The 287217-nt window shown below is 42.2% G+C and overlaps 1 protein-coding gene across 1 annotated transcript; it reads right to left on the reverse strand.

Moving 5' to 3' along the window:
• Positions 1-536: 536 nt before the first annotated feature.
• Positions 537-231896, reverse strand: GFRA1 (GDNF family receptor alpha 1). The gene is made up of 9 exons (XM_049764478.1): positions 231645-231896; positions 230508-230801; positions 229202-229285; positions 59270-59606; positions 33483-33592; positions 28588-28722; positions 24408-24589; positions 1803-1856; positions 537-745 (listed from the first exon to the last, which is right to left on the reverse strand). Exons 1-9 carry the CDS (start codon positions 231682-231684, stop codon positions 590-592), a joined length of 1392 nt encoding a protein of 463 aa, XP_049620435.1. The 5' UTR covers positions 231685-231896; the 3' UTR covers positions 537-589.
• Positions 231897-287217: the final 55321 nt, after the last annotated feature.

Genomic DNA, 287217 nt, shown 5'->3' on the forward strand with positions numbered 1-287217 from the left:
TTGGGAGGAGAGCACAGAGTTCATGTTCATGATCAGCACACACGAACATCAGCAGATTAAGAAATTTCATGGGCAAGTGTCTCTGGTGTACAAAAGCCAATAAGATTCTCGGGATGAGAATGCTCATTTTGTGACAGAAATGCCTACTGTCTCTCTACAGCTGCAAAAATGAACGTGAGCACATAAGCCACAGGAAATGTTTTAGAAATCCTACCTTCTTCTCTGGCTTTCTAAGTCGATTTAACAGTTAAAATCCTCCCTCCCTCCCCCTCAGGAAGAACGTGGCCCCATTTGCTTTGCAGCTAAATTAATAGACTTTCAACTCTCCCAAAGCCGAGTCTGGAATGTAGCACTGCATTGAGTATCCCATAGAAGCCCCAAGGATCACAAGAAGCTTTCTTGAAAGAAAAGAAGAAAAAGAAAGGAAAAGGAAAAAAAAGTTTCAGTTGAGAAAACTGTTTAGCAGTGTCTCAGCTGAGCTCCTAAAACTGGAATTTCAGATATACAAAAGGACAGCAAACAGATCATTTGTGTGTGGGTTTTCTTCTTTTGTCTTTTTACATGTCCATCCTGTTGTCTTGCAATGAAGCTACGATGTTTCTGCCACAAATAAAGATAAGAGGGTAGACAGGGCAGTGACCACCAGGACCAGCAGTGGACTCAGAGCAGAGTGAGGCACGGCAGCCATTGATCTTGTGGTTATGTGGCTGGAAGCCCCAGCAAGACCATCCTTTTCAAACTCCCGCTGAAAGAAAGAAGGTTTTCATTATCACTCACCACAGGCATTTGTTTATAGCAGCAAGTATTCAACCACTTTCACTAATGCTCCCATTCACACCTCCCCATTGCTCTAAGACTCCCAGAAACTGACCCAAGGCATGACCACTGAGACTTCAACTCACTGAGGGGAGGGAGGGAGGGAGGGAGGGAGGGAGGGAGGGAGGGAGGGAGGGAGGAAGGAAGGAAGGAAGGAAGGAAGGAAGGAAGGAAGGAAGGAAGGAAGGAAGGAAGGAAGGAAAGGAGAGAGAGGGAGGAAAGGAGAGAGAGGGAAGAGGGAGGGAAGGAGGAAAGGAGGGAGGGAGGGAAGAAAGGAGGGAGTGAGAGAGATGGAAGGAAAAAGAAATGAAAGGGGAGGGAAAGAAGACAAAGCAAGGGAAAGAAGGTGGAGGGAAGGAAGAGAGGGCAAAAAGGAGGGCGGAAGGAAGGTTGTAAATTTGGTCAAAAATTAGGCAGTTCTGATATACTGGTACCTGTCTCCCATACTACTTGTTCCTCTGTTATGCATTATTAAAATTTATAGGAGTAATGATTTCAATTCAGGGGTCCTAGCCATTCTTCACCCCGAGAGTTGTACCATATGGAACCCTTCTGTGATTGTCCCCAGTTAAAGGAGGATGGTGGCATCACCACCAAAGGGAGGACAGGCCAGAAGTAATCTCTCAGAAAACCTGCCCAGGTTGTTTTTGATTACTGCATTTGAGGGGTCCCCCTGCACCTGCTGAGACAGAAAGGCAACAGTCTCTTGCTAGCAGACAAATCAACTCTAGATTTTGTTTTTACAGGGTGTCCTCTAGGCTTTGTGCTCAGGATCACTCCTGGCAGTCTTGGGGGGCCATATGGGATGCCAAGAATCTAACTCACGCAGGGCAACGCTTAACTCTAACCTGGTGTTCTGGGATCTGCTGCTGACAACCCCTTGCCCTTTCTCCTTTCTCTGAGCTCTGGGCATGATGCTCTGTCTCACAGATCCAAACTACCAGTAGAAATTAATGTGGGGAGACTGAGGAAGAAACACAACTTACATCAGCAAGACAGAGCTGGGCGGTTCCTGATATGTTGGATTTCAGCTTCTGTGCCTGCAGAGACAAACACAAAGTCACCGAGACACATATGGGGAAAGGCACGGCAGAGGAGCTGAAGGCTCAGGCATGATCATTGTCAAAAACATGTGAGCTCACACTGGAGCCCCAGGACCATTTAGAAAACAAGTATTGTTTAAAATTAATCTTTTAGAACTTTATTTGTTGGGTTTTGGGCCACAGTCAGTGGTGCTCAGGGGTTACTCCTGGCTCTGCACTCAGAAAACACCCCTGGCAGGCTGGGGGAACATATAGGATGCCAGGAATGCAACCGGGAGGGAGGCAGGGAGGAAGGGAGGGAGGGAGGGAGGGAGGGAGGGAGGGAGGGAGGGAGGAAGGAAGGAAGGAAGGAAGGAAGGAAGGAAGGAAGGAAGGAAGGAAGGAAGGAAGGAAGGAAGGAAGGAACGGAGGGAGGGAGGGAAGGAGGGAGAGAGGGAGGGAGGGAAGGAGGAAAGGAAGGATGGAAGGATGGAAGGAAAGGAGGGAGAGAGGGAAGAAAGGAGGGAGGGAAGGAGTAAAGGGTCAGCTGCATGCAAGGCAAGTGCCCTTACTTCTGTGCTATGACTTCGATCCCTAAAATTAATTTTTAAAAAATATTTTTGTGTATAATCTCATTTTTCCCTGTCACAAAGTTGTTCATGACTGAATTTCAGTCATACAATGTCCAATACCCTTCACTAGTGCATTTTCTGTCACCGATGTTGCCAATTTCGTGCCTCCCCTGCCCTCTTCCTGCCTATCTCTGTGACATTTTTCTCCTCTTTTTCTCTAACTCACTCTCTCTTCCATTTTGTTTCCATTTAAACACTGCTTTACAATACTGTTACTAAAGGGGTATAATGAATATCACCTATCTCCTTCCAGAACCAACTTTTGTCCTGAGCGATCATTTCATGAAAGCTAGTTCTGATTAAGTATTTTATCTACTGAGATGGTAATATGTTACTATTTCAACAGATGACTTAGAAATTTGACTAAATGATTGAGTGGCTGGTCTGGGCACCATAGGACTTGGTTACTAAGGACAACATATCATGGTCATTTAATTTTATTTAAATTCATTTCCATTTCCAAATGCTGAACCTGGGGAATAGGGTGGGAAGTGCCTTGAAAGTTAAAATGCTATAATAGAAATCTCCATTCAGGTCAGAAGGGAGAACAGCATTCACCTTGAATGTGTGAATCCCCTAGGTTCCATTCCCAGGAGAACATACATGCACATGGACACACACACACACACACACACACACACACACACACACACACACATTTATTAGTGGCTTAGAGGACACACTTTTTTAGATGGGAATCAAGCAGGCTAGACTGAGTCCCCCATCCAGCAATTTTTAACATTGCTTGGAGGGCAGGTGTAAACAGGCTGAAAGACTTTAGAAGTGCCCACACACCCCTTGTCAACACCAGGAACAAAGCCCTGTTCCATGGGCTTTTGACCTGAGAATTGTATTCGGAAAAGGTGCCATCGCTCAAAGTACAAGAAGGAAAACTTCTCACCCTGTGCTGTCCTCATTTAATAAAGAAAGTCAACTCTTGCTCAGAAGGTCAGTGTCAGAGCTATGGCCACTCAGCCATTTGCTGGGAGTTTTCGAAGAAAGTCCATTCCTCGGAGGACAAGATACTCTTTCCTGCTTTCCAACAAGTCTCCCAAAGTAATCCTGGCATACTTAACACCTTAGGTCCTACTGGCCCCTAAATTCATGCTGAAAGCCTAATTCATGATGCCCCAAAACTCCAGGCAAAATTTTCATGGCTCTGAAACTCAGAACCCTCAAGTGCCTATGGCTGGAGCCTGGGTACGAGTCAAGGACTCAAAGTTTCCAGGAGGTAGATTCTGCAACTCAGTAAAGACATGGCAGGTGGGCACGATGGAACAAGTACCCATAGAGCCATTCACTGACCAGAATGCTAGTGGGGGGGGAGCATAATATTTACCTGAATTTCCATATGCCAGCTATGAATATGAACTAGAAACCTTTAAACAGGCATCCTGATAATCACCACCGTGCACCCCTGGGCTACTCAAAGGTCATGAAATGTTAGTTAGATGAGGCTCCAAGGGAGACTGGAAGAGAAGTGGAGCCTGACTTAAAAACCTACTTGTATTCTATATTAATAGCAAGCCTGGCGCACTGCATTGTTACCGACAGAAAAGAATATGTAGAATTGAACATACTTTATTTCTATGCAGGCCTGGAATTGTGCCCAGACAACCAAATGGGCCCAAAACATCACCTTCTGCCCATCCTTTCTAGGCCATCACCTACAAAAGGTGCAAACCCCCCACTTGGCCTCTATAGCACTAAGAAGATCCACTAAAAAGTGCTGAGACAGTACCCGACATAGCCAGGGACACAGTCGGCCTTGACTTCTGGTGGTTTCAATACTTACAGTTGTGACAAAGCGTCATTTAGGATCTGAGAGTCTGGGGCCCACCGAGTTTTGAAAGGGTGCGTCCCACCTTGTCCCATCAGCCCTCATGTTCCCCATGGCATTCACAAGCTGCAGCACTTTATTCCTAATAATCCAGAAACTGGGGTATAATATCGTTTACCCACCATTGGTAACTGAATCTTTGTAAAGGTTCCTCCAGTGAACCAGGAAACACTATTTTCTTAGTGCCCAGGGGGGACCTGGGGACTCCACCAAAGAGTCTTGCCAACTAGGTCATGCCTGGCCTCAAGGATATGGGGCAGCTCAGGAACTGTGGTGTCAAGGACATATGGGTCACTCTAGAGGTGCTAGAGGCCTTCAGGGTCACACCCAACAATGCTTGAGGGCCTCCAAGGTTGTAGTTGCAGAAGACCTGGGTTTGCAGGGATTGAGCTGGGCCTGGTCATATGCAAGGCACATATGCTGGACTAGCCCAGTTCTAGATGGACTGTGGTTCTGCATTGGAGGCATCTGACCCTTGGCAGTTCCTGAGAGTTCCGAGTGTCCAACCAGGGAGATTTGCAACTTTCACTTCCAACAAAAAGAAACTCTTGTCCTCCATTGGGTATGGCTGGAATCCACTGGAAAATACATTTGACAAGTTCCAAGTCTGTGAAACATCTGGGATCATCTCTTTCCAAAACAGACTGCTTGTTGGCCTTTATAAAGATAATACACGCTGTCTGCCCTTCCCTGCTTTCATTAACATTGGAGAAAGTCAACCAAGGTAACCTTGCCTTATGAACAATATTAGTTGGTTAAGTTAAGTGAATTAGCTTCAGAGCAAAAGTGGTACCCAGCAGTGGGCTCCAGAAAAGCCTCTTCTCCTGCTTTATGCTTTTCCATCATATGGAAATATGTTGTGCACTGGGGCTTAGCAGTCCAAAAACACAGGTTTTCCACACTCTGCATGCATGCATACTATATTAATTCAGCCTCCTATCGAGGAGGATTAAACTGAAGCAAGGTCCCAGGATCACAGAAGTAAGACAACAAGGTCTTAGAATTCCACTGAGTCCAGCAAAACCAGTCAGGGCTGATTAGAAGGCGAAGAGCAAATGTTCCCAGTAATTGGAATGACAGGCAGCACCTGGGTAACAGAATCTAAGACAGTAGACATGAGAGCTCTTGAAATCTCCTGCCAATCAGTGGTGCCTACAAATGGAGTCAATACACAGTTACACTGGTTTTCCAATGCTTGGAAGGGTCCCTGAGCTGCTTGCATTGGGGCAGGACCTGGAATTTGAGCCTGGATAAGACTAGCTGGTGCAGGCTGATAAGACCTTTATGTGTTGTCAACTCTCTCCAGGGACCCCTTCACAGCTGACCTCAGCTTAGACCCAGTCCACATCTGGTTCTTCCAGTCCATTTCAGAACCTGAGCAGCCTGTTATTTCCACATTTGAAATGCTTTTAACTCGAGCATTAATAAAAACATCAGAGAGCTATCGATGTCTTGCTAGTCAGGTATGATAAATGCAAACAGATGAAATTATAGGGCATCCCTACTCTCAATTACTGCAAAGTGAGCATGCATACTGGAAACACTGTTTGGTTGATGAAAATTTTGGGGAGACAGGGTAAGAAGGACCATTCTGAGATCTCCAAAGGTGTAAGAGGTTCTGGGAAGAGATCCTTTAAGTAGCTAAAACCAGAGGAACATTAATATTAGTGCTGGCACCCAGCCCGGAAACTCCATTTATTAACTCAAAAGGCTGGGGGACCTAACATAGAGCTTGATCAGCCTGGATCAAGGAAGAGAGAATAGAGGGAAACCAATGCCATTTTTCTAAAAGCGTATTTTGAACACTGTTACAGCTCATTGGAATATAAAGGACTTGGGCAAGAGAGAGTATAGCGGTAGGACACTTGCTCTACACACTGCTAACCCAGGCTTCATCCCTGGTATCCCATATGATCCCATGAGCCCACCAGGACTCATTTTTGAGAGCAGAGCCAACAATAAGCTCTGAGTACTGCCAAGTATGGGGAAAATTTTAAGGAAAAAGAAAAGGCTTTGGGCCCCAGTGACAGCAGTGGATAGGGCATTTGCTTTGCACGTGGCCAACCCAGGTTTGATCCCTGCTATCCCATATGGTCCCCCAAGACTTCCGGGAGTGATTTTTGAGTGCAGCATCAGGAGTAACCCCTGAGCTTTGTTGGGTATGCCTCCCCCCAAAAAAAAAACAAAACCAAACAGAACAGCTTAATCTCTTCTATGACAGGAAGTTGTAAACAGTTTAGGAGAAAACTAGTTGACTTGGAGCTGGGTAAGAAATTCCATACACCGTTCCCAGAGGTTCTCATCTTGAAGACAGGGAGAGAAGAGATGGAGAAGCTGCCCCCCAGCCTGTAGTCTTGCTGTCATTCTGGACAACCAGCTTGACATCAGTCTTGTCCCTTCCAGCAGCTGCTGTAAAATCATCAGTGGCGACAATCGGCAAGTCCAGGCATGCTAGATAATAGAATTTCCAGGTTGCTGTCTTTGCAGGGCCAGACCTCACCAGTCACTGGCACCACAGGGTTAATTAATACATTAGATGCTGTTAACCTCTGTTACCTGGAGTCAGGGTAGGAACATTCTGGCTTCCCTTCCCAGTGATTAGCATTTGGAGAGCCAACACTTTTCCTCTGTACACCCCAGTTACAATTTGCAGTCAAGCCCACTCACCCACCAATGTGCATGCACATGGGAGTTCTGCCCACAGCAGGGTCCCTCAAGCCTGCAGACCAGCAGCTCAGGGAAGAGCACGCATGCTCTGTCCATAGACTTGGGACATTTAAAAAGTCCAGCTTCTGATGCCCTAGGACTCTGCTTCTGTCCAAAAGCCAATGTTTCATCTCAGGTTTTTACGCAGCTGTCAGCCAGCAGGGCATGGAAAATTTCTTTACTGTCCTCCATGCAGAAGAAACGCCAGTTTTTGCTCTACCTCCAGAAAATTAAACCGGAGGAAGCTGCCCAATTCAATAGCAACAGACTGTCCAGGCTGCAGCCAAATGGTCATAATTAATGATGCTTCTGGTTCTTTTCTCCCTGCTTTACTGATTAGAGAGATTTGCTATATTAGGAACCTGTTTGCTTAATGACAGAATACAAGCAATAAACAGAGAAATACACAGACTGTAAAATGCAATCAACTTTGCTCTCCAGCACTAAGTACCTCACGGCATCTATCACACTTGTCAATACCAGTTTATTAGCATATGTGCCGCTTCTGCAGCATAAATCGGATCTTTACTGAGGAAACGCATTGCCTGAATGCTCCCCGAAAGAGTCCAGAACTCAAAGCTATTTCTCATTTTAACCTGTATCTTTTACTTTTCCTTGTAACAAAACAGAGGAAGAAGGGTGTGTGCCTGACCTCCAAAGATAAATGAGCAATGCGATTTGCTCCAAATTAGCATTTTTTCAGATTGTAATTTAATTCAATGCACTCAACTGTACAACCTATACCCTGATATGCAAGCATCTATACCTGATTTTATGGATGGCACTGACTTTGTAACAATTGGGTAGTAGTCTTGATCCTTAGATTTGCCTCATAATTGCTGCCCAATAAAAAGAGCAAAGAAGCTGAATTGCTGGTAAATGCTGAGCGAGGAATAGTGGGCTGACCAGGATTTGGGGAATCTTACTATTCTTTTCAACATTTTGGATTTTGTCCCTTGGACTGGCGACAGACGGGGAAGGTTTTATTGTTGGTCTGGTCATAAACAGTTGGCCAGTTCTAAAAATCCCTGCCACTGTCTATTTGGAAACTCACCTTTCTTGGTGATTTGCTTTTTCTCCCAACTTGGTAACAACCACTCACATCTACTGAGCTGAATAATGTACAGTAAAGTCAGCTTCATAAAACAAGTTGATAAATAAGACAGTAAGTGTCCCAAGGCCTGGTGTGTCTATCAGAGGCTTGTGCTCAGTGGAGAAGGACTCATTTCCTCCACGCTGTTTCTGATAGTTCCTTGGACCCTGGCCCATGACAGAGAGGGCCATGGAGCCAGAGGAAGAAGATGAGGAAAAATAAATCTTCTGGTAAGGAGGTGGTGATACCTCTTGCGGGGGACTCTTATTTAACCCATCTCTTCAATTCTAAAAAGTTGTACCTACAACAATATCTGAAATGCAGTCAAAAGTTTTCAGTGTATTAAGCTAAGGCCTTATAAAATACTCCAGTGGGCAGATTTATAAAGACTCACTAGATGCTTACTGGTGGAACCTGGTCATGAGATGGGACGAGAAAGTTGAGGAGTCCAGAACTATGTCTATGCTGTTGTCAAGAAGAGACCCAGGTCCCATCTCTCAGGATCTGGTCTCTAAGGTCTCCATCAATACAAGCTCAGAGAACTGGTAGAAAGCCAGGTAAGAAAAAGGGGGTATGTGTCATAGTCTTGAATATGATGTGGATTCATAATATTGAGTTCAGAAAGTTACAGAAGGCTGGAGTCGTTGTGGGCTCTCAAATTTAACTGTATAGTTTAGGCTGAGTTCAAGGCTACGATTACACTGGAAACCCTCTTAGCTGGTGAGACTAGAGAAGAGGGTAGAGTTGGTTTATAGCTCACAGATCAATTGAGAATTTGTGTTAAAATAAGAATCATCAACACGCTGACAAATTATCCACTTGTATCAACTCCTTTACTCCAAATTTTAAAGCTTTTAAAAAATTCCTAAGAACACTTATATGATAAAAATGCTTAAAAACACTCATAAAGAGAGTTACCACTGCAACAGATTTGGGTTTTGTTTTCTTGGTTTGAGGGCCACACCTGGTGGTCCTCAGAATTAAATGGCACATAAAGGTTGGAACACACACTCACCTGCCTCTTTAAAACCTGCCTCACAGCTGGGGTAAGGAGAGACCCACTGGGCGCATTCGCTGATTATAGAGGAGTGGAGAGCCGGCCAGATTGGTTAAATGTCAGTCCATTTAGAGAGTGTTTACTATGATTTAGCACTTGCTTCCAATACCAGCTTGACTTGATATATTTGGTAAAAATGTACACAAGTGTGCAGGTCTCTGACCTGGCTTTTCGACCATCAGCGATGATGATAATAAACCCACATCCTTAGAAAATCGCGACTCTCCAATTGAGACTCAAGGTATAAGTGCTTTTAAAATCCAAGTCACCATTGATGGATGATGACCTAGCAGCTTCTCTCTGGTCCCCCATACAGATCTGAACAGGCTTGGGAGAGTGTCAAACTCAAGGTCATTTGGGAATGTGCTTTAGTGTAACTCATTAAACATGAGGGCAATGAAAGGCTGAAGAGACAGTACAATAGGGCATTTACCTTGCATGCAGTCAACCCAGATTCAAACTCTATTACCCCATATGGTTTCCCAATAATGATCAGGTGATTCTTTAACAGAGCCAGGTGTAAGCCCTGGGCACCAACAGGTGTGAGCCAATGTCTCCCCATCAAATGAATGCGATGAAAGAGAAAGATGCTGGACAAGACATCAACAGTCCTCCGGCCGGCCTGTCAGTCTGCCTCACACAGTAGTGAGGATGTCTGTAGTCCTCACTTGAAATCTGAACAGAATAGCAGGACAAGTTGACCTGTGGTATGCAGATCTTGTTGGTAGCCTGGGGCTAGAGGTAGTCATGGAGCTTTCTGCCCTTTCTGCTCTCCACTACTACCCAGACTCCTCTGGAGTCTATTGCTCTGCTCCCCAAGTGGGGGCCAACAAGGATTGCAGATCTGAGAACTGGGATAATGTTCATGGTTAATTTGCTTGATTAGTAACATATTCAGACAAGAAGTGATACTGGGCTATCTTTTAGAAATTACAATCAGATGATGTAACACCACACATAAAAGACATCGAGTTGGAGGTCAAGGGTGTTTGGGAAAACAAGTGTCTACAATGAGAAAAAGGCCAGGGGATGTTGCTAGGAGTGGGGGGGATTGTAATTTTAAAAAAGGAAATGCTTATTTTCTCAAAAGGTATAGTGGGAAATTCAAATGGGCCTGAGCAACAGGAAAAATTCCTTGCAGTCCCCAATGAGAAGTGCATGAAGCTGAACCCATCAGCCATGCGCACTCATTGCCATCAGATAATATTTATTAAGACTCTCAGTCTCCATGTGCTGACACCCAGCTCAGCACGAGCCCTAATGGCTTTGTGACAAATGGCACCACTACATCTTGAGAGAAATGCCTGTTCTGGAAACAGGCCTTGTTCATCCTCAAGTTCAGATGGGCATCATAGGAAGCTGTGGAAAACTAGCAAAAAGTCACAAGATTTTAAACTAAAAAAAAAAGGATGGCTTTTAGGATCTGGAGAAAAGATACAGAGGCTAATGCACTTGCATGTGACCTGACCCTTTTAGATTTCATATGGTCTCCCAAGTACTGCTAGGCTATTTCCCTCAGCACAGACGTAAGCCAGAAGTAAGCCCTGACTGCATCTTGGTATGACACTTTGACTATAGTCTATTTTCAGCAGACATAGTAGAATCTTCTAGAAAATAGAGGAAATCCAAGTAAACTAACAGGGGTGAGTTCTGAGAGGATGGGTAACAATCCCCACCTGTAATAATGAGAATACCATCTCATTTTCTTCAAATACTGAAGATTCACAATTTGAAGATGATGTGTAATCCTTGTCTATGTCCAAAATATAAGAAACAGGGTTTTTTTTTTCAGTGTGGCTGGCTGGGCTGAGAACCCTGGCTGACTCTTTAGAACATGCCTACTGGTTCTGTCCAGACACGGCTGTGTCTTTTGATCCTTGGATATATCAGAGAAATCTCTTATTTGATTGGTAGTAGGTCTGGATAGGATGGAAATATGCCCACATGACCAGAACAGCTAAGAAAAGCCTAGAATCAGTTAGTTGGCTAATAAGAAGCCCAGAGCATGTGGGGTTCTTTCCAGGTCTCACCCCTGAAACTAGAGCAACTTGTGAAAATGTGGCTTCTGTGGTAAAGAAGAGGACAGGCTGAGCCTGTGGTTATAGTGTCCTCACAGGCTTCTAGAGCTGTGACCATACTTAATGCCATACCTGAGGACCCAAAGCCATGACGCTTGTCTCCCCATGGCCACCATACTGCCAGGGGTCTTTGAGATAGTCCATCAAGTGACTGTGGGGTTTATAAAAGAGGTTCCCAATGGAGTAAGTCTGGGTTGGTTTATTTTTTCCCCTTGGTTTTTCAGGTTACACCTGCTATGTTCAGGATTACTCTCGGGGGTGGCACTCTGATGACAATATGTGGTATCAGGGAATAAACTAGGATGTGCCATGTTCTAGGCCTTAATCCCTGTACTACCTCTCCAGCCCAAAGGAAGTCCTGAATTGAATGTCATTCCCAAGAAAACCAAAACTGGGAACCAAGAATATCACTCAGTGGGATATCACATGCCCTGTGTATATGAGACCCTGACTTCATACCCCATGTCTAAAATTAAAATAGAGACAGTCAAGAGCACTCATGCCACATCCTTCCATACCTGTGCTCCATGGTTCACACATAAGACATAGCCTTTTATTGCAAGAGGCACAGTTGGTTAGAAGTTCTGTGGATAAAAGGTCAGCAGGGGATACAAGAAATTGGATTTATTTATAGCATGTGGCCTAAGTGTGCTCAGAGGTATTCTCTTAGGTTCCCTGGAACGAGAGAGCATATTTATGGTCAGGAGGACACAGACGGCCTCTTCTTTTTTATTAAGCATGTTTATTACACAGCAATTGAGTTAAGCAGCTGTCCAAATGCTGAATTACTGCCCAGCAGATGAGTGGCTTCTCTGCCTCTGGACCTCAGGTGGGACTTTCCCAGCATCCCATAAGGGGGGGCATCCTCTACATCCCTGTCCTTCATCATGCTACTAATTTTTTTAGCAAAGTGTTTGAAAATGATGCTTCAGAGCAGCCACCATAAAGGGATGAATATAAGTAAATGGTTCCACCTGGGGTCTCTCTAGTGCCCAATTTTGTTTCTGGCATAGACTGGTGTGAAGAACACCAAATGTCCCCTTTCCCGAAGTTTCTCCTGTCCCTGGAACCACAGAGGCCAACCAAAAAAGTCAAATCATGACACAACTTGAGAAGTTTCTGTGCTAGCAGCAGAACTATTGTGCTGGAAAATCTGAATATATTCCATGAGCTCAGCTCCCCTAGGTGGTCTTGTTTATTAATCCAAGATTACCAGCACCACAGAAGCCAAGGGTGGGGATCAAGTCGCCCTTCTCTATGGTCCACAGAGAGGGTAAATTTTACTGGAGCCAAGAGCCTGGCCCCTGGCTAGCTCTCTCTGCTGGAATGCACAACTGCCCATTTTTAGGCAGCCAACTGGAACACTCAGTCTTTATTGCCACCGTCTATCGAAACCCTATTCAAGAACAGTCAACGTGGAGAGATGGCACAGAGGGTAGAGCACATGTCTTGCACACGGCTGTCCCTTGTTCAATCACTGGCAGAATGTTATGAATCCCTGAGTATCACCAGATGTGCCCCTGCCTCCTTCCCATAACTAGAACCAAACTGACAATCCACAATTATGTACTTGCCAGAACTATCATTTTAGAGAGAGTTGGGTTTTAGGATGGGGTTTTATCAGGGGACTTGCTTTGCACACAGCCAACCTGGGTTGTATCCTCAGCATCTATATGGTTTCTTGAGCTGCACAGGAGTGATCCTTGGGCTCAGAGGCAGGAGTTATTCCTAAGCACCCTGCCAGGTATGGTCCTAAAATCAGAGAAAGAAAGAAAAAGAAAATCATAGAAAAAGGAAGAAAGGAAGGAAATAATGGAGGGAAGGAGTAGTGGAGGGAGAGAGGGAGCGAGGTAAAAGAGGGAGAGAAGAAAGGAAGGAGGGAGGAAAGGAAGGTAGAAAAGTAGGGAAGGAAGGTAGGAAGGGAGGGAGGGAAGTGAAGAAGGAAGAAAGAGGAAGGAAGAGCAGGAAGAAAGGAAGGAGGGAAAGAGAGGGGGAGTGTGAAGGAGGCAAAGGGAGGAAAGAACCAAATAGAGCAAATAAAGGAAAGACAGGGAGGCAGGAGTGTGATCTTAGGGTTAGGGAATAGAGTACAAAGCAGCCGAAGCTTGGAGCAGACCCATGTCCCTGAGCAGTTAGATGCATTCCAGTTACGGTTGCATGTAGACAAGACCATGACTGGGGAAAGGACCCTCCCTGTTACTGGGATATATGACTTCGTGTGACTCCAGGCAAGCTCACATTTCCAACAGAAATGCTATGGGGCTGATAAAGATGAGTCATTAGAAAACCTGTGAAGATGGAGGAAGAAGAAGCCCATCTTAAGGCCTTCCTATACTAGTTGTTGCCTCAGACTTTATCTATCCACCAAACCCACTCCTAAACCATAAGTGTTGCTGTTTTGGCAGAGATGGGCTATGTAGTTCAGACCCCAGCATTGCCCATACCCTAGACAGGAAGAAGCAGTCACATGATCACAATCACGTGACTTAAGGCTTAAGAGGGCTCACAATAGGATCTGAAGAAACACACTGCACCCCAGGTTCTATGGCATGCCACCCAAGGAAATGTTCCACATAAAACTGGTAGAGGTGTTTGCGCTCCTATCTCAAGGCCTCCTCTAAAGGTAAATTTAGCTGCCTGAAAAAAAAGAAAATCCCAGAAAGATGCTCACACAGACAAAGGTCACATGGGAGATGATGCTTTCTCTCTAGTCTGGATGCACATGAACACTTTTCTGACTGCTCACAAAAACCTAAAATTCAAGGAGCATCCTTTGGGATCCCTCACTGGCCACTGGCTTCACTCATGGTGTGCCCTAGGATTATGATCCTAAATTCCAGGATTGTAAGACCATGGCAGTCTGGACCTCAGACCCTGTGATCAAGGACCAACAGCAAAAATCCAAAAACTCCTCCCTGCTCCTTCGAATCTTCAGGCCTGACTGATCCTCACTTTGCATTTAGCAACAGGCCTGTACAAGGCATCAGAGAAGAGGAAGGAAGAGAAGAATTGAGAACTCAGACATACTCTACTCAGGGTGCTTAATTTGAGGGCATTGTGACTGAGGAAATAGAGGCTGTGACCTGCCATTGCAGATGAGGTGTCATCTGGGGGCATTACAGGTAGGCAATAGATTTGAATAAAAGCGATTTTTCGAAGGCATAAAATTGGTTTTTAGGAACTTTACACTCTCCTTCATTTGAACAATTATCAAACTATAAAACAGAACCGCACAATTGCAAGAACCTTAATCTGAAATTTTACAGCCACTATAAAATGCTGTATTATTAAACTCTACTGAAGATGCTCAAGCCCATTACAACTTTTTAAATGAATTATAAAAACCCTTTACTGCTGATAAAATAATCTAAAATTACAGTATTGTGTATTCTAACAATATGCTGAGCTGAACATTGCGACAATGCGGACATGCCCATCAGGAGGGAATCGGCCTGTGCAGTCAGTCTGAGGCAGCCTGAGGTGGGAGAAACACATGTTTGCCAACTCAGTGGGGAGCTTGTCTTCCAAGCAAGAGACTTCTCCTTCCACCCCAGGACCAGACAAGATGCAGATTCTCCAGTTCAAAAGTAGTGCTGGCTACACTCACTGGGGTCTTGGGCTCTGACATCATGATAAAGACAGCCTTGAAACATCAAAGGAGAAACTGGTGCCAGTTACATGTGTGCTATGGGCTGAATTGTGCCCTGATTCATATGTTGAAAACCTAGTCCCAGGGCCAGCGAGGTGGCGCTAGAGGTAAGGTGTCTGCCTTGCAAGCACTAGCCAAGGAAGGATGACGGTTCGATCCCCCAGTGTTCCATATGGTCCCCCCAAGCCAGGGGCAATTTCTGAGCACTTTAGCCAGGAGTAACCCCTGAGCATCAAACAGGTGTGGCCCAAAAAACCGAAAGAAAAAAAAAAGAAAGAAAACCTAGTCCCTCAGGATCTCAGAATGTGACTCTGGTGATAAGGTTAACATGAGGCTTTAGCACCTGACCTTTCTGTGTCCTGGTAAGAAATTTTGACACAATTGTCATACTTTTTTTTTTTTTTTGTGGTTTTTGGGTCACACCCGGCAGTGCTCAAGGGTTTTTCCTGGCTCCGTGCTCAGAAATTGCTCCTGGCATGCACAGGGGACCATATGGGATGCCGGGATTCGAACTGATGACCTTCTGCATGAAAGGTAAATGCCTTACCTCCATGCTATCTCTCCGGCCCCTCAATTGTCATACTTTTAAGACACCCCCTCCCACCACCACCACCACCACCCACACATGCTATGTGCTCACACAGAGAAAAAATAAAAGCTAAAACCTACGCATAAAGTTCCACCAGCAAGCAGGGCAATACACTCAATATGCCAGAATGCATTTCTAGCTCTGACCCTTGCTTGAACAGGTTCCTCTTTACCAGACTCATTCGGCAGAGGAAGAAACTGAGGCAGAGAGAATAAGAATTTGCCTGGGATTTTCATCACTGTTTGGTGGTTCTGGAAGCCCATGTGCCAGACTCCTACTGTGGCTTCCTTTTGAGAAGTCTCGGTGCATGCCTAGAATTAAAATTCAAATGCAAGGTGCTTTTGGGGAGGGGACATAACTCCCAAATCCTAACAATTTTCACTAAGAAAGAGAGTGAATGTAGAGTTCTGAGATTTAGGAAGGGGCCATTTATCAGGAAAACCAATGTCAATCAGAGGTAAAGGTGGTGTTTTCTTAGAGCCATGTGAGATCAGGTGAACCCTAGGGAAGTAGAGAGGGATGGATGATGGCAACCAAGCCAAGACCCTATGATTCTATCAATCATGCCTAAGGAATGAATCCCCACTAAAACACTGGTCACGAGCTTGGTTGCTTTGTCAGACACATGCTGGGATTATCCAGGGAACCACACAGGTGTGACACTTGAAAGATCTTCATGGAAACCCTACCAGAGCTCTAGCTAACAATAAGTCTCATGTTGACATGTAGTCTTATGGTAAAACTGTCATCTTTTGTGGGGAAAAAGACATAAAAGTATAGGGCCTTTCTGAATCTGTGAATCACTCTAGCAAACTGGGCCTGAGCTGGTGGTATTCAGGTGGTCAGATATACAGGTTATCTGGGGATTCTTGAAGAATGAGTGGTTTCAGTGGGACCATGTCTTTAGGGTGTCATGTATTTGTTAAATCTGTGAGTTGGGGGTGCCTAGTGCCATAATCGAGCTGGATTACAGATTCCACTTGGCATCAGAATGCCCATGTTATACAGCTTAATTGTTGCACCATTTTGCTTTCAAGATACTGCCACAACTTTTTCAAGCATCCCATAATGTTTGCACTCTACTTTCCCCCACAGCTTGATATCAATGCTGTGCTGATTATGCAGTAAAATATGGGAGGCATCTTTCTGGTTTTTTTATACGGTTTATGATCCAGCCTGGCCCTCTATATGCAGATGTTCACCAAGAATGCCAACATTGATTTCATCTATAATGTCAACTAATGTTTCTCAGTAACAAAGAGGTAAAGCACTTGGTGTAGCCCTTTATAATACAGAGGGAGGGAAAGGGATTTTTTCCTTGCTTTTTCGAGCCCTCTCCATGTCTCAGGTCTGTCTGAAAAATGGGAATAATAACAATTGTGACCTTCCGAGGTTAGAGTGAGGATTGAACAAGTTAATATAGAGAGATACACAGCATGGCTGGGGACAGAACTAGTTCCCAAAAGGCTTTGTGAATGCTGGCTTTCAAGTCACGTCATCCAAATTGAGGTGCCCCAGCTAGCAAACCTTGCTTGAAACTATTCCACAAACTCAATGTTTTCCAATATTTCCGCAAGCAGGGACTGGGACCACAAGAGTATCTGACATTACCTACAGGGCATATGACATTTTTTAATGGTCAGAATATTTATGTACCCTATTTAATAGTATGGTCATGTTGATTAACAAATATTTCACACATATTATTAACAGAACTTGATGGTTTGTTTTTTGGGGGGGCACACCTAGCAGTACATAGGAGTAACTCCTAGCTCTGCACTTAGGAATCATTCCTGACAGACTCAGGGGACCAAATGGGATTCCAGGGATAGAGCCTGGGTCCGCCATGTTCAAGGCAAATGTCCTCCCCGCTGTGCTAACACTCCAGCCCCCTTTGATGAGTTTTAAAAAAAGGACTCAGTTTATAAATGAGTAGAATTAGTAGTGGAGACCAATGAACAAAGGGAAATGCAAAAGGAGAGATTCTGATTTTTGTGGTTAAGAGGTGTGGCTATTAGAACAATCTTTTCTGCAACTGTGAGTGTTCCCTAGTGTAGCCCTGTGCTCTCTATCTCTGGTCAAAAAGGAGGCAGTTCCAGCATATAATTTTCAGAAGGAAGGTATCCAGGCTGGCTGGAAGGGATCACAGTCTGTCTGCAGCCGAGACTCCAGATCTTAGCATCAAAAGGCAGAGGCGCTCTTTGTGCCTGGAGATGCTTAGAGATGAGTTCTGGGTCCTCAAGACCTGGTCACTTCTCTCTGACCTTTCTGCTTCCTGTGCTTCTTGACCAGATGTCAAAAGAACATTCCACACCTGCCCCTCCTTCCTGGGGAATTCTGCTCATCACCACATCTTAGAATTGGCAGAACATCACTCCATCAGAATCCTGATTACCAACTCAGCAGGAACAACAGGAAGAGCACCATCTTTATTGTTGTTGTTGGGTTTTGTTTTAGTTTTGGGGCCACATCTGGCAGTGTTCAGACTGACTCCTGGCTCTGTACTCAGGAATCACTCCTGGTGTGCTCAGGGGACCATATGAGATGTCAAGAACTGAACGTGGGTTTGCCATATTCAAGGCAAATGCACTACCTCCTGTACTAACTCTCCAAGCCCAGAGCACAAGATTTTACTCTCCCAAGCTCCCCAATCCCTGGGAGCTTCCCTTCCTTTGGGGGCCCTATTTCCAGAGTTAACTTGAAGAATCTCAGTAATGATCATACAGGCAGTTATTACAAGTACTGCTTCTGTCCAGACATACTTTAAACCTCAAAGCAAATCCAGAGAAGTGATGATATTTATAAGAGAAATTCAAAAGGGGGCTGAGAGAAGGTATTGTGTGTATAGTGTGTGTCTTTCATGCAACTGACTTCAGCAAGATCTCTAGCATCCCTCAGCTCCCAGGGTATCAAAGTGTAACCCTGAGCCCCAAGCACCAATGGGGTTGGGATATATCCAACTCTATTGGACCCAAACTGCATTTTCAGTGATCTAAACCACTGCTCTACATCACCATCAACACAAAGAAACAAAAAAGAAATTCAGGGAGGACAGGCTCCTAGACACAAAACGAAAGTGATCTGGGAATTCTCAAATTCAACCCTAATGCTCATGCCCAGCAAACTGTGTGCTTGACTGCCAACCACTAGTTTCAGAGAAGTGCTGAGCAAGTATGTGGGCAGCTCTGTCCCACAAGGGTGACTGAGTATAGGGTCTGGGTCCCCTATGCCGGGGGCCCAATGTGAAAACATGGCATCTCCCTGGTATCCTTATTTTCCAGCTTCCTCTCCTTCCCCATGCAAAATCCCACTGCCCTGTCCAGGCTCTCCAGCGCCTCTTCTTTCCCCAGGGGAAGATTAACGGAATGCTGAAGCACCCCATTGCTCCTCAAGCATAAATTGCAAGAAAAACACTTAGAATATTGATTAAGTGATTCATGCTCTAAGATTTAAATTTACCTCCAGTATTTCCAGGATTAGCTGACATAATGGGGTCAGTCTGCCGGCACAAATGATTTACAGGACACCCATTGGCAGCTTTCCTTTTCAAACTCCACACTTAAAATTTTCCCTTGGTCACAGCCAGCTGAGGCCTGGGTACTTAGCAGGTCTGGATAATCACCTTCCTGCCACATCTGGACACCAGGGGGTTGGCCCCTGGGAAGCATTCTCTGGTCCTTTCTAGAGTGGTCTGGTACCACAGGGTACAACTGAACCTGCTTTAGGACTGATGAGCTGTGAGGGAGGTGGAAAGTGTGTGCTTGTTCAGAATTTGAGTCTGGCTCAGAGATCAATGACTTGCAATATTCTAATGCCATCCTCTAATAGTCAATACTCAAATTCAATATTCGATATAGGTAAGTCCCTCTAATGTGGGGCTTCTTTTTTCTGCAGACCCTGCAATCCCCCCCAAATTATATAAACTATAGAATACTTTGAGAGCAAGAGAGAGAGAGAGATCACATCCATAAAGTTTTCATTGCTTCTATTATTTGTAATTACTTGGTGTTATTATTATTGTTCATTTCTTCCCAGGCCTCTTTTACAAATTAAGCTTTGTCACAGGAACATATGCATTAGAAAATACGACAATATAGTCTTGTTGCCATTCCAGGCATCCACTGGGTGGGGTGGGGGTGTCTTGGAACATAGCCTCAGGACTAAGAGGATATTTTAATGTGGGTGAGGGATGGGTTGCCAGGTGGTATTCAAGAGAACAAGCCCCCCAATGCCCTGCCCCTCATACCAATATATAAGTGGAACTCCACTTTCCCTCCTGCTGAATGCTTCTCTGCTTCTACATGCTTTAAACCATGACCTGAGAGAAGGAACCTTAAGTGGCTTTTCCTGGAGGTCAGGGAGGGGTGAACTTAAGCAGCAATCCAGAGAATATTTTCAGTCTCTGTTCCAGGAAAGAGGCTCACTGAGACTGGGTTGTCCCTCCTATGGAACCTCTAAGGGTGACAGGGTCAGCTCACAGCAGACATTGCCACATTTGAGGTGACAATGATATCTACTGTAGTGTGGATCAAAGCAGCTGGAATCCCACAAGGCTCTCATCCCACTCACAACCCCTTTAAGATTGACTGAGAAAGCTATTCTAATGGTTCCCTTCTAGAATGCAGGGTCAAAGTCCCATTAGGTGGAGGGAAGAGGCAGACACTTGAGAGGAAGAACTGCAAGACCCCGTGTCCCACTCACAGCTGGGGTTCATTGGAACCAGAGCAGACAAACCAAAATATACAATAATATGATAATATTATTATATTTTATATTTATGATAATATTCGCATGTTCTTACTGAGTTTAGCACAGCACCTTCTCATGGCTCAGGGTTCATCTCTTTTTGGCTGGCTTGGAGAATCTACCTGCTGCCTCCTGTCAATCACCCATCAAATCTCTTTCAAAAAATGAGAGGGTGTCGGGGGTCGGCAGAGATAGTATAGGATAGTAAGGATGCTTGCCTAACATCCTACTGACCTCAGTGTGATTCCTGGTACCATATATGGTTTCCTGAGCACTGCTAGGAGTGATCCCGAGTACAGAGACAAAGTAGAGTTAAGTCCTGAGCATCAATAGGTATGACATAATTTTCCTCCCAGCCTCCATCACCTTATTTGATTATGGAAATTAAGTACCCTTAAAGGTCACTTGAAGAGATCTTCCTCTTAAGCCACAGAGTTAAGTGGTGCACAATGATACAAAAGAGAGCTCTTCCCAGACCTCCAGGAGATATTTACTTTAAATAAGTACCAAGGTCAGTCAGTCCCCTTTGATTTAAATATCCTGAGCTTTTCCCAATGACCAGATCTCTCAAAGGCACAAAGTATGAAATAATTGGTAGAACTACTCCTGTTTCTTGTTGTTTTTCCCCCCCTCTGACCACTTTGTACGAGTCAAAGGAATCTACCTACAAAAGCACAAACTGGACCAAACTTGTCAGTAACATGACTGCCAAAGAATCCTGATATGGGAACTTGGCAGGGTTTCCCCCAAACCTGGTATTTTATCAGCTATGGGGATGAGTGCTTGGACAGATTCACTGACATTTTCTACTAATCAGTTCACTTCCCTTTCTTAAAGCCAAGCCATTCCGAGACACCACAGATGAGTCCAGAGTGTGCATGGACTACGCACCTCCCCAGACAGGGTTATGTTTGGGTTGTTGATAATTATGCTGGGAAACTGAGTTTTGAAAAATATTTATTCTTATTTCTTCCTTTCCAAGGGGGAAATCTATCTCAAATGTTAAGAGAGAAATCAAGTCCCTGAGAGTTTTCTCATATTATTGTATATTTTAAAACATTATGAGAGGTTGCTTCTCAAGGGAGGTGAACTTTAGAGCTGCCAGAGAGAGTTGACTTTACCAAATCTGTTACCAATGGATCCCAAGCTGGATTATGTCAGTGCTGTTCTGAATCATGACACTGGCATTGGGATAAACGCCATTCTCAATATTTCTGCCACCCCCCTCCGATAAATGGTAATGTGCTTAGAGACAGTGACATAGGCAAAAGCAAGAGAGATGGGGAGCCTGATGCCAGAGCAAGAATGTCCCTACATCAGGGCAGGGTTGGGGCCACATTTCAAGCAACTCTACTCATGTCACTACACAGCCCCTAGTCTTTATTTTGATTTGCTGGTCTCCAGGGATTCTTTCATCTCTTTTCTTAATACAGACCATCCCCACATGAGCACCAATCTGCAAAAGTCTTCCTGACCAACATTCTGTCCGTCCTGCTCCCATCTCCTAGAACTGTAATGCACAGAAAGCTAGTTGAAAGGCTGAGCTTGATGTCTCCCCCCACCCCAAAATCCTCATCACCGTCCCCCCAAATCATTTCATTCAAGCTCTCCTGAAACCTGCTTCTCTCTTCCTCCTTGTTCTTTTTCGCACTTTGGCCCTGCCCCCAGCTTTATTGTAGCACAAACTAAGTGCTAAGAAAACTAAGTCACTGAACATGATGTTTTAACATAAGGATGTATTGTGAAAGATTTACCACCAGTAACTCACATGATATTCATCACTTCACATAAGTTATTTGGGGGGAGGTGTAAAGGGTTGGACTATACCCAGGAGTGCTCAAGTGTTATTCCTGGCTCTAGAGTCATTCTTGGTGGTGTGTGAGACAGGACCATTGGCAATGCTAAGGACCAAATGGGGTCAGCTGCATACAAAACAAGTGTCTTACCTCCTTTACTATCACTTTGGTTTCTGCTTTCTTTTTTGTTTTGTTTTGTTTTGTTTTTTTGGGGTCACACCTGTTTGATGCTCAGGGGTTACTCCTGGCTAAAGCGCTCAGAAATTGCCCCTGGCTTGGGGAGTCCATATGGGACACCAGGGGATGAACCGCAGTACTTTTTTGGCTAGCTCTTGCAAGGCAGACACCTTACCTCTAGCGCCACCTCACTGGCCCCATGGTTTCTGCTTTCTAATGCTTACATTTACTTCTCAACCCAATCCTAATGGAAAGAAAGAAGGGTAGAGCCCAGACTGTCATGGATAAGGTCAAGTTGCATTAGCCTGGGATTTGGAACTCCCAGCCTCAACAAAGTACAGTATTAAGTCATGAGGTTTTCTCTGACTCTGTTGCCCCATTGAGAAAGTAAAGAGTTCCTGCCACCCAAGGGGGGCAGTATCAGGGCACAGGGCAGGTAATGTTCTTAAAAGCTGAAGCAGCTCATGTCTGCTATGCAGACACACTCTGCTACCCTGTCAGTGAGGAAGGGACCCAACCAGGGTAGAAGGCTACCTTGGTGGAACAAGATGCTGACCCAGACAGGAGAGAAAGAGGAGGGCTCTGCCCTGATTCTGGGGTGCTCTTCTGTATTTCCACCCTCCTCTCCTTGGTGAGAGTGCTCTGAGGGAGTTACTTCTATCTCTAATTCTAGCTGACTGTCAGATGGAGCACTAGGGCTACAATATTTAGCCTGCACTCATCCTGCCCTTCCTGCATTGAGTTGTGGAGACAGGGAACATCCAGGGACACTCTGGAAGCACCAAGAATATTTGAGGGAGCAGGTGTGTGGTCTCCCCTCCTGGTCTTCTCTAAGGAGGTAGATATGTGAGGTGTGTAGAGGAGGAAGCCAGTGAGCATGGGGAAAAGAGAGGAGTCAGAAGAAGAAAAAATATTCTCCAGCTTGTTCTTTTTTTTTTCTTGGTTGGGGGGTCATACTCAATAGTGCTTGGGGGCTCTATGCTGGGCTCACTCTGTGTAGGAGTTGAACTCGGATCGGTTGCATAGAAGACAAGTGCTTTATCCTCTGTACTATCTCCCTAGTCATACTTTTATGTTATGTTTTTGGGCCACATTCAACAGTGTTCCAGATCAACCCCTTGTAGAGCTTGTGGCACCAAGTGCTCAGCTTTTTGAGCCATCTTCTAGGCTGGACCAATTTTAGGGGCAAACAAGGGCACTGTGGATTTAGAAGGGAGACACTTGCTGAGGGCACTAATCTTTGAGTTTGGGAATAAGAGATTGGGGGAATATCACTAGTGCCAAATAGGTGGGGACAGCACTAGATTCAGCACCTGGTCTCTTGAAGGACAGAAAGCACAAGTGACCATCTGGTCCCTCCCATCACACACATACACACATACACACACACACATGACACAAACACACACACATATGACAGTAGCATCCAGAGGATGACACCCAAAGATGAGCATCTAAGAAAATACTCTCCTAAACAAAGAATGATGAGAATTCTTGCCAAATAAGGCTCCTCATTACTGTGAAAATACCAATAAAGAGACTGATAAAAAAAAAATACGCTGCTTAATTCAGGCCAGGAACCTACTGTGTTGGTGCAACACTGTGGTTCTGCCCTTGAAGATCTGGATTCACCCCCAAAGACATCTCTTGGCCACTCTCACTGCATCTATTCACATGGGGATACTGCAGAACACCAACTCTTTCTGAGAAGATGCATTTTTCTCTCTCTTCCTAAAGAACAAGCCCATAGAATCCTCTACACTTGAATAAATGTATCCCCAGTAACCTAGATTCTTTTAGACAGAGCCAAGGACCCCACATTTGGTTTCAAAGGTGGCCAATTCTCAAGATTCCTTCCTCTCTGGTTATTTTCTAGAAATCACTGGATAAACAAAACACATAAATAAACCATCTAACTCTACCACCCATTAAGCAGAAGATTCTAGTTTTCCCTGCCTAGTCCTGTCCTGTCACCAGGGTAGATATCAAAAGTGAGCACACAAGCTGGACCAACCAGAGTAAATGATAGGTTCAATGCCCCCAACTTACCTCCATGGCACTTCCCACTCTTTTCATCAGGATAAAAAGAACACTAAAGACTCTTACCTGAGCAGTCTAAAAACCTTCTATTCTTAAATAAAGCTTAGAAAAATGAGTCAGGGTTCTTCTGGGAAGGAGGTCGAATAGAGTCCCAGCTCGTTCTTACCTGTAAGTTAGCACAAGGTGGTAAAACATGGGTAGGAATTTCATTCTCAGACCCTGCTGGCCCCAGGGGCTTGGTCTTGGGCCGGAAGGCAGTGGTGCTAGTAGCAGTGGTGGTCTGAACTGGGAGAGCTGGCTGCCACACAGTCACATCGGAGCCATTGCCAAAGGCTTGAATTGCATTTTCTGTAGTAAAACAGGAGGAAATCCAATTTCAAAGTCAAACAGCAAATGTAGCAGACAGGAAACACACAGCCAGAATACACTGGAAATTCTGAAGGCAGCATTGGACAGCTCTGAACAAAATTCATCCATCCATTCACCCTCCATGTGCAGAGAGCCAGGCTTTACTTGGGTCAGGAACCATTGTGTCGGCTGATGGACTGAACCCAGAGCTGGACACTAAGCCATGCTCTGGATGCAACAAGTATTTATTGTTTTCCTCTTTATTTGCCAGGGGCTGAACAAAAGCTTTGTCCTAAAATGCTCCTTAGCTGAGCCCTTTGCAGCCCAACCTGAGACCTCTGACTTGAAATTGCAATCAGTGCTCTGAGATATCTTTGTGTGATAACAAAAGTCTATACTGAAAAGCAAACTTATTAGCACTTCTTTTTTGAGTACCCCACCTTTAATTATGAGACGGAGGCTATTAGTACCATGTACACAACTTTGGCAGCCGGTGATATCAAGCAGCACAAATGTGATTCCAGACCACAGGGCACCAACTAGGAATCAGGCATGGCTCAGACTATAAACTACACTGGCTTTGTTAAAAGGCGAATGTACCCCAGACCTCATCAATAGAGAGTGAAAATTTAAGCAAGATTATTTTTTTCCCTTTCAGCTCCCAGCCTTTCAAACAAAATCTACATAATTAGGTGGGGAGCAGCCCTGGTTAAATGAAAAGTTTAAAATGTAAAACTTTAAAAGCTTATTACAATTTCATGGGATTAGATTGTTTTTATGGCAAGAGTAAATTGGTTGTATGTTGTTTCCCTCCCCAAAATGAATGAAAAACAGTTTTTAATCAGGTCCTCGGGGATTTGGGCTGGATTTAGACATTTTTTTAAATTTCATATTCATTGTATAAGAAATCGAACTCCCCCACTTGGGACCTGAATGTGCAGATTGTTAATATATGACTCTTAGCTGGCATTTTTCAATATACAAAACAGAATAATTTGAGCCTAATCTTCCTCTTAGAAGTGACATTTTGTTCTAAAATTGTTATCTTTTTAAGTTCTGTAAATTGGTAGCTTGTTTTCTAAAACTTTACATTTTCGAGGCACAGAAAAAAAGCTTCAAATTAATACAGATTTTTTTTTTGAGCTCTTAGCCATGCTATGGGGCTTAACTAGAGAGTGAAGTAGAAAGAAAGAATGGAAGACAGTTTCCTTGAATGATCCAGAACTGTCACTACCAAATCTTTCTTATACAAGGGACTCTGCCCCTTCCTAAAACTTCCCAGATTTTCTAAAATTCCTGCTTTCCCTCTTGTTTAATGGCTCATTCCTTCCTCCCAACTATTCCATGAAGAAGGGAAAGGGAAAAAAGCACAAGAAACTACTGCTGAGCTCCAGAAGCTTACTCTGACAGAACAAGACACAAGACAAAAGACACGGGGCTGGAGAGATAGTATGGAGGTAGGGCATTTGCCTTGCATGCAGAAGGATGGTGGTTCGGATTCCCGGCATCCCATATGGTCCCTAAGCCTGCCAGGAGTGATTTCTGTGCGTAGAGCCAGAAATAACCCCTGAGCACTGCCAGGTGTGACCCCCCCAAAAAAAACAAACACAAAAAAAGAAAAGACAAAAGACACAAGACCTCCATGCCTCACAGAGGTCACATATGGGTTGGAGAAGCAAGTAAGTTAAATATACAGTACATTTGAGAAAAGCCGTGTTAGCAAGGGAAGGGGGATGAAGCAGGAGGTGAATGTAATGGGGATGGGCAGTTGAGATCGAATGCTCCAGAAAGGCCAAAGTAGGTCTGATCAAAGACAAACTAGACACCTCCAGCTCTGTCTCTGTTATCACATCACCGGGCTCTTTGGCTTCCACACATTTCCTTCCCAGAAAATAAGATGATCGAGATGGAATGGTGCTTAACGTGGGGCATCTAGGACAGGATTGGTTAATATGGAGGGAACAGAAGTGAGTGGAATCCACACATTTTGTGCAAGAAAGAGAGTGAATTGCCAGCCTTGCAGCTTTGGCATGCCAAGTCCTTTCAGATCCAAGTCGAAATGGCCACCAACAATTCTGGCTGGCTTTGGTCTCTGTTGAAGACCAAATGCATTTATTTTTATTGAAAAAGCATTAGCAATAAGACTTAGGCTACTTCCCTCTTTGCCAAAATGTTATTAAGCTGGGACAACTTTAATTTCTCTGAGAGTGTTTCTCCAGCTAGACTGACTCTAAGCATTTTTTCTTACACTGACCTCTTTTGTCATTGCTTTGGCTTCATTAAAATATATTCTGCTTAAAAGTATATAATCATATGCCTGTATATACATATATATATATAATATATATACAGATATACATAGACACATTTTAAAGTCTAAGTAAAACAAAAGGTCATTTCCATGAGTTTTTCAAGGCACAATGACTCAATGGTTGCCTCCACACTTGAGGCTGGGTTTGTGGGTTTGAATTTTGCTGAAGTGTTCTGAAATTTGTTTTTAAATGATTTTAAGATGATTTGGTCACAGCCACATTACTATATCTAGTACCTACTGAGAAAAATCACTTAGATTTTCCTTACCAACAAAGGAAATAATGAGGAGGTCTTACAAATAATACAAAGCTTTTCTACAGGCACATGAAAAATTGTTCGCAAATTCTCTAAAAATGAATCATCGTTCAGCAGAATGTCATGTAACCATTGTCTCTGGAGGAGATGGATCTCAGAGGGGTAGCTCAGCTCTGGTTTTTAGAAGCTATTCCCCAGTACTCTTCAGAAATTATCCAAGGTCCTTGATGTTCAGGCCCATATTCTTGTCCAACGGGTCCTTCATTGTCAGGCATGGAACAAACAAAAGCTCTGATAAGGGTTAGGAAGGGACCATGGGGGACTGCAGAAGGAACTTGGGCTTTGGATGCTACTCTGGCTGGCTGGTTTCTGTGATTACCAGCCATTTACTCAACTGGAAATGGAGCTGACATAACTCCAAGTTGAAGCTCCTCATCCAGATCCCAGGCTTCATGGGCAGCGAATGAGATCATCTAGGTCAATGCACTCCTTAGCATGAGCTCCCAATAGACTAATAGTGGCTGACACAAAAGATGAGCGAGATTCTCCAGCATCTCAGCTGGAGCATTGCCTGGAGCGGCTAAAAGAGGCCTGGCACCGGGTTCTCAAGTTGACGGCACACACACGTCCATTCCTCTTCTGGCTCTTCCTTTGGCAGCTATGTTCCCAAATATCCTAAAGGACCCAGCAATGTCACTACTGTTTCTAGGTCCTGTGGCTCATTTCGTCTCTTGACAGAACCCACATCCTGAACCCCTATTGTTCCTTAACATACTGCCAACTTATTTAGGTTCTCTAAGCCAACCCTATACAACCTGGGGGCTATCAATGCTAATCTGCTAATTTGCCTCTGCGTCACTGGAGATCTACCCCCATCTAATCTGTCTCATATTGTGCATGCCAGCCAGCTCTGAAAAACCTTGGGAACAGACTTTGTGCTGGTTGCCAAGATCAAATTTTGATTGGTGGGGAGAAGTAATCTTTCCCACATATTGTACCAATGGTTCTTAGGATCTCTTGCTCTCTTAGGCTTTAGAATTCACAGCCTTGGCAATCCCCTATCAGTGGTCGGCAACCTTTTTTTTCAAATGAGCCAAATCTCGCCAAAACCACGACTGAAATTTATTTTGAGAGCCACACAGGGCATGCACTGACAGAGGCTAGAAGCAGAGTCCTGACTCCTGGAGTGGCTGCCCGGCACACAGAAGAGCCAAATTAAAAGTGTAAAGAGCCACATGTGGCTCATGAGCCGCAGGTTGCCGATCACTGCCCTAGTTCATTACTTGCTCACGTTTTGCTACTTTATTAGCTAGAGTGACCAAAAGATCAGGATTTCCCAGCCCAAGATCAGGGCAAAAGGGACAGGGAGAGGGAAAAAGCAGACAGAGCAACAAGTAAATCTGTGTCTTTGTTTTCTTTTTCAGACTCACTAAGACAGGAATTGTCCTTGAAGAAATTCAAAAACTTCAAGCATTCTTGCAGGTCATTTCCACTGTTGTTACAGTCACACCAGGGGGCCACACTGAGGCTGCTGGAGTCTATGTAGTTGGGGGTCATGACGGTGCCTACAAAAATAAAAACAAGGTGTTTATTCTTGGGTGAGGATCAAGACTTTTCTAGTGCCTTGAAAGGAACACATGTTCCCGACACAGTGGCACCGTGGATAATTGCAAACATTGTATTTGCTGAGTGGGAAATTATGTTAAGTAGCATATTTTCTCGGCAATTTATCTTAAGCACATAAAATAATTTACATATTTACTTAAAAATTCTAGACAAACTCCTTGAGCTGTGCTGGAATAATTTTTCCCTGCACAAATGGTGTGGATGTCATGGAGTAGAGGAGAATAAACTGTGAATACCCAAGTTTCCACATCTGTTGCATTTTCTGGGAGATGGCATCTATCTTCATAAATAGGTAAAACTAGCTTTTCTCATCTTAAAGACCCTTTTAGGATGTTGCATTTACTTCCCTCTGACGCAATAGCTCATTCAGAGTCATACAAGGAAGCTAAGAGACTCGCCTCTGGGTGAGCCCCACCCCGAATGTCACTAATGAGTCTGAACAAAAGTCTTCCAAGTTGGAAAGGAACGTGGAAATTTTCTAAGAGAATAGCTCCTAGAGTATTGTCTCAAGAGTCCTCAAAGAAATGCTGGGTGGTCTCTGGCCTACATCTTCCTGAATTCTTTTTTTTCTGATGAGTTCTGTACTGGCATGAATAAACAATGCATTAACACTGAATGCAACTCAAATGTCTCTGCCTGGGTGGTTCATGCCAGGCACTACCTTCTCATGCCAAGAAGTCTTCTTTTTTGTATTTTGTAGAACTAAAAAAGAAAACACCTGGTAGTTAGTGACACAATGGGATCCATTTGGTCACAAACAAACACTGATAGCTTTTTTTGGTCAAGGGTATTTATTACCTTCGTTGTCCTAAGTTCTTCATTAATTTGAATAAAATAATGTCCAATTATTTCTGGGAATGAAAACTTCAATCTCTAGCAGAGATTGAAAGAGATAGAGAGTAGGAAAAGGAACAGGCACCCTACATATTAAATAAAGAAGAGAAAATGTGTCTCCTGAGCACCACAGGATTCTATCTACAGAAGAAGTAGATGCATACAGCAGAACAACCTTGGTCGGAGCAAAGACTGAACACACTGGGCAGAGCAAATGGAGGGGTCCTTGCCCAAAGGAGAAATCAATTTTGGTCCCCTTTAAACATGAGAGGGGGATGTCACATGCAGGAGGACCCCATAGAAATTACTTGCACAGAACAGGCCTCGGCCACTCCTGGAAACCTTGATGAGCTTTTCAGGTAGAAGAGAGATTCTCCTGGAAACTGAGATTCCATCTGGAAATGGGGGTTCAACATTAACACCATCTCCTTTTGAGTGCCTCTGTCTAAATCCTCAAACTTTTGACAATGAACAGGAAATGAGTGCTTCTGTCATATTGTAAATCAGTTATTCCATAGTTGGCAAAGCCATGCTCTGGGAGACGCATGTATTCAAGGGGAGCAGAGCGTACATGGCCCTCGGGAAGCCAGAATGTGGAGAGCTAGACTCATTGCCCTTGTCACTCACTCAGTGATGACTGGGAATTCCTGTATCTATGGTGGAAGTGAGGGTGGATAGAGGCTCCTGGACAGTCCCTATCATCAGCTGGTCACTGCCCTGGATATAACACACCTGGGCTATTCTTTTGGAAGGATTCTGGCACAAATACAGCCCTGCTACCCTGAGTTTCCCAAATTTTCTTCCTTGATTCTGCCCCTGCAGTCTTCATTGTGTGTCCTGTACCAACTTTCACAGTGGTGGAGCACTGACACAGGTGTTTTATAGTCCCTGGTCTCCAGTGCTTCCTCCTCCTGCCCCGTGAAGTCATGGGTGCAAATGTGCCTTATTCTGGCTCCCAGTAGACTTAAAAACTGGTTTCCAAGAAATAGACATTAAAAACACAATCCTATTTACAATAGCACCACAGTAATTCAAGTACCTTGGACTGAACTTAATTAAACAAGTGAAGGACCTATACAAAAAAGCTATAAAACATTGCTTCAAGAAATAAAAGAGGACACAAGGAAATGGAGACATATGACCTGTTCATGAATTGGGATGATTAACATCATTAAAATGGCAATACTCCCCAAAGCATTGTACAGAGTTAATGCAATCCCTCTAAGGATCCCCATGACATTATTAAGAAAGAGAATCAAAAAATTCTGAAATTCATTCGAAAGAATAAACTAGTATAACTAAAGCAGCTCTTAAGAAATAAAGATGGAAGACATCACTTTACCTAACTTTAAATTGTACTATAAAGTAATAATCATTAAAATAGCATGGTACTGAAATAAAAACAGACCCTCAGATCAATGGAATAGACTTGAATATTCAGAGAATGATTCTAGAGCATACAATCAATTAATCTTTGACAAAGGGCAAATAAATGCAAAATGGAGCAAGGAAAGTCTCTTCAACAAGTGGTTCTGGGACAACTAGTCAGCCATCTGCAAAAAAAAAGTGAAATAAGATCTCCATCTAACACCATTTGTAAAGGTCAAATCAAAATGAATTAAAGACCTTGACATCAGACCTGAAACTATAAGGTATATAGAAGAAAACATAGGCATTAAAAAATTCCATGAAGTTGAGACTAAAGGCATCTTCAAGGAGGAAACACCACTGTCCAAACACGTAGAAGCAGAGATAGACAAAGGGAATTACATCAAACTGAGGAGCTTCTGCACTTCAAGGGAAACAGTGACTAAAGTAAAAAGGTCACCCACAAAATGCAAGAAACTATTCACCTAATACCCATCAGATAAAGGACTAGTATCTTAAGATATAGAAAGGTACTGACAGAACTTAACAAGAAAAAAAAAATCTAACCCTGTCAAAAAATGGGGAGACAAAATGAACAGACATTTTCTCAAAGAAGAAATAGATGGTCAAAAGGCACATGAAAAAATGCTCCATGTCACTAATAATCAGGGAGATGCAAATCAAAACAACAATGAGATAACATCTAATGCCACAGAGACTGGCACACATCACAAAGAACAAGAAGAACCACTACTGACATGGATATGGGAAGAAAGGAACTCTCATTCACTGCTAGTGGGTATGTCATCAGTCTGGTGTTTCTGAAAAACACTGGATATTCCTTAACAAACTAGACATTGAGCTCCCATATTATCCAGCAATTCTACTCCGAGGGATTATACCTAAGACCACAAAAATAAAATATAATAATGCCCTCTGCAGTCCTATGTTTATAGCAGTGCTTTTTTACAATAGTCAACATCTGGAAAGAACCCATACGCCCAACAACAGATGAGGGGCTAAAGAAACTATATCTACACAATGGAATACTATGCAGCTATTAGAAAAAAGGAAGCCACAAATTTGCCTTTACATGAATAGATATGGAGATTATGCTGAGTGAAGTAAATCAGAAGAATATTGATAAGCAAAGAATAATCTCACTCATCTGTGGGATTAAAATAAGACAATATAATAATAATACTCAGAGGCAATGGAGATCAGGGCTGGAAGGTCAAGCCCATGATATGAAGCTTACCACAAAGAATGGAAAACGCAGTTAGAGAAATAACTACACTAATAACTATCATTACAATAATAAAGAAATACAATTCTTGTCTCGAAAATAGACAGGGGATGGGGGCAGGAAGGAAATGGGGGACATTGGTGGAGGGAAGTTGCACTTGTGTATAACCATGGTGCTTAAAGAAATTATTTTTTTTTTAAAGAGAAACAAATGGCTCAAGGCAACAGAACCGAAGAATTGGCCCACAGACTTTAGCCTAAGTGTGTGCATGTGTGAAGGGGTAATAAGGATGGTAGCAATATACACCAAAATAAATTAAAAAAATAAATAGGTCTCCAGAGGTGAAAACCTGATTCTTCTTAAGCAGTAGGTCCCCCAGTGGTTAATAAGGGTCCCTGACCTGATGGGACACTGCCTGATCAGGGGTGGAGGGTGATGATCATGGTGGTGATGGTGGTGGTGGTGGTGATAGTACAACACTGGAATTTGATTTAGGGCATTTTTCTTTTGTTACCTTAAAGAAAGTCAATTAATTTCCAGTGGTTGCCAGGTAGCATTTTTTTCTGAGAGGTAGAAAGTTTGGAAATTTCTACAAATAAAGCCCCAATATTGAAATACAGAAAATCCTGGATTTGCTGTTTGTTCGGGGGGGGGGGGGGAAGAGAGAGAGAGAGAGAGAGAGAGAGAGAGAGAGAGAGAGAGAGAGAGAGAGAGAGAGAGAGAGAGTTGGAGGGGAGGCTGAGCTCTTAATCACTACCTCTGCCTCCCAAGAGCTGAATCCCCAAGAACAGAAGTGGCCAGCAGGACCCCGATGTTTAGGGGCTTCTCTCCAAAGCGCTGTTTCTGGCCACCAGCCATTCTGACCTCCCAGACATTGGTTTTCTCCAAAATTGCTTTTCTCCAAAATTCTCTGATTTAATTAGGTGGTGGAGAAGCACATCCAGAAGCACCCGTACTATTTTCTCTGTCTGTTCCACACGGTCAGTCCCCCCCGCCCCCCGCAGCTGCCTCAGAGAGTTTTGCACTTGCTCCTCCTGCTCTTTAATAATCCCCAGGCCTGCTTGCACCCTGTGAACACCATTTGGCTTCTTTTTCTCTTTTGTACAGAAGCTTTCTTCAGGGTCTAACTTCAAAACTGACTGGAGGGGAAGCTCAAGTTGCCTCGGCAGAGGCAGGTGGGCATGGACAGAGCAGACTGCTGGGATCTGCAGCCCCCCGAATTTTCTCCATCCCTCTTCCCCCCCTCCTTACCAATAAGCCCCGAGTAGGCGAGGAGGCAGTCAGCGTAGTTCTCCTTTAAACAGCTGCTCACAGACCTTGACTCTGGCTGGCAGTTGGTAAAAAAGTCGGCCAGGCGGGATCTGGAAAAGAAAAGAGGGTGTTGGGGGCTCAGAGATTCTCAGCCTTCAGATAGACACTTTTCTTCACTCCTTTACAAATAGGCCCTATCCCACACATTTCAACATGCAGAAAATTCAGTCTTTGGAAATGTGAACCTCCTTTCTTAGACACCTCAAATCACAGTCCCTTCTCCTTCCAGTCTTCACCCACCTGTGACTGCCTCTTTGGGGAAAAAGATGTCTGCAGGGCCTATTAAGTGGGGAGATCTGGACTCTTTGAAGTTCCCATTTAATATTTATTTCTGATGAGGCTGATTTGCATCCTTAGGAACTATGTTTCTTACATACTCACCAGAGAGCAACACTGGGAAAATATTTACTTCATATAGAAGCATATTCCTGGCATCCAAACAGGATCCTACAGTCCATCTGCTCCCCTAATTCTTACAGGCTTTGAGGATATGGGTATCTCTCTGGGAGGCATCTTTCATCTCCCCCAAGCCCAGAGGACAAGAACTTGGGCTAGTCAAGTGACAGGGAGGAGATACTGGCTTTTCCAGGAGAAAAGCCTTAGGGAAAACTGTCACACCCCCTAGGGGTCATATCACTCTCTGGCCTAGTGCCTTAGGGCTGCAGGTGGAGGTGGGGCCACATAGAAGAGGGTAGAATGTGTCTCCTATTCGGAAAACCTTCTGGGTCTGTGTTACAACCCTCTGGAGGCCCTGGGTAGCAGGGAGGTTGCAGAGAACGGAAGTGGCGCAGCCACAGACACTCCACTGTGGGGAGGACCAAGGCTCTTTGTGGCCAATGGGTTGTTTTTCTATCTGAAGAGGATATTGTTAGAAAGGTCTGTATGAGAGCTGGGGCACCTCTGAGGTCATCACAGCAGACAAGTGCTCTGCTTCTCTGTGAAGAACACAATGGGCTTCACGAGAATTTAAATTATCTGGCAATTATAGAAGACAATGGGACGGTTGTCTCTGCTCTCTTGTCTCCAGTGCCTAGGAGTTGGCAGCCCACTGCCCTGGCGCTTGTTTTCACCCAAGGCACTACCGGGGTATAGCAAACTTCAGGAGACAAACAAGTCTGTGTTGGTGGTATGGAGTGAGGTAGGCTGTGTAGAGCTGAGGAAGGTCTATAAAGGGCTCATGAAAGATCTTTTTGTGGGAGTGGCCTCCTGAGTGGTGCCTGGTAGGTTTGGGGGACATCACTAGTGATTCTCAGTCAACCAGACCATTGATTCAGCACAAGGGCTGGAGAATGCAATGATCTCTGGGACAAGAATTGCCACTTCCTTGTGTCAGGGACCTGGCAACGGTTAGGGCCCTCACTATGTGATGCCTGTAAATAAACTTGGATCAGGTGCATGTCAAACACCTACCTTAAATGCTATGTGGCCCATAAGGACCATTTTCACTGGAAGAAGTTAAAGCACAGGATGAAAGATCCAAGTTCTTAGCACATATCCAGGCTGTGAAGTGCATGTACAGGTCGACTGGTCACTCCTTGGTCCAAGCAAGGTATGCCCAAGCCTCCTGCTCTGTGCTAATCTGAGTGCTCCAGTGTTGTGTGCCTAGTTCTGTCAAGGCAAGTATCTGAGCTCTGCCAGAGCTTCCATGCACAGCGCCTGACACTCAAAGGGGACCTCGTTGAACCCGTGTCTGGGTCAAGAATTCTCAATAGGGTTGTGTGCAGTTTCCATGTGTGCATACATCTGCCTTTTTCCTGCAGCCTCTGCCATGTGAGTATTATTTTCTGGCTCTATCTGAACCCACAGAAGGGCAGATGACCCAGTACTTTTCTGTAGCCTCTGCTATTTGGAGGAAATCCCTTACAGGTGGTCCAGGCTGACCCAAAGGGCTCCGAGTGCCTGTAGCTTGGCTTGAGTGTTAATTTCAGCAGCATTTTTCCTGGTCATGAAAGTTAACGAGGTAGCAGGACTGGGCTTCCAATGTTCCCAGGGCCAGTGGGGGTTCTGGCAGCTGGTGTTCCAGCTCTGTACATGCCCAGTCTGGACATGCTCGAGGATTGGGCAGAGATGGGTTTTCAGAGTTGGAGGCGAGGTCTATCTGTCTGTCTCTTTCTCTCTCTTTCTCTTGGTATATGGTTTCCCAATATCATCTCTGGAGCTCACTGTGAACTGAACATGTCATGAAATGGATGCTGGCCTTGTGGATGATGCTGCCACCAAGCTTGTTTTGCCTAGCAACCTTGGGACTGACTTACTATTGGACTCTGGAATGAGAGGCTAATTGAGTTGGCCTGCTGCAGACAGTATCACGAGGGTGGAAAGATGAAACTTGATAGACTGTTCCAAGAAGAGCCTTGGCCAGGACAGTTCTTGAAAGAAGCTCCTAACAGATTCTAGAAAGTAGCATCACCAGGATAGAGTTTCCAAAGGACACACCACACAAACAGCAATGCTTTTTTTCACCAACAGGGTGACACAGTACAGAGGGTTAAAGTCTTGCATGCTACTGACCCTGACTCAATCCCTAGACCACATTAAGTTCCCTGCCAAGAACTGATCCCTGAGCAGAGCTGGGAGTAAGTCCTGAGCATCACTGGCTGTGGCATCAAAACCAAAATCTTAACCCACCAACCCTTCTATGGCTCTTTCCTAAACCCTCTCTTCTCCCTGGCAGAGATACTTGGAGACAGGAAGTTGGCTTTATAGGATTCGGCTTTGACAGAGAAGAAAGCTGATGGAAGGAGATGTTTCCACAGTGGCACACTAGAAGTGAACAAATAAATTTTCAGGAATCTGGGGAGTTGGCCAACATCACCCTCCTAGTGGCCTTGGTGTGAAAATTTACACTGTGGTAATCAGCAAACACTACAAATCAGGGCAGTGTGTTGTTCTTGGAAAACCTATTTGTAAAAAATATTTACTGGCATGAGCTTGTTTTAAAATAAACTCCAAGGCAATGTGGCCGATATCCTGGTGAGGCTGAGGAATCCTGAGTATGCTGTGCTATTCAGGAAAGGAAACCATTCTCCCCACATATTCTTCCCTTCACTGTCTCCTCTCCACAACTACCCCTGGTACTCCTCAATTATCACATGCACAAATGCTTCACATTCCCTGAGCTGGTATGTTCCTCTGTCAGCAAAACAGTCCACAACCAAGCTGCTCTGAGATTGTGAAGCATTTGCACATGTGAAACACTGAACATATTTCCTGTCTCTGATCTCAGGTAACCTGCAATCCAGAAGCCGAGAGAAACACAGAGAATGATTTTGCTAGTAGAGTGGCAAGTTCCTGAGAAGAGGCAAATGTGGTTTCTAAGAAAAGTCAAGCCAAGGCAAACTAAGAACTTACAGTATGTTAGTTAATAGAAAGTGTCTTCTTTCTACCTCGAAGTTTTCTCCAGAAATCCTAACACAGTAGGAACTGTTACTCCATTCACCTGATTTCACGGCTCAGAGCATTCAAATGAGAGGAAGAGAGTGTGCCAAGAAGAACCTGCATCAAAAACCACCCATTCCAGCCAGAGCAATAACACAGCAGGGAGGGCTTTTGCCTGGCAAGCAGTGAACCCGGGTTCAATCCTCGGCATCCCATATGGTCCCCTGAGTCTGCCAGGAGCAATTTCTGAGCACAGAGCCAAGAATAAACCCCTAGGCACCACCAGGTATGGCCACAAAACAAACAAAAAACCCCAAACCCAAAATCCCTCCATCCCACTCCCACCACCTAACCCGACACCAGAAGCTGGTTCTGAGAGACCCTAAGACTTCGACTCAGACTGGGAGCTGAGTGAGGAGCTAACAGGCAGGTCTGAGTGACTATACCAGTGGGAAGGAGTGAGGGATTAAGAATCACAGTCATGACTGCTCCAGGTAATAATCATGGAGTAGGGGATGTAGTGCTGGGCACCCCCCAAGTATCCAACACATCAACACATTTTCTTACTGTAACCCTTGTTGGTGAAACTAACATCCCCACTTTCCAGGGGCAGGAAGAGAAAAGGAGATGTTGCAACCTCTTTCAGCTGTGAAGCTCTGTGGGTCAATGTGTGGAACCAGGAGCTGGGTTGCCATGACTCAGTGCCACCCAGACTGACTCCAGAGACTATTCTCACCACTGGGCATCAGTGGACAAGATCCAAATGTTTTTAGACTGGGCAGGAGGAAAGATGCTGCTGGCAGAGGAGGTGACACATCCCCACCCCAGATAAAGGGAGGAATTTACACAAAGCACCCACAGGCTGGTTTTCTGGCTGCTGCTATTATGACTGCAGGGCTGGGGGTGTCAAGGGTTACAAAGCACCAGAGATGGAACCCAGGCATCCCTCCCCCATACAAGGCGTGTGATTACCAGGTGTGAGCCTTGCCCCAGCCCAGCTTGGCAGGCTGTGGAACAGCACAAACCTGTGATCTGCAGGCTCGAAGACCCTTTGGTTTGGAAGAAACGGATTTAAGCCCCACTCAGGCCCTCGCTGCTCCATAGGAAAAAGGGAAAAAAACTGGACACAGAGGAAAGGGATGAGACCTTGGAGATTACTCAGAGTGAGCAGAGAAGTCAAGATGTAGTGCTGGAAGTCAAGATGTAGTGCTGGGGGGGCGGGTACAAAGGATGAAAGCCAGGGGTGCAGAAAGGAAGGGACAGGACTGGGTGGGGGCACTTGGCACACGGAATTTACTGAAGGAAAATGGTAGGAGAATCCTGGAGAAGGCTGTGACCATTCAGGGTCAAGACACTCTGGGGAGACAGGGACTAGTTGAAAGGTCTTAGAGCCACAGTTTAGCAGAGCTATGATAAGCCAGTATCTGACAATGCCAGTATCCCAGGACAGTGTCTTTCGTCCTTCTCTTTGCACACCCTAGTGCAGAGTCAGTGAGTGGGGGCCAGAGAGGTAGCTCAGTAAGTGGTCAGGAGTGCACTTCTTGCAGGCAGTGAGTGGAGTTGAAGTCCTGTCATCACATGCCCCGGCCCCCAGTGCTGCAGAATGGTGCCTTGGTGACACCCAGCATGAATGAGTCTGAGCAGTACCAGAGTCTGACTTGAGCCTAGAACCATTTGGCCTGGTATGGCTGGGAATTTTCCCCTTCTGTTTCCTGAGCATGGCTTCAAACACTGCCCCTCCAAAACAAGTAATAGCACCTGTTTCAATGACTTCCTCACCTGGGCTAAAATGAGAGCCTCTAAGTTCAGAAGGGATCCACACCGATAATTCCCAGGTTTGGTTTCTTCTAGAAACATAAAAATCACCACGTCTAAAGCCGTGAGAAGGCTGGCAGGGAAATGAACAGGCACCAAGGTAGAAATGCAGCTTCCCCTAAAGAAAGACTTCCCATTCTCTACAGGCAGCAAAGTCTCCCACACAATCCAAGGGAAATCCGCAGGACCCCAGGAACGGAGGGAGCTAGGAAGGGAAGGAAAGCAGAGAGAACTGGAAATAGAAAATGATTTCTAGAAAAAAATCCAGCCATCTTCTCAGACAGCAGATGGTCTCTGACAGCGGGAAAAATAACTCTACTGCTTTTTTTTTTTTTTTTTTTTTTTTTTTGCAACACTCTGAAGAAAACACTGTTCTAGAGAGCTAGTCAAGAACACCCTTGCAAAGACTGGTTTAATTCATCCTGGATCACCCTTATCCTGCCGATGCTTTATTTTTCCAGGACAAAACCCATACTTGGACACCAGCCTTGCCTGGGTGGGTGGAATGGAGAGAAAAGAATCGTGAGATTCTGAATGGGCTCCAGGCTCTGTTCCTAATTAACTGGAGCTCCTGAGACTGCTGCTTAATCACTTAGCCCTTGGATTTTCCTTGCACTTTAGAGACTCAATGCACGGACACTTGAAGTTATTAGGAAAAAAAAAGAAAGAAAGAAAAACAAAACAGAATATCTGCTCTCAAATATACTTCTCCTCACCCAGGATTCCACTCTGCCTTTACATATCTTTTTAGAGGCCTGGCAGAGATGGGGAAGTGTAGGGATGCTAAGCTTCCAGGCCCCTGAACTTCCAGGGTAATGAAGTCTTCCATTGTACTATCTCTCTCTCCTGCCCACTCTCACCTGACTAACCTGCCTTCATCCTAGGATGGCTTTGATGGTACTACCATAGCCTGTACCACCTCAGTAAGAACCACCCCAGTTAGTACCACCACATCCTGTAAAACCTCACTCTATACCACCTCAGCCAGCACCACTTCAAATGGTACTACCTCAGCTGGCACCACCTTGGCCACTCCCACCTTGGCCTTCTCCTGGTCTGACTATATATAAAGCAGAAGGGGCACAGCCAGATGAGTACAGGAGACATGGTGAGGCCAGCAATATACAGGCTCACTCCCATTTCCCCTTGTGAAAGGTTTCTGCACTGCACTAGTACCCAGACAGGAATGTAAGACTGAAGGACCTTGCAGAAATCTTGAACCTGCAGGATGTTCTTAGACCCAATGTGAACATGCACACTTTGCAGTCCTGGGCTTCCTTTGCAGGTAGTGGATTCGAGAAGACTTTTCCAGGGGTCCTGAGATGGGAGCAGGGAAGGCCTGAAGTGGGAGGCACGTATTTCTGATCTCTCATCTCCTCACTATCTTACAATGTAGCCTGTTGGTTTACTTTTCTAGTCCTCAGATCCCAGCTTAGAAAAAGGGCCCAATGCTTTCATGGTGCTTTTCAATGGCTTGGCGGCTGGAAGACCTGAATTAGTATTGTACTTGCATAAAAGGACCCAGAGCACACAGTGTCTGATAAATTCATTATCCTTTCTCCCCAATTCAAATCAATATTAGACTGGTGAGGTGGTGCTAGAGGTAAGGTGTCTGCCTTGCAAGCGCTAGCCAAGGAAAGACCGAGGTTCCATCCCCCAGCGTCCCATATGGTCCCCCCAAGCCAGGGGCAATTTCTGAGCGCTTACCCAGGAGTAACCCCTGAGCATCAAACAAGTGTGGCCCCCCCCAAAAAAAAGTACATGAAAAACACAATATAGAGAGACACATGTCCCATGCATCTGTCAACATATGTAGGACAGGTCACATGTAAATAGGCTCCCTGAGTCACCAAAACACAATAACAAACTGTTGTGTATGTAAACATTTTTATGGGATTATTATGTTACTGATCCTACCCTGATCCACTGTGATTGTGCCCTATCCTAGGATGTGACCTGGCATTCTGCTCCCACCCTAGGGTGGTACCTTATTCTGCTCCCACCATTGGGTGGTATCTGATCCCACCACTGGGTGGTACCTGACTCCGGGGCATAAAAGCAAGGGTCTGTGGAAGGTGAGGGGCTTTTTTCCTGGGGCCTATTCTTAGACTTTTTGGCTTCGGCCTCTTCATGGAATAAAGAGCTGTTTTCTTCAGAAGCCTGACTGCCTGTTGGCTTTCTTCCCGCCGCATTCACTTCAGAACCTCTGGCTGAACAGGGTAACAGATGCGTGGTCCGAGCTGGAGGAGAAAGGCCTCATCCTCCATCCCTCCATCAGTCAACCTCATCAGAGGCTGATTTGCAACAACAAACCAACAAACAATCGAAGAGGTTGGTTCAATTTGTGGGATGGTCCCCCGTCAAGGCTCAAGAGGTGCTCTTGGTCTGTGTATTGATAAGAACCCCTTTGACACTTCCTCCACTTCCCAGGAGCATTAGGTAGTCAAGGGAGCCAGGGCATGCCAGGGCACTGGGCTACTTCCCCACCTCTCTTGTCCTCAGATTGGGGTGGCCTTTTAGACTGCCTGGAGCAAAGGTCCTGTCTTTGCAGGGAAGGCTATGGAACTTGGGAACTCAGCTCCCCCTCAAACCTCAAATGTTCTGCAGCCTCCATATGGGGAGACCTGAGAGATGGACAGGTCAGGGTGTCCAACGCAGAGCCAGATGCACAGATGACACTTCCAGCAATTGTGTCCCCGCTCTGTCCCCTAGGGCCACTTCGGGTAAATTCCTCAGGGCCTTAGCCAGCTGTTTTTATCCACAGAGACTAACCCAGACTCTGGCCAAGTCTAATGGAAAAGAGCCAGAGGTCCCAGGACCATAGGAAACTGGTCTGTGGTCCAGGAAGACCGAAGACCAAGGAGGAATGGTGTAGGCTCCCAAGGATCTTCTCAGTCCACACCTTACCCCTACTTGTGCCAGGAGTGCAGGGAGCAATCACAGGCAGAGCCCGAGGGTTTCAATCTGGGCATTTTGCTCTGGGTAACCAAAAAGAAGATCAGGGCTACAGAATGCAGAGTGGCGGGGCCTTGCTGCTTTCGACATTAGAGATGAGAGAAAATTGCAGACCATTAGCCTTGGCACCCTATGCCCAGCCATGCTGTCAGCTGCTGTGTGCAAAGTAGGGGACAGGACAGTTCATGTCTGAAAAGCAAGTCAAAGGAACTGGCAAGAGAATTTGTTCTGACTTTGAAGGGACACTAAGTAGCTCCTCTGACCAAATATGCCCTGCTGCCGGACTCTTCCTGAAACCCCACTTCTCAGCTGAATCCCCCAATGCACTCACTGGCAACCACAGCATGAGAAGAGGATACATCCAAAAGAGAAAGTATAACCGCTGCATGCCACCATGCCATGCTGACAAATCAAACCAACTTGTTTTACACTATCCATGCTACAACACGTTCATTCTCTCAGAAAAAAACTAGCAATGGCAGAACTTGTTTTTACAGGTAGAAATGAAGGAGAAAAGAAATCAAAAGCTTGCTGGCTGATGAAATTATTAAAAATTTTTCAGATATCTAATACCTATCCAGAAGATACTCAGCCCTGCAGGCACCTTGGTTTTAGCCCCACAAGACATCTGAATAGGACTTCTGACCTTATATTGTTTAAAGTCACTGTGTTTATAGTAATTCACTACTGTAGCAACAGAATATGAAACCAACACTCATAACTGGTACACCGTGCAAGTTTGAAATCCTGAATGGGAAAATGGGCCAGGACTTAAAATCCCACTCAGATGCTTCCTAAACATGTCATCTGGGATAAGTGACTCCTTTCCCTTCCTTACCCCTCCCTTCCCTTCCTTTTCCTTCCCTCCCCCTCTTCTTCTCCCCTTCCCTTCCCTTACTTTTCCTTCCTTTCCTGTCCTTTGACTTCCCCTCAACTTCTCTTTTCTTCTCAAATTCTTGAAGTATCTTGAGAAACTTCTTGAGAAGAAGATTCTCCTCAAATCTCCAAGAAGTCTATTTCTACAGGCAGTCTACTGGCTTCCAGTTGAAAGCAAAAGTCAAAATTTAGAGGAGTTTCCCATCTTGGGTCAATAGATATGCCACTGAAAACTCCAAAACAATATGGACTGAAAGTATTTTCCATTTCAGAAGTGACCTCACATTTATCCTGGAAGCTAAAGAGCCCTAAATTATTTGCTTAGAAATCCTGAGGTGGCCAAGGCCCCCCATGATGGCTTTTGCTAATTACTTATTCCCACTCTTCTTTCAGGAAGAACTTTGAACTGCTGTGAGAGGAAGCTTCAAAGCAACAGGACACATGTAGGACTTAATGAGAAGGGAAGTGGGAATAGGAAGGGAAGGCAGAAGGTTAGGACAGAACACATACAGTGTGGCTAAAGAAAAACTATGCTGTTAGTTCTGTATCTTCCGCACCACCAGGAAGGTGAGAGGATGGCTAGTTTATAATTCATGAGAGGATTAAATTCAAATCAAAGTTAGAAATATAAGGAAAAACTATGGTAACAGAATAATGTCTCCCAAGATGTCTACATTTCAGCTCCCAGACAAAGACTCTGAGCAGAGGAGATCACTGAGTGGGGAGACCTTATGGATTATCTGAGTGAACTCAATGTAATTGATTATTTGTGAAAGTGGAAGAGAGCAGGGAGATGAGGCAGCACAATGCAATGTGGGCAGGCCTGGCTTGGCCATGGCTGCTTTGGAGTCTGGAAGGTGTAATCACAGCCAAGGAGTCAACACTGAAAACAAATTCAGATCTCAAAGCTCCAGATGACACTGAGCCCTGCAGGCACCTTAGTTTTAGCCCTATGAGATATCTGGATAGAAGAACTTCTGCCCTCTCTTAGTGCATGGGAATAAATCTATATTGTTTAAAGTCACCATGTTTATATTAATTCATTACAGCAGCAACAGAATATGAAACCAACACTCATAACCAATACACAGTGCAGGTTTAGAGTCCTGAATGGGAAAATGGACCAGGACTTAAATTTCCATTCAGTTGCCTATTAAACATGCCATCTGGGGTGAGTGACTTAGCTCTCTCAAGAGAATTTGCTCTGCTTGGGCAACATCAAGTATTACTGAAGGTTCAGGTTATGTGCCACCTCATGGCCAGCTCCCATCACCAGATTCCTAGATGTGAACAGGCCTGCCTCTTCTGCCTGGATGCTTTCAGTTCACTCAGGACTAGTCCAGGAAGGTTCTCACTGACTTGAGAGAGCAGAGGCTAGAGATGGTCACTCTGCTAATTAGCAGAATTTTTCTGCTAATCACTTGGCAAAGTGCTCACCGAGAAGTGTCAAACAGGCTCTGGTTACTTTAAGGGAAGCACAAGTACATTCTAGAACATTCTTAAATTATACCCCATGTTGTTGGGTTTCCTTCAGTTAGTCAAAGCTTTCGTCTTTCCATGCATGTGTATATGTGGAAGTGGTACCCTAAAGATGAAATATTTAAACAACACACGGGCATGAGGGATAGCATAGAATTTTCAACACTTGCCTTGCATATAGCCAACCCGAGTTCAGTTCCCGGCACCACATTCAATCCATTAAGTACTGCCTGGCATGATTTTTAAGCACAGAGCTTGGAGTAAGCCCTGTGAACCACCCTATATGGCCCAACTCCACTCACTGCCATAGCCCAAAACACTATATAAAAATTAAAATGGCACAGCTCTCCTGACTGCAAAAATTTTGCAAAACTCCTTGCCTTGATCCCACCTCCAAAGAATAAGCTTGAAATACTGTTGTGGTACATGAGCCTCGAGCTCTGCTCAGCAGAATGTTCAAGAATCCCAGATGCCACTGGCTCTGGAAGAGAGTGAGGAAGAGGGAAGATGAATGAATGCGAGCAAAGAACAGCCTACATTTGCACAAACAGACGCTAAGCAGAAACATATGAAAATGAGCTCCCTATTAATCTTTAATAGAACTGCAGATTTCCCAAGGAAAACGATGCTTGCTAGTAAATAGACACCAGGTCGTTTTTCTTCCAGGCAAGTTGTTTTAAGGTCAGCAGAGACTGAAGAGCTCAGCAAACAACTAGTCCCTCATCTCCTCCTTTCTAGACAGAAAACTGCTCAGGGAACAAGGAATTGTGGGGGTTTTACGTCAACTGAATAAATCACGTATTCCATTGCCATCTGATAGTAATCCCCCCCCCCTTGCAGAAAACCCATCACTCTTCTTTCCATCCTTAGGTTCAAATTCTTCACTTGCCAACAGCATCCCCGCTCTCAAGGCCCCTCTTCTCTATTCTGCCCAAAGCTGTCAGCTAAATTGAGGATGACAGTCCCTTCCTTTCTTAGTTTTGAGTGCAGGAGTTGATTCCCAGGGTCCACAGGAACAGTTTTCCAAGCAACTGTCCTCTTCAACAATCCATCTGCCTACCCATCCACCCTGTGACTTGACGGCTTATTTTGAGGCACAGAAATGCAGCTGTAGCTAACTGGACTCAGGTGCAAGAGGTAATCCTTTGTGGCCGAGGTACACTTAGCTCCCTCCAGGGGGCGCTTTTCCGTGCCGTGGGGATAGAGTCCAGTTCATTTCCATCATAGGATCTACCAACATCTCTCCCAGGATGGGCACTGAATTCAGAGGAAGACAGTAATCAATGGGAATTTACAACCCAAGTTCAAGATCATCACCTTTGTTCACAGACCCAACTTGGCTTTCAATTCTGTACATCCTTGCATTGATGTATCTGTATCCAAGCTCTACCATGTACAGGTTCTCTTCTGACCCTCCAGAAGCTTCTAAGAGAAAATGGGACCAGAGGGACCCATAGTGCATAGTTGGGGTGAAATACTGTTCCAAAGGTCAACTGAAAAAAAGAGTTTCTTTTCAAATAGCTCCCTTAAAAACCTTTAGTTTTGCATTTTTCAGCATCACTCAGTGGGTTAAATTCCAATTCAGACAACCTGGGCCCTAGTTCTTTATTTCTTTCACACATGATGCCCAGGTCATGTCCACAGAGTGACCTGGAGAGAGACCTTTGCTATGTCCCTTAGCTATGTCTGGGGAGGCATTAACCCAGACATGACCATGCTTCACAGTAGATCTAGAAACTCTCTGAGCTGCTGCTTGCCTGCAGCACCTGAGCTGCTACCATACACTCCAGCCTCCACTGTACCATCCATCTCTCCTGCACTCCATCTAAGTGTCAATTTCCTGCTAGGCCCATCTGCCTGTTTACTGAACTCTCAGCTTTTGAACCTCTTCTAATACCAGAGTAAATCCTATGTATCTTGGTCAGTCCTCAACATCCTTTAAAAAAGCAGCACTCTCCACTCCAGTAGCATCCCTGGAAATGTTTAAGAAATGGAATTTTCCAACTCCCCATGGTGAACCTCAAGAATCAGAAGGTGGTCCTGATGCAGGTTAACATCAGAGGTCCCCTGATCTTTAAGAGTATGTTGCTGAGGCTATTCCACTTCCCTGGACTGTGTATCAACATGGTCTACTCTGGCCACTAGAGGCCAGGGATAAACTCAGGACACCTTGCACCTCAGTCCTCTGAATCAGAGGAGTCAACAGCAGGTCAGTAGAACACATTTTCTCCAAATGTACACTCGGTTTGTAGTCACAAATATTTCAACATGAATTTTAACTGAATGTCTTGGCCTTAGAACAAGGAAGAGGTATTTTGGGTTGGTTTTGTCTATTTACAGCTTAGAAAAGCCAGATCTCTAGCAAAACAGCATCAACATCTTTAGCTGGAGAGCCTATTTTGGAGAGATGGTGCCCTCTCACCCAAGAACCTCGAATTGGAAGCCCAGAGCAATCTAACAGAGCTACTGAACAGTCTACAAGCATGGCAACAGCCCATATGGGTGCCCAGCCAAGACTCTAATGGCCAGTGACGTGGCATTCCAACCCAAACGGTTAGCCCAGGTCCAACCTCCTGCCAATCCTTGGCTCTCCCTGTGACACATGAACCCTGAGGAAGCAGAGAGGATTTACCTCTAGGATAGCAACTTCCACAAGCACCTAAGGAGAGTTTTGAGCCTTGGACATCCTCTCCCAAGTCTGGACAAAGGGGAAAGTACTAATGATTGCTTCTAGGAGAATGGCAGGTGGCTTCCCCACCAGCCTGGATCTCTGCTGATAGAGCAGAATAACCACCTCTGAGACCTAGACTAGAAAGGATGAAGGAAGAGCTGTTGTTGGCATTGAGAGAAATCTCTCAATGCAGACTGTGGGGGTGTCTGTTCATGGGGATGCAGTCCAGAGTGAAACCAGTGCCAATAGGAAGCTAGTGAAAAGGATCTATTTCCCTGGGAGGCTTCCAGAGTGGGTCCCCCTGCCCTGGTCCCAGTATCTTTTCCCTGACCTGCTGGTTCTATTATAAGCAGATGCCCACACTTTGGTCAAAGTCACATAAATTAAGGTGTCTGTGCATGCTCCACTCACTTGGTAAGCCCATGGACTCAACATGGCCTCTGGGCTAAGCAGTAGCTCTCAGAGAAGCCAGCCCCCCTAAGGGCCTGTCAGCATTCCTAACTCCTAAGTTCTCATTTTATATCCACCAGAGCACTGTGTAGAGCAGTCCAGAAACTGCATGATGATGGTTCAACTACAATGACTGAAAGTAGAACAAATCATCCAGATAGAAAATTCCAGAAACCTGTCTTGCACTCAAACACCAAATTTAACAGACTTATAACACTGCCACACTACCCCCTAAATATTGGTGGAGATGAGGAAAAGGTAAGATTTTTTTTTAAATAAATTCTATTTATGACAACATGTAGGAAGTGTCTTGATGTGGTCTTTTAATGATGTTATAAGTTAGGCCACATTTATTTTCACAGATTTGATCCCAGTATGATGCCAATAAGCAGGGATCCTTCATGGTAGATTTGAGAAGACTAAGGAGCATTGTTACCCAAGTGCCCCAACACCCCTATTTTAACATGAAGAAAAATGATGGCTCTGGGAGGATCATGAAAGCCCCCACTTTGTCTCAAACTTCAGGTGTTTGTTTGAAAACAAATACAAATAGTGAGCAACAAGTCACCTCAGGGGCTAAAAGTCAGGAAAACAACTGGGGTTCTGCAGAAGTGGCTTTCCCAGAGTTATGGCATCCAAGCTTAATAGCATACTTCTTTACTCTCCTCAGTGACCCCAGCATGCAGTGCTCAAGCTTTATAGATCCCCACCTCCTATTTTTCCTTCCATTGACACAGATGTTTCCAGAATGCTTCTCTTCTGTGAACTGGGGAGGTGGCGGCAAGGTCTTGCCTGTGGGATGGTGGGAAGTGTGGCACTGGGCGCTTGGCACATGGTAAATGCCACAATAGTGCTATGCTGCTCATTATAGTCAGCTTCACATTAGTCAGCCCAGTATGTCTCATTATTGTCATCCTCTAGCTTTGGCCCCATAGACCTAGTTCAGGGCTTTGTCCTCCTGTCTTGTGGCCCTGGCTATGTCCATCTTCCTATTGGGGGGAGGTGTGAAGCATCCAGAGGAGGAGGGCATGAGTCACCACCTGCCCTTTGCTGGGAGCCTCACGTGTCTGACTCACACAAACACCCTGAGAAGCCTTTATTCATGGTGACCAGGATTGCCAATGGCTCCCCCTGCCCACTCAGCTTACACAATAGTGAATCTACTCTTCAGGCCCAACCAGCTTGTGGCCAGTCCTGCTCACACAGGGCCTTGTCCAGGCTGACAGCTGCCAGTTCTGTGCAGGCATAACCTTGAGGTGACGTGGGCATATAACATGCTTCAGGATGTGGTCTGACCCGTGGGCACCAAGACTAAAAGGAGGTGAAGTGGAAAACTTGGCAACATGCCTGCATGCTGACTGCTGAGTGCTGTCAAGTCTAAGGCACCAAAGTATGCGCTGCCACCCCCAAATCCTCCTTCAAGGCCGGGGGTGGAGAGACATTTGGGATCTGGAATTTTAAGCTTTCTTGGGCGTGTTAAACAAAAATTTGTGGACAAAACAAGGAAATAAGCACAATCTAGTTCGTGTTTCCCATGCTAGGTCAGGCAGACAGTTGAAGAACTAGGCATCTATCCTCACAGTCTCCTACTTAGATGAGAAACTTAAGACCTTAAGCTACACCTTTGTCAGAGCCTTGGACTGCTTCACTCACAAACACCTTGACAGCTTCCTGGGAGGGAACAACTCATTCCAATCCAACTCAGTATGGGACTTTTCACACTGATGCTTCTTCTAAATGCTTGTTTTTCTGGGATGTGAAATTTTCTGCATAATTAATTGCTTTTGAAAATTACAGCATACTTTCCATCCACTGAGTTGGAAATGCCCTGTAGCAAAGCAAATGCCAATGTGGTAGCCCTTCCTCAGGGTACTGCTTGAGTGGGAATATGGGCATGCATGGTGGAGTGTTACTCCAAAGCTGACTGTGAGACCTGTGGATAGAGCACCCATCAAAGATGAGGCTGCTCTGAATAGCAAATCTCGGTGCTTATAGCAACTGGACACCATGTATGAACCAGAGACCATTTCCTGTACAGGCCTCAGTAGGGAGGAAAGAGCCATGGTTTATTCCTGGGCCAGTAACTGCTGTCTACTTACTGGCAAATGCAGTAGGTAGATGGATGGATCAATGGATGGTTAGATGACAGAAACAGTGATGGAAAGAAAGATGAAGGAAGGAAGGGAGGGTTGGGTGGATGGATGGATGGGTAGGTGGGTGGGTGGGTGGGCAGATTGAATGGATAAGAGAGAGGATGGGCAGATGGATGATTTCTCTGGGACCCTGGAGGTTTGAGGGGCAGCTCCTACAAATACTAAAGTCATTTTCTTCCCAATATTTTATCTCCCATTTCTTGCAAAGTGAAAGTCACTTGAAATAAAAACAGTTATATAAAATGAAAACTTCCTTCCTTCAGTTTTTTATATTTTATTTTTTGTTTGGGGGCCATATCCAGTGATGCCCAGGGGTTACTGCTGGCTCTGCATTCAGAAATTGTTCCTGGCAGGCTCAGGGAACATATGGGATGCTGGGGATCAAATCTGGATTGGCTACATGTAAGGCAAACACCCTACTAGCTGTTACTATTTGCTCCAGACCCAGCTTCCTTCCTTTTCTTTAAAGTAGAAAAATCAAGACCATACATCAATCTGGCTGATTTAGTCAGGGCCAGAGGTAAAGCTGAGGTTGCTGGCTATGAAGTTCCAGGGCCTAGATATGAAATCAATGCTGTGAGAGCAGATAGTCTCCTCTGAGCAGGCTGAGCTACACAGAGGGTATCATTTTAGGCCTATGTCCACTGTCTTAAACAAAGTGGTCTTAAAGAGCAGAGCCCCAGACATCCTCTTCTGGCGCTCACTCCCATCAACACATCAGGAGGGAGATTCTGAAGTTTCCCCCAAACCTTTTTCCAAGTCCAGCCACAGTGCTCAGGAGGGCAGCTCTTCTTTGGGGTACGGTCATAAAGCAGTAGAAGTTAGGGAACTGCTTCCCTGGCCCATGAAGGTCTGTGGGTTAGTTAGATTAGTTAGAACTGCTCTACTGGGGACAGTCAAGGACATAATTCCCAGAAAATACACAGCCTCAGCTTCAGAGGAGGTGAAGACCAGGCCTTCTATATGGTTCTGGTGGAAGACAGGCTCAGCCAGGTAGGCAGGCAGGAGTTTCCGGGAGACAGACACATGCCTTACCCACCCAAGAGTTCTGGGGTCAGTCAACTGTGTTGCATAACTGTGCCCTGAGTGAATGACTGAGTTAATAGCAATAATTATAAAATAGTAGCGTAGTCTGGGAGGGCTTTTTCCTATTTGTGGAAACGGCTCCAGCAATCAGGAGCTGTCACATAGACCCGGCTTTATAATAAGCAATGAGTGCTCCAAAGGAGATTAGATAACGTAAGAACTTAATGAGCATGTATTACCCGATTCGCTTTGGAGAGAAAAAAAATTTTAACTGATGCTGAGAGGCTCTGATGGACATTATGTTCTAACGCTTGGTGCAAAATGTCTTTCAGTGGAGGCTGTCTGAGGCACTGAGCTGTAAAGAGCATCTGGAGAGAGATGAGGCTGGGATCAGGATTCTACTTGTTTGGAGCTCAAGGTAGGAAAGCTGAACAGTGTCAGAACATTGTCTTCCTGTCAGGAGAGACAACCCTTTGAAAGCAGAGACACAAACCAGGTTTCAGAATTAGTGAGATTGGTTGAGGTGGGGGTGGGGGTCAGGGGAGCACTGGGCCAGTCTTCCCAGCCAGAGATGGCTAATGGGAAGTCACATCTGTGAGCTGTGGGACCCAGTGCTGCTCAGGTCAAACCCCAGTGAAGAGAGTGACATTCCTACCCCATACTTCTCTCTCTCTCTCTCTTTCTCTCTCTCTCTCTCTCTCTCTCTCTCTTTCTCTCTCTCTCTCCCTATCTCTTTCTCTTGTCAACCCCCAGTGAAGAGAGTGCTGTGCCATTTCCCCTCACACACTTTCCTGACTTTCTCTCTCTCTCCCCATTTTTCTCTCCCTCCTTTCTCTCCATGCATCCTTATAGCTTCTCCAGAAAAACTTATTGGCCCATCAGATGGGCTTGCTGCTCTCATATCTTTTTGCCTAGAGTACTTTGTATGAACTAAAGACTTAGAGAGAAGTCAGAGCTTTATTCCTGGCATAACAGTGGCATAACAACTGCCAGGTGGTCTGTTGGCCAATTACAAGAATGGATGGATGATGAATGACGGATGGATGATGGATGAATGGATGGGTAGATGGGTGGGTGGGCAAATGAATGATAGAAGGGTATTTGGATGAATGGAAAAAAAATCAATGGTTTGTGAATGAAATGAACAAAAAGGACAGAGGATGGATGGACAGTGGGTTAGAGAGACACAAAAGTGAAAGAAGGTTAAATTAATGGAAGCTGGGAAGCTGGACAAATATAAACTGAACGGATATATAAATGGGTAAATGAGTGTGTACATGAGTGTATGGAAATACAGACACAATGGTGGACAGGAGAGCTGGGGAGAGATGATGGTGAGTGAGTGGATAGATAATAAATGGAGGATTTGACAGATATTATGTGGATTGATGGATGGAGAATAGGAAAAATACAATGACAGATGAATAGATGAATTGATAGATGATTGATTGAGACTGAACAGATACCAGGATGAATAGAAAGACACAATGGAGGGTGGATAGACAGTCAGTGAATGGACTGACAATGGGACAGAAACAACAATGAATGAACGAATAGATGAACAGACGAATAATAAATGGATAGAAAGTTGGAAGGTTGGACTATACAATGATGAATTATTGGCATGTGAACAGGAGAATGGAAAAATAGGTAGATGGCAGCACAGACAAACAGAGGGATGAATGAATAGAGGGAAAGTCATATTGATGCATCCCACCATTGTGTGATTCACACTGAGGCTCACTCATCCCTCTTCCCAAGACTGTTTTCCTTCTGCTTTCCTGACATCTTTGCTCCTTTCTCCAACTCTTTAACTTCTTGCTTCTCTAAGGTTTCTTTGAACATTTTATCAGAAACCTGGTAGTCACAAGGGTCAATCATTGGCCTATTTCTTCTACTTAGCCACATTACCTGAGGAACCATCCTACCATACATTTTCAATCAGGCTCACATGCTGGTGATTGTGAAATGTACTCTGATATCCTATTCTCTACTCTGGTACCCATTCATGGGTGAAATCTGTTCATCAGTTTTCTCATTCAGCAAACATTTATGAAGCAGTGAATATTGTCTGGGCACCTTTGGGGCACTTGGGATCCATCACAGATAGATAACCCTAACTGTGGATCTGACAGTCTCAGCAGGAAAAGAGGCAGATAGGAACTGACAGATAAAAAGTCATCCTGGTGTTAAAAGGGGACATCTCAGTGGGGGAGGGAGCAGAGCAGCTATGGAAATGGAGAGTGAGTGGGGAGTTTAGTATTTATCAGGCTAAGCCATTTATCGGCCAGTCCTGGGATGCAAATCTCGTTCACATAAAATTCACAGAAACCTGGAGTGAGGGAGGCTGTCTGGGAGCTTTGGGGAAAGGGCAGTTCCAGAAGAGAGAGCAGGAGGCAAAGGCCTGGGACAAACAGGTACTAAACAAGGAGACCAGTGCAACCAAAACAGAACATGCAGAGGCCTGGGCATTAGAAGTAGTCAAACAGGGAAGGGCCTATCGGAGCAGGCAGGTGCCAGGCTTCCAGAACCTCCAAGACTTGGCTTCAGTGTGCCTGAGTGCAGGGCCCTCATTACCTTGTATTTAGTAGCCCTGTGCACTGAAGATAAGGTAGACCGACCTGGTCAGGCTGAGTTCAACTCCCTTAACCACCTTCTCACTGTGGCTCCATTGACTGGGGTGCTCTAATTCCCTCTGGTCCCTTCGGCCAGTCCTGGGATGAAAATGTGATCCAAGTAAGGCAAAGTTCTTTGTTGAGGGCAGAGGGTTTGGGCCGGTGTTTGGGCATGTCTCCTGACAGGGCGTGGACAACCCAGTATGGTACCAGGGACTGAATTTAGGTCAGCCATGTGAAAGGCAAGTGCCCTACCCATTGTCTTTTATCTCTGGCCCCAAATTAAAGTTCTTTTATTCCCTCCTTTTTAGTAGTTTTATTTCCTGAAATTTGAGGTCAGCCATTAAAACAGGTAACTATCCTAGGGCACTAGAACATATTTAAGTGAGAGATCAGTGCTGTATCATATGGCAAATTCACAAGAATCATAGTTTGTATTAAAAACTTAGCCAATATTCAGTAGCTCTTTGTATGTGTGTGTGAATTCACAAGAATCATAGTTTGTATTAAAAACTTAACCAATATTCAGTAGCTCTGTGTGTGTGTGTGTGTGTGTGTGTGTGAGAGAGAGAGAGAGAGAGAGAGAGAGAGAGAGAGAGAGAGAGAGAGAGAGAGAGAGAGAGAGAGAGAGAGATTGGGCAAAATATCACCTGCCCAGTCACTAGGCTGTAAGGCCACATTCCCTCTGTCTACTCTTCAGTAGGTCACTCTCTTCTTTTCCATGGTGCCCATCAGACCTCCACTCCTTTCTCTTTTTTCTGGGCCTCTCATACCCACTCCACTCTCCCCGGGCCAGACCATCACCCCAGGCCTCCTGGATGGTACCTCCAGTCTTCATGCCATCCTGCACATGGCAGCAACCAGAGCCCCATGGTCATTTGTTTCTTGTAATATTACAACCAGGCCAGGATAACCCTGACAATGAGCTTGTAGATGATACTGAGTGACTTTTATCCCCAATTCTCAGCCTCCTGACCTCCACCATACCCTCAAAAAAGAACTGCTATCCCTCTGCTTGAGCTCCCCTGCACAAGTCACCTAGTCTCAACTGAAATCTCTGGAGATCCTTTCTGGGACCCTCTAAATATGGGACCTCTCTTGAGGCTTCCTGGGTACATTCTAGCCTCTTCTTTTTATTTTCCTTCTGAAATATGGTAAAAGATAGCTTGGAGCTAAGACTATGATTGTCCCTGCAGAGCTACTTGGCCAATAGAACATACAAAAGAGCAGCTTCTCTTCCTCCTCCAGACCAGGAGAGGCCGCGGGGAGAATCAGGAGGGTGGTGAAGGCAGCCAGGACTAGTGCGAGAGAGGAGAAAACACAGATAAAGGGGTGAGCAGGGTGGTAGAGTTTGGGAGAGACAAGACTGCAGGGGACAAACAAACAGCTTCTCACCCATCAGCCCTGCCCAAGGATAGGTAGGAAAAGACACAAGTGCTGAGATGAAATGAGTCTAGGAATGACTTTAACCTGGGTCCCAACTGAGGTCACTGAGCAAGGTAGGGACATGTGTGTACCTGAATCCTGCTTAGCTGGTGCCCAAAGGCCACCAGCTCTACCAGCTTCTGCAAGTGCAATCCTGAGTAATCCCCAGAGCTCCTAGTTCTCCCTGGCTGCTGGTATCTGGGATGAGGTGGCAGAGTCTGTCAGGACATCCATGCTCTTCTCTTGAGAGTCCAGAAAGGTCTTCCACAGGCACACAGGATACCAGCAGTCCCCATGTCTCAGGCACAGGTGGACACATTCAACAGGGAGCCACCAGAGCTCACAGACTTGCTAAAGACACCCATGTAATCATCTGAAATGGAAACTGCTCAAATGAACTGGAAAATGTTTAACTTGTATCTTCTCACATTCCAGAACCTTTCCTTCCACGGTTCAAACGTTTGCATTGTCTAATTGCCGATTTCCATTTGTGAATAAATCCGCGTAAAATAAAATTAACTGGCAAATTAATCTACCCATCTTGTTGTAGGTATTAATTATCCTCTGAGCCATTTTCAACTATGCTCACCACATGTCAAGACAGGCCTGGATGGAGTGACGCAGAATCAAGGTTCAAGTCAGGGCTTTAGTACAGGCATCAAAGATGCATAAAAGGGGATGAAGTTCAAATGCAAAATTACCTTCCTCACCTTCCTGGGCTTAGCACATGTCTCAGAACAGAAATGAATTGCATGGTTTTGTGACAGTTTTCCCCAGCAAAACCAAGTAATAAATTAATAACCACACAGTTTTACAGAATTTCTCAGGGACAGCCTTTGTGGAGATCATGGAGCTGGCTAAGGGGCAAGTTTGGGAATCGTCTGTATTTTCTGTCTGTACCCAGGGAGACCATCTTCTTGGTTCTGCCAACAAACAACACACAGGTCTCCAAGACACAACAATCAGCCCCTCCCCACCATCCCAGAGGAGAAACAAATCCATCTGGGGACCTAAACAAATCACCGCAGTTGGAAATGATGGAGAATCAGAGATTCAAGTTTCTTCCTAGAAGGAATGAGAAATGAGATCTCCTTGACCAAGCATTGTTGTAGTCTTAAGGAAGGAAGAAAATTCTATACTATTTATCCTATTCCAATGGATGGCCTCTTGAGACTTTATAGCAAATGAATTAAGCTTGGCGCAGAGGACAAATGCTGTCTGACTCTGCTTATGCGGTATATCTAAGCACCCCCAAACTCTCTGAAGCAGAGAATAGACTGCAGCTGCTGAGAGCAGGGGCAGGTCTGTGCTAATTAAAGGTTCAAGTATGCAGTATGAGGAAGCCCCAGAGAGCTGATGCCCATGTTTTACCTACAACTAACGATCCTGCGAACTGCAAATCAGTAAGAGGGTTGATCTGCACTTGTTTACTTACCAAAATAACATGCTGCAAGGAAAGAAAAGACAAAACTAGGTTCACCTAGGAACACATTCAGGAAGACTCTGGACACTGTTCCCACTGGAGGGGTCTCTGGTGGAACCATTCACAACCCTACACCCAGGAGAAAACGCCAAGCTCCAAGAAAGGGTGCTACATACTAGTATGGACAAAGAATTGTCAATCTGGCACCAATGGGTGCAGCTAACACCTCTGTCTCAGAGCAGAAAGGCCAAGAAGGGCCCACCCCAAATCACCAAGAATCCTCTGGGCCATTCTCAACAATGACACCATATGGCCATTGCTAAAATTACAAAGCTGGGGGCTGGTGGCCTTCCTTTCTCCCCCATGCTTGGTCTTAGAAGCAGAGGAGTTTGGGGGTTTTATTTGCTAACAGAAGGAGGTCAAAGTACAAGAAGGAAGATTTTGATTCTAGACTTCATGGTAATAACGGAGGTTTGAGGCATCCAAGTGACTCATTAGAAACATTGAAAAATGTGAATGTTTGTAGTACCCTGAGCTAAGGACCAAATAAATACTGAGATTATTGTGGAAATCTGCATCTGAGGGAAAGGAGGGAAGAAACAAGCTGAGATGGTGCCTATGCAATAAGACCTGCCATAGATACCTGGAAAGCAAACCGGTCCTGACTTCCTTCAGGGCATATGGGGGAGAACAAAGGCATTTAAATTCCATCATGCTCCACTAGTAATACCACACAGGTGCTTTTTTGGCAGACAAATCTGGGGGCCCTGGGGTGAATCTCTAACTTCTCCTTTCTCAAGCAGACAGGAATCTATCAGCTTTCCAAAGAAAGGGAAACAGTCTAAAGGAAAAGCTTGACTGTGTAACTTCTGTCTGAAGGCACCAGATTGGAGAGAAGGTTCTGTATAAAGGCTCTGTGGCCCTGGGAGAGAAAGCTGTGAGTTGGTGGTGTGCAGTGAGTGGTGGCAATGTGTGCTTGAGTGGCATGCAGCCCATGCTGTGCAGTGAGTGATGTGCAGTGAGCTGTGTGCAGTAAGCAGGAAATCTCCCTTAGGCAGGAAGTCTGGAAGAACTTGGGCAGCTCTTTTGTGGTTGTTAATGGCTCGTCTGAATAACCTGAGTTTTCAAAGAATAAAGTTTGGGGTCTGGGGAGAAAGAACAGGGGATATGGTGTTTGTCTTACATGCAGCTGACTGTTTCAACCCTGGCACAAGTGGTTCCCTGGATCTGCCTTAAATGATCTGAGTTTAGGAGCAATCCTCGAGCAGCCCCCAAACATTCAAATAATACTCTCACACACATATACACACATAGAGTCTGGGTTTAAGGAAGACATTTTCTCATTTGCACCCTTTCCTGGTGAAGATCAACAAAATCTTTAATTCACCCCTGGATAGATGTTTGCCCCAATTCCTGGATTAGAGCATGAGAACCTGGAAATGTACACGAAGCCCAATTCACCCTACTTGCAGGTGCTGTTTCACAGAGCAGCAAGACTGAGAAGGGTCAGAGCAGGAATCACAACCATAAAGTCTAATAAAGTGAGAGCCAGCACAGCCAGTCTGCCTTAGCCTCCACAGTTTAAATGACACTCCCCATGTCTGATGGGCAAGAGAGTCATGGCAATTCAGGCTCTGGAAGGATATGATGGGATAAGTCACTTCATCATGGGTGACACTGGGGCACATCTCTGATTCCTTTTCTCAAGATGAACAGAGGTTGCCTCAATTAAAATGAAAGGGCACCCACATGGACACAGGCTATGAAAGAATCTGGACCTGGACCTCCTCAAGTGTCCACAGAGACCCTCTCAGGCAGCTGCTGTTGACATCATCCAACCATGGGTGACCAGGCACCAGTACCCCAGATGTTCAACTCCCAGAAAAGTCTCAGTTCAGTTGGAAATTAAGTTCTGATGAACTCCTGAAGTGCTCCTGTAAGGAGCAGGTAAGACAAAACCATAGTCAAGGAGGCTTTCAGATCTGGGCTCTTCCAATCCCCACACTATGCACTTCCCTGGCCTTATTCTGCATCAAAGACTTGGCCACCAAAGCAGATATTCTTTGAGTCTGGGAATGGGCTTCCCAGTTCTAGCTCAACAGGGGCCTTGCTTCTTCTATAGATCCTTCTACTACCACTTTATAAGACCTCAGAGGTCTTAGGGTTGTGAAGTCCATGGGAGCTGTGTTCCCAACTTCTTCCATCCTCCACATGGTGCAAGGTACTCAAGTCCCTTCTCCTACTGCAGCTCTCACTCCCTGCGTTAGACTCCAGTGAGTAGAACTTGTCACAGCAAGACCCAGCACTGAGTGGGCAATACAGGTGGCAAGGACTTTTGTTTCCCACTGGTCCTTTGTGAAGCCGAGAAAAGAAGGGTACTCCTTCTGCCAGAACAAGACTCAAGATGATTGGGAGCTCAGCTTAAAGAAACGGGCAGCCATTGACTTCCCTGGCTCACTGAGTTTTAGGAATGGGAAATCATGGAGCAGGCAAGCAGCCAGCTACACCTTCATCCATTCATTCTGAAAACACTGGCCTGAGTGATGTAGAGGACAATGTCAGACCTGGCAGACTCTGCCCTAGGGACATAGGAAAGGAGTTCTGTCTGCCATCCACCATGTGAAAATGCATTCTAGACTGGCTTGTACTATATCTTCAGTGCCAACATTGCCTCAGGAGGCAAATCCTTGCCTCTGTCTTTCGAAACCCACTTACTCCCAGCAGTCACTGGATTTGGCCTGGGCTCTGGCAGGCCAACAGTCTAACTGCAGAGAGCGAGGGCTGAATAGGAGCACAGTATACTGAAACCCTTGATCTTCCCCTTGATCCAATTCTGGGCTGGTTTTGTTTAGTTTCCAAACACATAGAAAATGTTCAGGAAACTCCTTCAGACATTCACACTGAATGAAAATATGGCCCCAAAGGAAAGGAAGCCACATCTTCCACATCAGACAAACAGGGTCTCATCTTCCATGGGAAAAAGATCTGCAAGCACCATCAAGTGGGGCAGCACACTTCTTAGTCACATAGCTGAACAATCCGACCATATAGAAAGTTCTAGAAGTTCTCTTTTTCAGGGATTTTTTTGACCATGACCATTTAGTCTATCAGCTGGTCTCTTCTGGTTTTCTGACCTTGAATGTCAAGACTCTTCAGAGTTTCAGCCCAACTTCTTATCTCCAAGACTTTATGGCAGAAATCCCCTGGCCTAGTGCTCATTGTCATTAGCCAGGTACCTCTAAAGCTTTTCCAGGTTTTAAGATGAAAATCTGCCCCTATCAGATGAACCTGCCTGGGTGCTGAGAACTCTATGCCAAGACACTTTAGGCCACTGTACTCCATAGAAAGCCCTGCCTCTGTCCTCCCACAGAGGAAAAACAGGAAAGGGAGTCTGACCACGAAAGCAGCCAGAAAGGTGGTTGGTCCTTGTGGCCTCCCTCAGTGGCACTGGGGGTGCTTACCTGCAGATGTAATTGGTCTTGCAGGAGTCCTGGAGATTCAGGCAGTTGGGTTTCTCTCTCTCCTCATAGGAACACACGGGCACGATGGTCTGACGCCTGCGCTCGGTGCAGGCAATATCTCGGCATGAACAGAAGAGCATCCCGTAGCTGTGCTTCGCTGGCACCTTGTCGAAGAACTGCCGGAGAGCCTTGTGGCACTTGCGGCGGTTGCACACCTCATTGGACATGCTGCTGGTGCATGGGGTGATGTAGGCGGACCTGTACTTCTTGCAAGTGTCATCAAGGTTGCATGCCTTGGCTGCATCCAGGCAGTTGTTCCCTTTGGAAATGTGCTCAACTGCAAAAGAGGAGGGAAAGCAGGTGTGATCAGCGTGCCCAGGGACAAGGCTGCTCTCTCCATCACTGTGTTCGGGCCACACTGTAATGTCCCTGGCAGCTTGGGAGCTCTCACCAAGCCCGGGTATGGAAGCTAATGACTTCTGAATGACTTAATGAGTTTGTGACAAGGAGCGTGTGTGGGTCGTATGACCACCAGGAGTCCATGCATACTCGTGGCATTTTCTTAGACATATAATTAGGAGGTACTGAGAGAGGCCAAAGGCACTCAGACACCTGCCCAGCTCCATATAAACAAGGCAACAGGAGAATGAGTTCTCAGCTCCTGGTTTGTACATTGAAATTAGGGCAAAAGTAAAAAAGAGCAACAAATTATATACTTGTTCATTATACTGTATATAAAATGATGTGCTGAATGTAAGTATAATTGCCATGCATTCCTCCAGGAATATAATTATGTAATAAATGCATATAGTACATGCTAATTACTATATGATTACAAGTAATTACATGGTTATTTGAGCCTAGAAGACAAAATATTATGCCAGGCTCTCTAAACAGGAAGAAGCAACTACAATGAAGCTGTATTTAAGTTCTAGCTCACAGGCCATTGGAAGAAAACCAGAATAAATTACATTAAATTTTGCAAACCTCAATTACCACTTAACTCGCTGCATAGGAGATGTAGCATCTATGAGTATTGAGGTGGCAGATTGGAAAAAATTTAGCAGCGATTTTGGAAATAATTTCAGTGGGCTTTCAACCCCTCGGCCTTTGGAAACTCACAGAACATATGCTGCCATTGGCCCAAGCCTTTGTGCTCATATGGACTCACAAGCCAGGTTTGCCCGGCTGCATGGCCAGGGAAAGCATGGTGGAAGAAAGCCCCATGGGGGAAGACTACAGGGTCTGGCAAGAATCAATCCACTGGGTAAAGTTCAAAGATGGACATGGAAATTAAATGATACAGAGGGAGAGGGATAGACATAGAATAATCTCACTCATTTGTGCAATATAAGAAAGATAAAAGATAGTATGATATTAATATCCAGAGACGATAGCAATGAGGATCAGGAGGACAAGTCCATGGTAGGAAGCTAGCCACAGAATGGTGAGTGCAGTTAGGGTAGTGAATGTGCAAGTCCACTGTGTCAATGATAGTTGGAACTGATCACTCTGGACAAGAACTAGGTGCTGAAAGGGGATAAAGAGATATGCATGTATCCCTTCATTTACAATAGTGCAAACAACACTGTCAGAAAAGAAGAAAGAGAAATGCCTGAGCCATGGGTAGGCATGGGAGGGTGGGTGAGAGAAAAACTGGGGACAGGAAATGTGCACTGGTGAAGGGTGATGCACATTCTATTACTGAAACTCAACCATGAACAATTTTGTAACCACAGTGCTTAAATAAAATAATTATTTAAAAAAAAAGATGAATGAAAGCTGAAGATTGGGGAACATAGTTCCACAGTTCAGGCAAGTGCCTTGTGTTGGATCCTCCACACCATACAGCTTCCTTAGCATCAAGGGACAGCTCTGAAAGCCCCCCAGGCAACTGTAGGAATGGCCACAAAGGCCCTTAAGCATTTCCTGGGAGGTTTTAGGGATCCTCAGTACCTCAAGACCTGAGGCACCAGCTGGCTCCCAGGTAGGCTGAATATCCCCTGAGCATGGCCCTTGTACTTCCATAGTACTACTCAGGAAGCTTCCATTGCTGAGCAGGCAAGGGAAATGGAACTCTATCAATACAAGTGTTTTCATGTGGGGTGAGTAGCTGGGGCCATGGGAGAAAACTTCCAGAGCCAGGTTGTATGTGGGTCCATAGAAAAAAGACACTCAGTGTAGCCGTGACATTTAATTTAGTACGGTCAGCAGACAAGTGTGACGTCTGGGCCGGTGGTTCCTGTTCCAACTCAGCCTCTCTCTCAACTCTCCTTTCAGCCCTAGAGAATCCCTATTGTTGGAACTTTACAACCCACTCAAAAAGCAAAGCAAGGAAAAGCCAGCTTCCCCAAAGAAGGCTTGTGGAACTAAAATGTGTGTGTTTCATTCAGGTATAAAGGGAACAAGGCAGAAACTTTAACTTCCAAGGCAAAGAAAAACCTGCCAGTGGAGATGACAGGACCTAGCCCACAGGACCTCAAGTTGCAGGAAGCAAGCCAGGCTCAAGATACCTTCCCTATAGGATGTATCCAACATGTCACCAGTCAAAGATACAAAGAGCAGTGGGAGGGTGATCCAAGGCTGTGGAAGGGGAAATGGGGAGTGGGGATCCAAGCGTACCAAATTCCCATTACAGGAGATGGGGAAGTTCCAGAATCGGTAGCTCACTACTTTGACAGGGCCAATATTGGATCTATCAGCACAATGTCTGTGAGGGGGATGGAGTGTGTGAAATGTGTGTACTACAAGAAAAAGCTGAGAAAATAAGAAAGTAAAAGGCACCCAAGCAGGACCACATTTCAGGGGAGAAAACAGCTCTTACTGTTTGGCTAATTGAAGACAATCCAACAAAAATAAAGCTGAAGGCAGAAACTGTGCTTCAGTTTCATAAGCAAATCAAGAACAGGTCCATGAACACAACCAGGGAATGTGGCAGCCAACCCATGAGAGAATTACTCCTTCTTAGGGTGCTGTATGGGAAGAAGGCTGCATCCATGTCTCTGAAGGCTTACCAAGCAAGCCTGAGGTCTGTTATCCATCAGCACCTTCCCTGGCCAACACCTCCATCTCCACACTCAGGATTCACGAATACAAGAAGCAACATATTCACCATCAGCCCTGACAACATCCCCAGGGCCTCCCAGCCCAGTGACAGTTCAGCCTTCTCTGCTGACACATTTCAGGCTGTGCTGTGAAGCCCGAGGGCAGCGATTTATATTCTCGAAGGCCTACTGCTCGCCAGGAGATCTATCCTTCATGCATATTTTATAAGGCCCTAAAATGAATGAATGTGACCATATTTTGGATCATCTGGATGAGGGCCTTAAGGCGAGATTCCAGTAAAACAATGTCACTACCTGTATTTACCCTTGCCTGGGTTTTAAATGGTCCTTTGTGTCAGAAAGAGAACAGAGACACTGAGGTGGACTGGAGACAACAAGGATGTCAGGAGCTACCAGACCAGTTCATGTCAATCAAAATGGAGAAAACTGTCAGCAAAGTGAAGGCACTGCAGGGACCTGGCCATCCAGGCCACCAGCCTCTAAGAACTTGGACTGAAAGGGCATTCATTCCAATGAAAGGTATCAATTAAGCTCCAACTGAACAAAAATCCTCCCTTCTGTTACATTAATGCCATTAACTTGTCTTTTTTAGTTTCAAAGGTTTCTTATATAACTCCAAAAGCAGCTCATACTACATTTGATTTGATATGAGTTGCTTTTGGAGTTGTATAAAAGCAGCCTCTGTGCTTCCAGGTTCCTAGATTTCATGTACCTTTGAACAAGAATAATAAAACACAACTAGTTGAAATTCCAAATATTTCTTTCTGAGTAGTGTTCTACTACTTGAAGTTCTTAAAACTGGTTTTCAAAACTGACCTGTGGGGGAGAAAAATCCTCTACGTAGAGTATTGACAATGTCGTTTGGGGGCTTAAAACCAAACATCAAAATGAAAAAATGAATAAATGAATTATTTTAGCTAAAGAGATTGGGTTTGGGGAGCAGCAGTAGAATGGCATCTTCACAGGTATGAGATCAACAGTCAGATCCTCGGCACTCCTGATCTCCAAAATAAATTAACAAGCCCTGTGCACAGAGCCAGGAGTACACCTGAGCACCTGTAAGTGTGGCCCCAAAATAAACCAGGAAACAGATTTTCAGAAAAGATACAAACATAACGACTCTGACCAAGGAATGTGTCAGTGGTAAAGCATAATCTTTAATCCAAACATAAATCTTTAAAACAGAAACATTTCAACGCTCTTATTCTTTTATTCTTTTCTTTACTTTTCTTCTTCCTTTTTTTTTTTTTTTTTTTTTTTGGTTTCTTTGGGCCACATCTGGCAGCTCTCAGGGTTACTCCTGGCTCTGCTCTCAGAATTTGCTCTTGGCAGGCTGGAGGGACCTTATGAGATGCCAGGGATGACACCTGGGTTGGCTGCATGCAAGGCAAATGGCCTCCTCTCTGTGTTATTGCTCTGGCTCCTGCACTTTTTTCTTAATACAAACTTTCCACAAGGAGTCCAATTAAAAATGTACAAATACTTTAGGTACATGAAAAAGTTTTAATATCACTAATCACTGCATAAATACAAACCAAAACTACAGAAAAATATCATCTCACACTCATTAGAGGAAACATCAACCGAAATACAAACAGGAGCAGGGTCTGGTAAGAGCATGGAGAAAATACAGCCCTTGGATCTGTCTGTTAAGATTGTGACTAATAGAGCCACCCTGGAAAATGGTATAAAGGACCTTCACAAGACTGAAAACAGAAATACCAAAATACCTCATTAGGCTATGGACATAGCCCATGTCCAAGCCGCACTGGCTATCATTGCCAGTTCATACATGAAAATAGCCTAAGTGGTAGGTGATGGGTGAGTGGATAAAGAAACTGTGTATATGCATGCAATGGAACACTATTCAGTTATAGAAACTTAAGAAATCAGGCCATTTTTCAACACAGACCTTGATAACATTATGCTATGTTCATAAGTTAGAGAAAGACAGGTATTGTATAAGCCCATCTATATAGAAATGTAAAACACAAAAAAACAGACATTAGATTTGTGGTTTCCAGAAGCAGAGAGATTGAAACAGACTTAATGAATGAAGGTGGGCAGGAGAAAGAAAAGTCACATTGTCAATAAGTGCTGGGATAGGACGTTTGTGATGACTATTATTAACACTATTGCATAATCTATTTGCAAGTTGTTAAAAGAGAATATACTAAATGTTGTCATAGCAAGGAAAATGTTTCTTTCTCCATAAGGAAAATGTTTCTTTCTCCATATTTTTAGTATCCATATGAGGTGAAAAACATTAACTAAACTTGTAGTAATCATTTCCCAATCTGTGCTAAGTCAAATCATAATGTTCCACACCTCAAACTTCTGTAATGCTATGTGCCAACTATAGCTCTATCAAACTGACAATAAATGCCCTAGACTAATTATACATTTTGTTTAATAATGTTGGGTTCCTTTTAAAAATTGTTAAGGCTCAGGCTGGGGAGGCAGCTCAAAGGGCTCATGTACATGTGCTCAGTATGTGAAACTATGGTCCAGGCCAGGAAGAGCCATTCTCAAAAAATTAAATTACTACAATATACAAATGACTATTTTTTCCATGTTGCCAAGAAGTTAAGTGGACCACTTTATTGTCCAACCAAAGATTATTCCACGAATCACTCAGCTGATTCTATTCTCACTGACCCATAGTCATGCCAGAGCTTTAGTCTCCTCACCACCATTATTTCAGTCTGTGATGAACTCTAGAATGAAACCTTGCACATTCAGACCAGCACAAATTTACTAACTGATCTACAGTGTAAATTATGCTTTCTTTTTTTTTTTTTGTTTCTGATTCTAATACACATAAAACATCCTCAACATCACTATAGTGGTGAGGGCAGTTAGAGAAACAACTATGCTGAGAATTATCATAACAATGTCAGTGAGTGAGGGATGTAGAAAGCTGTCTGGAATACAGGTGGTGAATGGCAGAAGGAGGAGATGGGGCAATGGTGATTGGAAGATTGCACTGGTGAAGGGGGTGTTTTTATGACTAAAACCCAACTACAATCATGTTTGTAGTCATGGTGTTTAAATAAAGATGTTATTATTAAAAAAAATACCAAAGCAGCCAGTGTTAGCCAAAAAGCAGAACCTGGAAAAGAGTGAAAAAAGGAAGAAGACCAGAATAATGTTCCTTAAAATACAAAAAATACTTTACAGAAAAGCCAAATATTAAAAAGGTAATGCACCATGACCAACCAGAGTTTATCTTATAATGCAAGGTTGGTTTAGTACTTAAAAATCAATGCAATCCACTACACTGACAGGAAGAGAACCAAATGAGTTTTTCAGCAAAGAAAAAGTAGTCATTAGAGGATGCTCCACATCAGCCTGACATCGAAGAAAGAAATGCACAGAATCCAGAGTCTTTAAATATAAGAATCTGATACCAACACTAGCTAAAGTGTGAAAAAGTTTCACCGGGACCATGGAGAATGACTCGAGTTGGACGGACTGGTATGCCTGGAACCCAGAATCAGTCTTATGCTAATAACTTCTGGGGTGAGGTCTTTTTGTAATCAGGTCAAGGATTTTTTTTTTCCATTTTCCCTTTTTTTCTGGACCTATGCAAACAACGGCGATTGCCATTATCACACCTTTACTATATTTTTTTACTCTTATTCTTTAAGGAAAAAAAAAAACAACTTACTGAACTTAAAAACAAATAACTGTAGTAGAATGCCTGTCTCGAATACAGGCAGGGGTTGGGAAGGGGGGAGGGGGTAGTGTTACACTCGTGAAGGGGGTGTTCTGATTATGACTGTAACCCAACTACGATCATGTTACTTAAATAAAAATATATTTAAAAAAAAGAAAGAAAAAGTAGTCATCATATTTCAACATACATCTCTATGTCTAGCTTAAAAGAGAAAGAGATGGGCCCAGAGCAATTGCATAACTGGTAGGGCATTTATTTGCCTTGCATGCTGCCAACCTGGGTTCAATCCCCGGTGTCCCATATAATCCCCCCAAGCCTGCTGGGAATGATTTCTGAGCTCAGAGCTAGGAGTAACCTCTGAGCACTGCCAGGTGTTGGCCCAAAACGAGAGAGACAGAGACAGAGATAGAGAGAGAGAGAGAGAGAGAGAGACAGACAGACAGACAGACAGACAGACAGACAGACAGAGACACAGAGAGAAGTACCAGCAATTTAAGCAGAGAAGCTTCTTAATCAGATAAAGCATATGTGAAAGATTTATAGTCAAAACAGCATTTGGTGGTGAAATATTGATTCTACTCTACAATTAGGAACAGGAAAGGTTTCTATTTTATTGTTTATAGTGCATATGGTTTCAGAGTTTCTAGCAACTTGAATAGGTAATCCTAGGGTACAATAGAAAGAATGGAAAAGATGTCTATATTTTCAGATAAATTTGAAAATCCTGAAGCACCTACTAAACAACTGCTAGAACTGATTAATAAAATCTGTCAAATCAAGAATACAAAGTTTATATTAAAAACCTAACAATATTTTTGGAACGATCAGCAAAAACTTGTAGAAACAAATATCAAACAAAATTACATTCATATAGAACCAATTCTTAAATAGTGCCATTTAAGAACAAATCTAACAAAAATACTTCTAAGTTCTCTAAACTGAAAATAAAAAACTGCTGAATTCAAGGGAAAATTCAAAGGAAGCATAAATAAAGAGAAGTACAATGGATCAGAGAGTTCAAAATTGTAAGATGTCAATTATCTTCATTCATGTTATGTTTTGAAAGTGGGAAACTGATGCTAGAATTTTTGAGGAAATACGTGGGAGCGAGCATAGACAAAGCAGTTTGAAAAAAGAATGAAGGGCCTAGAGGGCTTTCTACCAAGCTAAGCATTTGCTATGAAATTATCAAGCCAGTATGATAGGGCGGTTATAGATAAATCATTAAGCCATGGAATAGAAGTCATATCTCAGAACTTTACCTGTGCATCTCCACATCAACTGCTTTCTGACCAAAAGTAAATAAAGAGAAAACAAGCTTTTTCAACAAATAAAGACTAGAATAATTTTAAGTATATGAAAGACAATACACTCCACAAGCTCTACTTAACAACATATAAAAATGAATACAACATGGAACCCGGATTTAAACATGAAAGCGAAAGCCTTGCAATCACAATATAAAGTGATCCTGGGATGAAGTAAAGGTGTTTTAGAGAGAATTACATAAAGTAGTGGCTATAAAAGATCATAATTATTACATTTTATTTCATAAAAATGGAAACTCCTGCACATCAATAAACACACTAAAAATGAATGAATTACAGAAGAGAGCACTGAAAACAGCTGACCAAGAATTAGTGTCTAAAATATATTCAGAATGCTTAAAAATAAAGAACAAAAAACACACTGAAAAATAAACCACATATCTGCATAAATATACTTGACCCAGATGATATGTATATGAACAAGAAGCACATGCAGTGCTCAACATTACAGTTTATCATGTAAACGTCAGGAAAACCACAGTAATACCCCAGAAATACTCACCAAGATTGTTAAAATAAAAAATGAGGGAACAGAAAGCTAGTACTTGGGTAAGGTGCACATCTTGAGTTTTACCAACCCTGTCCAATCTCTGGCACTGAATATGGTGCCCTGAGCATCATTGCCAGAAGTGAGCTCTGAGCACTGATGGGTAGAGCCCCAGAACTCTAAAGAAATAAAATAATCTACAATATCAAGTACTGTCAAAAAGGCAACAGCCTTCGAAATTCCGTGCATTGTTGTTAGAGTGTAAAATGATTCAAAAACATTAGGATATTATTGGGCAACATTATTATGACACTAAACATACACATATCCCTATGACCAAGGGACCAAAAGACTAGTATGAGACTTATAAAACTGTCTAAATAGTAAATCAGAGCCCAAAATCCCCTCCTGCCCACCAATGAAGTGAAAAAGATGGTTAAACAAAAGGTTCTAGCCTTACAATACGACTCAAAAACAAAACTGACTGAAACATGTCAGAGCAGCATATCAGAACACAATACACTGAGCTAGGTTAAAATAAAAACAAGTCTTTTAATTTTCATCATTGAGTCACTACCAGTGGTATTGGAAAATCATATGCTACCAGGGATTGAATTGGTGTCTCATGCACTGACAGCACTTTCCCACTGCAGTCCATCCTTCTGAGTCCTTAGACTCCGCTCCCAAATAAAAATAAAAGTCAGACACAAAATACCCACTTTGTGTGTGCATATTTTCTCTGTGTGGAGCTGTACAACAGGTAACAAATTAATGGTAAAAAAAAAAAAAATTTGAAAGGGTGAGTGCTTCCTGGAGAAAAAAGCTTGGGCTGGCTGGGAAGGGGCCAGAGGGAACTTTCTGGTATAAAGGTAATCTTCACCCTCTTGATAAAAGTTTAGGATAAAACTCAGGAAACAATACACTTAAGACTTGTTTGTCTGGGGCTTGTAACCCTAGTAGAGTAGGCAGGGTGTTTGCACATGGCTGACTCAGATTCGATCTCCAATACCCCATATGGTCCCCTGAGTCAATCAGGAGTGATCCCCTGAGTACAAAGCCAGGAGTAAGCCTTGAGCATAACTGGGTGTGGCCCAAAACCTGAAAAATTAATCAGTGAGTATAAATTTTACCCAAAAAGAAAAAAAAAACTAAACAAACACTGATACATACTTAATGAAATGCATGTAGAAGCATTTAGGGAAAGCATATTGATTTTTTAAAAACCCAGATGGATTGATAGGTGGACTGAAGGATCAATAGATGGACACTTACAAAGCAATTACATTCTAATTTAATTGTAGCATCTACATGGGGAATGGGCTAGAGAAGTGTCTCCATTTCTCTAAAATTTAATAATGCTCAAAAAAAAAAAAACATAGGAAGGGTATATCCCATCCTTAAAAGAAATATTTTTAGGATATGGAAGACAGGTTGAAGTCCCACTTTGCAACTTCTTTGGGAGGGCACACTGGCTAGTGCCCAGAGCTTACTCCCAGCTCTGATCAGAGTCACTCCTGGTGGACTCAAGGAAACATATGGGGTTCCATATGGACTCCTGGGGGTCATGTGCCATTTGGCAGGGATAGAAGCAGTCTCCAGGATATAAGGCAAATGCCTTAATCCCTATACTGTCTCTCCAGCCTTCCCCTCCTTCCATATGCCTCCTCACAATCTTCCCTCCACCTCTGTGTAAACAAGGCTTCCCCTGCTGTATCAAAGTTCACATAAGCGCACTCAAGTGCCAGGACAGAGGTATAGAGCACAGAGTAGAATTTTCACTAGGTCTAAAAAAGATCTCTCTCCTCTTAGAACAAGAATCCCCCTAAGACGCCCAGAAAGGCAGAGGGAGGGTGGGCACATGAGTGTCACCCAATTCTCCACCAATTCACCTTGTACCAGGGATAGGAGGGTAAACATGCACCTTCCCACCCCATCTGCCCTGATCCAACCTCTTCCCAGCTCCTTGTAGAGCCCAGATCATAGTATAAAAATGCTCTTTATTTTGGGGGAGAGGGGTCACTTCCGGCTGTGCTCAGGGGTTCCTCCTGGCTCTACACTCAGAAATTGCTTCTGGCATATGGGATGCTGGGATTCTAACCACTATCCTTCTGCATGCAAAGCAAACACACTACCTCCATGCTATTTCTCCGGCCCTGTGAAAATGCTCTTGCCCCTGCACCTCCGGCTATCATTTCCCTCCACCTGCTACTGTGTTCTTGCCCTAACTCAGGAGGAGCTGTCTGCAGGGGACCTCTCTTGCAGGCTGTCTCTTGAGGGACTACTGAGGAGCCTCACACAGCACTAGTCCAGCTCTGTACTGTAGAAAAATGCCATTAAATCATCGGTTCCTTCCCAATGCAGACAGAGTCGTGGTCTGACCTAGCAGCAATGGAACACCAACTCCCAAACTCTGGAACATGACAATGGTTCTCTGTGACAGAGGGAGCAATGAATTAAAAGTTGGGGCCCAGGGGGAGGGTTGTAGTGATCAATGATCTTTCTTTATACAAGTCAACTTACTTTCCCTCTTTGAAAGATCTCTCTAAGCCCCTTCAAGTGTCAGGGTTCTTAGATTTGCTGGTTTGAATATTAACCTCCTTTCCCGATGATATCATAAAGTATTGAGGTTAAACTTGATCAGGGACAGAATATAAATATCCTTCCAGAAGCTCTGGACACCAGAAGGTCCCAAGGACCAACGGGTTCAACTCTGATCCACAGGCAGATCAAATGCATGTGTCATGAGATGGTGTCAGTGATGAATTATATCTGGGAGGAGCTTTCAGAGCCTACATTCCTCTGGAGCAAGGAAGTGCCTTTATCCCCAGCACAATCCTTACACTGTCCCAAATCAAAGCGACTATCACAGAGGCCGGCAGCCCCTCATCATTTACACTTAGAAAATGCCACCGTTATTGGCAAATGCCGAGGCCAGCCAAGCTGCTGAAATCATTCAGGATGAAACACAGATGCAGGCGCCCAGAAATCCATTTCTGTAGAATATGAGGTGGAATGAAACAGGAAATGTATTAAAAGCTACGCGACCTGCATGCTGTGTGATTTATTAAGTGGAGGGTTCCCAGGAGTCGGCATGAAAACGTTGTTGACGAATGCCTGCCCGTTTTCGGAATCTTTCTGCCTTTCTCTTCAAGGGCTAAATTCACCCCTGGTTACCCCCTTTCTTTCTGACTTCATGAATTACCATGCAAACATACCTACGGTCCTTCTAATAGGTTCCCTTGAATGAGTTTTCCCAGCAAATAAAAAAATAAACCAAAAAGGGGGGGGGCTCCTAGATATTCATAGAGACTGGGCAGGGAGTCCTGAAAGCTAAGGTGTGCACGCTCCTCTGCAGACATAGCAGCATGGATCAGAGAGCAAAATCTGCTCCTAGCAGCTGCGACTCTGCTCATCCATCCTTTCAAAAGTGGCCTTTTCCAGTCGGGGGCTAAAAGGCGCATTTAAAATGCCCCTGCAGGCCCTCTGGAGCCTGTTCTGTGGTTTCTAGGCTGGTTCATACACGATGAAGAATCTTCTTCCACACCTGATTTTCTTTTTCTATCTCTACATGAAGCCTCACACCATCTCCAAAGTTTCCCAGGAGTTCCCAATGATTGATTTGCAGACTGGTAAATAATTCTTCCATCCTGGAAAGACAGAGTTCTGTTCACACTATAGTCATAAGTTGAACCCAACTCATCCATTAGAGATTCCAGTTCGCTCTCACACTCACAGGGCACACTGCACCCCATCTCTGAAAGTGAGACACCTCATGTAAGTCGTGTGAAGTTGCATGCCTGCTGCCGCAACATGATGAATAGCGCTGTCTCCACAAAGGGGATCATTACATTTTTAATTAACCTTTCCAACCTCCTCCACCTTCTCCTTTGGTTATACCCTAGATCTCTGAAGTTTCCTCCTTGTTTCTGTTCAAGAAGGGTTGAAACAAAGGCATGAAAAATGAGACCAAGGGAAGCAGGAGTCACACCAGGTGAGGGGCTGAGGGTCGGCGGTGCCTCGCCCTGCAAGAGAGATGGCACGGCACTCAGAACTCAGTGGCGGTGGCCGGGTGCCCACTTCATTTATGTTCTGGCAGTTCCATGCTATTTAATGATCTCGGCTACCAGGAAACTGGCTTTTGAAAATCTCCTTCGACCTAATTATAATTACTGTGTATAGATCATACAATGATCAATTATAAAAATCTTAGTTTCATAAATATTTAACTTAGCATTTAAATCCACACTGCAGGGGTGTATGAAATTCCTGTGCCCATCTCTTTGCAAACAACTGCTTTATTACAGTTCCAATGCCAATTACTGCCACCCAAGCCCCCTTCTCACAGCACACTTAGGCACATACATGAGTATAATGCCTCTCTGTGTGTTAAGGCAGCACAATTTTGTGATTTCTGAAATATGCATGCCTCTCATTAAATAGAGCGCCTGCAAAGTCTTCTAACGCCATCCTTTAATTCCTTGAGTAGAAAGAAGCACGATTATGTTATTAGACATTAAACACTCATTAAAATATATTTTATCTAATGTAAGATTGATTTCAAGATAATTGAGGTCATATCTGTTTGGAGAACGTATTTTGACGTGTGTAAATGCTGGTGCACAGAGGAAATGAACTTCTTCGTGGACTCCAGCAAGACAGTTAAATATTTTTCAGCAAAATCATAAAGCCATAATTGGATTTCAATTTAGTAATAGTCGGTCTAAGACAGACCATTCTTAATAATCTAATTATATGTTTGGGGCCTACCCCAGAACTCAATGACTCTGCTTCAGAACTATTAATTGTGCCCAATCCTGTTGCATCTCCAACCGTGAAATTTGCTATTACATGTAGGACTGGCTCTTTCTCATACATATTTCTTTCCTGATCTCAGATTACCTTTGTAATATTCTCCTGCCCATGCTTATTCCTTTCATTTTGAGAAGCAAAATCTTGAAATGTCTTTCTCTAGACCAGAATATTTGAATCCCAAGTCGATCAGATTTGTGGTCCTTCTACAAATAAAAGGCAAAAGGAGATGCACAAACCTGGAACATTTTTCTGAAGACACAGAAAGCAGCCCCGGCTTTTGTCTTTTTTAAAATTAATTAAAGATATTTAATTGCTAACATCTCATTAGCAGTAAAATTAACGAGTACTTCAACTAAAGGCAAAGATCTGCATGATAATGGAATCCTAATTCACTTCATAGGATACAACCACTAGTCTTTAGCCTGTGCAAGTTCTGATATTTACCCAGGCTGAGAGTAAGAGACAAAGTATGTCTTTAAAGTCTGTGTTGTTTGTTTTCATAGAGAAGAACCAATGTTAGTCCACCAGGTGACAAGGAATCCATGCTCTTCCTCACTTTCAAATAAAACTATAGAGAGGGATAATAAGATGAGAGTTATGGTCATTGAGGTTTAGTTTAAATAATTTTGGACAGATCTATGACATTTAAAAGGTATCCTTAAAATAATGTGCCCAAACTTTTGAACCAGCCTACCCAAACTTACAAATCTCAAAGTCAGTGCCAGGTCGAAAAAGCTGCTTGCTTCTCACCACAAAAAGGCTGCCAGTAAACCAGGCATCACATGAACTCCTCCCTGGGAGCCTGAGGCATGTTCTTTTAGCACCCTGAGTCAAAACCAATCTGCACTATGGATGGGTTTCAAGAGCCAAATGTCATTTAGCACTAAATGTGGTAACAAAATGGGTGATGTTGTACATAGCTTAGAGGGAGAAAATAAAGGCTGGATATTTTCACAGAAGACTTATAGACTAGCTTTGAAATTCACCCATCAGTGGCCTCGTGGAAAAGGATTTGTGCCAAAAGGGCAGCACTGCAATGTGTTTTTAGCCTCTCAAGGTGACTATATTTTTGTGTTTTAGTTTGTTTGTTTTGTTTATGAGCCAGACCTAGCAGTGCTCAGGACTTACTCCTAGTTCTGTGTTCAGAGATCACTTCTGTCAATGCTCAGGGACAATCTGGGTGCTGGGACCACATCCATGTGTGTTACATGCAAAGCAAGAGCCCTACCACTGTATTATTGCTCCAGCTCATCAGACTACTCTGGAGGTCAGTGTTCATCTTCGCACATGTGTTTGGTAATATCACTTCTCTCTCCTCTCTTTCCCTCCCTCCCTCCCTCCTTTTCTTTCTCTCTCTTTCTCTCTCTTTCTCTCTCTTTCTCTCTCTCTCTCTCTCTCTCTCTCTCTCTCTCTCACACACACACAAATTCAGGCTCCACATCTGCTGAGTTTTTCTCAATGATCAAACCTTGTTTTTCTCAATGATCAAACCAAAAGGAAGCCACCCAAATGTTAGAAACCCAACTGTCACTCAAATGACAAAATCCACAGTCCTGATCTCCCCCACACACAAAGAGAAGTCAATTTTTTTTTCTAAAGCCGAAGAATCAGCTGAAACAATGGAAAAATGAAGAGGCTGAAGAGCCTATTAAGAAGCCTGGATGATGCTGCGATAATAATGAATCATTGATGATGTTGGCGGTTGTCAGAGGCCGCATCGCGTGGGCTTTCAGCAGAGATAAGCTAAATATCAGGTCTTTATTTTTAGTTAAAGAGCATCAGATTCAATGCTTTTCCTCCCACGAGCCTATTTACATACCTGCTGTGCTACCTCTTTGCCTTCACCTGCTTTCCAATTAATACCCCATTAAGCAGCTCCACCCGCAGTGGCTTTTACCTGCACCACAGCCCTGCAACCATCACTCAGCTGCTCCAGCTCAATTGTTTCTTTGGTGAGGATAAACAAAAGTTGCATGAATAATAATAACCGGGCTCAGTGATTCCAGGGTGTATGCACGCAGGAGCCAGGTCACTGTCAGGGAGAGCAAGTCAGAAGATGGGCAGGACACTGACAGTGACAAATGGCCCCTTCCAGGAGATGATAAGGGGATGAGACAGAATGACCATCTGCATTAGCCCCAGTTGTAAATTTAAGGTTTATAGACATCTGTGTGTATTTAATGATGGTTGCTTTGTGTTTCAAATCAAGTTGGGTGAATATTTTGTTGGGTAAACTGTTCAGTGACCCTTCTTAATGAAGATTGGCTCATTGTTTCTCTTACTCAAATAGGTGTTAAGCGTTTGAAAGTGGGGCCCTGACAAGGAGACCTGCCCTAGATGTACCAGAACCTGCTGAATAAAAAAACATAAACAAGAAAACTAACTTCTGGGTACCCACTTCCAGAATTCTCCTTAGTTCTTCTGGTGGGCAGACAACAGATCCTCAGAAACTCATGTTTTTTCCTTTCTTGCCCCAATTTTCTGTTTTTCCTCTTAAATTTTCTGTTTTTCTCTTAAGTCTTGGTTTTCTTTTCTGTTTTGTTTTGTTTTGCTTTTGGAGGTTTGTGTGTTTTATTTTGATAGTTTTTGTGTTGCTTTTATTTTCTAAGCACATTTCTGAAAACATGATTCCTCAGTGGTACCTTCCAGCAGACGGCTCCTCCTCTTTGCTACAAGATCCAGTGGATATCAGTGCATTCTTTGTATGTGTTTTCAGTAGAATTTCAGGATTTATTATGCAGCTGTCAGGGAGATGAAGTCATGAAATTTTCCTATATATAAATGTACATGAAATCTATCATGCTGAGTGAAATAAGTCAGAGGGAGAGAGAGACGCAGAATAGTCTCACTCATCTATGGGTTTTAAGAAAAATAAAAGTCATTTTTGCAACAATCCTCAGGGACAATGAGAGGAGGGCTGGAACTTCCAGCTCACTCCATGAAGCTTACCACAAAGAGTGGTGAGTGCAGTTATAGAAATAACTACACTGAGAACTACCATAATCATGTGAATGAATGAGAGAACTGGAAAGCCTGTCTAGAGTACAGGTGGGGGTGGGGTGGGATGGAGGGAGATTTGGGACATTGGTAGTGGGACTGTTGCACTGGTGAAGGGGGGTGTTCTTTACATGACTGAAACCTAATCACTGTTGTGTATGTAAATATTTTAGGGTGAGTAACATAGTAATCCCCTAAATATTTACGATCATATTTGTAATCAAGATGTTTAAATAAAGAAAAAATAGTTAAACAAAAAGGACTGCCACGATGTCTAATAAGATATGTTATAAAGCCCATTAATATTGTGATTGACATTTAATGAGTCTTAAATATTTAAAAACCATGAATATGTTATAGTACGGTGTTGAAAAAAAAAAGAATTTCAGGATTACGCTTGAATTGGATCTGCAAAGACTCTTTCAAGGTGGGCTAAACTAAACACACTTATGATTCCCCCAAGACCTTCCACAAGATACTTAGGCAGCTGCCAGCAGAATGGGCATGTGTTCAGCCCACTGCATGCCTCCATGAGCCCTTGTGCTTTATATTGATTGCATGTTGGCAAGTGGTCCCATTTATTTCATTTTTAGCTTTAAATTGGTTCCAAATGCTCTTGCATGTTTATCTGTTGGAGCCTGAGAATGACTCTGAGTGATCTCCATTTACAAGGAATCCACCAGTTAACTCATGGATTAAGTTTAAGCCTGGGAATTCTTACATTAAAATTCCTTAATCAGGCCCTCCATGGTGTGTCTGCAACTGAATCTAAGGCACTGTCTTGTGCAGGAATTGCAGAGTAAATACAGCTCTGTCCACAGGGGGTTTAGGGTATGGTGGGCACCATGCCACCTCCCTTCCCATCTTCGATACGAGAGCCTGTAGAGGCAGGTAAGTCAGCCAGTACTCTCAGGCTGCTTCTGGAATTAACTGAAATGTGTCTTTCCTCAGCTTCTCAATTGTGTGTCTACTATAGGGTAGCTGTGTCCTCGACGTATATACATATGAAGAGCTCAGGTGGAAATGAGAACTATTTCAACACTCTTGGGCCTCCAATTTTCACTCAACTATTTGCTTAATTAAAATAAACAGTGGCCGGAGAGATATATTGGAGATAAGGCTTTTGCCTTGCATGCAGAAGGACAGTGGTTCGAATCCTGGCATCCCATATGGTCCCCTGAGCCTGTCAGGGGTGATTTCTGAGCGTAGAGCCAGGAGTAGCCCCTGAGCGCTGCCGGGTGTGACCCAAAAAAAAAAAAAAAACCAAAAATAAAATAAGAAAACAAACAAAACAAAAAGGTATACTGTAGTACTGTGGCCAAAATGCATGTCTTTCAGCCCCTATAGTTTCACAGTGTGCCTTTTTTGAATGGAGAACTGGACATCCACACTGGCTTTCATGAGACACTGTAGGCAACTTGAAAGTAACATTTGACCCTGGGCAAGGTTCATGCTAAATGTGAGTTGTGGGGTCAAGACAATTTCATCAACTTGAGACCTGGAGAAATCAGAATGACATTCCACAGAATTGCTGTGATGCAGGCCAGTGGTTAATGCTGCTCTCAGCACCCCTGAACATGCCAGAAGCACAGGGTCACCCTCTGGCTAGGACACACAGTTGACAGAGGAGATGGGTCGTCTCAGATGGCCAGGCCCACTGCCCTTCACTGTGGAGCTGATGCCAGGAGACGAAGCTGCCATAAATTTCTGCACTGGAAGATGACAGGCAAGTGTGGGTTCCCCAAAAGGTTCTGCATGAAAAGTAAAAGCTGGGCCTGGAGAGAGAGCACAGCGGTGCTTGCCTTGCAAGCAGCCGATCTAGGACCAAAGGTGGTTGGTTCGAATCACGGTGTCCCATATGGTCCCCCGTGCCTGCCAGAAACTATTTCTGAGCAGACAGCCAGGAATAACCCCTGAGCCGCCGGCTGTGGCCCAAAAACCAAAAAAAAAAAAAAAAAAGTAAAAGCTACAGAAAACACTGAAAGAACCACAAAAACCCTTACCTCTGTGACTCAGCCCTCTTCCCACTATATGGCCCAACACATCGAGTATTATTAGCCTTTTGCTCTTTGGCCTTAAACAATGAATCACAAAAGGCTCCTGAGAATTACTCTGGCAGCATTGAGAGCTACCTCCATTACCAGGAGGGTCAGATAGATACTGCCCTGTGGCATCAGCTAATGAATGAGCTTGAGAGCTGGTCAAGGGCCTCAAGTAGAGCACATGGTGGGAAAATAGTTACAAAAGCAGAAGTATGAAGGTAGAAATGAGGAGTGTTTTGCCTCAGTGAAGAAGTTGGCATTCCCAAGAGCACCATGGGCCCTTCTATAAGTGTTTCGAGAAAAACAAAGTGGAAGCCCAGTTGTCTGTTTGAGGAGGGAAAAGCTAGCTTAGTTTATTCGTTGAGGAACAGGTGATAGTTAAGATAGCTTGAGAAAATGCAACTACTATTTTTTGGCTTCGATTTTGAGCCACACCTGGTGGTGCTCAAGATTTACTCCTAGCTCTGAACTCAGGAATTAACTTCTGGGATGCCAGGGATTGGACTTGGATCAACCACATACAAGGAAAACACCCTACCTGAAGTACTATCAGTCTGGCCTTGAAAGGTGACTGTTCTTTTGTTTTTGCTTTTTTTTTTTTTTTTGGTTTTTGGTTTTTGGGTCACACCAGGCATCGCTCAGGGGTCACTCCTGGATCGTCAATCAGAGATCACCCCTGGCAGGCACGGGGGACCATATGGGATGCTGGGATTCGAACCACCGTCCTTCTGGACGCAAGGCAAACACCTTACCTCCATGCTACCTCTCCAGCCCCAAAAGAGGGCCCTAGCTTTTAACTGAATGAAGATCCAAGCCCTGTGATCTTATCAGCCCTTCAAGAATTTCAGTGAAAAATTCCATTTGTGATGCTAAGTCGAAGCATTTTTTTAGTGATATTTGAGGTTTATAGAGATGAAGTATGCACTGCCATTATTTAGTTTGGGAATAAATTTTATACTTGCATTTAAAAAAATAAAAGGAGAATATAATTGTAATTTTAAGTAAGATTAGAATGACAAACCAAGGTTTTGGGGGGTTTTACTTTTGCTTTTGAGCCACACCCTGCAATATTCAAGGTTAATCCTACTTCTGTACTAGGAATCACTTCTGATAGTGATGGGGGGTGGGAGATGGGTATAGGGTGCTGGGGTTCAAATCCAAGTACTCTGCATGCAATAAAAATGCCTGACCCACTGTTCTATCACTCCAGCCCAAGCATGCTTAGGTTTTAGAAAGCTAAACTCTTCTCTGCCATTGGGAATGCATTGCTAGTGTGAGATCTACATGTTAGAAAAAGGTGAACAAAAATAACTGTCTACATCTATTTCTTCTCACCAAGAAGAGATCCTTCTGGTGTGGTGGAGATTTCTTTAAAGTGCCCATAACTCAGGAGTGCTCTCCTGCATTTGACAGAGACCTGAGAGGATATATATAAATGTACGTGCAAACCCCATGCTGTCTGCTGAGAAAAGGAATCACAATGTCTCTGAAACTGAACCTGCCAAGAGGAAAGAGGATAGGAGGAGATTAGCGTGTCCATAAATACATACAATCCAGGAGGTCCACATATCTGACATTGGAAGAACAAAGCAATCCATCACTGTCGGGAGCAGATCAGATCGATCAAACAGAAGTGGCTGCTGAAAACCTCATCTTATGATGGTCATAATGTAGCCATAAAACCCCTGGTCTGTAATTGACTGCTTCCACCTGAAGCTCACAAGTTTGCGACCATGACTGGCACTCTTTGAAGGATTTCAGTCTTACTGAGGGACAGTCAGCTTCACCTCACACACACCACAGAGACAGGAGCCAAGGGGGCAGAAGGAGAGTGGGTTCTGAAAGGAGCCAGGTAGATATGGGAGGGCTGGACATGAAAATCAGGTTCGGCACTTTCTGGGCAGCTCTACTAGGAGAATAGACTCGTTCTTTGACACCATCTTTGGGAATGCACTAGATTCCAGGACCCAGTTGCACTAAGGCAAGTTTATAGCAGCTTTACTAAACTGGGGGTTAAAAGTTCCCCTGTAGGATCCCAGGATGCTCCAGATTGAAAGGCATCACAAGTACAAATCATGCAAATGCCAGTTTAGCTCTTGAGTCTGGAGAAGTGGGGCAACCAACAGGGAAAAGGGGATACAGGATGAAGGCATGGACAGAGGGAACCACAGTCAGGAAATGGCTGAGAAGTGTGGTTTTGTACACATATAAGCCATATACTAGACCATGAGAGCTGCCACTTTGTATCTGTCCTAAAAAACAGACACCAGAACATGAGAAGCAAAAAAGTGGGTTATGTGTTTCCACCCCTGATTCTTAATCTCTGTTTTCCTTTTGAATCTTCTGGACCTACATGAGTTCCCAGGCTGGTGATAATTGAGGAAGTGAATGAGAGAGATGTTGCTGGGTTGTTGGCAGTGAGGAATGGAGTTGGAAAGGTAAGTGTATTGCAATGACTAAATGACAAGATCAAACATTATTGACCTCTTGGCACAAATTCAGAGCGTTCTGTTAGTAGGAATAGTTTCTGGGGGTCAAGGCCACTCAGGATAGGCTTATTTACTACTAGCATTTGCAATAGTCTGAGGGACCAAGTTCAATGATGCTAAGCCATGCCACAGGATGGAGGAAAAACAGGATTCCAGACATTTGTGTGCTCTGTGTTATTTATGACCTCCGATGAGCTTTTACCTGCACTATCTGAAGAAAATCTTTTACAGAATGTTTATATGTTCAAAAGTTAAGGCTGTGGGCATTCCTTCAACACAGAGAAAAGCCTCTCTTCCTTAGCTCAAATTTCTGAGTGCAAGCACCTTATATTTAGGTTCAAATCCAATGAAGTTTTCCCCATGTTTATGATGACTGAACTATCCAGGGCCTTCTCTGCCCCTAAATGGATGAGTCCTTTCAGCTTCCTGGTCAGCCACTACTGAACTGTGTTACCCCAAACAGAAATCTGAATCCACAAAGTAAAATTTCCTGTGAGCAGAAATTATAATTAATACATCTGGTCGTTTCTAATGGACTTGGAGTAGACCCGTTAGAATACTCTATGGCCTTTGATATATACTTAAAGGTAATTGGGCAGTCTTACTGATGTATTTTTAAAGAGCATGCTATTGATTAATAATGTCTCTGTATTAATAATAACCACTTTGTGTGGATTAAGAAACATCAATAGTAGAAAACCCATATTTATCAACAAATTAACAATTCTATACAGATCTGTTACTCAAAGTTGGGGGCGCAGCCACTCATTACAGTAATAGACCAGACTCTGGATAATAAAGATGAAAGCTAGAGGTGGCTTCTTTTCTTCTAGGACATGAAATCTGTGCTCTTTACCACCTCCTGCAAAAGCATCACTGAAGAGTGATGAAGCTGAAGTATCACAGCCATATAGCCAGGCCTGCATCCTCCTCTGACATGCTGCTATTTTTTTTTTTTTTTTTTTGGTTTTTGGGCCACACCTGGTGGTGCTCAGGGGCTACTTCTGGCTGTCTGCTCAGAAATAGCTCCTGGCAGGCACGGGGGACCATATGGGACACCGGGATTCGAACCAACCACCTTTGGTCCTGGATTGGCTGCTTGCAAGGCAAACACCGCTGTGCTATCTCTCCGGGCCCGACATGCTGCTATTTTTAATGCCTTACTTGAAAACATTTCATACCTTGGGAGCTTTAATTACTGCCTCTGCCGAGCAGAATGAAATAAAAAATGATTAAGCCGTCCAGGGTGGAGATAGAGATGATCTCAGCATTATCCCTGCTTAAAATCCATCGTATGGTTCATGTACCTCAAGTATACATTTGTTCAGATTGAATTATGGCAAAGAGGAAAAGCTGGAGACATGGAGAGACCCAGGATGAGCCAATTCCTGGGGCTGGGAGAGGCAAAGCAGTTCTCAAACAAATAGGAACTGTCAGTTACATTTTTTTCACATTGTGTTTAGGACCCAGAATTCATCTACCCTTGAAGTTGATTTAAAGAACATTCTTTTCACTATCCGTAGCAAAGCAAGATGGAACCACTATCCTTCAGTGGTCTGAGTAAATACATGTCAGAGCAACCAAGACTATTTACAAAAGGCAGGGAGATGGTTCCGCACAAAGACTCTCAAGTCATTCTTCAGGAAGAGTATTTTCTGCTGAGCATATGAGAAAATATCCTTATATTGCAACCAACTAAACACTACTTAGATTTATGGAGACAGAAATTCTAGCAACTGGCAGGGCTCTTGTCTGAGACTTCCTTTCTCTTGGCCCCAAGACAAGCATGGCCAATTGAGCTGTAAGACCCAACAAACAGGAGTCACAGATGTGAAATTAACACACAGAGAAATGAACCGAAACCATGATCTGTTATCACAACCTTCAAACAGGACTAGAAAGTAAAACTCCAGCTTCCTGATCCCATAACACTGCTCTTTCTGGTCCAATGCACTATGACCCTTGAGGACTTTGCTAAATGAGCCCACCTGATGATAGGCAGTTTGCTGGGAAATGTTCTCTTTTAGCAGATCATCTAGAATAGGGGCTAGGACAATTTTTTTCAACTGGTGACTTACTTTTCAAAAATGTTGTTGGGCTTAAAAGTCTTAAAAGTCTCTTGGAGACTGGGTTCTGTGGGTCTTGGGTGACACCCAGGAAGCTGAATGCGCATTTTAACACCTTTCTCATGTGATTTTACCAGAGGCATTTTGAAACACTACTTTACTGAGAACATTTCCTTCCTAGGAGACTAGAACCATTACTGAGATCAATTTCCACATGCACAAAGCAGAAAGGCTTGGGTCTGGAGAAATAGTACAGCAGGTAGAACACTCGCTTTGAATACAGCTGACCCACATTCTATCCCCTGCATCCCATATGATCCCCTAAGTACCACCAGAAGTAATTCCTGAGTAGCATAGGGTATGGCTCCAAAACAAAACAAAAAACAAAGATAAAAATGGAAAAACTAATAATAATTTAACATTTACCAAATATTATGATGACATGCTTGCATGACTTACTCAACCACTCACTCATTTATCCCTTTATAGAGTTGATGCTAATTTTCTTAGTTATTTACCCATCATCATTTACCTGCTTCTTCTTTCAATTTTGGAGCAACCTACCCATTCACATTAAGTTTTATTTAACATTTACTGAACAATAAATGTTAATTCAATAAATGGCACAAGGTAAATGTGTTGATGACCTGTGAGGAACACAGGATACTGACAACTAACTCAAACGCAGCCCCTTCTAGTTAAATGTAAAAGAACAAACACATCCAGGAAATAAAATATCACTGTCTCTATATGGGAATTTGGCAGAAATTTGGCAATTTGGCAAAGGACAAACTAGTTATATATTAACATGTAATTCAGGTAGTTTATGTAAACTAATATACTCAGTCCTGAAACTGAGTACTCCTTGTTAAAACATAAAACTAGAAATAAATGATTCCAAATACCATGATCACATGTCCAGAGCATCGAATCATCTAGAAGTGGTCCCAGGATCTCCTGAACACAGCTTGGGACATCCAGCTCCAGGTCACACAAAGCAAAAAAAGAATTTTAAGGCATCTAAATTCTAAATCGATGAGAGACTTAAAAATGAACATAATTTTTTAAAAGCTTGTAGAAAGGAAAAAAACAGAGATGACCTTTAAGACCAATTTTTAAACTAGATAAACATTTCCCCAGAACCATAAAGACTAATGATTTGATGACATTAAAATAAAAAACAGTACAAGCATGAATTACAAACACATAGGAAAAGACACAAGTTGCAGGTTTGGAAAATAGACTTAAACTGGTGCCAAGGAAATGGTCCTGAAGGCTGGACTTTGTGCTTTAGTTTGCAAGAGCCCAGAGCTCAATCCTTAGTTTCACATAGTTTTTTCAGGCATCAGTGGTCTGACACTGGTGGCCCCACAAAAGAGAATTAAACTAAAAATGTGATCAGCAGAAAAATAATATCCAGAAATTATACAAAATTGCCATTAATCAATAAGAGAGAAGTATGATGCAGTGATCAATAACGGACTGCCAAGTATAATAATGTATTGCATTAAGATAAAATTGTGAGGATGGAAAAGAATAAAATTTCTAACACTCAAAGGAGCAGGGAGAGGGTTCAGGCATTAGGGGTGCATTTTATCCACATATCTTGATCTCCACCCCTTAATGCCACCCCTCACTCTACATACTTCTCAGCACTAGTGAGTCTGAGTAGCACCACACACTCCTCAGGGTTTGAGCACTGAAGCTGCTGTTGTAGTCCCTGGAGGACTGCTTGGGAAGTTTCCCACAAAAAGAACAAAAAATCAAAGAGCAAAGTGTATTATACAAGCTACTGAGAATAATCTTAGCAGTATATTATTGAAATAGATGCTAATGAGAGTCAAATCATGACACTCTTTCCTTTCAACGTATTCTTTGAAAAGCTATTTTCTCTTTCAGTATTTTTGCAAAATAGGGGGCCAGAGAGATAGTTCAGTAAGAAGGGTGCTTGCCTTTCATGCAGCTCATCCAGGTTTAATTCCCAGTAATCTGAGTGATTCTGAGCTTGCAAAGAGTTAATCCCTGAGCACAAAGGGGTGTAAGCCCTGAGCACAGCTGATTGTGACCCAATAACCTTGTTGGTGTAAAGATATAATAAATTAATAACATAATATTACAGAAATATTCATTTCAACTACATCAATGATGCCTAAATCATTTAGATAGCTATTTTAAATGGATGAGGCTGGACAGTTTTCCAAAATTTTCTTTTAGACACTCTCAAGGCCAAAGAGTTTTAGGTCTACAGCTTCAGAAGATGACTGAACATATGAATTCAGTACAGGATTTTCACTGTATATCGTGTACTTCCAATCTGTCACTGTTATAACCCAAATGCCTATGGACAGAAGACAGGGAAAATAAATGACGACCCAGTCACACAATAAAGTACTCTAAGTGGCAGTAAAAATGAATAAAAAGGAGCTCTATGTATCAAGACGCATAAATATCATAGCAATGTTTGAAAATGACGCAAGTTGCAAAAGTCTATGTACTAAACAGTAACATTGACACTTAGAATAAAAATCTAGAAAATAAGGCCAGAGAGATAGCATGGAGGTAAGGCATTTGCCTTGCATGCAGGAGGTCATCGGTTCAAATCCCGGCGTCCCATATGGTCCCCCGTGCCTGCCAGGAGCAATTTATGAGCCTGGAGCCAGGAATAACCCCTGAGCATTGCCGGGTGTGATCCAAAAACCACAAATAAATAAATAAATAAATAAATAAATAAATAAATAAATAAATAAATAAATAAATAAATAAATAAATAAAAATAAAAATCTAGAAAATAAATGTTTGCATATCACATGAGCATATATGTAGTCATTTGCATGTTTACTAAAGGTTTAAGAGAATGTCAGAGAATTAAAGGTATTAATCAAAAGCATAACAAAACCCAACTTTTGGGCAGACCTCAAGCTTTTCAGGATACCATCATATATAGTCATCAGGAGATTTTTTTTTTACGGTAAAAAAACGTGAACTCGGGCAAGAGAGAGTGCAGGGCTGAATATGTTTACTCTGGATAAAGCTGACTTGGACTTGATCCCAAGCACCCTATGAACAGCAGCAATATGATCCTTGAACACAGAGTCAGGACTGTCTCAAATACCACTAAGTGTGGCTCCAAGTCTTCCACCAGAGAAAGAATGTGGAGTTTTGAACACAAAAGGATACATATGTTACTATAGGTGGCATATGGCTCGTCTGATACCTACTGGATTGTACTCCCAGCTAGACAAAGTGCTGAGCATAAAAACATTGGTTTATAATTTCCCCTTTAATGACTTGAACGTTGGTCTCTACTGACAAGCTTCAAGCCCTACATTCCAACATTGCACCTCTTCTAATAAGTAGTGTGGAGACACCATTTGTGATCTTGGATCCTATCCTGGTGATAATGGGGGTGGTGATCCCACAGTGTTAAGAGACTACGTGGTGTCAAAGATGGAATGTGGGGTTCCTACCTACATAGCTTGTGTTCTACACTGTTGAGCATCTTGAGGCTGGGCAAGTTCATTTGGCAGTTTCATTAGCTAAATGCTGAATCTGGGCAGAATTGATGTTACTGAAATCCTCTGTGGATATGAAGGTGGAGGAAGCTCTAAGAGAGTGAAATAGGAATTTTGCCTAAAGCCAGGCCAGGGTGCTTGTATGGTTCTTTAGTCTAGTTTGGTAGATTTGAAGTGACCTCTGGAGAGACGGAGACAGATGCCAGGCCACCTCCTGCCATGCCGAGAAAAGAACAGCCACAGCACTAGGCAGAAAAATAAGAGATCGGTTGGGGTTCAGCAGAAAGGCAGCCTGGCAGAGCTGGTGACAACTGTCAATCATGCAGTCACGTCTGGTGGGAACCAGCATTTCCTCCCACCACTGCATCTGCAAATGCACGCAGTGACACAGGTCTCTGTCCCCAGATCAGACCTCACACCTGCCTTCTTACTGCCCAGGCTACCTGTCTAACAGAGACAAAGGAAAGCACAGACGCCAAGCATGACTCTATCACCACATGTCACTTCATGTCACTTCTCATCGGCCGCTGCACGTCAAGACATGACAGGGAGTGCTGTAGCCTGCCAGCCTCTCCCCAGCACATCAAACTTCCTTTTGTAAAACACCTCAGCCACCACAACAGAGGCTCCTTGATGAACCACAAGGCGCCTAGTGGAACAAGAGTGAGTGAAAGGGAGTTTCTGCCAAAGATCTCCAGTTAAAAATAGACCGCCACTGAACCCCGCTTGCCTCTCCCACAGATCCGCTTCCTGGGACACCAGTGCAGGTGTCAAAGAACCATGTGGAACCTTTTTTGGGAAATGAGTTGTAACCAAGGAGGCCACATATCAAGACCGTGAGAGGATGTAGCTGTTGACATAATTTCCACGGATCAGACTTTTTTTTTTTCAAACACCGTGGTTACAAGATTGTTCATACTACAGCTTTTTTTTCCCTCACAGATAAATTTATTTATGATTTAGCTACAATCATACAATGCACAATAACCTATACCAGTGCGCATTTCCCGCCACCAAAGCATGGACCAGACTTTCATCAGTGAAGTAACAAAATTATTTGGGTGGGGGGTGGTGGGAAGGTGAGAAGGTTTTTGAGAATTCTTTTTGTTTTGTGACTTCACTTGAACCTGGGAAGATCTTAATTGCAAGGATTTAGAACATGGAAGGACTGCCGCCCCTCCCAAAATTTCTCAAATCTGAGGTTCTCATTTAAAGGTGAGAGAAGGGGGACAGGTGGGCTGAAGTCTTGACAGTAGCAATGTGAGCAGAGGCTCCACAAACCAGGGGATGGGGGAGAGCTCAAAGGGCTGGAGCACGTACCTGGTGTTCTGGAGGCTCCAAGTTTCATCCCTGACACTAGCTGCTGGCTCTGGGCTGTGTAGTACCATACCTCCAAGTCCCAACATTGACCCCTTAGGGCCATCAGTCTCCCAGTCAGGCATCTAGGGGCCCACACATTACATAATCTCCATGCCTGTTGTTTCATCTACTCAAAGGGTATGGTGGTCATGTCAGTGTGAACCTCAAATGATAGGAGAGGATTACATGAGAAGATAAATATCTGGTACAGAGGAATATTGGTTATTTTCCCTTTTGTGTGTTAGGGGGATATTTGGAGCCACACCAGGCAGTACTCAGGGCTTACTCCTACCTCTGCACTCAGGGATCACTCCTGATGGGCCCAGAAAACCATATGGGATGCCAAGGATCAAACTCAGATCATCTACGGTCAAGGTAAGAAGAGCCTTACCTGCTCTCTGACCTTACAGTCTCTCTGACCAGGGTGTTTTAATTTTCTCATTAATTAGCTCACTTCCTCCACCCCACATGAGTCCACCATCCCAGTCACCAGTTCAGAAAACTCCAGGGGCCAGCACCACAATTGGAACCTGTAACTTTAAGCCAAATGACATAACTCCAGTGGGCCCCCAAATAACATCCTTTCATTCAACATCAGCCAGGATGCCTTTTTGTTGTTACTATTGTTGTTTAAATGTTATTAAACCCAAACAGCACTGATGGACATGATGCTATTGGAAGACATGATTGTACTGACAGTTGAACAAATCAAAAATGACATTGGTGCAAATAATCAGCCTTGCTCTTAAGAAATCAAACACAAAGCCGTCGCTTCTTCTGGAGCCTGAAGAAAAAAAGCAAGGAAGGATGAGAAAAGCAGAGAAACTAGAAAGGAGACTAAAATCTTATATTCCTAATAGGACCATTTCCTAAAGTTCAAATACATTTCTTTTTAAAAGATATGGCACCAAGGATTCCTCGACACGACGGATAGACGAAACACTGACAACAAAGAAGTCCACGATTCCAGAGACATTACAAGCAAATTATGTAATTCAACTGGACTCAACTGCATGTCTTTAAAAAAAAAAAAAACCAACTTCCAGAATGTTCTTGAATGACAGTCGCTATCACATTGGTGAAGTTACAGCACATAAGAAAGGATCTTGGCCTGGCTTAAGACTTGGGGTATAACAATATAGTCATTACTCTTTATCTCTTTGAATTCCAAGAAAGCAAGAAAAAGAATCACAACTTTTTTTTTTTTTTTTTTTTTTTTTTTTGGTTTTTGGGCCACACCCGGTGACGCTCAGGGGTTACTCCTGGCTATGCGCTCAGAAGTCGCTCCTGGCTTGGGGGACCATATGGGACGCCGGGGGATCGAACCGCGGTCCGTCTCCTAGGCTAGCGCAGGTAAGGCAGGCACCTTACCTCGAGCGCCACCGCCCGGCCCCAAGAATCACAACTTTAAAGAAAAATCTTTCATAACAGCTGATTAGAAAACACGGCCTGCGGAAAATCAAGCTCATGCCACACTTTGCACATTAAAAATCCAAATATGTGGGAGAAACTGGGATTTTTAACCCCCCACAGCTTTTGCACAAAGGATTGCATTAATAAGATACAATTTAGATTTGCATTTTTTAATAAGCTCGGGATCAAAGGGAATGCATAGCTGAAGGGGTATTAAGCTATGCACACACAAACTGCTTGCTGCTCATAGGAGGAAGAAAACACACTTTCCCCCTGTAGAAAACACCTATAATTTGAGAAGGAGAAAACATATTTTCTTTGGTACATCATTACTGCTTACCCATAGCCAAGCCTCAAAATCAGCCTTTGTGGATTCACCTGCCAATGTGCTTAATGTCCCTTTTTCCTCCTAATGTGTCATGTTCCCATCTGTTAATTGAGCATATCAATGAAGAAATTGATTAAGGATTTTTTTTCCTCTAGTGTATATTTCTAATTATAGAAAGACAAGAGTCAGTCCCTTAATTCCCCAGGCTGGGTAGGAGTGAGAATGCAGTCTTCATTAGCATTAAAAAAAACAAAGTCATTTTAAAGCTTGAAATAGGGGCTCTAGAGGGGGCAAGAAAGACTCACTAAGCAATACACCCTTTTTACATGTTCCCAAGGTTCCAAGAATAACCTCATGGGAGGCAGTCACAGCCTTCAGATAGCAACAGCTCCATAACTTAATATTGACTAAATGTTTACCATGTGTCTAGCAAAGCAGTGACTTAGGCTAACTGACTCTGTTCTTGCCATTTGAATACAGGGAAATGCAGGCCAGAAATATTGAGTTGGGGGTAGAAGACTGGATTAGATTTCTGGCAGATTCCAAATCTTGGGAAACACTCATCACTGAGGTCTAGGTATTCCTCCTCATCATCACTTGTTCCATCCCTTCATTCCATCCCATCCCAGTTATACCACACCCCAAATTCTCCTAGTCACATATTTGGAGTCCTTCCTGGACATGGGTCATCACTAACCTCTTTAGCTTGGTCACTGCTCTCCAACCCTACTGTGCTGAGAAGATCCCCAGATCAGGGTTTGTCCGCTCTCATGATACATGATCTCAGAGGCATGAAGCACAGAATTATTCTTGGATTTCCACAGTAGGTGTCCGGTCTTCCTCCAAACTGAGCATAAAGAGCAGTCCCTATAAATGGCCCTCTATATTAGCTATGCTGGAATTAAGCCAGGTCACTATCTGGAGCCACCCAATAACTGCCTCCCAGAATCATGGTGTCAAGACTCTGCTGATTCTGGAACTGAGAATTAACATTCTGGCAAAGTCCTCACAAACCCAGAGATGAGCAAGCTTGCCATCAGCTGCACCTGGGCTATTAGACCCTTTTGTGAACAAATAAGTTGAATTTCTGTTTCTTCAACCAAAAAACACTGATTTGGGAAGCTTTCATGAGGGAATATTGATAGCTTCTGTTACTTAACTGATGATAGGAAAATAGCCACAGTAGGGATGCTCAGAGCATGCCCCCTTCCAGTTAGGACGTCATCTAGGAAGGAAGTGCCATCATGTCCCAGATGCTCACCCTTTGCATAGGGACATACACAATGATAATTAATAGGAAACTGGAGCAGTGACTTCTTTTTTAGTAGAGAAAATGGGACTTCAAAACTTCTGAATGGAAACTATGTATTTACCAGAGAGAGGAAAGTTGTACATAACTATAGTAGGAGGGGCAGAAGAGGTTTGTCCAGAATTTGTAAATGGTGTTATCTAGGACAGAGTTGGGGTCAGTGATGCAGAGATGCAGAGGGAATACACATAAGGTAAAAACCGGTGGTCTACGGGGTGGGTGATGCTAATAAACAGTCATTTATTTTGCTGGTTGGTGAGCATCTGTGTTCCGAAGAGAACCTCAGTTTATATTCTAGTGAAAAAGAGAAGACAGGGAAAATGAACAAATAAATGAGCAAATGTGTATTGTGAAGAAAATTAAAATCACGACAAGATATTGAGTCTACTCCACTGACCAGCCTCAGGGAAGACCTCTGGGAAGATGAGAATTGATCTAAGAGAGATGGGGTGGGAAAATCTTGGGAAGATGAGATACCAGGGAGGAGACTATGACATTTGGAAGATGCTGTGAAGGGGGGGGGGGGGGGGCAGAAATGAGATCCTAAATGTTGTCAAGATTCAGAGCATGCACAGACTTTGCAGGATAGAAGGCATCTGGATGATTATTCTATGTGCAATGAGAAGCCATAGAAGGTTTCTAAGCAGGGAAGTCAAAGGAACCGATCCTTGTCTCTTCTTGGTGGATCAAATGTATGGAGATGGACCAGTAAGAGAAGTGTATACTAGCTGGAAATCTACTGCCATAATTTTCCATGATCATTACTGTAACCCAACCCCTCAATATTCCTGTGTAACCTTACCTACAAGAAAGACCTCCCATTTCTGGGAGAGGTCTTGGGGAGGTTACAAAAGGTTTGGCCTCAGGAGCAAAAGGGCATTTGCATGGATGCAGGATGGAGGAGGAAGCAGGAGGAGATCTCTGAGGGACAAGGTACAATGCAGGGCTGAATAGGAATCCAGCGTAAATGGTTATGGTAGGCTACACAAGTGGTGGCTAGGACATGAATAAAGCTGGTATTTCTTGGAACCTGTTTGTGGATGATGTCCTCACCTCTGCCTGAACCTGCTGACCTGCTGGCTGGTGGGAGTTGGAGCCATGTGGTCCTAGGTTAGAGGAGAAAGGCCTCTATCACCATGCACCTCCATCCAGCTCCATCCAAAGGGCCACTTTATTATTTTTTACAACAATTACCATATTTCACTATGAACATCATGCAATTGGCCATCATCTTGACAATCAAACCTTGAAAATCTTCACTTAAGCCTGCCTCATGCGGTCAGGAGCACTCAGTCAGGTGTATCTAGTCAAAACATTTAAGGCAGGGTTATGTATTTCTTTATTTTGGTCCTGTTTCTAAATCACACACATTGGCTACTATGAATATCAGGTAAAGTTACACTTACAATTCCATAATATAATTTATACTCACTTTAATATTAGCTGTATTAGATTCAGTAAGCTCATCTACTTTTATTATTTAGCAAAGCAAGTAATTACCATTAAGAATACAATGGCATAGAGTTTTTTTTTTTTTTTTTTGGTTTTTAGGTCTCACCCGGCTGTGCTCAGGGGTTACTCCTGGCTCCATGCTCAGAAATTGCTCCTGGCAAGCACGGGGGACCATATGGGACACCGGGATTCGAACCGATGACCTTCTGCATGAAAGGCAAATGCCTTACCTCCATGCTATCTCTCCGGCCCCGAGTTTTTTTTTTTTTTTTTTTTTTTTTATTGAGCTGCACATCAATACTGAACCAAGAACTTTATACACCTGGTCATATTTAATGGTCAATACTATCAATCAACCAAGCAGCCAGCCAGCCAGCCAGCCATCATCCATTTATCTAACCAACAGATAAATACTGAGGACTCCTCCTTATGGTCTCAATTTTACAGACCAAAAAACAGACTCAGAGAAGTTAAGTGATTTTTTTAAAAACATTGCAAAAGTCAGTGCTGCATGGAGTGTTTGAGTTAGGAGAACTGCCTGAGAAGTTGAAGACAGTGATCGTCAAAAGATGCAGAAACAAGGCCAGTCAGGGGAGCAACAAAAGTTGAAATCCCCCTGAAGTTCACTGGTTACCATTTCACCTGCCTCTGCCTCTGGTTCATCTTCCTGAAATTCTCAAAACAAAAGCAGATTTTATAGAAGAGGAATGTGAGGTGTTGCTTTACTGTAGCTACCAAATCTTTGCCAAATCCATTCCATTTAAACTGCTTTAGATCTCTTGTTGGCTGGTTGCTATCTGCAACTCTAAAAATTCAACCTCCATCATCATAAGGTATGACTTTGGAATGCATTCCACTTATTTGAGAATCTTAAAATTTAATGATACCCTAACTAAAAGGAAACAATAAAGTTTTTAGAAAATAGGCATGAAAATTTATGATCTGGACTAGACAAGGATTTCTTAATAAAACACAAGAACACTTACCATGCCTGCCCCAAACCTGCTAAGTTTGTTTAGTAAACACAATGATGCACACCACACAATTCTTTCGACAAAGGGAAGACAACTTATAACATGAGTGGGAACATTTGCAATGCACTTGTCTTTACAAAAGCTTTGTATTCAGATCTTATAAGCACGTTACAGATCAATCATGGAAAAATAAAGACAGACAACCTAGGGGGGAAATGGGCAAAGAATTCAAATATTTCCTTCACAAAAGACAACATTTGAGTGGCAAAAACATAAACTGACATAGAAAAATGATGAATATCATGATTCACCAGAGAAATGCCAAAGGGGGGCTTGAGAGAGTGGATATGAGAGACTGTGACCAATCACCAAGATAGCTTTCAAAGAAAGGACAAAATTACAAATGAAGCATGAATGAGAATTTAGAACTGCTCATCTATTCAGAGACTACTGGTGCACACGTCCCTGGACCAACCACTTTAGAAACACATTTGTGAAACATTCGCTTAGTGTCCAATGTCTTCAATCCACAGGAATGTGTACATCTGATTACTGAAAGGACACAAGAATTCTAACTTGAGGGTTATCTTTTTAGTTCCCCCAAAATATAAAGAGGTGTCCCACAACTATAAAACAATACATCTGATGGGCCCTATAATGGAATACTAGACAGCACAGAAAAAGAACTAAATAGAGCAATACCCTGGATGAATCTGAGGAACTTAATAAGGTTGAGTATTAAAAACCCTCCAAATGTGCATGCCTGATATACCATTTTCATACACTGTTCAAATCCACAAAACTTCATGCTTGTGATCTGAAATTATGCCAGGTGTTTGGATCCTGACGATGACTAGTATCTCTGCAGCATTTGTCTACTTCGTAAAATTACTTTTCAGTTTTCAGTCCTGGTATACTCCTAGTTTGTTATGAAAAATAATAACCTTTAAATGCACTGAGTCCTGATTCCCTCATCACAAACACCCATTGAGTACCAACTATCTACCAGGCCAATGGGTGGAGCAAGATGGGGTAGGGGCTCTGTTATCTGTACCTTCATCTGTGCCTGACTAGATCTCAGCTTCAGAATCCTCCAGCCTCAATGAATGCTGAGGAACCAACAGACTCTTATCAACAGGAGAGATGTACTAAAAGTAAATCTGGAAGAAATCTGAAAAGGAAGTTGAGGGATTAAAAAAATAATGCAGCAAGTAGAGAACTTGCCTTGCATGCAGCCAACCCAGGTGTGATCCCTGATATACCATATGATTCCCCCGCCCGTATGACCCCAAAATAAACAAAAACAGAAAAGGGTGTCTTCCTGAGAAATACAGTCATCTGTCCAGAAGTCAACCCTTTTCTCTAGTGGGTCAACGTTAGAGATCAGCATCAGGGAACCAGGAGACATTCACCATCTGCAATCCTTCTTTCAAGCAAGGCTACTGTGAAGAGTATTACAGAATTTGTGTGTGTCAACAGCACTACACTACTGACTCATGGCCATTTGAGAAGAGGGATAATAGAAACAAAAGTATATATGAAAACTGTGGAAACAGGGTTAAAATAGGGGGAGTCATTGTATCCCACAGCACACCATTGGTGGTACTGTTTCCGACATATGCAGTGACACCCAGTTCCTCTCAAGGTCCCTTTCCTGTAGAAGGAGCTAAGAGGTTCACTTAATCTGTACCATTGTGTCATCTTCCTTTCCTCCAGTGCTGCTGACAGAATGAGATTGATTTGCTTCAAGTCCCTAGAGAGGACCTGTGACAATAAAGACCTTTCTCCTGAAGTCTAGAAACTCATAAAGCATTCAAAGGGTCAACTATCAGTAAGATAATTTTATGTTTCTACACCCTCACCCCACCCCCGCCTTCACAAATTCATCAATCTGCTGAGTCACTTTGAATCCAAAAGCCCAAACGGGTTCAGGGGAACAAGGCTCAGTGAGGCAAAGCTGGGAGAGCTGTGTAGAGGGAAAGGCAGAAAAGCACAATAATTCCTCTAACACCTCATGAAAAATGGAAGGTTTGGCTGTCAGGGTAAAAACAGCCCTGCTTTTGTGCCACCAAATCATTATGCGAGATGCATGCTGGAACTCGAGGCTGCGCCAGAGGCGGAGTGGTTTATGGACTTGGTGAAAAATAGGCGGTTGTAAAGACCAACTCAGGCTGATGAATCTGGCAGGTTGGAAGGGGAGAAGCTCTCATTGGAAGAGGTTTTTCCTGCTCTGGGCCCTCAAAGAAAATGGCAGGAAATGAAGGTTCCTCTCACCTGCTTTGGACACCACATCATCTGAAACAGGTGAGAAAGGCACTCACAAAAGTCTATGAGGCCATCCCCTCATCAGCCTGAAGTGAGATAAAGTGGGTGACTGAAGACCGAAGGCAGTGGAGACTGTTTTGTTCCCCAACTCTTCCCAGCTAGAGACTGGGCATGGCAGATTGACAAGGACAACAAAAGAATATTTCTTTTAATGAGCATAATCTATCACCACTACATCAATCTGATTAATGTAATGGGACCATTTCAAAAGGAGGAAATTACGCATCATTAAGAGTCATTTCAAATTAAATTATGGGTTTAAATGATTTCTCTCCTGTTTTTTATTTTTTTATCAAGAATTGACCCAGAATTTGAGTTTGCATGTTTCATTCATAGCTCACATAATATCAACAGAATTTTATCACCCTTTCATGTACAAAGGACTGGGTGAAGACCTAATACAGGAAAAGAGCACAGGCCACCTCCAAAATCTGTCTCATGCCTCTTCTGCATCTCTCTGAACATAGATGCCATCCTAGCCTCTTTATTTATTTTACTCAGGAAGAGAACAACCATCTCACTTCCAGGTTGTTTACAAAACAGTTTGATAATCTGATTCCAATTAAACAGCCAAGAACAAAATAAGAACAAAAGTATAAATCATGTTAACCATCTGGTTTTGGCTGACAAAGGTGGCAAATGGAAAGGTTAAGTTGATACTCTGCATTTAATCTGTACTATTGTGAAAAGAAAACCCAATTAGAGATGCTATTTTATTGCCTGCTTTCCACTGTCTCCTTTTTGTTCTCTAATTTGAGTTGTATCCATTGTGTTTCCAAACCAGGAGGAGGTTCATTACCTCCTCCTCCAGTGAATTGCAAGGGGGTTCCCACATAGCCGATGCAACCTTGCCAAAGCCGCCTCATTCTAACCAGCCTCTCTCAACTGCTGATTGCTCCTTCCACCGCAGAACTGTCTTCACACCACGGACAATGGGCTGGATGGTAACCGAGGTGACACTCTTAGGCGGAATGCACAAGGTCGGCTACTCTACAGAAAGGTGCCTCAGAACACTGAAACCTGGGAACAGGTGAGCCAGACCTTTCTTCTGACATTAACTCATCAAGCAGCGTTTGGGGGAGATCTGGACAAAGCCTATGTGGAAATATTCAGTGATCGAAACACTGCAGCTGACCTTAATGCAAACTGGGATATGTGACTTCTGTGGGTCCAGCATCACTATCATGAGCTGCCATATTTGTGGGGCATGTACTTAGAGAGTGAAGGCCACAGGGTTTCTTGCTCTTGTAAATTTGCCTCCTGGTTAGTCAGTCCCCAGCAACCAGCTACTGGCAATGAAGAGTCATCCTCCTTGAGATGCTTCCCAGCACCCTGCATTTTGCTGCCTCATCCTGAACATCTGGAGCAGATCGTTGGCCACCTGACATAGTATCTGTTGTGGTTTTCTGTCCTATTTCCTTGGAATTGCTTGCAACAGAACTATCAGTAAGTTTCACAGCTTTGGTCCCTGGTATATGAAATGATTTGCGGAGGACTGAATGAAAAGATCATGACTCAACTGTCACAATCCAGTTACTGCTCTTGATTATCATAGCGGGTCCTGAGGGTTCATCTTGGCTACTTATGGGAAGCCAGAAAACTTCCTTCCTGGAAAGGCCTGTGCTCTCTGATATCCCACTAACTATTCCTTGAAGTAATCCAGTCATTCTCATTCATCAGGAACTGTCCATGAGCAGTGTCAATGGAGAACAGTAAGATAGATCCACTTCTGACAAGGGAAGACAAGAGATGCCTGGGGTAAAGAGAAAAGATCATGGGCATGGACCATGTCTATTCCTGGTCAGTGTGTTGTCCCAGATGTACCCAGGATAGAAGCGTTCCCTTGGGACAGTGATAACAAGTACATTCAGGAATTTAGAAGCAGGGGCCAGAGACCTAGTACAGGCTAAGTTGTATACCTCTTGAATAAGGCAAACAACAGTTGTCCCCAACAGCACATGGTTCCCTTAAGCATCAGCAGATGCATCTCTGGAGGTTCCCAAAACCAGGCTCTGAAACAGTGAGCCCTTGTACCACTTCATCCTTAGGCCTTCAGCCTTGGGATTAAGCTGTCTGACTAGTAAACTAAGAATTGTCAGGAGTGGCCCTTGGGTTTCCTGAGCATCTCTTGGCAGTCTCCCTCCTAAAATAACTAAAGAAAAAGAAAGAAATGACAGGACCAGTTCGTGGATTATAAGGTCCATAAGGACTGGACCAATGACAAGTGTAGTGCCATGTTCCAAGGAAACTTGATGAGTGAATGACTGAATGTTTCAGACAAAGATCTTGGTCAGGGGGTAGAAAAATTGTTTTCTGTCCATTTTCTTCATGAAAATTCTCTGCAGATTCAATTTGTGCAATGGGCCTGGGATTTCAAGCTTCAATGTAATGCAGGAGGGGCTCCAAGTCCTAACTGGGGTCAATAGGAGTAGGTGGACCAAGTCAGCATAAGAACAGCTGTGTCTCAGCAGGATATTGGTAACCCCAAAGTTAGGTATGGTGAGACCAGTACAACAGGACAGCAGGTAGGGCACTTGCTTTGGACACAACTAAACAGGGATCAATCCCTATTATCTATAGGGTACCCAACCCCAAGATTCCCAAGAAATGATCCCTGAGTATCATCAGATATGGCCCCAAAACCAAAATAAATAAGATCAGGTAGAGAGAGAGATGAGCTTCCCAGCCCCCCCCAAACAAAACAAAACAAAAACAAAACAAAAAACATTCATAAAGAGCAAATCACAAACACATCTCAGAAAATTGGAGTTCAGTACTGAAAGGACTACAGCCTTGGCCACCAGGTTCAACCTCACATGCAGGGGCAGCCTGACCCCTCCCCCACAACAGAACTTTCCACATCAACAGGCATTACCACACCCTCTAGGATGGGGTCTGATCCAGCTAGATTCACTCATCAAACCCAGCCAATCACAACACCAATCACACAATGCGCATCCTGACAGACTCCAACAAGGGCCAGTGCAACCTGTCTCAGAGGGTGTAGGCAAACAAAAGCCACCCCCACCTCTACTGTGACCTCAAAATCACTCAAACCAGATTGCCATCTTCCCCAGCCTTTCTTTACGGGTAGAGGAATCAAAACTCCACTGCGGCAGAGTTCATTCCAGCTCGTCTTCCTGAGGTGATCCTAACACTCCATAAAAGGGTCCTCGTGAACTAAATTCTAGAAACAGAGTATCTGCCTCCAATCTTTCTTTCCTGCCACCACCTGCCCTCTGGCCTTCATCACACAACAGATATAGATCCATTCTAATAGAACTTGTCAGAGCTTTCCCAGGTGGCCAGGAAGCAGGACCCCAAAAAGGGTGTACTATGGCCTCCACTGTATTACCCACTTCAGATAATCAGTATCAAGAAAGCAGACAGGTCCAGAAAAGGGGAGACATGCCCAAGACTTTCCACTAAAAGGTTCTCCTTTCTGTGTATAAGCACACATTCTTTGGAACCTGGTCTTGCTCTGGACATTGAAGGCTAGTCAAAGGGCCATCAAAAAGAAAGCAAATGCCTTTCACACACAATAATTTTATCCCCCACAGCCCTTCTCTTGGGTTAATTCAGAAAAATATAAGTATATGTTCTGCAATGTATAAGTAAATAATCCTACTTCCCACCCACATCTGTACCATAAAACCCTAAGAAATAGAATTACTTCAGGGGTCTCAAACTCAATTTATCTGGGGGATGCAGGAGGCAAATTTGTGGTGATCCTTGAGTGCAAAGTCAGTAGTAAGCCTTGAACATTGGGGGGTGGTGTGACCCAAACAACTAAAACAAAACAAAACAAAAAAAGATTCCTCTAGGGCAGGGCCACAAAATGTTGTACGGAGGGCCGTTTGCAGCCCACGGGCCTTAGTTTGAAACCCCTGAATTACTTCCTTTTACATACACAAAATCAAGTGATTTTATTTTACTCATCAGTGTGTCAAGGATACATTTTCTATTCCACACACAGAAGCGTCACAGCCCCTGATCGACTCCATTCTGCTTTCTTGTAAGAACCATTATTCCCCACACCCCATCCAGTTAGACTTATAAAAGCCTTTTCAATTTTGTCTTCAAATGCTCTGCTTTCACAAAGAATGTTGCAGGAAACCTTCTGGAATTTATGTCTTTACCTGCTGCCTAGTTCTACACTGAATTCCTAGAAAGAGGATAGTTCCATTAAAGGGATGGTCATATTCCATTTAAAAAAATATTGCCAAATTACTCTCCAAAATGGCTGCAACCATTTCACATTTCTGCCAACACTAGAAGAAGTAGAGTGAGGTTTTTTTTACCTTAATAGTTATCTGGGTATATATCTTATTTCCTCATCCAGTCAGAAAATGCCTAGAAGGCAGCCAACATCATTTATCCATCTTGGTGGATCACATGAGTGGCTTTTCATCTCACTCACAGTAGATGCTCAAGGAATATTTTCTGGATGAATGTCAGTAAGAAATCATTAGACATCATTCAAGTGCCTGGGATGAAACCATAATCCACAAGCAATAAACTAAGACCTAGTGTTATACAACATGACAAAGGCATACAATTATCTGTAAGGATAACCCTTCTAAATGCACTAGAGATCAATGACCAATTAATGGGCAATAAGAGTTTCGCAAAAGGATGTATTGCCTTTAACAAATCATGCATTTAGACAACCCCCAAGTGGCAGGGACCACCAGGCACACAGCCATGAATAGATCCAACTATCCACTCCAGGCCACTTTCAATTCGACATAAGCCAATGTGGGTTCCTGAATGACTTGGAAAGGAGGACACCTGTCAATAACAACAATGAATTATTAATTCTTTGGCTACAGGATCTTAATTTATTGCTCACCTCTTCATAAGACAAATCCATTGCAAGAATAGAGACCAGGACTGTTGTCTTCTTTCCAGGAGAATTCGAAGCAAGATGGTAAAGGTAAGGGTTTCCTACGTGGAGAATGGGCCCCAAAAGCTGGGATGGGCCTAATAGCACTAAAATAACAGGGAAATAAGAGCTGAGCCCAGTGTCCCGTGCTTTACACCAGAGACTGAATGATGGGAGGGACAGGCATCTCTAAGATCAGTTGGAGATAGTTCTACCAGGTAAGCACACTATGCATACATGCCTGAACTAGCATCTCCTCAAAGGAAGGTAGCCTCTGCCCTGTGCCACAGGCTGGATGAGATGTTACTCCTTCTAATTCTAAACTCAAGGCCTTCAGCTTCAAACTCCCCAACACACAGATCCTCAATAACAAATCCCACCATGTAATACGAGAATGACTTTGAAAGTCATGCCATTCCTGCAAAAATATTGGAACTTCTTACATCAATCAAGATAGAAGTTGATATAGCTCTCAGAAAGATGCATATCCCATGTTCAATTTTAATACTATTTGTGCAAAAACAAATTCTAGGCCTGGTAAAAAAAAAGAGTCATGTGACTCTTTTTTGGAGCCACACTGGTGACACCCAGGGGTTACTCCTGGCTATAGGCTCAGAAATCGCTCCTGGCTTGGGGGACCAAAGGAATGGTGGGGGAACAAACCACAGTCCATCCTAAGTCAGCAACGTGCAAGGCAAACGTCCTACCACTACGTCACTGCTCCAACCCAGCAAAGCTGTATTGAAGGCAATTATATATATTTAATATGTACTAAGGACAAAATCTAAAGTTTATTTTCAGAAACATCTATGTTTATTTTTTGTGATGAAGCCAGAGAGATAGAGTAGGCAGCATACTTGCCTTGCACAGGACTGACCTGGATTTGACCCTAAAATCTCATATGGTCCCAAGTCACATTAGAAGTGATCCCTGAGATCCCTGAGTGAGCAGAGCCAGGAGTATGCCTGAGCACTGCAGGGTGTGGGCTCCCCCAAAATGTAATTGTTTTTGTTTTTTTTCTTTTTTTTTTAGTGCAACATTCCCACCACCAATGCACCCCATCTTTCTCCACCCCCACCCCCTGCCTGTATTCAAGACAGGCATTCTACTTCTCTCACTAATTAACATTGTCTTGGTAGTTGTTAGTGTTCTAACTACACTCACCTCTCCTCGAGGTGAGCTTCATATGGTGATCTGGTCCCTTAGGCCCACATCTCTGGGCATTATTACAATAATGTCTTTTATTTTCCTCAAAACCCATAGATAAGTGAGACTATTCTGTGTGTGTCCCTCTCACTTATTTCACTTAGCATAATAGTTTCCATGCACATCCATGTATAGGAAATTTTTATGACTTCACCTCTCTTGATGGCTGCATAATATCCCATTGTGTATATGGATTACAGTTTCTTTAGTCATTCATCTGTTGAAGGGCATCTTGGTTGTTTCCAGAGTTTAACTATTGTAAATAGTACTGTGATGAATATAGGTATTGCATTTTTGTGTTCCTAGGGTATATCCCTAGGAGTGGTATAGCTGGATCATATAGGAGCTCGATTTCAAGTTTTTTGAGGAATCTCCATATTGCTTTCCATAAAGGTTAGACTAGATGGCATTCCCACCAGCAGTGAATGAGAGTTCCTTTCTTCCCACACTTAATTGTTCTGTACTTTGTGATGTGTGCCAGTCTCTGTCACGTGAGATGGTACCTCATTGTTGTTTTGATTTGCATCTCCCTGATAATTAGTGATGTGGAACATTTTTTTCATGTGCCCTTTGGCCATTTGTATTTCTTCTCTGAGAAATTGTTCATTTCTTCACTCCATTTTTGATGGGGTTAGATGTTTTTTTCTTAAGTTCTGTCAGTAACTTGTATATCTTAGATATTAACCCCTTGTCTGATGAGTATTGGGTGAATAGTTTCTGCCATTCTGTGGGTGGCTTTTGTATCCTACATATTAATTTCCTTTGAGGTGCAGAAGCTTCTCGGCTTAATATAGTCCCATTTGTGTATCTCTGTTTCCACTTGTATGGAGAGTGCTGTTTCCGCATTGAAGATGCCATTAGTCTCAATGTCATGGAGTGTTTTACCTACATGTTGTTCAATATATTTTATGGTTTTGTATCTGCTGTCTAGGTCGTTAATCCATTTGCATTTGACCTTTTTCACTGTATTATATAAAGGTCTCAGTTCACTTTTTTTGCAAGGAGTTAAGCAGTTGCTCCAGCAAAACTTGTTAAAGAGGCTTTCCTTGCTCCAATTTGTATTTCTTGCCCCTTTATCAAATTAATTGATTGTATACCTGGGGCACATTCTCTGAATATTCAAGTCTATTCCACTAATCTGAGGGTCTGTCTTTATTCCAGTACTACACTGTTTTAATGACTATAGCTTTGTAATACAATTTAAAGTTTGGGAAAGTGATGCTTTCCATACTTTTTTCCCCCAAGGGTTTCTCTAGCTATTCGTGGGTGTCTATTGTTTCAAATAAATTTCAGGAGAGTTTGATCCACTCTTTTGAAGAATGTCATGGATATCCTTACAGAGATTGCATTAAATTTGTACAATGCTTCGGGGAGTATTGGCATTTTAATGATGTTAATCCTACCAATCCATGAGCAGGGTTTGTGTCTCCATTTCCTTGTGTCCTCTTTTATTTCTTGAAGCAGGGTTTTGTAGCTTTCTTTGTATAGGTCTTTCCATCTTTAGTTAAAGACTCCAAGATATTTGAGTTTATGTGACACTAATGTGAATGGGATTGTTCTTTTAATATCCTTTTCTTCTTCTCTATTATTATTCATATATAAGAAGGCCATTGATTTTTGTGTGTTAATTTTGTAGCCTGCCACTTTGCTATATAAATATATTGTTTCTAGAAGCCTTTTGGTAGAGTCTTTAGGGTTTTCTAAATATAGTATCATGTCATCTGCAAACAATGAGACCTTGACTTCTTCCTTTCCTGTCTGGATGCCCTTGATATATTTCTCTTGCCTAATTGCTATGGTAAGGACTTCTAGCACTATGTTGAATAGGAGTGGTGAGAGAGGGCATCTTTGTCTTGTACCAGATTTTAAATAAATGGCTTTCAACTTACCATCATTGAAAATAATTTTGCCCTTGGTTTGTGGAAGATAGACTTGACTATATTGAGAAAAGATCCCTCCATTCCCATTTTGATGACAGTTTTTATTAAGAATGGGTAGTGGACCTTATCAAATGCTCTCTCTGCATCTAATGATACAACCATATGGTTTTAATTTTTCTTTTTGTTGATACGGTGTATTATGTTGATTGATTTACGTATGTTAAACCACCCTTGCATTCCTGGAATAAATCCTACTTGGTCATGTTGTGTGACCTCCTTGATGAGGCATTGGATCCTATTTGGCAGAATTTTGTTGAGGATCTTTGCATCTATGTTCATGGGATATTGGTCTGTAGTTTTCTTTTCTTACAACATTTCTGTCTGGTTTTGGTATAAGGGTGATGTTAGGTTCATACAATCTATTTGGGAGTGTTCCTGATTTTTCCATTTCACGGAAGAGCCTGAAAAGGATTGGGAGTAGTTACTCTTGAAAGGTTTGAAAGAATTTGTTAGTGAATCCATCTGGACCTGGACTTTTGTTTTTGAGAAGACTTTTGACTACTTTTTTCATTTTGTCAGTAGTGATGGGTCTATTTAGATATGCTAGATCATCCTACTTTAACAGTGGACTATTGTAGGAGTCCAAGAATTTATCCATTTCTTCTAGGTACTCATGTTTCATGGCATAGAGTTTCTCAAAGTCTCTGATTACCTTTTGAATCTCTGCAGTATCTGTAGTGATCTTACCCATTTCATTTCTAATCCAATTTATTAAGTTTCTATCTCTCTTTTTTTTAGTGTGTGTGTTTTTTGGGGTCACACCCGGTAGTGCTCAGGGGTTCCTCCTGGCTCTATACTCAGAAATCGCTCCTGGCAGGCTCAGGGACCGTATGGGATGCCAGGATTTGAACCACCGACCTTCTGCATGAAAGGCAAACGCTTTACCTCCATGCTATCTCTCCAGCCCTTTAAGTTTCTCTCTTTCATTTCTTTGTGAGTTTTGCTAGTAGTTTATCCATCTTATTTTAAAAAAAAAAAAAAAAAAAACAACTTTTTCTTCCGTTGATCTTTCTAATTTTTTTTAATTCCATTTCATTGATTTCTGCTCCAAGCTTTGTTATTTCCTTCTGCCTACCTATTTTGGGTTCCTTCTGTTGATAATTTTCTAATTTTAAAAGCTGTATCATTAAACTACTTATGTAGGCCCCTTCTTCCTTTTTGATGTGTGCTTGCAAAGCTATAAATTTTCCTCTTAGTATGGCTTTTTCTCTGTCCCATAAATTCTGGTAGTCTGTGTCTTCATTGTCATTTGTTTCCAGAAATGTTTTGATTTCCTGTTTGATTTCATCTCTGACCCACTGGTTGTTCAATAGTGCTGTTTACTTTCCAGGTGTTAAAGTTTGTCTTCTGTTACCCTTTGTAGTTCACTTCTAATTTTAGTGCCTTGTGATCTGATAAGGTAGTCTGTATAATTTCTATCGTCTTGATTTTATGGAGATATGTTTAATGGGTCAGCATGTGGTCTATCCTGGAAAATGACACATGTGCATTGGAGCATGTGTATCCAGTTTTCTGGGGTTAGAGTGTCCTATATATACTAGTTCCCTTTTTTTTTTCATTTCTCTTTTCAGAGCTAATATATTCTTGTTGGGTTTCAGCCTGCTTGACCTATCAAGGGGTGACAGGGCAGTGTTGAGGTCTCACAATATTATTGTATTACTATTGTTATCTTCTTTCAGGTTTGTCAACAATTGTATTAAATATTTTGCTGGTCCCTCATTAGGTATGATATGTTTAGGAGATTGATTTCTTCCTGTTGAACAAATCTTTTGTTTAGTAAGAAATGACCATCTTTGTCCCTTATAACTTTTTTGAGTTTAAAGTTGTGTCATCTGATATTAATATGGCCACTCCAGTTTTTTTTTTTAAGGGGAGTAGTTTGCTTGGATAATTTTCCTCCAGCCTTTTATTTTGAGTCTATGTTTGGTCTGTCTATTTAGATGTGTTCCTTATAGGCAACAGAATATTGGCTTCAGCTTTTTGATCCATTTTGCCACTCTGTGTCTCTTAATGGGTGCATGTAGTCCATTGACATTGATAGTGATAACCGTCATGGGATGTAGTACCATCTTTGTGTAGAATTTCGTTGTGTCTGTTGGTCTGTCTTGTCTTAAAGGAGACCTTTCAGGGTTTTTTTAAGGCTGATTTTGAGTCAGTAAAGTTTCTGAGCTGCTGTTTATCTGTGAAGCTATGTATACTTCCTTCAAATCTGAAAGTGAGTCTGGCTGAGTGCAGTATTCTAGGTGAAGCATTCATTTCGTTGAGTTCTGTCACTATATACCACTACCGCCTTCAAGACTTGAGGGTTTCTTGTGACAGGTCCGCTGTAAATCTTAAGGATGCTTGTTTGAATGCAATTTTCCTTTTTGATCTTGCTGTTTTTAGTATTCTGTCCCTATCTGTGGAATTTGTCATTACGACTAGGATGTGTCTTGGGGTGTGCTTTTTTTTTTTTTTTTTTTGTATCTGCTTTAGCTGGTACTCTTCAGACATGCAGGATTTGGTTGTATGCTGTCTTTAGCTCTGGGAGTTCCTCTGTAATGATGTCCTTGACTATTGATTCTTCCTGGGGATTTTCTTCTTGGGTCTCTGGGACTCCAATGATTCTTATGTTGTTTCTGTTTTATTTGTCAAGCACTTCTATTTTCATCTATTCACATTTTTTTAGTATTTTCTCCATTGTATGATTGTTTGCTTTAAGGTTCTTTTCAAGTCTCTTCTGCTGTATGGAGTTGTTCTGCATCTCATCTTCCAGCTCGTTAATTCTGTCCTCGGCTGCTGTTACTCTGTTTGAGAGGCTTTCCATTGAGTTTTTAATTTCATCTACTAAGTTTTTCAGTCCTGTTATTTCAGTTTGGAGTTTTCTGGTTGTGCTCTCTTCAACTTGATCTATTCTTTCTTTGAGCTCTATGTGCATCCTCCATATTACTACTCTAAACTCCTTGTCTGAGAGGTTGACTATGTGGTGGTACTTTCTGGACCATCAGAACTGACATCTTCATTCACTATGCATGTTGTTGTCCTGTGTTGTTTCCCCATTGAAACATCTGTAGTGGAGCTTTTTTTTTGGAGTGAAGCTTTTACTGTGTGTAGTGGGGGAATTCATGGGCTACGAGATGTGCACGACTGAGGAGCAAAGCAGAGTAGCCATGTTCCTCGAGTTCCTGGCTGGCGAAACCCTGATGGGATTAAATTCATCAGGTTCTTCCTCAGCAGTCTCCCAAAGGGATCAGAAAGCCCGCAAAAGTATTTGTGATGACACTCCCCTGAGTCAGTTCAAAAATCCTATATGGTGGCATGACCCACAGTTTAAGAAACCAAGGTTTAGGACACAATATTCAGTAAAAATCAGTTGGCTTTCCCCTGTTAATTCTCTGGTTCAGGGTTTCCTTCCTTATTGGATTATCTCCCCTGATTTGCTTCTCAAATCATTCCAAATGCTAACCATGTGATGTCTGACAGATGTCCAAGAATCCAAAGCACCTAATCTGAGTGAACCAGCAATCTTTAAGGTTTCAAGACAGTAAGACACAAGCAGACATGCATAGTGGATCTGAGCAGGAGGAAATCAAGTCAGACAAAATAAGGGACTCAAGGTAGAGAGATGAGAACCCAGGTAAGAAGAAAGACCTCCTACTAAAGGAAGAGAGATGCTTGAATTCTCATCCATCTCCAATCTCAGGACCTGTATTTCTCCCACCAAGTCAGGAGGTAGTTGGAGGATGCTCACACCCTGTTGCACTCTCAGCAATCTGTCTTCCTAGACACAACTTCTTAAGCTCAGCAGGGCCAAGCTTCTTTCTAGCTAAATTTGTGGACTAACCACCATCTACTCCAAACCTCATTTGCAAAAGTTCAATGGAAAAAGCTCACTATATTCCTGGTACCTCAAACACACTTTTTAAAGGCCATATTCTACTTATCAAGAAACCTTGGATTACGTGTGATGGCTTCAGCCATCAGAAGAGACTGCAAAGTCAAAAATGAAGTCAACTGTACAGAGTCAAATGAAGACAACTGTACACTACATCAAGTGTTTAGAAAATAATATTGACTTAGGTTAGATTTGTTTTCCCCTGACTGAGTGGGCCTTTGGGACTACATTTGCAAAGACAAAACTGATCTTGCCTGTGGGATAGATAGGCTGGAGGTCCACCATATCCCAGTGGTCACCACAATAATGTCAAAAGAGGCTGCTGGCAGCCCCACCCATGGCAACAATGTGGCCAGTGAATGAAAGAACAGGCATCCTCCTCATGTCCTCTGGCTGGAGAGCCAATCGACATAAGGACCCATAAGAGAAACTGGCTCATAAAGAAGGTCACTGAACACCCTTAGTTATTCATCAGCTCTTTAGGAATGAGAATACCATGAAAATCTATGTGCAGAGCATAACCCTGAGCTCCATTAACATGTGTGATTTGGAGAGGAAAAAGATTTGTGGAATTTTCTTCTTTATTCTGCCCCTACCAATTTCTCTCCTTCACTTTTCACCGTCTCCATGTACCAGGCACTAGCTTGAGAAACAGCAGAGGCCACCCTCACAGACAAGTCTATTTGTTTTCAGTCCCTGGAGGGTGTTATATGAAACAAATTTTCCACAGACCCAGATTTTTAGCATTCCCATGGAGCCCACGGGGTCCATTTCATCTTGGGTATGGAGGTGCTAAGTGTCACACCAAAAAGCATCTTGAAACACAGAGGAATTCGAAGATACATAGATCCCCTCTTTCTCACAAGGCTTCTTTTCCCTCTCAACCCCCAAGAACTGTTTTGCCCTGTTTACCCTCACTCTGTGCCCCATTGATATGGCTAGTATCTGGTCCACAAAACTCCCAAAGCACAAAGTTCTGTTTGGAAATCCTGTTCCCTCATCTTTCATTCAGACTCAAATGCACATTTGTGAGCCTGGAAAGAAGAGAAAGCAATAGCCGCCATCTTGCTTTCTTCTCAGACATTGGCTACAGATTTCTTTCATGTTGCTCAATTCCTTCAGAGATTCTGAATCAAGAGAACTCTCAAGGCCATGCCCCTAACCTGTCTGTTCAGTGGTCCTCAAACTATGGCCCGCGGGCCACATCATATTGTATTTGTATCTGTTTTGTTTCTTCATTGCAAAATAAGATATATGCAGTGTGCATAAGAATTCGTTCATAAGTTTTGTTTTTACTATAGTCAGACCCTCCAATGGTCTGAGGGACAGTGAACTGGCCCCCTGTTTAAAAAGTTTGAGGACCCCTGGAACTCTAAGGAAGAGAATAGATTCCATACACTTCACAGTCATGTGCAGATTTCACACTTCTGCAGAATCTCCATGATGCCCTCATGAATCTTCAGTGCTTCTACTGAAAGATGACAGCAATCTGAGGGCTGAAGAGATCTGCCTCGGGGCCCGGAGAGATAGCACAGTGGCGTTTGCCTTGCAAGCAGCCGATCCAGGACCAAAGGTGGTTGGTTCGAATCCCGGTGTCCCATAAGGTCCCCCGTGCCTGCCAGGAGCTATTTCTGAGCAGACAGCCAGGAGTAACCCCTGAGCACTGCCGGATATGGCCCAAAAACAAAACAAAACAAAACAAAACAAAAGAGATCTGCCTCCAGACTGATTTAGGAGAACTTGCTTCAAGCGTCCCCTCAGGATTGACACAGGACAGTCACTCTTCACCTATCTGACTGGGACTCACACATAGAAAACTGGTGAATTTGGGAGCTAGAGAGATAGCATGGAGGTAAGGCGTTTGCCTTTCATGAAGAAGGTCGGTGGTTCAAATCCCAGCATCCCATATGGTCCCCCAAGCCTGTCAGGAGTGATTTCTGAGTGTGGAGCCAGGAGTGACCCTTGAGCGCTGCCAGGTGTGACCCCAAAACCAAAATGAAAAAGAAAAAGAAAAGAAAAAGTAAAAGAAAACTGGTGAATTTAGGTTGACAAGCTTCACCTTAGAGACTCCATTGAGTGTCAGCCTGTCACACCCCCAACTCCTCTTGGGATCACTGACCACTACTAGGACTCATGTGTCCATGAAGAGTAAGACACAGCCCGAGGCCTGGCAGCCCTTACATGGCTTCAAAATCGGCAGCAACTTCCTTGTTCTCTTGTCTTTCCCTTTTAAAAACCAACCAACCAAAAAGCCAATGCAGGCCTCCAAGAATTTCAGACTGTTTTGTTTTTCAGTTGTTTCTGTGTAACCAATTAGTGTCTTTTGTGCTCTCCATCCTGCTTTGGTTTGGGTAAAAGTGAACAGCCTTTCAAATGAAGGCATTGTTTATTCACAAATCAAATCAGCTCCCGACAGCTGCCCTAGTGCCTTCCTCATTCAGTTAAATTAATGCCCAAGGCTTTGGGGTGAATAGGCTTCTGGGTAGAACATGGGCATTTATTTTCAGATTTCCATTTGGTGTTAGGTCTTTGAATGTTAAATCCTATTTGTAGTCGTGTTATGTTAAACCGTGGGCAAATTTATTCTATGGACTACTAGACAGAATTCAAACTATTAGAGACAAATACGATTTGTGCTTGAAAGAATAAGATCTTCACTTTCCAATGGCAGCAAAATAGTGTAGCCTGTAACAGAAGGCTTTGGGCCATTCTTTTGAAAGGGACCTCATTTCCCCATCAGGAGTCAGTAATGTCATTTCAGAGGACTACAGCACTATTAAGGGGACTATCCAGCCAGGTGTCCCTTTTCATAAGACATGGAGAAGTTTCTTCTAAAACCTGTTGTCCTTGAGAAACAGGCAAGTGACACTACTTTCCATCATGTTCTCATTCCACCATGCAAGAAGAGAGAGAGCATCATAATGCACCTAATTAAAGTTTGATGCTGTGCTTCAAGTTGGGTCTTCTCTGCAAATGCTGAGCTAATAAGTACTGTTGGCCTGTGTAAAATATATTCCCTCATTGTGAAATCACCCCACGCACTGTGTTTCCACTCCAGCCAGGTGGTCTTATGTAGGTAAGGTAGCCACGAAGAATTAATAAACCAAGCCAATCAGGAGAGTCATGGAGCCAGTTTACTTTTTGCCTCATGGTCTCTCTGCCTACCAAAGCCAGACTCACTTTTCTTTATTAATCCAGTACAAAATTTACTAGGGCATGGGAAGGTCTAGGGATCCATGTGGGCTTTTACATATCAAAGGGATAGGTTTAAAAGAAAGAGAGAGATGGGAGGCCGCCTTTGTTTTGGGTTAATAGTAGGATGTCATCTTACAGTCCCTGAGGTGTCTCAATCTGAGGAAGCACTGAGGAAATCAGACACAGTGTCCTCTGTGGCTCTAGCATCTCTTGCTCTGCCTCCAGCAAAGTTCTCTCAGGAATGCTCCCAATAGTTGTCAGGTAGATTTGGTTCTTCATATCTCAACCATCATAGAGTAAAATATTTTTTTGCCAACTGTTTCTCACAGTTTTCTCAAGCCCCCACTTCAGTTCAGTATCCCTAGGACTTCAGGTCATGGCTGTCTCTATTGCTGTAGGCAGTTCCTAAGGCCCCTCTCAGGGATTCTCTCTTCTCTCTCTCTCTCTCTCTCTCTCTCTCTCTCTCTCTCTCTCTCTCTCTCTCTCTCTCTCTCTCTCTCTCTCTTCCTCTCTCCCTCCCCCAGCAGCCCCCTCTCTTTTTAGTCTATGGTTATCTCTCTGCCATCATCCCCCAACTCCTCCACCTGATCCTAAAGGAGTGCTGCATAAGGCAAGTTCTTTAAGCCTATTAAATCCTCTGCATTAGTACAGAAAACCCACTGAATGCTGAGCAAGTTCATTTTCAAAATTAGTTGTGACAAAGTCATTTTCCCCTTTTCCATTTCTTTGTTCCACTGTCATTTGGCACTCAGAGAAGATCAAAGGACTCAGTCATTTCTGTTCAGAGTTTAACTCAGAAAGGGAGATTCCCAGGCTCCACCCTTAGATAATCTAAAGCAGGGAAGTCTCTCATGGTATTCAGGGACCAGCCTTCAGACCAAACCCACAGCCCTAACCTCTGGGACCAAGCCACTGTGAAGAAGCAGCACCACATCTCCCAAAACTGTACAGGACCACCATTATGCCATATCCGTGACCTCTAACCTTCAACCAAGAGTAAAATTCCATCCTGATTCATGACACTCTTCCTTCTTATTCAAAATCATTGAGTTTTTAAAAATCGCTGGGCCCAGAGCAGTGGCACAAGTGGTAGGGCATTTGAGAGGCAGGTAGGTAAGTAGAAGTCAGTGCTCTAGCCCCTTCCTGAAGGACTATGAGCAGACGTGGCCCTGCCAAGGCTGCTCCCAGGAGGAATTCTCCAGATCCCCAAAGGGCCTCTCTGAGTGCCTGTCAGGCAGCTGCAATGCTGGGCAGACTCTCATGCATACTGGCTGCTCCTAGTGTTGTTTTATTCATCGTTACTTTTATTTGATCCAAATGCTTCTTGAAGCCATCCACATCCTGCATGCAGATTACATGCACCAGATTTCCCTTCAAAAATAAAACCCACAACGACTCTGCTGTGTAAACAATCTTGCAGTACTTCAGAGCGCTTCGGGAGCTTCCCTGGGAAAACAGAATCCTAAGTGGCATTTGGAGGCAGGATCCAGATGGGATAGTTAAGTGTACCTTGCCTCTGGGAAGTGAGTGACAGCACTACTGAGACAGGATCATGGGACCCATATCTGGCTGGATTCAGCCCCTGGTTAACCTTGGTCCCCTTCCATGGACAACTGCTTTTACACCTGGATCTGATCTCTAAGCCTAGGATTGGAACAAACTTCTGGAACCATTGCGAACCCCAAGATACTACAGGTCCAGGTTCTCCTTGACTTGAACTAGTGCACTTTTCTCTCTCTCTCTTTTTTTTTTCCCAAGTACTCACCTGGATCCTCAGCTTTTTATCAAGAGAAAAAGTAAAGGGGCTTGGCAGGGGGCATCAGTCACTCAAAAAGTCAGAGTGCCTATCTTGTGTGCACGAAGCTCTGGATTTGGTCCCCAACACCACAAATAAGTAGGTAGCTCTGAGGACTCAGAACACTGCCAGGTTTAAGCATTACTGTATATCAGACCTGAGTATTTGAATCACTAGACCCACATAGCTGGGCCATTCATCTATGGGAGGGTCCTAAGCCTTCTGGGGTACCCCTCCCTCCTAATAAAAAAAAACTCCTTTTCCCCAAAGCTGAACCAAATCACCCATAAACCAAAGGCCCTAGAGCACCCTTTTAAGTTTGGAACAGGAAAGACTCTGAAGTTATACACCAGGGAGCAAACATGTTGCTGTAAGAAGGACTCATTAAGGAAAGAGGCAAATGAAGGTGAATTCCATCAGAGTGTCTTCCTTGATGGGAGAAATGAAGTTGACACCTCACCTACATCTTCAGAAGAAATTGCAGAGGTTCCCAGACTTACTGGGCCTAGAGCTCCCAAGAAATCACTCAGAGTCTCCCTGCAAATCTATCTTAAGTAAGCAAACAGAAAGAGCCCCCCAACTGAACTTGAAGCTACTTCTGCCCCATCAATCCAGCCACAGTCCCTCAGGGACTGCATAACCCAGGTTGGAGCACACTGGTCTACTGGAGGTGGTCGCACTGTAACAGAAGAGCCTTCTATCCCCACTCTATCTGCTCTGACTCACCTACCAGCTCACCTCACTTTTGGTTTTCAGGTTTCTATCGACATTGGCCAGCAGTGTTTCAAACCAACTTATGCCCATCTATTTTCAGACCCAATGGAAAGAAATCTCAACTGTGATGATAACTGTCACATGGCAGATTCCCCCATCATCATCTCCTCCTTCTGCCCCTGCCATTGCAACATTTCAAATGTCATCTTCCTGGTCTACCTATGACTTTGGGGAACTAACAAATAGTGGAGGAGTGCAGTTAAGCAGAGAAGGAACCACTGTGACGATGATAGTTGGAAATGATTGCTCTAGACAACAACTGGGAGCTCAAAGGAAGGAAAGTGATATGCATGATACCACTTCAGTAACAGTTTTGCAAACCACAGTGTCTATAAAGAAAAAAAAGGAAAGGGAGAGAAGAAGACACTGGGACATTGGTGGGGGAAAATGTGCACTGGTGAAGGGTATTGTACATTGTACTCAGTACAATGATCTGTAACTGAACCTCATCATGAACAATTTTGTAACTGTAAAAAAAACCCTACTGTATTACAAACCTTGAAACCACAGTGTTTAAAAATTTTTTAAATAAAAATAATAGTTATTTCTCTAACTGCACTCACCATTCTTTGTGGAGAGCTTCATATTGTGAGCCAGTCCTTCTGGCCCTCATCTCTATTGTCTCTGGGCATTATAAAAATAATGTATTTTATTTTTCTTAAAAAAAAACACAGATAAGTGAGACTAATAACTACACTAACAACTAGCATGGCAATGTTAATGAATGAGAAAAGTAAAATGCCTGTCTAGAATACAGGCCGGGGATGGGAGAGGAGAGAAATGGGGAATTGTTGGTGGAATGTTGCTTCGGTGAAGAGGGGTATTCTTTTTATGACTGAAACCCAACTAAATCATGTTTGTAATCACAGTGCTTAAATATATTATTAAAAATAAAATAAATATTGGATGACATGTTATTTGTGTTCATGTGAAGACTGAATATTTGGAGTCCAAAACTAAAGGAGACTCAGAATCCTATTTTCCAAACAGCCTCTGCATTCACCAACTTGACTTTTATCCATCAAAGGAAACAAACCATAATGCTTATATGCATTTAAATTTAGCAGTCCATTAAGTTTAAACACCCAAAGCATCCCCCAAAAGCTGATCTATTCTCTGGGGAGTATGATTTCAATAGCTGCAGTGACCTTATGTCTAAAAGTCTTGGAAAAATTCGTGCAATATGAGAAATAGTCACAGGACACGAGTCCTGGCTTTTGCTCACACATCCTGGCCAGTGAGCCAAAGTTATCCTTGAGGTATTTGCAGGCTAATCTTTCTCCGTTTAGTTGTAAAAGCTGTCAATTAGGAGGAGCTTGCTCTACCCCAGTCAAGAGCTGCTTCCTATTTTCATGGACAGAGATGCAATGATCACAGGCTTTATCAAGCCTTGCGGAGTGTCAGGGTTCCCAGGGGACCACCACAATGACAGCAAAGTGGGCCCTGGATTATGCTATTTCCTACTAATCCTAGGAAAATGAATGTTAATTTATCATGCAAAAGGGTTAATTATGCATTTATTTCCGGTGTAGGTCCATGAGCTCAGGCTCAGAAATAACACTGAGCGTAATTCGCTTTTCAATGTGGATTCCATTTTAAGAATTTTTATCAAGCAAATGCCGACTCAGAGCAACAGAGCAGGCGAGAAAGTGGCTGGGTAATGACAAGACCCAACTCTAATTTTAATTAACCTTCTGATCCTGCTTAAATATATTTTGCCTTGTAAAAATCTGTAATAACATCTATTTCAATCTCCTCTGCTATTAGTTATTAAATTGAAAATGGATGCCTGGACTGATTTGGCCAAGATTTTAGAGAAATTTTTCTTTATTCTCCCTGGTTTATTAAAGCAATCATTTTTCAGCATAGAAAGTTCTCTGATGAAGTAATTTAGTGTAATTAAATCACCAGATTTATTAGACCCTGAAGCCACACTCTTGGGACTGGGACAATGATGGAGACTATTGGCCAATGAGTCTCCCCAGATATCCCTGTGGTCCCTGCTGTCGGGACCTAGGGTTCCTGGCTCTCTACTATTCATCTCCTATGTGCACTCATGTTGTGTGCACAGTGTATACAGTGTGTAAGGCACAAGTAAGAGAGCAAGATAAAGCACTCAGACCGCAGGCCACCATCGCTCAACTCCAGGTTGGATTTTTTTCTCCCTCTCCCGCTTAGATCCACTCCAATCCCAACAACTCTGTTCTGGCCTGTTTTGTTTGGGAATCACACCTGGCGTGTGCTTCAGGGCTATTCCCAGATCTCCTAATTTCATGTGGTGCCTGAGATCTAGAGATCTGTAAGCCTATGTGGTGCCCAAGATCTACACAGAAAGCAAGTAACTAGTTCCTCTCTCCATTCCTTCACAGCTCTGAAATCTCCCTGTTCTTGAGATTGTCCTCAATCCTGAGAATTCCTTAGAAGATGGTGAGTCCAGACCCAGGCAGTGATTTTTCCAAAGCTGCTGGCCTCCTGCTGAAAGGGTGAAGCAGGATTCTAGGCTTGCGGACACATCCTATTAGAACCTCCCATTCCTGGACCTCAGCGATCTCTTTACTAAGACAAGCACAACAGGAGAGGAGGACAGAAAGATACGTGAGGATGCCTCCTCTGAATACAGAGTTAAGTAAGAAGTGTAAACTGAGGCCTGGGTGTCTATAGCCAAGGTTTGGCTTTTATCTTCAGATGAGGTAGGGAAGCAGCCATCTGAAATTCTGTCTCTCTCAGTCTCTCAGTCTCTGTCTCTCTGCCTCTGCCTCTGCCTCTCTCTCTCATCCTCTCTCTCTCTCTCTCTCTCTCTCTCTCTCTCTCTCTCTCTCTCTCTCTCTCTCACACACACACACACACACACACACACACAAACCCACTTGCTCAGCTCTGGAAGCTTAAGCCAAGGTATGTTAGGAAGCTGAATTCCTAGATTAACTATTGCAGACAAAAGATTTGCGAGGACAAAAGCCCCCTAAGAACTGTTCACAGCACCTTTCCAGGTTTACTGGGAAACAGTCAATATTCATTCTGATAGACAAAGTCATTTATTCATCTAACAAACCTCTTTGGAATGTCGTCTGTGCACGGACGATGAGCTATGCCTATTTATAAAAAAATTAGAAAGTCATATATATCAGTTTATCACATGTGTGCATTTTGTTTTGGGGAAACTTAGAGGGACACACCTGGCTGAACTCAAGGTTTACTCCCTGCTCTGTGCTCATGGGACTACATGTGGTGTCAGAGAATCGAATTTAGATCAGCTCTGCACAAGGCAAGTGGCTCAACTTATGTACTACCTCTCCTGACCCTCACACTCAGGTGTTTTGTGGAGCATTTTTAGACAGAACATTCCACCTCATCATCATCCTCCACAAAACAGCCCTGGGCATTGAGCAGACTTGGATTTCCAGATACCTGTACTGAGAGAGGTGATGGTACCCTTGATGATTTAGCTCAGTTATAAGCAATTTCTATAAAGACACTGGATACTGCAGATCTGAATAAGTATCTAACACAGGCAACTGGGGTCATGGCATCTGTAAAACAGATTGAGAAATTAAAGGTCAGAGTGTCCAGTTTCATGATCTGTCGGCTGGGGGGGGTTGAGTGAGACAAGGGACCCCTTCAAATCCTCCTACCATGTTATGCTGCCTCTAGTTTAAAGCAGATGTATATATATTCACCAGGTCTGCTGAAGAGCAAGCCCACGGATGTCAAAGGGCTGTTTTTCAGTAACTTAGAAGAACACCCCTCAGAGACTCAGAAAGAGACACCCCCATTCTAAACAGATGCACAAATCTGCAAATTTTTTTCTTCAAAACAAAGCAGTGTGGTAAGCACACATGTGAAACCAAGAAGGCTTTCTGTGACTCTTCTGTGTAGTTGGTACTGACCAGATCTGTGTTTGGTTAAAAAAGAAAACAAACAAAAAAAAGCAGCCACTAGCCAGACCTACAGCTCTGATCTTTGCAATGATCAAGAAGTATTGCTTTGCTTCTTTTTTCAAACCTCCAAAAAGGGATTGTGTCCTTGTGGGATAAATTATGATTCCAGTATATTTCTGATCTATATAAATTTACCACATAACTAAGAAGCCCCTCCAAAGTCAGATATATCTCTATTTCAGGAAAGAGTGCTAAGTGAATTCTAACGAACAAAATGAGCTAATTTTGTGAATCTACCAAGTAGTCCTTTCCCTGCATTCTTCTCCTTAATAACCTATAAATTTTAGTCATGAGACCCATTCTTCAGTGTCTGGGGCAGTAAAACTCTTGCTAAAAATCAATAGTCTGCCTACTTTTAAGACTTCAACATGTTGGTAGGCAACAGAAGCTTTTCTTTATAAAACCCCATAATGACCTAAAACAGATTTGATTCCAGAAATCAGAATTTTCCCCTAATAGGCTTTCATTTAAGAAGGCTCTCGTAACAGAGAGCCGACTACCAAATGTCTTAGATTTTTCAATTTTATACCTTCGTCCATAAGTGCTAATTTCTCAGTGGAACAGCCAGATAATATACTACTGGAGATTTCTTAAACCTCTAGTCACAGTTCTGAATTATTACTTTAAAAGGTTATGCACCAGTGCTAATATAAATTATCTTTTAAAACTATCTATACGGGTAACATTTTAATAAGCTTTAAAACATGATTTTCCCCTCTCTCAATGTTAAAAGCAAAATAGAATATATAAATGGCTCTGAGTGAGTTATAGATTTATTGTATTTTTTCCCCAAAGATTTGCATGGACTCTTTCCCATAACTGTTGATAAAGTCCCTCCCCCACTGCCCCTCCACCACACATGGTGTCTGAAAAAAAAGAAAGAAAGAAAGAAAGAAAACTGGGTCCTAATCAATTTAAAGTGGCAGGTGCTTTCCACTCTTTCCATCCTGGGCATCCAAATGAAATCTCCTTCTTCTGCAGCAACTTGTTAGGAAGCTTGAACACAGCCTCCTAGCTTCAGAAGAGCACGTCATCGGGAAAAGCCAGGAGTGGGTCAGGCCCCAAAGGAAAGCAAATAAAATAAAATATCAAACACTGCGGCAGGCTGCAGGAACGTGGTTTCACTGCAGGAACTGGTGAGGAAGAAGCATCGCTGCAATGCTGGGATGTAGGTTTTTGCGCCTGGTGCAGAGTAAGCACAACTCAATCTGGACTCTGCTTTGGAGCCAAGGAAAGGTTGGAAGATATCAGTGGCTCTTTAGCTAAGTATCTGCCAGCCCCCCAAGATGGCTTGACATTTATCAGAGAGCCAGAGCAAGCTGGCGTCCAGCAGGCTGCCTTCCACTGAGAGTAGCATCAAAGAGAAAAATGCAATGTTAAAGAATCATGAGATGGGAGGGACAGATGTGGTGGGGTGTTCCACTTCTTTCCTTTTTTGCTTGAGAACCCCGTTCAGAATTTCCTGGCTAGTTTTGCTTTGTGACCCTAATTAGAGGATTAATTTTTAAAAATCAGAAATGGTAACTAACTGATTAAAAATTAATGATTAAAGAAATCAGTAATGGTAGCTAGCTCGGACTTCCATAGTTTCCCAGGTCCTTTATCTTGCCAGAGTCCTCACACAGGGAAAGGTATGGCCTTGGACTGCACCAGGCAACTGCTGAATTACCATAGTTATAAAAAGGGGGACCCAAATATGAGAATAAATGAGAAAGGGAATCCACTTACACCATTTTTTAAAATCAGGGGGATAGGACCTTCCTATTGTTGTTTTACTTTTTATGTTTATTGCTTTATTTCCAAAGGGACCTACCCATTTTGACTTTGGAAGGCATTAAATCCCAAAGCGAACTAAATGTATGTGAGGGCAAGTTCCCAGCTGGTTACCAAATGAATCCCATTTAACATTTTCCTGAATCTTTGGTTTGTTATTTTGTGTATTTGTTTTTTAAAATAAAAGGGGCTACTGACATTTGATGTAGACAGGCTGTTTCTGTCACAAATAACCCAGCAAAGGCCTCATTCTCTTTAAAATGTACACATTAAATATTTAATTTATAATAAGATATTATGAATTAATATTTTCATTTATATGACCTGAAAATTTTAAAGTACATTTTCCATAAACATGTCAATCTACAAATATTTACATGGAGTTTATTATAAATTATTGTTTCTGATTACATTTAAAGTAAGATAAGAGATATAAAATCCTTAGGCATCTGTGAGGTGGAACAGAAATGCCTCTGAAGAATAATTTAGGTTTCTAAAGAAAAGTCCTCCTTCTCTCCCATCTTTAAATTTTCCTTTCTTCCATTCATCCTTTTATTTACCCGTTGTCCATCTATGGATCCATTCAAAACATCCATCCATCCACACACAATCCATCTATTCATCAATACACCCAGCCTTCATCTATCCATCTACACACTTATTATTGTACTTATCACTCCTTCCATCCCTCAATCTTTCCTTTCAACCTGCCACCACTTTTAGAGTAAACATCAAAATTGCCAAAAACCAAGCACTAGAGATGCAAGGGAAGGCTGAAGAGTTGGTGATGAGAAGCCTAGTGAGCTGGAATTTCAGTAGGAGCTTGGAGTACAGGGGCAAGAATGGGATGAGCAATCAAGAGGGAATTGAGGCCTCCAGTATCCATCTCATTCTCCATCAGGACAAGGGGCATCTATAAGGGGATTGTAATCCCAGTGGAACAAAAACTATTCAGGTGACTTCCAAAATATCTGAATGGTATCACTATAAATATCTGAATGGTATCACTATTCTGAACAAAAACCAAATGCCCTTATACCTGGGATGGCAAGAGAATATTCTATGAGATATGCACCCCCAAAAGCCCAGCTCCCTGTTGTAGAAGGTGGAAGGCCCAGCAGACATTTGGCTGAGCCCAGCAGACTACATCCATGCATTGCTACTCCAATATCCCATCACCCAAAACAGACTTTGGAATCTCTAAGCCAACGAAGACACTAGCCCTTGAAACATTTTCAAATGCAAGAGTGGGCAGTGGACAGCACCCCTGAGGTCAATGGTACACCAGACTTTCTTGAGGCTTGAATTCTTTCCAACTAGCGTGACATTGTCATGGAAAACCAAATTATAAACCCAGGCATGCTTACTATGCCAGGGACCGTTATCTGCCTAGTTTAAAAGGGACTTTTGATCCCCCAAACTTCATGAAGATGATTCCTGTGTTCTCTTCTCTGTTCACTATCACTTCCTGTGTTGATTATTTGTTCTCTGTTTTTTAGCCAAATGTCAGACTCCTTGAGAACAGGCTCAGTTAGAATTTCCTGTGAGTTTCAAAGCAGGTAGTCAATGACTCCACCACAATCTAAACAAGGTGTCAAGACTGATCACAGAAAACCAAAGAATGTGGATTCAAAACCACTTTTTACCCAAGATTTCTAAGGAAGAAAGGGGTGTGTGGAATAACACTCAGAAGAGGGCAGGGCCTCATACCCAACTCTGACCACTGGGGTCACTTGATCTCAGCTAGCCACAAGAAATCTGCTCAATCAAGGATACTAGAGAGTAATGAAAAAACATTGCTCCATGTTTAGGACATGAAAATAGAGTCACCTCTCGTCTTGTAGGGGCTTCCTGCACCCCTTCTCATAGTTTCTTCCAAGTTCCTGAAGTAGTGAGGTAGATTTGGGGATAAAAGGACTGGAAGAACCTCATAATGAGTTCTCAAAAATAAAATAGTTGGGGCCATGGAGATAGCACTGCAGGGAGGGTGTCAACCCAAGATAGACCCATGTTCAATCACTGGTATCTCATATGGTTCCCCGAGTCTTCCAGGAAGGATTTCCGAGTGCGGAGCTAGGAGTAAACCCTGAGCATCATCGGCTGTGGCCGAAAAACAAACAAACAAAACAAACAATTAAACAAAAAGAATAAAACCAAACTGGGATTTAAAGTTACTCTGTTACTAAAGTCCTAAAGTAGCCAAGAAGCATAATGGCCAGACTGACTTTGTAGACAAAGGAAATGAGGCCCACTAAAACTATTTGGTGTCTGGTCTGGCTCAGAGAAGGCCAGATTATAAGTTGCCACCCAGCTATGAATCCAAAACAAAGGCATTTTCCATCTTTCCTTTCCCATAAATCTCTCCTTTGATATGAAAAAGTCATCCTGGATAGGTACTTTTGTGTCTTTGTCTACCCACTCCCACCTCTGACCCCCTCACCCAACCCCAGTTAATTGGGAATTGGTTTAATAAAGAATGAGTGCTGCTTGGCACTCAGAGATACCATCAGGCACAGATGGACTCCATGCTTCTTTCCTAACTGGCTTGGTTTATAAATTTTTTGACGGTGCCCTGCATCTTCAGAGCTTTCTGCCTGGGGTTGGCAATATGGTACCAGGGATGATCTCACAACTCATGGAATGTATTTTACACTCTCTCCTCTAGAGAGAAGCTTCAGCTTAAACATGTTTTGTGATAAGGACATAAAGGTGGAGATTCTTCCCTTTGCAATGGACCCCACAGCAATAAAATCTTCTTCTCATAGAAAGCCCCATGTAGGAGCAGTTGGGGAGATCAATAAATCAACTCTGCAAAGGCAAGTAGGGAGGAGCCAAAGCAATATCACAGTGAGGAGGGCATTTCCAACCCCTATGGGTTGCTGGGGATTGAACCCATACGGTCTCCTAAGCACTTCCACTACCAGGAATGACCCCTGAGCACAGAGCCAGATGTAATACCTGAGCACTGCCAGCTGTGGTTCAAAAAAAAAAAGAAAAGTGTGTGTGTGCGTGTGTGTGTGTGTGTGTGTGTGTGGTTGGCCCACCTTTCCACCTGAGATGAATGTACTTTCAGTGTGTGTGTGTGTGTGTGTTTGTGTGTGTATGTGTGTGGTTGGCCCACCTTTCCACCTGAGATGAATGTACTTTCAGCTTTCCCCTCTTGACAAGCCTGCATTCTCTTGAGTGCATTATCCTTGTTCTCACTCCTTCCTCATAATTTCTAAATAAAACTTTTACTACACCACTTTTCATCTCCTGAAATTCTTCTCTAAGAGGGAAGACACTGACCTTGGAAAGCTTGAATAAGATTTAGGGCTAAGTCTACTTCCTGCAAAGAGCAACTCTTTGCCATCCTGGATACAGCTCCACAATTGGATACCAGGGATCATTTCATGTGTCAGGCACAAGTGGAGCCCAGGTGTGGCTGCTTTAATGTTCACCTCATAGTGCTGGTAAGACATCACTGTGCAGATGCCCAGAGCAGATTCACATCAGTCTAAGTCTCCAAACCTTTGCCCAGATGACCCAGGTAGGTATAGAGGGAAACAGAACACTTTCTTCTGGAAGCTGCTGTGACTCTCCCCCTTCATTTCACATAAAGTACCCACAACCTTCCCACAACTGTTTCTCTCTAGGTCACTTAGAGGAGAATTTGGGTCCATCTTTGTATGGTCCTATGTGCCCTGGAACACATAGGCCCTGGTGGCAGAGCACACTTGTTTGCAGGAACCTGACTGGCATCCATTACCAACCAAGGCACTGCTGCCTATCTTCTTTCTAGACTATATCAGCAGCTCAGAGTACAGAAGTAGAGGGAATTATCCAGAAATTAGCTACATTGAACAACCTACTATAAAGATGAGTCAACCAATGCATCTCCAACCTCAGCAATATGATCTCCACACCAAATGGCTACATCCTCAGAGTTTTACTGAAATAACATATTAAGTCTACTTTATTTCAGGTTTTGACATATGTAAGTCCTTTACAAACTACTTGACTCTTCATAATAACTCTATAGAAAAGAAAATTATTATTTGAAGATGATGTAATAATATACAAAGAAGGCCCTAAGATTTCACTAAAATATTCTTAGAAAAAATAAGCCAGCATTTTAAAGTAACAGGATGCAAAATTGAGATATGAAAATTGGTTGCATCTCTATATGCAAACAATGAAATAGAAGAGACAAAAAATGTAATGTAACTATTTAAAATAGTATCCAAAGACATCACAACTAGAAATGACATAATAAAAGATATGAAATACATACATCTAAAACTTTATGTTGTTATTGATAAGGACACCAGAACTTGAAAAAATCATCCCATGTTCATAGAAAGGAAGAATTGAATGGTCAAAATGACCATTCTAAACAAAGAATTATGCACATTTAATGCAATACCCCAGAAAATTCTGATGATATTCTTCAAGGAATTCGTACAAATGCTACCCAAATTTTTATGGAACAAGAAACCCTCTTTGACAAAAAGAACTAGGTGGATGAACTGTAGAAAGGAAAGCTTTTTCAATAAATTGTGGTAAATCTGTATAGCCACGTGGAAAACGAAAGATCCTGGGGTCAGAAGCTTAGTATTATGGGCACAACACTTTCCTTGCACATGGCCCACCCAGATTTTACACCAGTATCTGAACCTGCCAAGAGTGATACCTGAGCACAGATCAAGGAGTAATCCCTGAGCACCTCCAGGTTTTGCCCCAAAACTAAAAGAGATTATTTCACATCATACACAAAAGTTAAAGAAAGTGGATAAAATATATTAGACCAGAATCCATAAAGTACATTGAGAAAATATATTTTACAACGGGTCAACTCTTATGGAAATGGACCTCAGAAGTGTTTCAATGATTTAGTTTCATCATCAAAGAAAACAAAAATTAAAATAAAAAACTAAGACTATCAGGCAAACAAGATGTTGCTTGTCAAAAGAAACTCGGATTAAAATTTTAAAAAACCCTATTAAAAGAAAAATATTTTCATAACATACATTAGATAAAAGGATAATAAATATTTGCATCCCATACATCAGATAAAGGAATAATGTCCAAGACAGATACAGCACACACAAAGCTCTACACCAACAAAAAGGCAGCAATCCCATAAAATGGAAAATGGAAATAGAGACTTTCCCAATGGTGGTCATTAAGTATATGACAAAGTATTCAGCATCACTTATTATCAAGGAAAGCCAATCAAAACAATAATTAGACATTATCACATACTCATGAGAGGGGGCCTAAATTAAAAAAAAAAAAGCCTGGAAAAAGCCAGTACTGGAGGGATGTGATAAATCTTTATTCACTGTTGAGAGGTATGTAACCTGGTTCTGCTTCTATGAAAAACAAGTATGGAGATTCTTCAAAAAAGTATTAATAAAGTGACCCTAAATACCAGAAATTCTATGTCTGGGCTTCCACCTTGACATACAAATACATTAACTGAAAAAAGATACTTTTATACATACATACTAATGTTCATTATACATAGAATATGAAAACAATTATAAAATGCACAATGTAAGTCAACAGATGAAGAAGTGTGGTTTATATGCACAACAGAATACTGCTCAGCTATTAGAAAAGATTGTCTCGTCTATTGCTGAAACTAGAATGGATCTGGAAGGTATCATGTTAAGTCAGATACTAAAGGCCAAATATTGACTGATCTCACTCATCTGTGCCACATAATAAAACAAGGGAATAGACAGTTTTAAACAATGACAAACTCTTGATTTTGGATTATTTAAAATTAACTTGGCAGCAGTATGGAGAGTGTGGAGGAAGGAAGAGGTGATCTAGAAGAAGTGAACTAACAGTGACATAAGGACTGTTTAGGGAGGCTCCAGGCACTTTGGTGGTGGTGGAAGGTGTCATACCTATACATCAGAATCAGGAACAACAGGATGATCATCTTTCCTATACTACAACCAAAATTAATATATAAAAAATAGTGAAATATATTATGTAGTTTCTAATTTTAAAAATCCATAAAAGGTATGTTATCACCATTCTTACTAATAAGGGAAGATTGAGGCATAGAGAGTAAGTAACAGGTAGCTGGTCTGGGGTACAGAAGTGGCAGAGAAGCAAGTTCATCCTGTTCCTCACCATCACAGTAAACTGATCTTTGACTTAGACATCAGGGCTGGAGGCAGAAGATGGAAGATCCAGCCAAGCCTATGGCCAAGTGTCCTGAGATTTTATAGTCTGAGACAGAGCATGCCTTGAGTCCTGGTAATGAAAGAGATTTAGAAGAAAGTGAGGCTGGGGGTACACAAGTCACCCCACACAGAGAAAGAGTCAGCAAAGTGTGCAGAGGACAGGGTGCTAGGTGGGATGGCAGGAAAACAGAGAGTGAACTCATAGGAAAGAAGATATATTGGACCTTCTTGGGTGCAGAACAAATGGTTGCATGAGAGCACACCAGGTGGCAACTAGGAGGACTTCCTCCACATGGAGAAACAAGAATCACAAGAACTGAGACACAAAGCAGGCTCTATACATTAGCAGGCAGGCCAGGCTCTGGAATTTGGGGTCATCAGTCCAGAAAAGCTGACCATGGGCACTGCACCTTTTCCTAAAGATAAGATATAGGTTCTTGGTACCCTTCACCAGTCACACTAGCACAGAAAATTTTTGTAAAAATCTTTGCTACAAATCCTGGAACACGTGCAATCTGCAGTTTCTCAGATGAATTAGATTCTTTAATAATCATTATTCCAATCAGGCCAGTCAGCAAATATTTCTTTCCAAACAAATATATAATTAATCCAGGCAACACCTTTTTGACTCAAAGGTTTTAAAATGTCTGGCTGAGGTGAACATTCAGGAAAAATAATGGTAGCTCTGAAGGAAAATTCATATAGAGTTCAATTTACAATATTGTAATAAGAGTCGGCAGCATAAATTCCAACACACTGGACAGAAAACCTATTTGTGTAGCGCGTGAGAACATAAATAAAAGCCAAATACTTATACTGTCCTCACAAATATAAAACTTTCTTTTGTGAATCTACGCTCCCTGACACATATTCCAAGAAAGTTGGATCCCGTGATAAATATTTTGACTTGAAGGTCTTCATCAATATTGGCACTCTCACTCATTCAGCAACTAAATAAAAAGGGTTCTGATAATCCAGTAATGAATAACAAAAATGATATAAAGTTATGTATCAACTTTCATTCAATATGCAAGTACTACAAATTTTGTCTCAAACTTTTTAGTTTTCTCTCCTCAAAACTATCTTTAGCCTCACTTTCTAGCTTTGATAACCCAAGCAAGCTAACATTAATTTTTTCTTTTCTTTCTTCTCTTTTCTTTCTTCTCTTTTCTTTCTTCCTTTCCTTTCCTTTCTTTCTTTCTTTCTTCCTTTCCTTCCTTCCTTCCTTCCTTCCTTCCTTCCTTCCTTTCTTTCTCTCTCTCTCTCATTCTATTTCTTTCCTTTCTTCCATTCCTTCTTTTCATTTTTTCATTCATTGGGAGAGGGCTCTTAAGCCACACCTAGCAGTGCTCAGAGTTCACTTCTGGCTCTGTACTTAGAGATCACTGAGCCTGTGGCACTCAGGGAACCAAATGTAGTGCCACGTATATGCTTATCTGCTAAAATATCTTTCTTCAGTCCTAACAATCAGCTTCATTTTTATTTTGCCATTTCAAGCCACACCAGTAGTACTCAGAGCTTTTTCCTGGCTCTGGGTTCAGGGATCCCTTCTGGTGGAGCTCAGAGAAGCAGATGTGGTGCTGAGAATCCAAGCCAGGCTGGCCATCAAGAACCCTACCCACTGTAAGGTCCGCATTACATTACCCATGTCAAGTCCCCATTAGCCTCTTTTTTAGCTACTTTTCCATCCTTCTCTCCTCTTCCTTGGACGTCTCTATTTGCTCGGCTATGGCTTTCACTTCTTGGGAGGGCGTTTCTTTCTTTGCATTAGATGCTGCAGCCCTTTTCAGCATCAGCAGCGTTGCCACCACCCACTTCCCAAAAGGTTTTCTTGACCTCTCTTCAAGAGCCGTCAGCAGTGCTATATTCCCTTGCTGAGTGCTTTCTTTCACTCCTGAATCATTCTGAGGAGCCTTTGTAGAGCCACAATTTCAGTAAGTGCTTTGAATTCCGAGGCTTAATTTCCCTCCTCTCCCTACTACTACCTACTACCTCCTACTACTCCTACTGTGTTTTCTGGCATAGAGCTGATTTGGATGAAGCTCTTCAGGTAGAAGAAAATAATGACTTGAAATAAACCTACTGGACTCATTTTGAGAGCTCAGGCACAGATGCACTCTGTGCTAATGACTCCGATTATAACATGGTTGTGATCTTACAAGTGCTCCGCAGGGGGAAAGAGGTGCTTCTGTCTTTTCAAGTGGCACAGAACAGGAACCATGGGCAGAAGTGGTTTGTGAGCACAGGCACAGGCACATGTGAGTAAGGATAGACTGAGGAGAGGTCATAGGCCAGCTCTTACCTCTGCCTCAAAATTCAATAGATGCAACTATCAAAACAAGCAAGACCAAACCCCTGCAGAGGCTCAAGTCAGAACAGGGCTCAACGAAGCTAGAGTAAGGAATGTGACCTTCTGGGTTATTTATGCTTTACCCTGTGCCTAAGAGACACGCTCTCCTCTGGGACCTATGAAGTGGCCACAATAACAACTTGCTGTGCCATGGCATATCATCTCTCTTTCTTTCCCAGAACTGATAAGAAAGCTCCAACCTCAAAAGTCATGAGTGAATTGTGTACATATAGATATAAGATGCCAAGTGCCCAGCACAGATGAGTGATTACAGAAGACATAATCTAAGTGCACAGTGGAACCAAATCCATTCAGCTATAAGAAAAGAACAAAATCTTGCTTTTTGCTACAGCTTGGCTGGTACTGGAGAAAACAACTTGAAGTGAAAAATAAATGGTAAAGATAAATATGGTATGATCTCATGCAGAGATAATATATATGATTTTTGCTTTTGTTGGTTGGTTTTGGGGTCAAACTTGACTGTGATCAGGACTGTGATCAGGATTCCTAACTCTGAGCTCAGGAATCACTCCTGGCATGTTTGGTACTGATGGTCAAAATTGATTCAGTAGAATGCAAGGCAAGTGGGGCCAGAGTGATGGCGCAGCTGTAGGGCATTTGCCTTACATGCAGCTGACACAGGACGTATCTCAGTTCAATCCCCTAGTGTCCCATATAGTCCCTTAAGCCAGGAATGATTTCTGAGAACACAGCCAGGAGTAACCCCTGAGCATCACCAGGTGTGACCCAAAATCCAAAAAAAATAAAGAATGCAAGGCAAGCGTCTTGCTCATCTGACCCCATTCAGTGGTCCTCAAACTATGGCCTGCGGGCCACATATTGTATTTGTATCTGTTTTGTTTCTTCATTACAAAATAAGATATATGCAATGTGCATAAGAATTCGTTCATAAGTTTTGTTTTTACTATAGTCAGACCCACCAATGGTCTGAGGGACAGTGAACTGGCCCCCTGTTTAAAAAGTTTGAGGACCCCTGCGGCATAGATAGTATATAAAGAAACAAAGGGAATAGACAATATCCAATGAATACTACTAACCTATTAGCACAGAACTAAAATAAGCACAGGAGAAGGGGGTGAGAAAATAGTGTACCTTCAAACTTTCTAAATATTTACACTTGTGAAATTTTATTTGAAAGACATGAGTAAATCTTTGTCAGTTTTGCATGTAAATGGTAAGAGAATGGGCAGACTCTATAGTGCAATATCATTTCTATGTAATAACTATGGCACACACAAATATCTTGTTCAAGAAGACACATTTAAGAATGCACACATATAAGAATACAGATTAAAGCCATGAAAGCAGGAACTAAAGGAGAAAGGAAGGCCAAGGAGCATAATGGAATCAGGAAAGCCTGTATAAACCAAAGAGAGTAGCTAGTCCTTTTGACTATGAAGTAATTTGGATATTCCACACAACTAAGATGACTGGCTCAAAATAACACTATTGAAATGATAATATGATAATTTACCATATTTTATGTAGGAAGCATGTAAAGAAACCATGTCTTAAATATTTCATTAAAAAGGCAGAAAATCTGGGCTCAAAGGGATTGTTCCATGGCACCCCATGATTCAGCCCTCCAGTGTTGCTGAGTGTGGTCCTGGTGGTCCTTGAGCACTGCCAAAAGCAACTGCCACTGGGAGTGGCTCTCAGTCTCCATCACTGTTAAATAAACCCCCCTCCCCCAAAAAGTTAAATAACCTTTAAGTGGCAGAGTTTGGACTGGTCGAATCTGCCCATAGTTACCCAGAAGTCAAAATTCTAATTCAATAAATATAAAGAGCAACTGATTCTCCAGCAGAACTTGCTGAGCTCCACTCAGGAGCCTGGTGATGCCATGGCAGGTTCCAATCAGGTCAAGTTGTTTCCTAGTCTTTCACCTGGAGAGAAACCAGGTGATTCAGGGGTTAGAAAACCACCATCTGTCTCAGCATGAGATAATACTGCTCATTCTTGTCCCAGTATCACAAAAAGAAAGTGAAGCAAAAGTCCTGTTCCCTCCCTTGCTAGTTCCAGAGATGTAAGGGACCAGGCATTTAGGGCAGCAGGAAGCCAGTAAGGCCTAAAATTTGTGTCTTTGACTCAACCAGCAAAAAGAAAAAAAAAAGTTAGGGATTTGTGGTGATATTGACAGCCACTGTTTGACTCTCATCCAAGTGCTCCAAAGACATTTCACAAGGATGTCCAGATTCTGGCTTCTCCACACTTAAGCAGCCCAGTAGTCTATACTGACCCAACTGGAAGTTTGTCTTTGGAGTCAAGATCTCCCAAGGGCTCTTATTATAGACTGGGTGGACAGACTTTACTCTCTTCATTTTGCTTGCTCTTCCCAACTTTCCCCATATCTTTAGCACTGGAGGGAGAGATTTTTCCTCATAATAGTCAAGATATCTGCTGATCCATTCGCTTTCCATTTCCCATTTCAAAACCATCTTCTCAGTGTGCCCAGACACATGTGCAAGGAATATGTGACTTCCTGGGAGTCAAGACCAATGTCATCATTCAGATAGTCTGTGATGCCTACTAGCAATTACCATTCAGGGAACAACCAGTGGGTCTGTTTCATATCTGACATCTCACATTCACTGAATGCAGGGGGTGTCATGTGCCAGTGACCAAAAGGACAACATTATGTCATGTAATTTTTCAACAGCCCCAGAATCTCACCTTTGACATCCTGTTCAACACAGAGAGCCTAACTTGTACACATTAATAGAGGGATATGGCCACTAGAGGGTATGAAATATGGCTATTTTCACCCACTTTTAGGACCAGGAAAGTTGACTATAGTTCAGTAGAGGACAAGGTGTCCACACACAGTCAACCCAGAAGAACGAAGATGGATGGGCCAAGAACAGCACCTCGAGGTTCTTGCAGGCTGGGATGAGATGAGAAGATATATTGGTCCACTGTCCCTTTTCTTCCTCCTGAACATTCACTACTTGTCTTCACATCCACCAATAGGATGATTATTCAGAGAGCAATGAAAGCTAAGGCAACCTGGCCCAGCATACAGGTGCCAGGCTGTTCTGTGCTTAAGTCCATACCAAAGCTGCTGATCATTTGATAATCACTTGCCCAGTACTAGCTGGCAGTTTCTACTGAAGAGCCCTGGCAGGTGTTTTCACTGTCAGAAGTCCCACAGATCTCCAGATTGCTAGATGCCTGCTGTCTGCATCACCCCGCCAACCTCCCCTGGGAAATTTACTAGAGTGAAGGTCACTGCCTTGGCCAGTGCTTGGAGCACTTCAGCTGTGAGTTATAGCAAATGCTGCTTGAGGTTGTGTGCATTATTTCCATAAAAAGTGCTGCCTGCTCCATGCAGAAGCTTCTGCACCAGTCCAACACTTTGAGTAAGGCAATGAACCTCTGAGCCTCCCTCTTCTGCAAAGACTAGCACAGCCAGACGGCTCTCCTCAACCCCTAGTCACCAGTCCATGGGCTCTCCTGGCACACAAGAGAAACGGTCTGCCAAAGTCCCCAGATGGCTCATGGGCGTCCCTGCATCTCCGAGGCTGCCAGGGTGAGTAAGCCCCTGGCTAGCTAGTGGAGACAGCCACAGAGCTCAGAAGAAGATCAGTGGCAGCTTTCCCCACAAGCCCTGGGGCCAACATCCATCTGCTTCTCCCGTTCTCAGAAATGCCTGCACTCACCAAGCTGAGGAGAACAAACGACAGCATTTTCCCTTGGGAGGTGGCAACGATTGGTTCCTTTAGTAGGCTGCTTAGGACCTGCAGCTCCCATTGAGGTCCCAGCAGCCCCACTGGCCCCCAGGCCCAAGAAGCCCCCCCCCCCATAAATCTCCCCTGCACTGAAAAGAGGTTATGTGGAGCTCTCAAAGTCCAGGTCCCTAAGAATCCTGGCAATAGTGCCCCTTCCAGTTTGGGCTATTTGGCTATTAGATGTGCTTCTACACTTAAGAGCACAAGTTCTCTGGTCCTGAGGCCACGAAGAAATAAGAGAATCTTCCAGATGAGACTTGCTCTTCCCTAGGAGTCCAGGCATCTCCTGAACTTTCAACTGAACTTTCATTTCTGATTCTTCCTCTTCTCTCACCTGCTTCCCTGCATCCATTTCCCAACCTTATTCATTTTTTTAGGGATTTAATGCCCTAAGAATCATTTGGTGGGCAGAAGTAATACTACAGCAGGAGAGCATTTGCCTTCCATGCAAGACCTGGGTTCTAGTCCCAGCACCTCATATGGTTCCCTGATGACAAGCCCTAAGCACAGTCAGGTATGGCCAGAAAAAGATTCATCTGAGAGTTGACAGGGCAATAATGAGGTACCACTGTTATGCTTATTGTCATTAATCTTAAATGCTCATTACAGTGCCCCCAGAAACACACCTCTACCCCAGGTGATTTCTAAGTATGGACACTGTACCTCCAAGAAAGTTACAGCTTTATTATTCAAGATTTGTGTTTGTTTTAGGAGCTGGAGAAATAGCATAGGAAATAAGACACTTGCCTTACATACATCCAATCTCAGTTTGAATCCTGCATAATATGGTATCCTGAACACCATCAAGAGTTAGATCATGGAGTGCTTCCTGAGCACTGTTTAGCTTGGCCCCCAAAGAAAGAAATATCCATTTTTTTAAATTTTACTTTATTCTTTTATTTGGCTTGCTTGGGGCCCACATTAAGTCATATCCAGGGACTGTTCCCAGGCTGTTCTTGGAGGTTGCTCCCAAGAGTTCTTGGGGGACCATACATTTCTGGGAATCAAAGCCAGGCATCCCAAATGAAAACCATGTGTTCAGAAACCATTATGCTTTCTCTCTGGCCCTATTCTTTTGGGGAGAAACACCCAGACATTCTCAAGGCTTATTCTTGACTCTGTGATCAAGAATCACTCTTGGGGGGGGGGGGCTCAAGATACCATAAACAGAATGCGGATCAAACTGAGGCCAACCATTTGCAAAGCACCCTCACCCCTGCACTATCTGCCACACTTTCTCTAATCCTTTTACTTTGAAGCTATGGGAAATTTCTTGATGGGACCTTAGAATGTTGGTCAAACTGAACAGAGGTATGGCCAGGGTCTACACAGAGGACTCAGTACTAGCACCCCAGATACAGGTAGGAAGTACTCCCAGCTACCTGGGGTTGGAAGCAAGCACTGCTCCCCAAAGCCTCAAAACACCCATGAAGTGGAAAAGTGCTCTAGGCCTCCCAGACACTTTGCATGTTGGTTAGGATCTTCCCAGTGATGGACAGGGAAGCCGCCTCACTCCTGGAATCTAAGTGACAAGGGGAAATCTCTACTTTCATCCCTGCAGAGGTAGCAGTCGCTCCCAATTACTGACCCTCCACAAACCAGGGTCTCGTCAGGAGCAGGAGAGCTTACATGGAGGGCAGGAGGCACAGTAGGATGGTTTACACACACGTCTGCCACACTCTGAAAGGCCACTCTCTAGCTACGGAAGTCAAAGGGGAAATGGCTCTTTTTCTTAACCAAAAAAAAAAAAAATCCACATTTAAATGCCATATTGTCTCCCATCCAATTATCTCTGTGCTCTGTATCCAGACAGGGGGAAATGCTGAATGTTCGTTTTTATGTGCCATCTATCATCTGCTTAATTAATCGCAAGCAAACTCCTATTTGCATTTCAGGTAACAGCACATAAAAGAAATGAGATTTTCCTGGCAAATGCAAGTACTGGATTTATAAGAAAGATGACCCCACAATACATATACACACACAGACATACACAGCAGCCTCCCACAAACAGAGCAATTTTAGCTGCGATACATGTCTCAAGTGCCTGAGCTTATTTAAGCAAACTCCAATTGTATCTGCTCCTGACTGAACTCAAATTCATGTTTCTTCCAGTCGTACCCCCAAAGCAGTGAGGCGCCCCAATTTTACATTATCATGTCTTAGCCATTGTCTCCACATTCAGGCAAGTTCTTAGGAGCCTGAGTGGGAACTCTAGGAAGCAGCACTGTGAGGTTTGCACAGATGTGCTCAGGTAACTGTGCTCCTGGAATGATCCTAGCTTTACATCTGAACAAAGATGGGATCTTAAAGGCAACCAGGTATAAAATCAAAGACTGCCTAGGTTAATAAAAAGCACCAAGCATTCTAGAAAAAAAAATTTCTTTTTGAATGCAAACAGACTGTGAATAGTATTTGTGTGTGTATTTTTTCTTTCAAAATGGTCCATATACCAGAGTCCTGGGTTCCGTTACCTACATGACATAGCTCTAGAGAATTGTGTGATCCCCTGCGGTCATCTGCCTGCAATTTTCCTCTTCACACATGAATCTATTGAACTAAGTATCCAGTAAGTTCCTTCTAAGATGTCAGCCTCATTCAAGGACTTAAGTCGTAATTCAGACACCTGAAATTTTCTATCAGGTTTTTAATATTAATAAATCTACTTAGCATAATGATTTAGAGTTAGTGATTTTGGTCATCCAGTGAGGGAACTCAAAATAAAAACTCAAGCAGAGGTATTTTATCTGTGGCAGGAACACAAAAGTTGACTATTCTATAGCAATCAATTGTGAGTTTTCTAGCTTCTGTGTTTCTTTATTTGGAGGGGATGGAGTCCCAACAGGTGCTCAGAAGGACTTGGGTCCCTCCCAACTATTTTTGGCCAACAAAACTGGTAGTTGGATGTAGAGGCCCAAGGATGTAGTGCAGCTCAGATCTTGGGTGCTAGGGAATTCCAGGACTATATCCAGTGATATGCAAGGGATCTTGCTTATGGTGCCAGATTGAACCCCAGCATGTAAGACTTATTCCCAAAACTATATCTCCAGTCCCTTAATTGTCTTTTATTTAAGATGATGTTAAAATTTGTTTGCCTCCTCTGAGACCACTTCTGGGGGAAGGTAATGAGCAAACCTAGACCCTCATCAGATTATGAGAAGTTGGGTCTGAAATCAAAATGTCATGGAAAAGCTATATAAAGTCAGTAAAGACCATAAAAATGGCAACATTCAGTCAGCATTTGTTTCTGAGGCATTCCAAAGAGCTATCCATGATCTTCTAAGGATTCTCAATACAAGAGAGAGATGCATTTTTCCCCCACCCCACTCCACAAGTGTCTAGTGAGCACACTACAGGTGATAAGTGCTGCCCTGAACTATATATAGATATCAACCTAAACACCAGAAACACAAGCCCTCTTGAATCATCTACTCTGGCAGACCAGTTAGCCACAAGGAACAAAAACAGACATTTAAAGACAAGTACCCTCATTAGAGAAGTGACAGCAATAAGGCAAGCACAGGGACCCAGAAGAAGAGTGAAGATCACTTATGGCTGGAGTGCCATCATAAGTGATGGCAGCCACTTTTGAATGAAGTGCCTGGGACTCTGGAAACAAAGGCTCAATAGAATGAATACCAATACCTGTTGCAAAGGCCTTTAAACTAGTCTTTAAAAAGAAGGCAATTATAAATGCCAGGAAGTAGTATAGAAGTTAGGGCACATCCATAGTATAAATCAGACCCAGATTCAATTCCCAGCACCATATGATCCTCTGAGTATCATGAGGTACAGCCCTGGAGGCTACTGAGCACTGCTGGGTATGGTTCTGGAGGGTCCCAGAACTGACACCATAGGACCCAAGCATCATCAAATCCTTGGGCCCTTGTATTAAACAGATGGCCATGTTTAGCAAGAATTGTTGGTGCTGGAATGTATGAAAGCTTGATTTTCAGTTTTTTGAAGAAGATCCATTATTTTCCTATGTTCACTGAAATACTATTCACAATAGACAGAATCTGAAAATAAATTTATGTCTGAGAATAGATGAATGGATAAAGAAACTGTGGTACATCTAAATGATAAAATACTATTCTGCAGTCATTAGGAAAAATGGAAGTCATGAAACTTGCTTATACCCACCACAGAATGGGAGAAACTATTCACCCAATATCCATCAGATAAGGGGCTAATATCGAAAATATACAAGGTACTGACAGAACTTAACAAAAAAAAATCTAACCCCATCAAAAAATGGGGAGAGGAAATGAATAAATAATTTCTCAAAGAAAAAAATACAAATGGGGGGTGTTACGTGTATGACTGAAACCCCAACTACAATCATGCTTATAATCATGGTGCTTAAATAAAAATTTTATATTTAAAAAATGGTACATGAAAAAGTGCTCTACATCACTAATCATCAGGGAGATGCAAATCAAAACAACAATGTGGTACCATTTCACACCGCAGAGACTGGCACATGTCACAAAGAACAAGAACAGTAAGTGCTGGAGAGGATATGGAGAGAGAGGAACACTCATTCACTGCTGGTGGAAATACCCTCTCATCCAGCCTTTATGTAAAACAATATGGAAATTCCTCAAAAGACTGGAAATTGAGCTCTTCTATGATCCAGCTATATTCCTAGGAATATACACTAAGAACACAAAAACACAATACAAAAATGCCTTTTTCATAGCTATATTCATTGTAATGCTATTTACAATAGCCAGACTCTGGAAACAAATATGCCCAACAACAGATAAATGGCTAAAGAAACTGTGGTTCATATATACAATGGAATATTATGCAGGCATTAGGAGAGATTAAGTCATAAAAGTTTCCTATACACAGATGTACATGGAAACTATTATGCTGAGTGAAAAATAAGTCAGATGGAGAGAGATAGACACAGAATAGTTTCACGCATCTAAGGGTCTTAAGAAAAACAAAAGACATTATTGTAATAATGCCCAGAGACAACAGAGATGAGGGCTGGAAGGTCTGGTTCTTGATGTGAAGCTCACCACATAGAGTTAGAGATGACTACACTAACTATCATGACAATGTTAATGAGTGAGCTAAGTAGAATGCCTGTTTCGAATATAAGCAGGGGGTGGGGAAAGAGGGAGATGGGGGCCTTGGTGGTGGAAGGTTGCATTGGTGAAGAGGGGTATTCTTTTTATAACTGAAATCCAATTACAATCATGTATGTAATCATGGTGCTTAAATAAAAATAATGATAAAAATAAATTTGCTTATATATGAACGGACATGAAAAGTATCACACTTGAGTAAAAAGAGTCAGAGGAAGAGAGACAGACATTGAATGATAATACCATTTTTGGGATCTACAAAAGTGTAGGGTAATAATACCAAGAGACAATAGAAAGGAGAGCCATGAGGACTGGTTCATGAGTAGGAAGTTTATGAAAAGGTAGGGGCGAATGTGGAAGAGTGCATTAAGACAGAGGAGGGACCATTATTATGACAATGATAGTTGGAAATAATCACTCTGGACAAGAACTGGGTGCCTAAAGAAGATAAAGTTCTATGTATGATACCCTCTCAGTAACAGTATTGCAAACTAGATTCTAAAAGTAAAAAATGGAGGAGAAAGCAAGAGAGAAAAAATGTCTTCCATAGAGGCTGGCTGGTGAGAGGTAGGAGGGAAACTGGGGACACTGGTAGAGAAGCAATGAAACACTGATGAAGGGATGGGTGTTGAAACACCGTATGACTGAAACTCAATCACGAACAACTTTATAATTGTGTGTTTCACTGTGATTCAATTCAAAACAAATTTTAATTGCGAGTGGGGCTCTTGGGCCTCTCGAACACTGATTGGGCGCCTGTAATCCCACAGAAGCAAGACTTAAGGAAGTCAGATACAGAGACAAATGATGAGTTGCCACATCCTCAGAGAAAGTAGAATGGAAGTGTTGAGAATTGGGGCAGAAGGAAAGAAAACGAGAAATGTCTAATGGGAATAGCATTTCAGTTTGGGGCAATGAGAGTCGTCACATTCTTCTCTCCTATACTCTCCTCATTATAGAGCAACATTTTTTATTGGAGCATAATGTACATTTGAAAGAAGATACATGAACTATCTAAGTTTAATTCCCTTTGAGCACCATACATCCTTGATTTGTTACATAGAATGAAAGGTTCTGAACTTTGTTCATTAATTTTTCCTATTTATTGAGTGAAACATCTCTGAGACTATGAGAATAAGAAGAGCAGGTTGAAAACCACTGACTCACAATTTTATTCAACTTTGATTTTCTATTACAGTTTACATTTCCAATTTTATCCAGTACACTGCGTTTTTCCAAGCCAAAGACAGACTATTCTGTGCTCTGTGGATATATAATAGTTATCTATTTCTCCATTTATAGCACTCATCATTTTAGAAGGTCAAGGAAAAAGGGTAGAGAGGTGGTTGTTTTTTGTTTTAACTCTTTTCCTGAACCAGGTACTATGGACATAGCTCTCCAAAGCAAAGACAAATGCCCCTGCAGTGAGGTTTTTCAAGGAACCCCCAGGAGTCAGAAGGAACACGGGTTTCCTTGAGATACAAACTCAAGTCCACATGGATCTGAAACAATACATACTCTCACAACACGTGAGACTCATCAGTTCACAGAGCAGATGGACATTTGAACATCTGATGAACATTTGAAACCATTCACTGAGGCATAAACACAAGCCTGAACTGCAGGATTCAGACTTTGATTTCCCATCCATGGCTCCACTCTTATGAGATTAAACCAATGATTGGTGCTGGTTAGGAGAACCCCAAATGTGGAACCACAGAAAGAAAAGGTAACTATGGATTATAAGGAATATGTGGATTTCAGACTGAATGTGTTGAGGGCCTGAACCTCACCTGATTTAAAAGTCAGCTGAGGGCACTCATTTGTTCCTTTCTCTACCTCCACATAAGAAGGGCACTTCTTTAGCAAGTGCTCCCAGGAGTCTGCCCATTTAGAGGCAAGACTCTGCTCCCTAGCCTGGGACAAGTAGGAATCAAAGCTTGCCCCTAGAGCTCTCATAAACACCAGAAAATGTTGAATGGAGACAGCCACTCTGTCTTAGGAAAAGGTCCATGTCTTTCTGCAGAAAATCAGCACATCCTGCCCCTAAACACAGGCTCAAGACAAACCAGTCATCAAAAGCCCTGGCCAAGCCACTTGCAGAGAAACGGAAAAAAAGATGAAGTGAATTTGACTTTGCCTAGAAAATAGGCATGCGTCTGTGCACATCCACACACGCATGCACACATGTGCACATTCACACATACACACAGAGACATTTTTTTTCCTTCCCTTTGCACCACACATGCGCATCACTTATTTGGGGACAAAACTCCAAATGTGATTTAAATGTGTTAAAGGCATAACACAATCCAGCTTGGCTGTATTTTTAAACCTCCAGTGTGCCTGGCTTCCTAGAGCTGAGTAAGAACAGGTAAAAGATCTCTCCTAAATCAAAACAAGGGAGCTTGAGATGAGGGACGGGTACTGACTTGAGAGTTCACTGGGTTCCCATGGAGAAAAGGGCAACCGCCTGGTGCAGGCAGTCGGGTATCAATGCAGTAATTTCTGGGTAGCTGCCAATGCTAAGGTTAAAAAGCAATATTACAAGGCTTCTGCGATGACAGCCTACTGGGAGACATTTGTTGAAAATTGCTTTGCCTATCATTTAGTCAGCAAAAACCCCCACAGTACTAGTTCTGCTAGCACTCTGTTGAGTGTGCATCTATAAATGATTCCAATTGCACACACATAAAGCCCCCATACAGGTAGATATAATCACCTTAAAAGCCTGGAGCCTCAGCTCTGTTCTTTTACACTGATAGGCCATATAAATTTTCACCATATGTTGCCAAATAATTAGAATTAGAAAGTATATTCTGAGTTTTAAATTCAACTTTCAAAAAATTAAATCAAAATAGATTTTTTTATCAGCCACCTGACATTCTAGACCATCCAATATCCCACAGCCTGGCTTTGTCAGGGTATACACGTGGCCAGGGAAATTCCGAATTTCTAGTCACCTGTCTCCTCCAGCCTCCAAATCCCTGAACCGTTTTACAGTGAACTCAGGCATGTAAAAGGAAATAAAGGTTGTTTGTTGGTGATCCAGGCAGTGTGAACAAATTCGAGTTAGCTGGCAGTTAGCAAGAAATTATATTAATCTGAATAATATCCCTGAGTCCATAGCAATCATTATTTTTTGTTCTTGACTGTGGCTGAAGGAGCCATTTCTTTTCATAGTGGTCTGGAGCTTTCTGTCTGTACTCAAAGGAAAGTTATTGCAGTGAATGCACAACCTTATTCACAATCCCCAGGGATGAAAGCTAGATCTTATATTATTATTATTCCAACATACTAACTTTTTCAAAACAACAAGCAGAAAAACAAACATCAATCACCTTATGTTAAATCTCTTCCACAATCTCTCAGGCACCCTGCATTCCTTGTTAAACTCTACAGAGTTTAATCCATTTTGTTTGGTCTATTCACTGATTTTCATTGACTTATTTGCACATGTAGGTAAAATCACCCAAGACTTGTCTTTTTTATTTGAACTTATTTTACTTCCTATAATCTTTCTGTATTCCTTCAACTTACTACAATAGAGATTTCATTCTTTGATCATTACATAGGATTTGATGCTCTGTAACTCAACACATTATTGAGCTTTTTGTGCTATTGTAAACAGTGTTGCCATTAGACATCAGGGTATAGATAACTTTTGAAGTTAATATTTACATCTTCAAACAGGGACCCAGCAGTGAGAATATACAGCAGTGAGAAGTATACACTAGTATACTTAGATTCTTGTGGAAGGGTCATATAGTTTTTCCAAAATGGCTGCACCAATTGACATTCCCAAGAACTATCTTAATGTCTTCCTTTCAGAAACCAAGGCATGGGTGTAGAGGAAGTCTCATACCCCAGTCCTAGGGGGATTAGGGAACAGGGGTCTGGAAGCAATGCTGACAGGGGAAATAATTCACTCAAAGTTAGGGAGTAAAACAGGTTCAGGAACTTCTACCACAGCTAGCTGCCAGCAGGCAAAAGGGCACTGGCAGGCAGAAAGGCAAAGAATTATCCTGATTAGTGTGAGAACCAATAACTCCATCACATGTGGTTTACAAACAAGGTATATTAAGGCCTGCTACCTTTGGAAAGGGTCTGAGTTAGTCCTCTACTTCTATCTCTGCTCTAGGTCTCCAAATTTGGGAAGGTTCAGGGGTCATCATGCCATGATATGACTTAAGTACTACTCACCACTAGTTTCTAAAATCTCATCTGTGATGGATTCTCCCAGAGGCTCCAATTCAGGCTCACCTCAAATCAGATCCCTGCCATGGTCTAACAAAAAAGAAAGAATTCTCCAAAGTAAACACAGTTTGATTGGGATTAACCCCACAAGGCATCCCAGAATTTGAGAATTAGAAGTATCTGCCTCATGCACCTGCCCTGCAGGTGGGGGCACACTCTCAAAGTTGATGGGACTGTGTCCATGTAATTGAGAAAAGCAAAGAAAACTCCACCTGAGTGTATCTGTGGTCTCCACACTGCTGAACACCGAAATGAGCCAATCAGCAAATAATTACAGGCACCAAGAATAGCCAGGGAATAAGAGGCTCCCCTTCATTCTCAAGCAAGTCTAGGAAAATAGAGGCAGTCCCCAGAGAATGTTGGCATGTGTGTTTTCGATCATTATGCTTTCTCTTAAGTGGCAAGAGAAGGCAGAAACAGATGCCATCTAGGAATTCAATTTTAGCCCAACTCTCTTACAAATACAGAATAGAGAGGAGAGAGAGAGTAGAACAGAGAAAGAGAAAGAAAGATAAGGAAAGAGGACAGAGAGAGAAAGAAAGGAAAAGGAGGAGAGAGAGAGGGAGAAAGGGAAAGAAGTGATGAGAAGAGAAAGAGAAGAAAGGAAGTGAGAAAGAGATAAGAGAAGAAAGGAGAGAGACTAGATAGGAGAAGAGAGGAAAAGGTAAGAAAAGAGGAGAGAGAATAGGGAGGGGAGGAGGGGGAGAATAGAGCAGAAAGGATGATGGGAGTAAGAAGAAAAAGAGGGGGGAGAAAAGAGAAGAGAGAGGAACAGAGGGACAAAGGGAGAGGAAATGGGAAGTGGGTGACAGGGGGTAGAAAGAGACAGAGCAGATCCCCTTGACAAAAGAGCCATTCTGTGATCAAGCTGGGAAACCACATTTGACAGGCTAATTTTCAGAAGTTACTAAAGTGGCCTGGAAAATGGAAGCCAAGGAGCCTCAAGATTACAAAATAAAAATAGATTTTTTTTATTATTATCAAGGCATTTTAACAGCAATTATGTTGCTACAGTCATAACAGCCACTTGTTCAAACAGCAGGCTTTAAAGGCACAAAAGACTCCTGCCTCCTTCACACCCACTACAGGGGCTATTAGAGTTTGGGGAAGGGGGAGGAAGCAGAGAGGGATTTTAAGACTTTTGAGTTGAGTCTTATTAAAAAAAAAAAAAAACTATTACCATATTCTTTACCATTCAAAGAAAAATAACACCAAACAGACTTTGGATAGATGAGGGGTAAACATCTGGATACACACACATACACATACACACTGGTGCTAAAAGAATAAAAATCTGACAGTCACGCCACGTTCACAGAAACTTACCTCACTACCCATCACTATTTTCTATAGCTAATAGGGAAGAACCTGTCTCTTTAGAGACACGTGCAGCTTTTAGAAATAAAGGGCAGCAACCTAAAAAAAAAAAACAACCTAAGAATGTGCTAGAGGGATGCATTGACTTCCATGTCAACTTCAGTGGGGCTATTCCTGCCTTTGGACCTGTTTTCATGTAGTCCAACCGTCCAAACAAACATGCATGCACACACAAATACACACACACCTGTTTTCATGTAGTCCAACCGTCCAAACATGCACATGCACACACACACACACACACACACACACACACACACACACACACACACTTGTGTCAATCAGGTCCCAGAGGCAATCAGAGCCTACAGTCTATAAAAAGGACACTCTTTAAGTGCCGAGCCTCAAGATGGCCAGAGAGTTACTAATAATTTGCTGTTTCTCGACTTGCTGTATATGCAGAAAGTCGTTTCTAAATATTACCGTGAATTTGTTCTACTACTCACAAATTGGGTCTGCTAGGTAAATCAATGTTGCCAAAGTTAACTGATAAATGAGAGCAGAAATCCTAAAAATAACCGCATGAATTCTTTCCCAACAGAAACTCAAAGAAAACAAAACCATTTCCAATGAATCATTCCTGACCCAGGTCACCTTTATGGGTCAATTTTAAACTACCCCTCACTGCAGATGAACCTAGTAGACAGTCTATGCACTCCAATTCATCCTGAGAAGAACAAAAGGGAATTTGAAAGGTTAATTAAAATTTCTGCTATGGCTCTTGTCAATATCTAACTGAGTGCACAACATTTAGCTGGATCAAGGACCAAGTTTCTGAATAATTAAGCATTCTGGTTGTATAGAATTACTCTATGCTTGGATTACCAATGTCTAGTAATTGGAATAAAAACAAAATCATTGAGAAATAGTTTTTTCTTCATTTCTTTTTCCTATTTTTTTTAAATGATAACCCTTTAATTTACTGGTTCAAACATTAGAAGGCATCATTTTGTTTTGTTTCGTTTTGTTTTTGGGTCATACCCGGCAGCGCTTAGGGGTTACTCCTGGCTCTATGCTCAGAAATTGCTCCTGGCGGGCTCGGGAGACCGTATGGGATGCCAGGATTCAAACCTCCATCCTTCTGCATGCAAGGCAAATGCCTCACCTCCATGCTATCTCTTCAGCCCCAAGCATCATTTTTTTAAAATGAGTTTTTACTTTGAGGAGGGGGGTCACATCCAGCAGCGCTCAGGGATTACTCCTGGCTCTTTGCTCAGAATTTGCTCCTGGCAGGCACGAGAAACTATATGGGATGCCATGATTCGAACCACGGTCAGTCCTGAAAGCAAAAGCCTACCACTGTGCTATCTCTATGGCCCCTCAGGGCATCATTTTTATCTTTTCTGCAAGAAAAACAGAAGGAAAAGCAAACCAATGTGCTTACCACACTAAAAAAAGCATTTGCAGAGCAAAAGAAAAGTCCATAAAAATGAAAAGGTAAACTAGAGGGAAGATATTTGTAGATTACACACACTACAAGGAGCTAATATATCCATGACATATAAAGAACTCAGAAACCTCAAGGACAAAAACTAACACAATCTTGAAAATGAGCATAGACGATGGTAGGTAACCTTCCAAAGAAGACATACAGAGGGCCAACGGGCATATAAAAAGATCTTATGTAAAGAAAATGCAAATAGAAAGTATATGATATAGACTTTTAGGATGGTCATTACCCAACAGAAAGAAGTAATTAGTGTTGTAGAAAATGTGAAGTAGAGTGGTACCTGGTACATGTAAATTTTCAGTGAGAGTACAAGTATGCAGTCTTTCTGGAAAATAGTGTGGTGTGTCTCAACACATTAGAAAAGAAATATTACATGATCTAGCTATTTGGTTCTGGGTATTTTTTATAAATAATAAAAAAAAACACTAATTCAAAAAAAATAGATGCATGCCTAGAATCCTTATAGCACTTTACAACAGGCAGGATATGGAGGGAAAAACTAAAGGCCTATACACAGATGAATTGAAAAAGATTGGTTATGCATAATCTATCAATGCACACTGACATGCATGTATAAATGCACATCTATGTATAAATACATAGATCTACAAAGGCAAAAATCTTGCCATTGTGACTACACAGAGCAATCACATAAGGGTGTCATGGTAAAGAAAACAAGTCACATGAGAAAAATAAAATAACACACATCAGTAAGATTTCATCCATATTCAAAATTTAAGAAGCAATTTTAAGAAGCAAATTTAAGAAACTAAACAAAAATAAAGCCTTAATTACAAAGAATATACTGATTATTACCAAAGAAGGCTCATGATGGTGGGCAAAATAAATATAGGCAGTCTATGTTACAGTGATAAACTGATACATAAACTAGATTTTTGATTGTGGTTGTGATATAACAGATAAAGATTCTGAATTAAAATGCTAAAATATGTGATATTTCATACTTTATTCAAAGTAATAGATTTCTTTAATTTTTATAAACTAATGATATCTCATAAATTTTATCTTAAAATTATTAGTTTGCTATTTACACGAATTAAGAAGCAATTTTGACTTTTGAAACCACCCAGGGTCACTGTAAACCATGATTCTATTAATACCTTCCTTTAAATTCCCTAAACAGGTTGAGAAGTATTTCTGTGATTTCTCACTCATTGTAACATTTGACCAAACACCTACACTATGGAGACATAGAAAAGCAAGAATCAGCAAACTCTCTCTGTACCAGACCAGATAACAAGTTCAGTTTACAGTCCATGCAACCTTAGCATTCAATTTGTTTCCCTGATGCAAAAGTTGCAATATAACTATAAACAATTATTTTACTTAATGTGTATGGCTGAGTTCAAATGAAACTTTATTTATATAACTTAGTCTTTCTTAGAGTTAGAAGGTCATTGTGTAGGACAAAGTCCCCATACTAATTACTAATATTTTTCCTTCACAGTCAAGCATATTAGTAAACATCTCTATTGAACCTCCTTTGTGCTTTCTGAAATGATTCTTTTTCTACTTTATGTTGCTGTGTTGATTCAGTTCTGTTTTATCTGTTATATTTTCATCATCAGATAAACAAAAAGTCAGGCCAATTGCTAACAATGTGCCCTTGGATAACTTTTAAATAGTTTCTTCTCTTTCTTGCAGAGAACAGACTAAGTGCTATGTCACAGAAGGGCCAGAGAATCTTCAATGTTGCACCTCGTCCAATTCCTAGCTATTCAGCTAAGGCCCACACTCACAAATACTACTCAATGGAACCTGACCCAAAGAGTTTTTGAAACTATCAAACAATTTTTTTCCACATTCTCTTTGAGAAGTTCATTTTTCTAAGCTACATTAGATGATGTTTTTTACCTATCTGGGTAGCCTACATATCTGACTGAAGGCCCATTAACTCATACTTATTGGGATAAAATTCTTTGAGGACCAGATCTGCTTTGTTTTATTGTTGTTGTTTTTAATCCAGCACACTGGCTTTGTGTTTCACACATTTGTTGACACACTGGAATGATCTACAGAAATTATTTGAGAGGAAGGATTTCTTTCACAAGAAATCCTCCTTCCCTTAGTATATTTAATCTAACAGTAATGGTATCCATGCCTGTATTAGTTTACTACTGATGTTCTAACAAGTTAACCCCAAACTTAGTAGCTTAAAACAATGCAAAATCATCTAATTTAGAAGTCAGCAATCTTAAATTCTAAGTGTCCATAGAGTTGTGCTCCTTCTAATTTTTCAGGAAGGAAATTCTTTTGTCTTTTTCAGCTTCTAGTGTCATGAAAATTTCTTTGTTTATGGCCTCTTCCTTGATCTTCAAGGCCAACAACACATCATCTTCAAGTTTCTTTCTCTTCTTGGTTTTTCTTCTGTCCTTATCTGGTCTCTGATTCTGGTCCCTGTGTCTCTCTCTTATAAGGGCTTTTGTGATTGAACAGGTTCATGCAAGAAATCCATATCAAAATTTAGGAAATAGCACCTTTCTCAAGATCCTTATTTATTCGTATTTCAAAAGTCTTTTTTCATGCAGCATATATTTTCACATTTCAAGGGTTAAGATGCAAACATCTTAGGTCAACTATTATTCTATCAGAGTATCTTTAAACTCTAAGAACCTGAAGGGCATGAAGACAAAGAAGTATTGCAGGTTCTGGAGGAGAGGCATTCTGCCAGTGGAGCTGTTCCCCGCTGGGAATCTCCATCAGATACAAAGAAAGGCATGGATCAACACACTTAACTTAGAACTCTTTCAAGTAAGGCTCTCACACATCATCCCAAAAATTCTCATTAACTTTTTGGAAAACTCACATATCACCATTTCAAACAAGAGGCAAGTTCGAATACATTACACATTAATTAACACTGAGGTATTCCAGAAACAAAACATCTCGTCCAGGGGGAGGTTACATACACATCTATTGTAAATTGAATATGCCACTGGATGTGCAGTGACTAAGCATCAACTTAAAATCAGGCTAAGAAAGGAAAAAAGAAAGGAGGATAAGAAAAAAAAAAAAAGACAAAATATTATCATGGAAGAGTGGTCAGGAGTCACATAGATTGAGGCTTAGGGATGATGTCTAATTATTTAATTTAACAGATGAGAAAAATTATTACATCAAAATTGACTTTTCTGGGCTGAAAAGATAGCATGAAGGTAGGGCATTTGTCTTGCATGCAGAAGGATAGTAGTTCAAATTCCAGCATCCCATATGGTCCCCCAAGACTGCCAGGAGCCGATTTCTGTGCGTAGAACCCCTGAATGCTGCTGGGTGTGACCCAAAAATTAAAAAAAAAATTATTTTTCTGATAACAGCTTTGGAACCCCAAAATTCCTAAGTACTTTTAAATGCTTGTCTAGTAAGACATGAATTTTTCCCTGGCATCGATGCTTCATTTATTAAAACGTAAGAAAATATGTATACATAATAGTCTGTTAACCCACTAGAATATGGGCCATGACCATGGTTATGGTCACTTGACCATAATGTTAGAGGCCTTCTTTTACATAACAGAATGCTGACATTTACCATCACAGTAGCTACAGAGGTAAATTTTTTGGGGGGGTGCACACCCAGTGACACTCAGGGGTTACTCCTGACTATGTGCTCAGAAATTATCCCTGGCATGGGGGACCATATGGGATGCCTGGGGATTGAACACAGTCCATCTGGGTCAGCCGCGTGCAAGGCAAAATGCCTTACTGCTGTGCCATCTCTCCAGCCCCATTCATTTTTAAATTCTTCAAGTTCTGTATCAGTTTTGTCCTCATTGTATGGCTCTCAATCATGCATTCTTCCATCCACCCAAATAACCCTTAAATATCAACAGACAGAGTCCTACAGACAAAAGATGATTAATACAGATTCCACCAACAAGAAACTTATATCCAATTGGAGTGGAGATAGGCGCAGGAAAACCACCTGCTAAGCAAAAAAACTCATAAACTATTTTTAACTTGGTTGGCAGCACCCTATCTAATGATTTGTTTCCTTTAGTGTCCAAAACAAACTTAGAAGGACTGAATTTACTTCTAAAAGTGAGGTTCACCTTCTTATAACCTAGACATCTGCTAGGAAAATATTTCAAAGACCTACACTTTAAGACAGTAAGCATGATTTTTTAAAGCAATAACAAAGCAGCTGGGATTCTGTGTCATAAGCCTGAATGTAAAGATCAAATCATCCTAGTTTAAATCCAGGTTATTCCCACATGGGACTTTGGGCAGATCTTCTTCAAACTCTCTGGGTGTCTGACTCAGCCATCCAAGATAGGGATAATTCTAATCTAGCAAGTTTGTTAAGCAAACAAATGGGATGCACTCGGGCTATTCTGCTTTTTTTCTGGACCCTAGGATGTACAAGTAAGGGACAAAGCCCATGCAATCGGTGAGATAGGCAATGAACAAGTCAGTTCCCAAATAAAAGAATCTTAGCCTTGGGGACTAGCAAGGTTGTACCAGAGGGTGGGTATCTGTCTCACATCTAGCTGACCTGGGCTCAATCCCAGTATCCTATAGGTTCCCTGAGCTCAGCCAGCAATAATTCCTGAGTGCAGAATCAAGAGTAACTCCTGAGCATCACTGGACATGATCCAAAAACAATAACAACAAAAATAGCATTTTGTGCTCTATAAGTTCCCTGCGTTTTTACAAACATGGTGGTTTAAAGTACCATAAATCTATTTTTCTCACAGCTTTTGAAGTCAAAAGTTTAAAGGTAAAGTGTCCCTAGGGCCATGTTCCCTTGAAGTTTCTGAGGAACAGTCTACATTTCTGTTCTGGGTTCTGGGAGCTCCCTGCATTCCTGAGCTGGCAGGTAACACTCAAATCTCTGCTTCTCACTAATATATAGTCTTCTCTCTGCCTCACCTCTAAGACAGAGACACTTCTTCCAGAGACAGTTCATCATCAAATTCAGAGCCCACTCTCAAGTCCAAAAGCCTTCATCTCAAACTTCTCCATTGTCCTATTTATAAATGAGGTCACTTTCTAAAGTTCTAGCTAGGTACACATGACAGGGGGAAAGTTGCATATTCTTTATCTCTGTCCTCATTGTGTCCACACACTAAAAGAAAAGTGATGTCCAAAATGGGATAGAGCACCTTGGGCCAAGACAATCATGGCTGTGTCTCTCAATGAGTGTCCAACAAAGAGATGTACCAGAGCAAGGAGGCCCCAAACATGGAGGAGGGTCTGAATATTCAAGTAAATGGCTGAGAAAGTGACTTAGTAAAGGACAGAACGAGGTGCTAGGAAGAGGGAGAACAATAAGAGAAGCTGTGATGATGTCCTGAGCCAAATGATCAGGATCATGTTCAGAGTTCACAATTCCAAACCCACCAATGAGAGTAGGTAAAGTAGGTTTAGGACCAGGTTCAGAGCCATGACTGTCTTGGCCCAAGGTACTCTATCCCATTTTGGCCATCACTTTCTTTTTAGTGTGTAGACACGATGAGGATAGAGATGAAGAATATGCAACTTTCCCCCTGTCATGTGTACCCAGGTTCAGAGCTCACCCTCCATCCACCAATGAGAGCATGTGGACCAGGTTCAGGCAGCCTTGACCCACAGGCCTCTTGAAGTCAACACTTGGAGCACATTCACTCTGCAGCCTCTCACCCACTCCCACAAGCCAAGCAAATGGTTCCCTGATGCAGGATATTAACTTTCAGCTGCTGCAGGTCCCTCGCCTCCCTGCCGGTCTAAAAGGTTTCCTCAAGTTTGGATAAGCCTCCGATAAGGAGCTGAACTTTTGCAGGCTTATGAGAACTGCACCTTAGATCCTTCGGAGATTCGCTCATCACCCACCTTAATCCATCTCAAATAAAACCTGTGCATACAAAAGTGCTTTCCCATCATGGCTGTTTAACAAGGAAAAAGAACAGCTTTGTCTGTTCTGCAAAAGCAGCCTCTGTTGACACTGTACCCTTGGATTTAATTTCCAAGATTTACATTTTAATTTCTGAAGATATTCCAAGAGGAATGGATAGAGGCTTATGGTTGCAGACTTCTTCTTTGTAGAACCTGCTGGCTTTGTTCTCCTCTCACCAGCCCTGGTTTCTTTCTCTTGGTACATTCAGGGGATTCCCTTCTCCAAATTCAGAATTTCCTCCCTGGCTCCCAGCCCCTTATCATCTCTGTAACCCCAGTTCTTTCTCCAGACTCTCACATCTGTGCCTCATTACTGTAGTCCATACAGCATCTGTCCCAATGACTAGGAAACAGGATCTCATGTCAATAAAGCTTTAATCCTCCTCAGAGATAAGAGACACTCATGGAGCAAAAAGACTCTGTGACCAGGAAGGAGAGACTGGAGAAAAACATCAACCAACTGAGGATGATTGAGAATGGTTAGAAGCTGCCAAAATTTAGAAGAGGCAATGAAGGCTGTTCCTGAAGAGTCTTCAGAGTTTATGGTCTTGCTGAAACCTTGATATTTGGCTCTTGCCCACCCAAAATCAGGAGAGAAAACATTTCTGTTGTTCTAAGCTACTAAGTCCGAGGCCCTGATTCCAGCAGCCCAGGACCCCATGATGTCAGAGCCTGCCCGTTGTCTGCTTGCTCTTTGCCTGCAGGTCCTACCTTCTCTGGGAGCCTACAACCCTGGCTGATCACTGCATATGATGAGAGCCTCATATGCTCTTGGATATAAAGAACCCTGCTAAGCCTCTTTTTCCTCAATAGTCTGTTATGAAATTTTCCAACATAGAACAAAGTTGGAAGAATTTGACAAGGAACGCCCATTTATATCCAATGCATATGTTAGCCCTTAATATAGTACCTATTTGCCCACTCACTTACTCACTTACCCATCTAGCCACCAAGAGATCTTGTTGTACGGATTCATTTAAAAAAAAAAAGTCAAGCATCAGTGCACTTGCCCCTAAATTCTTCTGTGTCCAACTCCTATTCCAGAGGGCAAAATATGTCTACAGACATTCTTGTGTATAGGGTCAAATTTACATATAGTGAAATGCACATTTGAAGAGGGGGTTAGGCCATACTGGATCATGTTCAGGAGCAACTCCTGACTCTGGGCTCAGGCCTAACCCTGACTGTGGTGCTGTAGATCAAACCAGGGTCAATCATAAGCAAAACAAGCATCTTAACCTCTGCACTTTTTCTTCAGTCCTGAACAGCACATTTTTTAAATGTACAATCCCTGAATTTTCACAAATGCATACACCTGTATAGGCCAAACTCCAAATAAAATTAGAGTAATATAGGCCAGAAAGATATTAAAGGCACTTTCCTTGCCCTTGACTAACCTTAGTTCTATCCCCAGCATCCTCTATGATCCCCCAATCACCACGCGGGTAATTTCTGATTGCAGAGCTAGTAAGTTTTGAGCATCTCACTGGATGTGGCCCCAAAACAAAACAAAGCAAACAAACAAAAAGAGCATATCAGCTCAGAAAGTTCTCTTTCCTATTCCAAGTCAGTCTCTGATCTTCTTTCCCCAGAGATAGCAACAGTCTGAGTTTGATCAATCAGAGATCTGTTTAGAATGCCCTATAAGTAGAGTTTACAGAGTGTCAGTTTCTGTACAAATCTCTTTTGACTCAGCCAACTCAGAGATTTGTTCCTAATTGTGTATCAACATCTTGCTGCCTTTTCCCTTTGACCTGCACTCTTTTCTGTGTATACTCTCAAGGCTGCTCTTTCCTTCTAACTAGGGAACACCTGGCTGCTTCTGGTTGGGGACTCCATGAAAGTTATGACACAATACAATGTTAACATGCTGGACCCAGATTTTCATGACTTCTGCTGGATCTAGAGCCTCCTATCCATCACAACTTGGTCGTATCCCACTACCAAATCCTGATCTCTATCCTGACCCCTCAAAAAATGGCTCTGTGGTGTTGTGTTATGATATAGTTGTAGAGAATTCACACTTTATCCTCCTGTTTGGGTCTAAACTTAGACCTGTCCCTTCCCTCTTTGAGAGACCATTCACAAGGTGTAATCACTTTTTATTTTTCCTTGATTTGAAGGCCACATCGGCTGTGCTCAGAGATCACTTCTGGAGGGACTTGGGTAATCCCCATATGGTACTAGAGATTAAAACCAGGCCAGTCAATGTGAGGAAAAGCCCTTATCATCACTATTATATTCCCAGGCCCAATAAGAAACCACTGTATGTCTCTGTCTTAGTACCTGAAAAGAAAAAAGGCCAAAAGTGGGAGGAAATTACTTTGGGGACCCCAAAAGTAGACTCTCAGGAAGACTGAATATATTGGGAGCATTTGCTCATATGTCTATAATAGGAGTCATAAGAAGACAAAAAATGAGACTGAAAACTAGGGGTGCTATAAGTCAGTGAAGGGCTGTCTGACCAAGTACATCTTTATGAGTGAATCTATCTAGGGATCATATGTCCTGCTGTGAGACCACAGGATGTTCCATGGGGAACAGCAGTAATCATAATGTCAGTGGGGTCCACAACATAAGAGTAGGCAACAACCAGCAGGACAGGAGGGTCACAGGAAGGAAGCAAGATTAGAAAGGTTCCACAGAAGGAGAAATATTGAGAAAGGTTCTCAAATTTATTTGGCCTACCATCATCTTTTCTTAAAATGTTTATAGAAAGTTGCCAACTTGCCGACTGGGGAAGGTGGCAGACAGACGTCTGACAGTTAGGCTGAGGGGACGCCCGAACCAGGCCCAGACCAGCGCTACACCATTTCCGTCTGGAGAAGGTAGCGGGCAGACTGTCTGACAGTTCTTAACTCATTAGGTATCTAGACCGACCTCCTGCCCCAATAGGCCATCACCCAGCTCCCAAGCGAAAGAACACCCTCTCAGCCCCACATCTCATGCCCCAGAAAGAAACTACAACCAACACTCCTCTTGACTTATGCTCTGTGGCCCTACTCACCCCTTCCCCCTATGTGGACTGTTGCTTGATACCAGATTCAGCTTCTGAAGGACCCCCAGTGCAAGAACTCTACCCGAGCCCTTTCTGCTGCAAATCACTTCTCAAACTCAACTAGTCCAGGCAGGGTGTGCAATGAAAATGTGTCTTGGATTCCACCCCCCACAAGAATATCTCAAAAGACAATGGGCAAGCTTATATTTCCTTTGTAAGTTTAATACCTCTATAATACTACCTCTTAACCTGCTTACCCTCAAATGTAAGGTAGTCTCCTACATCAATTTTTCCCTTAATTATTTTTAAATTCATTTATATTTATTTCTTCCTTTATATATATGTATATATAAACATATATATATATATGTTTGTACTTGTCTTGTTTTTGTTTTCTTCTCTTCCTTTATATATATGTATATATAAACATATATATTATATATATATATATATATATAATATATATATATGTTTGTACTTGTCTTGTTTTTGTTTTCTTCTCTTCCTTAAATTCACCTGGTTTGGTTCTGCTTGGTATAAAAACCTACAAGAAAAAGTTTTGCCTTGGATAGAAGCTCAGGTCAAAACCAGGACACAGAGATGATGGAGCCTGACACTCTCACCCCCAAATGCACCAGCAATATAATATGGCACAATTCCTTTCTGCAAAGACATACTAAATAAGGGGAAATTTTACATATAGAAACAAGCTCTTATCTACTAGGGATAAGAACTCATACATTTTACAATGCAGGATGCCTCCCACCTTGAACATATATCATTTGGACCCAACTTAGACCAACCCTGAACCCTAGATCTCAGACAGAGAACCGACACAGTTCTCTGCAACAGCTCCAGGAACAAAAATTCCTCTGGGACATTCTTAATACAGCTCTGACACCAACATGCACCTGTTTTGATATGACATCCTGACAATGAGGAAATGGCAACAACTTGATCTAAGAGCAGGTTGTCTTATCTCATCACCTATTGATAAGATGAAATCAGAAGACATGTCATTCTTTGTTCTGTGCAAAAACCAGGATCACTGACAACAGAAAACTGACTGTGACAACCATGATTGGGCAGAACTTATCCTGGGATCAATAACAAAGACCCTAGCCTAGGCTTTTGGCCTACGATCTGTACAACAACCAAGAACTCTAATTCCAGAGATCTGACTGAGACAACTGCAACTGAGCAGAACTTCTGGAAACATAATGAAAGACTCCTGTCCTAGACTTTACCCTAGAATCAGAGCAAACACCAAGACCACCAATTACAGAAGACAACAATGTTGGAACAGAACTTCTAAAACCATAAAGAAAATACTCTATCCAAGGCTCCATTCTATGACGTTTGCAAATATCAAGATTTCTAGTTACTGAGGCCTGATTTTATCATCCACAACTGAGCAGAAAGACCTAAGGGAGTCTAAAGGAGCATGTACGGAGCCTGCAGTTATTCCCAAGACAGTATGCTTCAAGGACGAATAAACCCTGTTATCTCTTAGGCCAAGGGAATTCCCTTTTTAATCTCCCCAATATTTACTGTGCCTTTGCAAAAGAGGGGAAAAAACAGGAAGCACAAAGTGTTTTTTTTGTTTGTTTTATTTCGGGCTCATGGTTATTGCTTGATTGTTGTCTGTATTGTGTTGGTGTGTTGGTGTTTTTTGAATTTTTTTTGTCATTGTAGTTTTTGTTGTGTTTTTTTATTGTTTTCTTGTTTGTCTGTTCTTTTTTTCTTAATTTTTATTTATTTTTTTGTCTTTTTGTGATGTTTTTCTTCCTTATTCCCTCTCTTCTCTTAAATTAATATTTATAACCCTCTAAATGTACCCCTCCCAGATTTGTTTGTTTTTTGCTTTTTGGGGGTTGTTCTTGTTTGTTTGTTTTGTTTTCTTTTTCTTTCCCTTTAAACAGAACCACATAATTTGAATCATCTTGTTCTGCCTCATAAATTGAGGGGGGGGGGGGAAATGGATAGTACCAAGACCAAACAGTTGTATGAACATTGAGTAGAAAAAAAAATCAGTCTTAAACACCAAATTCAAATCCAACAACAACAGAATCGAAATCCATTCTACAACAAACTAGACACAGAGGGAACCACTTATACTAGCAGCCCAGGGGGCAAAGGAGAGGGATATGGGATGCATGCTGGGAATAGGGTTAGAGGGAGGACAATATTGGTGGTTGGAATGCCCTAGGTTCAATGCCACTATATACCTAAAATATTACTGTGAAAGATTTGAAATCCACTTTGGTCACAATAAAAATTATTTAAAAATAAAAAAGCTGCCAACTGCACCAAAAGCTACTATCATCCCGCTTCCTGGGTATTCCAGATGGGTGGTCTAACCTGCTACTCCAGAAATTGCCTTCATGGAATACCCCTCCCTCAGCCATCAGCCAGGAAACACATCATAAAACCAATGTCAAATGCCAAGACCATTTCCAGAAATTTGAAAATATCTCCCAGCAAGCCGATCTCTAAAAGTAACAGGGGTGGTACTCTCAGAGTCTGGGAATAGAAAAGTCTTCATATCCCTACTGGTGGGCCAAAAGCAAGCAAATGCACTAGCATCATCAGTGGGCGCTTCCAATGGTATTGCCTGTTTGCACAGACACCTGCTTAGCCAGTTGGTAAATGTGACTGTCAATGGCAGACTCCCAATTCAGACCATACTATAAGCAAGGAAGTGACAGCACACATCTAGGAATAATGTCCAGAGAGATGAGGAGAAGGAAATGCAGGTAAAAACAAGACCCCTGAAACAAATATATTCCATATTCCAGGCACATCCCTATACAGACATGAAACACAGCCCATAATCAGCCCATAGAGCAACTCAAAAGTTTAAATGATGGATTTAGCTTGATACCATGGAGAAGCAACTGTCAAAGGAAGATATCAGAGCCTTTTAAAATATTTAACAACCGAAAGATTTGGTAGGAGGACAAGTGGGCCATACTTAGCAGTGCTCAGGGGCTCCTAGCTCCAATGCTCAATAATAACCCTTTACAGTACTTGGGGAAGCATAGATGATGCTGTAGATGGAACCAGCAGCACAAGTGCCTTATCTCTTATGCATCCCAACACTAGAAATCTTCTAAACAGACCCACAATTGTGTCCAAACTGTAGAAGAAAAGGAAAACACCTTTTCTAAGTGTTTTCTAGGAAAGCACCCTCTGGAAGACTGAAGAGCTAGAATTGGTCATAAGAGCAAGCCTTGTTTTGATATTAGAAACAGGGGTCACTCTGATGTGCTCCCATTCACAAAAAAAATGGTTATTAGAAGGTGAAGTCTTGGGAGATGAATAGGTTATGAGAGTAGAACTCTCACAATTGCATGAGTCCTTCTAAAAGGTACAAATACACAGGAACACACACACACACACACACACACACACACACACCTGAGCTCCCTTTACAGCCTGAGGTCAGAAACGAGACAGCTTTCTCTAAAGCAGGAAGGTGTACCCACCAATGCTGAATCTATTAATGCTTTTCAGTCTTTGGAAAATACAAATATGTGTTGTCTGAGTCACCCCAACCTCTATAGACACCTGAACCCTCTAAGACACATGTGTCCACTCAACTCATCTCTCTGCATCTGTGATGGGGTACAAATGGGGCCATGCAAGTCCTTGTGTGGATGTCAGGTGTGACCATCTGAACTCATACTACATTATCTCAAAATCTCTGCTCATGTATTCCATCTTGGGGTAGATCTAGAATGATCCATGTGGTAATGGATTAGAAATGTTATAGTAACTCATTCTATCATGAATAAAAAAGTACGGCCAGTCCCCTTGAAAAATAGTCAAGGGGCTGGAGAGATAGCATGGAGGGTAAGGCATTTGCCTTTCATGCAGAAGGTCATCGGTTCGAATCCCGGCGTCCCATATGGTCCCCCGAGCCGGCCAGGAGTGATTTCTGAGCATGAAGCCAGGAGTAACCCCTGAGTGCTGCCGGGTATGACCCAAAAACCAAAAAAAAAACAAAGAAAAAAAAAAAAAGAAAAATAGTCAAGAGATGTGCCTATACCTGTGGGTCAGGATACACACATACAGTTTTTGCTCCACTGGCTGAGAGGTTATAAGAGAAATTATACCCCAGGAAGCATACAAGTACCTAGAACTTGGCTTCTCATTTTCCAATAGAAGAATCCAGAGGTCCTTAGAAAAGTTCTGGCTGAGCCTATCTATGACAGAGGTAAGAAATAAAGAAGATACTCCTAAACCTGACCTTGTAGTATCAGAAAGAACTGAAGAGCACACAAAATTGAAAATTGATGGGGATAATTCATAAGATTCAAGGAAGCAAACTGAAAGGGTTCTTGATGGTCAGAGCAAAAATTAAGTAAAGAATGCATCATTATACTGAAGCATAAATGAAGACCCCCCAGCCTTTATTGATGTCAATGGCTGAATATATTAAAGACAGAATAGTCAAAACTCTATAAAGAGGGGCCAGAGAGATAGCATGAAGATAGAGTGTTTTCCTTGCATGCAGAAGGACGGTGGTTCGAATCTTAGCATCCCATATGGTCCCCCGTGCCTGCCAGGGGAGATTTCTGAGCATAGAGCCAGGCATAACCCCTGAGCGCTGCCAGGTGTGACCTCCCCCAAAAAAAAACCTCCCATAAAGAGGAATATTAGAGAGTCTTCCCTCACTGAGTGGTGCCCCCACTTAAATGAAGGCCAGCAGATTCCTTCCAAGTCACCCATAAGGAAAGGAAAAGTGGCTTCAGTGTGGAGAAACTTGGCAAACACCCCTTCATCCCAGTGATAGAGTATAGCAGTATAGATCATGCTGATACTAGGTGTCTTTGAGATGTTTGAATGCAAATAGTGCATTACCTCTTCAATCTTCTTCCCTAGCACCCATAACTTTAGTCTAATAATGAAAAAAATTAATCAGGTTTCAAGGGCAAAGTATCCTACAGACATTTCTCAAAACATTAGTTTGCTTCAAAATTGCCAAGGTCATCAAAAACAAGCCAAGTCTTGGAAACAGTCAGTCAAGAGGAGGCTAAGGAGACATGACTCAATGGAAGGAGGAGAGAGGGGGGTTGGTCCTGGATGCGATCCCAGAACAGAGAAAGACATTACGTAAAAATCTAAAGGGCTTCACTTCACAATAAAATATCAATATTGGATCATTCATTGTAACCAATGTCCTTTATTAGTGTAAGGTATTCAGCAATAGAGGAAATGGAGTGTAGGGATATAGGAACTCTCAGAACTAACTTCACAATTTTTTAAAAACCTAAAACTGCTCTGTCTCTGAATGAAAAAAGAAAATAAGAAGCATAATTTCCTGACTACCCATCACTGGCTATTAGAACCATCACTAGATATATTACACTCTGAATTTTCTCCTCTCTCAAGTGGAACCACTTGCTACAATCCCTACAGTCTGAGAGTGAGCTCAGTGAGAAAAAAGTGCCTGTCCTAAAGAACCTAAGAAATAGCCGTCTCCTGGCATCATTATTCTCAGTATTATTATCTCGATTACAAAAAATAAACTGCTTTTCATCCAATCCAGAAGATTCTAAAAACTCCTCCTTTCATCACTTTGGAAGTGTTACAACACAAGTCAGTGGAAATAGAGTTTCAATACCTAACTCCAAAACTTACACCCTGCAACTAGGGAGGGGACCCAGAGAATCTTATACAAGGAAAGGTGCACCTTAGTATAGCAGGGAAGCAGTTGCCTAAGTAGTACATGTAGAATGTGGCAGAGAAGATCTCAGAGAATGTATTTATAAACATGGTCTTTGTTCTATTCTCTCTGTCTCTTTCTCTCTCTTAGACACACACACACACACACACACACACACACACACACACACACAGTAGACAGAAGTAAAATCTAATGACAATGATCCCTTTGTTCTGGGATGATCAATACCATTCCTCTGTGACTCAGAAAATGCTACATCCAATGGGGGATGGCAGATATGCACAGTCACCATTAGCATACAGGAGGTCTAACTAGGGAACCCACCACTTCCCCCTCTCAGAATGCTACTGCATTTTTCTCACTCACTAGTTAACCATCAGATGACATCTTGGCTGCTGGGCCTGGAAATGATAACCATTCATTTTAATGTATTCATCCATACTCATAAAGAAAACAATATTTCATCATATAGAACCTGGAGACCATAATTCATGGCTAAAGGATCAGGGCTTTAGAATAGATTGGCCTTCTAAAGGAGTTGGGAAAACCGCAGATTCAGCCTCAACACTTTACCCAATAAGTTTGAAATATGTAAAAGAGCTCAAGTCAAGCAGATTACAAATTGCAAGAAGGGGGCTGTCACCACAAGCCCACCCCAACAATTAACAGGCTTGGCTGTGCTGCCAGAAAGTAAGTGGTGATTTATTGTTCTCTTCAAATTAGTAAAAGTACTGCCGTCTATTGTGGATGAATTCACAATATTAACCCACTCAGGAAAGAGCTGAGGTTTCCAAATGGATTGGGAACTGGTTGCCCTCCCAAAATCACAGTTCTTTCCATTTGAATTCTCAGTCACCAGCAAAATCTCCACTGGACTTAAGTCTTCTAGGGAAATATTTAAGTCAGTAACATAGTTATTTTGATAAACTTCATTCCACTTCACACCTTTCAAGGTGGTAGAAAGTCAGTGTGTCAGAGAACTCAAGTTTCTAGTCTACAGAGAAAAAATAAATCCATGGGTCAAAGTGAGACCTGAGACACATTGAGTCCACTTGACAATCAAGAGCCCAAGACTCTATAAAAGAGTAAGGAGCAGGACTGGAGTGATAGCACAGTGTGTGAGCCATCTGACTTGCATGAGAACAACCCAGTTTTGATCCCTGGTATCCTATATGGGCTCCCAAGTCTGCCAGGAGTAATTTCTGAGCACAGAAACAGGAGCAACCCCTGTACACCACCAGGTGTGTCCCCTTTCAAAACAAACACAAAATGTAAGAAACAAGCAGCCCTTATGGGAGCCAAACTAAGGTCTCCTAAACATCTTAATTAGCAATAGTTCTTTAACATATGTATTAATGACTGGCACCATTAGCATAAGCATCATTACTGTATTTACAGATATGTATATAAGTATATATAAGTATGTATTCATATGATGTGTGCATTCGATACAGATGAATGGATAAAGTATCTTTAAAATCTTAAGATGTACCGGGAAGGTCCTTGAATAGCATAATTCACAAGTCATAAGGAGAAAAGGTCTAAATATGGCACAAGATCTCCCCAGCAAAAAGAGCAGGGAGTGGGTGTTTTGTTGCAGCATTTATGTGGCACTTCCCAGAACAATTGTGATTTGCTAACAGGAATGGAAGAGCCCATGCTCCACTGGTCCTGGGTTTGCTCTGCCTTAGCCTCACACTTGATCTAGCGCCTCCTCCCAGCAGCCATGCTGGGGTATTGGAAATCTGGCCATCTTCTGCTAGAAGTTGACAGATGTCCTAACCCACTCCTGACGTCCCTGCCTTAAACATTTCACTCTCTTGTTCATTAGCAAGCCTTCCAATCCTGGAATATTGGGGTGTTCCCCTGACAGATTTCCCCTTATGAGTCCCACAATGGCACAGCAGCTGATCATCAAGTCCCTCACTCTATATCCCATCTCTAGTGAATGCTCAGTCTGCAATAATGGCCTGGGACACATTCTCCATCACAGCACATCCTCTTGGAACTTACTTGCATGCTTGACCCCTAATAATCCCCACACAAGACAAAAGTCTAAGTTTCAAGAGAACTACAGACACTGTGTTACAGTGTCTGTGCTTCAAGCACTCTTCTTGGCTCTCATAGCCTAGAATGCATTGGGCCCCATGAGTGCTTTTGGTGAAAGAAACAAGTGGTGTTGGAGAGCTTCACAAAGTACTTGAGCTGAAAGCAAAACCTCCCTCTAATAGCAGGATCCCATCTCCAGGTGAAGAGCAAATGGGGGAAACACTGTGTCTCCAGGCAGAGTCTATGAGGGGCTCCGGTTCACAGCGCAGAGCTAAGAATTAACTCAGTGTTGAAATCTTTAGATGGTGCCCACTTAGGCTTTCAGACGCCCTGCTGACTGGCCCTGCTCTGATTTCCCCGCCACTCACTTGGGGTCTGTTCAATTGCAGAATCCAGGCTGTGCTTTTGGATGAGCATTCAAAAGGTGCTTCAGTAACTTCAAATGAGGCGTGTGTGCATGCAGGCATCCGTGCTTGGGGGAGTGAGTTACTGTGTGTGTGTGTGTGTGTGTGTGTGTGTGTGTGTGTGTGTGTGTGTGTGCGTGCAGTTCTGACTTTATTATTAAAGTATGGGTATAAAAGTGCTCGAAAGTTCAAGATTCTAGAGCTGTTTATACATATGGCATTTTTAATCACAGCTGAAGAGCAAGTCTATGGCACTTTGGAATGTCTGAGAGTCATCAAAAGCTCATGTGCTCTATGGACAACAGAGACCAGGGCTCATTATAAAAACATGTCCTGGTAGCCCAGAGCCCTTGTACCTGTGGAAGGTGTGGTTGAGACCCATTGATCACAGACAATTTACCAGCCCTGAGGTCTGAGCCCCACATTAAGCAGCAGTGAATAAGCTCTCAAATGCAGGAAGTGGACAGCCAACAGCCTCTGTAGGTAAATTCGAGCACACAGAAGAGACAGGCCAAGTGGTGCCTTGTTCTACTGTCACCCATGATAACCAGATTTATCTGTTGACACAAAAAAGATAATGTAACCCGGAGCCTCCAGGGAGATGGGTCCAAGGGCTGAGCATATGTTTTATACTCAGAAGCTACAGGTTCATTCCCTGGTATGTACCACATGGTCCCCTGAATACTGCCAGGTAGGGCCATTCCCCCCCCTGCCAAATAATGCAATCCAGAAGAATAATTGATTTCATCAGAGAATCTGGGACGTTAGATCCCATCTTCTGTCTTTCAAGATGCCCAACAACCCACTTATGTGGCGAACCCCTAGTGAGAGGCCTCACAATTCCTTGCTGTCACCCATTGGTAAAGAAATTGCTCCCAGGCTGCCCTGGTGTGATGGCCACAGCCAAGATCTACAGTGGGGTCAGGGGTCAGGAATCACCACTACTCAGCATTGTCCCAATGAGCTTCAGAGATAAATCTGCTCATTTGAGGCCACTTTATTTCAAGTACAGTCCCAAGCCCTCGTGTTTCAAATTGGATGGTACAGTGCTGGAGATGCTTAAAGCATTCAAAAAGAGGGAATGAGGAGTCACAGAAACAGCATGTCAGATCAGGTACTTGACTTTATCCCCAGGTACTATTCCCAGCACACCAACCCAGGTTCCATTTCCAGGACCCTTTACACCCCCCAATTCTTCTAGAAGCACAGTGCTAGGAGAAAGCCCAGCCCCAAACACTGACTGTTGTGCCCCACCTTCTGCACATACATAAACAAAGAGAGGTTGAAGTGCTGAGTTAAAGCAGTGTTTCCCAAAAGGGAAATGGGCAGAGCAGTAGAAGAAGCTTTGGATATGTTGATGGTGGTGGATAGGAAGTGGGTGAGAATCTTCCATTTATTCCCTTCAAGAGGGTAGATTTCTGTGCTGGAGAAAAAGTACAGCAGGCAAGATCTTGGCCCTGTAAATAAGATATGTCAGGCTCAATCCCATTCAGAGCACCACACATGATTCGGAAGGCCTACCAAGAATGATCAATCCTTGAGCACAGAACCAGGAATTAGCCTTAAGCTACAACAGATGTGGCCTAAATTCTCCTCTCTACTAAAGAAGGTAATTTCCTGAGAGGTGAGAGGAGGGAGCTGCATATTGTTGTGTTTTGATAGGGACAGAAGGAAAGTCAAGTTGGAGCCTCTGGCTTAGCCCCACCAAGACTCAGCGCCTTCCACCTGGGTCTGACAGTCGTCACTGGGTGAATGTCTGAACCGTCATCCCAGAGGCAGAGTGTGTATGGCCAGAAGCAAAGGCAGAAAGGCAATACCAGCTAGTGGGTCCTTTCACCATCATCTCATAGAATGTCTTTCCCTAGAACACGAAGCAGGCCACAGCTGTGTAAATAATTCACGAAGGCCGGCTCAGTTCTCTGTACCTGAAATCCTGAAGACAATCCCCACCAGGCAGAGCCAGGCAGGAGGTTGACCTCTCTCCTCTACAAGAGGCCGCTGAGTCCCGACAGCCAGTAATTTGCAGATGATTATAACTTTTGCTCTGTATATCATTGCGACTGACAAGCAAATCCCTTCCACTGAACGGTATGACTGATTTAAAAAGAAGGCAAAGTTGACATCAGTGGTCTGATAAGCACTTTTTTCCTGTAGACTGTGGCCACCAGCTCAGGTACCCTAAGGGGGAGAAAAGCCAGAAGTGACACCATCTTTTCTCGCCTCCTAATCCAGCAGTCTGGCCATAGTCTGGGAAGATTTGCCAAACCCTGGTACTTGGCTTCCTCCAAAGAAGAGGTGTAACTCAACATTGGGTGCTACTTGCATTCTATTTCATATAAATAAAAAGATTTTCTTCCTAGAGCAACCCACTGAACCCTGATTCATCCTGGAAGGAACATCACAGCCAGAGGCGATGCTGGCTGCTCTCATCCCAGCAACAGGCAGAACCTTTTCCATTTTGTTCATTTTGGCACTTATTACCGAGAGCTGGTTGGGATGTATGAATTGTTTATAGACTGTGGAAAGACAGCACAGCAGCGCCCTCACTGCAGCTCCCCCACTATACCAGAGCAGACACCAGGACGCTGGCATGGAACCTTGAAGAACATGGCGAACATGCATGGCAACTTGAAAGCAATTTATAAGAGTCTGATGAGACTTTTCACATCAGCCTCATCAGCCTCAGGGTGGACACACCCCTTTCCCGTGTGTCCCAAAGGTGAGGCTTTGCCTCACCCACAAAGTCCCTTTGTTTCAGGGCACAGATTTGTTCAGACTGAGTGGGAAGGCAAGCCCCAACTAAAGCAGACTGAGTGGGAAGGCAAACTCCAGCTAGAGAATTCACTCTAGCACCCCTTCAATCAGTTAACTTATCAGGCAAAACAGACCAGACCCTGTACTGCACGCTCTTCCAACCCTGGAAGGTTAAACACAGGCCCAATATCTGCATAGAAGTGCTTTACTTTGCTGGAAAACATCCACACCAACCCAACTGCCACATTAGCTGGGCAAGGCACCCTCCACAGCATTGGCACATGACCAATCAGCAGCTTGCAGAACCCTTACCAGGACCCCTCTTAAAACACAAGTAGCCCACAAGCTCCACCACCTTCCTGTGTCCTGAAAAAGTGATAGTCATAGCACACCCCTGACCCAGAAGGAGCAGCAGATGCTAGAAAGTGGAGGCCACCTCAGACCAGGGTCCTCAAACTACCAGATAAGAGCCCCAATGAGGTTCACAGACAGAATGTGAAGAAGCCCATGACCCTCTGCATGGAGCTGCTCCATTGTTCCCGAAAGAGCAAGGCAAAAGGAAGAACAGGGTGTGAGGGCAGACTTACCTTGCTGGAAAACATCTGCCAGGATGGAGGAAGCAAAGGGGAGAGAGAAAAACAGAATAATAGATTAACAATCACTTATCAATCTCCAAGAAGAAACCCAGAGCTGATGCACTGGCTCTGCTCAGACTCTGCCTGCAGCACTTGGAGGTCCCCAGATGAAGAGACATTGGTTAAGAGTTCAGGCTGGGGAATAGAGCTGCTTAGGTTTACATCCAAATATAGGCATCTGTGGTTTACAGTTCCCTGTAACACAGTACCAGAGAGATGAGACACTGTGTCCTATCATTGGAAGACACCAAGAAAATATACAAAATACATCACACTTAAAAGGAGTATTTTTGCAACATCCAGTATTCCTTTGGCTGCAGATGTGGGGAAACTAAAGCTGCAAGAAGGTAACCTCTTCTCAGACAAAAGAGCATTAAAGGGTGCATGGTGGGATCCCAGTCTAAGTGGTTCTCCAACCCATCTTTTTTATCCAGGTCTGATTTATCTCAGTTGTGATAAATATCAACAAAAGCAAAAGCTAGAGAAGGAGGAATGGGAGAAAAAAATTGCAAACATACTAGAGTTCCATGTTTAAATCATAAAAACAAAATGGTGGTGGTATTAGTTTGCCACATTACAAAGCCATGCCCTTCTACTGAGCTCCTGCGTCAAAAGTCAGTTAAAAGGTAAAAAATATAGTACTTCATTTTCTTATCAAATGCATGAGTAAATATCTACCATATAAAGAGAAGCAGAAACAGGGGCTGTGGAGATACCTCAGGGCTCAGGGATGAATGGTGTGTGTGAGGCCTAAGATACCAATCACATATTTTTTAACACCATCACATGGTCCCTTGACTACCTATAAAAACCTGGCAGCCAATAAATAGCACTGCTGGACCCATAGAGCTCTGCATCACTAGGTCCCAGAATCAAACCATCTGGCCCAGTTGGCAAAGACAAAGTATTGCTGTGGTGGCCTCAGGGGCCCTGGAACAAAAACAAAATTAGCATTCACTAACACATACCCACTGCATGGCCCCTAAGCCTGGCACTGGGTTGTGCATCTTTTGGAACTAAGTGGACAGTGGACAGCGAATTGGGTGCTGCTGTCTTTGTGCTCAACTGTGATTGTGGGCATCATCCAAGTCAAGGCAAGCAACCGGCTATTCATTCATTGCTCTATCCCTCTTCACTGTGCAATGATTCAATGAATCAATGAATGATTTCAATGAATTCAATCCTCCACTCTGGAATATTCAAATTATTCTCCAAGTTCAGCAATTAGAAATTCTGCTGACTCTTCACACCTAGCTGAAGGGTTTGGGGGGTGGGGCGACACAGGTATAAGCAAGATGCTTTTTGAAGTCTCATTTGCATTTAGGTGTGATGCACATATAACTGCTCCCAGTACACCCCAAAATACGCTAGTCTGCTCAGACTTTCTCATTCATGATTTAGAGAGTGCAGACAAGTGGACAGATTGAGCCAGTCTGATGTGATTTGGGTTCTGCTCTGTGGGTTTATTATAGATAGGTCTGAAACTTATAGAAAACAGATTATGTATGAAAAGGTCAAGTGAACACACTTTGACCTGAGAATGCCACTTCCAGAATTTTTATCTCATCCAAGAACTAAAGAAATATACAAAGACGCTCGTCATCACATTACTGTAATGGTAAAATCATGACTCTTGTCTCTGAGTCAATAGGGGATTTAACCAAGAATAGCATAACCCATCCAATGGGTTATGGTACAGCCACTTTTATTGGTAATTTACAGACTGATTACTTTTGAATGAAGATAATTCAATAGCAGTCTGGATCATAGATCATGGGCCTATCTGGGCATGCAGCATAAGTATGTGTCCACGAGGGAGCTTAGAGATGGTATCATATAAATGCAGGTACGCAGGTGATTACGAATATGAGGTCATTTTCTAAATTTTGTAAGCATGCCTGTATTCTTTCATTTTTAAGAATGAATGTGCCTTCCATTTAGAATATGAATTTTAAAACTTAAGTTATTTATGGATAGATCTGGAAGTGATTATGCTAAATGAAATAGGTCAGGAAGTAAAAGACAATTACTTGGATGGTTTCACTTCTATGTGGAATATGATTAACTAAATCAAACCCACTGGCAAAGAAACAAAACTCACTTCTAGAGTCAGTGAAAATGGTGGCAGCAGCTAGAGGAAAACGGGAAGGCAATGGGAAGAGATGAGAGGAAGGAGAGCTTTTTAATGAAGAAATGTTACTGGAAATTTGGGGATGAGGTGATACATAATACACATATCTAAAGATGTGGGGCCATGGCCCCCAAACTTCTGTAATATTATGAATTAATGATAATAAGCAAAAGTTAAAAAAAAACTTGATGTTTTCATCTTTAGAACCATATTGTCAACATCAAATTATGTTGTCAACTGTCTGTTGAAAATCTGTTCCTCCAAGATTCAGAGACCAAGTTCTTCTAATAGTTGAATATAAAGCATTTACCTGGTAGACCTGGCAAATTTCAAGGAGAGAATATCTAGGGGAGAAGTTCTCATCCCACTGAAGTACAGTGAACCACCCCCCCCCCAAGAGTTGTCATTGTCATGAACAATCATGCTCCAACAAGCATACCCAAGAATAGCAGCTTTGTCACAGTGAGGCAAACTGCAATTCTCAGGAAGTTTGCTAAAATATTAGCTTTCACCCAATATCCACTTATAAACTAACTAGACTATAAGGTGGGGACCTATTGATGCCATTATCAGACAGTCTCAAATTTTCCTCTATGTATATAATATTAAAATCTCAGTAATTTCTCAGCAGTACAAATTTCTCAAAGTACAAATTGCTAGCATGCAATTTTCTGCCCAATACCCAGAGAAGGATCCTCTTTCTCAGTATTCAAATGTCCCAACCCCTGTGAAGTCCCTGGCCTCATTCTAACCCCATCCTACAAACCCCACAATTCCCACCTCTACTCTGAGTGTGATAGGTGCAGTTGTAATTACAGCTCACATTCTAATTTGCTATTTCCATAGTCCAGGAACTCCAGAGGATGAGAATTAAATATTTAGATCAACTGTGCATCCCCACCACTTGCCAGGTACACAACATTACAGCAGGTGTGATGGGAAGAGCAGAAGGGCAGGGCAGGGCATTTATCAATGCTCATCTGGTTCAACTCCTTCATTTCACAGATGAGGAAACTGAGTCTCGGAGAAGATAGGGGTTGTTCCCCAAGGTCACAACATTAAAAGTTGAGCTGGGATGACATGAGAATTATTTAGCCTTAATGAGGCACGAAAATTCATCCCTATCATTAGCTAAGTACAAATTAGAGATTTGTCATCCCTTCTAATGAATACAGACCAAAATTTCCAACCTTGAAAACATCAGGGAAATAAGATTAGGCTTTCAAATACGGATCCAGTCTCAACATCCGTCCAGAATCCGCAACCTGCTCTCTGAGGGGTTGATAGGAGCACTTCCTTATGAATTCAGTGCTGATCTGAACCACTGTATCAGCGGGCAGGGATTTAGTGACCTTATTCCTTTTAATTCCATTGTAGATTTCAGGCTTTGGCTGACAAATCTGCGTAGAGTACTATCCACTCTTCTAATCCCAAAGAACTCTCTTGCTTTTTGTAAAGGTACATTGAATGTTTTAAACCCTCTTTCTCAGCTTCATTTCTATTTTGCACCTTTTTATTCTAATGTAAATTTTAATAAACACTGGTATAAATATTGCAGCAATTTTGCACATGAGTTATCTTGTAATTTACACTCTAAATTTACATTTTTTGTGGTCCGTGGCATAAATCATTCCATTTGTAGCATTATTTAGCCCTTTGCTTGGTTTTATAAAATACTGGCTGGAACACCTTCTTTAAAATTTCACCTTTCCACATGGAAACAGACTCTAATAATTCATGAACAGAGGAATGGAAAATAAATGAGAAAATGGTAGATTCTGAGCTGCCTGACTATATATTTGTTCTCATAAAAATGCAAAAGGACACTTTAAAAGGATATTAACCATAGAAACGGTCTCACCTATGTTCCCTCTATATTCACCTCCCCATCTCCTACACCAGAGGGAACAGTTGTTCTGTAAATCCAAGAGAAAGAGATAGAGATAGCACCAAGTCAGACAGCACCATGCTGATTCAGTTCTCTCTCAGGCACTGCAGAGTCCCCTAATCACCACCATGCATGGCTCTATTCTTTCTCCATCAAACGAACACAATTCAAAAGACTTCAAATGGGAGTGTTGTCTCTCTTCCACACTGTCTATCCAACTCCCAAGAATTCTTTGGAAGCCCACATATCTTATCCTCTCTAAATTTAAATTTCCTCTCTGATGACACGGGGGACTGATACCCACAGTACAGTGCTGAGTACCTCGAGGTAGACCACTTAAACAGGCGCTGATGGATGGAGCCATGGTGGAGAGTCCTTCTGAGCCTTGGGGCCATGTTTTTTCCTGCTTTCCCAAGCATGGGAGACCACTAAGTTCATTAATTGGGAGTCACCATTCTCATCACCACTCAGATTGAGTCCCAAGAACACCAGGGACCTGCCTGTCGAAGAAATGAACTCCTTCAGAAAAAGCAAGCTCTGCTAGGGCTTCCCCAGGGAGCAAATCTCCAGCCCAATCATGCAGGAGAACAAAGAAAGCCTGTCTGCTAGCCCCACCCCTGCTCCCTGGAGCCATGCTGGTCCTATAGACAGATGAAAGGGCATGGATAAGTTGGTGACTCAAACATGCATAAAGGAAAAGAAGAAACATGAACTCAGATTTGCCCTGCTTAGCCTCAAATGTCCAGTTTCTTCTGTGAGAAATGGCCGTCAAGAGAATCAGCCTTCCTCCCCCACAGCCTTCAAGAGACTGAAGTGCCTCCATCTTTAATGCACTAAGTCCTCCAGAGACAACGGCAGGGAGCCATAAAAAGACTAGATTATTTATTATTATTAATAAGTGATGGCAATTAGACTGGGTGAATCCTAAATGTTGCTGATTAAAAACTTTCTTGAATAAGACCCATCCGCATGGCCAGTGTTTACCTCTATTAAGAATGATTTAACTACACCCAGGGTGATCCCTCTCTTGTGCTGGGGTTAATAATTATCTGAGCTCAGAGCCACTCGGGTTAAGTGAGAGGGTTCTCCTTTGTTTACTGAGGGCTTTGTTTTATGAGGAGAACTGGATGGCAGTCTTATTGCTCATTCCCTCCGCTAGGAATAATTTACTATTTCTATCCCCAGTCCATAACTATGGTTAAAGAAACCCTCACTATTATTACAATATCACACTTAGCCCACCCACCCCCACATTCAAGATATGCCAAACAGTGAAAGAGTGTGCGACTTCCAAAGGCCTGGGGGAGGTGAAGTTACCAGTTCTCAAACAATGTAATCATACTACTCTCTCGATTTTGCTTTCTTTTCTAGGTTAAATTATATATGAGGGGAGTTTAGTTTCTTGAAAATGCATGCACTTAACTCTCTTTTAAGAAGTCTCACCTGGGGAGACAGCTGTCTTGTGAGTCCTCCTGTGGTTTGAGCTACAGAAAGAAAATTCTCTTTCAAGTACAAGTGCTTTTACAGTAAAGCACGGTAAATTTTACTCGGACTCCACTGAGCAGGAGTGCGGGGAGGGAGGGAGCGAACAGCTGGAAGGAACCCTGCTTCCCTGAACAGGGTCAGACTGACCACTAATAGGGATTTGTTTCGAAATCAGCCTAAAGAGAAATCAGAATTCAGTCTGTACCTTTATTGAAATCTCTGCAAAATGTGTTCTTTTTTTTTTCTATGTGTGGGTCCAGCAGTCAGATAGTTCAGTTGGTAGGGCACTTGCCTTGCAGGGGGGAAGACTAGGGTTGGAGCCTTGGGTTTCTATATGGTCTCCTGAACACCAGCAGGACCAATTCCTGACTACAGAGCCAGGGCTGACTTTTTTTGGTGTGGCTAAAGAAAAACCAGTATCTATCTATCTATCTATCTATCTATCTATCTATCTATCTATCTATCATCTATCTATCTATCTATCTATCTATCTATCTCTATCTCTAGCTAGCTAGCTAGCTATCTACCTACCTATCTCTCTCTCTCTCTCTCACACACACACACACACACACACACACACACACACACACACACACACAAATACATACAAAGATGAGCCCAAACTATGTCCTCTACTAAATTCCTCCCTGACTGGGGAATATCTCTCCTACATTTCAATGAACATTTCTTTGTATTTAAAAAAAAACAAAAGGGTGCCCAGCAGCACTCTGCTCTCAGGGCCACCAGCATTCCAGTGTTCCGTTTCTGATCCACAAAACTGCAAAACTGACATCCAATCCTCCCCCTGGTTCTCCTTCTCTCCCAAGTAGGATCTGGTACGACAGGGGTTAATCACTGTGGAGTCCAATGGCATTGAGTAATGGTCACTCAGCCAATGGAACCCAGGTCTTGGAGTCTCTCTTCACATCTACAAAACAAATAGAAAGTTCTTTCTCATTAGAGAGAAAGGTTCTCTAACTCAGGACCATCAGGTCAGAGAATTTCATCAGCCTGGAACACAAGGTTCTGAGTGAAATCACTTAAAACTATGCTCAAGTCCTTGCTGGTCTAATATTTTGCCATTGGGGCTCATCTCCATTTCTTCATTTGTGAAAGTGCAGGGTAAAAGAAGGAATCTCTCAGAATTCATACAGAGAACTGGGATTGTTTATGTCAAACACACGATGGGGGTTTGTAGCACAGGCTCAATAAGTGAAAGCTAAGATTCCTACTAGAGGGACTGGGTCTTGCATGTAGTCAAACCTGATTCTATCCCTGGCACCGTGTAGTGTCCTTTGACACCTCAAGAAATGGCCCTAGAGCACAGACCCAAAGGTAATCTCAGAGTACCAGCAGATGTGGACCCAAAATAACAATAAAAAAATGGGTTATTAAATGACAAACAACAGAACAAAGGATCCAAGAGCCATGCTAGTCCAGTGGACAGAGCACTTGCCTTGCTGGTGGAGGACTAGGATCCCTGGCATCCCATACATTTCCCTGAGCATCAGCAGGAGTATCTCCCGAGCATCACCTAAGAAGCTGCTGTGGCTGGTCCAACATCTGACTAGGTGGTCCTGGACAAACCAACTTCTTCAAGCCCTGTGTTTCTCGTGGGCAACATAGATAGTAGCAATCGGTTTTGTGTGTGTGTGTGTGTGTGTGTTTTGTGCTTGCTCATAAATTGTCCCAGATTAAATGAGGCAAGGCAGGTAAGAGTGCACAAGAATGAGACTCAGAAAGACTTCCATAAACTAAAGTATTATTACCTCACAAACATTTATTGATTGGCTGTATCTGGAATAACTTCTGCAACTCGCAGAGGATAATAAAAGTATCATAAGAGGAAAATCCATGAAAATAAAATGGTCATTTTCATTTATTTCTGCCATTGTGTTGTGACCTACCATGAAGAAGCCAAAGCAAGTCTTAACTATTGCCTAATGGAGGAGTGATTTTTTTTTAATCTTTGAGGTCCAACATGCAGCGATATCCTATTTCTAATTTGAAGCATTAATTGTAATTAAGACCTAGAACTTCCAAAATCTCAGAGATGAGCCTTTAGTTTTTGCCATCACTGAGCTTTGACATTGCCCTTCTCCCTTGTCATTATTTTTCCAGGTCACCATGTAAAAGGTCACCCAGACCTCTCTGTAGCTGTAGCAAGTGTTTCAACCACACACTCTCTGGAGTGTATTCTTTTTTTTTTTTTTGGAGTGTATTCTTAAGGCATATTTCCAAACGCTTATAACTGCTGGGGGCGAGGGGGGGGGGACAGGATGCTCAGCTGAAATGAGAGCCACTTTCTCCCCGATGTTCAGTATAGTGGAGTCTGATTAAGAATTTGCCTGAAGGGGCTGGAGAGATAACATGGAGGTAAGGCATTTGCCTTGAATGCAGAAGGATGGTGGTTCAAATCCCAGCATCCCATATGGTCCCCTGAGCCTGAAAGGGGCGATTTCTGAGTGTAGAACCCTGAGTGCTGATGGGTGTGATCCAAAAACCAAAGCCAAAAAATAAATAAATAAAATAAAACAAACAAACAAAAAAAGAATTTGCCTGAAAAAAAGTTTTTTTTTTCTCAATAAGGTCCAGTTTGCAAAAATACACCATGTCTATAGTAAGAGCCCCTTCTGGCCTGGGGGTGAGTGCCAGGTCATAGGACTCTGGAGCACAGCCATGTTCCAGAGCTCTTCCAGAACTGCAGCATGGAAACTGCAATCAGTTATCTGTGTCTCTGAAACCAGATGGTTCTGGAAGCCATGTGGACCTTCATCTCTTTGGGAAGAGTCCAGGGCAGGAGCAGCAGCTAAAGCTCACCCCTGGTCTCCACATGCTTGCCAAAACAAACCTTTCTCTAATGCAAAAAGGTCTAGTCTCTTCTGTCTTCCTTGATGCTTCTTAGCTCATTTTGGATGCAGACTAGGACAAGACCTCACCCTCCCCTTGCCCTTTTATCATGATCAAAATAAGCCTCATACTTCATGGTGTCTTATAGGACAAGGAGTAAATGTGCTTTATTTGTGGATAAGAAAATGTATTTTTAGAAGTCAGAGAGGTAGAACAGAGGATAAAGCACCTGTCTTGCCTGCTGCCAACTCTTGTTTGATCCCTAAAGCTGTAGATGGTCTCCTGAGCACTGCTAAGGAGTCACTCTTGATCACGAGCCAGAAATGGTCCTTCAGCACTGCTGAAGGCTGTGCTCATGCTTGTTGTAAAAAATACTACTACTACTACCACCACGACCATCACCATCACCACCACCACCACCATCACTACTACCACTACTATTAAATTTTAAGGCCTGATATCTCTTCCAGCTACATATTCTAGGAAACATTGAAACTAATACTAGGTGAAGGCTGAATGCTTATAAACCAATGTCTTCAAACTTTCAATACCTCCTTAGATGTGTACAAGCCCATAGACCAATGGTTGAAAATCATATTTCTCACCCATGGGTCTTCATTAACTTGAAAAAGCAGTTCCAAGGACTCCAGCTAGTAAAGCCCTAACTTTTTTTTTTATGACAAAATCTCTCCCTAGTTTATCTCATTCCTAGCACAGAGGAATAAAGCTCTTAACTACTGAAAGAGCATAAAAAATAGATTTAGGAATAATACTTTTTATGATTGCATTCTGTATACTGTGAAAGTTATGTTCAAATCTGCTAGTACTTTATGGTGCTGATAAAGTAGAACAGTATGGCTTCCCAGCTAAGAGTGTATTTTATATCCATTTAAAATGTTTTCTCTTAAATTGAATTACTTTTTGAGTAATTATAATAAGACTAATCTGGACTTAATGAATTCATGTACAAATACTTTAGACTACATTATTAAAACCCCTATGATATGAAACTATATTAAACTCTATCCCTTTAGCAGCCAGTGTTTTTCTTTGAAAAGAGCAGCATAGATGCTTTTCTCTAATTCTTTTGAACAGTTAGCTGAGAAATCATAAGAAGCCACATCAAAAATTCAGACAAAAGAAGAGGTTTATAAGTAATGATATTTTAGCTTCTAAAATCCTATACAATTACTAATTAAGAGTCAAGGAATTGTTTACTTATCAAGTTACTGAAACAGCTGGGTATTGAACTGCCTCTCTCAGTCAGTGCTCAGGGAGCCTGGGAGCCAAAGCCAGAAGTTTCAATGTCCAGATTCAGCTACCAAGGGCCTCCAGGGCTACAGCTTGTATTACTCAGGGGCCATGCAGTACTAAGGATCTAGTTCAAGACCTTGTGAGGAAAGACCCCTGACCTCTGAACTATTTCCCCTGCCCTCAAATTACTTTTGAGTACCTTACCACAGAGTGGGTTGAGCGTTAGCCCATATTTCAAAGAAATTAGATATTCTGCTATTGATAAATATAAAGAGTGAGCTTGTGGGTGTCAAGACTTATGCTCTAAAAATAAAAGATTTTCACACAAGATCATGTCAAATTTGGTCTATTGCTCTCACTGTAAGCAAGCCCATTCATTCATTTTGGGAATTCAGCTTCTCGATCTGCAAACTGATTTGTACCAGAGGATTTCTAAAGTCCCTACCAGTTCTAAAACATGATGGTTTTAAGTTTAAAATTATACACATTATATTAAATGGGCTCTTATTGCATATAGCTTAGTCCTCATCTTCTCCACGCTAAATTACATTCACACAAAAAATTTTTATTCCCTGCAATTCATATACAGCCACAAACACATCCATAATACGAATGGTGATTTCAAAATTTTCTCAAGATATTATCTCAGTAGTAAAGTAGTTTTCCCTTTACAGTTAAATTATAAGTCACCTGAAATCTTTGAAGGCTACAATACCTTCTTGAACCAATTCCTTACCCCTATGATCTCCATCACATACACACACACACACACACACACACACACACACACACACACACACACGACAAATTTTTATCTTCATTTTCAAGAGAACTGATTAGTTTTATCACGTCTGGCTTCCCCAGGCAGGTCTGTCAAATGTAAGTTTTAATAACATTGCCTACCCCGTCTCTTACATTCAAACGAGTGATTTGTGAATGTCCAGTAGAATAAATCTCTCTTGGCCAGGTGATCATGACTGGGAGAGACAACTTTCAAGTAAATAGGAGACAATGGCCATCATCATTATTTTGATGACTTGTCACAAATTACTATCAAGAGAGTTCCCAGGAGCCAGAGACAATTAAAGTCTGAGTTCGGAGAAGTAGCCCCTTATATCAAGCACTGCTGATTAGGAGGATTTCAGAGTAAATATGTTTTGGCAAGTCTATAAGGAGGAGGTGGAGGTTGCTACATGAAATGTTATAACCTTATTCTTCAGAACTAATGGGGTCTGGTCTGGCCCCATTTTAAGTCCCCTAAAAAATATTTTAAACATTTTGAGATCTAAACAGGGCCCTTCAACAATCTGCTATGATCTCTTCATGTTCTGAAGTTCTTTAGTGGATTTTGCTTAGGGTCCTCTGTTCTATGTACTCCAAATGGTAGTCTGTGTTTTTTATTTACCTGGATGAGGAACACCTTGTTCTTTCCCCTTTCCTCCAACTAAGCTGAAGGCCCCAGGGTCCAGAATAGAATTTAACACATAGTACGAACATTCCAATATAAATAATAAATGTTTCTAGGGGCAGAGAGATAATACAGCAGTAGGGCATTTGTCTTGCATGCAGCCGACCTGGAAAGGACCCAGTTTGATTCCCAGCATCGCATATGGTCTCTCAGCCTGCAGGGACGATTTCTGAGTGCAGAGCCAAGAGTAACCCCTGAGCACCAACTAATCAATCAATAAATAAATAAAGTTTAAAAAAAAAGTTGGGGGCCGGAGAGATAGCACTGCAGTAGGGCATTTGCCTTAGATGCAGAAGGACAGTGGTTCAAATCCTGGCATCCCATATGGTCCCCAGAGCCTGCCAGGAACGATTTCTGAGCATACAGCCAGGAGTAACCCCTGAGTGCTGCTGGGTGTGATCCAAAAAAAAAAAAAAAAGTTTCTGATATATATCCAGTTCATTTTCTCCAACTTCTCAATTATTCTAAAAGGTTGCAAGTTGGGGTCAAAGATACAGTACAGCAGGTAAGGTGTTTTCTTTACACACAATTGATTTTGATTTGATCCTACTACATATGCTCCCAAAAGAACCACCAGGAGTAAATAATTCCTTAATGTAATGCTAGGTATAAGCCCTGAATATACATGGGTGTGGCCTAAATACAAAAAAATAAATAAATAAAAGGTAGCTAGCATTACTTCATGATCAGCAAAACAGGCACAACTGAAGTTTAACTGAAGTTGCCAAAAGGTCACTGAAAAGCAAGGGATGTAGGATTCAACCAAATGGATCTATGGACTCAACACAGTATCCATTCTAAAATTCCTTTCAGGAATTTTACTGGAAATAAGAACCCAATTCTAAAATGTCTAAGAAATATAGGAACCTATAATGACCAGCTCTCCTTGAAAACAAAGAGCAAAGTTGAAAGATTCATACAACTCATCTCTCTGGTATCATTAAGCTAAGAGTGTTCATAGCATTTGGACAAACAGATCAATAGAGAATAATAGGAATATATTTGTAATTTATTATTAGTACAACCCAATGGGAAGGACAAGTCTTTTCAACAAATGCCAACAGAACAACCATAGATGTTCTATGTTTGTTGAAAAATAAACAAGGCCTCCTACTTTACACCATACAAAGAGCTTAATTCACAACAAGTCATGTTGGTAAAGAATGTGAATACTATATTATTTCCTAGAAAGCAACAAGAAAATACCTCAACACTTGGAAATAGAACAAAGAAAAAAATGGGAGGGGTGTACCCAGTGGTATTCAGGACTTATTCCTGGCTCTGCCCACTCCATGTTGGTTCAAAGGACCATATGGGAAATTGAGGATAAAGACCAGGTTAGTTACGTGCAAGGCAAGCACCTTACCCACTCTCATTCTACCCAAGCAAAAATGACTTAGTAAACTGAAAGCACTGTCAATAAAATACTGCACAAAATTTAAAACTGCTCAACAAAGAACACTCTTAGGTTCGTAAGTTGTTTTGTTTTGTTTGGGATCAGATCACAGCTTGTGGTATCCAAAGTTCACTTCTGATTTTCCGCTTAGGGATCACTTATGGAAGCCACAGGGGGACTATATGAAATGCTAGGAATCAAACCTGTGTCAGTTGCATGCCAAGCTCATTTCTGGCCCCTAAAAGGAGTACAATTAAAAGAATTAATTTAATATGCTACATTGAGGAACTATTCACAAAAACTTGATCTAACAATTATTTGATATCAAGAATATATCAGTAAGTTCTTACATTTACCATATAGCATGCAACTCAGCTTCCAAAAAGAATACAATATTTGTATAGTCCAAAGCAAGATAGATCAATGATCATTTAGCATATAAGTATTCAATATCATGAGTCATGAGGGATATGAAAGTTAACACTACACTGATACATCACCATGCACTCACCAGATTGACTAAAATTAAAAGAACTCACAACACCAATGGCTGATGAGGAAAAATATCAAGTGAAATAAAGAGAGTGTATATGTTATGGGAATTACATCCCAAAGAAGCATCCTAATGTCTAGAAATGTCTACCTCTGCCTCTCTAGGCCACAGCTGGGCAAGTCAACCTCTTAGAACTATTCAACAAGTCATACTTCAAACAGATCTATAGGTGCAGAAGTAGGTGCCATATGGTTCTCAGAGGAAGGACAGCACCTTCTATTCAGCCCCCGCAACATCATTCTAAGTCCAACTAAGCGCCTTGCAGAGTTCTCAAGCATGTCATTCTGAACTGAGTTGTATTTCAGGACATAGCAGACTTCAACACCTGGTCCACATCAAACATAAAGCAGCTCCTTCATAATGATGTACACATAATAACGAGCTGAAAGGGCATTTTGAACCAACTGGGTGAAATTAAATGTCATCATGAAGCTGAATTTCACCCATGCTCTTGAAATTTTTTTGCAGGTGGTACGAGAAAATGTGAAATGATATCTCTGGCTCCAGTTCTAGGATGACTAGCTAGCTCTGGCTTGGATTTTTAAATCTAAATAAATCGTTAAAAACTTTCTGGATCCCCAGTGTTTGGAAAAATTATTGTATTCAGACTTCTAAATGGTATTTCACTTTGAAGTCCACTCGGCAGTCAAAAACGCCTGCTGCTCCGTGATTAGGGAGGCACAAAAGGTTCCTTGTCTGCTGCTCTCTGCCAACTGGTAACTTGGATGAGAGAGGAAGACACTTGCTGGCCTTTTAAAGAATGGCGTGCGGGAGTCTTGACAAAGCACAAATGTTTCCCAAATAAGGCAGGCCCAGAAAACTTCCTCTGAACTTTCTAGCAGACCTGATCAAAGGGGGCTGCCTTCAGAACAAGACTCAGATTAGACAGGCAACTTGTCACTAAAAAAAAAAAAAAAAAAAAAAAAAAAATCCTCTGTGAATTTACTTGTTCCTTCCAAGGGGCTCTGCTTGTCATCTGGGAAGAGGTTTACCCTGCTCTGAGGAACTCAAAATTGGGTAGTAGCATTTTTGTTTCTCCTGCTCCAGATATCTCTTGGATGCCTATGTCCAGGGACAGGCAAGCTAGAAGGTCCTGTGTAGATTATAAGCCCTTTGGATAGGCTGGATGGTGGTGGATGGTGATGAAGGGGTGAGAGGCCTTTCTCCTCCAGCCCAGGCCACGTGTCTGCACCCCCTCCAGCTGGCGGGTCTGCAGTTCACAGAGTAGCGGCAAGGAAATCATCCACCGACAGGTTTCAAGAAATATCATCTTTATTCAGCCCTGGCCAACATGTGTGGCCTATTATCTTAAACCTATTTAAGTATGCTCTCCTCAGCTTGGTCTGTGTCTTAGCTTCTTTCAGCCATCTCTCCTCTTGCTCCTCCTACCCTCCAAAATCTTGTAATTCCTATCCTGGCCTTCTGGCTAAACCATTTGAGATCTCCCCAAGACCCCTCCCAGAAGGGCAGGTCTTACTCTAAGTAAAGTTATGTAGAAGATGGGGGCGGGGTGACAGTCCTGAATCTGCTGCAACTTCAACTTCCTGAAATATTCTAGAGGTGTAGCTGAGCCCTGATATGGGAGACCACAGGCTTTGGAGATAAAGATGTTCCCATCAATATCCCTAGTGCCAAGTGTTTCAAGAACTATGTTGGCAAGAAACATTCACCCCTCAACTCTGGTATGGAAAGTATAGGATTCAAGTGGGCCAAGCTAAGTGGAGCCAACAGAGCTACTGATAGACACAGTCACGACCCTACCCTGGGTCAGACCATGCCCAAGGCTTCACTGTCTACAGGCCCAGAACTGAGGCACCACCCTCTGGTCCCTTCCATGGGTCATGGACACAGTAACTGAGATTCTTCCTTAAAAGGAACAAGAAGTACAATCCTGCCAGAACTACTCAAATGCCTTCTCTTATTCTGGTTCAGCATCACCTAGAAAATAAAATGGAAGGTGGCTTTGTTTGCTTCATTGCCTCTATTCTATGTGTTCAATAGATTCATTAAGTAGCCCCCCCCCACCCGTCCTTAACCACATTAGGGTATGCAATGGGCAGAGATGGGGTTACATTTGTGGCCCCATCAGGCAGACCCACCCCTTCGACAAAACTCTAGTAGAACTTAGCATATTCTACCTCCTCCTCCTTTCTCCTCTACTAGTTATTGCAGTGGCTCTGCATCACGCTCAGTCCAGGGCATCTGCAAAGAGGGATATACCATTGCCTACCCCCTTCTAGAATGTTTCTCAGTGAGTGTTCATCAATGGCCTACATTTAAAGGGCCTATGGTTGGGACAAAGTGTGCTGTAACGGACAAAGTTCATCTCTAGAGTCATTTTGTGGATTGTGACATCTGCAAATTGCAGTCATTGTTCCCAAATATACATGACTTTTGAGTTTCTGAGGTAACAGACTATAATGTGGCTATTTCCAGCTAGACTGTCACAGGGCCTGCTAATCAAAGCCCTCATTTCCCACTTTCATTCACCATTCTCATTACCTCTGTCTGGGGCGCAGGGAGAGACTGTCTTGCTTTGAAAGGCCTGGGTGGTGTGACTTGGAAAGTTCAGGAAAAGACCATGGAAATTTCTTCAAAAACCCCTGGAAAAGAGAGCTAAGTTCTCAATCATCTTCCTTTTAGGGATGCTGAGGAAGCCAAAAGTCTTAGAACTATAACAAGGGTACGCCGCCCCTTCCTTACCTCAGCTATGGAAGATAGAATTATTCCCCCTACAATTGTCTGTGTTCTAATCCCTATATCCTAGAACTATGTTGCTTTGCCATACATGAAGGACTTTGAAATGGGAAGATTGTCCTGAATAACCCAGTTGGGTTTGCGGTAATAACAGGAATCCCTACAAGTAGAGAACATTTCCCCCAGAGAAACGTTCAAGCAGAAAATGTCAAAGCAATGCTGTATTGTATGTGAGATGAAGGAGGGCAGTCACAAGCCCAGAAATAGAAGTGGCCTTTGGAAGATGCAAAGGGTAAGGAAAAGGCTTTCCCCTCAACTCCCCATCAAATATATTTTGTTTGGGTCCATTAAGTTTCCCACTCAGCCATCAACCTATACAACTGGGAGATAATATATTTACAATAGGAAGATATAAATTTGCGGGAATTTGTTAGAGCAGCAATAGAAAACTAATATGCTAGTTATATACAATCAAATGATGAAATGATCAGATAGTGACACCACACAACTAAAGTGGTTACAGTCAAAGGAGCTAGAATCATCAACTAATACGTTTGATGCAAAAGAAATCAGGAGTATTTCAATGACCCAATCTAAGGGATCAGTTGCATCAGAGCACAGGGCCCCTGAGAAACTGTCAAGTGTTTCAAAGTGGATTCTGGGAGCTGGCACTGGCCTTACAGAAATCCCAGTTCTTGACCACCTGGATCTTTCATCACACTGTCAATGCTATCATCAGACAGATCCTACTGCCCTATACAGATGACTGGGAAGGAAAGGATGATGCACTCTGAATCTTGGGTTCACAAAGTTCTACCAAACTGCAAACTACCAAACCTCCAAACTACCAAACATTCAATGAAGCAAATACTATTGTGGAAACTAAAATAAAAAGAGATGGCTTGTAATATAACATAGCTCTCCTATGCTTCTACTTAGGTTGTATGTGTGTGTGTGAACGCGCGCACTTGTGTGTGTGTGTGTGTGTGTGTGTGTGTTACAAGAGTACCTTCTTCTCTACCTCCAGATTGGCAGGCAGAATTTTGTATATATATTGTATATATATATATATAGATATATATATATGTATATATATATCTACAACACATACAACTGTAATATTGCTCTTCCCCTAAGACATGTTTCCAGGAAATATGGTAGTACTAGCCCAGACATTGTCTAGTCTCAGTTCATGAGGAAGGTACTAGAAGAATGAAGCATCTTTCTCCCTCTTTTTCCCCAAGAATAAATTTTAGTTTGTGTTAAGCAGTTCTAGTATCTGTGCTCCCTGGTGCATGGACTCCCTCCTGGCACTCTTTAGGGGGTCCACCTCATTCCCTGGGAATCTAGAAACAAGTTCCCTATTGCATCTCTGACTCAGGATTCCCAAGGATCTTCTTTAGACCATTCTGTACTTTGCCCAACCATCTGATACCCCAACATTTGGAGATCTCATTCAGTACTTAATGTCCTTAACCCAAAGGCCATCAAAGAGCAATCTAGTCACTGAGGACTCAGGCTACTCTCACATCAAAATCCAAGCTCTTTCTCACCAAGCTGTTGGTTTCCCAACACGAACAGTTTTCTTCCATGAGTTCCTAGAAATGTACTACAACATCACAATTTTCCAGAGAGTGTTCTCTATACAGATTCTTACTAAAAATCTAATTTTTCTTTTATCTAGCTCAAGGAAGACATCATGTGACATAAATAAGACTGGCCGCAACTCTAGAAATATATATTGAACAGCTCTTAGCCAGTGTCCTGGCCTTTCCTAATGAAACTAAGTGTGCGTGCTACCACTGGCACATGCAGGCAATGACTTGAACCTGAGAAACAGAACAGGCATTTTATCAAAGCAATAGTGGAGTAAAGGATTCTGCAGCACTGGGTTCAGTGAGGCTCAGAGAGAAGGGGCACTCAAAACAAAGACAAGAGGAAGAAGCAAACATGTTCAAATGTTCAAATTCGAAGCTTGCCTGCATGAGTAGACACTCAGGAGTCTACAGACAGACAAAGCTTTAAAGGGGTTATGATAATTCCCGAAAGGGAAGATTTTTGCAGTATTAAGGAAAATGTGGACTTGTCACTACTTTAAAACTGTCTGTCTATAGGTACATAATGTTTATATACTTATAATATGTAAAAATATAATGCAAATTTGTAATAATTTCATACATTTCAGACAAAATATTTTTAATAAGCTTTTCTTTTTTAATTCATTCCACTATGGATGGTGGAGAAAGATCACAGAGCAGAGGCAAACTCTTTACTGCCATGCTCTGGGGAAATTCCTGAAGGACATATGAAATTGCTCATGGCAGATGGTTCCTAAAAGGAGATCAAACAGCCACAAAACCTGTCCTCAGAAACATTCCCAGCTCCAGGAAGTGCTGACCAAGAGCTGAGATCTCCAAGCCCAGCTTTTTCCCAAGCTGGCTCAGGTATGTAAATTCGGGGCACTTCCTTCCTTTCAGTTCTCTCTTGCCTTTTACTAATGAGGTTGAATAATTGCTAAAAGCACATCCCTCCACTAAAAGTCATGACTCTGAAGATACACATCTGCACACCACGGCAAGAGTGTCTTTATAGTGTCCCCACAGGGACGGCTACTCCTAAAACTACTGGCCCTCATTGTAGTCTTCGATGATATTATTTCTATAAATCACTTTTTTCAGCATATGCATATTAGGGAAATTCTTATTCTGCTCTGCCTGGATTCAATCGTACTTTTCTTTCCAGTCTTTAAAAGGCATCTCCCCCTTTTCCTTTTGCACATGCTAAACCTCTGTCTTAACCAAAAACAGATGCCAGCTTGCCCCTCAACTCTTCTGCTTGACAAAGAAAAACACTCTGTTGCAAGATACCCATAAATTTCAATCCTAACTACAAGTTAAAAGCTAATGCTCCATGACAGGCGTTACTTCACATTTCCACAACACCTAAATCATGACCAAGCACCCTAGGTCATTTAAGCATTTAAGACAAATTCCAGGCCAGAGAGAGCAAACACAATGGGCAAGGTGCTTGCCTTGCATGGGCCCATCCCTAACTTCCATCCCTAGCTCCACCCTTCTAGGGTGATCCCTATGCCAGACGAAGTCCTGAATACAGCTGGGTGTAACTACTCTCACCCCAAGTATTATTGAGGAGAGGGTTGGGCCACACTTAGTGGTACTCAAGGGCTACTCCTATCTCTGCTCAGCAATAACTCCTGGCAGGCTTGGGGGACCATATGGGATACTAAAGATTGAACCCAGGTCAGCCATGTGCAATGCAGACGCACTCTTTGGTGTTAATCAACCCCACTTCCATCTACAAGTAGGTATGACTTTTAAAGGATGTCCTTAAAACGTGGAGGATGCATATGTGACACTGTGGGGATGGCCAAAGCAGGACCCCAAAATGGAGAGGATTGCCCAGAAAGAGAAGAGTGAGGAGGCAAACCTACTCTCAGACCTATTTCTCAAAGGCTCCTTCTTCTTGCCAACTAATAAGTCTGAAAGTTCAGGTCGGTGGGAGGGTCAGACCAGCACACTTTCCCTTTATGGCAAGCAATCCAGACCTGCTGTTGAACTCTGGAACCTGTTAAAATAAACAGGTTAAAAAAGAAACAGATTCCATACTATTCAGAAATAAAGTGAACCAAAACACCAGTGGTTTCATCCTCCTGGGGCATATACATTTCAGAGTGTAATTTGGCAGCACTCCAAGAGCTTGTCTTAAATGGCTGTTGGTGATTTAAAGAGATGAGCATTTTAGTGCCTTGTCTCCTCTTTAAATATACACGATTTGAATGAATCCATTTATTGTAAATATCAAGGAATTGTGTTTAAAATTTCATATCTCAAGAAAAAAAGTGGCTTCTCCATCATTTTTCTTCAACCCTTTTAAGATATTTAAATGATTTCTATTTTACAAAAATATTAATCCTAGTGTTTAATGATGATAAAGGACTTGTCTATTTTTCTAACAAATCACCAGCACAAAAAGCTATTATGGAGTAATTAAACACCACATTCAGCAGAGAGGCATAGATACAGAGAAAGGAAGAATTGCAAATTACTTTTTACAGCTTGTTCTGAAGTGTCCTGAAGTGGAACACATTTGAATCACTGAATTCAGAAAAGGTGTTAAAAAGTCATCAGGATAGTTACTGGACAGATTCCAGTTCCAGAGCCTCAAGGCTCTGGGTTCCCCAGATCTCCAGCTCGGTTTGCTACTGAACAGAAGACCAACCCTAGTTTTGCCAATTCAGTGGAAACCACTGCAAACTCCACTTTCTTTTTTCTTTGCTTTGTTCAGGCTTCAGAGAGAGAGCTCTCTAACTTGAGTTGGGAAGTGGAGGTCAAAGAACAGCCGTTCTGAAGTTCAGGACTAAATCAAGTTTCTAAGGAAAGATCGTGAGTTCATAACTTGTTATTATGTCAAAAGGGTAATTATTAGGAATGGAGTCAGTCACTTCCTAAAGTCACCTGGATGTGTGGAAACACATTAAAATAGGATTCCCTGTTTCAGGGAGTTCCCAAGGTTCCTTCCCAGAATCTCAGTTAGCCTGTGACTGATTCTCCTGTGTTATATATGAAAACATTTCCGTAAGATTATCATCTTACTGATCCTACCCTAATCAATTATTGTACCCATCCTAGGGTGTGACCTGGTTATAGTATATTGGATTATTCCTTACTTGATATTCGGCTCCCACCCTAGGGTGTTACCTGATTCTTGTCTGTAAAAGCAAGGTTCTGAGGGAGGCGGGGTGTGTGTGTGTGTGTGTGTGTGTGTGTGTGTGTGTGTGTGTGTGTGTGTGTGTGTGTGTGTGTGTGTGTGTTTGTGTTTCTTCAGCCTTATCCACTGAATAAAGCTGATATCTCCTGAAGCCTGACTGCCTGAGTTTTCTACCAGCCGCTATCACCCACAGAACTGCTGGCTGAAATGGTGGCAGGTGCGTGTTCTGAGCTGGAGAAGAAAGACCTCATCCTCCATCCCACCATCATCCAGCCCCATCAAGGGCTGACTTGCAACACTCCTATACAGACGCCCTGAGCCGTTCAGCTGCATTTCCTTGACCAAAGTATCCACGATCAAGGTCCTCACTGGGAACACAATCTGTTCTTAAAGACCAGGAGCTCTCTGGAGTCCCACTGCTCCCTTAGCTCAGGGACAGCACTCACTGTCCCCAACCCCCATTCAGAGCCAGCAACCCTCCCTGCTGATCTAAGGGAAGGGAACTCCCAGCCCAATCAGCTTTCTCTGGAAAAAGATTTGGCTTGGTTGCTTTGAAGAAGAGAACTTGAATTTTCATTCTAGCCCCCAGCCCAACACAAATTCTGCATAAAGGCCCATCATACCTAAAAGGGGGGAAGAAAATTCATATTCTGAGATGAGACATCTTTGAAAGTGGTGTTGGGGAAGTTTGTTTTGCTCTAAACAATGTTCCTTGAATAGACAGCATATAATTCTTTCTGGAATGTGGTTCCTTTTATTCCTGTGCCCTTGGGTGAACTGGGCATTTTCAATCTCCACTCCCTGAGTGCAGGTAGAACTCTACTATATTTATAGGTGAGGAATGCAAGTGGGTGGTATGCTAATAGAGATCAGAGCTCTAATGATACCATCCTCCTCTTCTTTTCCTCTCTCTTTGGTTACCACTCCAAGAAAATGCCTACATCAGGTAGCTTTTTTCTTCCTCCTTCAAAGAAAGATCTAGCAAGGAGAGTAGTTTCCATTCTCCTTTGGCTAAAGGCAAACTTACTTCTAACTAGACAGACTCTTGGGATATAGGGAGAAGACAGAGTTACACCAAGAAGAAACCAGCCCCATGTGGGAAAGTAAAAGAGAGGCTGGCATTGGTGCTTCTGAATCCTCAGAGTATAATAGCTGAAGTTAGGCCCACGCAGGCTAGAGACCTCACTCCAGGCAGTTCCATTCATTTGGGTCTAATTTAGTGAACTTCTCAGGAACTGGGCTGGCAAACCCAGTCAGCAGCCTTGGGCAATGCATTTAGCGGCTTAATGTCCCTCCTAGTATAAACAAGCCTTCTGTAATGTAAATTACTCTGCAGACTTACCAAAGCAGAATTGCTCTGGGTGCCTGGAGCCCAGGGTGGTGGAAAGACCAGGAATGGCAAAATCAAGGGCAAGGAGGATTACTAGGAAATCTCAGTAGATACTTAGGTAGGGTCATCTATATCACTCTGGACTAGTAAGCCACCATACCAAACCACAGCTCTGGCACCAGTCTAAGGGGGAGACATGAACTAGACTGGCTACAACAGCCCACATTGTCAGTGAATCAATCTTGGTCTGACCAAACTTTTATGCACTGTTTCTCTTTCCTGAACAAGTAAACTCTCTGCTGCTGCCAACATCTGAGTGGGGTCAAACTCTTGGATTGAGTGATGTCCAGAGAGTCAGTCCCTTGCAATTTTGAGCCCCTGGAAATGTAGCTCTCCCCTGCCTGACCCATTTCCAGCACTCAGAGCCCTAAGACAGCCTAGGAAGCTCTTGGATTCTACAGAGGCTGCAATTTACTTAGTCCATCAAAATTTGGGCACAGTGGATTTTCCTCTCCAAGGTGGAAGTGATTACCCCCCCCCCCAAAATTTATAATATTGGCTCTCTGCCCCCCCATATGGGAGTATCTGGAGCTGAGGCCTTCAGGAGGTCACAAATACATATGTGGTTTGGTTCAGGCCCTGTGAAAACTGACACAGCAATGAAGCTGTTATAGGTTCTGGGCCCCTTTCACTTAAATGCCCGGAAAAGGATTCAAATTAACATGGCACCAATTCCCCCTTCTATGTGTGAACGGTGGTGAAACCCAGGGATGAAGACCTCAAGCACAGGCTCCTATTTAGTCACTAGTGAAGCCCCTAACATGAAACCCCCAAATCAAGACAGTCCAAAATGAAAATTCCTCTAAAGAGATAATGAAAATCCCTGCAAACTATTCTAGAAAAATCCCCCAAACAATACCAGACTGAGATTCCCTCTGTGGCTTCTCAGCAGCTGCATCGCACTCTGACCAACATCTCTTTTAAAATTTTTTCTTGCCATTGCTGAAGAGTCTGGCCCAAGGGTAAACATTTTGGGGGTGAAGGGGGTACAACAGGCATCAGTCAGGGGTTTCTTGTGGCTCTATGCTCAGAATCACTCCTGGCAGGCTACCGGGATTGAACTGGGGTCTGTCCCGGTCATTTGCATGCAAGACAAATGTCCTGCCACTATGCTATGCTATGGCTCCAGCACTCTAAGGGTAAACTTTTACCCATGTTCTGATCTTGCCCCTTTGGGTCCTAGCCTGAGAGGATCCCACTTCAGTTAGGTTTTAGATCAGTGGATGTAGGGTTTCTCTGAAGAGATATTCATTCTGAGAGTGTGTGTATAGTGTGTGTAATACATATGGTATGTGGTGTCTATTCATATGTGACACATGCCTCGAATATGTGTGGTGTATGAGTGTGTAAACATGGCACATACCTGCTGTGTGCATGTAGGGTATTTGTGGTGTATGTAAATGTATGGTGTATGCACAGTGCATATATGTGGTGGTGGTGGGGTGTGTAGGTGGGTGTGTCATGTCTTCATCCTTGCACACACACGGAGTGGTCATTTGCAGACAGAGGAGGGCCACTGTGGCCTCTCTCATGAGAACACTGGAGAGGGTTCAGGTAACACCCAGCAGCTATCACCTACTCTTGAATTCCCAGTTCCGAACTCGGAGAAGCGAGTCTATGGGACCAGTCACCCAGACCCTAGCCTCTTAAACTGTGGGTTCTGACCCATTATGGAGTCACAGAGTAATGTTGGGATTGTGTGTGTGTGTGGGGGGTGTGAAACAGATAAATTTGTCTCAAAATAAATGTCCTGTGTGTGTGAACCCAAGGATAGAATTCGGGGTTCCATGCATGCAGGCTAAGTGCATTATCTCAGAGCCACTTCCCTGGCTCTTCATGATTATCAGCAGATTAATTGATTGATTGATTTTTATATATATATATATATTTTTTTTTTTTTTTGGTTTGAGGCACACCTGGCAGTGCTCAGGGCTTACTCCTGGCACTGTTCTCAGGGATTACTACTGGCAGGCTCAAGGGATCAAAACTGGGTCAGGGCCTGCAAGGCAAGTTCCCTACTCACTGTACTATCAAGCCGGCCAGATTTGTGTGCTTATTTTACATCTAGATAAACCTAGGGTCACAGAAAAAATTTTCTTGTGTGGCATGGCAAGGAGTGTCAAGAATTTAAGGTCAATCTATCAGGAGTCTCAAACTCAATTTACCTGGGGGCCGCAGGAGGCAAAGTCGGGGTGATCCTTGAGTACAAAGTCAGTAGTAAGCCTTGAACATTGGGGGGTGTGACCCAAACAACTAAAACAAAATAAAACAAAAAAGATTCCTCTAGGGCAGGGCCACAAAATGTTGTACAGAGGGCTGCAAATGGCCCGCGGGCCGCGAGTTTGAGACCCCTGAATGATGGTCTGGGCCAGCTGACTATGGTACAACTGTGCAAGCACTGTCTCTATCAGAACAATAACTAAAGAAGCAAGAAAAGAGGCAAAGAAGGTCTCCGCTGTTCAGAACGGCCTGAATCTACCTTGTGATCAGGTAGATTTTGTTTCAAGCACATGGAGGGGTGAGCCCCGAGTATGGGCGCCCCCTAGTGTCTGCAGAAGATAAATACCCCAGGTAAGGTTCCATCTCCAATGCCTCACCCCAACCACTTTCCTACTGAGAACACAGGCATTGCCTTTGCCAGAAACCTCGGAACAGGGAACACCAAACGAGGTCGCTGGGAGGAAGCCTCTGGAGTCTGGACCTTTCTAAGATGGTTGCCTCCAGCACCTTCTCAGCTGCAATAGAAATACGCAGACTGCTTCTTATTGACCTACAACAGCAAAGTGAACTGATTTCCAGGAAGCAGGTGAACTGAGCAAAAACAGACCCAGAAAACAAAACCAAACTAAACAAAAAGAACCCTGAGCAACAGCAGGCAACTGAAGAAAAAGACTGAATAAACTTCCGTTACAGATACAAATGAACCGAGCACAAAGCAGGTCCCAGATGAGGGAGAACAACTGGCAGGGTTTAGGAGCACGTTGATTTCATCATGAAAGGCTGAAAGGAGATGAACTTGTGTGTCTAAATCCCAACAGCTGCAGGATTCCTCGTCTTCCTTCCAAAACAGGTACCACCTGCCCCCTTTCAGCCTCCGAGATTTCTCTTCCTGCTACCCAGGAACAGGATACTTTCTTGGAAATTTTGTTTCAATTCTCTACTACAACAATAATGTTAATAAGAACAAACTTTTAAGTGGCAATGAAGTAAGAACTTTAAAGTGTTTTATCCCCTTTAAGCCTCACACCAAACTAATAAAGCTAAACTATTTTAAGAGGTGACAGATCCTTTTGGATCCATTTGTTTGGTACAAAAACATTGAAAAGGAAGCAGAGAAAATTCTCTCCTTTTTCCCAATTCTGTGTCCCAAATGCCAACGCCACATACTCCCTTCACACACAACCAGTAGTAGTATTTTATTTACCTATCATGGGAATATCTATTTACAAGTCTCTGGTTTTAGACAAAAGCTAACAAAATAGACAAATTGCCTTGCACTTTGAAATTTGTACTTCTCTTGAAGTTCTTTCTATCAAAAGTGACCTGCATACGCTATTACACATAGTATTTCTCTGTGGAAATATTTAAAAACACCTCTATTGAAAAATACACACATCTTTTTTACAGACTACAAAAGACTCGGCAAGGTTAAGTCACTTGTCCAAATTCACACAGCTGATGGCAAGAAGAATAAATCACGCTAAAGTAGGTGAAATTCAAATTTAAGCTCTTAAGCAATTCACTGAATTTACTTCCAGACATAATGACTGGTATACGGAAGATGCTCCATAGATGGATGACCCAGAAAACCAGTAGAACATAGATTAAAACCAAACTAAAACAAGGGGAACAATTGTGCTCTCTCAGCCATTACTCACTTCTCTCACTGTCTCTCTTTCCCTCCCAAAATCCTGCATCCACAGATCATTCCTCTACAGGCCAGAGACATAAACCCAAGTGACTTCCAGTCCTGTCTGGATTTTACCTGCTACTCACACATCTTTGATCCAATGCATATCCTGGCATAGGGACACCCAAGGGTACAATCTTCACCCCTTCTGGCCTCAAACTCTGGCACAAACACAGAAGACAAGAAAAAGTTTTGGGGGAGAGAGGCAGCACCTCGTTCTTCTTAACCACACTGACACACCAGGTTCCACCATCAAGTTTTCTCTCCAATCCAGACTAACCTGAAAACCTTCAGCTGCTTCCCAATGTGCCAGAAAGTAGATCCAGGCAACCTCCTTCTTACATCATGTTATACATTAGGCTCAGCCGTCTAATAAATTTAACACCGGAATTATACACAACATTAAGTGCATTCAAACACAGCTGACTTCTTCACAGGCGCTTTTGGAAGCAGCTGCTGGGAAGGTGCAGCTTTGAACAACAGGAAAAGCTGTTGTCTTTCAGCATTTCAGGCCCAGGGGAGATCTGGCCTGAGCAGTAACCTCCCTGTGACCTCACAAGGTATCAGAATGGTTTACTTGGGCTGATATGTAAGTGTTGGGAGAACATGCCAACCACACCATCTGCATTCTGCCCTCCTGTCCCTTAGATGGAACCAACAGTGCCTGCCTTTGAAAGTTGAAATGACTCAGGTGACAAGCACCACTCCCTGCCCATATGCTCTGTATCGATCTTAACTACATGTGAAATTTTCGAGAAAGTGAGCCATCTTTTCTAGGTTACCACGCGGTCCTGATGCAAAAGATCAGAATGATCGCTTAATTGGCCATAATCAGCTCAAGAAAGGAATAATGTCCTCTACAATTATTCTAATCTGAACCACTTAATCTAAAAATCTATGGGACATTACAGTTCTTTTTTTTTTTCCCACGGCATATTTAAACCTCTTCCTTCACATTTAATTTCACACCACTGTCAATGGCCCCGTAAACATTCATGTGTTTCAAAGGCTGCAAAACCAAAAATTGGAATAAACCATCCTTTTTGGCCCAGGTTTCTCATCAGCCAGCTAAGATTTACTCTTTGCAACTAGCCTAAAGTGAGAAACTTTTAAAGCTGATGTATTGGTATTTCATTTTCTCACCTGGGCTCACACTGGAGCTACTGGGTATAAAAATCTAAGAGCAAGAAAACCAGGAGCCATGTCCAGCCATATTACAAGCAAAGAGGAAAATGAATTTTTATGAAGATGTCCTGGAAGTGGGCAAGGAATCAAACCACCCAAGCAATCAGCTCACCAAACATGGTGATCTTCATGTGTGAATTTCTCTGAAGAAATGTTTGTGTTCTGGTTCTTTAACACCTCACACTGATCAATTCTGTTCAGACAAAGTCTTGTCTAAATGTGGCTTCTGCTCTGTATGCCTTGTAGTTCTCGGGTTTCACACGCAGTCAAAATGCAGATCACGGTGGAGTGTTTTCTTGACATTTTTGTTTTATAATTATTATTATCACAGTGCAATTCTAGTGGGGCTTTGCCGGGTATATATCAGAGGTGAAAATCTTTTTTAAAGTAAATCATTATAAAAATCTCTTTCCTTTATGCCAGTCTGGAAGTGCAATGTCTAAAGGTCTTTGGGGAAAATAAATAATGGAAATTTTGTTATTGATCTCATGCAGAGGCAGTGAATCTAATGAGTTATTGTTATTTTACCCACAGCAAATATTACGAGGTCCAAAATAATAACATTCAATTAAAGAAAGCAAGCCAGATAGGGTGGAAGATAAAAATGTAACTTAACAATGAATTCTTTTCAGTACTTCATAAATACTAATTTAGTCTGTCATGCATTTTAGAATGAAATTCTTTTTTAAAAGTAGCTTCCCATGCCACAGTAATAATTAAAATGATTATTTATCCTGTGATAGACAAGTTTCATCTTCAACAAAAGAAGGTTACTGGGCTTTGTGTAAAGATAATTCATGCTTGAGTTTCTTTTCTTTTTAAATCTAGCAACAACAAAACCAGAATCTGGAAGTCAAGTCTTCGAGGATTTATTGACACTTTTCAGGTTATAATTTCAGTGAATGTTGAAGTATGTTGAGAAGCTGAAGAGATAAGACAAGGGGTTTAAGACACTTGCCTTGCATATACCAACCCTAGTTCACATCCTGAACACTGCATAGTCCCTCAAAGATGGCCAGAGGTCACTCCTGAGCACAGAGCCAGGAAGCGTAACCCCACCCCCACCCCAGTATTACATAGTGCAGCCAAAACCCCAAATACATATGAAGGCCTCTTAATGATGCTCTTGTGTGATCTGAGGGTCAGCAAAGAATACAGCAGACTCCCCAGGTTTCACAATGGGTTATTGAAAACAGGGGAAACCATTGCATTTCAGGATTCTGTCTGCTTCTTTCAGCCCATAGAAACTCCAAGTGGCTCAGGATTCTAGAAAGCTGCATGGTCACTGGAAGCCCTCAGGATCTGGTTTCCCCTGCTGTGCCAGGGCTGAATCAAGGACCCCATTTGACTGCCATCCTTAAAACCCCGCTGCTCACTGTTCCATCCTGGTTGTATGGAGAGACCCAATCCCAGGATGAGTGACTCACCTGCACCCAAGAATATTTTTCCTCTGCTCAGGGGGTGCCACACACCCACCTCTACATGGAGCAGATACTAACACTGAGCCTTCAGTGATATGTTCTCTCTTATACACAATAATATAACCACCTATACAGAAAACAGAAAACTTCTCTTCAAATCATTCCATCCCTCAAAGACCCAAGTGCCTGAAGCAGTGACAGACTTTGAACCTTTGCCTTTTCTGACCCCTTAGTTTAAGCCTGTGTGCAGCAGGAAAGAGAAGAGAGATTTCAAGAACCCCTGTACCCTCTACTTCCTTGTCACCCAAGCAGCACAGGATCCTGTGATTTGCTTCTCTAACCCATCAGCCCCTGCACTGCTACTACAGGGAGCAAAAGATAATCTGAGGCTCTGCGCACTGGCATCCCACACAGATGTTTGCATAGGAAAAGGCATCGAGGCAGAATACCAGGTAACGAAGAGTCCATGTTCCCTTTATGTGGTAGACAACACTGAGACTTCGATCTTCAAAATGACCCTCTAAGGGAGTGTAGAGGGGTACAGTAAGATGATTCCATTCACAGGTGATGGAGCTGTGGCTGCAGAGGTTAGCCTTTATCCAGCTACTAAGACTTGTGCAGTTGGGAACGAAAACCACAGCACCTGTGCCAAGACCTCAGGCTCTCGACCGCTGAGTCCACTAGATTAATGAAATGGCTTTCAATCCTCCAAACAAGCCCTTCCTCGTGATACATGCATTTTCACCCACTGGATAATTTATGGTACCCCTATACATGGGATTTCAGAAATGGCAGGGCCTTGCAAAACCATCCTCTTAGATAGCAAAGCACATGATGGCTTGTCTTTGGCCAGGAAAACTTAAAAGAAGTTTGCAAACCAACAATAGGAGAAGCAAAAAATTCACACTTTTTCCAAGAAGCTGTCACCAAAGAGGTCCATGGTCCCCATGCTTTCATCCAACTATCCTGCTTGTGAGTATTTCAAATTGTCTGGAAGAGACTGAGAAAACAGGCCTCCGAGAACCCAATCTGTCAAAACAAATCTCCACCACACAATTTCTCACTTCTCCTCCCGCCCTCATTCAGATGCAAAAATGCAGAGTCCCCCAGGTCTCCATAGCCTCCAGCTGCGAGTCCCAGCATTGTCCTGTCCAAGCAGCAGCTCAATGGCTCTTAATACATATTGCCACAGATGCAGATGAGCTTGGGAAAGGAATTAAAATGCATTGGCTCAAATTCCACTTTGGCAGTAAACTGGGCCCTGTCGGAAGCAGGTACCATCTGGAACTGTTAGGACAGTCAAATTGGGTATTGTTTTCAACATGAAAGCATTTGCCAGACCATTTGTGATTGCTAGATGCAGGTGAAGACAGAAGCTTTTGTTCTGTGCTGGGAGCTAACAATACCAGCTAGACAACTGTCTCTTTTCTCAAGAACCATCACTAAAGTCAAACCAGAAGTGTCTTCCAGACAAGGATTGGGAAACCCAACTGACCACCCATCCTTCCATTGCGATGGATGCCTAGGATCTGGAAAGTGGACCCAAGATCATCGGTCCAGAAAGCAAGAGTTATGACCTTGAGAAAATAGTGATTTCCAAAGGAAAAAAGTTATTTTCCGTGTCAATCATACAACAGCTGTGTTTACACATACAAAGTGAAGTAGAAAACTGAGGTGATTACCCGTTGATTTCAATCAAAACATCTCCTCAGTGGAAAGATCCAGAAAATTGAAGGCAGAATTTGGGATAGTCTTGCTTTGGAGCTAGAATTACCCAGATAATTGCTTCATCTCTCCACTGTTTTCAGTTAGACACAGCCTCAAACCCATCCTGTGTAGTGGCAATTGAAATCACAATTATTTGCAGATGTACACACTTAGTGATACAAGTGTCTGTGGATACAATTATGTACAGATGGAACTCAGTATAAACCAAAGTCAAGTTCTGGAAGCCTGATGATGTGACTCTACAGAGGCAATTCCTTTTAAAACTCCACTTTTTCTAAAGTGACTTGGATAGGTAGTGACAATTTTATCCCTCCAATAAAGGTCCATATACAATAAAACATATCTTCTATGTGCCATGTCATGAGTTTTTTCATTATTTGAGGGAAGAAGAACAGCCATCATGAGATATTTTAATAAAGAAAAGCCCTGTCTGGGGTTGGAGCAGTAGCACGAAGCCGACCTGGGAACATTCCTGGCATCCCCTACCATCTTCCGAACCTTCCAAGAGTGATTTCTGAACACAGAGCCAGGAGTACCCCCTGAGTGCTACCGAGTATGGTCCAAAAACAAGAAAAGAAGGTTGTCGGAAGTGGTGCGAGTAGTTCTGGGAGTCAGCACAAGGAGTTGTGGAAATCCTGTTGGGTCCAACACACACCATCACTCCAGGTACCAAGGTATTTCAACACAAAACAGAAATGAGGAACACACTCGAGCATGCTTTCTTAAATCTACTGAAGGGTTACTCCTGGCTATGCACTCAGAAATCACTCTGGATCATGGGACCATATGGGGAATGCCAGAACTATTCGAAAACGCTTCAGAAACTTTCAAAGCAAGATTAGAATAATCAGCCCATGCCTCATAAAATTTTAACTCGAGGTTAGAGAATTCAGCCTGAATTTTTTGATTCTCAAGATACATACAAAATGAAAGAAAAAAAAAAAAGGAAAACCACCACTAATGCAATTTGCATAAGGAGAAGCCAGGGTCCTTCAACCAAAGCCCAAGCAAATGACATCACATTGAACCAAAGAGTCATCAGCCCAGAATAGCGAATCCACCTGAGAAGCAATGAAATGACCATCTCACCAGTTGGTGGCAAAGTCCCTGCCATATACCCTTTTAGTTTCAGGTCCAAGTTTGGGCGACATCTCTAACCAGAGTGCTTTGCTTCAAAATGAGGATCTGGTGAGACCTGTGTCTGGAAGAAAACGTTGATGCAGGAAATAATCCACAAAGTAAAAAGTACAAGAACAGGTTTAGGAAATCCAGCACGCAAGCAAAGAATCCCACCTCACAAGCTTTCTGCTCCTAAGATGGAACACAGCTTAGTGGAAGACAGAAGAATGAGTGCCTGCCTTTCTCTAACCCCTGCTTTATTGATAAGAACCAAGCCACAGCTAGTGGAAGAGAAATACCAAGTACAGAATAATCCAATAATCCCATCACCAGATTACGCCCTAGGGCAGAGTATGAATTTTTATTAGGGTGGACCAATAATCCAATAGTGTACCAGCCCTGAAAGAGCCCTCTGTCATGGCCAGCCTGTGTTTGCAGTGGAGGAACGGTGTTTCTCAGTGAAAACTGCTTGCACTGCCCTCCCTGCTCTGTGGCCTGAGTGGAAGCCCTGACAGCAGCAGGCTGATCCTCCTGCCTCTTCTTTGGGATGCTTGCAGAGGGTCCTGCTTGTCTTGCTCAGTTTCCCTAGGCAACACTGGCTGGGACGCATTCAGTCTAGACTAGTACCTCGGTGGACCCACTGCCACAGCAAGCGCCTCCCTTGGCAGCAGAGGGGCTTGTCATGTTGGGGTCTTGTCAGTCTTCCGACTGACTTGGCCATCAGTGCACGTGGTATGTGTGAGCCGGATTGCTCTGTTATCGGTGAGTCCTCCCGATGCTGTCTGTTCTGCCACTGGGTCATCAGGCCCCTGAGCGTGGCTCATTCATGGTCTCATCATGTGCAGAAAAGGGGCTGACCAACGCCCAGGAAAGTGTGGGTCTCAGATCTAGGCGGCTCCAGAAAAACCAGACTCTGGCTCCATGTGGTTTGGATATAGCTGCCAGCTGCCTCTATTCCTGCTGGAGCTAAGTCAGCCGGTGTGGCTAAGGATGGTGTGGTTATGAGGGTCACAGTATCTCACAGAATCCATGGCAGTACCTGCTCGTGCTACTTCTGCCCTCGCCACAGCTCTGCAGCCAGGTTACCCTCTGGCTACCTCAAACAGGATCAGTGGTGGTAACCTCCTGGCCTAGTGGGTGCGAGCATTCCAGGAATCTTCCCAAGATGTGCTCATAGCTGCACATCCTCTCATACTTCTCCCAGGTGTGCAGAGCTCAGGCCTCCCCTCTGGGCCAGCCAGTCAAGGCCAGACACCCCACTCAGAACTGGGACTGGTTGGGGCAGGACAATCAATCTCCTTCCAGCCTGAGCCACACACTCTTCCCTCCGCTGACTGGGGCCTCTCCCTAAACTTTCTTCCTCCTCGGACTCTTCCCTACCACCTATACTTACCTCCTCCCTGACTGGGGATCCATCTAGGCTGAGGCTAGGCCAAGCCAGTCTGTCAGGGCCCTGGATAGTTTCAGGACAAACCCACTTGAATAATATAGATTCCCTTTCTCTCACCTATTTTGTCCTTGTAAATATGTATATCCACTGACCAGATCAAAGAGGGCATTTATGTTTAAAAAAAAAAAAAAAGGACACATCAAGTCCCATAAGTCTGCCTTTATTATGTAGCCAAATTGAAAATTTGGAAACTGTCTGGTTGAGGGGGCAGCATGGACAGAGCCTGTCCCAGCCTTGTCTGAGCTCTTAGGCACAGAGGGAGTCAGCAGTCCAGACATGAAAACGGATCACAGTCAGTCAGTGCACCAGATTCCCTCATTGGAATGGAAGACAGGGTTCTTGGGAACACTTCCTTACATATTCCCCTCACCAGGGCCAGGGCTGGTTCTGGGGCCTTCTTGGAGGCGATATTAAGAGTCAGCGAAGACTCCTGTGCTATGCTGGATTGGCTTGCTCTAAGGAGAGAGGGTCTTTGCCTCACTTCCTCTTAACCAAGGACACTCCTTTCTGCTGAAAACTTCCTTTCCCTCTCTCCCCATCCTGTCCTGCCATTCACTGCTTGGGCAGCTGCCATCCTCCTGACCTTTCCGCTGGGACTCCTGGACACAAGTAGATGAGTGTGTGGATGTTTGGATTGGGGGGGGGGGTAGTTGTGAGCGTCCTGTGTTCATTTGTAAGTGTGAAGAATGACTGTTCATTGTGGGTAGGTATCTATACTTGTGTGTATATGCATCTTCTGTGTTAAGCATAGGTGTGTTGAGCACGTATGTGGGGGTGAGTGTGTATTATGTATAAATGTGCCTCTAGTGTGGTATGTGCATGTTAAGTGTGTGCATAGGTGTGTAGAGTGTGAATGTGCATGTGGGAAGTGGAGCTCTGAGCATCCAGGCACGGCCAAGGTGAGGTGTCAGCACCTTCATACTCCCTCCCCAAACTCAGGCTACCTCTAGCCCTTCTCCCTGGTGGCAGCACTTGCCAGGCTCTGGCCCTGTGTCTCCCAAAGCCCTATAGATCAGGGATGACCCAGCCCAAGGCTTCACCTTCTTTGGAAAGTCCATCTTCAGTGCTACCGGTCCTGCTGAGATCACCAATTTCTCTGGTTCCACCAAGGACACTCATGCCACTGGGTCCCCCGAGGCCACCTAAGCTGCTGGGTCTGCCGAGGCCACCCAAGCTGTGAGATGTGCTGAGGCCACCCATGCCGCTGGGTTCACTGAGGCCACTATGCCACTTGACCCGCCGAGACCACTGATGCTGTTAGCCTTGCTGAGAAGATTGATGGTCATGGACACAATGAGACTAACCACGCTGCAGGCCCCACTGCTGCTGCTGCTCTGAATATCACCAAGACAGTTGCTGTCACTATTATCGCCACCGACACTGCCTCTGCTGCTGCCTCCGGTTCTGCCCCTGCTTCTAATGATGCTTCCTCTGATATTGCCATTGCCATCACCAATGCCCCTGGATCCACCGAGACCTTTGAGACCACTGGATCTGCTGAAACCTCCAAGGGCACTGGATCCACTGAGGCCACCCAAGCCACTGAGTCTACCAAGACCACCCAAACTGCTGGGTTCACCAAGCCACCCATGCCACTGGGTTCCCAAGCCACTGAAGCCACTGTGTCCACCAAGGGCACCCAAGCCACTGGGTCCACTGGATTCACTGAGGCCACCCAAGCCACTCAGTCCTCTGGGTTTGCCGAGGCCACAAAGCTGCTCAGTTTGCCTGGTTTGCCGAGGCCACCCAAGCCTCTGGGTCCGCTGAGACCACCATGGCCTCTTGACCCACTGAGACCACTGATGCTGCTGGTCCCACTGAGAGCACTGATGGTAGTGGATACACTGAGACTACCAAAGCTGGTGTCCCTGTTGAGACCAATGCTGCCGGCCTTGCTGAGAGAACTGATGCCGCTGGACATGGTGAGATCACCCAGGCTACTGGCTTTGCTGCTGCTGCACCAGATGTCACCAAAATGGCTACTGCCACTACTATCACTGCCATTACCGCCTCTACCTCTGCCTCTGCTGCTGCCTCTGCCCGTCTCTGCTAACACCGCCACTTGCACTGTCACTGCCTCTAATATGCCATTGCCGTCACTGATACTGTCTTTGCTGCCACTGCCATCACTGCCACTGTACTTCATGCTGCCACTGTTCTCAAAGTCCCCACCATGGCTGCCATCTTTGCTGTTCTCACTGTCACTGCTGATGCTGGGGCCAACATCTGTGGAAGACAGGGAAGAGTGGCAGGTTTTGGTTACATGTGGAGCTCTTCAGTCGCATCTTCCAGTTCCTTCTGAATGGGCATTTGGTCATTCTGTGGCAGGAAATATTTAGACAGTGCCACCTGGCCATGAGGACCGGTGTAGCCATCCTGTAAGGACCTGCTAGCCAGACTGACAATGGGCCTGGCCACACCTGTTGCCACTCTCACCTCAGTGCTACAGTTGGATCCAGGGACATGGATGGGTGCTGAGGAGCAATGTGAGACAGGGCTGAAGAACTGAAGAAGTTTGGAGTAATGAAAGTTAAGAAGAACAGAGTGAGAGGGCCTGAGCAGTATGGTGCCTGCCATGGGCTAGTCTCACTGGGCTTTGAGGGTACCAAGGTTTATGGGTCTGGAAGGACTCTCGGGTGCTCCAAGGAGAAAGACACACAAGTACTCTTGGAGGTGCATAGCAGTTCAGAAGGTGGGGAGAAGCAAACCACTGCATGGACTGTGGCTGTCTGAGCTGGCCACAGTGGGCACGGAATGGGGATGGACTGGTGTCGACCTGGTGCCAGGAACAGAGGTGCCCAGGAAGGACAGCATGGCCATGAAGCAGAGAGCTCACCAGCAAGGTGTGATGTGGTCACCCATGAGCCCCATGAACTGTGGGACTCTGAGTGGGCTTTGTGCTCAGGAAGAAGACTGTGGAACTCTGAGTCCCGGGAAATGCCCAGGTGACAGCTGGGCCCAAAGTGACAGTTGTTTTGGGGCCAGTGCTAGGCTCTAGTGTCCATTGAGAGCCTCCCTCTGACTCTTCCGGTTGGTCTGGTGGGAGGATGAAGAAGACCAGGGTGTTCTGCTCTTCCTTCTGAAGTAAAGAACTGGGGAGCAAGTCCTACCTGGGACAATCTTCTGTTCCCTGAGAGGAATGCAACTGCAGTACGGCAGCCGAAGAATGAACTGCACCAAGTTTGTGGTCGACAGCTCCGTGCTTCAACTGAAACTCCTGTTTTAGAAACTCCTGTGTTTCTCAAGCTTCGGAGCAAGGAGACCTGAAGGTTCCTGCTATAAGAGGCCAACTGTTGACATCATGGATGCCAATGAGGGGCAGAGCTTGCTGGTGAGGCCTGTTGGGTCATATATGCTCTTCAGTAAGGGCTGCCTTGATTATCTGGTCTTTCCTCATTTCTTCTGGAATAGTCCCCCATGGAGCCCATTTAAGAGTTCCTCATTTCAAGGCTATGAACTGTCTAAGCTGTAGCTTGTACAGGAAGCTCTTTATCACTCCTTTAAATCAGAATAATAACCTTGTTGGATAGAATATTCTTGGTGACTAGAGTTCACTTCAATTAGTTCCATGGTGTTTTTTCTGTATCCCTCCATTCCCGATGGCTCAAAGTCCCATTTGATTGAACTGTGAATCTTCTGGGACTCCCTTTTTATGTGACTTTCTTCTGAGTTTTAATATTCTGCCTTGGGTTTTGGAATTTGGAGTACAAAGTGTCTTGGAGTTTTTCTAGTTGGGACTAATTGTGTCTTGGAGTTTTTCTGGTTGGGTTTATTTTTTCTGGGACCCTTGAAAGTTCTTGGATATGGGTGCCTGTACTCCTAAACTTTGGAAAATCCTTACCAGTGTGTTGTTTTAATATAAAATAAAAAGTCTAAAGTCCTAAAAAAAGAAAAGAAAAGAAGACAGGGATGGAGGGAGGGAAAGATGGAGGGAGAGAAGGAGGGAAGGAGGGAGGGAGGGAAGGAGGAAGGGAGAAAGGAGGAAGGAAGGAAGGAAGGAAGGAAGGAAGGAAGGAAGGAAGGAAGGAAGGAAGGAAGGAAGGAAGGAAGGAAGGAAGGAAGGAAGGAAGGAAGGAAGGAAGGAATGGAGGGAGGGAAGAAGGAGGGAGGGAAGAAAGGGAGGGAGGAAGGAAGGAAGGAAGGAAGAAGACCCTGTCAAAATCTAGCCCTCTTTTATTTCAGAAATAATTTCCATTGACTATTCTCAAATAAATTAGAAAAAGTACTTTCCTCTCTTCTTACTATTATTCTTTACCTTGATTTGCATCTACTTTATCTCTTTTCCTCCCTCTCAATTTTTTCATCATTTTTATATGTTGTTTCAAAGTTTAAGACATTGATCTCACCCAAATGTAACTTATTTTGGAATGCATTTGGAATCTTCTCCAATTACGGAATGCATTCAAATATTTGTATCACAAAGGCGAAGCAGAGAATGCCACTAACTCAAATTAAGCCCCAAACTCTAACTTCATTTTAATTAAAGATTTGTGATAAGCAAGCATCCTGAAAGAAATGAAAGAGAGGGAACCCAAGAAAAATGAATTATATTTTATAGAGAAATTAAAGATCCCAGGGAGGATTCAATAAACCAGGGAAGCCCCTTGAAACCTTCTCTTTGAGTCCTTTTATCAAAGCCCAATCAGAGTTGGCGCCTCTTATTGTTGGCCAGTATGGTCACTGGGAATAATAGATATACCCCCCCAAAGGAAAGGGGGTGAAAAAGCAGAGAAAATTTTAAAGATTATGGAAGAACAACCAAAAAAGATACACAAAGGAAAGAAAGAAAACTGGGAACATGTCTATAAGGCTGAACTTACTGACTTAGTCTGCATATTAAGACTCATGGTGGGTCTTCAAATTTATTGCGGAGTGGAGTCTGAGACCAGGAGCCACCCAGAGACTCCCCTATGCACCTTCTCAGTAGATTTGGACACAAGGTTTGAGGGCAAAAGCATAGGCCCTGAAGCTCTCAACTATCTCCCTGCATAAAATCAATGGCCCAGAAAGCTCAGAAATGTGATACTTCAAAGTGGGAGGAGTTCTGAGCACATCTCAATTAAACAAAAGTATTTCTTAATGTTTAGAACCCATAAAACCTGATCATTACAGTCCAACAACAAAGAGAACTCTGAGAACCTCTGATTTGAAGTAAGAGTTTCAGAAGCAAAATAGAGGCCATTTTTGAAGGGTTTTCTTATCAGTCAATATTCTGTGGTTTGGCATATTCCTCTCCTTATATAACTGAAAGCACAAAGAATGGTAGTTTTGATGATATCTTTTATTGTGTGTAGGTTAATTTGGAGTGTAGGGAAATACATTGTCACTACCTGCCAATGTAATTTTTGGGGATGGGGCTTAAAAGGAAATGATCACTGTTGGCAAAAAATCTTTCAAACAATCTTCCAAAACTACATTCAGGTCAAAGCTGAGTCCTGCTTTCAGACTCCTAGGGAAAGTCATTGTTTCTGAAGATGAAAGGCATCTTTTATTTATTCTTTTGTTTTTGCTTTTGGGTTATACCCAACAGTGCTCAGGGGTTACTCCTGACTGCGCTCAGAAATCGCTCCTGGCCAGCATGGGTGACCATATTGGACACTGAGATTCTAACCACCATGTGTCCTGAATGGGTTGCATGCAAGGCAAATGCCCACCCTGATATGCTATCTCTTCGGCCCCTTCATTTATATTTTAAGTATATATATTAAAACACCAAGAAAAAAATCCATCAATCATTTGCAGAAGCAGCAAATAAGACAATTAAATTGCAGTAAGAATGAACATAAGATTTTCTGTTTCGGTTTTGTTTTTAAGTTTTTGAGTCATACCCATTGGTACTCTGGGCTTATCCCTGGCCCTGCACACAAAAATTACTAATGGCAGAGCTTGGACCAGATATTGTGTTGAGGATGGAGTCCAAGTAAGCCACTGCACTCCCTACTGTTCTATTTCTGTGACTCCAAATGTTTTTTTAATGTATATTCATGGCACAGAGGGTCAGGTACATGCCGTGAACACAAGCTACTTAGAGGTTTGATCGCCAGCATCCCATAAGGTCCCCCAGAGCCCTGCCAAGAGTAATTCCTGAGTAGAGAGAGTCAGAGACTCCCCTATGCACCATCCTCAGGTCTGACTCCAAAACTTTTATATATATATATATATATATATATGAATATATATATGAATAAAAATAATTTTACAATAAATAAATAAATTTACAAGAACACACCTCACCAGAAACTGAGTAAAATGATTAAAACAATATCTATAAGAATTCTAAAGTGACAATTTGTCCCGATTCTGATAGAAAACTCCACCAGAAAGTAACATGACAGCCAGCACAGGTTCAGAAAAAAGAAAATTTATAACCACAAGACTTGCCCAAGAACAGACCTCAGAGAAATTTAAAAAATGGAAAATGTGAATTCAAAGCTTTGAGTAATAGAACCAAGAATAAAAGCTTTGTCTTACAGAAATAAATACTGACCAGTAATTAGACAATGGGATTAGAATCAGCAAGAGCAGATGTCACTGTCAATGGTCTAAGATTATGGAAAAGTTGATAAATAGTAGTTGCCAAATTAGAAAATGACATTCAAGTCAAAAGACCCAGAAAAGACACTGTTAAGAGGAAAGGATGCAGTGGCACACCAAGCTGAAGGGCCTCTCCAGAACCGATGGAGAGCTCTTAAAATACAATACAGAGAAAACCACCACCTATTTTAAATGTATAAAATAACTAAATAGACATCTTCTTAACGAAGTTACACAGAAAATAAGCACATAAAAAAAGGGGGGTCGGCGTGGTGGCACTAGAGTTAAGGTGTCTGCCTTGCCAGCACTAGCCTAGGACAGACCGCGGTTCAATTCCGCCCCCCAGTCAGGAGAGAGAGAGAGAGAGAGAGAGAGAGAGAGAGAGAGAGAGAGAGAGAGAGAGAGAGAGAGAGAGAGAGAGAGACAGATAGAGAGACAGAGAGAAAGAAAGAAAGAAAGAAAGAGAGAGAGAGAAAGAAAGAAAGAAAGAAAGAAAGAAAGAAAGAAAGAAAGAAAGAAAGAAAGAAAGAAAGAAAGAAAGAAAGAAAGAAAGAAAGAAAGAAAGAAGAAAAGAAGCACATAAAAAGGTGATCATCATCAAATGCTATATAAGGAAAATGGAAATTAAAACAGCCAATAGGTATCTCTATGAACCCATTTGAAGGGCTAAAATGCAAACAACTACAAATGGAACTAGTTTGACTTCTTTTCCAATCTGGATGCCCTGAATCTCTCTCTCTTGCCTGATTGCTATGGCAAGGATTTCCAATACAAAGGCATGAGAGGCTACAAAATCAACATGCAGAAATTCATAGCATTTCTATTTGCAAATTGAAAAAAAAAATCCCATTCCCATTCACTGTTGTGCCTAAAATAATCAAAAACCTGAAAAGCTTCTTTATATAAAGAAAACTATGAATTACCAATAAAAGAAGTAGAAGACATGAGAACACGGAAACACATGGCCTGTTGATAGAGGGTAAGGTTTAACTTTGTCAAAAAAAAAAAAAAGCACTATGTAGGGACCGGAGAAATAGCATGGAGGCAGGGCATTTGCCATGCATACAGAAGGAAGGTGGTTCGAATCCCAGCATCCCATATGGTCCCCTGAGCCTGCCAGGAGCGATTTCTGAGATTTCTGAGCGTAGAGCCAGAAATAACCTCTGAACACTGCCTGGTGTGACCCCCACCCAAAAAAAAAGCACTATGTAGGGGTCAGAGTGGTTGTGCAGTGGTATGGCATTTGCCTTGCGCATGTCTGACCTTAGGATGGATAGATCCCCCAGTGTCCCATATGGTCCCCCCAAGCCAGCAGCGATTTCTGAGTGCATAGCCAAGAGTAACCCCTTAGTGTCACTGGGTGTGGCCCATAAATTAAATTAAAAAAGCACTAAGTATATTTGATACAGTCTCTATAAAAATGGTTGATGTTTTTAAAGATATCAGCCAAATGTTGAAATTTACATGGCAAAATAATAAGTCCTGTGTAGCCAAAAAATGCAGTCTCAGAATAAAGATGGGAGGCTTTACCTCAAAACTTTAAATTATATTAAAAAGCTACAGTAATCAAAATGGTGTAGTACTGGAATAAAGACTAACTCTCAGACCAATGGAACACAATTAAGAGTTTTAAGACACATCCTCAGATATATAGAGATAATCTTTGAGAAAGGAGCAAAGGATAAAGTGGAGCTAGGAAAATGATACTAGGAAAACTAATCAATGATGTTAAAAAATAATGAACTCCTCCCCCTACCTCACACCATGTACAAAATGCCAATTCAAAATAATTTAAAATTTTAATAATAGACTTATAAATTAGATGAAGAAAAATATAAGTGGAACCCTTCATGGCATAAATCTAGAGATATCTCCAAAGATTCAATACCACTGGCTGAGCATACTGAAGCAAAGATAAAACAAATGGGAATCCATCAAATTAAGAAGCTCTGAACCAAAAAAAAGAAGCAATGACAAGAATGAAAAGAGACTCCTGACAGGGAGAAAATATTTGCCTACAACTCATTTTTATATAGACAAGATATAGAAAGCACTGGGGAAACTTACCAAGGGGGGTGGAAATTAAAAAATGGGGGAGAAGAGATGAACAGAGACTTCTTCAAAGAAGACATGTAGATAGCTAGTAAGATACCTGAAAAAATGTTCTGCATCACTGAGAATCAGGGAAAAGCAAGACAGAACAGTAACAATGAGGCATAATCTCACATCAGTGAAAAACAGGCACATCAAAAATAACAAATATTGGGTTTGTTTACAAGACCAAAACAAAATAATTATGCTATGTAAATAAATACAAATATCTAAAAAGTAGAGGCCAGAGTGATAGCACAGTAAGTGCTTTTTTGCCTTGCACAGTCAACCTGTGTTTGATCGCAGGTATCCTGTATGGTTCCCTGACTACAAGGACTGATTTCTGCGCATAAAGCCAGGAGTAACTCCTGAGCACAACTGGGTGCGGCCCCAAATCCCAAACCAAACTAAACAAATAAAAAAATAACAAAAACTAAAACAACCATTATTGTCATTTATGTTTGGAAAAGGAGCCTTCAGCTATTGATGGTGCCAGTATCAACCAGTCCAACCTTTTTGGAAAACATGGGCACGTACCTCTCAATAAACAAGGAATTGAGTTTCCACATATATGAGCCAGCAGTTCCACTTCTGGGCATCTATCCCAAAGGCTCAAAAACTCTTATAAAAAGATTTGCACTCCCAAGTTCATGGCAGTACTATTCACAATGGTTGAAATCTGGAAACGATCCAAATGTCCGAAAACAAATGGTTGCATGATCTGAGGACACAATGGCATACTATTGCACTATTAAAAGAGATGAAATCATGCAATTTGCTGCTACATGGATGAACTGAAGGATCATGCCCAGTGAAGTCAGACAGAAGGAAACAAGTACAGAATGATCTTTCTGATATGTTGGATAAAAAAGTACAGTAAGTGAAGAACAAATGGCAATCAATAGAAACTACAGGACTGAGCTTACCCTGGCAGTGTGTGTATGTGTTTAGGGGAGTTGGCAGTAGAATGAGGGGGGTGGTGGTGAGCAAGACACCTTGAAACAAAGGTGGAGAAGTCATGTAAGTATGTGATACTGGAGTAGTGTAACCATGTAACCTTATCATTGGCAGTATTGTAGAATCATAAATCACAGTTACTAAAATAAAAATAAAAATCCAATCCAAACAGCTAAGACCAAATCCCGCCCAGGGACAGGCATGTAAAAAAAAAGCCTTAGATTTGAAAGACAATTTGACAGTTCTTTTCTAAGCCAAACAGTAAAGATACAATCTAGCAATCAAGCTCCTGGATATTTAGCCAAAGAGAAATTCCATCCACCTGCTAAAATTTGAACACAAGGTTTCTAACATAATCTCCAAAACCTGGAAACAAAGAAAGTTGGAAGATATCCTTTTACATAAGTGAAGGGATCTAGGAACTGTGATACCTTTAGGCAGAGGAAGAAATTCAGCAGTAAAAAGAATTGAATCAAGTCTCAAAAAAAAAATCACACCAAAAAAAAAAAAATCAAGTCACAAAAAGACTAAGAGTACCCAAGTGAGAGAAACTAATCTGAGTTTCTGTGCTTGTACCACAGGACATGGCAAACAGCAATTTGAGAGGGGAAAGGGCTGAGAAGGGGAAAGATAAAACAGGTGGGGCAGGGGTACTGGAGTCTTTTAAAGAGGTGAATCTAGTCTAAGGATATGGAGGCAGAGAGATATTTGCCCAACTCCTTAGAACTATGTAATAACACAAAGAGGAAAGTAATGAAAACCACACACACAAAAAATCATTAGAAACAATGTGTTAATAGTGGTCTGTTCATTCTAACAAATGCACCTCAACAACAAATGTTAAAAATTGGAGAAACTTGAGGGCTGGAAGAACATGGAAATTCTCTGTCCCTCTTCTTGGTATTTCTGTAGAATTAAGTCTCTGCTAAAAATACAGCTGGTGAATTAGAAAAAGAAAATGTCAGCAATGACTGCAGAGACTATAAATTAACTATTAAAAGACCCACTTCTGCAAAAAAGAAATTCCATACAGAGGGGTTAAATCAAAGATGGATTTAAAATATTAGTAAATTGAAAGATGTGACAAAACAAAAACTACTTTTGGAAGATTTTAAAATAAAGTGAAAATAAGCATCCTAATGCATAGGTATGAATTCTATCTCAATAAAGCTGTAACCAAAAACGAAATAAAAAAACTCATGACCCATAACCTAGTTGTTCTCTTTTTTTTTTTTTTTTTGTTTTTGGTTTCTGGGCCACACCCATTTGACGCTCAGGGGTTACTCCTGGCTATGTGCTCAGAAATCGCTCCTGGCTTGGGGGGACCATATGGGACACCGGGGGATTGAACTGCGGTCCGTCCTACACTAGCACTTACAAGGCAGACACCTTACCTCTAGCGCCATCTTACCGGCCCCAGTTGTTCTATTTCTAAGTATGAATTTTCACCTTCATCCATGCACAGAGACTAGAGTAAGATCATTACTGCAGAATTTTTTACAATTCCAAAAATAAGGAGAACATACATGCCCATCAATAGTGCCAGAGTGGAATACAGTCATAACAAAATAGATACTGTACATATGCACCAAATCATAAAATAAAAACAAGATGAGCAACTGCTTCAAAAGTACTGAGTTTTTCTTTGTGGTTTTGTTTTGGGCCACACCTGGTGATACTCGTCGGGGTTTATTCCTAGCTCTGATCACTCCTGGTGAGGCTCAAGAGACCATAGGTATTGGAGATCTAACCCAGGTGAGCTATGTGCAAGGCAAGCAGTCTACATGCTGTGCTATTACTCCAGCACATTATTTTGAGAAGTAGAGAAAGACATCTCCAGTAAGCAAGAGGCATTTCACAGTTAACATGTCCAAACTGGAACTTGAAATGTGCATCTCCCAAAGCAAACAAAAACAAGCTCACAGCTCTGGTCTCAGAAACAAAACTGTACCAAAGGGCCCTGATGGGTCTTACTTAACAAGAGATTAATGCAACCCATCAGGGTGACCATTCACAGCACTTACAAATGCCAAATCCTCCTACTGCACATCTGAAATGAATACAAAGTTCTGTCTATTATACCTAATTAAGAAGAAAACCGTTCTCTCCCTTACACTCTCCTACATTCTCCTCTTTGTCTTCTATCATTCTATCTTCCATCTAACCCTAGACAGCATTGTTCCCTCACTGCATCCTTTGCTTGGAGAAGGCACAAAAAAATTCTGGTAGGATTCATCCACTTTCCCCAGATGCTCTGATTGTACTTCAAACTTGCCCTCAAATAGCTCCTTTTTAATAACATCTAAGGAATCAATTATGCTGAATGAGACAGACCTACATGGCCAGCCCATCCTCCAGAATGTGGCCCAGGTAGGAACACTCACTGGGGGCTGGAGATGGTGACAGTGACAGAGGACAATCAGCTGACTCTTCTCTCTCTTTCTCTCTCTCTCTCTCCTCTAATTTACTAGACCCTTCATTGCAAATGCCAGCTCAATTCTGGGGTCTGAAATAACATGAAGGGACCTCACTACTCCTGGGACAGGAAGTGTTTGACTGGACATGAGCTCAGTTCTCAGGGGGTAGACACCCCAACAACTAACATTTCACCTTCCACACTTTCCCCATAAGATTCCCCCCATCCCAAGCCAGACTCCATCCAACCCTGAACTAAAACTAACAGATTTTCTGGAATCTCTCTTCCACCATCATTGAAGGAACATCCAAACAAGGAAACTCTGGATCCAGACCAGACAGCACTGCTGGTGAGGGGTCTTCACAGTCCGTGGAGGCCTTGGGCCAGGACTGCCTCTGAGCTTGTTCCCCAGCCAAAAGGGTGAGGGATGGCCCAGAGGAGCTGAGACCTATTCCAGAGGCAGCAAAATTATATCCTTGCTGCTTGGAGCCTCTTTTCCCCAGATGGCTATAGTTGGTCCTTAGCAAATGTGACAATGACGACAATAAGCTGAGAAAAACCACAGAGGGTCCCAGTTGGACACGGCTTTAGGGTGCAGGTCTGGGGTGCAGGCGCCCTTGCTCCAGAGCTACAGCAAGCCTGAGGGTTATTCCAATATCCTCTCTGGGCCTCTTCCAGGCCTCCCCTCTTTCTCTGTCTGCAATCTCCTTTCTACCACACTAGCTCTGGCCTCCACAGCCTGTTCTCTTTATAAGGCCTGCCTTGGAGAACACTGTTTAAAATTTTCTTTTTATTTTATTAAAGAACCATAGAGTTTGTGAAGTTATTGATATTTGAGTTGTAGACAGATAAAATATTTCAACACCAATCTCACCACCAGTGTCAACTCCCATCACCAGTGCTCCCTATTCCATCATCCCCACCCCCAGCCAACCTCCCCTAACCCCTACCTGCCACCTTGACAGGCACACTCTGAATTTTCATAGTTTCAGCTTAGATCTCATGTTTTCACTATTGCTAAGTCTGGCAATTGCTACTCTCATGCTCAATTATTTTGGGTCTGACACCCCAAAACAAACAAGAGCCCTGTAAGGATGGCAAAACAGTTTAACCACATTCACCACACACCCTTGCCAGGAAAGGAGAGGCTGAGGAACTGAGGCCTTCAGGTCGAAGGCACTGCCATGACCTTGACCATGACAGGGCAGCATAGGGCTGCTGAACAGGGTGGCAGTGTTACCCCTGGAGATGACACCTCAACAACACAGATCCAAGAGTCTTGGAGTCACATAAGGTTTAATCTTCTGGAAACCAGCCCCATCTCAGGATCTTGTTGGGGAGGGGTGTTTTGGATCACACCCAGTGGCAGCACTCAGGGGTTCCTCCTGAGCATTCAGAAATCGCTCCTGGCAGGCTCAAGAGATCACATGGAATGTTGGGAATCGAACTGGGGTCCATCTGGAGTTGGATGCATGCAAGGCAAACGCCCTACAGCTGTGCTATCTCTCCTGTCTCCCACCTTGAGATTTTTTGTTTGTTTGTTTTGGGTCACACCCAGTGATGCTCAGGGATTATTCCTGGCTATGTGCTCAGAAGTCACTCCTGTTGAAGGGGACCATATGGGACACCGGGGATTGAACCCAGGCTCGTCTTGGGTCTGCCTCAAAAATGGCAAACCATTGGTGACTTGTTTACCACCCACTTGTCCTGCACTAAATGCATATATTTTCCTCTAATTATTTATTTGACAGAAAAGCACACAAAGTTTATTCTAGAGCCTTCCAGAATTGAAGTTAGAGATGTGTATGAGCAAAGCCAGAGAAGGTCTGTGCCTTCAAGCAACTTAATAGTAGAGATATGTAACCAGCCAGTGTTATCAACAAAATAATGCTGATGAGCCTGGGGACAGAGACCAAGGGTGAAGGGCATTTGCCTTGTAACGGTTAAGTAGGCTACGTCAATTCTCAGAATTGCATAAAGTACGGAGTAATGACAGGTGTTTATCCCCAAGCATAGAGCCAGGAGTAAGCCCTCAGCACCAATCATTAATTCAAAAACAAACATAAAAGCAGAACAAAACAAAACCATGGTGTCTAGTGGCAAGAACACAGGAGAGAATGAACTAGGAAGAAGCAAACTAAGAGAGAAGGTGATTTGAGAAGACTCTGGGTTAAAAACAAGGAAGCCATATCCATGAAGAATATTTTGGACAATTCTGGAAGAAGAAAAGAAAGAGACACTGGGCAGCCCGAGATACAGGGACTGAAAGAGGTTATGAACCTTTGAGGAAAAAGTGGGGACAAGATAAGCCCAGAGAAGAGGGAAGGGCCCAACAGTTTAAGAATCCTTCAAAGGCTGGTCCAGAGGCCGGTCGAGATGGTTGATTTTCATGCATGAGGTCCCTGACCTTTGGGCCTGTCCCGGAAAACCCACACACATCAGTTAAGGAAAGCAACACCTGTGGGACTTGCCAGGCCAGTGTGTTACCTAGCAAGCACCCCTGATCCTCAGACTTGTGTCCATCCCTATCTCCCTGCTCAGTTTTGGGCTGGATTCATTTCACCCCAACTTACCATCACAATTTTCCTTTGTCTTAAACATTTTTTCTTTATCTTTTTAATTATTCTGGAGGTGTGGTTGAGGGCTCCAACCAGCAACCACTCCTGGCATTTGGTGCTCAGTTGCTTGGCCAATAGCAATGGGGATGTATTATCTTATTTAAACTGGAGAGATTTAAATTGGGAGAAACTATTCACTCAATAGCCATCAGATAAGGGCTAATATCTAAGATATTAAATACAAGGTATTGACACAGCTTAATAAGAAGAAAACATCTAACCCCATCAAAAAATGGGGAGAAGAAATGAACAGACACTTTCTCAAAGAAGAAACACAATGACCAAAAGACACATGAAAAATGCTCCCATCACTAATCATCAGGCAGATGCAAATCAAAACAACAATGAGATACCATTTCATGTTACAGAGACTGGCACACATCACGAAGAACAAGAATAATCAGTGCTGGTGGAAATGTGGGGAGAAAGGAACTCTTATTCATTGTTGGTGGGAATGCTATCTAGTCCAGCCTTTATGGGAAACAATATAAAAAGCCTCAAAAACCTGGAAATTAAGCTCCCATATGATCCAGCAATACCACTCCCAGGGATATACCCTAGGAACACCAAAACACAACACAAAAAGGCCTTCTGCACACCTATATTCATTTTAGTGCTATTTTTAAAAAGCCAGAATCTGGAAACAAACAAGACGCCTGCCAACAGATGGGTGGCAAAGGAAACTGTGGTACATATACACAAAGGAATACTATGTAGCTGTCAGAAAAAATAAAGTCATAAAATTTTCCTATACCTGGATGGACATGGAAACTATTATAGTGAGTGAAATAACTTAAAGGGAGAGAGGCATAGCATAGTCTCACTCATCTGTGGGATTTAAGAAAAATAAAAGACATTATTGTAATAATATCCAGAAACAATAGAGATAAAGAAGGCTGGAAGGACTGGCCCATGATATGAAGCTTACCACGAAGAGTGGTGAATGCAGTTAGAGAAATAACTACACTAACAACTATCATGACAATGGTAATGAGTAAAAGAAGTAGTATGCCTGTCTCGAATAGAGGCAGGGACTGGGGGGGGGGGGCGGGAAATTACCTTGTAGCACTTCGATTACTTCATAAGATCTACATAATCTACCAGATCCTGTTCTCTGAATCTCTGCTAAATCAGCTATACTTCAAAAAAAAGCTTTTTAGGAACTTTTAAAGAAAAAACTTTGGGGGTTGTAAAATTATCTTGTCTGAAGCATGTAGTTGGTTCTTTGACTCATGTCACGGATTCTTTCCTGTGTAGGAATTGCTGCCAGAACTTCATCTCTTGTTCTACCTGGACAGGGAGCATGGGAATCCTTCTCCCGCTCTGGGAATTTTGGAACACACAATCCACCATTCAACAGGGATGTTCTTTTTTATAACCGAAACCCAACTACAAACATGTTTGTAATCATGGTGCTTAAATAAAGATATTATTTTTAAAAAATGAAGCGATTAGATAGCAAGTAAGACACTTGCGCTTCACACAGCTAACCTAAGTTCAACCCTAGCACCCATATGGTCCTCCAAGTTCGGCAAGGAGAGATCTCTTAGCACTTAGCCAGGATTAAGTCCTGAGCTCCACTGGATGGGGCCCAAAATCTAAACAGAGATGGAAATCAACAGAAAACACAAACCCTAAAAAAAGAAGAATTCCATTTGCAGATCCAGAGGAAACAACTTCAATGAAAATACCTACACTGAGGCTACCAACAAAAACCCCAGCATGGGCCCGGAGAGATAGCACAGCGGCGTTTGCCTTGCAAGCAGCCGATCCAGGACCAAAGGTGGTTGGTTCGAATCCCGGTGTCCCATATGGTCCCCCGTGCCTGCCAGGAGCTATTTCTGAGCAGACAGCTAGGAGTAACCCCTGAGCACCGCCGGGTGTGGCCCAAAAACCAAACCAAAACAAAACAAAACAAAAACCCCAGCATCCCTGCCCACACGAACTGGGCACAAACCCAATCAATCTACAGCCAAGTGGATTCCAACTCACTGCTAGGTGGGTACCAGCATTAGGGACAAAAGTTTGAGCACCATGGGGATTCCCCGGCCCCAGAAACATGCCACAACCAGAATGCTCACCAGTGCCACACGAAACGACTGTGCTCCCCATAAAGCACCTGGGCCCACTCCAAATTATTACTGAGCAAAACTAGTGATCACCTCTTACCTGGAGACGGGGAGAGGAATTAGAAGAGGGAAAAGAGAAAAGGAGAGGACAGGAGAGGGAGAGGACTGAGGAGGAGAGAGGAGAAGGATGTAGAGAGGAATAAGGAGGGGGGAGAGTGGAGAGAGATGAAAGGATAGAAACTTCCTGGTCATCACAACCACCAGCAGGACAAGAAGGGGAGGTGTGAGAGTTACACTGTTTCCACCTCGATGGGAAGTACAAGAGGGGGCAGACAAGGTGGGTGTCCACTCACATTCTGACCACTCACTCTGACCCGACCCAAAGACTGCCTGTCACCGCTCATTTGAGGGGCAGGAGGAGCTAATGAGGACCCTGAAGTGTGTGTGTGTGTGTGTGTGTGTGTGTGTGTGTGTGTACCCCTGTGCACTACTTATGAGCCTCCCCAACTGCTGCATGCCATCTCCCCAACTCCACCCCACCCACCTTTCCCCCACTAACTCCAGAGCTCCCTCCTGGCCCTGACTAGGGTGGAGGGCACCACTTTTTGCCCACCAGGTGGGCTGCCAGGGAATACATGAGGGGATGGCAGGGACACAGGCTGGCTTACAAAACAGTCAATGGCAAGGGGACAGCCTGTCTGAGGGACATGTTGGGGGCAAAGGAGCAGGGAGAGGACAGGCTAGGAGGTCACTGCCTTGTAGATCACATTTGGGTTATGGAGGGCAGCTCAGAGGAAAGAAAAAACAAAAGGTCTTTGTCTTCGATAGTTGCCCAATCTAAAGACCCCCCACCCCCAGTTCAACATTAATCCAAACAGCATTAATCCAAACATAATGTGAGCATGTCAGGCAGTAATGTGAACCTCTCAGGCAGTGATATGAGCATCTCACCTTTCAGACCCACAGAGGATGTGCCTGGTCACAATGCTGTTCTGAAACACAATTGGGTTCTACTCTTGATAGAGATATTTGACCTTCAGTTCAGGTCAGATCATGCACCCTCTGTGCCCACCTAACCCAGACCACCATTGGCAACAATGGGTCTGCAGAATTGCCTTTTCCCTTCTTGCTTGGAGATGGGGCAGTCACATAGGCCAAAGAGGGACCACAGGAGCTTTGACTCTGCAATTGAATGCCAAAGCAGCACAGTTCTTGGACAGCAGGCCCACGGGCGACAGGAAAGCACTGAGCAGGACATGTGTGCTGCTTTCCAGGAAGACCAGACTATCAAAGACCAGGCACCCCGGGATCTGCAGCAGGTGGGAGGGTATCCTGGGACCTATCTTCCTAGAAGGATGTGCCTGCAGGCTCCGAGGAAGCTGTAGCTTTTTCAAAAAATTCTGTCCTTTTGAAGCCTTCACGCATGTAATAGTATAATGCACCCTTCAGGTTGTTCCTCACAGTGAACAAGTCCCCACAAGTCCCTATGAGTCTCCAGACATGGACAAGCAGGAGAGTGAGGCATGAAACAGTTTACTGGCTTAGGCTGGGAAACAAGTCAGATACCTCCAAGCCTGACACCTCTGTACAATAGTCCTCATCCTTAATAGGCTTTTCTCTTCTTCCCAGGGCTTGAGAGAAACATGAGTTCTGAGTTCCACAGGGACACTTTGAATAATAACCTGGGTCAAGGTGGGTCCACCCAGCAGGCAGCAGGATGGACAGTCTCTTAAGACAGAAGCTTTGCGCACTGAAAGCAGAGACTTCTCTTTGGGTACTCTGGGCCCCACAGGGGTTTGACAGACAGCCCTGGCCTAGGAATACATCAATAAACCAGACCCAGGTCACTGGCAGAGAAACAGTTCTGCAAAATGTCTAGGTCAAGTTCAAGGCCTTCTCTGAAACTTCCCTAATCCCCAAAAGATGTTCCTTTCCTCCATCCCAACATGGAGGCTTGGCTTTAGGCAGGTAGATGCTGCCTTGGATCTGTTGCTTTCATCATTCCTGACCCAACCAGCCAAGGTTCAAGCCAGGAGTGAGAACTTTGGAATCAGATCTGTTCACTCTTCTACCATAAGTCTATGGGTTTTAGTGGCACATCTCTGGGTTGGGGGAACCTCTTGTAACTTTCCTATTTTCCCCTCTCCCCCACACACAAATCTGCTCAGGGCTCATATCAGGGATCTGGTAAGGAGTAAAGACAGTGACCTGACCTCTAAAGGCATCGCACAAACCACCCTTGGGCACTCAGTCAGCCACACTCCTGCCAATCACAACCAACTCTGAATTCAGGACTGAAACCTGGGTTAGAGGCACCCAACCAACAGCCCAAGGAAATGACACACAAAAATCTTTCAGGCTGCAGAGACCTTCCTGAGAGGTTTTACCCTGGCTGGCACCGCCCGTCTTCCTGAGGAAGAATCCTCATCGCAGGAAGTACATCTTCAGGACGGTATTCTGGGCAAAAAAACTACCAAACAGAGTGCAGAACTCAGTGGCTCCTCGTCAATGGCATCCATTGCTCCTCCCCCTGCCCCAAGAAAGATTTCTGACTTCCAGAATATCAGCACAGCCAGGGGCCTGGGCTAGCCAACACAGAGGCCTGAGATGAGGGGCTGGAGCTGAAGAATCCTGACCCACACCTGACCCCATGCACAATACTGGGGGCCAGCTCACTTTCTCTGCAGCCGAACGGCATCAACAGCTGTGTTGTGTCAAACCTGAGGCTGCCAGGGTCTAGAGTGACCCCTCCTCCACCACGCAGGCAAAGGAAACACATTTCCCAGTCACTCCATTTTTCTATGTTTTGCTTATGAGGAGCAAATGTCGACAAGATATAGGATACACGGCTCTGTGTGCCACCAAAACTCACCGAACGTAATTTTATATGAAGCTGCACCCACTTAATTGTGATGCATTAAGTATTATGGTTCATTGTTTCTGAAACGGGTAGAAATGAATAATTTATTTCAGACAAAGGAAACTCTTGAATATGAAATGCCTCATCTTTTAAAATTACCATTTGGAAGACAAGAATGAAAAAGTACCCACAGTCAGTGAACCTTATACCGCTAATAGGAAACAATGCCTCCACTGTTTCTACTCTGTTTGCAAACATTACATTGTTGTTTTTTTTAATGTTCTTGAGAATAATCAGTCGGAGAGAAAAAGGAGTAGGTTTTCGCCACACTTACATGCGCTCCTAGAGGATGAGTGTAGCTGATAGTAATTCTCTAGCTGTCTCACCAATGGGCCCTGCTCACTTGACTCCCCCCTCCATGCATCTCCACATTAGTCCCTTCTAGAGTTTTCTTTGTTGCATTCTGGCTCCCTTCCCTCCTTCTTCACTCTCTTCTCTAGCCCTGGCTCTTTGTTCAGCACTGTGCTTGATCCTTGGATCTCTAGCCACCTTCCTGGCAACTATCACAAACCAGGCTGAGTCTGTTGTCCAAGAATCTGAGCTCTTGAGGTCCATATCATCACCACCACTACCACCCTGCCATCTCAGGCCACTACGTTGTACTGTGGTGTGTTCTGGGCTAATAAGAGAAGGAGGAACGGAGTTAGGTGCTGGAGGTCACTCTTACCCTCCACTGAGCAGGTCCAAGCATTCTCACTAAGTGTTACCATCAAGATTGTGATGAACTGGATGCTGCTGTCTTCCCTATTACAGACAGCAGACCTGAAATTGGTCCCACACAATGTTAGAACGAGAAATCAAAGCTGAATGTACCCGCCGAGGCAGGACTTTGGAACTTGCCCACTTCTGCATTTACTAATCTCTATTATCATCAGAACCTTGTGTTTAGCCACAAGAAAAGACTCTGGAAAGTCTCCAGAAAGACTCAGTTGCTCAGCCTGGTGGTTCCAGGAGAGGCGCTGCCAGCTCTGATGCTTTCCCAGCCGGGAAGGCTAACTCAGGTCACAAACAAACCTGGACTCAAGAAACCATCCCAGAGTCCAGGCCAATAGTACAGTGAGCAGAGCACTTGTCTTATATCTGGCCAACTAGGGTTCAATCCCTGGCATTACTACAGTCCCCCAAGCTCTTCCAAGACTGTTTCCTGAGTGCAGAGCCCATAGCAAGCCCTGAGCATAGCCAGGTGTGGAACAAAGCTAAAATAAAACATCGTAAAAGGCTTTAGCCTGGACTCCAGAAAGGTTCCCAGAAGACTTTCATCAGCAGGAAACTCTGTGGGGATGAGGAGGACAGTAATGGGCCCTGGGACAATAGTGGAGGCAAATAGACATCTGGGTAGAGGGTTGGTGCAGGAATAGATCATGTATGAAATCCTATGAATAATAGTTTGAAAACCCAATGGTGCCTTGCCAACTCCTTCTCATCCTCAAGAAGCTAAATGAGGGTTGTGAGCACTCACTTTTGGCCTGGTGGCTGTTTCTCTTTTAGGCTAAAGGCCTGGTACTCCCACCTTCATGCTCACTTTTCCAGAAGGTTCATTCCAGGATGGGGTATTCCTCATTCTCAGCAGCTTTGTCATTCTCAAGTCTAGTTAAATGGACCAGAGCCTTTTAGGCTCAAAACCATACAACAAGTTGGATGAAATTTCTCTCCTGCTACCATGTAGAGTTGTAGACCTACAAAAATGGCAATTTCATATGATTCAACATAATAATCCCAGCAATGCAGAGGTCACCAGCAGACAACTCTCCCCCTCTTTGCCAAGACAAATGCCACCCTTCTAAAAGCAGCAAATCTGCCTATACCTAGCTCCTTCCTATCATGGCTCATGCTTCATGCTCCAGCCACAGCAAGAGCTCAGCTCTTCACTTATTTATGCTTCAAACTGAAATGTCAACCATTTTAATTTACCACACTCCTATGCCTTCCTCAAAACCCAATTTAAAGTTACCTTAAGCAAGAATTTTCTTTTTTTTTTTTAAGCAAGAATTTTCTGATTTAAAAAAATCCTTCATGTCTACTATCACCGAATTATTTCTTCCTGGAGATATTCTGTGTCTTGAATGCCACTTTACACATGATTTTTTTACTTTTAACTTTATAGAATATATTTTTGATCCTTAGAAGTCAATAGCACAGTTGTCTTTACCTCTGAATTAGTAATTTCAGGCCTTTCACTAAAGAACTTTATTTTTGATTATTTGTTTTTGGCTCATACCCAGAAGTGTTTAGGACTTAACTCCAGCTCTGCACTCAGGACTCAATCCTGGGGGACTCAGGGAACTATATAGGGTGCTGGGGGTTGAACTTTGATTACCCACATGCAAGGCAAGTGCCCTATCTGCTGTGCTCTGGCCCTCAAAACTGGGTAAGTTCCTATAAAACAGTTGGTTTGTGAATCTAGCAGAAACATCATTCCATCACACTAAAAATACTGAAAACAGAAACAAAAATGGACCAACCCTTCTTTTTATGCTAAAATTATGGGGCCAGAATTCTCTCAGGGCTCAGGGTGATGTCTAAAGCATGCAGGAATCTGAGTTGGATCCCCAGCAGTAGCTGATCCCCTGGATGGATCTCCATTAGTTCCCAGAACCTATGAACCTAAAAGGCGTTGAAACCATCTGTCCCGGAGAGAAAAGTATTTCTGAAGTGCCCTGGGCACTAGTAAGAGGCCTGAAATAAAAATAAATGATCTAGCAGGTCCTTGAATAACATTATTCCATTTGATTTCATTTCATTCTATCATTGATGAGGAAAAACAATCCATTCTCAGGTGGGGCCATTGTCTGAGGAACAGGCATGGTGTTGAGAGTCTCTGTGGTTTTCACAAAGGCACACAGGTAAGCTCTGAGACTGTTCCTTAATATTTTAATCTGGAGGATGGAGTGTGATTTGTGTGGCCTGCAACAAAAGGGCATCTCTGGAGAGTTCATGCTGGTTCTCCCCTTGCACCCTGAGCTCCCGGGAGAGACTCCCAGTTTCTGTGACTCTGATCTGAACTTTAACATACTGGAAAATGAAGGTAGGAAGGAATCAAAAGATTGAGGTTTACCAGAATTGCTGGAAACTTTACTTAGAAGGCTGAGGGCCACATGGTCATTGCAAACACACAAAGTCTATACAGGAGCTTAACTTTTGTTTCAATAAATTAAACTGTTACCTGTGTTTCCTGTACATCTTTTCACTAAAATTATGGTTCCCAAGAACCCAAGGAGGACTGTATTACAGTCAGTTAATAGACATTTTTCCTGTATATAGATTCACCATAAGACACATACATACATACATATACATACATACATACATATGTGCTTCAAATGCCTCAGTACCATTTAGGCATCCTTTCTGCACTGGACTTTCAGATGATCTACTTAGACATATGCAAACAGAGTCCATAGCCAAACATCTTGGATCAGATACAGTTCATCCAGTTCATAGGTGTGTGCCTTGAAATCACTTTCATAACTGAACCTCATGTTCACTATCCATTGAGTGGGGCACAGGACTGGAAGGATCCACAATAAACAAAGTTCCTAATTCTATACCAAATACCTCACTGAGATACCTTGAGATTAAGATTGAGATATTCTTGAGATTGTTGAGATTCTTACTATTTTTCCAGACATTTCAGGGGGAAAATGACCATTTCCAACAGGAAATTTATTTACGACTTTCACCTTGGTTACTTCTTTTCCCACTCCAGCACAAGCTGACTTTCCTACCTAAGGCAATCAAGGGCTCTCCAAAATTCACAGATCTTGTGATATCACCTTCAAGGGTCTAGTTGAAACTCATTATTAATAAGGGTCAATGAAACATTTCATAATCATAGGCTTAAAGGAAACTGCCAGCCTTTTCCTACCAAGAAGGTAATAGATACTGATTTTCATACATTATTAACTGTACACAAAACACTAATGTGCATAGACAACAAAACTCACCATGGGTACAGTGCTCCTCAGACCACTGAAAGGGCCAGAAGGGGAAATTTTATGTTAAGCAGTATGGAGTATAGAGGGAGACAAAATGAGTAACATATTAGGTCACCTTAGAAGTGGGTCTCCACTATGTTTTCCTTTCTTTACCACTGTGAACTATTTCTATGACCACATGACCACAGAGCAATGGCCTGAGGCATTCTGTTCTACTTTAGAAGTCTTGCATCTCCATCTCACACTGAAATGAAAAAAAGATACAACCCAGCGGTTGCTTTTAGTTTAATATTTCTCTAGTGCTGCTGGAACAGTTTTAACACATGCTCTGGATTTCAGTTGTCAATTAAGAACCATCAAAAGTAGGGCCAGATATTAAAATCATAGATATTGGCTTATATTGCAACATGCAAAGCTCTTTGTCAAACAGTGCCTGAAGGAAGAATCCAAAGGACAAAGACTGGGAATCAAAGTGAGAAGAAACTGGGTATCTTCTCCTGAATAAAAGATGCAGGTCAGAAAGCTGGAAAGATAGTACAGTAGGTTGGACATGCAGTTGACCCAAGTTCGATCCCCAGCATCCCATATGGTTCACCAAGCACCACCAGGAATGAGCCCTGAGCTCAGAGCCAGGAGTTAACTCCTGAGCACCATTGAGTGTGACCCCAAAACAAGGGTGCAGGTCAGTGCTACTGGCTATGTGGTCCAAAGCAAGTTAATCAACCTGAATCCAGGTCCCCTTATAAGAAAGCAGAGGTTTCACCTTGCCATGAGAATGGTGCAGGACCAAGAGACAGTGACATTCCGAGAAGTGTGTGCAGTGCAGGGGCACTCCTCAGGGGCTCTCCACTCTGCCCTCTCCTTTAAAGAGTGTGCAAGTTTGCATGTTCCAAAGCTCAGGGGTGGATTGGCAGTGACCCAGAGGGAACTAATTGTGGTTTGACCAAAAATAGGCCATTTGACCAAATGATTAAAAGTCTGTCATATGCTAATGCTGGGACAGGGCGGACCTTGGGCCAATTTAGCAAGAGTAAATTGCAATTGATTTTTGAAGAAATTGCCTGTTCTCTTGCCTTTCCTCAGCTGTGTCACTCTCTCGCACACAGCTGCCTTTGTCACCACCAGAATCTACTAAAATCCATGTCAAGGAAGATCTTTATTGAGCAAAATATTGAATAATATAGACACCTGCATGCATACACAGTAAATATATACACACAGAAGGTAGCGATTCAGAATAATCTGTGTGTGTGTGTGTGTGTGTGTGTGTGTGTGTTTGCATTTTAAAGGGTCCCAATTCACAAACTATTTTGCACTGTGGCCACTCTCTTCAGGGTGTTTTGCAAATCCTTCTGTGGCAAAAGAGTTATCCTAAGTCATCTTTATTTTAACAGCCTACTGTTTGAAGAAAGATCACACATACAAAAAAACGGAGTAACCCTAAAATCTTCTCTTCACTCATTCCCCAGCTTCTGGTTCCCTGGATATACAAAGAAAATGGCTAAAAGATCACAGAAGATTTCCAAAAAAAAAAAAAAAAAATCATAAAAAAAAAAAAGGTTAACAATGACTTCTTTCACCCCTAATTTCTGATATGGTGATAGACCTTCTTAGAACATTAATTAGAATGGAAAGAGATGAAAGAAATGCCCAGGGGACATAATAAATTAGCCCCTTATGCAAATCACCCATTCCTTTTCCTCAAGGACACAGATAGTTGAGTCTCTAAATTACAGGAAGTGGTTAGCTTCTTTAACAAAGATGAAAAAAGAAACAGAAAAAAATCAGAAGCAAGATTTTTGTCTAATAGGGTAGCTGGGTGGGTTATAGTAACAACTAATTTCCCTTTGTTTCCCCCCTTTCAGACAACTCTGAAGTGGGCCAAGAGATGGGAAAAGGAACATTCTGGCCACGGGTTCTGATGTTAGAGATCAATTGATGGAGCCTTGCTCCCCAACAATCCTGAAAGGAAGGGCCATGGCTGGGGCTGAATCCCACCGACCAGCCACTAGCGAGGCCTCAAGGGCACACAGACACAGAAAAGAAAAGCAATTCAGATGCGGTGGGGAAAAGCGAGGATATGGAGTGTTTCCAATATCAACTGAAAAACAAACACACACCTAATTTTCCTTGTCATCACTGTCCCAGACAATTTATGTTCCACTGTCCTGGAAATTTATGGGACGTTCTATTTTCTTATCAGTAAAATAAGGGGATTGGGTTAGAATGACCTCCAAAAGTCCTACTGCATCTACCATCCAGGGCTTTTACTCATTGCTTAGTAAAACCCACACACACTCCCAATTATTTCATTTATTTCCATAGAACCCTGTGCATTCCGATGACAGGCAACTCCTGCTGCCTTTTTCTCTTTGCTCCTCTCATTCTTCCCCACCACTTCCTCTGATTTTCTCTATTTCTGATTTCTGATTCTGTTTTGTCTTCCACAGATGCTTTAACTGTATCCTGGTTCCAAGTTAAGAATATATTAAGAAAGTCATGCTCTAGAAATGAGACTAACAGAGAACAATATAGATCAGTTAACATCACACATTTATTTCTTCACTAAAAGATTTGAAAAGAAAAACGGTTAAGTCTGAATACTATGAGAATCTCTATACATATAGATCTACATATGACAGATAGATATTTCAGTTCCCATATAAATATATAGAAAAAAAAAAACATGTTCCAGAAACTTCTAGCCACTGCCCTCGTTTAAAGAGAGAGCAGATGTTACTCTCAGGAAGGGTGAGACACCTTCCCCAGGTCACCTCAATGCTGAGTGATAAAGCTGGGAGCAGAAAAGCATCTTCCACTCCTGCCCAATACTCTGCCAGGCCAACACTTCACCTGGTACTTTCCCTGGAGAATCCCATTCCATATTCTGGAGGACAGCAGCCCCCAAAAGGGTTATCTTTAAGAGATGGCAGAAAGAAATACTTCAGAGGAAAAAGGGTTGAGGACAGATATATTGGCTATAAATAATTTTGCACTTGTAACAATCTACAGTTCATGCAAGTACCCATCACTCATTGCTGTTTTTATCTTCCTTCTTTCACTAACAGGACCTACAGAAACTTATGCAAAATATTCGACTGGTTTCCCTGGTGCACTGAGGCCTTTACCTTAAATATTTAGGCACAGAACCAGCGCTCGCCACTTCCTTCATGAAACTTCTACTTGAAACTGACCATTAAGTAACATAATGAAATTTACCTCAGGAAAGCTGTCAATGGTCCCAGAAGATAAAGTACCCAGATGTCAGGAAAGAAATAATGTTCCAGGGCCAGAGAGATAGCATAGTGGGTAAGGCATTTGCAGACCCAGATTGGAACCCTGGCATCCCATATATCACCCAACCAATGCCAGAAATGGATCCTTCATGCAGAGCTAGGGGTAACCTTTGAGTAACATTGTGTGTCCCCCTCAAAAGAATGTCCATATTATGGCTCCACTATTGCTCTTATGTGTCCATCTATGTGGGTTTGTACATACACAAAATACAAAAAAAAAAAAAAAAACAACATCTATAAGAGGCATCCATGTTTACACACATACACAATGATACAAATTCACATTTATAGAACCAAATTTAAATGGTTCTATCTGTGTGTGTAAGTGGTTCTAGATGGGTGTTGGGATTATGGGGGCCATTTACATTGATTTTCTTTTTTTACCTGTTTGTAATTTCCTATTGTTCTATATGGTCCTATATGGTCCCCTGAGCCTGCCAGGAGCGATCTCTGAATGTAGAGCCAGGAGTAACTCCTGAGCACTGTCGGATGTGACCCAAAAACCAAAATCAAATAAAAACAGGATTGCTGAGAAGAAGAGAATAAAGTTTAAAAGTAGTGGCCTGTAAAGGGAAACATGCGTGTGCACAACGGAGTTTAAAGAGAAGAAAGTCTCTCAGGCCTCAGTCACACCCTGCTCAGGGAACAGTAATTCTTCCCGTGATGAGGGCTTTGGAAGGAAGATTTATGAGGAGAGCTTAGAAGAATGGAATCAGTCAAGCTGAGAAGGGAAAGTTGATCAGAAGAATCCTTAAGCACAGGAAGTGCTGGCACCAGGGTGATTACCAGTAACAGAGGACTCTTCTCAGACAGAGGAACAGGGGCCCTCACCAACAGGCAGAGGAATTTAGGGCAAGAATAAGGAAGATTCTTCCCCACAAACGGGAGTGAAAGCTCAAACCCGGATTACTAAAAGAAGATCTTGCCTCCAGGGCTTTCAGATACAGGGCAGATTTATTTCTTGTTCCAGGTAGTTTATCAGCAGCTTTTCCTCAGGCACAGAATGGTTGCCCTTTTCAAGGTAGGGATCCTCTGTTCCACCATCAGAGAGAAAAGTCTGAGAGAAAATGCAGAGTCTTTGAATCAGAGTGAGCCCAGTGCACATTCCCTTAATACAGCATTCACAAAGACTGCAGTTCACCAAAGGATGTTTTAGGCCCTATCCTAAGTCTCTCCCTTCTAGAAGCTTTCAGGAACTGGAGGCTTTATCATCTTCCCATTTTACATGCAAGCAGCCTGAGGTATGGCATGGCAAAAGGACCAAGACAAAACAGGACAGTCAAAGGATCTCACAGATAATAAGTCAGTTGCCTTCTGCTCCTGTGTGCCTACTTGTGGGCAGAAGCCTTCTCAAAGCATTGTCAGGGCAAGTATGAATACAAGAGCAAGATGAGAGAATAATTAAGCAGAAGAATCTGTGAGAGATTGAAGCCAGGTCATTTTGTAAGCTAACGAAGACCTGGTTACCAGGAATGTAGGTGGAACAGGAAGAAAGGAGACCCAGAACAGCCAGTAAGAAAGTCAAAGTTTCTTCAAAAATGATAGATAAGATGGGTATTCCTAAAGACTAGAAAGCAGAAACTGTGGGAGAGATGGCAGGTCATGTAAGCAGTATTTAGTCAGATTTGAGGACCCTGATGTGTAGATCTTTGGTCATGGGGCAGATGATGTCATCATAGAAGACAGGAGACCCAAAGAAAGCAGGAGAGATATGAAGTGTCCCCAGAATCTAGAAGTGTTGGTTTAGCTCAGAAGAAGGCCCATTGGAGGCATCTAAGGAAATTTCCCAGAATATGGAAATGCTGGTTTAGGTCGGAAGAGAGCCCATCAAAGGCAGATCTGAGGGCTGGAAGTAAGTGGTAACTTACTCCTGCATGGTTTCTCCAGAGCAGAGCAGAAAGAAGCCAACTCTGGTCTCTCTAAAGGCATAATCCTGTCAGTGGTCACTTTCCAGCAGAATGGCCCTGGCCAAACTGCATCTGTCCTGAGTATCAACTGGTAACAGTAAAGAAGTAGATTAGATTGTCCAGTGTCTCTCTTCTTCACTATCCTATCACCAATGGATCACAGGACTCTGGCCTGGCATCAGGGAAGATGGACCACTCAAGAGGCAAGATCCAGCTGCATACGGTAGTCAATGTCCACTTTGCTATCCAGTGAAAGAGACTCCTAGGAGCCTGTGTCCATAGCTGTGGTGACAGTTCCATACAGGCAGGCACCAAGGAACCCTGAGAGAAAAGGCACCTGAGGAATCCCAGCATGTTCCTCCTCGACCTGGTCTTGAAGAAGTGAAAGAAATTTCCCCAGCAGAGGCAAAAGGCCCAGGAGAGGCAGGCAGCATGAAAACCCAAGGGATGTTTCGGCTCAGTGAGCACAAGTGGACAGTCGGCAGTAATGGAGCTAGGAGGTGGTTTTGGCCCCAGCTGACCTTCCCAAAAATTTCCCATATGCTGGAAGAGAGAGGGGAAGGAGCGGGAGCCAGAGTTGCCGATGCAGAGAACACAGATGAGACAGCCCAGGGCCAGGGGAAGGATCCCACACGCCCTCAACAGCTGGTGTTTTCAAGCCCTTCTCTCCTGTCAGAGTTTGACAAGACAGCAGGTGACCTTTGACAACTTTTCTTCAACATGAAACATTTTTAGGGCAGTATTTTTAATGGTGGCATCAATATTGATGATATAATAAAATAGTAAAAGCATAACATGGCTAATTATTCACAGCAGTATTCAGAGGGAAAAAGGGAAGGAAGAACCAGGCTTAAAAGAGTGCTTACGGACATCTTATTTCAGAGGAGGAAAATTTTCTGGTTACTTGGGGGTCCAAACTAGGCATGGATAGGCTCCCAAGGAAGTTCTAAGATCCTCCTAGAACTTGGCAAGGAAAATGGGAGTAAGGAGCTTGCCTCCCACCAATCAAATCCTTACATCACTCTTGCTCCACAAAACCCAACCTCCAATTGATACTCTGAGACCTTTTTTGTATTTTTTGCTGCCTGGAGCTTCTCTCTTCTCTCTGATCCTCCACCCTCAGGGTTCCTCTTGACACCCACAGTTCTTTCAAAAGCTCTGTCTGCTTTGTTCTGCCCCAGAGGAGTCCAAAACCATTGCCCATAGGTTTCTCTTCCTTTCAAATCACTGTTTACTTCTGGTCTAATCTTGAACTTTCATGAAGAAAGGGTGAGGCTATAAGGTAGTTAAAGAGAGAGTCAAGGCTAGCAAGAAGCAAGGAGCCAAGCCACTGGGCCTCCAATGCCCACATAACCTTCCTGTCGGGTCTCATGATACCACAGACCTTATCAAGTTCATCCCAGTAATGTTTTGCTGGTGTGGGCTTCCTTTTTCCTCAGAAAGTTCCTGCTTACTAAGTATTCATGTGGGAGAACCTATAAACACCACACTGGCATCCAACTCATGGGAAAACATATCCAAAACAGTAGGTCCACTGCTCCCTATACCCAGGAAAGTAGAACCTCAGTGTCAGACAAATCTCTGACTTCGGTTTCAGGTCACATTTCCTAAGAATTACTTCAAGGTGGTTCCTTTCCTGGTCCTACCTCCATATACTACCTCTATGTCCTACCTCTTTTAAGTGATGATCAAGTAAACAGGGAGACACATGGCCCTGGGTTTAAGAGGAGGCTGAGAAAGTTGAAACCAAGCTTGTCAAACATGTGTTATTCGCTGAAAGAATTCAGTTCCCCTTCAAGATGTGTGGATAAACATTCTTCTCACACACGGCAGAGGAATCCAAATATGGAAACTCCGATGGCTGCTCTATCTGTAAAACATCCCTTTGTCCTGGTTTCTTCAAAAAGACTTTCAAGAAAGAAGAGACATGAAAAACTCAGATTCTGACCACATCTGTCATCCTGTTCCCCCATCCTCCATTGTACAAATGCCATGCAGGATAATATACATTATTCAATGACTTAAAACCTCTCTAGCCTCCATTTGGCTTGACTACACCCACTTAAGGAACATATCACAGTCAGAGGTCAAAGCTCATTAGGGCTGGATCCTGAATTCAATGCCCTGGAGAGAGAGAATGGAGCTCTGGACAAGGCATCATTGGCTCTGATTAATTCCTGATGACTTCTGGGCCCTCTTCATCAGAGGCCTCACACACTCTGAATGGAGTGTCCTATGTAATGAACCCTGAGAGATGAATTCTAAAGATGAAAGCATGAAAATGGCCCATACCTATGGACTTCTGATACTCATACCTGAAATTCAGATGGATTAGGGGTCTCCAAGACCCATAAAGGTCCAAGACCCTTTATGTAGAAATTGGGCACTAGGCTTGACAAAATGGTTCAAAAGTGCAGTGGAGAGCTGGAGCAATAGTACAGTGGGTACCAATACCTTGCATATAGCTGACCCCACATCCCACGCCATCTTCTGCGTCCCACCAGGAATGATCCTTTCATACAAGGGCAGGAATAAACCCTAAGTACAGCTAGTGTGGCCCAAAAAACTAAAAGAAAACAAGGAGGGGCAAATGGAGAGGTTCTTGAGGGGTTTTTAAGCCTCCTCAGAGTTCACAGACTATCAAGATTGGATACAATTAACTTTCCAGGTCCCACAATTTTAAGAAGAAACCCAGAGAGAGGAAATGAGCTTGTTTAAGTCCAATGGTTCACAGAAGTTTTTAAAATTATGACCTAAGTGGGCCCTCTTTTCAGGATCAGAGGGGAAGGTCCCAGTCCTTCCAGTGTCAGTACAAAGATTGAGGAAAAGGAATTCCACAATGCAGGCCAGAGGGGCCATTCCCAGTATCAGCAACATGAGGTTTAATTCTGAAACATTAATTTAATTTAACATTAATTTGTTAGATATTCCTGTGGTCAGGAGACCCCAAATAAGCCAAGACCAAGTGTGACTATAAACTGCTTCTCCTCTACCTAAGCCACTCACTGCTCCTGGCTGGGTCAAGAGAACAGACAGTGTAGGGACATGGAATGGAAAAAATTAGCAATACCAGAAGAAATGTCTGAATGTCTCTGACACTAAAGGTGTGTTTCCAGATACAGAGGCAAATGCATGTATGTACGCATATCTACACCCTCATATGCAAACACACACACACACACTTCCTCTGAATCAAAGGGCAGAGTGACGCAGATGAGTGTTTTCCAAGATTCTAGTGCTTATGTGTGTGTGAAACTCCCAGCCCACAGATCTTTTCAAAATGCAAACTCTGACTCAGTAGGTCTAGGATGTGCCTGAGAGTCGCTCCAGGTGATGCTGCTATGATTTTCAGCAACCAGAAAGGCAATAGGAATGCTTAGATGCAAAGTAGCCTGAGTTTCAATTCTAGTTCCACTCTTCATGGGCTTTTGATTCTTTGGCTGTTTTCCTACACCTCACATGGCCTCTTCCCTAAAAAGAAAATCATTGTCCTACTGAAGAAGCACTTGATGATAATTACATAAGCTAATGATGTAAAATTCTTCAACCAGTGCCTGGCTTATAATAAGGTCTTCATAAATGTCAATTGCTGGTTGCCTCTAATAGGCCCGAGAATAGGGACAATCCCTGGCTTACTGCCCAAACCCCAAAAGCATCAATGCAGTAGATACTTAAAGAATGTTTGTGAATGAATGAATGAGTGAATGAATGCATAATCAACTCAACCATGTTACATACACCATAGGTTCTATGACTTTCTTCAGGAAAGTAAAACATTTAGAAGACCAATAATAAACCACAATCCATAGAACCAACTTCTTTAACCACCACAACTAACCATGGGAAAACATATTGTTTATGATGGCTCTATGCACTTGAGAAAACGTCTTCACTATAAGCAAACAAAGACAGTATCAATCTGGAATCTGTCATTAAGAGAAATTACTGCCTGGTTCATTATTTATCAGGTGGTCCTAATGCAGCAGATGTTATGGCAAACTTCTCTCTAAAACTAAGTTCTCTTTCCAAATTGAAAAAAAAAAAAAGATCAAATAAACCACAGATAGGCAAAGCTACTTTTTATCTGGCCCCTGGGGAAGTACATTCTCTTACACCCATAGACACACTTGTTCAGGAAAAATTAGAAACAAGAGCACAGTTGACAAATGGGAGAGCTTAATCTTTCAAATCAAAGACAGATGATTGAGTCAATCCGAACTTCTTCAACAATTTAAATTATCTTCCAACCTCATGTTCTATTCCGTTTCCAGAGCTGCACTGAGTAAGTTATGAAGGAGAGATGACGGTTGCCACCTACAGACAGAAACGGCATTCCCTTTGCAAGAGTTAGCCAATTACATTTCACCGTGGGGTAAAAACATTCAAACCAGTCACCTATCCAGCCTCTTCCAAACCACCCCACCACTTCATTTCATTGAGAATTACTTCCAAGTCATTCAATCAGCGCAATTCTGTCTCTTCATGATCATTCTATTTCTAATTTTTCAGAACACTGGTAAATTTCCCAGTCAACGTTCTCCTCCTTGTGCACTATTTGAGAGCCAAAGAGAACACAAGCCAAGAGATTGCAAGCAAGCAAAGACATCAAAGTGGAAGAAGAAATCTGCTTACCTGGCATGAATGGGACCACCCGGAATATATCCGACAATCTGCTGTTGACTGGTTCATAGGGGGAATCTTCAAGTAGATCATTCCCTAAAAGCAACAGAAAGTATGGGTGCAAAACTAAAAAAAATAGGCAGATTGTAGGCAGGTTTTTTTTTTTTTTTGGTGTGGCTGAATCTGAATTCTAATTATGTTATGATTGTGTAACAAAAAGATGCTGAGACTTTCAAAGATTGCAAATGGGATCTATTTGGGGTGGTTATTTCCTTTCATTCCTGCTTTTGTTGTCCTCACTCTCCCCAGAGTGCCATGAAAATATTGGAGAGCAATCCAGGCTGATCTTGCCAGAAAACTCTCCCACTCTTTGTAAAGGAATGAAATCAGAGAGGATGGAGCAGGTGACGTCACGAGGCCAACTTGCCTCTAAGAGCCAATAGAAGAAAGGGGACCCAAAATAAGAAGGGCCGGTGTCTTGCTCCCCACAATCAGAAAGCAGCTACTCAGGTCAGGCAAAGAGTTATGTCTCTGGAATAGGTTTTCTTTCTAGAGTAAGTGGCAAGGGAGAGGGTGAATCGGAAGCTTACGAAGTTGACCTTAAATCTCTCGGGAAATGAATGTTTGTGTTCCATATACAAATGCTGCCACCTCTAGGCACCAAGACCCCAAATTCCCACTGGAATGGAGGGTGGTGCCAAGTGGACCTTTCTCTGTCCCAGCCACATCTGTGTTAACCAAAGCTGAACCACACCAGCTGGTTCAAGCCTCAGCTAATCTAGGATGACAAATGGTTTTTCACACATAATCCTTTGATCAGGTGCAGGGGCGGGGTAAAGATAAAATGGATTCTAGGAGCCTCCTTCACTAAAACCTTTATCTTAGGTCAGAAGTGGGGGGGGGGGAAGCTGGGGAAGAGGTCGGGGGCTCAGGCATAGGAAAGGGACAAGTCTCCTATCACTATTCTGTGCTAAATCTAAAACCTCTGCCCAGGCTCCCTGGTGCAGGGAAACAGCGGATTCCTTGCGTGACTTCTCGTGAGTTCCTGGGCTGGGAGCGAGTTCCTGAGAGGTCAGCGGGTCCTGAGGGTGCCCCCTACCCCCCACCCTCCTCCTCCGGCCTTCAGGGCTTTCCAGCCACCAGGCCCCAACAATGCTTGCTCAGGAGGCAACACCAGCTGCGGCGATCCCTCGGGGCCAATGAAAGGTCCTCATTCTGCAGCTGGGGAGACGTGAGCGGAGGATGAGGTCAGCCTGCCGGGCCTCGAGAGGGCGGGGGCAGGGGCGCTGGGGGACGGGGGGCGGCGTGTCCGGCGTACCCTGCAGACTCTGGTACATGCTCCAGTAGATGCGCAGACAGTTCTTCTCCTTCTTCATGCCGCGCTTGCAGCGGCAGTTGTAGAGGGACTTCTGCTTGAGGGCCTCCATGGCGCTGCGACACTCGTCCTTGGCCTCTAGGCCCGAGGTCAGGCTGAAATTGGTCTCCTTGCCCGCCACGCACTGCCTGAGCGTGCGGTACTTGGAGCTGCAGCTCTGCTCCTTCAGGCACTGGTCGCTGGCTTTTACGCAGTCCAGCCGGTCCCCACCGCTCACCTCGGCGGTCAGGAGCACGTCTGCGGGGACAGGGGAGTGGGCGTGAGCGCCTCAAGGCCACGCGCCCCGATGCTCCAGCCCTGGGTGAAGGCGGGCGCTGGACACCAGAACCCCCAAACCTCCAGTCCCGACAGTCCATTTCCCCACCCGCCCCGGGACCTCCATCTGCTGGGATGTCTCGGCGGGCGGGCACCGCGCTGGCCCTCCAGGCTTTGCGCCTCTGGCCCAGGAGCCGGTGCAGCACCGCGGTGCGTGCCCACCCATCTCCCTGGGCCGCCCCGCAAGCGAGGCGGCTTGGCCTCCAGCGCCGGGTCCTCGCTGCCCCCCAAGCCAGCTGAAGCTGGGAAGTGGGGCGTCTCTCGGGAGTGGCGATCGCGGCAGGGAAGCTTGGCAGGAGAGCGAGCCCGAATGCCTGTTCTCTGCCAGGCTGGGTGCTTCGCTATTCCGGGAAAAGTTTCCCTCCAAAGTTTGCTCTGGGTCCAAAGCTTGCCTGCACCCCAGCTGCCCGCCGCGCCTCCGCGAGCTCCTGGGGACAGGCAGGGTGAGGGGTGCCGCCAGGGCTGGCGGCCTCGGACCCTTCACGCCCCGCCAGGCGAGATTACTAAGAACTACAGAAACTATAAATCACAACAGGGACGAAAAATATATATATAAAAAAAATTAAAAACTGCGGGCTAATGCCGCTTCGCCAGGAATCCCCAAGGCGCCGGAGCAGCGGAGGATTCGGGATCCCGTCCCCTACCCCCCAAATAAACTTCTCCCTTCCCGCTCACCCCCGCGAACCTGGGGCAAGAGGGCGAGAAGGGTACCGCGAGCATCCCTTGGAGAGGTTTGAAAGAGCTCACCGCGCGGCCTCGACTTACCCAAGAGCGGCAGCGCGAAGTACAGGGTGGCCAGGAACATGGTGCCGGAGCGCAGAGGGTCCCCGCCCCCCCAAAAAAATATTCCCAGGCCGCTGCTGGGTCTCCCCGAGTGAGCTCAGCGCGCTCGGATCGCTGGGCCGCTACGCTGCTCTGGCCGCCCAAAGTTCAGCTCCATGCAGGGCGCGAGGAAACGTCCCGAGTCCGGCAGCCGCCGCCGGCCACTCTGCGCTGGGCGGGCGGGTGCGAAGACGGGGGCAGCTCCGCTTTTTGGGGGGTCAGGTCCGACCCAACCTGGAAGGAGAGCGCGCTTTGAAACCGGCGGAAAGCGCTAGAACCTTCCCCCCCGCCCTTGCCCCTATCTCCCCTCCTCTGCGCCCGCCTTGGGGGGACTCCGGGGCCGCTCGTTGGCCCACCCGACTCGGGAGGGGCAGAAGGGGGTGTATCCCGGGGCGCCGCCAAGCTGGGGGCTGGGGCGGCGAGACGAAGGCTCCCCCCACCAATGCAAAGGGGTGTCTCTCGGGCGCAACCCAGGCGGCCGGAGGCGAACCCAGAAATAAATCCAATTACTTTCCCAGCGCTGCGAGCTGAGCGTAGCGGCCCCGGGGTCAACGCAGGCGGCGGCGGCGGCGGCTGGAGCGACAGCCAAGGCGCGGAAAGAACCGCAGCTCCGGGACGTCCGCCGCTCCCCGCTCGCCCCGCTCGCCTTCTCGCTGCTTCCCGGGATCGCCCCGATTCCGAGGGGGGAAAGCGACGTTGCTGCCCGGTGGCGACCCCGGCTGATGCGCCCCTGCCCGTCTCCGGTCCTCTCTCCCTCCTCGGCGTCGGCGCCGCGCGCACACTCGCGCAGCGTCCGGACCCCGCGCAGCCTCGCCGCCGCCCGCTGCCCCCCGGCGCCCCAGCAGGTGCAGCCGTAGCCGCGCGCGCCCCCCTCTTCCACCCCCGTCTCCAAAGTTGAGGGGCTCTGCAAGGGGGGAAGCGAGGAGTAAAGGGGTGCGGTTCCCAAAATGACCGAAGGAGAAAAACTCAGTGCCACCAACCTGGACTCCAGTGACCACGTCCAGCTGCAGCGTGGAGCCAGTTTGGTTGGCTGGCTTATTCTTTGGGGTGTCCCCTCCCCCCTCGAGCCCTTTCCGAGCGGGGTGCTCTGCTCTAGAAGGGAAGATGCGCTAACCTGGGAGAGCTAGCGAGACGAGTTGGCCCAGATGATTCCTGAGAGGAGCTCCCGGGCTCAGATGCGGGGTTCCGAGATGTTAATGATGATTAGAAGCAGCGCGTAGAAAAAGCGGGTTCCAAGGCCGATTTCTTGGCCTCAGGACCCTCGCCTGCTCCTGGACTCGCTTCCCGCAGCGCTCAGGCAGTGCTCAGTGCTCCCCTTCTTGCCCCCCGCAAGACACCGCAGAGAAACGCTGGGGGTGTTTGGGCTCGGGCAGACCCCGCGCCCCGCGCGCGCTCCAGACACGCAGCGCTAGCGCTTGCCAGATACCTTTTCTCTCGTTCTCGCTCCTTTTTCTTTCTCTCCCACTATCTCGTGTTCTCTCTCGTATTCTTTCTTGTGTTCTCTCTCTCTCTCTCTTTCTCTCTCTCTCTCTCTCTCTCTCTCACACACACACACACACACACACACACACACACACACCTCAAGCCGCTTATTTTCGCCTGATGAAATCCATCAGACCCTTCTTGAGAACAAAGTTTTTTTATTCCCCCACGTCACTCGCGGCCGTGACTCAAGACTTGGCGCTTTCAGGATTTCTAAGACTCAGGCACCCAGAGCGCGATGGAAGGAGGCGCCCACACACCCACATACCCTCACACGCGCACCCGCAGTCTACCTCCCTGCTAGCTAGCGCCTGGACATGAAGACAAAAGCCGAGCCCCAGCCTATGGCATCTAAACCGAGTCAAGCTCTTCACCCCAATCTCTGGGACCACTGTTTCTCGGTGTTTCCTTGGTGATCTTTCCTTCACCCCAGCATGGAACAGGCGCTCTCGGCTACTGCTACGCACGCCCCAGGCACCCTCATCTATTCTGGGTCCAGAGAAGGTTCACACAGCCCGCTTTGGCAAAAGCCTGTCCAGTCGCTTAGTATGTGGGATCTTTGCAGAAGCCCAAGTTCATCTCTCAGGGAAACTGAGTTTGAATCAAGTGTGAGAGAGCCCAGCTGTCAAATGCGCAAATCCATCATCCCAGACAATGAGGTGCAAGGAAAGAAAAGAAAAGCTCTTTGTGATCAAGTGGGGGCTAATTGAAAAGGGCAGGGTTGGGTTGAAGTTTGAGGCTGGGCGTGGAGAAGAGGCGGAGGAGAGAGGAGGGGTGGGGTGGTTACATTCAATTCCATATCCGCAGGCTGGCGCGCCCCTCAGCTGCAGCCTGCAAACTACAGGCGCATTGTTGAAGTATCTGTGGTGAGATGGAAGCCCCAATGCCCAGGGACATCTTTTGGTCCCAAACTCCTGAGCACGTGTTCCTCTGGGATTGGTTGATGGTGATTGATGGTCTCATCAAATACTCCACCCATCACACACACACACACACACACACACACACACACACACACACACACACACACGAGTCCACCATACTTTGAGACATTATAGCCCTTTATACTTGGTTGTTGAGTAAACAAAGCAAACATATGTCATTTTCCCCGACAGATGGCTCAAACCCAGGGCTACTTAAGTTCTTTTCTCTAGCAATGGTAAGAGCTAAATTACAGAGTGGACTGATTGGAAATATAATAATACTGTCCTTCCATCTGGTCCTTCACCTTCAAGAAATGTTGTGCCCTGTGTTCTCACATTCAAGCCAAACCAATGGAGGGAGAGTGTGAAAGGAAGAGAGAGGGAGAGAAAAAGAGAGACAGAGTTTTAAAATGTGAATTAGGTGTTTTATCTATGTTTTACCTTTTCTCTTCTTGATGAACACCCAAAACACATAAAACCTTTCATCTCTCCATTTGATAAGTGGAGGCCAATGTTCCCCTTTGGGAAATCAATAACTGGAATTAATTTTTAGTGAATGGACTAGTGCCTACCATTGCTGACCACAGGGGATGGTGGTTGGATAACAATGAGATTTCAATGGACGTCATCCACATCTTTCCTAAAGGTTCTTTGTCCTAAGTCACCCTAATCATAATGCCCACAGATATCTTTTCAATCTAATTTTAACAAAGTGGGATAAGGGCGAAATAAAAATACTGCAAGTGTAGATTATTGGAGGCTTTTTGAATTCTATACCTTCAAGAATCTTTTAAAACTGTGCACAAGCATTTATTCTCATTCAAATATTCCAGACAGAGAAATTTTATTTTAAATAGCCACTACAGCTGTGTTGTGCAATACAATCATTACTAGCCAGGTTACTGTTTTGATCATTTGAATCATAACTACATGAAAGAGAAATATAGTCCCTTGGTAATACTGGTCACCTCTCCAATGCTTCGTAGTCACATAAGGCTTGCAGCTGCCATCTTGGACAACACAGAATAGTTTTATCATCATAGAATGTTCCATTGGCCTGCAGCATTGTGTAATGTTAGTGTGGGCATTGTTAATGTGTTGAATCTACAAAATTCTTAGACCAATGGAAGATACAGGTGTTGAGTGCTCTATGTGGAATAGTTGTGATGATGATGATGATGAGAATAATAATTTGTTTTTCTCTTGAGAAAGTTGAAAGTCCATAAAACACAACTTACTATTGGCATATCTTCTATTCAAAATAAGATCAACAAAGCAACCTAGAAATTGAAATGAATATAAATATATATGTGTTTATAAAAGTGGATCTCCTGAGAAGAACTGTGTATACAAACTTCTGGCCCTTATTTCCCCTCAAGGTTTCTTATAGTAGGAGCTACTAAAAAAAATCACTGCTGTACAATTATATTAACTTTCTTAGGTGAGAAAAACACAGCCAGAAACCCTTGGAATAAGGGAGATGGAAATGCAGTGCTATATACTCTATTAAGATTATCTCTGTTCCCTTGGAGCTTATCTACTCCCACATGTACAGGACTGAGCTCAGGATGAAAGGTGACATCAAAATATCAAATATTATTAACAATTAGAAAGGCTCATGCTATCCTCTCTGGCATGTTTTCTTGGTGGGAAATTGGTTTTAATGCTGCTAAATTAAGTTCAATCCTCTTAGAAGCATGTGAAGTGAGCGATTTCCTTGCATTTCTTGATATAACTGTATTTTCAGAAGTTCACAGATGAGTCATGATGAGAATGACAGTTTTATTCCATGCAATATTTTGTTTTCTAATCTCATAGCCTTGGCCCTATAGACTATAATGTAAACTGCATTCATTGTATAAATTATACTACTCAAAAATCTCTCAGCCTCTTTTAGCTCAAACTAGTCCATCAGTGTGTTTGACATCAGACAGTTGACAGGCTAACTCCTGGAGCTACTCAGAAACCACTCATCATTCTTTTGTGCCATGCTTTCCCCTTCAATTGTGCTCTGTCTACTTCTTTTCCATGATCTTCCATCTGCCTAATATGTACTGTATCTCTCAATGTTTTAAGAAACAGCCTGACTCTAACAAGCCACTAAGGAGAGCAAAGACTCCTTTGCCAGTATGAAATGTCCTCTGTATTACACTCTTACAGTCCCACTGTTGACATCTATCGTCTAAGCATAGTGATATTCACTGTAACTAGTTGCCATCTCTATCCTTTCAACTGAAGTGCGAGTTCCTTGAAGGCAAGAAAATGCTGTTTCCAACCCCCATTTTTAGCATTCCCCTCCCCAGCATTTCAATCAATGACTGACATCCAGTCACCCCAATAAATGTATATTGATTACATGAATATGGCTGCTATGTTTCTCATTTTCCTTTGACACAATAATTCTACTAAAAGTTATACATAAAATTCTGGTACCATATGAACAATACCAAATAGAAATACCTCATGCAATTACTGGTATTGCTGTTCCAATAATAATATCAAATATGTATTATTCCTTTGGGGATTTGACATTTACATTTTTTTAAACAAAACCCATTATTGTAATAGAATGCTTTTTTTCTCTCCTGGTTCACTTTAATAGTTACATATGACATATTTTATTTCTGGGAAATGATAGCTTGCCTTAGGTCATATTTTAAGGCATAAAGCCAGAGGCAGAATGAAGTCCCCACCTGAAGTTCTCTAATTATCTAGAAATATGTTGCTCTCTGGGAAACCAGGATTGAAATGAGCCAGGTTACAACTACCCTGGAGTCTTCATCCTCAAAGGCAACCAACCTTCATACTATTTGGAGGTGGGGTAAAGACCTCTCCAGTAGTTTTGGAAGCCAGGATATTTACACCCAGTGACGCTCAAGGAGATTCTTTAGTGTTGCCATAAATCTTGGGGTTTTGTTTATTCCAGTATGATCACTGGCTCTTTGAGGCATCTCCCAGGGCAAAGGCAACTTTCTCAAAAGCCAACCAGGCCCAACAAAAACATCCTTGTACAATCTTTCAAGAAAATGAGGGTATTATAAGCATTCAAACCTGGAAGATTTAAGATATCAGAGTCTGGGCCGGAGAGATAGTCTGGAGGTAAGGCATTTGCCTTTTATGCAGAAGGTCGATGGTTTGAATCCCGGCATCCCATATGGTCCCCCGAGCTTGCCAGGAGCGATTTCTGAGCGTAGAGCCAGGAGTAACCCCTGAGCACTGCCGGGTCTGACCTAAAAACCAAAGGAAAAAAAATATTAGAGTCTGTGTTGACACCGAGTTCACTTAGAAGACTATATGTCCACATGTGTGTGCCCTTTGGTGAAATAGGAAGAATGAAGTGCTTTCAGATTCAAAGCCCTTTTCCAGCCTGACCATATTAAGACCAGTCTTTGGAAGCACTATTTACAAATGGAAGCTTCTTATTGGCTTTGAATGTGGTGACCTCCTGCCACCTATCTTAGGAAACCTCTTTTCCTCCTTAGTTTTAAGTAATTTTCATGTCTTAGTACTAATAAGCTCATGCAAGGATCTTAATGCATTTGTGGAAGAATATTGCTCTTCATGAGAGTTGAAGTCATTTGTATGTTGGCCTTATGCCACACAATGCATTCAAGGTGTGTAGACCCATGAAATAAAGTGCCTGTCACGTCTTATTGCTTAGATATATGACAAGAGCTATCCTCATCTCCAGGGTACTTGCCAGCCAGGGTTCCTAGTGGCTGCCAAAGTTGCTGGATGCAAAGATCTGTACATTTCAGCTCTTTATTCACCAGGATGGAGACTGGCTGCCTAGAGAAACACCTTCTGTCTCTATCACTCTCCTAGTAAGCCTGAAACCTGTTCCAAAGGGACTGCTCCTTTCGAAGGGCGAGAGGGAAGCTTAATCCCCAGCTTTGTCCAGTAATTAGCCTCACTCTCTCTCTCTCTCTGGAGGCTGCAAACACAGATGCTGATCCGGATGAGCTTTGGGACGTGGAACGAAAACAAGACTGAACACACTGATTCATTTCTCCAGAAGCCTTTTAGCTGCCTTTAAGACAGTATAAACTTCTGATTTCTATGGTAGCTCATTAGATCTAAAGTGGTACCTCTTCCAGTAGTGAAAGGGTAGGGCAGCAGTAAAGGCAGCTCCAACCTTGGAGCTAAAGATTTAAAGATTTCCGATGTAACAAAAATTTAAAGGAAGGAGCCAGAGTGATAGCAGAGCAGGTAGAATGTTTTTCTTGCATCTGATTGACCTGGGTTTAATCCCCAATATCCCATATAGTCCCACAAGCACCACCAAAATGAATTCCTGAATGCAGATTCAGGAGTAACCCCCGAATACCGCTGGGTGTGGCCCCCAGATAAAATAATATGAAGAAAGTGGCACTAGAAGATTGTAGGGTGGCACAAGTTTTCCATGTGCCACTTTTAAAATAATCATTTCACAAAGCTCAGGAACTGCCCTGTATCCAAACAGAAAGCTCTGGAAGTGCTGTCAAAGGAGACACTAACACAATTAGCTTGCAGTTAATAATGATGCCCCTGCCGGAATGCAAGAAGCCAATGGCACTGGCAGCACAGAGGACCTGGGGTCTGTTCTGAAACATCAGCTATGACATCATTTGAAAAACATTTCAAATTGATCCAAAACTGTTGCTCCGAAAACAAATGCACCGTAACAGTCTTAGAGTTGTAGGTTTTATTATCCCCTGTCAAATCTCTGACAAAAGTCAGTTCAACCTGTCAGAGAAAAAGCATCAAGAGATATGAGTTTTTTTTTCCTTCTCAAATTTGAAGGCTAGAAAAGGAATGACAGATATGTTATGTAGATTATTCTAGTACAAAAGTATGTTAGGGTAGTTCAAGAGATACACTATCACCATGAAAAGAGGAGATTGTCCTTGGCAAGATGCACAAATCTGAGGCTATAACAAAGAATTAAAATGAGATCAATGTGGTTTTGATCTGAATTATCCGTTCATCTTAAAATAAAGAAGATCGATGTGATGGATATTTGTGTGTGTGTGTGTGTGTGTGTGTGTGTGTGTTTATCAATGCACAACCCATATTAAAAGACCAACAGAATTTCTTCTCTTCCCATCATCTTCAGAGAAGCTTTTGATGAAAAGATTCCTCTAGGTTTTCTTTTTTTTTTTTGTCTCATATGTCAGTAGAGATTCCACCTGTACACTCTAAGATTTCATTGATTGCTTGATTGATTTGTAGACTGATTGCTTTTGTTGATTTATTTACTTCCTTGTATCTATCTAGTAACTCTTACTGTGATATACACACTGCAAAGAATGCAGTATATTGTCTTGCCAAAGATCAGACTTGATGTTTCCTTCCCAATAGTGGAGAAAGAATTACTTGCTCTTAATTACTCCCTTAACATTCTTTGCTTTTCCTTTATTTCTGGTAACTTTCATCATCAGAAAAGAAAGACTTGCACCAGATCCTTGTCATAAAAATTATTTTTTATAAAACATAATAAATAACAATCATACTATACAAAGTAGAGATGAGTTATTTCAAGAACCAGAGAAATAGTACAATGAATGGGTTGGGCACTTGCCTTGCATATGGTTGACACAGGTTCAATTCCCCCTCACTACATATGGTCTCTTGAGTTCTGCCAGGAGTTAACCTTGAGCTCAGAGCTAGGAGTAAGCCTTGAGCATTGCCAAGTGTGGTTCAAATACAAGCCAGAAAATTGTTTTTAAGAACTTCATTTCTATATGTGCAAGTATCTTCTAATAAGAGTGTCACACAGTATGTGATTTACTTTTATTGTGAATTATGGGTAAACACTTGGGAAAAACAACGCTGTTTAGAAATAATACTTTGATTTTGGGGGTACATCTATTCATGCGGAAGAAAGAATATGCTTTCCAGCCTTCACTTCATCTAGCTATGGTCATAGTTTTGTCCAGGATCTAAAGACTAAGAGGTAATGAATGATGTAAAGAATCTCTGAGAAGGGCTGGAGCGGTAGCATTGAAGTAGGGCATTTGCCTTGCACACGGCTGACCCAAGATGGACTCCAGTTTGATCCCCAGCATCCCATATGGTCCCCCGAGCCAGGAGTGATTTCTGAGCACCAAGCCAGGAGTAACCCCTGAGCATCGCTGGGTGTGGCCCTCAAAGAAACAAACAAACAAAAAATCTCTGAGAAGTTTCAGTTGCTATCCACTGCCCTACAACCTGCTTCTTGTTCTGCTCCTTTCACCCTACTTGGCAAGAATAAAACTAGAGTGATAAAATTGCTGGGCCCTGAGAAAAACTATAAACTCTTGGAATTAAACATCCAGCCTATCCTGCATCTTTCATTCCTATTATGTGAGAAACAAATGGAAACCCCTGGGACAGAGAGATAGCATGGAGGTAGGGCATTTGCTTTGCATGCAGAAGGATGGTGGTTCGAATCCCGGCATCCTATATGGTCCCCGAGCTTGCCAGGAGTGATTTCTGAGCATAAAGCCAGGAGTAACTCCTGAGCGCTGCTGGGTGTGACCCAAAAACCAAAAACCAAAAAAAAAAAAAAATAGAAACCCCTATTAAACTGAGCATTCAAATATTTATATATATGTAATTTAAATATATATATGTGTGTATATAGTGGAGCCTATGGAACTAGCATGTTCACTGTCCAATGAAAGAAGAAAAAGAAATTGAAACCAAATTAAAACCAACAATTATTTACTGAGACTCTTTCATGAATCAACCCTTTCTTAGGTTGCTGTGGGAAAGGTGGAAAAATATTGGCTCTGAATGAAAGTGTAATCTCATGGAAAAGCTATATATGGGAATATACAGCTAACATACAAATAATATTGTAAATGTGTGTAGGGTGGGTGGAACTGTAAGGAAGACTCTAGAGAGTCTTATGAGAAAAAAGGAAAGGTAGAAAAAGAATGGATTCATGGAGTTGAAAGAAGACTGACTAAAGGAACATTTCTGAGAGTGTTTCAACAGCTCTAAAGTACTGGGATGAAATGAAAGACATCCAACATGCACTGGCATGTCTCTAGTTCAAGTTTCCTCTTTTCCAGCCCCAAACAACGTTCAAGCGTACCTACCACAGAGGTTTGTATTCTGGACAAGTGACCTGTTTACAGACTTGCTAATCATATTACACAGAATCTTCATTTGTCAGAAACTCTTGTCTCCATGATCACAGACAATTATCATAGTGTCTCTTGTGAGACTTCATGTAGATCAGGAGATATCTGCATGGAAAACCATTCTGGAATAAGTGAGACCCATTTTCTTAGGGGGTCACAAACATTCTACCCAGAAGCACCTTGATCTCAGCACAAGGCTACAGGTTTTCATGAGGCTTCTGATATTTTCTAGTTCATTTAAATGGCTAACACGATGGACATTCTGAAATTTTGTTTTCTACTTCCCACAGCAAAATCATTTCACATTCTGGTCTCCTCGACTTGGAGATGCCTTGCTGGCAGGATCATGTAAAAAGGAAAGTGTTATCTCAGCAGACTCACCACAGAGGTATGTGTTAATTAAGTTAATTGTGCCATCAGTGATGCAGACGATGACAGTAACTGCTCCCCATAATGGGCTGGGTTATTGCCATCATTTATTAAATGTGCTTTTTTCTTAAATCCAGTAACTTTCCCTTATTTCTTAAGCGCACACACTATATATACATAATATATAATCAATCTATCTGTCTATAATCTCTCTAGTTTGTCAACCACCTCCACATTAATTCAGATATATTGAATCATATCTACTTCATAATCAAGAGATATTGTTTTCGCATGGATCAGGTAAAAACATTCAGGACTAGCTAGTGACTTATCCAAGACTACCCAGTTTAGTCAAAGAACAAAGTTCTAACCCCAGAGGTAGCTTTTGCATATGCCATATCTGCTCCAGATTTGTTAATATTCAAGAACAAACTAGAAATTTGGATGACAACTTTTAAGTACCAATTTATCTTTATAGTGACCATTGCATTACTAATTGTTCCATTCAAGTGTGAAGACAGTAAATATATGAGTTAATCAACACTAAACACAGTCTCCATAAACTGAAATTTTGATAATTTGGTGAGTCACCAATGACCCTTTCTCCTTTATGTCTCTCTAAAAGATTAGGCAATTGTTGGCTTCATTTTTTTTTTTTGGTTTTTGGGTCACACCCAACAGCGTTCAGGGGTTACTCCTGGCTCTATGCTCAGAAATCACTCCTGGTAGGCTCGGGGGACCATATGGGATGCCGAGATTCGAACCACCGACCTTCTGCACACAAGGCAAATGCTTTACCTTCATGCTATCTCTCCAGCCCCATTTTTTGTTGGTTGTACTCATGGTAGTTACTGTGAAAACTAAGAAACAAAGTTCATGTCAATAAAGTATTCAACAAAGTGAGACTTCTGTTGAATGCCACCATAGGGAGTGGAATGTCCCATCTGGGTCTTCAGGTCAGCTGCCAGTCTTACTAACTAGCTAGTTTCTAAAAGTACATATCGATACCTTTACTACAAATTCTGTTCTCTGTCAAAGCAACATGATCTTTAGGAGAGTTGATTTATAAGTGGTTTTGGTCAATTTTGATTTAGTATGGTGGAGTTGGCCACTCCTTGTTTGGTTGGTTGGAGTAAGAACTGCAGCACCATTTAAAGAAGTGTTCTGGACAAAAAGATTAGTTAGCTCCTCATAGACATTCATTTCTAAAAACTAGTCAAGTTTGGGTTTTTGCAAGAAAGAGACAGAGTTTCAGCCTGAATGATAGCATTCAAATACGTGAAAAGTAAAACTTCTGAAAAAAGGCAGAACAAATCTAATGCTCATATAACATTTAAGTAAATTGCAAAATCAGAGACAGAATTTTTTTTCACCAAATATATGAGACTGACAGTGCAAGATCTTTAATAGCATCTTAGAATAGTCATCCGAAATTATTGGACAGAAGAAATCTGAATACATGAGTAAATGCCTCCTCTCTCCAGAGAAAGTGTTCAAGGAAGCTGGTTTCACCTGAATTTACTGGTTCTTGATCATGCAAACACGTATTCATGGTGTCTGATTTTAGAATTTAAGAAGCACAACTTTGGAACTGAGCAGAGAAGAGTTAACATAGATGGTCAATTGACAAGGAGCACCTTTGGCTGCTGTCTTGGCCTTTTGTAGGATTTTTATCATTGCCTGTGAGGATTAGCTCTGTGACTAAACGGTGTGAAAACAGGGCTAAACAGAGAATACATCATGTGGGGCATTTGCCTTGCACGCTGCCAATCTGCGTTTGATTCCACACATCTCAAATAATTCCCTCAGCACTTCCAGTAGTAGTTCCTGAGAGCAGAGCCAGGAGTAAGTTGTAACTATCCCCGGTTGTGTCACAGGGGGCTTGAGGCTCCGTAAAGGGGGGCGTGTTTGATCTTGGCAAACACTATCATAACAAACTAAGCCCTGTGTTTATGTCTCTATGTCTCTGGAGCTGAAAGTTGCTGTGTCCTGCTTCAAACCCTACTTCGAAAAGCTAGGCATTGCAAAACGTGCTCATTGTAACCATTAATCCAGATTAATGATTAAAAAATCAGCTCAAGGGCCCGGTGAGATAGCATAGCGGTGTTTGCCTTGCAAGCAGCCGATCCAGGACCAAAGGTGGTTGGTTCGAATCCCGGTGTCCCATATGGTCCCCCGTGCCTGCCAGGAGCTATTTCTGAGCAGACAGCCAGGAGTAACCCCTGAGCTTCGCCGGGTGTGGCCCAAAAACCAAAAACCAAAAAAAAAAAAAAAATCAGATCAGCTCAAATTACTTTATATATTTTTGTTTTGCAAGTTATTTTATTTTATTTTATTTTATTTTATTTTTGGTTTTTGGGTCACACCCAGCAGTGCTCAGGGATTACTCCTGGCTCTACACTCAGAAATCGCCCCTGCAGGCACCATATGGGATGCCGGGATTCGAACCAATGATCTTCTGCATGAAAGACAAACGCCCACCTCCATGCTATCTCTCCGGCCCCATGCAGGTTTTTTTTTTTTTTTAAATAAAGATACTATTTACAGTCGCGCACAGGGTGGGGGCGCGAAAAATGTTTTCTTCTTCCTACGGTGGCATGACAGAAAATAATTAAAAAGCACTGCATTAAATCAAGTTCAGAATCTCAGGTCAACATTAGGATACTAATGCCCATGAGATGGACTGGTGGACAAAGTTTTGCTGTTAAGTACATTTTGGATTCTCTGTCTTCTCCTGGCAACAAAATGCCACAAACCTGAAGGATTTACAACATAAACAATGTATATTTATTTTCTTACAGTTTTGGAGGTTAGAAGACCAAATTCAAGTAGGTTCCTTCTGAAACTGGTGAATCTGTTCTTCGGTGGCATTTCTTGGTTTTTCAACATATCATTTCAGGCTCTGTCTTCCTGTTCACATGGTCTTTTCTTCTGTGTTTATATATGTGTAGAGGCATTGGGAGCTGGGGGTAGAAGGGTAACCAAGCTTTTCCTTTTAATAAGAACACCAGTCATACTGGATAAGGACCAACCCTAGTGAGCTCATTTTATCTGGATTACCCCTTTAAAACTCTTACCAATAGAGTCACATTGAGGATTACAGGATAAGAACTTTACCATCTAGAGTTGGAGAGGGAAGGGATCTGATTTAACTCAGAGAAAGCAATGTCATTCCTTATGGAGCCATTGGAGAATGAAAGATGAATGTCTGCCCATGAGATAGAAGGCACTTTGTGTGTGTGTGTGTGTGTGTGTGTGTGTGTGTGTGTGTGTGTGTGTGTGTGTGTGTGTGTGTTGGGTAGAGACATTGGAAAAAACAAAGTCAGAAGATCAAGATGGTAGACGAGCGCCAGAAACATCTTTGAATTCTATACTCTGAACAAAGAATATCTATCTATTAGAAATTCTTCTAGGTTTTCCCAGACATTTTTTCAAGAAGGAAAACAGCATTATTAAAGCTGCCCACAGGCTGGTGATTGGAAAGTGAAGAGGCTGGAGGAAGTAAAACTAAACTGAAGGTTATTTTAAAATCTTGATAGTGATGAAATTGTGTCAAAGTCAAAGCATCAGTAAGCAAACAGGGTTCCACTTAAAATTGAGAAATAGGAAAGAGCCACATATTGAAACTCAGATTTGTGTATACAAGATGTATCATCCAGAGGTTCTTGGAAATGAAATTTTTTGTTGTTTGTTTGTCTGCTTGTTTTTTTGATTTTCACAGTCTATGCTTAGGGCTTACTCCTCCTGCCTCTGAGCTCAGGGGTCAATCCTGGCTTGAGAGATTGTAAACGGTAATGGTGATCAAATCCATGTCAGTCTTGTATGAGCCAAACTTCTGAGCCTGAAACTGTGTCTTTAAACAAAAGATCAAATAAAAACAATTAGATCCTAGAATAATGCAGATTTGAGCAACAGTGCCTTGTTATCTATTATGTTGATTACTAAAACAAAAGAGAATCCTGGTCAATACAGAATAAGTGATGTTATGTAAGTTTCTACTATACATCTATAAAGAACTAAGCATACATGTATATACATAAAGGGTTTCACTGGAGTAGACTTTGCCCTTTCAGTTTGGTTCTGCCTAGCTGGTGACACAGAGGTGAATGGCTCACAGCAAAATACGATAGGCTGGAAGCAACCTTTTTTGCTTCTGGGAACAGCCATGACTATGCAACCACTAGGAGAGACTGAGAGGGTCCTGTGGGATTTGACTGCTCTCTTCTTGCCCTTCACCTTCTAGCCATTGACTATCTTCTAATTTGCCCTGGAAGTGCTGGATCCCTCTTGATTCTTCTGTGCTTGCCTGACGATCTCAGCTAAGAGAACTTTTGCTCTGTGACTGGGAAGCTGTCCTTTCCCCTGACATTCTTGATTCAGATTTGAAGTCCCTTGTTCAACCTCTGTCTTTCACTCAGCAATAAACTCCATGGGAAAGGCAGACTGTCTGCAATTTTTGTTGTTTGTTTGTTTTAGTGTTTGAAAAATCCCCAGCACCTAGATTACTCTGGCTCACCTAGGCACCAAAATGATTGGTGAAAGGATGGTTTGTTGTGTAAAAAAGATTTAAGACAACGGTATAAAGAAACTGGTCAAACGGACCAAGGACTAGATGATGTGAAGCATTTCAGACCAGTTATGCTGACAGACTTGAGTTTGAAACCAAAGGCAAATCTAAAAGATTTTACAGTAACTTAATCTTATCTAAAGAAAATTCCTCTTTCTTAAAAGGAGAAAAAGAGGGGGGGTACTCAGAGTTATTTTAAAAGCTTTGGGACATTAAATCACTGGCAGAAAGGAAGAAGAAGGAAAAAAAGAACTCTTTAAATAAATGTATTTCAGTAAAAATGACCAGAAACATGTGGATTGCATTTCCCTTAAACTCTCTTGGGTTTGCAAATTGGAAAGAAGAGTCTGGAACAAAATGCCTTTTCTATTTTCCTGAAGTCAGTATATTTGGGAAACGGTGATGCTGAAGACGTTCAGGAAACTGAAAATATGTGTGGGTACTTGTTTAAGTACTGTTATTTCCAGCACTACACACTAAAGTGGCTGATAAGAAAGAGGAAGTAGGCATTTAGCATCTGAAAAGAACCAATTCAAAAATATTTTTTTCTGTTCTAGCTTTCACACAGGAGAAATCTCTCTCTGCCTCCCCCTCCCCTGACCACAATCAATATTTTTAGGAGATGAAGGCAAGAGAAGGAAAGAGTTTATTCAGGCTTTTGTATGCGACTGAGCTGTGGAAACAGGATGAAGATTTTGCTAAATCTGTCCATTAAGTGCCTTTAAGTGCTTTTAAAACATGTCCTAGAGCAGAATGGAGGACGCAAGAAAGAGAAACTGGAATTAAGACTAAATCATTACATTTAAGTGTCTTGATAGTGGAAATGTCAGAAAAAATAGCAGGAGAAACGAGCAGATAAAACTTCAGCTGTTCCACTTACATCTTCTCTTGAGTATCCCTAAAAGCTAAAAAGTTGTTTTGGTTCTGAAATGGTCAAATTATATCGTTTATGTCAAGTGTGAATTTATTTTTCTGGTTATCAATCAGCAGCAATATGTGATTGTCCCCTAGATGTGTTAGATAAGAATTGAGTTCAAATATACCAACCTAAATTCTTAGTCTAATTACGAGGCATGTCAGTAATTTGTCACTTCTGTAGAAATTTGCTTTATTAATTTAGATATTTAGAAGAAGTCCACTTTCAGTAAAAAAAAAGTAAGAAACTTAATGATAGTCAGAAAACTATATGTAATGGGCATTATTTTTTTGTCATGAAAGGGAGAAATGGTGAACATAAAAGTTTATAAAAAAAGAATAGAAGTGGTTCATTATATGGATAAAAAGTTTGGAGAAGGCTAATTTCTTTTATTTTTAATAATTTTTATTGAGACCCATGTGAATTACAAGTCTTTCACAGATATATTTAAGGTACATAGTGACAGTTAATTAGGTCAATTCCCCACCACCAGTGTTGACCTCTCTTCGCCCCTGTTCCCAGCATGCATCCCATACTTTCCCCACTTCGCTCCCTGGACTGTCAGTCCTCTGTATATGACTTGTAGATCTTGATTCTGTTGTCGTTGACTTTGGCTTTGGTATTTAGGTCTGATCATTATTTATTTCCACTCAATGTTCATGTGACTGTTTGCTCCTGGTACCATCCACTTTCTTTTTAAGGATAACAATTAAGAGTCATCATTTTTACATATCAAACTGTTGGAGCAACCTGACTTCTCAGAAAGGTGGACCGCTAGAGCCCCCTAGCTGTGAGAAATCGTTCTGTCTTCTTAGGTGTAAAAAAAAAAAAAAAAACCAGAAACTAAACAAACAACCCGAACTCTGGGCAGCCAAAGGCTCACCAAACTAAACCTGAAAATACTGAAATAAAATGGAAGTGTACACCATGATCCTCTACAGTTTCTGTTTTATCATTAGGGTTGGCAGCAATGCCAGCACTTTTGTCCATGGGCACCTAGCTGATTCTCTATGCCCCTGAACGTCCTGGCAATTCATTTATAAGAACAATATCACTGCTCTTTCCCCTCTGACTTACTTTGGCTGGTTCCAATTAGAATCTTCTCCTAAACCTACACACCTGATCAAGAAGGACCCGTTAATAAATAAAGTAAAATTAAAAACTAAAAGGATCCTCCTAGTTTTATTCGGAGCAGAAGAAGCATGGAAAGCCACTAGCTTTGAGCACTGCAGAGCCAGGAGTAAGCCCTGAGCACTGCCCGGTGTGGCCCAAAAATCAAAATAAAAAAATATAAAATAAGTAAATGAATAGCAAAAATAATGATTTTAATAGTCTAGGCTTAATTATGGAAGGATCTTTGTGTGTTTTAGCTCAAATTGTTATCTCAACTCAAGGCCATCATTATATTTACAAATAAACATGAAATTCATGTCTAAAGGATGCAGTGTCTGTGACTCATGTTATAAAAATGTACTGGGGGGGGGGCGGGCAGTGGCGCTAAAGGTAAGGTGCCTGCCTTGCCAGCGCTAGCCTAGGACGGACCGCGGTTTGATCCCCCGGCGTCCCATATGGTCCCCCAAGCCAGGAGCGACTTCTGACCGCATAGCCAGGAGTAACCCTTGAGCGTCACCGGGTGTGGCCCAAAAACCAAAAAAAAAAAAAAAAAAAAAAAAAAATTAAAAAATTAAAAAAATAAAAAGTACTGGGATACGGTGCCCAACCAGACAGTCACAGTGCCTGCTCCGTAGGGCGCTTCCTGTGGAATTACCAGCAAGATCACAGTTAGCACAGATGACTATGGGAGTCTGTGCAAAGGGAATTGAATGTGGTCAGCAACTGTGTTCCAAAATTGCTTGATTTGGTTTGGGGGGTTTGGGCCAGAACCTGGCTGAACTCAAGGCTTCCTACTATATCTGTGCTCAGAGATGACTCCTGGAGGTGCTTGCAGGACCCAATTGGGGCTGGGATTATACCGTTAGGTGGACTGTATGAAAGGCATGTGCCTTATCAGCTATAATATGTCTCTGCTCCCTGAATTTTCATATTGTAACTAGAATATTTATGGGTAGAAAAGCTTAATTGAATTCCCAAACAAGAGTTACCAATCAATCAGTCATTCCATAAATGTGGGTTGAAGCATATTTGTTGCATAAAATACTTCTCACAAGCTCGGTACCAGAATGCCTTGCTAGGTACCAGAAATACTACATGCCTGTTCATCTGTTTATCAAGCAGGTGCCAGGCATCATGCTGGAGAGTGGGAAATAAAATTGTTGCTGTTTGTGATTATATGTTAACTATTTTAGGAGATCTATGTACATCACTTATCAATCAATATCAATAATTTTCCTCCATGCTGACCCCTGAGAATATCTGTAGACAAATGAATGAAGATAACATTAATTTTTCTCCTTTGCAATGAGAGAATTAACACTGACAATCATTCTGACTCTTTGAGGCATTCTTTATTCCTATTATAAATCCATACTTTTTGTTACTGATGACATTTTGGCATTGATTCCTTAGTTTTCATATTTAAGACTAATTCACATGTACTTGAATTCTCTAACACTATATGAGTTACTTTGACCCTGTGGTTCTTTTAGAAGAAAGATCAAAGTCTTTCATGGCTAAATTACTTTAAAAATGGAATTGTATTTAAAAGTGCCTGCTGAGATGTGATTTTTTTAAAAACTACGCAAATTAGAGATAAAGGTTTTAGGCTTCAAGAAACACAGAAGAAGCTTTTCTGATTACGTAACGATTTACCATCCATCGATAGATGCATTGCAAACTACCTAGTATTATAGCTTATTGTATATAGTTATTTGTTCTACCTTCTCATATTGCAAGTTTCTGGAAAGTAGAAACTGTTTCTTAATCATTTTTGAATAGCTCTTCCCATCAGCGCTGAGTACCTTGCAACTCTGCAGAACTCACAGTTTATGATGTGCTGGGTATTTCCTTAATAAAATAGGAATAAAATTGAATCAGTGAACAAATAAATCAATATTATTCATAGAACAGCATCTTGGAAAGAAGCAATGCTGGGTTCCCATTTGTGTAAAATTAATACATTTCTGTGTTAGAGACGGTAGGCAGGAAAGCAATCATAAAAATAAACTGTTATGAGTAAAACAATGCCCTTGTAAAAGAAGGAAATTCCTGAGTGATGTTTGGAGGTTCTGAGGGGCCACTGTTGCCATACTTGGTCAACCTATTGGGTAATAAGGGCTTGAGGATGTGGTGTTGTTCAGGACTGGGGGTGCTGGAGATCACCAGTATCACACTAGGATTGCTCTGGGGCCAGGGATCTAAACTGGTAAGGCCCATATAAAATAAAATATACCCCCTAACCACTGCATGATATGTTGGCTCTATACCTTTTTGTTGTTATTAGTTTGAAGGTTATTCTTCTGAAAGTGCTCTTCTCAGAAGTGCAAATACTTCCTTTTGAAGGACAAACCCAATCAAAATCAGAAAAAGAGATATTGAACACCCAAAATAAAGACACTCTTTAGAGTGGTTCTGAAATATGAGCATGTGTGTAGTTTATAAGCGTTTTTCAACCACTGTGCCTTGGCACACTAGTGTGCCATGAAATATTGTCGATGTGCCTTGGGAAAAAATTCAATTTAATCTGTAACATGCGGCTTCAGCTCATAAATAGACCAAATCATTATCATCATTTATTATTTCATAATAAAGTAATTATAAAATAATTTATTTGTGTTCATTTGATTCCTATTCAAGAGAATTACTTTATATGTAGTCAATATAGGCACAAAGTTAAATTTCTTTTAAAATTTTCTAATGGTGGTGTGCTTCGTGATATTTTTTTATGAAAAAGTGTGCCTTTGCACAAAAAGATTGAAAAACACTGCTTTAGAAGACAATTTTCTACTCTCTTCTTTTTTTTCTCTCTTTTTCTCTCTCCCTCTTTTCCTTTTAGGCACAGTGGTTTGAAATACTGTTACTGAAGGGGTATAATGTATATCACTTCCTTTCAGCACCCAATTCTTGTCCAGAGTGATCATTTCCAACTGTTATTATCATAAGACAGCGCCACAGGTATAGTGGTATCATGCAAGATTCCCCTATTATCATAGTAGTCCTTCTCTATCCTAACTGCATTCGAACTACATTTACCTCCACCCATCTATTGTCTTTGACATCAGAGATGAAATTTTTAAGTTAAAGCCTTAAATTGAAAGGCTTTCTTTCCCCTTTACCTCAGAAGGAGAATGAAATGAAACCATCCTATTTAAATGGAATGCTTTTGACTTTGAAAAGTGAGGCAATCTGTGGTTGGAGACAAAATACATGACCTCAGAAGTTAGTATGCAAATTGAAATAACCCAGGTGCAAAAAGATAGTCCCTGCACCATCTCACCTATACACAAATTCAAGAAGCAAAAAAGTTTAGTATGGTGGTTTCCAGTGGCTACAATGTGGCCATAAGAAGGAAATGTTCATCAAAATGTACAATTTCAGTTTTACAGGAAATGTCTCTCCTGGAGATCCAACGTACAATTTGACTATCATAAAGTTAGCATTTTTTATTGCATACTTCCTATTTTCTGAGAGCAGATGTTAACTATTCTCACCACAAAATAAGAAAAATTATAGCGATTCAATGAAGTAGTAAAAATGGTTGAGCCTCAAAATATATTAAGTCCATTTCAAACATTTCTTTTGGAAAAACCATTTCTAAACTATGTTTTCAGATTTATTTGGTCATTTAAGGTGAAATGCTTGCGAACAGTGTATAGATCTGAGCTCCCCTATCAGTTGCTCATCTCCCATCAACTCTCTGACAGTGAATCTCTTCCTGGCCACTGCTTCACAGATTTTAATGGGAGTTCAAGAAAATTCTTGAATCTATTTATTTCTGTAACTTTTTGGTAACTGACTTTCAATGCAAAATTTTGCTCTGCTGCTTGATGATGCCCCAGGTTTTGATTCACATTTAACCAGAATACTTGCTTTGAATTATTATTTTTTATTTTTATGTTTTTGAGAGGGGGTTAGGGAGGTCACACCTAGTGGTGCTTAGGGGTTGGTTACTCCTGGCTCTGAGTAAGGGACCTTTGCTAGTGGTGGTCAGGGGACCTTATGAGATGTCAGGGATCGAACCAGGTCAACTTTGTGCAAGGCAAGTGCCCTGCCCTCAGTTCTATCTCTTTATCCCCAGAACACATGCTTTGAGATAAGCTTTATTGAGACGAAATGCTTTGAAAGCTGAGGAAGCTGAGGAAGCTCACTGAGCAGATATTTGCAGCAGTTAAGAGAAATGACTTGGACAGACAAAGGAAAGCTTTTGCAAATTTCTCCAGTTCTCTCTAAATGCACAAATGAAAAGGTCGTGCTGGCTGACATACTGTAACTGAAACCAGATTGTTTCCGGAGAGAATAATGCTTATACGCTTTTAAATGCTATCTTCTCCTGGGGATGATGGAAGAAGGTTCACAGTGTATATCACCAAATCAAAATCAAGTGTGTGGGCTGCCTTTCAGCTTGTTCTGGGCTGCATCTTATGGACCTGGGAACAACAACAACAACATTCCCCTTATGGACCTGGGAACAACAACAACATTCCCCTACTATCCACACCACCTCATGTAACATTCTTGAGAACTTCACTGACTCTGCTAAAAATAAACGTGTTTTCTTTTGAAGACCAGGGGACTATAAACACCAGAAAATGACCATGTGCAACAAGATAGCCATTCCCAGTTTCTAAAGGGACACGGTTTCAGTCCGCAGAACTCTGGAGAAAATCTCTGCTCTGGCAGACACTTATCTAGTCTGTGTCATCAACTTTCAACACCTGGAACAGTGGAAAGCCCCACACAAGTTAATGGAATGGAATGGGATGAAGGCAATGATGCTGTATGATAAGTGAATGGTAGATAATTAGGAGCAACTTTTCTACTTCAGGAAACAAGCAGTTAGCCAAGTGAGGTCTCCTCTATAATTATCCTTTTGGATTAGTTCAATGTGGCCAGAAATATGCTGTTTTATTTGGTTGAGTTGCATTGGATTACAAATATTTGAGCGTTTTTAAATTTCTCAGGGGGGAGGTTTAATGTGTTTAATAATTTCTCATTATTGCAATAGTAGCAGCAGTAGTGGTAGTGGTAGCAGGTTAAACCATATAGAATGGTTATTTTTATAGGTCAGATGTGGAATACTAGCAATAACATACATTCAACTCTACTAATATGCCTATATTCTTAGGTCTTACATAAGTATCCATCACTAAATAGCAATAGCAAGTACTAATACCTATTGGGTATCTACCAAGTCCAACAATTCATTACGTAGTTATATATAATATATATTTACATTACTGCTGTTTAATCTTAGGATATAGTTTCTAACATATAGGTTCTCAAATGCTCCAGGAACTATTTAGACATGCAGCTAGTTTACTTTTACCTCATAATGTAAGCCTATCACTGGGGTCCAGTGGCATGATTTGGGGATCATAAAAAGTTGAGGTCAATATTTGATTGAGAAACTGTACAAAGGTGAGTGTTTAAGGGCTTAGTTTTCAATTCCAAAATGCCTTTCATAGATTGGATTTCATTTATGATTCCTCAATAGTTCAGTAGTCACAATTATGCCCTGGAAAAGGTAAAAGAAGTATAATAGAAATGCCCACACACAAATTGAAAGGAGCTCTACATATAAACAGAGCTAGAAGAACTGTATGTCTTATTGTACCCAGGAAAGTAGTGATTTATGTTCATTACCCTTTAATAATTATTCTTCCATATAACCCAATAGCAGGACTAGAGCTAGAGGAATGAGCAAAGGAGACACACAATTTATGGGGAGTGGCAAAGAAAATTCAGTAATCAAGTGAGATCATATTTTAAAGTCAATTAAAAGTAACTACATTAGTAGGAAATAAGGCATGATTAACTAAATGCCAAAATGTTAAATACAAAAAAGATCGGTATTCCTGAGTTTTCCTTTAGCCTCAGGCATTCACATGGCTCCACATGTCTCTACTAAAAGTAACCCAGTTTGAACAATCAATTATATGGTGACCCCCATTTAGAGCATTTTATGAAATAATACCTAATGCTTAAACAGTGATTCCATGATGCAAAGTATTAATTGAAAGGCTATAGATATATTAATTTTGAGGGAAATATTGCTATTATCTCATGCACAGTTGAGGACACAGACCTGGGAAGTTTAAGTAATTTGTTTAAAGCTGTGAGACCAGGAGGTAGAGGAACCAAGAAGGACTCTTGGGAGCTGGTGTTCAAGTTCTTGACTGTGACACCACCTGTGTGTTGAGAAAGAGTTAGACATATCATGACTCTAATCAATATAGCCCAAGTTCTGATCCAAAGTCAAAACCTGGTTTCAATTTAAAGAAAATTACAACCAGAAATTATACTATGCTATGTTATAAATAATCATGAGAAGACAATTCTGGGACTGAGGTATGAGGAGACAAGAGCACAGTTTACCTTCTTCTCAGACTAAGCATATCCCAGAATACAGCTGTGAACTGACTGTGATCTGACTTGTTGAGCCTCTGCTTCCTGTCAAATGCAAAGATCAAGCTGACTGATCTTGAAGGTCACTTTCAGCTCCAAATAATAGGCTTTTTATCCACAGAACCCTCATTGTTTAATTGCCTTTTTTGGCACTCCCCATCTTCCACACACTTAGTTTTCCCCTTCCATTTTCCGTTTCCTCTGTATTTAGCCCCGTTGTCTTCTCTCCATCTGTGTTTCTCTTGATGATCTCATCCATCCTCACAGCTTCCTTCACCCCTCACCTCTGTGGCTAACTCCCAAAGTTTTATCTTACTTCCCTTCTCTCTCCCAACTGCAGTTTCAGCTGCCTGCTGGACACTCCTAAATCTCACACCGGAATCTTGAAGTCAACATATGAAGATAAATCACCTTCCATCACTGTCTCCTTACCCAGGCCCAACACCTGCTGGCTCTCTCTCTCTCTCTCTCTCTCTCTCTCTCTCTCTCTCTCTCTCTCTCTCTCTCTCTCTCTCTCTCTCTCTCTCTCTCTCACACACACACACACACACACACATGAACTGAGACATAATGACTTATCTCTCCTATGTGTCTTCTTTTTTCCAGTCCAGCTACCCCCGTCCAAGAGCTAATTGTTTCTACCAAGACATCTCTCCTGTAGGTCCTAGTTCTATGTTTAAGAGAAGCAATGCTATTTCCAACTTCCTGATTCTAATTAGGATCCTGACTTTCCTACCTAATAATATTTAGGGTCATCCAGTGTCTTCAGTCACTTCAGTTTTTGTCTCTTAAACCTGACATAGTTTGGCTTCAATTTGCTTTTCCAATCTGGCTTCCACTTCTCTACTCCATGTCTCTATGATTTTTATATTACTATAGACCAGACCATGTACACCAAATTCACCATCTTTTAGCAATGATTGTTCTTTCATCCATCCCACTATCCATCTTTCCACCCTTCCAACTTCAACTCAAATTCCCCCTTTCCTTTAGGAATTCTTCCATTCTCCTAGAAGAAGAGTCCCCCTACCTCCAATACATATTTTTGGCATTTTCTCCATTCAGTTCTGTGGACACTTCTTTTGTTTTAATTTTTGGGGCATGCCCAGTGGTGCTCAGTAGTTACTCCTGACTCTGCACTCAGAAATTACTCCTGGCAAACTCGGGGGACCATAACGGGATGCTGGGGATTGAACTCAGATCGACCTCTAAGGAAAAAGCCCTCCCTGCTGTGCTATCATTCTGGCGCCTCCTTCTTTGTTTTGTTTTGTTTTTGGGTCACACCTTGAGGTGCTCAGGGTTACTCCTGGCTTTGTGCTCAGAAATTGCTCCTGGCGGGCTCGAGGGACCATATGTGATGGTGTGTTTTGAACCAGGGTCCATCCTGTGTTGCCCTCAAGCAAGGCAACCGCCTTAACCGCTGTGCCATAGCTCCGCCCCATCCTTCTTTGTATTCTAAGAGTTCATTTTTTATCCAATTACTCAGGTATCTTTTTAATTCTCAGGGTCACCACTTCCATTCTGTCTCCTCCAAGGCCTCCCCAAAGGCCTTTTTTCTTATCATCCCAACAATAGGTGGTGGTAAAAATTCAAGCACTGAATCACATGAGATAATTTTTGAAGTTGTTTGATCTGCAAGGTAAGGGAATCCACTATAATTTTGGGTGCATGAAATTCCTTGATTTCCATTTTCTCCCAGATGTCATTTCTTTCAGGAGATTTTCTCTTCAGCTGTCCCTCAGGATCAAGCTTGCTGTCCAGTCTCAATCCTATTTTCCCTTTTACCACCTGAAAGTATCTCATCTATTTAAGGAATCTGAAGCCCTCCATTTTTCCAAATATCTTTTAGGATTCTTGTGTGGCAGTTCTTAGACCTCCTGGATTTGTTCAGTTCAGGTGTTGCTACTAAGCTCTGTCAGACCCCAAAGCACTTTCTGTTAGTTTGTGAAGCTGTATAATCTAGTAGGGTAAAGAGCTTGGAAATAGGCTAGTTTGATGATTACTGAGCAAACAAGCAATGTGGAGAAAAGCCTAAAGATAACTTTCCTCACGACATTTACATTAGGGTTTAGATCAAACAGAAAAAATGAGTTGCAAAGTCAAGTAGAGTTGATTGGGAAAGCTCATTCATTTGTAATCTGACAGCTAAGAGACAACATTAAAAAAAAACACACTCACATTTCCTGTTTGAGTTTCTCCTTGAACAAGCAACTGATTATGGAATTTTAATTTAATATTACAGCATATGTTGTTTCTGAATTTAAAAAGCTATGACTTGATTTCAAAGTGTTTTCAAGTACTGCTGAAGAATAGTTTCACCAAAATAAGGTCATCACTGATAGTATTTATAATAAATTTACAATTTCTGAAAAAATTGGAATCAATATATACAATTAATATTGCAAATAAATGTCAAAATGATATACTTCCCACCATACAAATGAACCCTGTTTCACACATAAATGTGCTCTGTGGCAGTGGTTCAAAATCCTTTTTCTTCAACAGTAAGCAGATTGAATAAAATAAAAAATGATGTGCCAGGACTTAAAGGTACAAATGGTACAAATTTCAAATTATTGATTGCTGACTGCGCTTACAGACATCAAACAATACTTTTTCAGGCAGCTATAATAGTCCCCTTCATTGGAGACATGATATATTACAGGAAAATTGAAAATGTGAGAACTCTTTGACTGGTCAATGCTCATTTAAATTATTAAAGTTTGGGGTTCTGTTGTTGTTTTTTATTTTTTAGGTTAGAGGCAAAGTAATGCAAAGTAAGAGGACTCTCATTAACTTCAAATTTTTCTCACCAAGCACCTTTATGATTATAGTTGGGAAAGTACTAAGATTCTTCTTGATTATATAAACTCAGTTTCTCTTAGAAGTACATATTTGGCTGAGTCCATGGGCAGTGACATCCCTTAATGGACACTCTAGCAGGCCAGACCAATCACTCTTGAAGTACCCAGAATATATTTATGTAGGCAAGGAGCTGGCTTCTGATAGATAGCCGAGACAGATACTCTAATAGCTTTTGAAACTGAGCCTGTTCACTCTTCTGAAGTTGTTAGATGTCATCTTCCCATATTACCAGTCAAGTACTGCATCGAAATAAAGCCCTTGAACCTACCACATTGCATGCAAAGGGCTCTTTCCATAACCTGGAAACTAGGAAACAGATACGAGTATGAGCATAGTCTTTTGGTTAAAAACAAGTGCCAAAAATTAAAACCCAAACCAACTAAAATACGAAGTCACGTGATTGAAAAATTCAGGAAACGTTAGATCCAGGGGTTCAGATGATGTCACTGGAATTGTGTCTAATTATCTCCATATTTTAACTGTTTTTCTTTACTCATGAATTTATTTCTTCTCATGTCTGTCACCACATAGAATGTCCACTCAGAGTCAAAAAGTGTGTGTGGTGTGATGAATATATGTTTTTCTGGTTCAAAATCTTTACACAGGTTTTGTCCTGATGCTTACACTGAAGCTCAAGGAACTTTTGGATTTCTTTCCCTACTCTATGTATTATCTTTCTTTCTCGGCAGATACTCCTAAAGTTGTCTAGTTATGGGCTTCTGAATTACAAGGCAGGAAGATTTAGCTGTTTGTTGTCTTGCTCTATCTTTGGGTCACAAACCATCCCTTCCTCCAAACCCCCAATCACTTTGTTTGTTTGTTTGTTTGTTTTGGGGGGCAAACCCGGTGGCGCTCAGGGGTCACTCCTGGCTCAGGCAACTGGGAATCAAACCCACTTTCGTCCTGGGTCAGCTGCATACAAGGCAAAAGCCTATCACTGTGCTACCACTCCGTCCCCCACACCCATCACTTCTAAAGCATACTAAATTCCGAAATAGGAGACCAGTTGGTCAGACTGAGGTTTGCCTCTCAGCCCTCGCCAATCACTGTTTTCAGTGACATGGCATATTTTGGGGGTTTTTTTTGCACTCACTTCCCCATGGAAAATAGAATGTACCTCAACTGACAGCTTTATTCATTACATATGAAATCAGGGTGGGGACAACTGGTCCCAAAAGAAAGAATTCTACTAAGCACAAATAAAAAACAGATTCCAGCTCAACTGTTGAAACATCTCTAAAAGAATTAGGATTTGTTATTTTATGTAATTCCCCCTGAACTTGATGATCTGTCTCAGTTGAGACCCAAAAAGCCAGTTGAAATAAGTCCAATATGGAGAGCTATCACTGCAAGCTAAGTGAGGAAGGAAAAGCTGGTGCTCAAGGGCTATGGCACTAGATCTATCTACACCAAATATATGTTGCTCAAATATATATTCACACCCCCCAGGTTTTCAAATGGGGATTTGGCCCCCAGCGATGAAGAACAAAATTTCTGTTGACTATAGGATGGGAGTGGAGGAACAGACAAAGGGAAAAAAATTTTTCCCTTGGTCCTTTGACTAAGGTGGAGAATATACCACCTAGTGCAAACTCGGTCAAATAGCATGTACTGCTTATGTAACAATATTTTCTGGGAAATATTGGTAAATTAAAAATGACTGCCTTGAGAAAATCTATAGCATTTGGGAAAGTATAGAAACAGTAAGTAAGTAAGTAAGTAAGTAACTAATACCAAGTGATTGATTCCATCGGAATAGTGTATAGCAAAGTGTTAGGATGCAAGGAGGCTCAGTTACTTATTTTCCTGAGGGGAGAGGGAATGAACAGTTATCAGAGAAGTGGAGAGAGAGGGGTATGAGTAGAAGTTTCCCAGGACAGGTGGCATTTGACCTGTAGAATAAGAGAGAGTATGATAACTTTGGAAGGGAAGAACCTTTCAGGCAGTGGAAACAGTTCCAGGAGGAAGGGTGAAATTAATCCAACAGCTCTTTAATAGCCAAGTTTCCATAGCAAGCACAGGGGAAGGATTGAAGCAATTATCGAGAAAACTGTCTCCATCTTTCCTTCTTTCTTAGCTGTGGAAATTTGGCTATTGCTTCATTTTTGTAAGAGAATGAGTCTTGAACCCAGAGACCACACAATGTTAAGTGATTTTTTTTTAGACAGAACAAAGAAAAATTAGAACACCTGAATTCAATATGTGTGTGAGTGTGTTAGGCTTTATAGAAAAGGAAAACAAAAACCTTTGTTCTCTTATTTCTTTCTTTCATTGTGTGTATGCATGTGTGTGTGTGTGTGTGTGTGTGTGTGTGCGCGCACGCGCGCACCTTAGAAAGGGGAAGAAGGAGGAAGCCTGGAGAAAGATTTCACTTCAAAGAACAAGTCCACTGAGCCAAAACCATGTATCTATCTATGTGCACTCGCTGCCTTCTGAGCGGTAACTAGTTCTATCAGGATGGTGATTATTATTCAAATAATTCTGCAAGAATTTACTAACATCAAAATAAAAAAAAAATAAAGCACATCTCCAGGAATTGGTTCCCAAAACTTCTCTTTCTTTATTCCATCTCCCAATTGCCTGGAAAGCTTGTTAGCATTCAAAACATCTTTTGAAGATTAAGCAGCATTAAATTTTTGCCCTGCAAGGAAGGAGATTATGAATTTTTGTGAAAACAAGGCATTAGTATAAATGTAGGCAGAAATCCAGAGAGGAAGAAATGATTTTTGCAAAAGTTAATTGTTTTATTAAGGCACCATCATTTACAAAGGGATTCATAGTTGACTTTCAAGCTTATAATATTTCCACACCAATCCTACCACCAGTGTCAGTTTCCCTCCATCTATTAAGGGTTTCCTGCTAATCCCCCAGCCTGCCTCCTTGTCAGGCACATTTTGAAGTTTGGTTTCTAGTTTGGTTGTTGCTGGTTCTGTGGTATAGGTATGTAGAGATACCACATCATTAATTCAGTGATGTGCCTGAAATCCCTGGCCTTGGTCTGTTACCTCCCATTCAGCTCTTCTGGCTATTCTGAATTTCAAGCAATTCTTTCTCAAAGCTTGTAAAATATGCTGAAAATGACCAGTGAATAAACCTCAATTTGAATTTCAGCACCACTATTAATTTACTGAGTAATTTTGAATAAGTTTCTTATATACATATTTATTTAAACATCTTGATTACATACATGACTGTGTTTGGGTTTCAGTCATGTAAAGAACACCACCCATCACCAGTGCAACATTCCCATCACCAATGTTCCAAATCTCCCTCCTCCCCACCCAACCCCCGCCTGTACTCTAGACAGGCTTTCTATTTCCCTCATACATTCTCATTGTTAGGATAGTTCACAATGTAGTTATTTCTCTAAATAAACTCATCCCTGTTTGTGGTGAGCTTCATGAGCTGAGCTGTAACTCCCAGCCCTTCTCTTGTGTCTGAAAATTATTATTACAAGAATGTCTTTCATTTTTCTTAAAACCCATAGATGAGTGAGACCATTCTGCATCTTTCTCTCTCTCTCTGACTTATTTCACTCAGCATAATAGATTCCATGTACATTCATGTATAGGAAAATTTCATGACTTCATCTCTCCTGACAGCTGCATAATATTCCATTGTGTATATGTACCACAGTTTCTTTAGCCATTCGTCTGTTGAAGGGGATCTTGGTTGTTTCCAGAGTCTTGCTATGGTAAATAGTGCTGCAATGAATATAGGTGTAAGGAAGGGGTTTTTGTATTGTATTTTTGTGTTCCTAGTGTATATTCCTAGGAGTGGTATAGCTGGATCTTATGGGAGCTCGATTTCCAGTTTTTGGAGGAATCTCCATATTGCTTTCCAGAAAGGTTGAACTAGACGGCATTCCCACCAGCAGTGGATAAGAGTTCCTTTCTCCCCACATCCCCACCAACACTGCTTGTTCTCATTCTTTGTGATGTATGCCAATCTCTGGGGTGTGAGGTGGTACCTCATAGTTGTTTTGATTTGCATCTCCCTGATGATTAGTGATGTAGAATGTTTTTTCATGTGTCTTTTGGCCACTTGTATTTCTTCTTTGTCAAAGTGTTTGTCCATTTCTTCTCCCCATTTATTGATGGGATTAGATGTTTTTTATATGAATAAGTTTCTTAACTTTTTTAATGCTTGGTTGTTAAAAACAAACACACACACAAAAGAAAACAGAATAATGGCAGTACCTATAATATGGGTGGAATTACTTTCCCCAACTTTAAGGTTTTCTACAAAGCAATAGTTATCAAAACAGCATGGTATTGGAATAAAGACAGGCCCTCAGATCAGTGGAATAGGCTGAATACTCAGAAAATGTTCCCAAAACATACAATCACCTAATTTTTGATAAAGGAGCAAGAAATCCTAAATGGAGCAAAGAAAGCCTCTTCAACAAGTGGTGTTGGCACAACTAGCTAGCCACTTGCAAAAAAGTGAACATAGACCCCCCACCTCACATCATGTGCAAAGGTAAAATCCAAATGGATTAAAGACCTCGATATCAGACCCTAAACCGTAAGATATATAGAACAACACATAGGCAAAACACTCCAGGACATTGAGACTACAGGCATGTTCAAGGAGGAAACTGCACTCTACAAGCAAGTGAAAGCAGAGATTAACAGATGGGAATATATTAAGCTGAGAAGCTTCTGCACCTCAAAGAAAATAGTGCCCAGGATACAAGAGCCCCCCACTGAGTGGGAGAAACTATTCACCCAATACCCATCAGATAAGGGGCTAATCTCCAAAATATACAAGGCACTGACAGAACTTTACATGAATAAGTTTCTTAACTTTTCTAATGCTTGGTTGTTAAAAACAAACATACAAAAAAGAAAACAGAATAATGGCAGTACCTATAAAATAGATATTCTGTTTTTGAGAATTAAAAAAACTGATTCAGGCAAACATGTTTTGAGTTAGTGGTTTCCAAAGTGGGTGATACCAAAGGGAATAGGACTGATGAGCTAGGGTGTGTTAATTATCTTGGATACAATGAGGTAGGGCAATTTCTGCTTTTCTCTTAAAAGTTATAGACTTTTAAGAGTTAAGAGACTTTTTAGAAAGGGAATTTCCTTTCTAATCTCCCCAATATTTACTGTGCCAGTGCAAGAAAAAGAGAAAAGAAGAAGCACAAATTAATTTTTTTGGTTATTGTTGTTGTTGCTTGGTTGTTTTGTTTGTGTGTGCTTTGTTTTGTTTTTATCTCAGGACCATGGTTATTGTTTGGTTGTTGTCTTTATTGCTGTGGTGCTTATTGCTGTGGTGCTTTTCAGTTTTTCCTTGATTTTTTGTATTGTTATATTTTTCTTCCTTTCCCCCTTTCTTCTCTTAAATTGATATTTATAGCCTCTAGAAGGACTCCTCCTGATTTTTGCTTGCTTGATTTTTTGCCCCCCTTTCTTTTTTTCTTTTCTTCTAACAGAACCACATAACTTGAATCATCTTGTTCTGCCTCACAAATTGAAGGAGAAATAATGGAGGGTACCAAGACCAAACAGTTGTATGAACATTGAGTAGAAATAAAAAATGAACAAACTTAAATACCAAATTCAAAGCCAATGACAACAGAATTGATACCCAATCTACAACAAGCTAGACACAGAGAGGACCACTTATACTAGCAGCCCAGGGGTCAAAGGAGGGGGATATATGGATGCATACTGGGAACAGCAGTGGAAGGAGGACTACATTGGTGGTGGGAATGCCTTTGATTCAATGTCACTATGTACCTAAATTACTACTGTCAAAGATTTTTAATCTACTGTGGTCAAAATAAAAATTATTTTAAAAAAGAGGAAAATATTTAAAAATCCCCAAAACTATAGACTTCCAGAGGGGTGCTGAGTAATATTTTTTCTGAAAAAGAAGCAGTAGCAGTAGGCGGAATAATCTAGAGAGCCTCTGCTTTACATTGTGTCTGTCACATAGTATTGTCTGAGTCAACATTGCAGTGGAATAAAAAAACATTAAGTCAAATTTTTTTTGTCTTAAGTCAGAATTTAATTTGGTGCCCTCTATCCCTTTTTTTTTTTGCCCCTTTATTTAGGTGTTACATTATTGTCATGACTTGGGGAATGTAATGATTATAGTGATCCATGGGTCAAAAAGACTCTCCATCCCTCTGTATCTTCTTGCATTTTTGCAAAATGTAAAGGCAAAGATGTTTGATTTACTTTCTTGAAAACCTTGACCACAGGATAACTTTAGTAATAGAAAGAAAAGAGGAGAATCTTAACATGAAGTTGGCAAGGGAAAGACCATGACCCAAAACCTTTCCCTCCCTCGTGGCTGAAATTCCTCCTGAAACTACATTTGAAAAGCATCACCTTTATTTAACACAGTATCTTAGTCTCAGTTCAGGTTTAACTTTTAGCTTGAGCTAAAACAGAAATACCTGACTCATGGGTAGGGATGTGGAACCATGGAATGATCTGTTTCAAAGATGGGCATGAACATGACATTCTTTCTATACATAAGGTTTGTAATTAAATACTGCATGCCTTTAAGATATATTTACCTATTGGACTCTTTAAAAGAGTTTAAATAAAATAAATAATTAAAAAGCCATGATTTACAAAATGGTTGATAGAGTTGAGTTTTAGACATACAATATTTCAACATCAATATTACCACCGGTGTCTACTCCCTCACCAGTGCTTCCATACTCCATCATTTCTACACCATCCCACCGTACCCTCTTGCTTGCCACTTTGATAAGCACATGATCATGTTCTATGGTTGCAAGTTAGATCTCATGTTTTCAGGGTTGTTGAGTCTCTATTCTTTGGATATAGAGCTTTCCCACAACACCAATATAACCAATATTGGACCCTTGACCTTTGTGGGTAATGGTTAATTTCTTCCATTGGAACTAATATATGAACTCATGTAGAAACAAAATCACATGAGATTTCAGTCAACTGAATTATAGGATATTTATAGATTTATATGTAAATACATGAATTTATAGATTTTTTGGGGGGGGTCACATCTGGCAGTGCTCAGGGATTACTCCTGGCTCTACGCTCAGAAATCGCTCCTGGCAAGCTCAGGGGACCATATGGATGCCAGGATTCGAACCACCAACCTTCTGCATGTGAGGCAAACACCTTACCTCCATGCTATCTCTCCGGTCCTGAATTTTTAGATCTTTATAACATACATTTATAACATACATTAACATTTCATTTATTTTTTAATTTTAATTTCTATTGGACTTTTGGCAATTGAGTTATAATGTAAAATTTTTGGTTATCAATGTTCAAAGGGTTCTTACACCCAGTCACCCAAGTATACAGACTTTTCCCCAACCCATTTGTCACCTCCAATCCAAAGTTTCTTCTCCACCTTTTATTTATTTATTTATTTTGGCTTTTTAGGCCACACTGGTGATGCTTAGAGGTTACCCCTGGATATGCACTCAGAAACTGCTCCTGGCTTGGGGGGCCATATGGGACACTGGGGACTGAATCAAAGTCAGTTCTGGATCATCTACTTGCAAGGCAAAAGCTCTACCACTGTGCTATCTCTCTGGTCCCTCATTCCCCCATTTTTATGATTGACGGTTAGTGCCAATTGTTACTTCCTTTAGCATCACCCACATGCTCAAGACTCTCCACTTATGTATATTCCTGTATTACTCTCTGGTGACTCATAGTTTCTCTTCCTCCTCCTATCTAGTTCTCTTGGTCTATTTTCCAGTATGGAGATTTAATATTGACTGATCATATCCAAACCCTTTATTTGTTACCACAAATATGAATAATGAATGAGACCATTCGGAACTGCCCTTATGCCTTGGTTTTTTTTCACTCAGCATGGCACATTCTAACTCCATGCAAGTCATTGCAAAATTCATGATTATTATATTTCACCATGTATTAGACCATAACTTCTTTATCACTTCATCTGTTATTGAATCCTTAAATTGTTTCTGTATCTTGGCTATTGTTCTAAGAGATGCAATGAACATATCTATTAGCTATGCCTATTTCTTTTCAAATGAATGGTTTTGTATTTGGGGGCAATAGATTCCTAGAAATGGGAGGGCTGAGTTAAATGGGACCCCATTCTTTGAGAAATTTCCAGCTTTGTTTTTCATAAAGGCTAGGCCGATGACATTGCCTCATGTATACAACAGTTTCTTTTTTACCCCCCACACACTTCTTTTTAGTTTTTATTAATATATTTCATGTAATGCACTTTTTGAAGTTAACTGCTTTAAAATATTTTTATTCATCTCATTTCATACAAATGACTAATTATGATGGATTTCCCTATACAAATGGAAGATAAACATATAAAAGAAAGTGTGTAGGGGTGAGCATTCTGTGGACAGAATTTCCCATGACTTGTTCAAATAGCATGTAAGTTCATACTGAGCTAAATATATAGAGCAAAAAGATAAGTTGACTCTGTGATTAATTGAAAAAGCTAAAGCTCTGCAAGATATGAATCTTTCTGGCCATCTCTCATTCTGAATGATGATAAATCTGAAAGGAAAGTTTAATTCAGTAAAAAGAGCAACAGCAGGAATAGGTCCCACCATAATATGTATTAATAATGAAATTTGAGAGGGAAAGTCTGAGAAAAATTTAACACTTTTTAATTAGGTTTCATTAAATTTGGCATAATAAAATAAATGCGACTTTGTAGAATAGGTAAAATACCTTACCCCTGTTTCCTAGGAATTTTCCTACTTAATTTTTTAAGTTTATTGTAATGGTCTTTGACAATATCTACATTTTCTTTTAAAAAGTGTGAAGTTGAAATAAATTCATACTTAAAATTGTATGCATTGGGGCTGTAGTGGTGACGCAAAGCGGCAAGGCATCTGCCTTGCATGAGCTAGCCTAGGATGGACCCCAGCATCCCATATGGTCCACCAAGCCAGGAGCTATTTCTGAGCACATAGCCAGAAGCAACCTCTGAGCACCACCAGATGTGGCCCAAAAATCAAAAAAAAAAATTGTATGCATTAAAAATTTTGAATTTAGAAAAATGCTATTGAAAGTAGTAATTTTTGAATCCAGATTCAACACCATCACTTTCACATTTAAGCAAACTTGAACCTCAGATTTTCAGTTTATAAACGAGATAAAAATGGCAATACTTGCTGTGCTCCAGCCCAAGAATGGCTATGAGAATCACCATAATTAGTCTCCCAAAATCAATTAATTTGAAAAGAATTACACCTATAACTTTTCTTAGATGTGTTAGATACAGTCTTATGTGGGAGCACAATGGTGTAATACATTATTTGAATTGTAGCAATTGCCTTGAAAGTGAGATATCATTATGCTGTTTGTTATATAATTACATTTTATCTTCAGGCTGAGGGACATAAAGAAATATTCGAATTTAAGAATTAACCTGGGGCCGGGCGGTGGCGCTAAAGGTAAGGTGCCTGCCTTGCCAGCGCTAGCCTTGGACGGACCGCGGTTCGATCCCCCGGTGTCCCATATGGTCCCCCAAGCCAGGAGCAACTTCTGAGCGCATAGCCAGGAGTAACCCCTGAGCGTTACCGGGTGTGACCCAAAAACCCCCCCAAAAAAAAAAAAGAATTAACCTATTTGAATATAAACATATTCTAAAATGATTTTTTAGTTCTCTAAAAGAATTAATATATAAATTCATAAGCTTACCTTTGTATTTACTTAAATATATGTATGTGTATATTTAGACCAGGGGTTTTGGAACCAGATGTGTTTGTTGTAGTTTAGGCCCCATGTTTACAATAGTTACAATAGTGTTAATTTATGTACACGTCTTCCTCACCTCATCACCACCAAAGTGCCCAAGACCTCTATCTATGTTTCTGTTATATCTAGTCCATCTCATACTTTCCTTTTATTATATCACCCCTTTATTTGGTAATCTCAAGTTTGTAGTGTTTATTTTTTTTATCATTTGGTAATGCCTATTTCCATGTTATGTTTTTCTATATACTGTAGATGATTGAGATCACCCAGTTGGGACTTGTCAGTCCCCTCTGAATTACTTTGTTTAACATGATATCCTCTAGTTCCAGATGGCTTAAATCTGTATACCACTAAGTTGATTGTAGCTCATCTAAGTAACTTAATCTCAGTCTTACTGGGTCTTGTTTTTCTTATATAGAAAAAAAATCTCATAAATATGATCATGTGAAAAGAGAATTGAAAATACTGAGAATTTTCTTTTTTACAATGTTGTTTACAATGTTGAGTTTTAGGCATACAGCGGTTCAGCACCAATTATCACCAGTGTTAGCTTTCCTACATCAGTACCTGCTTCCCACCCTGCTTCCTTGACATGCACATTTAAAACAACATTTAAACACTGTGATTTATAAGGTTGTTTATAATACAGTTGTTTCAAGCATTCAGTGTTCCAACACTAATCCTATCACCATCAGGACCTACCCTCCACCAATTCATGATTTCCCTCACATTAGGCACAAATAAATTTAATTCATATTACTTGTTACAACAAAATAGCAAATGGAATGATAAAAAATAGATCATTAAAAGACAATTTGTGATTATTGTTACATCTCACTATACTGTCACTAAAGTCATTTTATGAGATTTTATTTATTAAGCTGGTTGGTTCTAGTTGTGCCTTTTGTGTTATTGTTTTTGTTCATTGAAAGTGGTGGGCTTCGGTGAAGCTTTTCTGTCAAATTTTCAGTGCTCTTACTGGACTGTCTATACTAAGAACTTTGGAGGAATAGTGGGGCTGGGATATTAATGAGGTTCAGTTGTGGCACTGCCATTTCTATGCTCGAGAATGTTCTGTGTGGGTAAGGCTGCTGGGCCTTAGGGCAGAAATGAAAATCTTCACTCCCCTGTTTAGAGAAGGCCCAAGAGTTCTCAACCTGTAAAAAAAAAACCTGTCTGACTGGGATGATTCATTGTCATGATGTTCCTTTGAGATTGATATGGAGCTGGGCCATTTATATTTAATTGGATGTCAGGTTTAAGTGGGGCCTTCTAAGTGACAGACACATTTTGGTTGTACTTTGGATTTCATGCTTTCAGTACTATTGACTCTATGGTTCAGATGTATAGATATACCACCACTTTACACCACTGATCTACTCAAGGCTTTTGACCCCTTCTCACTATGACTTAGTGTCTGCCTCTTCTTATTTCGTCCCTTGCTTTCTTTCCTCCCCTGACATTTTCCTACCTATACTTTAAGATCAAGGGTTATCTATGTATTCCTCCATTAATATCTTGCATTTCCTCATCCAGGTATCTTATATACCACAGGTAACTGAGATCCCCTTTGTTAATCTTTTGACTTACTTCACTTAACATAGTGACATCCAGTTCCATCCAAGTTGCAGCTAATTGCATTTCATTGTTCCCTGTCATTTTATAGTATTCTATTGTGTATATATTACACCTTTATAATCCCTTTATTTCTCACTGGATATCCGAGTTGACACATAGCCTAGTATTATGCTAAGTGCATAATATAATATGCATATGCTTACTTATACATATGCACTATTATTCATAATATAAGTGAATAATAGTATGCATATGTTCCTTTGTATAAATGTTTTTGTATCCTGGGGAGATACCTGCCCAGAAGTAGAATCATTGGGTCACATGGCAACTCAATTCTTACTTTTCTGAGAAGTTTCCATACTGTTTTCTACAGAGATAGATCCAGAGAACGATGTCTTAACATATTGTAAATGTTTACTTTACTTTATATTTGCATTACTTTAACTCTATTTCTTTTGGATTACTTTTAGTAGCATAAAAACCTAGATATCATTAGCAAATCAAAGATGATTTAATTTGTTAAAAACCTACACCTGCACCCTGTTACTCCAGTTACCAAAATTTTACCAACATGCTAGGTAAGGCTGGATTACAATTTTTGGAACTCTTGACTAGAGGAAGATGTAATGACAAAAGCCTTGTTATCTTCCCGAACAAAAATCCTCAACAGGTTTTGAACCCAAAATTGCATGCTGCAGAACATCACAGATTCTACTGTGGTTAGGAATGCACTATGAGAAAAAGAATCATTCATGGTCAGATATGCTGAGACACGTTTTCTTGAACTACAAAGCAGAATGCCTCAGCATCTTTAATCAGCTCATGTGAGTTATGTGTCTCCAGGGGGACTAGAAAATGAAATTTCCTAACTTATTTTCATTTGGAATTGTGGTTTGTGTTTTCTGAAGAAAGCCTATATAAAGTGTGAGGAAAACTAAGGGCTCTAGAAAGCACATTTTGGAAAATACTCAACAAAATGCTCAAATGCTCTTGAGAGTGGTGGGATTGGAGATATAGACTCCTCCTCTAGACAGTCTTGGGATTGTGTTTGTTGGTAATAAGCTCATTATGATTTGTCAGTAGCTTTAAAAAGAACATTCCCCAAACTCTGGAGATTGCCAAGGGCCAGGAAAACTAGACTTAAGTGTTCTCTTCCGGGAACCCATTTGCACCATTTAGAGGTGATGAGATTTTCTATGGATTAAAACAAAATTGTTAACTGTAGAGCAGAAGTAGGGTCAGGCAGATATACCACTCCTGAGAATATGTTGATGATGATTTGTATTTTATGGTAGTTGAAGAGTTTGAGCTGCTTGTTAATGAGATCAAGCACCATTGCATACAACACTAGCATCCTCAGCAGCTGCTGATCTATTTGGATATATCTTTATGCTACATTTGTTCAAAACATTGTCTTTCTATTGAAAGAATTTACCTGCACATTAAATGTTCTCAAAAATGTAGTACTGATAGTTTAAAGACATATTTCTGTGGATCTCTTTGTCTGAATTTAGAAACTATGTATTTTCTTAGAGTCCCATTTCTTCATAAAACTAGTTGCTGACAAATATGACTGTCACAATAATTGTAGGACTGAATTACACTGTTGATTTCCTAATTCGTTGCCTGAATTGTAATGACTCAAAAAAGAGCAGCCGCTTTCAAATATTTTGTCATCGAAACACTTTTTTGGGAAAGAGTAATGGTCTCAAACAGAAGAGTTGTTGAAATTCTTCACTAGACTAGATGTTTCTACATGAAAGTCTCTAGTCGAGAGAAGGTAGGTGGCAGGGCTTTCTATACTGGCAGGGAGGTTTCTTCTATGCAGGGGAATTCTGTAGGGTAAAATCTAAAATAAAAAAAAGAAGATAAAGGAGCTAGATTTCCACAGTAAATGACCTGGGAGGTGTATTTAAAAGAGGACATGGTTCCTGTCTAGATCTGTCAGGAAGCCTTCAGTAAATCAAACAGCTGCCCAGGCATCAATTTCCATATTTATGAAATGAAAAGAATAGGCATGAATAATCTATAAGATACAACATCTTCCATTAGAAAATAGTGGAAAACAGGGAAATCTGAGGCAAGCAACTAATTAGTCAATTCCTTCTATGTATTAAAGGTGGGGAAAAGACATTCTCTTAGGACTTTTCATTTTTGTCATTTTGGTTCTCTTTTAACTTGTAGTTAGGCAATGGATATTGCTTTAGGGGAAACAGCCTCAGCCAACTGGACTCAATTTTTTTCTGCCTAGAAATTTGTATGGTGGTGTTGTTTGCCTAGAATTGGTTTTAGGGTGTTTTTTTTTTTTTTTTTTTTTTTGCTGTTGTTGGCATCTCATTTGAAAGGCTTTTACTTACTATGCCTATAAGCTATAATATTAAGGTTCAATACCAGTAAACTTTCAGGGAAAAGAGTGAGAAAATTATTTTAAAGAACTGCTTTTTGATAATGGCTGTGTTTTGACAGTTTTTGACAGGCAATTTGGAATAATGCAACCTCCTGGCTTTCAGCCAACCTCTGCAGTGGGCTATAATTTAGAATGATGGCAGCTCCTATGACCCCTAGATTGGAGAGTCACTGGAATTAGAATAAGAAATCTCCAAACAATTTAGGTTTATTTTTAAAAATCTGGTTTAAATGTTCTGACATGCGAGCATTTAACAAAAGGATCCATCTAATCCAAGGCACAGCTCCCAAAATTTACCCTAAGGTTTGGGGTGGGAGGTGTTTCAGGGTTTGTTTTTTTGTTTTGTTTTGTTTTTTTTGTTTTTGTTTTTGCTTGTTTGGTGTGTGATAAAACTTCTTCCCAATTCCACTTTCAAACAGATGATGGACATTATAAAGTGCTGATTATGAATGTGTGTGCCCCAAGATGTCATTTCCAGGGCTGAGAGAATTCATCGGCGTCTCAACTTCCCAGTTTCTCCTTTCATGCAAATGTGTTGTCTCCTGTGCTGAAATTTGTCCTCCAGGCCCTGTTGAAAAATAGTTGCTATTACTCCCTTAATTCTGAGAGCTAAATGCTTTTTAAAGAGTTGTGCAAGTTAAATATGAGCTGGGTATGCTTGGTAGGATTTTTTAACTGAACCACAATCCTCCAAACACACCAATATATTCCAAAATTGCCAGTTGCAGGCCATAAAATATTTACATTACAGAGTAAATAATGTATGTTTAGTAAGAAACGATGAAATATTTACAGTGGTTCTAAAGATACTGCATGGGTTTTTCCCCTACCAGAGCCATTTTTCTTGATGCAGGCAAAATAGGCAACTTGAAGAGCTCTGAGAACAAATATGGAAGAACCTAGGAAGGAAGAGAATATTGTGAGTCAGTAAGTGGAGAATCTTTACAAGGAGAAAAAATAAAAGCTTATTCTAGCTATCAAGACGCATTGGTAATACATTCCCAGGGGCTGGAGGCATTGGCAAACAATTTTGATATTTCACTATGGACTGGAACAGTGACTGAGCCAGGTCACGTGACACTGACTGGTCAAAGCCAGTCAGTGGTTTCCTCTGAGGATGGTATGATTTTTCAGGCTTCCTAACAGATGCATTCTGACCTCCTTTTCCTTCTCCCCTACACTTCTTGACTCTGACCATGGGAGAAGTGAATCTATCACTTTAGATTGCTTAGCAAAGAGCCTGAACTTCTGACCAGAAATTTCCAGAACAATCATGTGAGTGAGTTGTACAGTGACATTTTTAGGCCCGCACCTGAAAAAATCCTGAAATGGTTGCCCTTATGTTGAGGCTGGAGTTTGTTATTTTTAAAAAAGCCTCCTAAGTCATGCTGATGGTCATCTGGGTTTGCAAACTGTGATAAAGAGTAATCACTCCGGCCTATTTGAACCCCTGGAACCTGTGAATGTTTCCTTCAAGGCAAAAAGGGATCATTCAGAGGTCACTACATCATCACTTCCAAAATGGGAAGATGATCCTGGATGTTATGCCAGGGCAATAAATGTAACACAAATATCCTTTGAAGAGGGAAATAAGGAAATTTGATTATGGAGGATGTTAGTGAGATAAGGAAGCAAAAAGATGTATTTCTGCCTTTGAAGATGAAGGGGGGGGGCAGGAGCTTCTTGGCCTTCTTGCAAGTGCCAGAAATGGGAAAGGCATTTCCTTAAATATATTTCCCTAAAGATATTTTTGGCTTCAAACCTCCAGAAAGTTATCAAGCCCTGCAAACTTTTTTGGCTCTTAGCACAATAAAACAAATTTTAACGTTTGACATTTAGGATTATAAAGAAATAGTTTATGTTATCTTTAGCGATTGTTGGTGACCACTTTTATAGTAACAATAGGAGACGTGAACCATTCCACTAACCCTGCTCAGTTTTAACAATCACTTGTTAACCACAACTCTTTCAGGCAGAACCATAAGGCTCAAGATTTGACCTTTTCCCAACTATGAAGGAACTCAGAAAGTCTTGCCTCTAGAAAAATGCCACCACCTCTTTCTTTTCACCACCTGAATTGAGCACCACCTCCTCCAATAGTCATGTTCCATTAAGGATGACAGAGTTTTTCCAAAATGAAATAATAGCTAGGGAGGACTGTGGCCAATGATGACAACCTCCTACTTAGGACATCGAGCAAAGAAACTCATCACTGTGTTCTCAGCATCTTTGCTAATCACTGCAGGGAATTCAGAGAGCCCCCACCCCTTCTGCTGCTGAGTATATAGATTGCACAATGATTACCAACACTAAGGTTGCATTTTCCAGGAATGGCAACACGAAGTTTTCCCTAGGAACAAGAATGTCGTGTCATTGTGGGATAAATAGTGCATCATTGGAGCTTCAGGGAAGAGGACATAGCCAAGCTCAGCTTTCCCAGTTCTGCTCTGATGAAAAGAGTTTGACATTGAGTTATTTCTATCTCAGTTTCAGGCTCTTGGTAAATTGAGGGAGAAGATTATCAGTGCAACAGAGTTTTATTTCCTAACTGGATGGGCATGCACTGAGGGGGTGGGGGCGACAGAATCTCTATTTTATTATGACATTTCTTTCAGAACTCATCACAGTGAAAGAAGAAAACACACACACACACACACACACACACAAACAAAAGATGGCAGCTGCATTGAGCTGGGATAGCATCTTGTTTCTATGACAACAGTGTCTTCTTTGCTCCCAAGCTCCATATGGTATTTCAGGCCTAACAGCCAGGTAGTATCTAAATGTCTAGTGTAAAAAGAAAAAAAAATCATGTGTAGAGATTCTTCAGATTAGGCAAACATGCACAGTCTCACTATGCCCTTTGGAAAAAAAAACAGTGATTTATTTCACCAGCAATGGGTATTATGAAGACAAGCCAAAAACCTTATTACAAGCTCCACATGAAGCAAACACAATATGCACTGAAAGTAAAGTAGATCTTGGCTGGGGGGGTGGTTTGCTTTTATTCAAGGCAAATAAAAAAGCTCCCCAAATATAAGTCTCTCTGTTTCCCTCAGTCCCCATTCTGGTCAAGCAGGGTCAATCTTAGATCATCTGGATAAAACATCCCTTACCTTCCTCACTGATCTTCTCTTGCTACTGATGGTTCCATGTATTTCTTCAGAATTTCTGAGTTGAATTTCAATCTTCTTCCATTATCATGCCCTTCCAGAAAAACATGTTTGCCAGCAGTATATCACCCATACTTTGCACATGCCTTTATTTTTATTCAGAGGACAACCAGGGAAAAACATTTTTTTTATCACTCACATCATCACTAAAAGTAGAACATCCTTATAAAGTGATTTGTCTAAGGGACACTAAGTATAATATGATTAGAGAACTAGTTTGTCATGACATATTTGGAACATATGTACCCCAAATTACTCATTGTTATCTGACATTCAAATTCAGCTGGACATCCTGTATTTTTATTTGCTGCATTTGGCAGCCCAATTTATAGATAGACTAGAACCTTCTAAATTCATTTTATTACTTAGGCTTTGGGTAATATATAAAAATGTAAGCATTCTAAATTAAATGTTGGTTTCCAGCATTTCCTAGTCATTAAAAGGAACATTTTTATACGTGGTATTCACAACAAAAGCTATTGCTTACACCAAAAAAAAAATCGCCTACATTAATTATCCTTCATTTACCGGGCATTGTCCCCCGATAGACTCTACATTGAGTTGTAGCTTCTGGATTTTATTTTAGGACATTTACTTCTAATGCCAATAAGGCACTTTGATAGACTTTTCCTGTCAGATATGATACTGCCCTTCAAAAGAACTAAGCTATGCTGATTGGTGGTCCTTTGCTCAGCTTAAATTTCTCCCCAAATCTTACCAAAATAATATCAAGTAATTCCAGGGGCATTGAATCACAGTGGAAATTAAAATTGTGCTCTTTCACTGCTTTGATCCCTTGGTAATGCAGAGTGGAGATAATCAAAGCTGAAGGGCTGCAAAATACTTTGGTGTAAAGTATTTTACACCTCAAGTTTCTGCATTACTTTTGTCCTCAGTGTGTTCCATCTACTTGAGGGCCATTGCTCTGTCCTGTCCTTTCCTCAACTCTTACAGAGAATTTGCACACAATGATAATGTTTATTTTCCTCCTTTCTCTTCCTCACTTTTTTCTGTAATGCCTCAACTATTTTCTCTTTGTAGGCATTTCTTTTACTTGAACAACTATACTACCAAAGCGTAATGTTTAAAGTCTGCAGTAGTTCAGACAGTTCTTGAGACAGTGGACTACTTGATTTGGGATTCTTTCTTCTCATATCCCCTTTTTTTTTTTTTTTTTTTTGGGTCACATCCGGCAGAGCTCAGGGGTTACTCCTGGCTATCTGCTCAGAAATAGCTCCTGGCAGGCACGGGGGACCATATGGGACACCGGGATTCGAACCAACCACCTTTGGTCCTGGATTGGCTGCTTGCAAGGCAAACACCGCTGTGCTATCTCTCCAGGCCCCATATCCCATTTTTTTACAGAGGAAAAAAGATGATTTTATTTTATGAGAACTCTCGGTAGTTTATGCATACACAAAAAAAATGGTATTAAAAATAACCACCGTAGTAAACAAAATAGTGATCCCCAAAGATGCATCCTAATCCTAATCCTTACTTAGTACCTTTGATTCTTTCATCTTAATGACAAAGCAGATTGTAAGGTTTATGAGAGAGTGGTGTTATCTTGACTTAACTAGGAAAGCCCACTGGAATTATAATAGTCTTTGTAGGAGAGCAAAATGAATGACAGAGAGATTTGTGTGTACAATATTGCTGACTTGAAGATGGAGGAAGAGCCTAGGAGCCAAGGAATGCAGTCACCTTCTATAAAATTGAAACAATAAGAAAAAATCCACATTTCTAGTCTGAAAGCTTCTTGAAGCCTGCTAACCAATTGATTCTAATTATGTAAGACTCATTTTGGGCAGATGATTTTGTAAACTATAAGATAACAAAACTACAAGATATCTTAAGCCTTTAGTTACATTGTGACTTTTGATGTAATAATTTGTTAAGGCTCAGGCACTACAAAATAAGAGCAGACCCTGAACAAGTCCCTTTAGGCCCTTTGCAGACACAACTTCTATTGCCATAAATCTGCATGTCAAAACGAGGATATCTAGGGGCTGGAGGTGGCCCTGGAAGGCTAGATATTCATCAGCTATGAAGGGAGCATTTCAATATATTTAAAGTCAGAAATGTAGACCAGTAAATTCCATTTCAAGTCACATTTACATACAACTTAATTATAGTTGTAGACCGAAAGGGGTATTCTGATATTTGTTGGGTTTTTTTTCCCTAAGTCTCAGATATTAACTGAACTAATGCAGTTAAGGCAAAATTAAGTTAACTCAGCTACATTTCTTAGGCTCTTTTCTCTATCCCACATTGGGCTTTTCCATACTATTGACAGGGATGGTTCTTTTTTTCCTAGGACCTTAATTTCTCAATTCTATTTGAACTTTCCATTAAAGAATACTGTGGTTGTTTTCCTTCCTCACCTCTCTATTTCCCCCTATTCTTTAACTTGGTCCTACTTGTACCCACTTAAAAGAAAATGAAATAAAGGAGAAAGAGGCTTGTTCAAGGTTATACAAGGAATTATCAATCACATTGAACCCAGGGGCCAGTTCAACATATTCCACCCAATCCACAGCATTTGGAGTAACTCTTCGATCAAAAGAAAAGAGCTTTGTCTTCATCTTCCTACCTTAAATAGCAATCATTTCCTTATCAAACCCTTTGATGGCTTTCCACTGCACTGGGAATAGTACAGTTGTATTGTTTTCCAAGTCCTACATAATTAGACTCTGACCATTTTTAGTTCCATCCCCATTGGTACCAGAATTTCACAGCCTTCCTCTTCATACATCAAACATTGGTTCTGTTCAGCCTGAGAGGTTTGTGGCAGCAAGAATGTATCATGTACAATGTCTAACTCACATCTCTGTTATGCGCTGTTAGATTCTACACCTATTTTACTCCATGTATTTTGAATTAATAAAAAGGATGTCCATACTTTGTTGCTCCTGTAGGCTCCAGGAGTGCAGAAAACTCACTCATTTATTCATGGTGATGGCAGAGTTGGGAAAATAGAAGCCAGACACAGCAGTTCTTTAATGAATACATGGTACATGCTTTTTGTGGTCATTCCTCTTGACTCTATACTAAAGCCATGCCATCTGTCTCCAGGCACAAAATTCTGAGTTCACCTTGTCTCAGGCTGCCTGTCAGATGCGGAGACTGATGAAAAAAACAACATGGTGTTTGGTCGTTATGTAAAATAGAATAGCAGGCACTAAACTGAAGTGGAAACTAAGTTTCTGCTCTCTGCTGTAATCAGCTTAGACGCTGAAGCAAGAGATTTGCATCCCGTATCTATATCTAGATGAGAATATTATATCTCATTTATAGTTACCGGCTTCTGGACTGAAATATCATTTTATGAGTAATAGCATCTGTAAGTAAGATAAAAGACATCACCGAAGAAAATGTAATCATTTAAAATGCAACAATTACTGAAATAAAATCATCTGTAGGACATTCTTCTGACAAGTTCTCTTAGGTTTTATTAACTTCTTCTAAGAATATCATGATGAATCTTTTTTATGGGTGTTTGGATCATGTGTGCACATTCTATGCATTTATTCTTGGGCTAAAGCACAATGGAGTGCAGAATCACAGCTATTTCCCTGCCTTTTCTGTGTTGACACCTTGAAAAAGGAAATGGTAATGGTTGATTATCAAATGGTTTGGATAATCTGTGCATGTACCTGCTTTGTAAGTAGAATAATGAAATATAATAGGCACAGAACTATGAGATTTGCATTTGAAGTAATGATTATACATAGCTTCAATAATTCTAATAGATTGCAATATTTCCTTAGTTGTTTTCAGATATTTATATTTTTTCTCTTTATCCATTTTTCTTTACATTTTATTCCTGAACAATTTACTGTTACCTATGAAACAATCAGTTATTGTCTGAAGTTAAAAATGATTCTTAGTGGACTTTTTTTTTCTTTTTGGGCCACACCCTGTGATGCTCAGGGGTTACTCCTGGCTATGAGCTCAGAAACTGCTCCTGGCTCGAGGGACCATATGGGATGCTGGAGATCAAACCAAGGTCCATCTTGGATAGGCCGCATGCAGGGCAAACGCCCTACTGCTGTGCTATTGCTCCAATCCTCTTAGTGAACTCTTTCATTTAATGCTAATTATTGTTTCATTTAACCACCTTGCAAAGTTTCTGTATTCTCTTATCAACACACCTGAAATTTCAAATAAATATAAAGTTTGTGAGCTATATGAACTATGTTAAAACATTTTGAACTTTCTATGACATCATTAAGAAAAAATAAGGGCAGCGTTTGGTCTCTATATTGTAATATTATTGTACTAAAGTATTTTAATCATTGGAAGCACATAAAGTGGTATTGTTCTGATAAGCAAACAATTTAGAAAATATTTTTTTTTACTTTTATTTTATGAAGACAAAGATGCAAAGAGGACAAGGTGAAATTACAGTGGGAAGACAATCACCCATAAACAGAATTCTCAGAAGAAATCTCCTTGCTAACACCTTAATTTTGAACTTTCAGCCAAAAAACATTAATAAAACAAAACACATGCACAATTACTTTGTCCCTCAAGTCCCCAGATTGTATATATTATAACATTTCTTAGCAGTACAAAAGCAATCTAAAGCCACAAAATTTATGTTACTCCTTTAACATTGAAGGCATAGTATTTTTTTACAGTTCCATGCACATGCATATTAATTTAAGTTAACCTGAAAAGTTTAAGTAATAGACCTTGAGACTTCCTGATCTGAAGTTTAATACTATTATATTAGTCTGCTTTTGACTTTTCTTTTTTAAATTTATTTAAAGAAAGTATATCACATAATTGACACAATTGATCATAATGCATTTGTTCAGGAAGAACAAAGGCAAAGTTATTATTTTCTTCTTCACTCTTTTTTTAAGGAGAAGAGTGAAAGGAGCACAGCAGAAATGGTGTTAGAGAGGCAATTGTTGTTTGCAAAATATGGGGGACATATTTCATAATTAGAAAATAATTTTAAGAAAAAGCATATGATTTTGTTTCTACCAATATACAAATGTGTTATATAAAAATAATATTATTGCTATAAGTTTAACATTTCATATAATTAAAAAATTTTCAGAGTCACTGTGAATAATTTATAGAAAAGGGATTATATTAAAGTTTTCCCAAGTTCCCAGTCATGATGACCAATTTACTGAAATCCGTAGAAATACTTGAAATCTTCGCAGAACTAAAAGTCACTGTAGAAAATAGTTTAGATTTGGATCTATTCAAGAACTTAAGAGTTAATTATTATTATTATTATTATTATTATTAATTTTGTTTTGGATGATGCTCAGGGATTACTCCTGGCTATGCGCTCAGAAATCGCTCCTGACTTGGGGGACCACATGCCAGGGATCAAACCACAGTCTGTCTTAGGTTAGCGCGGGCGAGACAGACGCCTTACTACTTGTGTCAATGCTCCAGCCCCAACAGATAATTATTAACTAAGTAGCCATATACTTGTTACATAAGCAAATAATATATTAATCACTAAAACAATTGGCAAGAAAAAATACTTGTTTTCTCTCTTAATTACTTTTATGTAATCTCAAACCACTTAAGTATGTTGCCATGGAAACAATAGTTTGATATAAGAAAATTTCAAGCCCCTCATCTATTATCCTTGTAATCTCAAATTCTAAATGCCTTACTACAGATAAAACAATAATATATATTAAATAAACAAATGAGTTTTATACACTGGATAACAGTGGTTTCCAAGTTGGGGTTTGCTTTATGTTTATTTTCTGCACTTGCCAGGTAATGCTTTAGATAAGGCTCTAGTGCAGCTTACCTGGATCTATTGCTGAGAACATCCAAATTACCCAGCTACATTACTAGCATTTCTTTAAAAGATTATGGTATTTGATGACTTTTAATGTGTTAATGAAATTTATTCCTGGAATATATTTCACAACACAAAAGTTCACTTTTCTTAATTAGCAATGAAAAATTGACAGTTTACATTTTTCTTTTGTAAAAGTCTAAGACTGAAAGTAAAATTGACACCTTAAGTATTTATATTTACATATGGCTTTATAACACATTTATGATAATGATTTGTGAAATACATGCAAATGTTTTCTTTGGTATCTTATAATACCTCTTTGCCTCTGTCCATGTTTATTTCTTTATTCATCAATCCATCAAGCCATATATTCTAGTTTCCTTCCTTCCTTCCTCCTTCCTTCCTTCCCTCCCTCCCTCCTTTCCTTCCCTCCCTCCCTCCTTTCCTTCCCTCCCTCCCTCCCTCCTTTCCTTCCTTCCTCCTTCCTTCCTCCTTCCTTCCTTCCTCCCTTCCTTCCTCCTTCCTTCCTCCTTCCTTCCTCCCTTCCTTCCTCCTTCCTTCCTCCTTCCTTCCTCCTTCCTTCCTTCCTCCTTCCTTCCTTCCTCCCTCTCTCCCTACCTCCCTTCCTCCTTCCTTCCTTCCTTCCCTCCCTTCCTTCCTCCTTCCTCCCTCCCTTCCTCCTTCCTTCCTTCCTTCCTTCCTTCCTTCCTTCCTTCCTTCCTTCCTTCCTTCCTTCCTTCCTTCCTTCCTTCCTTCCTTCCTTCCTTCCTTCCTTCCTTCCTTCCTTCCTTCTTCCTTCCTTCCATCCTTTCTCTTTTTTTTACTGAAGAAAGATCCCTAAAGATGAATTGCCCCAGGCAAGCTCTGCAGATACACTATCTTCAAACACTTACTAAAAATTCCAATATAGAAAAAGATGAGAAGAGTTGGTTTAATGAACGCAGTTGAAACCTCTTGGTGAACAAAACAGATCTTTCATTAGAGCAGAAGGAATTAAGAAGGGAGTTCTAGACTTAGCTCTGACATTAATTGCTGCTGCAATGGGGCGGGGGGGGGGGGAAATCTTGTGTTTTGGTTTTTTTTTTTTAGCAATGTTAAAAGAGGACAATGAATGAAGCAAGGGTCTGCAAGGATATCCAAGGGTCTGTAGCTATAATTAGTTACAATAAATTCATTATGGATATGTTGTTAGGTTATTTGAATCTTGCAACTGGAGACTTTATATGGAGAGGTGAAGAGATAGAGGAAGCAGCAGCTACAGGCCAAGGGATACCAAGATTACTAGCAAAAACCAGAAGCAAGGAAGAAGCAAAGACCAGATATTTCCTTTGAAGGCTCAGAAAAGAACAAACTCCTTGATTTAAAACTTCTAGGCTCTAGAATGAAGTTCTCAAACTTTTTAAACAAGGAGCTAGTTCACTTTCTCTCAAATCATTGGAGGGCTGGACTATAGTTAAAAAACATACTTATGGGGGCCCGGAGAGATAGCACAGCGGTGTTTGCCTTGCAAGCAGCCGATCCAGGACCTAAGGTGGTTGGTTCGAATCCCCGTGTCCCATATGGTCCCCCATGCCTGCCAGGAGCTATTTCTGAGCAGACAGCCAGAAGTAACCCCTGAGCACCACTGGGTGTGGTCCAACAACCAAAAAACAAACAAACAAAAAAAAAAACCAAAAGAAAACATATTTATGAACAAATTCCTATTCATGCGGCACATATCTTATCTTGAAGTAAAAAAAACAAAAGGAACAAATACAATATTTAAGGTGAAGAATAAGTATTTCAATGGGAACTATCGGCCTGTTTTTGGTGGTCCATAGTTTGAGGACCGCTGCCTGAGACTGAGGGGAGGAGTAGAGAGAGAGAAAGAGGGGAGTCAGAGAGTGTGGCACACATCTCACACATGAGCACTGCGGACCTGGAATGAGTCGGTTGTTAAGCAGGACAGGCAGCTGCAGCAAAAACACTCAGAAGACTGGATAAATGTCCTCAGCAGGCCACATGTAACTTGCTTGTAATAGTTTGGGGACTCTTGTTCTAGAACTCTCAGGGAATAAATTTTTGTTCTAAACCAACCCATTTATTCTTGTTGTTTTCTCATTCCTAGGAGACAACATAAATATTCAGAAATGAACCTGATACTTTTTATATAAGCTTTATATTTAGTTTTACAGGAGTTGTAGCCAAATTATTATTGATAAGTCATGATCCATTCTCAATTATTTTTTCTTAGACCACATTTAAGTTTAACTCATTACAGATGTATTGAATTCAAATTCAAAAAGTCTGAAATTGTCTTTAAAATATATTAACTAGTTGGTAATAAGCATTTTTTAAGGAAACATTATTGTCTATTCAGGAAGCACAGCAGCTAAAAATAATCTAATTTTCTCTAATAGTCTCTAGGTTTTAGAGGTAGAGAATGAAGTGGTTTAGCATGTGCCTTAAGAGATTATCAGGGTTCAAATTCCAATTTGGTTACTTCTTAGCTATTGTAAATGTTTTGAAAAAGTTACTTAATAATTTTGCCTTGGTTCTACAACTGCACTCTAGATACAGTAGGAGCCATGATTTCTTAGGGGAGTTAGACTGGTTAAAAGAAGGAACCATGCCTTCGTTTCAGATGGTGGGTGATAGAACCCTCTTGCTTTATTACTATTCATTATCTGTAAGTTGCTTTCTAATCCACTGCTACAGATAAACAGAACTCATCTGAAATGCCCTCAGCTTATCAAAAAACATTGCCTAGTACCTCACCCTACATGTGAGAACCACTAGAAATGTTGGCTTCCTCTGACTTTCTGCCTTTTCTCTCTCTTATTTTTATTCTCTTCAAGTTCTACCCTCCCTTCCATTAAGACCTAACTGAGGGCTGGAGATATAGTACAGGGAAAAGTTGCAAGCAACTTACCATGCTTTGGTCCCTGACACTGAATATGTTCTCCTAAACACAGAGCCAAGAGGAAGCCCTGGGGACAGCTCACTTACCCCTTATTCACTCCACTCATGCATAAAATGAACTCAGATTTTATTCCCTCTGTGAGATGTAGACTTTCTTCCTCTGCCATATTCCCACAGCACAAGAACAACACTCTTGTACATAGCCTGTATAGGTGCTATGACCTCTAGAAGGGCAGGGCCTCCACCTTTTGTCTCCCTCATACGACCTAGCAGAAATTTTCACACTTAGTAGATACTCAATAAATGGTTGTTAAACTTAGTTGAACCCACATTTTTTTTCTTTTTGGCAGATGCCCTAAGAAAAAACATAAAATAAATGAATTACTTTTCTTTCTTTCATTGCAATATATATGCTCTGGGCTAGTGGGTATTTGCAAGCCTGGTTTAGAACTTAGGGAAGCCATCAATCTAAGATAGGAAAGGAAATGCATTTTAAAATCACAAGAACAATATAACCTTATATAAGGCCTTCTAGCAAAGCAATTACCAATGGCTCAATAACCCAGGTGCTAGTGTTATTGTGAACAAAAGTCGGAGGTTGAGAGACAATGAGTGATCTTATCTTATATTTCATAGGTATGCAATTCAATGAAAAATGTACAGATGGAAAGTTTAGATCTGAGAGTCATATGTGGCTATCATAATGCAAATAATTGGCTTTCTTTCTAAAGAACATCTGTTGAGACATCTGAAAGCAGTTGTTTATACTGCTGCCAAAATGTTGAAAAATATAATAATTCTCCAGTGAGGTTAGAAATATCCAGAGGAAAAAATACTTCTTATGTAGTTCTGTTTTTTTTTGTCTGAAATCCTGTTGTTTTTCTAGTATGTCACATAGGAGATGCTCAATATTTGTTGAATAAATGTTAAATGAATAGCAAAGATTATTTTTGAGTGAACTATTTCTGTAATCTAGATCAATCAGATACATTTTAAGAAAATAGTGTGGTATTGTTTTACCATGCCATACATGATTTGATTGGTAATATTACTTTTTCTGAACATGGTAGCTTGTAATCGGTCTAATCAGCACTCACATATAGATACATATGGAAGATATGAAAAACATATGAGCACTATTAAAAATCTAAAATAAAGCTAAATTATATCAATAGTATAATGTTTTAGTTTTATTTCATAATGTGAATCACTTAAAATCTGAATTGCAAGTTTAAAGGATCGTGTCTGAATTAAAAAAAAAAAAGAACTTACTAGTGTCTATCATATGGAATTTCTAAGAAGATTTGAATTTAGGACTTGAAAGCACCAAAGTATTCTAGGATATATACAAGATGGCAGAAGTTGAAGCCTTTCTTCCCGCATCCACTTTCCTGAATTCCAGAACCTCTTTCCACAAGCTTCTGCGAGAGAAGCAGTGGGACTCCCAGAGTCTGCCCAGGCATCCCTGTGCCAAGTTTCAGCACAGGAAGAGCATATTAAATAATAAATGTGAGTTTAGTATAACTAATAAAATTGGAATGTTAAAGAGCAGTATGCTTTTGAAAACCAGCCTCCTTGTGAAGCTGCTCTTTCTGCAAGTCCATGGGAAAGGATCCTGAAGGGACTGATATTCATTAGTCATATAATTTATCTTCTGAAAGGAAGTCCATCCCTTTGATGGCTGCTGTGGCACAGTTCTTAAGCCTTCAAATGAGCGTTCAAAGAAAATGGCTCAACCCACAATTTCAGTTTTGTTTTCTATCCTTGAATAGATAAGAGTCAAATTTATTCCAGCATATCTAAACTTTACACATGCATCCATATGATGGATTGAGAACATTTAAATATATGCTTATAAAAGGTTTTCTATAGAAAAGCAAAATGCTAGTGTACAGTAAGAAGGAAAAACATGGAATTGCCAAAATAAAATTGGTGGTCTCCAGACTTCTTGTTTTGGATCTTGTGTTTCAGATATTAAATGTGCAACCTTGACAAGTTTTCAGCTGTTCTTTGTTTCAGTTTTGTTGTTGTTGTTGTTTTTGGGTCACACCTAGCGGTGTTCAGGAGTTACTCCTGGCTCTGTGCTGAGAAATCACCTCTGGCAGGCACAGGGGACCATATAGGATGCTGGGATTATAACCATTGTCTATCCTAGATCGGCTGCATGCAAGGCAAATACCCTACCGCTGTGCTCTCTCTCTGACCCCTGTCTCAGTTTCTTTAACTATGTTTGGAAAGCAATAACAAAAAATTATTTCAATGGAATGTATAGTATTCAATATATGGCCTGGAAAATAATCAGTAATAACTATCAGTGTTGTTTGTAATAATGTTAAACTATAAGCGGAAAACTGGAAGATGAGGAGGGTTATCTAGAAAGCAATAACCAAAATGTCATTAATATTTTTTCTGAGTGATGCTTATGGCAATTCTTTTCTACTTCATTAAACTTTTCAGCATTCATTCCTTTATAATGCTGTTGAAAAACTAAGTTTTATGCATACATGGCTTGATGTAAATTAAGGTAGAAATATGGAGTAGTTTAAAACTTATAACCGATTTTTACCACAATACTAACGAAATATCTATTATATGGATGATGTGAGAGAAGTTACATGTGCCTTATTTCACTTAGTTCTAAATACATTCTACTTAGAAATTACTTTTAAAAGTTTAGTCAATGTCAATTTAAATTCAGAAGTAAAGCAAAATGTTTATTATAACTTAATATTTTTGACCTACTAAAAATATTTTATTTTAATTAAAAAAATCCCTTGGCAAAAGTCCCAAAGGTGCCTTTCATGTTTAAGCTTTAATTAGAAACCACTTTGGTTTCTGACACACATTGTGTAGATATTGAAGTATTAATATTACCGAGCTTGATTACAAAAGGCAATGCTTAATTTTAAATCAGACAAAAAAGATATGCCCTGATTACAAGGAAATGATTAAGGTGGAATGTCAGACCTTGCACATTTATAGCAGTCTTTGCCATAGTCAAAGGATAAGACTTTGCAAAAGTTTCTATGGAGAATCGTATTTTGTACTTTATAAAGCTGGTAGCTGCTTTGAGATAAAAGGAAAGCCGAAGTAGACCTTTGAGAGTGACGCTGCCTTGGGCAAAAGACTTGATCACGGAATGGGCCCACTGGGCCACCGTAGTGTCAGTTCTGCCTGAGGGGCCACTTGCCTTGTGCTCTGTGGCTCTGTGGCTTCTGGCCTGCAGCTACCCGGCTAGGCTAGAACCTTCCAGGAAAGGGCACCCACTGAAAAGGCTACAGGCGTGAGCATCGCCCTTTCATTGCAGTAGAATCCAAGGACAAACCAGTGAGGGGCCAGGCCACGCTGAGGTGGAAAGGATGAGGCTGGGCGGCCCTGGTGTGCGGCAGACTAAGGGTTCCGTGGGGGAAACAAACAGAGGACTCAGTGAGGGTTCCGGGTGGAATGACGGGCCTGAATGAGGGCTCCGTGGGAGACTGAGTAGGGCCTGAGTGAGGGGTGAGGTACAGCCGGGCCTGAATGAAGATTGTGGGGTATAGCCAGGCCTGAATGAGGGTTTCAGGTTTCAGGTTCTGGGGTATAGCCCCGTCTGAATGAGGGTTCCAGTGTACAGCCTGACCTAACTGAGAGTTCTGGGGGGACAGTGGGACCTGAATGAGGGTTCCAGGGTACAGGTTCTGGGGTACAGACTAGTATGAATGAGGGTTCCAGGGGGACAGGAATGCCTGAATTTGTTTCCAGTTTACACCTGGGCCTGAATGAGAGTTCCAGGGGAATGCCAGCCTAAATGAGGGCTTACGGGGGGTGGGGGGGGGGGGAAGCTGGGCCAGAAAGAGACAGGCCTGTATGAGGGTTCCAGGGGACAGTTGGCCCTGAACGAGGGGTTCCTGAGAAACAATAGGGTCTGAATGAGGGGTTTAGGATGGACAGTAGAGCTTGAATGCAGGGTTCCAGGAGACAGCTATGCCTGAATGAGGGGTTCTGGGGGACAAATGGGCCTGAATAAGAGGTTCTGGGGGACACCTAGGCCTGAATGAAAGATTCGGGGGAATGATGGGCCTGAATTAGGGGTTCCAGGGGAACAGTGATGCTGAATGAGGGTTTTGGGAAAACGGCCTGAATAAGGGGTTCCTAGGGATAGGCAGGCCTTGAATTGGGGCTCCAGGGAACAGCTCTGCCTGAATGAAGATTCTGGGTGCGG

Source organism: Suncus etruscus, chromosome 17 (assembly GCF_024139225.1).
Source record: "Suncus etruscus isolate mSunEtr1 chromosome 17, mSunEtr1.pri.cur, whole genome shotgun sequence".
Taxonomy (NCBI): Eukaryota; Metazoa; Chordata; class Mammalia; order Eulipotyphla; family Soricidae; genus Suncus; species Suncus etruscus.

Coding starts and splice junctions, on each gene's coding strand:
- GFRA1 (XM_049764478.1), bottom strand. CDS start 231,684: ATGTTCCTGGCCACCCTGTACTTCGCGCTGCCGCTCTTGG. Junction 28,723..33,482: donor CGCCTACTCGGGGCTTATTG/GTAAGGAGGGGG, acceptor TTATTTTTGTAG/GCACCGTCATGACCCCCAAC. Junction 746..1,802: donor CCCAGCTCTGTCTTGCTGAT/GTAAGTTGTGTT, acceptor TCTTTCTTTCAG/CGGGAGTTTGAAAAGGATGG.